This window comes from Mchenga conophoros, linkage group LG4, assembly GCF_057382185.1.
Source record: "Mchenga conophoros isolate Kocher_MC1m ecotype Shallow Benthic linkage group LG4, M_conophoros_male_GT1.1, whole genome shotgun sequence".
Lineage (NCBI taxonomy): Eukaryota > Metazoa > Chordata > Actinopteri > Cichliformes > Cichlidae > Mchenga > Mchenga conophoros.
The window spans coordinates 38516954-38789419 of record NC_140529.1 but is presented as its reverse complement, the minus strand read 5'-3'; the positions used below and the strand labels follow the sequence as shown (position 1 = coordinate 38789419).

The window sequence follows — 272466 nt, the reverse complement described above, 5'->3', positions numbered from 1 at the left end:
AGTTACTGATAGTAAATTTTATTTTATGCTTAAGGTTAGTTTCTCAAACTCCTCAAAATCTTAACAAATTGTGCCAATCCTTACATGTTGCACCAGCTGATTTATCATCAAAAGTGGAGAAGTCTGTGACAGAGGAGACAGAAGAGCAGCAGAGAGAGATGGAGCGAGAGAGAGAAATAAAAGAGCTGGAGATGGAGATGGAGAGATGACTTTATGTCATCCATGAGGGATGCATTTGACATATGTTTCACATATTATAGCCCAGCAAGTTACTTATAGCAATTTAAATACGAGCAATCAGTTTTTGGCAGACAATCGCTTTTTGGCACAACACCGGCTATTGCAGTTAATAATACAACAGCTTCTTGCCATTTTTTTGTGTTTCTTTTTATCGCTGTGTAACTGAGTTCAATTGAAAGCCTGCATGCGCTAGTACCTCTTGCCACAAGTTCCCAGAATCCTTTGCGGTTTTACCCCTGAATGACGTCACATTTTTGGTGGGCCGGTCTCTAGTCAAAATGCCCGGGCCGATTTTTTGTCCCAGTCCAGCCCTGGTTTGGGGGACAGCTGATCTCGAGCTCTCGTGTATAGGTTTTATAACATCAGTTGTTCGTAAATAATTTAGTTTTATATAAAAGTCCGGCTTTAAACATGCAGCTCAATGTTTTACATTTTAGTTCACGTTTTTTTGCGTCTGCCAGGGGCGGATCTACAGGGGTGGCATGTGCCACCCTAAAATAATCTCTTGCCACCCTTTGTGCTTTGCTTATCACAATTAAGTTTATTAACATAAGCTAGCATTAACACTTTGAGCTTAGCTACAGTTAGCACTGAATATAAATTCTAAAACTGAATATATTACAACACCACTAAAAAATGGTTCAGCCCATACCTTTATTTCTTGTTGTCAGTAGCAACCGATGCCTGTGATTGTCCCAGAGCACATTTTGAATCAACACTGTGGGCATTTGCAGATTTCTAGTTGTTACACTGTGGAAATGAAATGAAGGTGAGTGTTATTAACCCTCTGGGGTCAAACAACATACCACACCTCCAAATCACGTACCACCTTTTCTTACTAGTGGAAAAGTGCAAACATGTCGACCAATAAAAATGATACGGAACAATGTGGGATTTAATTATTTGGTAGGAACAGAGAAACGTTTTGGGAATGATGGCGCTGAGAGCGAGTTTTGTGATGTGTAGCGTGTTTGGAGTGTGTAGTTAGTGTGTAGTTTTTGTTTTGTTGTGTGTGTCAGAACAACACTATCACAGTTGCTGCCAAAAAGCCACCAAAGACGGATTGCAGCATAAACGCTGAGTGATGCACCTCCTGCTGTCAGGCCTGTGGTGCTCTCCTCTGTGGACTAACTTGAATAATTTGAGTATCATCTTAACTGTGACACCTGATTGTTCTCTCGTTTTAGTTTAAAATGGTTATATAAATGATAGGGTGGCTGCAAATCAGGGTAAATAGTTTCGTATAACTTTATTGTTTACAACATGTGTGCATAAGTTAATAAAATTTACAGTTTATATTTGCATTTAAAGTTATGAAAGTGATTCACTAAACAGGTAAAAAATAGAACTTTTTCCCTACTTGGTTTTTATTTTTTTTACAATGTGTCAATGAAAGAATAACTGTAAATTCAGACATGTGAGGCAAAAATATTGTTAAAGGTAAAATCAAACTGTAGTAAATAATGAGCAGTTATACCCTGGAGCCCGGAGGGTTAACCTCATACATCATGAAAAAATAGGTTTACAGTTCTGGTGAAAAATGTTTCATGATGCTGTAGATTTCTGACATTTTGTGTAAATTTAAGCAACAATGTAGCTTTCTATATGTTCTGCATGCTTAATTTATGATACAGGCTATGTTTGTGAAGGTTCTCAGTCATCCATCCAGGTCATTGTAGCCTAAGGAGCATGGAAAGAAAAGTCTGGACGTCCCACCTCTCATTCGAGAAGCTTCTTCAGTCATGGACCCCCCCATTAGGTAGAGGACCAATAGGGGATCCATGACCCTCTTGCGGACACTCCCATAGGGCTTAAAATCTGGGACTCTCCACCAATTGCGCTTAAAACTGAAAAAGCTTCTTTAATGAAACGTCTTCAAGAAAACTTAAAAAAAGAAGCCCAGATGCTTTTTTTCTTTCAAGCTTTCTTTCCAAGCTGCTTAGACCATCCAGGCTAAACACAGAATCAAAATTCACATTTTATGTAACTGAAATGCTTAATTATGTGGGGTAAGAAAAAGTTAGAGTATATTTATACGAAACGTGTGTATACTTACTGCATTTGATGTTTTATAACAGTGTATAATTCATATTAAAGGATGTAACACCTGCAAGTGTGTAAAATAACGGCTTTGATTTTGCCACCCTAAGAAATGTCTCTAGATCCACCCCTGACGTCTGGGACAACAGGGCATCCCCAAAACATATACATATGACAGGGGTACAGCCCCTCGGCAGGCTTCCAGACGCTGACCAACCCGCTTTATCAAATGGGTGGAAGTGGCAACAACAGAAAAGTCTAAATCTAAACAAGTAATTAATCACACTAATACTTGGGTTGAACCAACCTGATCTCGCGTGTTCTCACGGCTCTCTGAGGTTACAGCAGCACGTTATTTCATGTCTCTCGAACATTAGAAAACGGGAGTTCCACAAGGTTCGGTTTTGGGTCCACTATGCTTTAATTAGACATGAACGAGTTACCAGACAGCTGTAAAGACGCAGAGGGTCAACTGTGAATGTAAAACTGTAAAAACCGTGAATAACACAGCGCTAACGGGAGGAAATAGACACAGAGATACAGAGATGAGCAGGAAGTCCCTAAAGAATCAGCTACAAACGCATCACATCAGTACCGTCAGTGTTCTCCATCTTAGTTTGTGTCTGACAGTCACAGGCTTGTGGTCCAAACTCCAGTTAGTCTGACTGAAGTCGAGGGTGCACTGTTGTCTCTGCTTGTCTGTTTTTTCACTGATTTTCCTCAGAGACAAAACTGCGTGGCTCCTGACACCAGCTTCGTCCACAGAGGAAACCCACAGTGGCGTCCAACCTCTGATGGACGCGTGCAGGGAAACATTTCTGCGTTTCATCCGTTTCTCTCAGATTTATCACAGAAAAAAACCTCAAAATCCAGACGAGGAGATAAATGAACTGATATAATCTCACAAATTACTCTCCAGATTATCACACAGTATGACGTCATTTATTTCTCTAATAGTAATCACCTAAGTACCTATCAGAGCTTTAGTTTACACACCAGAGCTCGTCTACAAACATCTAAACCTAAACAGTTACTTGATGTTATAATTACAAAGAAAAAAATAGAAAACTTCACATCATTATAAGAAAAAAATTATTATTATTACGAGATCAATTTTCTCCTTTGAAGTGACAGCACTGGGCCTCCATATTTAACTGGATTTTATTTTGGGGACCAGGTGAGGAGGAAGGTGAACAGAGGCCTCCAGAAAGTTCACAAACCACACGTCAGATTTCAGCCTCCCCTCGGGGGTACAGCAACAGCTGAGGAAGATGATGAGTTTTCATCCTTAGCAATAATCAGAAACACTGAGAAAAATTTTTAAAAAGACCCACAATCCCCCTGGTGTCTGCTGCCGAGGAGCCAGAACATGCCAACCGTCAGAGAGGTCTGTCTGAGGCGGGGTCAAAGACCTGAGCACCGTTAGTATCGCCGGGGAGGAACTCGAGTTCCCACCAGGAGCAAAAGTCCGGAGAGGTCCTCGTCACACAGCAAACCTGAACACCAGCTGTGAGGGTTTCAGTTTCCTCTGACTTGCTTAAATCTGCTGCAGTTGGTGGACATGATGAAATATTCTATCAAAGAAACGCTGGAAATGCTAAACATTTAGTTTTACACTTCCTGGGCAACGCAGGCGACCTGCACTTTCTCTAACATCCACTAGAGACAACTAAACAGCTGCATGGCTCCAGTTTTATGTGGTCTGCTATGTATGGGGGCGTGGCCTCTTTGACTGACAGATGGATGGTGACACAGGCGGCTGTGGCTGCTAGCTGTCTGTGAGGCTTCAGACCAATAATACGTCTGCTGCTAAGAGACGGTCTGAGGAGGCGGGGCAAGAGTTTAGGTGCACAGTGAAATCTGAGATTGTTCATTGGATGTTACTGAGCACTGGTTAGCAGGTAACTCCGTCTGTGCGACACTCCCCAAACAGTCTGTGATAACAACCCAGCTGTTATTCAAATATGGCCACTTCAAACCCAACACGGCGCCAACAACGAGGTTTCAAACATTCAGAAACCAACGGACGACATCCATCAGTTATACACTGGCTAACAAAGATCATCAGGTTGCCTGATAACTACACAAACTACAGGCCGCTGCTTCAACTCAGCCACTTCAAATGTCATCAGGTTGTTAAAAGATCATTATAAGTCATCGTGTGTGAATGTGTGTGAATGGGTGAATGACTGAATGTGTAAAGCGCTTTGAGGTCCTTAGGGACTAGTAAAGCGCTATACAAACACAGGCCATTTACCATCGTCACCACCATATTTACGGCTTGGCCGAGCCACGTCGTCCATCCACCACAGGACATCTGTGTCTAGCTAATCTAAGCTGAACCTCAGCCTCATCAGGTTTTGGTGCCCTAATCTCACCAGACAGGAACTGAAAAAATCGAAACCAGATGTAAACCAAAAGTCTGACACGGTTAGTCCAGCCAATCAATGAGCACCAAGCTCTCCGTTAGTTTAATGTAAGGATAACAGCCGAGGCAGCTAACAGGTACGTGAGGATCTCTGCTGATTCGCCCTCTGAACTGTGACATCACAAAATGATTTGGGGAAACTTTCCTGAATGTGGATCTTAGTTCAGATTTCAGCCGGAAGGATTAAATTGAGGTTGAATTATACGGTCATATTGTTTGTTACGCCCCTAGCAAGCCCCTAATCTCCTCAATGTGCTCAGATGGTGCTAATTGGCCACACCTAGTCCGGTGTGGTATTCGTCGCCTTTTTTATGTTGCGGCTTTTGAGCAGGGTCGTAACATGTTGGAGGAGACGATGCTGTCCGGGTCTGTCAGACTGGACGAGCTCGGAGGAGAACTGCGAGGCCGGATGGTCAGAAAGGTCTGGAGGAGACGGCAAGGAAGGCCGAAGACCGGCTTCTGGACAGCAGCGGGCTCTTCCAGTGCACCTTCATGTGGTGCCTCAGGTTGGACTTGGAGGAGAAGCGCTTGTCGCACTGCTGGCAGGAGAACGGCTTCTCCTTGGTGTGGATGCGGCGGTGACAGATGAGTGCTGTGGAAACCCTGAAGGACTTCCCGCAGTCAGGGCACTGGTAGCGTTTGGGCTCAGTGTGGATGCGCCGGTGGTTCTTCAGGGACATCAGGTTGGGGAACTCCTTCTGGCACGAGCTGCAGAAGTAGGTCCCGGTCTTGTGGCTGTTCTTGTGGTTGAGCAGGGAGCTGGCGTGGCGGTACGAGCGACCGCATTGGCCGCAGACGAAGCTCCTGGAGCTGCTGCTCGAAACCACCGGCCTCAGATCTGGGAGGAGAGAAACACGAAGGTTTCAGTTCAGGGTAACCCACAAAGGGTCTGTCGGCTCTGAAGCTCACTGTCAGATCAGCCAATCACAGAGTTGGAATATTATGTTGTCACTCCAATTTTCCAACCAGGAAAAGCTGGAAAACACCCCCAAAGCCTCCAAACTTCTCTTTGGAATTTTGAAACGAGCGGCTCGAGTGTGACATTTATCAAGTCAGTGACGAGAACGACCGGCCGAATACGAAGCAAAGCCGGAGGGTTTATTTTAGGGAGTGTGCTGTGCAACCATCTCGAGCTTCCTTCAGGTAACACTGATGGGAAATATCTGAACAGTAACACCTGTGTTACGCCTGTCACGCACTGCCTGCAGCTCCTGTGATTGGCTGCTTCCGTACCTCTTATCTTGTCTCCTCAGCTGTCAAAGCCCTGCACAGGTGTGAGCCACGTGAACACATACATGGGTTATATATGCAGGACCATAATGAACAGCATCACGTTTCTGACGCTCGTGAGATTTTTCTAAAAAAAGGAATTAAAGTCACAGGATGTGAAGAGTTTCATTATAAACTGATAAACTACAAACGTGTCACACGACTACATGTCCGATAAACGCTAAAACACTTTAATTACGTGATTATGTTTTTTAGTGTGAATTAAAGATCAGATTGTCATCATCAACATTAGACTGCAGAAAATAAACACATGAATTAAATCCTCAGATAAACATCAGAAAATTACAAAATCATTTCATTTAACAAACATAATTACTGGTGCCTTAAATCAGGGGTGTCCAACTCCAGGCCTCGAGGGTCGATGTGCTCAGGTTTTAAACGTGTCCTCGATCCACACAGATGATTTACATGTGTTCTCCAGAGGCCTGTTAATGAACTCATTTAATTCAGGGTGATATCTGAAACCTGCAGGACACCGGCCCTGGAGTTCCCCACCCCTGCCTTAAAACAAAAAATCCATTTATACATCAGCGACTCGATCGTCTTTTAACCGACAAAGCTGTATGTTTGCTCTTATTATGAACTAATGATAACTTAATGATAACACCTTCGGCTGTTTCCTGGGGGAGAAGTGTCCAAAGATCCAAAATCATCAGTGATGACACAGAAAAACCTTAAAGTTTCTGTCACACATTTCATAACTCTGTGCTGTCAGCTTTTACATTAACAACATAGTGATGCTGAATTATCATTGTGACTCAGAGTAACTTATTAATAGTAATTAAACACATCTAATAATGAGCAAACATCATTTATGGGATAAAAACTGCAGTTTTTCCTTCAGTGAGTGAAACCTGGATTTTTATTACTGTACTATCTGCACTATAAGGTGCACTTAAAATCCTTTATTTTCTCAAAAATTGACAGTGTGCCTTATGTATGAATTCTGGTTGTGCTTACTGACCTTGAACCGATTTTATGTGCTACACGGCGCTCAAAAATCTGTCAAAAAAATGTTTTAGTACGACTTTGGTAGCTACGAAGCCGCACTGCTTGATGGATTGTTGGAGCATCACGGAGGAATCTGGGTCCTGGGTCCTTGGGCTAGCTGGTATATAATGATGTGCTACATGATCGCTAGTGAAACAGCTATGTTAGCATAAACACAGTGAAGCCGGAGGATGAACGCTAACTTCTTTCCACTCGATAAAAGTTAATGTGAGGGTTCCTGATGGTTAGAGACAAATGCAATCACATGGCAGGATGCTGTAAACGGACCAAACTTCAGTCAGAACAACTGAGATTATTCATCCACAATACGAGGTTAGTCATTAATTTACTGCAACAACACGGGAACAGAGCTGCTGTGATAGAATACAGCATTAATGAATCAATGGTACAGAAGTGGAGGAAGCAAGAAGAATGAGTCGGTTTTGTTTCGCTTAATGCGCCATATAATCCGGTGCGCCTTAAGGTCCAAAAAATAAATAAATAAATAAAAAATACGGTAATAGCAGCTGTGTGTGTCACAAACATTAGACTCATAGTCGTGTGAAAACAACTTTACTTCACTGACGCTGTAAAAACCTTCAGACCGTCTGCACTCTGATACTAAAAGCTGGAGATGCATTCAGCAGGTTCTGCACCAACTTCCTGCCAACACCAGTGAAGGTGCCGGGAGAGACGTCGATGTGGACGGAGTGAAAACACCGAGTGTCACTGTGTTTTTCAGCTATTTATTTTCAGTACTCAGCAGTAGGGTTATAGTTTATGGACAAGATCTTCTGTTACGAAATGAATTATCAAAACATAGTTTATAAAAGTGTATAGTAAGCATTACATATATATGCATGGAAACCAAAAGTTAGAACTCAAACAAAAGAAAAAAAAAGGGGGTGGGGGGGGCGGGGAGTAGTAGTTGTGCCAAACCAGTCCTCTTCTTCTTCTCTACAAACTAGTTGAAATGCAGGCGGAAAGTGTGACACAGAGAAGAGCAGGCATGGCGAGGACAACCAGACGGAGGATGGACATTTATTACTTCTGTGTTCTAGATCACACGGACTCCTACAGCACTTGACGGTCACTGCACGGCTTCACTTTTAACTTTTCTTTTTAAACTAGCACCAGTGCTGAAAACACGCACACACACACGCTTCCCAAACAATTAAATAAAAAGGAACAAAACACCAATAAATACAGGAGGTTACCATAAAGAGGAACAGAAAGGTCGGCGAGCACACCGAGGCGTCCCTTTCAGTCTGATTTGATGAAGAGGAGGAGGAGATAAATATGGAAGAAGAGAGGGATGAAGGAGCGTCACATCATCACTCGTGAAAGAAGGCAAGAAGAGCGTCTCCGGCGTGTTTCAGGTCCTCAGTGGAGTCCACAGAGAGGGGCATTGTGGGTAAAAGGAGGGCGGGGTGTTTACATCAACACAGCTCTAAACTCACATCCTAAACACTAGCGCTGTCCATTACAAGTGTTAATAATAATGATAATATAAATAAATGAATTACTACATGATCTGTCATCTTTTTTCCTTCTTGCAGAAACGTCGAGTTCGTACAGCCGCTCGCCTCCCGCCGCTCAGGCCTCGCCTTTTTGTTTTATCATACTTACTGGGGCTGGAGAGAGTAGGGGAGGGGTCACTTCCTGTTCATACGTGTGGACGTAAAGCGCGAGAACGGACAGTTCAAGGTGGAGCTGTTGGTTTCCGGAAAGCTTTTTACGCTGCAGTTACACCTACTGAACACCGGGGGCAGGGGAGGGTCGTTTTCACTGCAAACAGCAAAGAGGTCTGAGTGTTGTCATGGAGATCGATCACAGGGGATTGTTTTCCCTCGTGTTTTTTTAATGAAAGTTGAAGGATTTTTATTGGTTTTTGCTGAGATTTCCACTTCCTGTGACCCGCAGGAATAAAAGCTGCTCGTAGCTTCTGAGTTTAAAAAGATGCCTTAAAACTGCGCTCTACATGATGACCACCAGGAGGCGACACCTGCAGACACCAATAAAACGTTCTTCTTTCCTTATTAAACACCTTCGGTTCAGATGGAGGCGAGGCAGCAAGAAAATGGGTGACATCACACTGGCTACATTTGCTTCTGGCTCGTGGCGCTGTGACATCACACTCACAAAAATGTGTCTTACTAAAAGAACTGTAAAAATGGAAGTGAATCTACCGTCTCGAGGATTTCTGCCTAAAACCAGACGAGTGCTTTTCAGCTCCACAGTCTCATTTATTCTGGAAGAGCTCGAGAGCGCCCCTGTGAGACAGGAAGTCCATGGGTTTGTTGCGTTAATGCCATCTGTTAAAAACAAATCCTTCTGGGGTTGAAAGAGTGGATCTCGTGAACACGATTATTTAACACTAACTCGACATGTCTGTTTCCAAACAGCTGGATTCAGTTTCACTCTCTGACACGTTTATTTTAGCGTCCGTCGTGAGGTCGAAGGTCGTTTGGAAGCTCCGAGTCTTTTACTCACTTTGAACCGTTTGACGCATTCAACCACCAAAACGTTTTTTTTCCCCCTGCACTGAAAATGAAACGACGCCTAAAACGAGAAATAAGGGAAGCAGCCGTCATTCCTGCTGATGTTCCTGAGTGTTTCCTCCAACCTCCTCCTTCAGGAAGTCTCTGATCTATAAATCTGTAGGAGCTCGAGCAAAGGAAGCAAACGTTTTAAAATACTGACAGTTAATTAACCTTTAATATTTAACAGTGAAAGGATAATTAACGATGTGTAGTGATCGGCTGTGTGTAGACCAACGTTCTTACACAATGACACGGCGGCACCGTTAACCTTTGTTATATGATTTTTGTTAAACTACGCTAACTTTTTAACGGTTCGTGAGGCTGACGTGGAGGCAGACGAGACCCAAACTATAACCGAAACATAACGTATTACTCTCGACTTGGTGCAAATGTCTGAATACATTCAGTTAGTTTGGTGGACTTGGACTTCCTCCGTGTTGTTTTATACTTTGATCGGGTTGTTTCCTGTTAGTGTCATGCTGTCTGCTGATTGGTGAGGAAACGTAATGAAAGGAGGCGATTCTCTCTTTTCTTTTTTGTTGCTTCAAAGAGGTGAAATTAAATCAGGACACTTCGCTGCATGTACAGTTTCCTAAATGAAAGCTCGGACCAACCCACGAACATCCCCGTTTAAATAAAGTTTAAATAATATAAAAAACTGGATATAAAATCAGACTGAGGTATGAACTCTGCTGGTGTGATAAGACGGAGGCCTGAGGAAAAATATTTAAACGCCAATCAGCTGATGATCAGATTAAAAGGAGTCGTCTTGTGATTCTTCATCTTACACAGACGCCCTGTCGCTGCCCATTAGTGGGCGGTGAAATGGTCCACGACCACTCCAACAGTCATTTTCACATGAGAACGTTTGGTTTGAACATATGACACGTGTTCCGTTCACAGCATTAGCGTGTTCACAAACAGGACGCGCTACAGGAAGTCTGAAAACCCTCTTTTTAAAAACTGATCACGTCTTTAATCAAACTTCAGGCGCTACGGGAGAAGGGCCATTTTAAACCGCACGCAAGCCGCAGCGGTCTCTCAGCTCCGGGTCCACACGTGTGAACAAGAAGTCAGGAAGTGGTCACCGCTGCAACACACAAGAAGACACGCACACATACACACACACGTTTAAAGCAGTCCCTCTGAGTCCAAAGTGTCCATGTTCAGTCCTAAAAGTTCCCACAAGTCCTTGCTGCCTCCAGGCCAAAAGGATAAAGGTACAAAACACGAATCTGGCCTGCACGCTGTTGATCAAAACAGTCTCTCCAGACCAGATTAGAAACACTGTGACGAAGGCCACGGGAAGAAAACGTCCTGTAAACACCATCAGAAACAGGACCAATCAGACTCCCGCGCTCCATCTGGGTGCAGCTTGATGGCTGCGGCCTCGTGGTGCACCAGTCCGTGGCAGGGAAACATAACAAGGCAACATGCAGCAGGGGGTCAGTCCAGTCTGCCTGTCAGTCAGCGTGCGGGGCAGCATAGTGCTCTGTGAGGGTGTGTGTGTGTCTGTGTGTGCGTGCGTGTGTGTGGGGCGTCACGTCAGTCTGTCCTCCACACACACCACAGCCACACATGGTCAATGAGGAAGGCTACGCTACATTTTTGGCACCTCCACAATCTTCGGCATGTGACCCCCCCCCTCCCCCAGCCCCACTAAGACCATCATCACCACCACCTCCCCCCCCCTCACCCTGCAGCTTATATGAAGGGGCCGCCAGGCATACCCAGGAAGTTGGGCGCTCTCATGGACATGGGTGGAGGCGCCGATGAGCCGCTCCAGTGCACCTTCATGTGGTGCCTCAGGTTGGACTTGGAGGAGAAGCGCTTGTCGCACTGCTGGCAGGAGAACGGCTTCTCCTTGGTGTGGATGCGGCGGTGACAGATGAGCTGAGTGGACACCCTGAAGGACTTCCCGCAGTCAGGGCACTGGTAGCGTTTGGGCTCAGTGTGGATGCGCCGGTGGTTCTTCAGGGACATCAGGTTGGGGAACTCCTTCTGGCATGAGCTGCAGAAGTAGGTCCCGGTCTTGTGGCTGTTCTTGTGGTTGAGCAGGGAGCTGGCGTGGCGGTACGAGCGACCGCACTGGTCACAGACATGGGACTTGACGACCTCGCTGTTGCTCCCTTGGCCGCGGACTTTGGCGACGTTGCTGGGATTGAGTCCTTGCTCTTGCATCAGGGTGAGGTCCAGGCCTGACCCCCAGCCCAGGTCCTGGGAGCCCCCTGGGCGGGGCTGCTGGGTTCTGGGCTGGCGGGGCTGCGGTGTCTGGCCATGAGTGATCTCCATGTGGAGCCTGAAGCTAGCCTGCGTGGGAAAGGCTCGCTGGCAGGACCGGCAGGTCAGCTCCCGCTGCTTCTGGTGTACACGCCGGTGGTTGTAGAGCTGGGAGGAAACTCGAAAGGCCTTTCCGCAGTCGTGGCATCGGTGGCGCCGCGTCTCAGAGTGGATACGGCGATGGTTCTTCAGGGCAAGCAGGTTGGAGTAGGTCTTGAGGCACACGGCGCAGTGGTAGATGCCGACAGTATGGGTGTTCTTGTGGTTGAGGAGGGAGCTGGCATGGCGGTAGGAACGGCCGCACTGATCACATCTGTGCAGGGACAAACAAAGAAGAGGGGTGGAGGAGAGAGGAAGGAGATTAGCAACGGAACATGGATGTCCGATTTCAATGCTGTAGCCAAATTCATCTGGTTACCACTTTTTCTGGAGAAGTATTTCAAGTATTTTTACTAGTCATCATCTAGGATGTTGCACATACAGGTATATGATCTGAAATCCGGCTCAAAGCTTTCAAAGAAGTCTACAAAGTGGTGTACCATTAATGATTTCTACACAGGTCATAGGGGAGAGGACTGCTGGGTGGGTGAGGGAGGGAGGGACATGGGAGACACTATGGAGAAACAAGTGTAGGGAACTGGAAGGTATCTGCTGCTCCCTGCACTGCACAAATAAAACAACCTTCTGTCTCAGCCTTCTTTGGATACTGAATGTAGTGATGAGAAACCATCAAACATGCCCAAAGAACCACTACCATGCATCAAGACTCCTGTAGGTGTTAAGACTGGTGACCTGTGGACATGTGCAGTGCAGCTAGCTCCAAATACTTCCTAATCTTCCCTTTCAGAACATCAAAATGCAACAGCCCCATCACATAACTGCAGTTCCTAATCTATTAGCTAACCAGTGTCAGAATAAACACAAAGACTGCAATCAAAATCAGAACAGAAGCAAGGAACACACAACATCAACACTTCAATATGCTGCACACAAAATACTACTTAAAGAGTTCGAAAAAACAAAGCATGTAAACAGTACATCTGAACATGACATGTTTGACTGAGGCTAGCCTAAAAATGTCTGATATATGCTAACTGTAAGCAAACGGGGTTGACTTATCTGGTCTCTCCACTAATTCAATTTGTCCAAACTTCAGAAAAATCCGAATTCCGGCACGCGTATGGTCCCAAGGAAGCCGGATTGGAGATCATATACCTGTAATAGACATGTAGAGACCTAAATTTATCTTCACTATTTGTTTGTTTCAACTTCGAAGAATCACAAACAACTGACGAGAACTCACGTGTACCGACACTCTTCGCCCTCTCCCGTGGGTGCAGTGGCCTTCCTCCTGACTTCCATGCCTACCTGGTTGTCCCCGCAGCGGTGCCTGGCCAGACCGGACCTCCCCTGGAAACTCTTCCCACAGGTGGGGCAGCCAAACGGGGTGGCGCCTTCCTCGTGGACTTTCTGGTGGTTGCGGAGGAACCGGGCCAGTCGGAAGGCTTTCCCACATGTGTGGCAGATGTGCTTCTTCCGCTGCGTGTGGATGCGCATGTGGTTGCGTAGAGCCATGTAGTTGGTATAGGGCTTGTCGCAGAAGTTGCACCTGAAGTTTCCGGTCTTGTGGGTGTGCTTGTGGTTCAACAGGGAGCTGGCGTGTTTGTAGGCGCAGCTGCATAGGTCGCAGGCATAGGGCCTCTCGTCAGAGTCCATGTCTACAGAGTTCTTCTCGGTACTGATGGTTGTCGAGGTGTTGGTGGAGGACGATGAAGGCAGGTGCTGGGCTGGACAGTCATGAGCCGCGAGCTCGTCAGCTGTGGCAAAGCCTTCGCAGCAGCCGTCGCACTCGAAATCCATCTGAGCGCCAGGGCCTTGTGGGCCTTTGCACAGGCCGGCTGTAGTGTGGGTAGCGAGCTGCCTTTGGGTGCGGAAGCCCTTGCCACACTCTTGGCAGTTGTGCTTCTTTTGGGCAAAATGGAGACGAAGGTGGTTTTTCATTGCAAGCCTGTTCGGATATGTAGAGTTGCAAACATTGCAGTGGTACTCTCCAATTTTGTGAAGGTTCTTGTGATTGGCCAGGCTGCCCGCATGGCGGTAAGTCTTTCCACATTCTTCACAGGCAAACGGCCGCCGTGCACTTTCGGCAGGATCAAACTTCTGGGGTCTGGAAGTACCGGCTGACGAGTAGGGCTTTTTGAACCCTTGGTGGCTGTATTTGACCCCCATCACCTGGCCCTTCGATGGCTCCCCTCTCATAGTCTGCATTTGAGATGGGTCAGGCTGCTGGAAGCGGGAACCGTTTGGGCCGGTCCGAACAAGGCCTTTGGCTCGGTGTTCTTCATGGAGACGGAGATGGTTGATCAATTGCTTTTGGATCTTGAAGGCTTTGCCACATTCTTCACACTTGTGCCTGTAGCAAAAATAGGCAAAGGTAAAGAGAAAAAAAAACAAAAAACAGCAATATCTCTTTCAGTACATTTCAAAAGCAAAATGACACTTTGTAGGTATTTCTAGGGTGGCCTAAGTCAGATTCTTAATAAGGTTAGCAGTTCTCAGCAGTTTTACTAGCCTCAGACCCCTACCTACTTTGGCAACAATTCTCCTGTACTTCAAAGTTTAGATGAAAACCAATGAAAATGTTATCCATAAATCTTGCCAACTAAAGTCAAAAAACTCACTTTGACAAAATGAGAACTTTATTAGCCAAACAGTTTTAATTTGTCACATGCCTCAATTGGTGCTCAGTACCTATAACTGTAAAATAGCTACAAAATTTATATAAAAATAAACAAAACTTTATTAACGTCTTTACTTTATTTACAAAACAAGAGTAACATGATAATTTTGGATTTGACCTCCAGTAGGCACTACCATTAACTGTTTCTAATGTTAACTTTTTAAAGAATTTGTTGAGAGACATTCGAAACTGGCAGAAGACCTACCTCTTTAAGTCAAAGTGGGTCCTTTGGTGATTCTTGAGAGCCAGCAGGTTGTAGTAACGTTTTTGGCAGACAAGGCAACGGAAAACACCGGTCTTGTGGGACTTCTTGTGGTTAAGGAGAGAGCATGGGTGTCTGTATCCTCGCCCACATTGGTCACACTTGTGGGGCTTGTCACTCTGATCGACCATTGGCCTACGTCCATCTGCGCCAACGTCACAACTTCTTCCAGCGACACCACCGCCAACGCCCTCTCCTCCAGACATCCCTTTGGCTCCATTTAGGCCGGGCTTGTTCATCGAGTTACCTCGATTCTTCCCAGGGCACAGGTGGGTGATCAGATGGTGGCGATCGGCGAAAAACATGCCACAGTCAACACAAATGTGGCTCCGGCCATCCATCTTTTCGTTGCCGTTGGCTGAACTCCCTGCAATACCCTGTTGCTGACCATCTGGCCTTTGGGGCCCATGGATTAACTGATGATTCAGGAGATCCTGCTTTCTGGCAAAAGTCTGGCCACAGGTACAGCAGATCATCCTCCAGTCCTGCTGCAGGTTGGAGGGTCCTGGCCCTGTGGGGTTGTTGGCATGACTACGCAGGTGACTTCTGAGAGCTCTCAAACTAGCATAGTGGTTGCCACAAACTGAGCACTGATACACCTCTCCATCATCATCGTCATCTTTGTCATTGCTTCCCATTCTCTTGCCTCCACTTTGAGGATACTGTCGTTGACTGCCGCCTTCTTTCAGGCTGCTGGAGCTTCCAGCAGGCAGCGAGGTTCCACTGGAGCTATGGTAGTTCATATTCCCCATAAAACCATTGGACATATTGGCCTGCTGCTGCTGCTGGCCACGGCGGGGACACATGTGCGACTTGATGCCAGACACATCGCCATACATCTCACCACAGTCGGCACATACGTGTCGGTCGGCTTGCCGGTGAGCAGAGCTGCTCTGGGAGAGTGAGCTGCCATCAAAGCGATCATGGAACTCAAGAGAGTCTAGCCCACTGCTGTGGCCTCCATCTGGTACAAAGTGGGCAGCTTCGCCGAGATTTCCTGGCAGGGAGATTGGAGTGGTGGCACCACTACCTTCCTGGACGTAGCTCTGCTGCGAGTCCAGAGTCAGGGGCTCTGGGGATAGCCAGTCGTTGCTGTCATTGTTAATAGGCTGATTGGAAGGACGACCCTTGTGGCTTCGTAGGTGGCTATGTAGTGCTGCCAGGTGAGGGTACTGCTTACAGCAGATGGTGCACTGGTAGTGGCCCGTTTGGTGGCAGCGTTTGTGGTTGACCAGGCTTCCTGCATGCCGGTAACTTTTGCCACACTCCCCACACTTAAAGCGCCGCTCTTCATCATCTGGAGAATTAGCCTGGGGCACACGACCTCCTGACGGGGAGGCCACCGAGCTCTGGGATCCAGAACTTAGAGTCTCCGAGTTGAGGATGGAGCTGTCCTGACTATGGGAGGGAGGGTGGGGATCATGAGTTAGATAATGGACTTTCAGTGTCTCCAGATCTGGGTGTCCTGCGCCACAGTATGCACATGTATAGATGGGGTTGTTGACTGGAGGGCCCATAATGGGGTCATAGGGGCCCCTCTTCTCAGTCGGCACTGGTGGCAGAGGCAGAGGCAGAGGGTCCCCCAGCGCCGGCGTGTATGCCGGGGATCGAACAGCACTCAGATTATGAGGCATGATGCCTGGAAAACTCCGTGGCAGGCTGAGGGTAGGTGAAGCAGTGTTGTGCAGCAGAATGTGTTCTTGGAAATCTGCCTTATTTGGCAGCGCTACCTGGCAGAGGTGGCAGAAACAGGTGGTAGTGTCTTCACTTTGAGAGGACTGAGTGCCAGTGCTGCGCTCCGAGTCGTGGAGGCTGCTGCTGCTACTGCTGCTGCTCACCATTGAGGCCCCAGGGGTCTTGAACTTCGAGTGAGTTCTCTCGTGGCTGTTTAAGGCAGCCAGGTTGCCAAATAGTTTGAAACACACAGAGCACTTAAACGTTCCTTGTTGGTGACACTTCTTGTGGTTCACCAGGCTACCGTGGTGCCGGTAAGTTCTGTCACACTGATCACACTTGAAAGGTCTGTCCCAAGCGTCGTCAGATTCAGGGGAGCCTTTTTTTCCGTGTTCGTCTGTCTCGTGGCTTTGCAGGACACTATGTCCCATACCACTATTGTTCAAATGGGAGCGCCCAAACCCGTCCGAGAGGTCCTGGGTGAGACCGTAGTCCCTCTCGTCGTGGCCGGCTTCTTCTGGCACTTCCTCGCTTTCTTCCTCTGTGTGTGCACTACTAGGGGATAAAGTATGGATCCGTAAGTGATTTTTCAAAGCTACTGCGTTGGGCAGCGTACGTGTACAAACAGGACACTGGAATGATCCAACTTCGTGAGATTTTTTATGATTGGCTAGACTAGCTGCGTGTTTATAAATTCGTCCACACTGTTCACACTCAAAACGACCGGTCTCTTCTTGCTGATAATGTGCTTTCATATGTTCTAGAAGACTTGGAGTACTCGGGCAAACCATATCACATTCTTTACAGGGGAAACCCTTGGCACGACTCATATCATGCATTGCCATAGTACTCTAAAGCAAATCGTTTGGAGGGAATCACGGTTCACAACAGAGCAATGAACAGTGATGTTGAGGAGGTGGGGGAGGAAACTGTAGGGCTTAGCTCTTTAGCTGAGGGCAGCAGTGGAGGCCATTTTCTCCCTGGGAGCCGTCAGCGCAGGTCAATCAGGACCCACCCCGGGAGGTGGCAGGCCTGCGGGGGTCACACCGGCCAATGAGGTATCACTGTGGAGAAACAAAAGAAGAAGAAAAAGAAAACAGGTTACTCAAATACCTACTTATCTTTTGTTAAAATCTCGAAGTTCAGTCCAGGTCCCTCAGTTTAAGTTTCAGCTATTTGCTATTGATTATAACAGAATCTCAAAATGACTGGGATATTCAGGAAAGCCCTACAAAGATTATTTAATATAAATAGTTTGGTCCTAGGTTCTGTTATCATTTTAATTTTCTTTATTATGCTTTTGCATCACAAATTTTATAGCTGGATATAGAAATTGTGGATGGTGATCTTAAGGATCAGCAATAGTCCGAGTGATCACTAGCAGCTTGCTAACCACAACAATTAAGTAGCACAGTTGCACAAGCATCAGCTGTAGCTTTAATAAAGTGTCAGACCAAACATTTCAAATTAGTTTAACTGGAAGACTCTAGAAACAAAATATCATTTTTTTTATTATACCAATAAATGACCATTAAATGGATGTAACTTCTTTGTCAGAAAAAAAACAAGGCAGTGGGTAAGTGCTTTAAATCTTCATGTTATCTGAAGGCCATCAGACAGCGATACCTGTGGTTGCAAAAACATTTCCCATCTTATAGAAACTAATTTCTTAGCTTATCTCTAAAAATGTCTTGTAGTTCATGGTCTCAGTTGTTTTGGGTCATACTGTTCAAAAGTGACTTCTATCTTGCGAATTTTGGACAGGACGATCCGACTTGTGAATGGATCGGCCCACGGTCAGGTAAACCTGATCCAGTCCTAGTCGCCACAGCAGGGTGAGAGCAGAAAACCACCTGATCTGCACGATGATAACGGAGCAGCAGGCCAAACTTTAGGAAACACGTCAGGTGTAATTCAACCTCCTGATTTATTTGAATGTGACAACTTGTTAAAACTTGTGTAACCCCTCCAATGTGTGAGGCAACTCCATTTATATTTTAAGAGAAATATTCTGAAACTATTTTGATATTTAAAACATCAATTTCCAGTTTGAAAAATGTGCTGCTTTTCCGTGTCAGTAACGGTTGGATCACATTTATGTTCTGAGAAGGGAATAAATGTAAAAGTTTATTTTTCACTCATTAGACAACAGTTTGATTAAAATCTGCCTCGATCAAATAGTTTGTGTTTTCTGTTAGGACCCCAGTGGGATGCAGTCTAACCGATCAGAGACCGAACCTCTAAAGTCCAGATTAGTTGGACTTTACATGTATGACTGAAAAACCAGAATATCAGTGATGCAGGACCTGATCCGTCTCACTGTGCATTGCACTGCCTATAAAACTACAAACGGGACCTCTGCATTGAGCACAATGCGAGTAAATACCCACAAATATTCACTGTTGTTTGGATTAAATTCAGACCCATCATGCAGGAGGAGGAGTGGATTTTGTGAAATATGGATGGATGGCAGCATGGCACAAACTCAATGCTTCTTTGGCCAAGTGTGAGAAGAAAATGAGACACTTAAAGAGGACAGGCTCAGTCGGTTAAAGACAAGAAAGCAGTCCAAGCGGACGTGCTGATGCTGCTGATGAATCGGTCCTGTTTGGGTTTGCTGGGACTGAAAATGCTCCGGTTTATTGTATGGTTCCAGGAGCAGTTGCTGTGTTTCTGCTGGTTGTGGAGGCGTGAGATTCAGGTTTGTCCAGACATCGCGTGACAGTGAGCGCTGCACCTGTCAGCGAGTTTCACTGGGAAATAGAGAATTCCCTTATTTTCCAGATTAAAGAAGCACAAGTGGAGGAAATGTCGGTCAGCTTGGCCTTCAGGTGTCGCGTTTTGTTCCACCGACAGCTCACCGACAGCTCAAACGTCCTCACTCTACAAAAGCCACAGCTCCACTTCAGAAACGACTGAAATTTAACTACAGCTCGTTAAAATGTGCTCTCCAAAACCACAACTCGCAGAAATATACAAAAGTATATCTTAAAAAATAGTTTAAAATGCTTGTGATTATTTTTCTGAGTGAGACATTTGGTGGAAGTCTGACACAAACTGATCAGGAATCAGTTCAACAGATCCTTCAGTGGGATTAAAGTGTCTGCGTCCTTTTTAACAGGCTCATGTGTAATCTGTAATCTGTGGCAGATTACAGCAGCCGTTCGTGTTCATCTCATTACACACAGCTGGGTTCAAACACTGGCTCGAGGCCCGCTCAAAGACTTTCCAGGTTTCTCCTGATAACACAGATCCCTATAAAACTCCAACACGAGCTCATCTCTGCAGGTTCAAGCCTCGGCCAGTGTTTGGCTTAAACACCGTTCATAACGTCGGTGACGTCAATAACCGAGCATATGAACAAATCTGAACATCATGAATCACAGCAGAGACGCACAGATTTAGATTTTCTACAACTGACGCCTCAAAGAATTATTCTTTTTTAAGAGTGAAAATGTAAAATATTGTTTCTTACGTTTTCTGGGGGAGTTAAAGAACTGTCACTTGGCTGTCACTTAAAATCTATGGGCTCAAATTGTGGTCAAAATTCGTACTTGTAACTTGAAACTTGAGTGCAGAGTTTCACACGTATTTTTTGGCTAAGTCCACACACAAATCTTTTTTTACACATACAAATCCTGATTTACAAGTACAAAATATTTATGACCACAATTTGAGCCCATAAAAATCATTTAAAATAAAGTCCTCCAAAGCCACAGTCCAAACATCGTCTCCGTGTGCAGGACTTTATGAAAAGGAAATATATACATAAACCTACACAGTTTGTGTATCAGGCTGTTAACATGGGGGTCAATGGGTACGGGCTCTCTGCTGCCTCTGCTGGATGTCAGAGGAACTGAAGCGTTTAGAACACAAAGGGTCTCATGGGCAGATTTTCTGATGGCATTACAACTGAACCAGCCTTTGCTTACGATGGTTTTATAGAACAACGTCTATAACGACTGATCTGAGATTTCAGCTTAATTTAAATGTGAGCAAACCGAGAGGCTGAAACCTCCTGTTAGACATAGTAATGGACCGCCGAGCTGGGTCCTACGTAAACATCACCACCTCAGCTTCAAACTGCCGACTGTGATGCAGCAGCAGACAGTATAAATCTTAAAGCTTAACTTTATGGACCACAGCTCAGGCGTTTCGTGAAGAAGGAAACACCCAGATTTGTGTTAAATAACATATCACAGTTATGTGTGTAGTCTCCACTGGAGAATCTCTATGAGCAGGAAAAGGCCCGGAATACAGATGTTGGCTAACGGGAAAAGAGCGTTGACAGGAAGGAGGATCAAACGGTTTACAAGCCGTCACGGGCGATAGCGTCAGCACTACGAGGACACCACCTGGTCATCAGGTGGGATTTAAGGTCTTGGGTTTGTGTTTATGTTCTCTTTGGCTGAACAGAGAGGAATTATGGGAATTCAGCTAAACAAACTTGCTCTAAAACCCAACAGCACCCAGTCAGCAGCGAATATATCAGCGGTGAGGCTAAACTACAGGACTGATCAACACAAATATACCCAATCAACCACGGATGTTTGATCAGTGCATGTCTCATTAAAGGTGAGCTACCTGTGAGAGGACAGAGGTCACCCGGGTCTCAAATGTGGTGCTGCAGGTTGGAGCTTTAAGTGATTTAGTCGACAAGTTGTTGGATGTTTGTTAAATATAAAACATGAGCATGAAAACCTGAGCTGAGCAGCACAAATCGGTCCAGGAACTCAATTAAAACGATTCAAGAGGAAGCAGAGACGGATTGTCTGCGCAAGAAAAACACGCCAATCTCCACACAAAAATATTTACCGTCGTACCGTTATCACCACAGTCGTTTCATTAATGAGCAATTAACAGATTCACCGGTAATGAGCGAGAAACAGAAGAACAAAGAAAGAAAGGAAGGAAGCAGGAAACGAGGTGAGACACGAGGGGAGGCGTGGGGGAGGGGAAGGAATGAAGGAAGGGGAAAAACAGAAAGAGGGGGAAAAGGAGGGGTTGGGGTGGGGGGCTGCAGTGGAAAATAAAGGTGTGGAGGAGGGTTTGATTGGCAGGAGAGGTAACCTGAGGAGGAGGAGGGGAGGCGCTGACGAGCTGCAGTCTGACAGGCAGGAAGGCAGCAAGGAAAATAAACAGCAGCAGGAGCGAGTGAAGGATGTGAGGGGAAACTTCCTCTACATCTCCCTGCAGAGCTTTTACCTGCAGAGCCCCCCACCTCAGCCCACAGGCGGCACGATGCCTTCACCAGCGGGGACACAAGAACCAGATCGGTGCCTTTTCCTGCACATAACCCAGCATCATCGCCTCAGAGCAGGCGAGTGCTGTGTTTATCAGAGCTGCGGTGCATCAACGTGTTCAGCTGACTTTGTTATCTTTATCATCCTTCTTGATCATTATGAAGCTTTTCGTTTGTGAACTCGGGCACTTTTCTGTTTTTTGCTTCTTGTTTTTTCTCCTTGCAGTTCCTCTGGGGTCCAGCAGAGGCAGTAGTGCCTCAGTCCCCATAGACTCCCATAGAAGTTAAAACTGTACAGCAGAACATAACATGTTTACTGCAGGATAAAGACGACAGCAGTAGCTGCTAATAAAGTTTGGCACATCTGTAAGGACCATTTACTGATGAGTCGTTACTCAAGAAAAAAAACAGCTGAAAAAAAGACGACTTTTTCAACGTATTTGTCAGACTCTCAGTAGGAAACGGAGCATCTGACACTGCATCGCTGACGACTTACTGTCCACTCTGTGTGAGGAAGTAAAACACATGACCGACATGTAAAGGAGAGATGGACTTGTTACCAGCCACGTGTTTAAAACCAGCCTGCCCATTACTTCCTGTCATGTGTCTCCTGCTCTACTGATGGATGTCCATTTTAAACACAGCCAAGTTAATAATGAGCCTACTGTATGTACAGTAATCCCTGAGAGCCCCAAGTTCAGGCTGCAGACTGATTGACACTCAGTTTATCAGTGTTTTCATGCCATTGCATCTCTACGAGGTCACAGAGCTGTCCAGCTGGGACAGCCAAACAGAAGATGTGGACGCATTTCTATTATTTATTTATTTTTTTAAACCTAATGAGGCAAAAATTTGCTTTCTAGAAATCGCTGAAAATTCCCCAGCTCATTTACATTAAGACTTTTCTCTTACAAATTTAATAAAATCTTTTATTCTAATATGGCAGCGAGACATTTTCTCTGCCTAAATATGTGCTGGTTAGGATGAATGCAGACACCTGAGCGTGTTCTGTTACTTTCATGTAAAGGAAACGATCGAGGAGAAGATAAGACATGAAAGCGTGAAGCCTCCCAGTGTGTTAAACAGGGACTCTGTGAATCGCGCTGCTGTAGCAGAGTCCAGGAATAAACGGAAACGAGCAGGTCGCCCTTAAATGCCAAGGTTATGTTCAGACCGCCACTGCGACGAGTTTTAATGATGGAGAGGAGGAGCGGGGGGAGTAAACAGGGAGGAGGTGCTGCATTCGGCCAGATGTTTGATGTGAGGACAAAGAAAGCCCACGGCAGTAGCAGAGGCGACAGGAGACGCCACCGGCGAGGGAAACAGGCCAGTCGTGATTTCATTACAGAGTAACCTGGCGTTCATTTCCTCGCTGTTCAGTCACACAGACCGCAGATTAAAGCGCTGCAAATTTATTTCTCCTTTACAAACAAGAACAAATCACACACTCCATTTAAATATCAGTGATTCGACTCTCCAACGCTCACAGAGTGCTCATGCTTTATTGGCTGCGGCTGAGTGTCGAGGCGAATCTGAAACACGAAGAGGGACCTGAAATTTAAACCGTCTTGTTAGCGCTCTGCCATCAGCCACAGGTAGGCGCAGCTCTACCTGTCGCTCGCATGAATCAAACAGCTGAAGTGTGTGCGGTCCACGGTGGATCTCAGATCCTCACTGAGCTTCAGTTTCTCTGACTAACTTAAAGGAGACGCTGGAATATTTCTGTAATACACTCAGATTACTTCAAACTGCGCATGATCGAGAATAAATTATTTCAGAATATCTGCATTTTATTTTTTAATGCATTCTGCACGTTTACCTCCGAGTGCTTCACAGAATAATCAGAGGACAAATTTACAGAGACTACACTGAAAAATAATCACATTTAATCAAATTCCTGTAGAAAAAGTCAAATTCCCTCTCTGCTGCTTTTCCGTCTCATACATGATCAATAAAGTGAATATTTGGAGGCAAAGAAATTGATTTGAACACTTTCAGCTTTGAGGTTTTTTTTAATGAAGTAACAATGAACAACCTACCTAATGAGAATAACGGCTAATACAGCCCTCATGTTTGACCATGTGGCTTATCTTACAGTATTCAGATTTGCATATTATTAAATAACAGTTAAACACTGATTAGAGCTCAATTACTCAAAAGAAAAATCAGCAATTATTTTTACAATGCATCACTTCCTTTTTCAGACAAAAAGACTGTTTTTCTCTCGTATATGATCAATAAAGTGAATTTATGCAGGACCAAGTCAAGCAATCTGCTTCAAACCCTTTCAGTTCAACAAAATCCAATTAAAAGGAAGAAACTGTATAACAAAGAGAGAGAGAGTTATTTGAGATTTTAGTGTCCACATTTAATTTTCCTTCTTTTGCTTTGCGTCTCTGAACTTATAGTTGAACCAAAGATTTCACCTCCGTCCCACGAGCATCACAGCTTTAGAAACTTGTGTTTTCATGTTACAGCAAATCAAAAATATCTGATATCTTCAGGAAAACGAAACCTTTTCCCCGCCCGAGTGACTCTCAACATTTCAGATCCTATTCAGTTTTTTCCCCTGTGTGAAAAGAACAAACTCATTTTCTTCATGTTGAAACAGAAAATATCTGAATAATGACACAAATGAAAGTTTAAAAATATACCTGACACTCAGGCTCATACAGTTTTTCTACACATGGATTCATATGATGTCACACAGAGTGGACAGAAGCTCCACCCAACTTTGTATCATATCTAAACGTTTGTGTAGTTACACACCTCTCCACTAAAAGTAAAATAAACAACTGAATTTTTGTGGGCCACCCCCCTCTCACCCAGTTTGTACAAATAAATAAATAAATAGATAAACTCAGCGCCCATCTGGTGTTTCACTCTTTAAGGATTACTCTGAACTGCAACACATTGTTAACACTTAACAGAGCCGCTTTGTGGCTGGGAGCCCACGTACGGACCCGAGGCTGCTCACAGAGACGTCCACGGCGATAATGTGGGTCAGGTTTTCCACACGAAGGGTCTCATTCACACTGGGATGTGATCGGGCCCGGGAGCGGCAGCCAATCAGCAGCCTGTCACTTTTTCCTTCCATCATGTAAACAAACCGCCCTGCTTCGTTAAACTACCGCAGGATCAAAAGAGCCGCTGCGCTCGCTCCCGCCGCGGTGTTCCCCGCTCCTCTCTGCCCGGCGAAGGCAGGTCTGCCTCCAATGTGCGCAGCGGGGCTCCCTGACCTTGGCTTGTCTCCTCTCGGTCGGGATTTGCTGGGACAAAGCGGGGCATCTTCTGCTCGACACCCGGCCGACATTTCCTCCTCCAGACCGCAGCTTTCCGCCGCTGGAGGAGGACGGGGTGAGCGATGGGGGAGACGCCTGTGGCCGTTTTCCTATGTGATGCTCCCAACAGAGCTGGTAGATCACCGGCAGCCATCAGCCCACTTTCACTGAGACCCCATCTCACTCGGAAAATGGCTTTCGAGCAGCGAGCCATTTTCCCCCAGCTAACGGGGGTTAGCTCGCGTTTTAGCCCCGCAAACGGAGCCCGCTGGTGGTCTCCAGCTGCGGGCCGAGCGGGGCTCACAGAGCGAAACACGACGCAGATTGACGGCGGAGTGAGTCCCGACCGTCTCCGTCTTTGTATAAGACGCATTTTGTAGAGAAGAGGCGCTGAAAGCACGCGCACGCACACACGCACACACGGCCGAGCTAACGCTAGCGTTAGCACGCGGCTAGCCCGTTAGCAACCCCCCGCTATGACAGAAAGGGGGTATAACGGAAGTTCAACACAAGAAAAGCACAAACAGACACACAAAAACACCGTGGCTGGGCCGCACACGCCACCGAGAGCCCGCACTTTACTCACAAGCGAGGAGAAGCTGCAGGAACTCGCAGGGGTTAGCGTCCCAGCTAGCCTTAGCAACCCCAGGCTAGTCCGGAGCGACACAAAGATCTCGACAAACACACCGCGGCCCCCTTTGATGGAAAACCGCGTTTTCGAGGCGTTTCGCAGCGCACACTTACCCCTCAAATGGCCTCTGCGCCCGCAGGGTGAACGATGCACGGCGCGGAGATGCAAAATGAGCCACTTTCACGGATTAGGCATGATTATGTTTCCTCCCCTGCTCATCACCGACTTTTGGTTGTTGGCTCGGTCCCCCTGCCGCCGCTTCAGCAGCGTACTTCCTGCCGCTGCTAGCCGAGCGCAGCGCCGCTCGGTCGCACGCGCGTCATCACACGCACAGTGAAGTCCTCGCGCCGCTGTAGCGGCACGGCGCGCTGGCGGCGCCGGGCTCTCAGGGCTCGGACTCTGCGGTGTCCATTTTGGCGCAGACACACCGACCGCAGCCCGGCCCGTCAGGGAAAAACAGAACCGAGCCGAGGGACTCGTTCAGGCGCTCACACCTTGGGCCCTGCAGCCGCCTCTGTGTCGGTCCCTGTGCCCACTAATCAGCCGCCAATTATTATCCCACTCAGTGCGGCACCGATCACACAGGTGAAGGTGAGGCCGGTCTGCATGACGCACAGACTCGTGCTCAGGACTGGGAAGTCTGCAGTGTGACCATTAAATACTCACCTGTGCTGTTCTGTCCCCGCAGCAGGTTCACACACACCTGAAACATGCTACACTCTGCATCATAACGGTAACTTTGGGACTTTTACACACTGTAGTAAACCTTGCTCAACAAACCCAGGTGATATGATGTTATATATGGTGTATAATATGTGATACAGGTGTCACAGGTGTAATGGTTTCTGGAGATGTTGCTGCAGCACGTTCCTGCATTGCTGATTGTCTCCCAAAACAGGGATGGACAAAGAAGTCTAAACCAGCCTTCTCGGTACAGCACATCATTTTCAATCATTCATACATTGTAGCTGAGATGTTGTGTCTCTGGGGTATACAGATGGTTCTGAATCTCTGAGCTGACTCCCTTCAGTAAGAGCATGCTCACATTTCCCACAAACTGTGTTCGTCCTGCAGATCCTTCATAAAAACACAACATCAGACAGCACCGATGCTTTGGTGTCAAAGTTCTAACAAACAAACCAGTGTCGAGTCGTCATTTTAAGATGGAGCATTAATGCGATCCCGAGCCTGCTGTGAATGAAGTGGGCCAGCAGCTCTCCCCTCACAGACTCTGAGGAGGTCCTTCATTAAAGTTATACAACAGCTCCATGAAGCACCAATAAAACGTCATGAAATCAATAAACATATTGATCTGCAGAGCACGAGGATCAGACGAGTCCCTGCAGGAACAATCAGTGTGAATGCAAACCTCAGCTGGTCCATTCATCAGTCAGCTGACTGTCAGAAAAAACAAACTTATACCAGAATAAAAGAATATAAAGTAATCCCAAAAGTCCCATCAAGTAATACTTCACAATAAAAGTCTAATCAGATCTAATCGACATGTTTCAGTGTGAGATGGTGGAAAAACCAAAAAGTTTTAAACTGAAACAACATTTTATCAGCACTTTTTCCCTTTTTTGTACAAACTTTCCCGCATTATGAAGACTGAATACTGTTTATCTCCCTTTTGTTGTCTTATATTTATTATTTTCATAATATCACAATGTCTCTTAACCCAGCCACATGGGGACCACGAGCCAGTGTAGTCCTGGTTCAGATAAACTGGGAGGGTTTTATCAGGAAGTCCATCTGATGTCAGAGCAAACATGCACATCGTAAAGATGAGATGGTCAGGTTAACGAGCACCTGTGCTCTGTGTGGAGCTGATGGATGAAGAGCAGGATGGAGGAAGTGAGGTCAGCCGAGGTTATCACAGCTAACTGAAGCCAAGTGTGAAAAATCCTTTTAATCAACTCAAGTAAAAATTGAATTATTTTTGTAAACTTGCAAAACAAAATAAAACAAAATAAAATAATAATAGAAGGAAAGTTTGGTGAAGAGGAAATGTTACTATGTAAATATTGCAATGAATTCTGTCCTGACTGGTTTCTCTCTACATCCAAAATCCTGTTTTATTTTACCTGCACTGACTCATGCCAATAATAATACTTAGAAAGACTAAAAGTAAGAAAAACTTGAACTGAATTGAAAGTCTTTATTGTCATTATACATAGTATAATGAGATGCACTTAATATAAATATAAATACACAGTACAGTACTTGATGACAGAGACCGACAGGCAGAGAATTGATGATATTTCAGTGCAGATTACTTGTGTGCAAGCGAGGGCGTAGATTTGGTTTTGGCGTTGGTGGAGACGGATGATTCAACCACCGACCCCTGCCCCGTTTCTTCTTTTTTCCTTTTTGTTTTTGCTTCTTGATAAAATAAAGGAGAAATATACTTCCCTGCATATGCTATTCTACGTGCTTTTAGACCATTTAAAATTACAATTCATAGTTTTATATGTGAATTATAACTATGACTAAATGACTAAGTATTTTAGACTACGTCCACACGTACCCGGGTATTTTTGAAAACGCAGATGTTTCTATGCGTTTGCATCTTTCGTCCACGCGTAAACGGCGTTTTCGGTCACTGAAAACGGAGATTTTTAAAAACGCCTGCCAGGGTGGATATTTTTGAAAACTCAGTTTTTGCATTTACGTGTGAGCGTCAAAGATGTGCGCCTTTTTTGACGTCACACTGTGCCCATGTTATTGTTGGGGTGAAATGAATTTCTACAATACTGTTACTGTTAATTCTACTCTCTGCAGTGTTTAAATGCTCACATATACACACAGTTACTGTCCCTCCACACATACGACTCGGTTCTGCTTCTATGCCCCAGCTTTGTTTACTTTTTCCCACCGAGGCTTCTAGACTTCTGATTGGCCAACATTTCTGCACGGTTAGGAATCTAGCGCCACCTGCTGCTTTGGCATGTTCATAGCAGCGTTTTCCTTCGTTTCTGCCTTTATGTGTGGACGGGATTATTTTTTAAAACGAAAACGGAAAATCTCAGTTTTCAAAAATACCCGTGTACGTGTGGACGTAGCCAAAGACTAGTTTACTTCAGTCATATTCAATATAAATCAGGTGTCATACAAACATAAAAATAGAGTCATGACAATAAAAGAATATGACTTTAAGGACTTAACAACATTACTTCAGTTACACCAACATCTCTGACACATCAGCACTAAGGAAACACTGAATGACCTGCTGGGTTTTGTCCATAAAACTACTCATCTAAGATTACCACAAAAGATCTCTCAGCAAAATGATGCAACATTTTAGGCACTGTTGCCCCGATCAACTCAGTGAGCTGGGATTTTTTAATTCTAAACATGAACTACTGTTACAGCAACAGACATGGACTACATGTCCCACACAACAACTCAATGTTCACTATGTGAAGCAGCCAAACACAGGCCTGCTCCTCTCACTAACTGAGATAAACTGCTGGCATATTGGTTTTACATCTATACTGTTCAGCCTCTCCTGGTGGACAGAACAACAGTAAGACATTCCACATACATGCAGTCACACATGTGCTTCAAATACAGTCATGAACCAACAATTCAATTCAATTCAATTTTATTTATATAGCGCCAAATCACAACATAAGTCGCCTCAAGGCGCTTCATAGATACAGAGAAAAACCCAACAATCATATGACCCCCTATGAGCAGCACTTTGGCAACAGTGGGAAGGAAAAACTCCCTTTTAACAGGAAGAAACCTCCAGCAGAACCAGGCTCAGGGAGGGGCGGGGCCATTTGCTGTGATTGGTTGGTGTGAGAGAAGGAAGACAGGATAAAGACATGCTGTGGAAGAGAGACAGAGGTTAATAACAAGTATGATTCAGTGCAGAGAGGTCTGTTAACACATAGTGAGTGAAGACGAAACACCCAGTGCATCATGGGAATCCCCGGCAGCCTACGTCTATTGCAGCATAACTAAGGGAGGATTCAGGGTCACCTGGTCCAGCCCTAACTATATGCTTTAGCAAAAAGGAAAGTTTGAAGCCTAATCTTGAAAGTAGAGATAGTGTCTGTCTCCTGAATCCAAACTGGAAGCTGGTTCCACAGAAGAGGGGCCTGAAAACTGAAGGCTCTGCCTCCCATTCTACTTTTAAATACTCTAGGAACAACAAGTAAGCCTGCAGAGCGAGAGCGAAGTGCTCTAATAGGGTGATATGGTACTACAAGGTCATTAAGATAAGATGGGGCCTGATCAAGTCATCATCCAATTCCACCTGTGATCTTCTGTCACCATTACTCTCTGAGCTCTGTGTTGGTTCTGTCACCTGACAAATAGGACATACATGACAATAAGAATAAAATGTGTTTCTGTCACTTTGTGCAGATCTTGACTCATCAGTAATGTTTGTAGCGTGAGTGCATTTTTAAAACAATTTGTGCACACTGCACTACAAGGTGGAATATTTGCAAAATCAGGACTACCTCATGACATTTTGTCTCAAAAATTAACCCTATGAATATGTCAGAGCCATTAGGATAAAATTATTGTGTCACCAACATTTTAACGTTAGACATATAATTTTAACAGCCTCTGTAAACTAATATCCTGGCTCGCTCGAGGCTGCTGTTTTCTCTGACAGTTTCAATCAAAATTAGAAATGCTGCTCTGAGACTGAGAGAACTAACAGTGCTGCATGTTTCCAAAACACGTTATTCATGGTTACATACAGTTTCAGACTGATGTGGGCCAAAGCCTAGCACTTGGCTTTAAGTGATTTACAGTAGAGCAGGGCGATATGATCAAAAATATTTATCACGATATACATTTGAAAATTTGCGATAACTGACGATATAATTGTCACAAGAAAAAATACTTTACAACTCCACAACTTTATTAGTGCAAAACCCATCAATGTATTTTCACTTAAACAAGCAGCTGTTACTTGTGCAAACTCCTCGCTGACAGTTTAACCAAAAGGCATTTCCAGTGGAAACTGGCCGACACATCCTCAGCATAACCATGTATAACATCCACAAAACTTAACGAGGTTATACACACACAACACTGTAATATTATGTTGAAGCACAGTACGTATCACTCCGCCTACGACAGCCGTAACGCTCCGACAATCCATCAAGCGGTGCGGCTTCGTAGCTTAGCAAAGTCGTACTGAAACATCTGACAGATGTTCGAGCGCCGTGCACATAAAATCGTTTCGAGGTCAGTAAACACAACCAGAGTTCAGACATAAGGCACACGGGATTATAAGGGGCTCTGTCGACTTTCAGAAAAATCAAAGTATTGATTTTAAGTGCGCCGTATTTTCCAAACAACACGGTAATAACGACGGCCCGCTAGCATGCGCTACCAAAAATAGTGCTTTGTTGTGTATCTGACGGACGAAAGCTAAACCAGTTCCACACCAGTGAAGCTGCAGCATTTTTACAAACCAGTTCTGGTTCATCGTTTCATTCAACGATCGGCTTTTGCTCTTCTCGTTCTCCGTCATACTTTTTCCGCCATGTGCGTATGAAAACAAAGGCACAGCGCATGCGTGTTTTATGGATTGCATTTATATAGCGCTTTTCAAGGCCCTCAAAGCGCTTTACAATGCCACTATTCATTCACTCTCACATTCACACACTGGTGGAGGCAGCTACAGGCAGCTACAGTTGTAGCCACAGCTGCCCTGGGGCAGACTGACAGAAGCGAGGCTGCCATATCGCGCCATCGGCCCCTCTGGCCAAGTAGGGTAAAGAGTCTTGCCCAAGGACACAACGACCAGGACAGAGAGCCCAGGGATCGAACCGGCGACCTTCCGGTTACAGATGCGATTCCCAACCCCCTGAGCCACGGTCGCCATACTTCATTTTCTCATCGTTGCCCAACATCATACCGGTATTACCGTGAACGGTATGATGTGGCCCAGCACTAACTTACAGGTTTCTTTGAAAAATACTTTCTTATATCCAGGTTCTTCCTCTTTGCTGCCATCCTCCTCGCAGCGCAGGTTTGCCGCTGCTAAAACTAAACAGAGCTCCCTGAAAGGCTCAGCCAATCATACTGGCCATATTTGTCACATGAGGTAGGACTCCAGTAGAGAACTAATTTCACCCTTTCTGCACCGCTGGGTGAATGAGACGTTGACAGATCTTTTTTTTCCTTTCTATCGGGTTTGATTTCTCTATTGGTGGGGACAATTCAATAATCTCTAAATCTACGCCCTTGTGTGCAAGTTTGAGTTGAGTATGGTGATAGCTTTGGGGAAGAAGCCTTCCCCGAGTCTGTTTGTTCTGGCCTGAATGGATTTGAAGCGCCTGCCAGAGGGCAGTAGGTTGAAAAGATGGTAGGCGGGGTGGGTAGTGTCCTTTGAGATGTTTCTGGCCCTGCTGAGACAACGGGAGTTGTAGACAGCAGACAAAGAGGGCAGGGGGCAGCCGATGATTTTTTGTGCTGTGGACTGAACCAAACCGAAACAAGAAAATGTGCTCTGGAAACTAAAGCGAATTAAAAACTCAAAATGAAATAAAAATAAAAAATCATTTGAGAGTATAAAACTATGATAACTTTGAGAGCAGCTAAGACGAGGGTGGAGAGTGGAAAGGCGACTGGTCCAGATGAGATCCACCGTTCTGCCATGAACTCCAGTGAATATGATGTCGGCCCACCGTGTGCAGCTGGACGTCTCCTGGAAGGATTTCCTCAGGTTCAGGAGTGTTTATGGGGAGTGTTGATCATTCTTCCAGAAGCACATGTGTGAGGTCACGCTGGTGTTGGAGGAGAAGGCCTGGCTCACAGTCTCCGCTCTGATTGGTCCCAAAGGTGTTGGATCAGGATGAGGTCAGGACTCTGTGCAGGCCGGTCCTCGTGATCGTGATCGGTCAGTCCGGCGAACATGCCGCAATTGTTCTAGAGTCCAGTAGTGGCGTGGTTTACACCACTGCATTAAACACTTGATGATGTAATGCTTGTATGCAGCTGGTCGCCATGGAAACCCATTCCAAAAAGCTCTCTGCGCACTGTTGTTGAGCTCAGCTGAAGGCCACGTGAGGTTTGGTGTCTGTGGTAACGTACTCCGCAGAGTCGGCGACCTCTGTGCACTCTGCGCCTCGCACCACGGTCGACCACTTCATAGCTGAGCTGCTGGCGTTCCCAGTTGTTTCCACTTTGTTATAATTCCACTAACAGCTGACTGTGGAATGTTAAGTTGTGAAGAAATTCCACAGCTGGACCTGTTGCACAGGAGGCATCCTATGGTAGCGCCACGAGGGAGTTCCCTGAGCTCCTGAGAGCGAGCCCTGCTTCCACACATTATTTCTGCATGCCTAGCTGCTGACTTTAAACACCTGCGGTCATGGAGGTCATGGAGGTGACTGGGACACCTGAATTCAATGATTTGGATGGGCGAGTGAATACTTTTGGCAGTACAGTGTACCTCTGTGGGTGTGGAGAAGTCTAGGAGAGAGGATGACGCTGGTGAGCCACACCACCAACATGTGGCTTTATGCTGAGGAAGAGCTGTGACGTTAGACCTGATGGAGAAATGTAGATGAGAAGGAGCTTCTGTGTGTTTGTGGATCAGAGGAAGCAGATGACTGACGGTACTGCACGAGGAACCATGAAGGAGTATGTGAGGGTGGTGCAGCATACGTATGAGGACAGCGCTGAGGTGGCTGAAGGTGGAGGTGGGAGTACAGCAGGGATCTGCTCTGAGCCCCTGCTTTTTTGCAGTACTGATCGACGGGATGGCTGATGAGGCCAGGCAGGCGACTCTGTGATCTGCAGGAGGAAGGAGGGAGGATGAGACGGTCCAGAGGAGGGAGGATGATGATTAATCTGATGGCAGGAAGAGAAGAGGAAGAGCTCAGAGAAACTTCGTGGATGCAGTGAAGGAGGACGAGCCGCTGAGGAAAAGAAGCGTCTTGCCGCTTCTACACTACATCTCCCAGAATCCTCTGGGCTGGTGTTGGTGACGTCACATTCCCTCGCCCCGGTCCGCTCTTTCCCTCCTCTGTTTAAGTTTTGGTTCCTTTGCTTCTGTTTGGGTGTTTGTGCCTGTTCGTTTTAAAGGAGCTCGGTGTGTTTGTGGGAGCGGCATGGGTCCCGTGGAGGTGAGGCTTGCTCCGTTTATCTCACCGGAAACAGGAAATAGAGAAACCGGCTGATGTTTGAGAGTAAAGCGAGCTTCGTGCTGAACGATAGAAACAAAGAAGTGAACGAGCTCGGATTAGTTCCAGGTTTTACCGGAAAACAAACTCCGTTAAAAATTCCACTGAATTTAAATTCGAGTCTTTAAAAAGTTTCAGGCTGAGGTGAATGTGATGTGCGATAGATTTACTGACCGGAAGTGATCAGTATTAATAACAACCTTTGTTCCGAGTCATCTGTTTATAGAGACATGCACGTTCATTCACAAACTGTTTATTTAAAGCTGATTTACACTCAGGTGAATAAAGGTGACGTCACATGACTGAATGTCCTACAGCACGTGGTAACTAAGTGTCCAGATGTCCCTGCACAGGTGTGGCTGCTCACCTGTGTTGTGGCGCTTGGACTAACGCACCTGTCTGTGTCTGCAGCTGCTGCACATGTCCGTGTTCTCTCAGAGTTTCTCTCCCTGCGGCCGCTTCCTGGCAGCTGGAAACAACTACGGCGAGATCGCAGTGTTCAGGTGAGTCAAACGCACCTGGTTCGACTCGGCTGCGAGGGCCACACCTCTTATTTGTCACTGCTGTTTTTTTCAGTTTGTCTGCAGCTCTGAGTCCAGACGCCACCGCGCTCAACCAGAAACCTGTTCTGACCTTCACGGGTGAGTGTTCGGGCCAAAGGTCGCCCTAAACCATCCGAGCCTCTGCAGTATGGCGAGGGCGTCACAGGTGTACCTGCTGGTGTTTTACACCTGCAGACTCGAACAGTGGCATAAAAAAATAACAACGTGATGAGAACCCAGGAAGTCTGAGCTCACTCACATGAAAACACACTCACCTTTCCAGCCTTTTGTTTGATAGATCCAGACATTTGTCTGTTTCCCGTCACACTGGACGCTCTTGTGAGGCGCTAAAGCGTCAGTGTGTTTGGTGACAAACATCTGCGTCATGCTGAAAACACGCTGGAAATAAAGAATCAGTGAAAACGTGAAGGTTCCAGCTGATTTTAAACCAAAACTCTGGATTTAGCCTGCAGGTGGAGTTCCAGGTGTGTTTGTGAGTCAATATTTTTGAGGCTCATTTTATTGTGATTTTTTATTTGCTGCCCTGTGACGAGTTCTGGTTTCATTGGGACTTTAGTGGCCGTTTATTGTGTCCGTGTTGATGTTGGACACACTGTCCTCACAGATTCCTTTTTGGTCTTTTTGTCCTGCAGCTCATGAGGGACCGGTCTTTTCCCTTCTGTCCACTGACTGCCACCTGCTGAGCGCGGGAAATGGCGAGATCAGCGCCTGGAGCTGGAGCGAGCTCACCAAGAAGGTAACCTGGAACGTCTTCAGGGACACATAGATGGAGAGGGAAAACGAGTTTGCCTGATTTTTGTGTCTCTGCTTCCTCAGAACGTCAAACCTCTGTGGACCCGAAGACCGAACTACAAGTGAGAACCAGTCTTCCACCCCTGCCTCCTGTCTGCCTCCTGTCTGCTTCCTGTCTGCCTCCTGTCTGCTTCCTGTCTGCCTCCTGTCTGCCTCCTGTCTGCTTCCTGTCTGCTTCCTGTCTGCTTCCTGTCTGCCTCCTGTCTGCTTCCTGTCTGCCTCCTGTCTGCCTCCTGTCTGCTTCCTGTCTGCTTCCTGTCTGCCTCCTGTCTGCTTCCTCACTCACGCATCTGCTGTCTCCTTACAGATCCAGCCTGGAGATCCCAGAGATCAACTCCATGACCATCAACCCCAGAGTGAGTACAGCTCCACCTGTCTGCTCTGCTTCTCTTCATCGCGTTAAAGCTGGCCCGCCTCTACGAGCAGAAAACACTCGAACATGAAATAAAACACAAACCTGTGACAGTATGAAGAATATTCTCCTCCTCATCATCCTCGTCGTCAGAGCCACCCTTTTACTAAACCTTTATTTGTTTTTGGATGTTTTATTGAGGTCCTTTTATTATTCTGACTTCTTTTCATTCTTTTTGAATGTTATTTAATTTTTTGCTTGTAGAAGGGATGCAGCTGCAGTCGGGGCCTTTTCTCCGATGATAATGAGGATAGTTGTCTTTCTGTCGGACGTGTCGCTCCGACGTGTAATGAGGAGTTGTGTTTGTGTGTCAGGATAACAGCCTGGTGGTTGGAGGAGGCGATAACAACATCCATGTCATGGACCTGGAAAACGGTGTGTTCAAGGTGAGTGGGGAACGTTGACTCCATGTTTTCTCCTTACAGCACGTCGCTGTCGTGTGTGTGTGTGTAAATGCTGACTTCTGCTGTTAACGTGTGAGTCTGTGGGGAACGACTCACTGCTGGAGCCTCTGCTGGATGTCAGAGGAACTGCAGGTTTTATGCCTGGATGTCCGTGTGTGCACTGAACTGTTTCAATCTGATTTTCATGGCAGCGTCTGTTGGGGGAGTTCTGTGTTTCCATGGTGACAGGTTTGTGTTTTGTCTTCAGACGGTGCTTCAGGGTCACTCGGACTACGTCCATTGCGTGACTGTAAGAGAGAGGGAGGCGGAGATCCTGTCGGGGGGAGAGGACGGAGCAGTGAGGCTGTGGGGTGAGTTCACAGGAAACATGGGGCTGTCGGGAGGATGATGATGGTGAAGATGGTGGCGAGGAGTAGGGGTGGGCGGTATAAACAATATACAGTAGAAACGATATGAATTTGGCCAACGTGGGGTTTTGACTATACCGCTCTACCGTGATGGCGCATGTTGATGATCTCATCAAGCTGCGCCTATATATCGTTACCGCACATGCTTCAAATTATACCGCAATATGGATTTTAGGCCTTATCGCTCAGCCCTAGTGAGGATGATGGTGATATTAGTGACGATGAGGATTTTGGTGATGGAGGTGATGATGAAGGTGATGTGTTGCTGTTGCAGACAGCAGGACGGGTCAGTGTGTTCACTGCATCGAGGTCTACAAGTACGAGGTGAGTGCCGGAAAGCGTCGCAGACTTCCTGTGATGATGTCACTTCCTCTTTATCTGAGGATAAACACAGGTGTGTGTGTGTTTCAGGTGTGTGCGCGTCCTCAGTACGGTAAATGGATCAGCTGCGTGACCACCGACTCTGACTGGATGGTGAGAAAACGTTTCCTCGCATCGCTGTGACTCCTCCCCCTCCTTTCATCAAAGTTCACTTTGATGAAAATGATGTCATCTTTGATCTTTGATCACAGCTTTAACCGTGAAAACCTCTAAAGATGAGTCTTATTTCTGAGTCAGACTGACTCTGTGAGGACTCGTGTTGTGTTAGAAACAGGTGATGGACTCCAGGTGAGTTCAGGTGACGTTAAACTGCGAGATGAAACGTTCTCCTTCGTTCTTGTTCTGAGGTTTGTTGTTTTTACAGATGTTTCCTTAGATTCCAGATGTGTAAGATTCTGAACATGTCTGACTTCCTGTTCTCACAGCTGTGCGGCGGCGGACCGTCTCTGTCTCTGTGGCACCTCCGCTCGCTGTCACCGACCTCCATCTTTAACCTGAGCGGGTGCCAACGACAGTCCACCTTCCATCAGGACTTGGTGAGGAAGACGCTTCAGTCAGTGTTTGTCCATCTGTGCCGGTGCTCGCTCTGGTTCACTTCCTGTGATGCATTTCCTGTAGATCCTAACGGTGGGTGAAGGTGCGTTCGTGTCGCACTGCCTGCTGGGCGGCGAGGTCAAAGCTCAGATTCCCTGCACGCCACAGAGCCTGAACACGCTGCAGCTCAACAACAACAGCACCGAGCACCGGGTGAGAACCTGAATGCAGCACGCACATCCTCACGCAAACACGGAGGTCACATGACACGACAGGTTCACGAGTGAAGTTTAACGCGTTTCACACTTCGCTATTTCAAAAGTCCACATATCACACCTGAGCCGTGACAAACTGAGCGTGTGCAAACACGGCGGGACAGTACAATGTGGCTCAGTGCTGATTGGTTGAAGCTGGAGAAGACAACCGGAACATCCTACACATTAAAAGTCAGCAAGGGGTGTGGCCAGAAGAGAGAGGATGTGAATGAAGACAGAGCGACGTCAGGTTTTTCCCCCCAGTGTTAGTGAACGTGTCGTGTGTTTCAGGTGCTGACGGTCGGCGGCAGCAGCGACCGTATCGACGTGTTCACCAACCTGTCCTACAGAGCGTTCTCCCTCAGATTCTGAACTCCGAACTTCATGAGACCCCACGCACGATAAACTGTCTGTTCATTTTCCATGTTTTTATTTGTTTTTGGGCGTTTTGTATCAGCTGTCTGTGAGCTTCTTTAAAGAATAAACATATGAAAATAAAAGCACACCACGCTTCACTCTTCTTCACCAGCTGAGCTCTGATTGGTTAAACCAACCAGCGAAGAGCCCACCCTGTGATGAACAATTGAACTTTGATGTTCTGATCACAGGTGTGCGCTCATGAAAGTGTTCCCAACTGAAATCAGCGCTGTGACGCTCCTACGAAAGCTTTTAGATAAACTTTATTAACACAGCACACACGCACACTCTGCTGTCAGTTCACCAGTTTGTTTCTGATTAGTCACATGCTGGAAACTCCGCCTCTTTCACTGACACAGATGAACCTGTGAGTGAACAGGAAGTAAACGGCTGATTGACAGGTGTGTGTTCACACCTGCAGCAGGTAAACAGAAAACAGCTGATTGGACTGAAGTGAACACATTTTATTTAATACAAAAAGACGTCATACAAAACAGGGACTAAAACTTTATTTAAACTAACAGAAACAGACTCATGACGCATTCAAGGAGCAGCAGAGAAATCGGTAATGGGTTTCGGCTCTGATGACGCCCATCTGCAGGTCTTACCCAGCATGCACGGGGAGCAGTGGGCGGGGTCTCAGGCTGCAGACAGGCAGGCCTGCTGGACGCTGCGAGCCCAGGTGTTGAGCAGCTCGGTCACCGAGTGTTTGTCAGGCAGCTGCAGCAGTTTGGACGTCATGTTCCTGTGAACTGTCTGCAGGAAGCTGTTCGCACCTGAAACGCACGCAGTCGATGATGTCATCACCACACGTTCCCAGATTTAAGTTTGAAGACAAAAACACTTTAAATGTCCGACGGCCATCTGATAGAAACGTTTCTACTCTGACTCTATCCTCCCTCTTCAAGGCCACGCCTCTGTGTGGCATCCTGATTGGCTGCCCCTCACAAACGCTCTTATTTCCTGCTCTAATTTAGACTTTTGTGAATTTATGCTTTTAAGAGTGTTTTCACCTATTTATCTGCATTTTGTTTATTAATACTTTTATTGAGCCTGTGGACGTCTCTGTGGATGTGCGGCTCTATTGGGTGATGAAAGATGGCGGTGGTGGGCGTGTCTTACCGTATTGCTCTCCGTCATCGGCCCAGTGCGGACTCTGGTCGGGATAATCGGCGGGAACACTGAGCTGCAGCGGAGGAACGCTGGGAAGGTTTTTATCGTCTGAAAGAAAAATCAAACACCAATAAGGTTTCACTGTGTGATCTGAAGTGGGCGGAGCAGTGGGCGGAGCAGTGGGGGGCGGCGTTCTCACCCAGCTTGCAGATGAGGTGCACGGTGCCGTTGTTGCTGCAGTACGCGGGGTCGAGGTTGACGAGGAACTTGACGTCGAGGCGCGCCACCTCGCCCTGCAGGATGTTGGGGATCGTCTGCCGCTCGTCGTCCTCGTGCTTCCTCTTGCGCCCGGAGATGTTCGGCCCCCTGAGGAGGACGCGACGCTGTGAATATGACCTCTGACCTGTAAAGTGTAGCGCGACGTGTGTGTGGTACCTACATGATGGGTGGTCCGTGGATGGCACTCATGGCGGGGGCGAAGGATCGGTAGAGGGAGTGGTTGAAGACGGGCGAGCGGATGTTGGCCATGACGGCGTCCAGCAGCGGCTGACACAGGTACTGTTTGTTGGTGGCCACGGGCGGGGGAGGGGGCGTCGGCTGAAAGGACAGGAAACACAAACAGAGGCTCAGACTGGCGTCGACCCTCTGAAGATTAGAAATGAGAGGAGGCGCTCGCCTTACCACCGCCATGTCGTTCTTCAGCTTCTCCAAAGCGATCTCACATTTCTGCAGCGTCTTCAGGGGACACCTATAGGTCAAAGGTCAGGAAAAGGAGGTCAGGAAGTGTAGCGAGGAGCAGCAGCTTCAGCTGTGAGCTTGGAGGCGTGGCTGACATCACTTCCCATATCTACAGTGTTTGTGTTTTCCAGCTGTGATCACGCGACCACAGCTGGAAAACGCCGGACTCCTAGTGTCTGATGCGAAGACGTGGAGCAGGCTCTGGGTGGAGGCGGCTAACCACGTCAGCCGAGTTTGGATTGTTTCACGCACAAATCGAACCTGAAAGGAATGAATCCCACCTGGTGCTGGGGTCGGTCAGGATGTTCAGCAAGCTCTTCATCTTACTCAGGTCCTTCTTCCTGTCTGAAAACACAGAAGAAAGCAGCTGAACTTTAACCACGCGTGGATGCGTTCAGGACGGGCACCGGATCAAACCTAAACGATACGCATCCCTGTTCAGGAGCAGAAGTTTCCCTTCTTTCGAGCGATTTGCTGATTCTGTGACTTTGCAGTGGACTCGTGTTTGAACATCATCAACATGAACGACTCGATCATGTGTTTCTTCTTCTCCTCACTTCGTGTCACATGACTGCCCTTCTAATCATGAGCTCCTCGCTTCCCCTCCACTTCCTACCTCGACATCGTCTTCCTGTTCATGTTTCCTATCAGAACATTTTTCCTTTCCGACTCTTCCAGTCATGATCATCGTGCTTTCGTTTCTTTAGTAAGAGGAGGGGTTATCCTTTAAATCTCCAAGTGTACCATTACCAAAGATGAACTCCACGAACCTCAGTTTGGGAACCCGTGCATGTGTGTGCTGTGGCGCCTCGGAAGGAGGTTGTGATGTCAGCGAGGCGAGCGGCTCACCTTCGTTTTTGTCGATCTTGTTGATCATGCGGCGCAGCGGCTCGATGTACTTGGAGAGCTGTTTGAGCTTCTCCATGTACTGCTGGTCCTCCAGAGACGTGGGCCCCGCCGGACTCATCACCGAGCTCGGGTTCACTGAAAGTTTCACAATAAAAGCCGGTGAAACTCTGAGGAGGGAAAACAGACGTGTGTTTCACCTTCTCTGACCTCAGTGTGTGTGTAGCTGTGATCGAGGTGCACACGACTGCGCCGCTCAGCGGCATGGTCAGCGAGCGTGACGGAGCTGCTGCGTTCACGTTATTCTGAGCTCTGTGAAAAGTTCCTTCCAGATGTTTGTGGGGTTACCTGGAGTACTGAGTGGCCCGGGGGAGGGCACGCCGTAGTTCTGGGGGGTTCTGGAGTTGGCGGGGCTCGGCGACGGCTGAGGAGACGGGCTGGGCTGGAAACCCCCCGGAGACGGAGTGGGACCGGAGCTGTGGGAGGAGCCAGAAGGAGTTAGACTCGCTGACAGACATGTAACCTGCGCCGATTCTGTCCTGTGACACCGAGCGGGTCAGAGACCAGACGCAGACGTGAATCTGAACTCGCCTCAGCCAGAGGCTGACGACTGGCTGACCCACTGCTGTCCTGAAAGGTCAGCGGTGTGGTCTATTTACTGGACGTACCTGGCCGAGTTGGGCTGTGAGGTCGGGGGTTGGGGTGACGGCTGCGGAGGAGGCGGCATCGACTGAGGAGTCGGGACCTGCACCGGTGAGGGCGATGACATCTGCTCGAGGTGATTGGACAGACAAGGAAAGACAAACTAGCCAATCAGAGCACAGAGGGGAAGGCACGATGTTTGTGTGCGTGAAGCAGCTCCATGAGGTCGTTAGAAACTGTCTCCACCTCATGAAGCTGCTTCAGACTGAAGAAACATGAGGACGAGCAGGTGAAGGTCAGAGGTCACACTGGGGATAAATACCTGCGGTGTCATGGCCTGCACTCCCACCACGCCAGCTGCAGCGGTGGTGGCGTTTTGAGGAGGGATGGGGTTCAGAGGTGCTCGAGGTAGCCGGGCTGGAATCTGCATCCCAGGACGAACCAGCTTCAGAAGAAACAAAGCACAGGTGAGCAGAGAGGACAGGTGAGACCTCTGTCTTTCTACACCTGTGAGGACCAGCTCAGATGTTCCTGCAGGTTCAGCTTTGTGACTTGAGCAGTGAGAATATCAGGTGTGGACAGTTTAACCTACAGTTAACAGGAAGCGGTCGCCCCGGAGCAGGCGAACCTGTCATTTTGAGTTTCCTGTTTCTGCTGCCGTGAAGCGTACTCCCGACACCTGCTCTACAATCTCCTGCCGTTTGTCTGATCGTCTAAATAACTCAGAGCTGATGAACCTGAGTTTGTGGCGGCGTCCTCACCTGTCCCGGCATGGCGGCTGCAGCGGCGGCTGCGTTGAGCTGTGCTTGCGCTGCGGCCTGCTGAGCTTGCTGCGCTGCCTGCTGCTGCTGCTGCTGCTGCAAGGCTGCACGGGCCTGTTCTCACACACACACACATAGCAAAGCATGCAAGCAGAGGAAGGGAGCACTGAGAAAATTCAGACCACTGGAGCAGGAACTGCAGACTGATCACAGCCTCTGGTCGGATTTTCATTGCAGACTTCCTGTTTTACTTTGAAAATCTGATTCGCTGCTTTTTCAGGCGTCCAGTTTTTTAAATGACAGCACCGAGTGAAACTGTGCTAACTTATGTTATGAATTACAATCTTAAAAACAATTTCTCTGACTCGATTTGGACTTTGAACGCTGAGACACCGACTGTCTGGCTGTGATTCAGTCGGAGTTACAGAACCAAACCTGCAGTTCTGTCTCACCTGGAAGGCCTGCAGCCTCTGCTGCTGCTGGTTCAGAGAGACGTGCTGGGATGGCATCTGTCCGGCCAGAGACTGAGACACCATGCCCGACTGCTGCTGCTGCTGCTGGGAGTGAGGAGGCATCTGAACCGGCTGAGTCTGAGCCTGGACCTGCTGCTGCTGCACCATCTGCTGGATGGACTGGGCCTGGGCCTGAGCCTGGGCCTGAGCCTGGGCTTGGGCTTGAGCTTGGGCTTGAGCCTGGGCCTGAGCGTGCTGCTGGAGCTGCATAAGCTGCAGCCTGGACTGGTGCATCTGTAATCAGACAAACACAGCTGATGAGTAATGAGAGGAAAGCCACTCGTCTCCCCTCACAGCCACTAGCGATCAGAGCGGTGGTTTCAGGGTGGCCAGATCGCAGCTGTGAGCTCGGGGCACTAAACTTATCCTCTGTAAGGCAACTTAAGGCACCGCTGGAAGGTTAGCTTTAAGTTGATTTTGCAGAAACTGTTGATCACTGAAAGTCAGATTATTTCTTTTGTCTTTAAGACATTCCTGCAGTTTAACTCATTGGTGTGTGTTATCTGGCTTCATGGACAGATAGAGCTGGGTGTCATCTGCATAGCAGTGAAAATGTATGCTATGTCTTCTAATGATGCTGCCTAAGGGAAGCATGTATAATGTAAACAGAATTGGTCCTAGCACTGAACCCTGTGGAACTCCATAATTAACCTCAGTGTGTGAAGAGGACTCTCCATTTATATGCACAAACTGGAGTCTATTAGATAGATATGATACAAACCACTGCAGTGCAGTACCTGTAATACCTACAGCATGTTCTAATCGCTCTAATAGGATATTATGGTCGACAGTATCGAACGCTGCACTGAGGTCTAGCAGGACAAGCACAGAGATGAGTCCACTGTCAGAGGCCATAAGAAGATCATTTGTAACCTTCACTAAAGCTGTTTCTGTGCTGTGATGAGCTCTGAAACCTGACTGAAACTCTTCAAATAAACCTCTGCAGATGATCTGTTAGCTGTTTATTTGCTCTCACAGTTTACAACTCATCCCGTCTCTGGATAGAGCTGATTTATGCAGAGAGGATCGGACTTTAATCCCGGCACCTACGCAGCATTTACTCCGCCTGCAGGGAGTATGACCTGGTCTCACCTGGTTCTGCTGCTGCTGGTTCTGGGCCTGCTGTTGCTGCTGCTGCTGCTGTTGGAGCTGCTGCTGCATCTGCTGCTGCTGTGCCCTCAGCTGTTGCTGCACCTGGAACTGCTGCTGCTGCTGCTGGATGGCGTTCTGCTGCTGCTGCTGCTGTTGGATGGCGTTCTGCTGCTGCTGCATGGCGTTCTGCTGCTGTTGTTGGAACTGCTGGAACTGCATGGCGTTCTGCTGCTGCTGCTGCTGCTGCTGCACCAACTGCTGCATAGATCCCGGTCCGCCGACTGCAGGGGGAGAGAGAGGGGGAGATGAAGCAGCGGGCCAGCGTGCGAGGCCAGCTCTGGACTCTCAGACACACACCGTGCTAAAGCAGAGACTGAAAATCAGGCCGGCTCTGACGCCGAAACGTGGCATGTAGACGCAGCCAGCCTCCACCGAACACTCGGAAGATGTGCATTTACAGCAAACACCACATGGAGGAAACACTCACTGGCTTGTGGGTTTCCAGCCACCCCTGCCATGGCATGCTGGCCTATCTGCATCGGCCCCATGGCCCCCATGCCACCCACTGGAGCACCGGCAGGGCGAGGCCCCATGCCAATGGCGCCAGGACCCCCTCCAACCCCTGTCAGGGTATTCAGGGCATTCATGGGATCTAGCAGAAGGGTAGACAACAGACCATATTAAGCAGCTCCAACATGCACAGCAGAAATCATGAACGCCATGAGTCCGGTACAGACCGGTCCAGCAGAGGACAGAACACAGCAAAGAAAACAAATGGGGCGGGGGAGGGGAGACCAGAGAGACACGAAGCCCACCTACCTGAACCTCCATGAGCCTTCTTATCTGCAGAGAGGACACAGCCGTCAATAACTCTGATCAAGGATTCAGGGCTGAGCAGCAGATCCACTCAGCTAAATACACAAACAACTCCTCTATATGAATGTGGAGACAAGCTCCGCCCCTCTCTGAACAGCACAGGTGTGAATAAACAGCAGACATTTACAGGTTGCTGTATGAGCGATGTGAGTCAAAGTCACGTTTGCTGATTTGAAAAAGCGTTTGTACCCACAGGAACGAGACTTCCTGCTCACTCTGCTTTTGTGGATGGAGTCTGTAAAGACTCGCTTCCTGCCCGCCGGCAGGTAAATCAGTGAGGGTGCGTTCTGCTCTCAGACCGACTGCTGAGCACATTGTCTTTCTAACATGAAATATAAAATTGTGTTTCTTGTTTTTCCTGAATTTGATGCTCAAATGAATCAAAAGCAACAAACGACCAGATTAGTGCGTGACTGTGACCTGCAGTCCAACGCCAGCTTCACCCATAAGATCGGCGACAGGTCATTGATCTGCGATCACTAAGGCACGATGCGCTCCTCGGATACTCACGGATGTCTCTGAAGTGAATGATCAGCCGGGCCACCAGAGATAAATACTCCTCCTGAGGAAAAACCAGACACATGGTGCAGAATTTACATTCACTGAACGACGTTCGAGGACATTTCAGGAGAACGGCGACATTCACGGCTTCATTTAAATACTTCAGTGTGCATTAAACCTGCTTCTGTTATTCTGCATTTTATCGTGATATAAAAAATGCAGCTCTCTAGCTTCAAACAACCTCTAAAACCAGTGATCTGCTTCCACAAATAAGGCTGATCAAATAACTCATAAACGGTCCCAGTTTGTAGTTTAATAACCAGTCTGCTGGTGCGATCTGGCTCTCCTGTGTTTGTTTTGTCCCCTCAAACCTGCCCAGCAGGTGGCGTTAACACTGATCAGTAACAACTTTCACTTCTTTTGTAAGCCAATCATTTTCAGAAAGCAGCGTCAGCAGTAACTAATCCAGACGCGGCGGCGGTGGGCGGGACTCACCCTGGATTTGGCTTTGACGTAGACGTGGTTCTCCATGTCCGTGCCCGACTTGTGCGTGGTGTTCGAGGTTCCTGCCTTCCTTATGGCCTCTTCGCTGCAGGAATCACACTCATCGTCACAAACACACCTTGATATCTTCATTGGTCTCTGCATTCACCCCCACCTCCCCAGTTACACTCATTCATTCACCGTGAGCATCACATGCATAATTTAAAACCACGACACTGCACATGAACCGGACCTGTGAGAAGACACCACAGAAACGACTCTAAGCAGCGAACACGTTAAGTTAACACGGCTCAAATCGCAACGCTGAACCAATCCTGGAACACCACAGTCTGCATGTGGATAAGGATCCTGACGGATAAAGACTGTACGGGGACGTCAGGATCGCTGAGCCGGGGAAACGTAGCTGAACGGGAAAGGTGTTTTACAGGAAGTTATTAATGTATTAAAATGTGTTTATTTTGTTACAACTGCGAGGGCAGGTTTTATATCTTCTTTATTGAAATAAAAGCACTTGTTATCCAAATCTTCTTCTACAACAGTTAAACTAGTCACACGTGCCAGCTGTTTGCTGTAATCTTTGTATATTACAGGTTCTGATACCTAATAATGAAAAAAAGTCTAAATCATGATGAAAAATAATGACGTAACTTCTATAAATGACCTGTTTGCTGCTGCTGCTGTGGGACAGAGTGGAGGTTCCTATGCTCGTATATTTTGGTCCGACGTTACATGTTCGGATGCTTTCAGACCTCGCTAACTTTTTGATTATTGGCAGAAAGGACATGTCACGTCTTTCCTAAATGCAACAAAAGCTTTTGGATCTTTCCCACCGTCAACAATAATGTTCCCTGTTCTGCATAAAGGAAAAACGGCACAGGTGGAAAACAGCAGTGGACCTAAAGCAGAGCCTTGTGGTACACCGCGAGGAGCTGTTGTTTACATCGACATACAGATTTCTTTCCACTAGAAATGACACAAACGACCTCACAGACTCCACAGCACTGAGTTTGGATGAAGACTATGATCTGCTGCTCTGCTGAGCTCTATTGCTTCTGTTTTTACTCGGACAGTACATCAATGCACTGTATCAGAAGCCTTTGGAGGACAGTTCAAACAGTGTGCCCACTTTAAACCTAATCTGAACCCAGGATCAACAGAGTATCCTGACTCAAACTTTCATAACACCTCTTTCAGATTATTTAGATTCAGGTCTGCCTTTTTTCAGCGTCCCTTATAGGAGTGAATGGAACATTGTGACAGTGGATTTGAACCCATTCAGCCTGATGAGCAGCATTTCTCTCTATAAAGATGGGGACACTCTAATCTTTATTAAAAGGACCTCACTGCTGTAATCCGCTGCTTTCAGGAATTAATCCACACATGTTCACGACCCACCTGAAGAAATCCTCCGGTTTCGAACCGGCGACCTTTCCCGTGTTAAACCAAAGCAGCCCTGAGCTGCTTGTTTTTTACTTTCCTGACTGTGTACGAGCAGAAGAGCGGGAGCGTCACGTGATCTCACGCTGACTGTAGCCGCTTATTCACACTACACAGCCTGACTTTCAGTCATGCAGGTGAACGTTCTCACAGCGCAGATAACTGTAACTCATTAGCTTCAGCAGCTAATGGTGCTAACAATGAAAGTTGACAGAAATGATCTGTTAGCGTCATTTTGTCCATTTTCTCTTCGCCGAATAGAAGCCACCATCCGGACCTTTCGTCCTCTGTGTCCCGTCGTGTCATCAGATCCGAGCTCGCTTTGCTTTTTTACCGGTTTTTCTTAATTTAACGTTTTCTAAACGCCTGCTCAGACATGACGCATTTTCTAACAGCGCCGCCTTTAGCTTAGCCTGAGCGGCTAACACAAACCAAAACAGTGACATTAAACAGAACAACAGAGACTTTCTCACATCTGAGCCACGACTTTCTGTCGGAACTGTGGGCTCCTCCAGTCGCTGTCCGCTCCCGACATTTCCATGGCGCCGAGGAGGTTTTTCAGGAGAACTGTGGCAGAATTCCTGGATGCTTCCCCTCTGTTCTTCCTCCTTCTACTACGGGATAATGGCGGCTTGAGTCAATACGCGCTGCCGCCGCCTGCTGGACGGAATAGTTACTGCACCGAGGAAAACTGGGGCGGCCACGAGGACACAAAGGGCCCAACGAGACCCCCCAAACTCCCACTGAGGAGCCTGAACCCCAGACTGCAGAGGGACAGCTGTGATGTCCATTTTGATCATTTTTCACATTCACTTGCTTCTGTCTGAGATGTTTACCTCTTTACAGGTGCTGATTGACACCTGACTCACTGCATTGCTCTCATCATCACTGTTATTCATGGAAAACAAAAATCTAAATAAATGAAACAAAATATGTGAATGCTGGCTGCAGCAAACAAAAGACAAACACTGAGGCTTCAGAATAATTAGTGCAGAGTCAAACACTGACAGCACGCTGGCTACTTTTTATATAAGTCTGTGATTTTATGATTCTGCCTCATTGTGGCTCTGCCCATCAGCCGCTCTGTCCTGAACACCTCAGCGACACCTGATGACACCAGAGTGGACCGACAGGATGTGAGCAGACTGTTCTGGATCCACCGGGCTCGCCCAGGAGGCGTCCTGCTCAGATGCTGGATGATTGATTTGAATACATCTGAAGAGCTGCTGGTGCTGAACCCAAATCCCTCCTGAAGCTTCTGCTGGATTTAAAATTATTTAAAAAATAAATAAATCTAAACAGTGAGCATGTTTTAGGTTCTTTATTGACCCTCTGCGTGGACGACGACGTTCTCCACATAGAAACAGAACCAAATCAATGCAGTCATCATCATCACTGTAAAACAACTGCGGTCACAAGGTATGTCCCAATTCATAGGCCGATTACATCACAGCCAGGTGACAAAGGCTGTCCCGATTCGAAGACTCCTCCAAACGAGTCCTCCTTTTCCCCAGATTTGAAGGATGGATCGGGTGTGTCCTTCGTGGCCCACCTATCCCAGAATTCAGTGTGGCCCAGCCAATTCCAGTTTCCAACAATGGCGGCAGCCTTTAGCGTTAATGTTACTCTTATTAATCTTTCTGGGTCACAAAATAAACGTTTAACATATTTCCTGGTGAGAACGTAGCTGTGTAAACTTCAAATGTCTGCTCTGTTTATCAAGACACCACATATTTGCAAAAGTGCTGCGACGTTTTCAGGGATGTCTGTTACCCACCAGCTCGATCGCTGACCGGGAGCTCGAGGGTCACTGGAGCCGCCCAGACTCCCGGCACATCGCTTTCAAACCCCCCGCGGTCTTTTTTCTGCTCAGGTTAAACGTGATGTATGAGTCACTTAAACAACCTAAAAATGTTGTTTGTTTTTTTCAGTGTTTCATTTGTTTGTGAGTAAATCGGTGTGGCTGAGATTAAAGTTCTAGTTTTCACACAGCTGAATAAACGTCAAACGGAAAACTGATAAACAGAAGTGTGAGACGGTCGAGTTTCCTCCGGTGTCCTGTTATATTTTAGACAGCAAGGAGCAGACGGCGAGTTTATTAAACTCCACCCAGACAGCGGTGACGCTGATCTGAAGGTTCGACCGTCCCGTTTCACAGCCGCTCACTTCAGGCTTTCTCTGAAGGATGCAGCCTATGAATTGGGACATAGCTACAGTGAGCAGTGTGGGCGGCTCGGGTCAAAGGTCACAGCAGTCAGCCCAACTCCAGCTCTGCAGGATTTATTTGAGAGAAGAAAACAAAGAGAAAGACCCAGAGAACAGGAGACGTCTCTAAACTTTATTGAAACATCTGTGGACATTAACGGTTGGAGCTGAAGCTACCGTCACAGCCGAAGGCCTCCTCTTCCTCCTCCGATGAAGGTGAACGAAGATCAGAGCGGTGTCGTTTCTGATGCAAGCACCAAAACCCCGACTTCCTCCCACTGAATCCGAGCCCCGCCATCAGAGGAATCCCCCCAATCAAACATCAGCACGGGGATCAGGAACGATTAATGTTCCTGTTAAATTCAACCTGTTTTCTCCTGACGACCCTGCTAACGGGCTGAACGGCAGGCGTTTCTAACGGCAACTCGCTTCTGTCCTCACCCATCAGTCAAACAACTCCCCGAGTTTAACGAGAGGAGGAACGCTAACGTCCGACCACGAGCTCCCAGAACACGGAGCGCAAACAAACAGAAACATGACAGCCTGGCGTTCATCATCAAGTTTTAGCTCGAGCTTCCTGTGTGCAGAAAACAAAGAGACGAGGCGGCACGCACCCCCAACAACAACGATAATAAACCCAAAAAAACAGACGTGAGAACAGAGGAAACCAAACCCACACGGCCGCTCTCCATCATCCATCGATTCGCTCGAGGTCCCTGCCGAAGCTCCTCTAAGCCTATTAGAATGTTTCTACTCTGCAGCTTCTATTTACACGTACGCCTGCACAGCAACACGAACCGCCTCCACCTGCCCCAACTCCCCATCGCAACAGGAAGTGACACGTGTACGCTCAGGAGGGCAGACAGCCGCACGTTAAAGGGACGCGGCGCCGTTACAGGACTCGAGGCCTTCATAAAGGATGAAGGAAAGTTCAGCTTAATTCAACTTAAACTATCTGATGTTTAATCTGCTAATTATTCTCTTCATTTATCACAAAGTACATAACTCTTCTTTTAATGCTGGACCCTAAACCCCGCCCCCATCACAGGTCTGCAGTTTGAATCTTTACGATAAGGAAAAACGAGAAGCTGGAATTATTTTCCTGAAGCTCAAAAACACTCAGAAATGTCAAAACCATCCGTTTAAACAGAAACAAGTCGCTAAACTCAGTTTATTCACGAGTCTCACGCGTCTGCGTCGCACGTGTGAGACTGTTCTGATGGAACACAGCAAAATATCCGGATTATAAACATTCAGGAATGTTTGAGTGCGTTTAGCTGCAGTGATGCTGTCAGAGAGAAGCTCTGGATTTGATTCAAGCTGTTTTTGTTTCCTCCAGGTTTGAAGTCTCGTTTAAAGTTTGAACTGCAGTTTCACTGAACGCTGAAACACACGCGACGTCTCGCTAAACTACGGCCGTCCGAACACGGAGGAAGCGATCTTTGCTCTACCTGCACCTCTGAGCGCCCACGTGAGTTACCGCACCTTTATAAAGTGTTATTAACCGTTTATTACATGTTTATCTGCTGATTACACGTTAAAGTTAGAGGAATGAGCACTGAGCAGAAGCCAAAACAAGCCGAGCTGTCTTCAAACTCTGTAACTGCGACGGATGGACCACGACGCGTCCTCCTGCAGGAGGAGCGCCTGACGCAGAAATCCGTTTCCAAGATTCAACAGAAAACAAATAAAAATACTCTGAGAGCACCGACAGCGCCGAGGTCGACTCCTCGTCAACTCGTCAGTCCCATTTTGCTCAAAGATACAGCATCGAACCGCCGACCCGCCCGACTGCTACAGGGGCTAAACAAAACAAAAAAAAGGGGAGAAAGTCTGAATCCACCAGTGATGCTGTGGGCGGAGCCTGTCTCCATCCCGCCCTCCCTCCTTTACCATGGTGGATGTTTTTGGACCGCAGCTCCTCACCGACCCGCCCACCTCGCTCCTGCGGACAGAGGGACACACGAACATCAAAGAAACAAGAATCATGTTTGTTTTTGTTTAAACGACTTGATTAGTTTAAAGCATGAAACTTTGATAACGAGTCCTGGATCAGTTCTGTGCCTGCGCATCGTTTCGCTCGTTTCTCCTCCGTCACAGTTCTTACTGAGGCTGCGTCCACACGTACAGTTGGGGAAAAAAAAAAAAGGATCTGCGTCCACATCTAAACACAAAAAACGAAGTCAAACGCTGTGAAGAACACGCCACAGCAGCCGGTGGCGATATAATGCAAACCGTGTCAACACGTTGGCCAATCAGAAGTCTGTAAATTTGACCTGAATCAGTGGTGCACATGTTTGACGATGTGCGGCTAACCCTACGTTTTCCTCGTCAACACGTGAACCCAAAACGCTGTTTACGTGTGGACGTAGCCTGAGCCTACAAAGAATGACCTGTGCACTTCCTGCGCCCACCTGTAGGGGGCGGCGTTCCTCGTTCGCATTAGCCTCCTAAAAACACCCACTGCTCCCCCCTCAGGTGTTACTCACCTACAGTTTTTGGACCAGAGCGAGGCTGAGATGGAGTGGCAGGGAGGGGTGAGGGGCAGAGTCACTCTGAGGCAAAGGGCACCTCTGGAGGGGGGGGCTTGACGGTGACGGGCTGGGATGTGCGGCGGGGGGGCGAAGGCTTGGGCTGGGCCTGCTGCTGCACCGTGTCGTAGTACGTCACGCCTCCGTAGGTCACCTGGGTCTGACCCTGCAACCAATCAGAGAGCTCCTGGATCAAACTTTCACTCTATTGTTCCTGCACAGAACACGACACTGGCCACAAACTGAGGCTCAAAGACAGGAAGACAGCCAATCAGAGTGAATTCCACGCCACCTTTTAAACTGACATCAGTACCTGTGGGTTTGGGTACATGGTGGGGTAGGGGAAGGTCATGACCCCCGGTGGAGGGTAGAAAGGCGGTGGCAGCAGTTGCTGTGGTTGCCCTGGTGAAAGAGACACTGGTGGGCCTCCGTATAGGGCGGGGTTAGCGATGGGGCCTCCTGATTGGTGGGGATGGAGACCTTAACAGAGACGAAGACATGAGGTCACTGCGTGACAACATCCATTGACCTCCTAAGACCCGAACTCTTTCATGCATGTTTCATTTCTCTTTGCTATTTGCAAACTCCACCTACCGGGATGCGGGATGTGCATCTCAGGCTGCACCAGCATGCCCTGTGGCGGCATGGGGGCGGGGCTATCCCCGTGGGCATAGATTGGTCCCTGGTACGACACTGAGACAGAAAATGACAGCAGGTTAATCACAGCGAGGCGACGTTTTCTTCTCCAGCAGCTCATTTTCATAAAAGGACGCTGCGGTGTTTCACAACAGCTGGAAACTGATGTGACGTAGCCACGTGGTGCTGGTCACGTGATCTTAGGCTTACTGGGCTCATAGTAGTGTCCCTCCATCACTCCCAGGTGCATGGGCGGCGCCGGCTCGGGCACGGCTCTCTGTCGCTGGGAGGAGTAGCGTTTGGCCCGGTTGTTGCCGACACCCATCTCCTCGATGCTGGAGAACTGCGGCGGGCCGCTGGGCATGTGCAGGGGGTTAGGAAGGCCTGCGGTCAGAGAGACTGGTTTAACGACAGACAACCACACGCGCTCAGGGGGCGCCAAATAACAGGGCCCAACATGGAGCCACATTCATCATCAGACTGCTGTAGATATTTGTTTTGGCGCCGCCTCAGGTGAAGCTGTTCAGTCAACATTTAGCATGAACCACCTGACTCGTGAGCGCCACCTGTGAGGTGACGGTGTAAAAGCGCTCACCTCTCATCTCAGACCGCACGTACGAGGTCGGGCTCCAGCTCTGCCTGGCCAGATTGAGTCGAGCCACGTCCTGGTCCAGCTCCGTCACACCTCCTCCCGCCTGGCTCGGCGCGTCGCCTCCACCCGACCAGCTCTTTCCCCCCACGTTGCTGGGAGAAGAGGTGTTGCCCCCGGCAACGGACTCCTCCACAGACGCCTGTTTACTGCCCAGGTCTGCGGGACGCGAGCGAGTCCTGCGAGCCAGCGAGTAAGACTTGCGCTCCACTGGCCGCTCGGCGGGAGGGGAAGCTTCCCGATTGGTCGCTGCTGCCGACTGAAGGGAGGGGTCGGAGCCGGAAGAGGAAGCGGCCAATCCTGATGCAGATCTGTCCGTGCCGCCTCGCTGCTCCTGCTGGCGTCTCGGCGATGTGGACTGGTAACCGCCCGGCTGTGGCGACGCTGCCGGCGTTACGGCGCCAACGCTCAAGTCCTGCTCCGTGGCCCCTCCCTGACTGACTGTAATGTCCTCAATGACCACAGAGGGCGCCCTTCCTCCTCGCCCTCCTCTGACACCTCCCCTTTCCCCTGTAGGCTCCGCCTCAGCCCGAGGACCCGGCCGCTCTCGGTGGTGCACCAGGGGTGCGTTTGATTCATTGTTCCTGTAGTGAGACGAAGGTGGGGGGTGCAGGTTACTCTGGGGTGGTCTGCTACGGGAGGGAGGCGGTCTGGAGGGGACGCCGCTTCGCTGTGCAGAGGATGGCGACGAAGAGGAGGGGTGGACAGATGAAGGTGGAGGAGCTCCTCCTCGGTTCAGACCTCCTCCCCTGTTCTGCCAGGACCGGACGGGCCGCTCGCCGCCTCCATCTCGCCACCGTTTGTCTCTGCTGGGAGACGAAGTCGGTCTGCAGGAGACAGAGACGGAGGTGAAACATCAAACCAACAGCGGCTACGCTCGTTACAGGAAGTGTGATGACCTCACTCAAAGTGACCCGCGGACGTCCCAAAGCTCGCAGCTCTGGAGACGTTCAACGTTCAGCCGACACGCCGCTCACCTGGGCCTCCGCTGTCTGTACCCTCGGTCTCCGGGGCCGCCGCCGTTTCGGATGTCGTAACCATAGATTGCGATCAGCTCCTCGCGGCTCTTGGGCGCCTGCTCCTCCTCCCTGAACTTGTCGTGCTCCCAGCGGCCCTCGTCTTTCCACAACTTCCTGTTTCTGCCTTTCGGCCTGAAGACAGACGGAGAGGACATAAATGACATCACATCGATGAGGTAACAGCAGAGAGGCTTTAAAAACGAGCCCTAACCTGCGCAGAGTTACGACTGACCCGTGCAAGCAGTGACACAAATCTGTGGGCGGAGCGTTCCAGCCCGTCTAACTCCTCCCTAAACTCTCAGCGCTTCAGTTTGTCAGCGTGCAGCACGTAGCTATTACCTCTCCTCCTCCTGAGCGTGCCCTCTGACGTCGTGTTCGAAGAACAGACCCTTCCTCGGGATGTACGCCGGGTTCTTCCTGTCCTCGTCGTCGTCCAGCTGCTGCCCCGGTTTGTCCCCCGCCTTCGTCTCCGGGTCGTCCGTCGACTCCTGTATGAAAGTTCAGATCAGACCAATCAGATGGCAGCAGGTACCGTCTTTAATCCCTCCCCTCGCTCTTGTTACCCTTCTGCCTGAGCAGAGGCTCACTTCCTGTTCCTGTCTCACCTGTCCGTCTCCGCTCTGTCGCTCTCCTGCTAGGTTTCCCTTCTCCTCTGCTTTGCTCTCCTCTTTGCTCCGCCCTCCAGCCTCTTCTTCCTCCTCAGCTTCTCCGCCCTCCTCCTCCTCTCCCTGCGCTCCCTCCACAGGCCCGTCTGTAGTGGGGGGCTGGGGCTCGCTGGCTGCTGCTGGAGCTTCCTCGTCGCTGTACTGCTCTGCTTCCTCTTCCTCCTCCACTCCCTGAGGAGGACACAGTTTTAGGAGAAACACTCCCTAAAGAGGCTAAAACGTGACGTCACAGCCGAGAGGAAGCGGCGAGTCGGCGGTCGTACCTCTGAATGCGAGCCGTTGTCCTCGGGGTCGGCGCTGTCGTAATCTGAGAGGACGGCTGAAAAACAAAGAGGAGTGAAATCACCCGACAGCGGCCTGATTTCCCAGATTGTGACTTCAGAGTGGTGCAAAGAAGCAGCTTACCTTCTCCAACGCCGTCTTCACTCTCCTGCAACGACAAACAAGAAAACCAACGTTAAGCTCCAAAGCGCCGAGGATCAGACGCGGCTTTGTGTCAGAGCTCTGCTGCGAGTGCGTCACAGAGCGCCGGGCACGTTATTCAGCCGTACAGACCACCAACAGCACAGCTCGGATTACTTCAGCAGAGTCTGAACGCAGCTCAAAGATCAAACGTCTCACAGAGTCAGTCTCTTCAAACCGGCGCTCGGTCTGATCTCACGCCAACAGCCAGATTCACTTTGTGTCTGTGCATCCGGATAAAAAACAGGATTTACCAGAGTGAAGAGGAAGGTTTATGAGAAGGTGGTGAGACCTGCTGTGATGTTTGATTTGTAGAAGGCAACTGAGCGTCAGAAATGAACGACAGCTCGGAGTCAGAGAGCGTCTGAGCATGTGCAGAGGAGGGAGGGCGGATGATGAAAATGGAGCTGCCAGGCAGGAGGAGACGAGGTTCATGGATGTAGTTAAGGAGGACATGCAGAGGGGTGGAGTGACAGAGGAGGATGCTGGGAAAGGAGGAGGTGGAGGCAGAGCTGCCGTGGCGACCCGAAGGAGAGCAGAGATCAGATGAAGCAGAAGCCCGGAAACTGGGAACCAAAGTAACAGCGCTTAAACACAGCAAAGGTCTGAAATCACAGGCAGGACTCACATTTCACTTCAGCACACTCATCAACAAGCCTGCTGCTGATTGGTTCTTACTAATCTGCTGTTTGTTGTCATGTAAACATCCTGGAGCCAGTAAACCCGCCTCAGGCTGCACTGCGCTCGGACTGAATCGGTCATGTTTCCCCTCGCTGCGGGGACCAAAAACGGCAGCCAAACACCACCACAGGGGCCCGGGATGATCTCAGACAGACCCACGGCCACAAAATGGAGGCTCAGCCCAGAGCCTCTCTCAGACCTCGGGTCACGCGGAGGTGCGTGATGCAGCCAGCCCGGGGGTCCCGGACATCACTCTCACACCTTGGTGTTGTGTCACGTTTGGTGTCCGTGTTAGTTTGAGCCTTTCCGGTTCGGACACAAGCGCTAAAGCGAGCTACTCGGTCTGTTCCAGCCCGAACCGCCAGGCTGCCCGAGGTCATGGACCAGAACCGTCAGACGGAGCCGTTACCCGTTTCCTTCGAGCTAACGCCGAACAAACACCGAGCTGTCTGTGGGACTCGAACACGTCACCTGCTGTTTTATCCAGGGTTCATTTCCCACAGTGACCCGGGCCCGGAGCGGGTCTCTGGCCCGGAATAAATGCTCTAACGCCGGAAAGCTCGGCTCTGATCTCCCGCCCGGGACCGGGCGAGCCCTGGGAGCTAACATTAGCCGCTAGCTGGTACTCACACACTCGGACTCCACGTCGCTCTTCGCCGGGACCCGGCTCGCGGCCGGCTCCGCCGGGTCGGGCTCCCGTCCCCGGGGCTTCGAGGACGGGGACCCGGACCTCCCGCTGTCCGAACCCGACCCGGACTCGTCGTCATCCTCGCTGTCCTGGGACGCGCGCCTCCTCCTTCGCCGCCGGTCCGCCATCTTAGGACTCGAATGGTTGGAAACGGAAGAAGAAGAGGATTATGGGTATCCGAGTTCTTCTTCAGTGAGACGATTAAGAGCTTCTTTTTCTCTCTACCGCCATCTACTGTTTGTAAACTTTTACTAACACGCTTGAAAATGCGACAAATAAATAAATAGAAAATAAAACGTAACTTGTACAACAGAAACGAAACAAAGTGGGTAATAAAAATCTAAAGAAAAACAACAAACAGAGTTCTGCGGGTCTGACTTTAGTAAAGTAAATGTATTCAGGTAAAAGCACTCAAAGTATTTAAAGTATCTGGATGTGCAGCTGATGGATGATGCAAAGCTTTAGCAGGATTTTTCTGCAGGCAGGCGGTGGTTCTGAAACGTGAGCGTCTCCCCTTTATTTTATTTTATTTTATTTTATTTTATTTTATTTTATTTTATTTTATTTTATTTTAACGTTTAGGTCACGCTTATATCATGTTTGGATTAAAGCTGAGCTGTGAGTTTCAGTGTTGTTGTACTGTAGTAAGATCTACATGTTTGTAGTTTGACACAGCAACAGGTGACAAGCAAAAGGTGATATTTTACAGGTATGTACCGGAACCTGAGGAACAGGTAAGACGTCAGAGTAGCGCGTTTCCGTCGGTCACCACTGGACGGCGCTGCTGGCTCAGAGCAGAATAACCTCTCCACAGTAAGTCCGAGGCCTCAGGGAGCCCAGCACTGCATCTGTGCTTTTTAAGGGCGTGCCTGTTCCAGACAGCAGGTTTAACCTTTAGTTTGACTTCCTGTGTGCTGTTCCCTGTCTATTTCCTATCCCCAGTTAGTTCCCACTGTTTACACAGACCTGAGTTCCCTTCGTCCCTGTCAGTGTGTCCTGTTGTACTCTCTGTTAACCCTGTGATGCACATTTCTCCACACGTAGGACACTTCTGCTGTTGTTTCTACAGTTGAGTTTATTAGGAGAGTAAATCATCGTGCTAATAAGCTGAAGGGAGACAACAGTTTCACAGCTTTAGCTCATCGATAACGTCCAACAGATAATCGAAGGCTGTTGTTTTGCAAAAGTGTAATGTTGAAGGATCCTGACCATTTCCTTTAGTTACCTTTCCCCCCTGTAACAGAACCTTTACTTTGAAAATTAGGAATTTCCTGACACTCTGTTCCTCGATTAAGAAAATAATTGGCCTTTCAGTGACCCCAGAATACATGCTGGTGTTTGTCAGCTGGAGTGACAGAAACACAGACACTGACAGACTCGTGGATGACTGGCTTTAAATGCGAGCGGGTTAACTTCAGTCTTATAATCATAATTAACCACACACGTATATTTTAACACAAAAGGAGTGAAATCACGAATCAGGTGAACTCCTGCACACTAGGTCGACCGGTAAATTGAGAGCTTCGCTTTTACACTCAGCTCCCTCTTCACCACGACGGACCGGTGCAGCGTCCGCATTACTGCAGCTGCAGCCCCAATCCGTCTGTCGATCTCCGGCTCCCTTCTCCCATCACTCGCGAACAAGACCCCGAGATACTTGAACTCCTCCACTTGGGGCAGGAACTCATCCCCGACCCGGAGTGGGCACTCCACCCTTATCCGGCTAATATTTTATACTCTCCTAAATATATATTCATTTAAACATTCTCGTGCTTATGTAAAGCACTACATGGATTACAGTGTAAAAAAGCCCAGCAGAATATTTCACTCTGCAATCAAATACATCAGCTTTCACGTGGCTCTGAACAAGAAAGCTGGAGGTTGTGATTCAGCTTAACAGTGAGGTCAAAGCTGTGAGTGACTGATGTGGTCACAGAGCGTGGAGCTGATGCGCTGTCCGTGGTGCTGAAATGATAACGCTTTATTCTGAATGCAATGAAACTTTCTGTTTTATGAGAATGTATTAAGACGAATGCACGATGAGAACAAAAGCAGCAGCACAGTTAGAGCAGAACATAAAATGTGCCTGACGTCCACGCCTGCGCTTCCACGGCCTGTGGCGTTCAGAGTGTTTCAGGCACCAAAGCTGTGGACTTGAAAATGTTTCTGTTTAACGAGACTTCCTGTTGAAATTCTTACTGATTATAACTTTCTTTCTTTTTACCTTCTGTTCTTTCATTCTTGTCTTGTGTGTTTAATCTCAGTTTGTATTGCGATCAATTGCATTTTCATATATGATCGTTTGCTGTGATTATTCTGAGCTTTTATTTCTTTGCACGGTGCTTTGTTATGTCAAAGTGTAAAAATACTTTATAAAAACTTTACTTAGTAAATGTGCTGAAATTGTTCTAAATATAATATCAACAAACTTCTGTCGCGGACTCTCTGAAGCTCATCTTTGGAAACGTTGTGATGTAGTGCAGCAAAAACTATGATAACTATTAACCATAAAGATGAAAAACAAACCAGGTGATCGTGAAACAGGACTTTTACAGGTTTGATCCCCTGAACCCGAAGAACAGCAAAGACGTGACACTTAATTTTGGTGAAACCACCACTAGATGGCGCTGTGGCGGCGCTGCTGCTGTTTTAGACGAGAGCAGCAGAGTGTTAGGATGCCTGGGTCGTCGACCCAGGGTTTTTGAGTTTACGATATTATTTATACTGTCTAGTTTTTGGTTTCTTTGAGTTCTGTCTTATGGCTTAGGTCTCTGTCTTCTTTAGTTGCTCTGTCTCCCCTATCACCTGCATCCCCTTGTCTAGTTCGCGTCTATGTGTATCCTAAGTTCCTATATCCCCGTGTTCAGTCAGTGTTTGTGTCTGCCCTGTTCCCACGTCTCTGTTCCCTTTGTAGTGCCTGCATGTGAGTCTGTGTCTTTGTTCAGTCTGTGTTATGTGTTTCCTGTTTTACTTTGAAAGTCCATGTCTGATGTTAATGTGTCTGGTTTTGCTTCCTCTTGTCTCGTTAGGCCTGATTTCCCCCAGCTGTGTTTCCCTCCTGTTACCCATTCCCTGATTGCTCCCTCTGTGTATTTAAGCCCAGTGTTTCTCTGTGTTTGTGTCGCGATCTACCGTTTACCAAGCTGTGTGTTCTGTCTGTCCGCCGGTATTAGTTTATTTTTTTGATCGTTTCCAGTTATGTTATATTTGAGTTTAACATTAAAACAGTTTTTGAGTTTACATCTGTCTCTGGAGTCTGCACCTTGGGTCCTTTTCCTGTCTGCACACAGCCGCACCTAACACAGAGAAGCTGCAGACTCCAGACAAACAGCTCAGAGTTTTGCACTTTAGTGTAAAAGTCAGTTCGACATTTAACAGATTTTTTCTTGTAACTACGGATCAATTATTCTTTGTTCATTAAATTAAATCATTAAATCACCTGCTGAATAGAAAAGTGCAGTTCAACCACCGATATTAAACAAAAACTGTTTAACACTGAAATTATCCAATAATCTTTGCAACATCTATAAAAACGAACATTATGGTGCAACAGAGTCTCCTAACAAAATCCTCAACATTCAGGAAAATGAAGAAGTGCAGAAAAAAGGTTTGACAAACTCATCACAGTGTAACTTAAAGCACAGTGCTGCCTCTCACTGAGGTCAGTCAAGTCTGGGTGAAACGGGGTCCATGCAGCTCGTAAGCATGTATGCAAATGTTCATTACTCAGTTGTTTTTAATCATGCTAACAGTTGAGAAGACTGATTCACGACAGCATGTGGATCAAAACATGGTTAAGGCAACAGCAACTTTGGTAAGTCCTGGAAACGTAGTCTTTGGCACAGTCTGCATCCAGAAGGCAGCAGGATCAGACGCTGCACATTGCTCCTGTATATCAGCTTGGAAATACACAAGTCCCATTTGCAGAGAACCTACATCCACCCATTTACAGGCATTCCTGTAAGAATGCAGGGATATTCTTCAACAGAAAGGGATTCTTCATGAAAAGGTGGAGCTGAGCTTCCAAAGCGAAGCCATCAAAGTGATCCTTAAAGTTTTCCCTCAGTTTTTGTGCAAATGCAGCATGTGAGGTGATGTTAGCACCCTGGATTTCTTTCCCTGAGGGGAAACGTGCACCGTCCTGCTGAAGATGCTGTTTTAAAATGTCAAGTTTTCTCTGGACAGCTGTTATCACACACAGAGCTGTTCTTTCATGATAATCACAAATGGAAATCACTGAGGTGTGATGTCAGCAACAATGTTCGTCTGATCCTCCAGAAACTGCAGGAGCAGATGGCCTCGTGACTTTGTGGGCTTTACATGTTTTACCTCTTTAGTAAACTTCTGCAACCTTACGGGTTGTGTGAACACTGCGCCGTGTTTGATAAGCAGCAGTCGTTGAACCGGACCTTGTATGGTTGATGAGCGAAGGTGCAGTAAAGGATACGCTGTGGAGTTCCCGACAGCAGTGTGATCGTGCTTTCTTCCTGCTTGATTCAGTTTTATATGATGGATTATGCATAAAATAGATTTGGGCTGAAAGGTTTATTGCTTTATTACATATTCAGGTTGTGTACCATGGTTTTAAAAAGTAACTAAGTAACTAATTACTTTTGAAAAATAAGTAATCAGTAAATTAATGGGATTACTTTTTTTGGAGAAGTAATCAGTAATTACCAACTAATTACTTTTTTCATGTAACTTGACCACCACTGGACGTAGCCCCAGCACTTAGTTACCTGACATTGCTGTGTAGGAGTAAGTCGCTCACCTGTGCTAAAATACGAAGCAGGTGATGCTGATGAGATGAAGAAGCAGAGAAAGTTAAGTTGAGCGACGGTATTCATGGCCTCTCTGTATCCCTCAGAGTGAGGAGCATAGAACAGATAACACAGTGATGTGATAGCAGGTCCGGGTTGTCCTCTTTTAGTCGAGTAACTGCTCCTTTGACCCATCAGTGGAGACAACGTTTGTCAGATTGATCTCAGTTAACATTTCTTTTGTTGCTGAGTAAATGTCCTCTCCTCTGTGACGCATAAAACATCCTCCACAAAAGCAGTTGGTGTTGCATTACCGCCAACAGCTGGCTGGGAGAGTGGACCAGCATGATGCTAACCTGCACAGCTGCATGTGGCGCCAGTTCAAAGGTCACGGCACCTTTTTCTACGTGATTTAACCAAGTACAATAAACCATTTTAACCATGTCAAACCAACACATTTGGCATTTGGTGGTTTGATGTAATCAGATTACCTTGGATCAATGTAGTATACTTACATTGACTTGAAGTGATTTATTTAAGTATGTAGAGTGAAAGTTTTAATTCATTCAACACAAGTTAAAAGCTTCAGCAGAACTCAATGAAATCCTGTTGTTTGAACAACTACTTTGTTAATCAAGGCGATTAGTGCTAGTCTTGCTTAATGAACCAATGTGGGGGTTGATGATTTCATAGAGACAAACAACCATTTGCACTTACATTCATGGGTAACTTAGAATCACCAATAACTCTAATTACACACTGCAAACCAGCCAGACTGTGGATTTGAACCCAGGCCCATCTTGCTGTGAGGCACCAGCACCAACCATCACACCACCAAGCTGTCACGCCAGGCTTAACACAACCAGGAAAGCTGTGACTGATGCAGCATTTTCTGTATGTTTTTGTCCTTGACAGGTTAAACCACAATAAACAGCAAACACATGGTGTTGGTGTGAACTTGTCTGCGTCTTAAAACTCCAGCGATTTTCCTGCAGTTTGACATCTTATGGCGCCGGTGAGGTCGGCTGCCGTGCTGGATGCTCTGCCCTAACTTCTCCACTTTTTGCAGTTTTTCGTCACTTTTTGCTATATCTGCGATAATCTTGCATGGGCATCATGCAAAACACACAAATCCGCTACAGTAGAGACACTTTGGTTTCTATTGGTCTGCAGTACACGAACATTTCACCATGTTTAACTCCGGACCCAACCTGGCCAAAGGAGATCCTGAGAGAGAACAAAGGACGCGACCCTAAGCGACGGCCTCGAGGTAAAAGAGCCGGCATCAGGAACAGGCTACGGGCTCGCGCACACCGCGCACCCATGCCCAGTATCCTGCTAGCCAATGTTCAATCCATCGAGAACAAGCTTGATGACCTCAGAGCCAGAATCAAGTTCCTGAGAGACATTCGGGACTGCAACCTCCTCTGCTTCACCGAGACTTGGCTGAACCCAGCGATACCAGACCACGCCGTGCAGCCGACGGGGTTCTTTTCGGTTTACCGCATGGACAGGACAATGGAGTCGGGGAAGAAAAGAGGTGGTGGAGTGTGTTTGATGGTGAACAACAGATGGTGCGACAGCACAAACATCTCCCCACTCACACGCTCTTGCTCGCCCAATCTGGAGCTTTTGATCGTTAAGTGTCGCCCTTTCTATCTCCCTCGGGAATTCACTGCGGTCATTGCCTGCACTGTTTACATTCCGCCTCACGCGGACTCGGACACTGCCTTATGTGAGCTACATGAGGCTCTCACACATCAACAAACACTTCACCGAGATGCCGCACTCATTGTTATGGGAGATTTTAACAGAGTGAATCTCAAACGGACATTTCACAACCTTCACCAGCACATCAACTGCCCCACCCGGGGCACGAGGACATTAGACCACTGCTACACCCCGTTCAAGAACTGTTACAAGGCTCAGCCCCTGCCGGCATTTGGAAAATCGGACCATTCCGCCATCTTCCTCATACCTGCTTACAAACAAAGGCTAAAGCAGCAACCACCAATCAGGAGGGAGGTCGCTCGCTGGATGGACCACTCAATGACCGCGCTGCAGGACGCACTGGATGACGCAGACTGGGACATGTTTCGGCGCAGCTCTGATGACATCAACATGTTTACGGAAGCGGTTGTGGGATTTATCGGGAAACTAGCGGACGACACAGCAGAAAGAACTATCATCCGAACGTTTCCCAACCAGAAGCCGTGGGTGGATAAAAACATCCGCGACGCTCTGAGATCACGCACCGCTGCCTACAATGAAGGGCTCGTCTCCGGTAATATGGACCTATACAAGGCTGCGTCCTACAACGTGCGCAGCGCGGTCCGAAAGGCAAAGCGGAGCTACGGGGAAAAACTAGAGTCACAGCTACGACAGTGCGACTCTAGGAGCCTGTGGAAAGGACTGCGGACTATAACGGACTATAAACGACCAGCTTCTTCAATGATGAATGCCGATGCTTCACTGGCTGATGAGCTGAACACGTTTTATGCTCGCTTCGACGCCGCAGCAATTAAAACAACAAAAGGCTGCGCGCGCTCGGAGTGCACCAGTGAAGAAAATGCATTCGTCATCACAGAGCATGCCGTGAGGAACACCTTCAGGAGGGTGAACACCAGGAAGGCAGCAGGACCAGATGCAATCCCTGGCCGGGTCCTTAGAGCCTGCGCTGATCAACTAGCGCCGGTGTTCACGGAGATCTTCAACCTCTCCCTGGCCCAAGCTGTGGTTCCCACGTGCTTCAAACGGTCCATTATTGTCCCTGTTCCAAAGAAACAACAGCCCGCTTGCCACAATGACTACCGTCCAGTAGCACTGACTTCAATTGTGATGAAGTGTTTTGAAAGACTGATGAGAGATCACATCACTTCTTCACTTCCTCCCACCATCGACTCACTTCAGTTTGCTTACCGGACTAATCGTTCCACAGACGATGCCATATCTCACCTGCTCCACACATCCCTGAGTCACCTGGACACTGGCAGAGGGAATTATGTTAGGATGCTGTTCGTGGACTACAGTTCAGCATTCAACACAATAATTCCCTCTAAGCTTTTCACCAAGTTGACGGATCTAGGACTCAGCTCATCACTGTGTCAGTGGATCCTCAACTTCCTCACAGACAGACCCCAATCAGTGAGGGTGGGAAAACAAGTCTCCCCCTCCATCTCACTCAGCACTGGAGTGCCTCAGGGCTGTGTTTTAAGCCCCCTGCTGTACTCACTGTACACTTATGACTGTGTAGCCACATCCGACACCACCTCCATTGTCAAGTTTGCTGACGACACTGCTGTTGTGGGCCTGATCTCCGACAACATCGAGACGGCCTACCTGGAGGAGATTAGGAACCTGGAGACCTGATGCCAGGAGAATAACCTCCTCCTAAACATCAGCAAGACTAAGGAGCTGATCGTGGACTTCACTACAAAGCAGGCGAGGAATTACAAACCCCTCATCATCAGTGGCACGCCAGTGGAGAGAGTGGACAGTTTCCGATACCTGGGTGTCCACATCACTCAGGACCTGTCATGGTCCTGTCACATCAACACCCTGGTTAAGAAAGCCCGTCAGCGTCTCTTCTTCCTCAGAAGACTTAGAGACTTCCATCTGCCACTGAAGGTGCTCAAGAACTTCTACTCCTGCACCATCGAGAGCGTCCTGACGGCAAACATCTGCACCTGGTTTGGGAACAGCACCAAGCAGGACAGACGAGATCTGCAAAGGGTGGTGCGCTCGGCAGAACGCATCATTCAATCAGAGCTCCCTGACCTGCTGTCCATCTACACCAAGCGGTGCAAGTCCAAAGCTAGGAAGATTATGATGGACCTCTCCCATCCCAACAATGGACTCTTCTCACTGTTGAGGTCTGGGAAGCGCTTCCGCTCCCTTAAAGCCAAAACAGAGAGAATGAAGAGGAGCTTCTTCCCCCAGGCTATTCGGGGCCTGAACCAGGTGTAGGACTGGACTCTCCCAAACACGTCACTATAAGACTGGACTCTCACACACGTCACCACACATTTCCTATAATCCTATAATTCCTATAATTTATAATCCTTATCTTTATAATCTCTTCTGCTATTTGCACATTCTTTACTGTAAATTCCTAAGTTAATTTGTAAATTCTGTAGTAAATTGTAAATATTGTAGAACTTTTCTTCTGTCATTTAATGGTCGGGCATTGTACAGCTACAAGCATTTCACCCCCATGTCATACTGTGTATGGTTGTGTGTGTGTGACAAATAAAATTTGAATTTGAATTTGAATTTGAATTCTTATGTGATCTTGTGAACTTTGTGAGTCCAGCAACGAACCACTCTGACTAGATTGTATCCTGTCATCTCAACAAGAACAAATGAAGTTGCTGAGTTTCATGCAGATGCTACATGATTTAATTATGTTCACCATAGAAACATGAAATTATTTAGTTCAAATTACAAGTTTGAATCTTGTACATGTAACAACCACCCAGTAGGCTGCTGGGGGACTCCCATGATGCACTGGGTGTTTCTTCTTCACTCACTATGTGTTAATACACGTGTTTAATCATTAGTTATTATTCATGTCCAGTGTTGGGACTAACGCGTTATTAAGTAACGCGTTACAGTAACTACGTTATCATTGTGGTAACGAGCACGGTAACTAGTTATTATGCCAAAATCAGGAACGCGTTAGTCGTTACTGGGATTTAAATAGGCTCGTTACTCGTTACTTCGTGTGGTGGCATCGCGGAGCTTCCACAGATTCAGTAACATTAGCAAGTGGTGGAGGCCAGCAGGTGGATGAAGGAAAAGGGAGGCAGGAGGAAAAGAGACCCGAGGCGGCCGCCGGTCCAAGTGTGAACTGAACTTCAGGTAAGAAGTTATGACCTGCAGTCTCTCTGGGTCAGATATGAACCAAGTTTAGGTGGAGTTTATTTTCGTTGTGCTGACTTTTTCCGTACTGCTACTAGCTAGCATGACGGAGTTTCTATACAGCTGGGTGGTGCTATGATGTTAATGATGTTGAACTTTATTTTGTTCATAAGTTATTAGAGTTGCCAACCGTCCCGTCTGGTATTCAGAGAAATATTACGCGTTTCTTATTGAGGTGAAAAGGAACAGTTTGTCCCGTAATTCAGTTACTGTCACGGTCTGGCTGGCAGACCGTCGGGATGTGGGGAAGGAGGACCCAGGCGCGGAGCTCAAAGTTCAAGCAGTGCGTTTATTTACAGAGGGTGATATCAAACAACAATAAATCCCCGTGTTTTTCCCCAGACTCCCGTGTCGTGTCCTCCAAGTGCTCTCTGCTCCCGTGTCTGCACTCCCGGTGCTCGCTGCTCCTTAAGCCTTCCACGCTCCTCCTGCGGGAAACAATAGCGGCAGCAGTCAGGACACTGAACAATGGCAGGCATACACTACACGACCAAAACCTAAACTGGGTAACTAACGTGGAGTCCCAAGCAATGATCCCGCGTCGGTGGGAGCTCCAAGACTCTCTTAAGTAGCTCCCCCGACGAGGCCTGATCAGCAGCAGGTGTGTGGCTTCGGGTGTGGCCAGTCCCCTTGCAGGGCCACACCCTCCAGGCCTGACGCCGCCTATAAACAAGTGCTCAGCCACCCACACACACACACATATACACAAGCACAGGGAAGGGGAAGCAACACCAAAATACACAACAATAACACAGGTCCATGACTGCCCAGGGGTCCTGGGTCGCCCAGTCCCAGGACCCTGACAGTTACAATGAAAAAGGCACAAAGCTGGAGTTATTCTGTGTTTACGCTGCACAGCTGCCTCTTCTTCTCTCATTCTCCCCCCTCCCTCTCCTGTTTCTACTTCAGTCATGAAACTGATCAGTGATCAGCTGATCGGCTCTCTCGTTTGTTTATTTGTTTATCGCCCACTTTGCGCCAGAAAGAGGAAACCAGCGGATGTCGCGCTAAACAACAGCAGCACGTTTAAGCTTGATCAGCTGTTGTTAGAATTTATTTAATATTAATTTCTAGTATCAGCTGATGTTTGCTGGAGCCACAGCTGTAAAGCTGCTGGTCATGATGTCGGTTTGGATATGTGGTGAGAGGGAAACATGAAGATGAAACCAGGAGATGTCCTTACTGAACCATCAGAGCTGAACAGGTGATGGAGAAACAGGTTTACCTTTTAGGTGACATGAATGAGTTGAAGTTATGAACTGTTTATGAGAGACAAATAACACCAGGATCCTTTTCTAAGTAGCTGACAGCTGGTAACTGTGCAGGGGCGGGTCTAGCAAAGTGCTGCCAGGGGGGCATGTAGGGCATTAACAGGGAGAGGGGGGCACAAAGAAATACTTTTCTTTCTTATTCTCATTTAAAATGTCTCGCTTTTAAAAAATAATTATCTGAGTCTTGCAACAAACGATTGATAGATTGATGCATATATACCATCAGAACAGTGAACATCACTGTCACAACAGCGTTTATTTTCATTCAAAGGCTTTAGGATTTTTCCTATAATGGCGGCCGGTCTCTAGTCAAAATGTCCGGGACGATTTTCTGTCCCAGTCCAGCCCTGTATGCAGCTCATCTGCAGTCTGGTGTTACCTACATCTTCCTATTCAGAAGGCAGAATTTCCGAGTTCTGAGTACAATCGAAAGCACCACGACTGCAGTTTTTGTGTTGGATGTAAAAGGCGCACATGACGCTGTGACGTAGGCTAGAATCATGGCAGCAGTCAATGACGGTCCAGGCGTGGGGTTTCTCTCGTGGAAATGTGCACATTATCTTTTTCTTTCTGTTGGTAGGTGGCACAGTGCACTGTGGCAAGTAAGCAAGCTAGAAGGCTGCAAAGTTATGGAAGCAACACATTAACAAGAGAATTCTGAGTAAAACCAAAGTTACTTTCCCTAAATAAATGGTAAATGGCTTGTATTTGTACAGCGCTTTACTCGTCCCTAAGGACCCCAAAGCGCTTTACACAACCAGTCATCCACCCACTCACACACTGGTGATGGCAGCTACATTGTAGCCACAGCCACCCTGGGGCGCACTGACAGAGGCGAGGCTGCCGTAACTAGTTACTTTGAAAGTAACGAGTAACTTGAAGTAACTGAGTTACTTTTGAGAGAAGTAACTAGTAATGTAACTAAGTTACTATTTTAAAGTAACTTACCCAACACTGTTCATATCTGGCTCTTCCACAGCACGTCTTTGATGTCTTCTTTCTCTCAGCTGGTCACATGGCTGCCCCTCCTTGAGCCTCGGCACATCCTGTGGCTGCAGAATTAGCAGCAGCTCAGGAAACAACACCTACAAAGTGTTTTCAGACCCACAGAGCTGCAGAGCATGATGGGACCTGGTGATGAACTGGAGCAAAGGTCATGCTAACATGTTTAACAGGGAGGACGGTAACAGAGGGAACGATCGGGACAGTGAGCTGCAGTCATCACAGAAACACTGTTTACACAGACCCACAACATTGTGTCAGTGTTGTGTAATCTGTTCAACACAGAACAGAGACGTGATAAGAAAACCTGATGAAACATGATGAATCCTCAAGTGTCAGTGAGAATAACAGAAAGGGAAAAGTGAGTCGTTGGTCATGAGAAGTGGGGCTCAGGAGGGAGCAGGTCACCTGACAACCGAAAGGTCGCTGGTCTGATCCCTGCTGCTCCAGCATCTGTGCTGGTCATGTTACTATGGTAACCCAGAGGAGTATTAATTTATTCATTAAATGAGACAATCAGTCAAAAGTCAATCAGTCATTTTTAATCAGCAGAGTTTTTGGGATCATCACATAAATTTAAAACCAAAAACGCTGAACAAGTTTCTACAGTGTTTCCACTTTTCCTCTCTCACTTCTTCTTCTTCTTGGTCTCCTCTCTGGGCAGACATGCTTTCACTTCCAGCAGCTGAAACATGAAACACGAGTTACACTTTGCATGTTCACAGCGATGCACGCGTTTGTAATTTTATAAGATTATAACTGATGATGCTGTGACAACATGTTCTGTTGAAATAACTTCACCACAGCTGACACAGAACAATACAAACACATATTTTAAAGCCCCCGTGCGTCACTTCCTTCTATAGACTCTTCATATTAGTTCATCCATCCTCTGCTGTGTTTCCTCCTTTCCACAGTCCAGTCGTGACTGTTTACTCCTGCTCTTTGTGTCCTGCTGCTTCCTGTTTTACTTTGGTGAGCTCGTGCTCCTTGTGCAGTGTCTTAAATTTGACTTCCTTTGTCTCTTAATCGGTTCAGCTGTGTTCCCGTGTGTCTCCACTTCCCTGATCACCCTTCAGTATACTGGCTGTGTTTCTCTCTGTCCCTCATCAGAGCATTGGTGCAGCTGTCCTTGTGTCTCAGTGTTTTTTCTTCGGTATTTTGTGTTTTTGCACTTTTGCATCCATCTAAATAAATCACTCGTTTTCTGTTAAGGTCTTTTCCTGCTGCTGTCTGCATCACTCTGCACATCCCTGAGTCTGCACATCACTCCTGACACAGTGCAGCTTTTTTCTGTTTTTTTTACATTAGCGTTAATCATTTTAAACCAAATAAATTTTTCACCACAGAGCGTATAAAAGATGGACACGGTGCTTTCTGTACTGTAAGGTAAAGACCCTGCAGTGATACAACATATGACTGTTAGCCACCTTAAGCTAGCCTGTTACCTTGGTAACATCTGTCTTGTCTTTAGTAATTAGCTTTAAACATGATAAAGTTTGATGGTACCTTCAAGACATTTAGTCAAACATTTCTCTATGAAGAAACGTTTCAGACGATCTCATTGGGAACATAATCCGTAGCTATCAGTAGTAAAAGTTGTAGTCGTCACTAAACCCCCAAACCTCAGGGACGGGGTTATCCTCTGAGGAGCATGAATATAAAATCCCATCGTTGGTACTTCAGTCTGGACCAAAGCGACGCGCCAACAAACACCAACTCACACCGACAAACTACAAGAAGCACAAAACACATGAAGTGTAACAGAGTCTGGTTCAGATGTGTTGTAGTGACCTGTGACGCTGTGATGTGGTCCACTTGTTTCTAAAGCAGCAGAAGATCAGAACAAGGAGAATGAAGGGCAGACTCCTCAGGACGAAGATGACAGGCGATGATGAAGGAGCTGAAATTCACACAAAACAAAGTTCAGCTCTTCATTCGTTCTTTATCATCACCGTAGTTTCACTACAACAAAAGCTTTTCTAGCAGATTCACAGGCTCACATGTTTCTAAACCTTCAAACTTACAGACGTCTGTAAGTTTGAAGGTTTTCAGCTGACAGACATTCAGGTCGTTTCATCGCTCTGGTTTGGATGATTCAATGTTTATTAATCGTCCCTTCAGACGACCAAAGGCTGCCACATGTACGGTAACAGCACAGACACGTGACTAAACTTTTATGTGACAGCGTTTAATCTGTAAAAGACGACATTCACATATTTTGGAGGCGCGCTGGTCACCAAACTGAACCTGTTCACTTACTGGAGTCTGTGTGGTTGTTGTTGTTCATCGTCTTCTCTCCGACTGTGATGATGGTCCCATTTCCTTTAGCCTCAGTTAAAGATGGAATCTCCACAGTCACTTTACAGATGTACGTTCCTGAATCCTCTGTTCTGATGTTTGAAATGTTCAAAGATGAGCAGGTCTTTGCCTCCTTTTTCAGAGACCCGTGAGATTGAAAGTTGACCTCGCTCTTAATGACTGTTTGATTTTTCAGCCAGGTTACTCCACTTCTTTCAAACGTTCCTGCCCAGCAGCAGGTGATGTTTACTGTCTCTCCCTCCATGACAGAAACATCTGGACTCTGGGTCACAACAAACATGCCAGATGAAACAGCTGCAAGAGACACAAACCTGTGAGTCAGCACAAGAGACCAGCATTTAAACGCATCACAGTGAGTGTTATGTCATAAATAAAAAACAAACATCATCAATAAAGATGATCATATTTTCAGGTTTTCTTTTAAACGTTTTTTAAACGCAGTTGTCCTGCTGCTCAGTGCTCTGAGCACCGACACAATGAGGGAGAGTCACAGACTTCCTACATACATTCATTTATCACTTATCAATAACATCCTGCATTACTTGTCACCATAGAAAGAACATAAGTGTAATACATTTTTATTAGTCCTTTATTTATCTCATTTCCAAGAGAGACCTGGCGTCATGGCAACAAAAGTCAACACACATGTACCACATAAGTATATAACATTTAACACAAATACAACATCCTGTACAAACATGTGACAAATACACAATAAGATGAGAGCGACATGAAAACAATATTAAGCTGTTTCTACTCACTCCAACATGAGATGGTGCAGAACGAGGTGAGAAGCAGGCTTCTTAGCACGAGCTTCATGTTTGCAGACTGTTTCATTACCGTCACTTCATCTCTGAGTCTCACCCACCACACACGCAAACATACGTCCACAGCAGAAACATCCTGTGTGCTGTTATCTTTAAAACAGCTGTGCAGACCCACAGCTTCTGTTCCTCCCTCAGACAGCACTCAGCTGTAGAGAAGTGGTGGTTTCTTCTCACAGCTGATGAAGGCGATTCAAAAACACACTTTATTTTGTTCCTAATACCAAGAACATAAAATCTGATCACAGGAAAGTAGAAGAGCAGAAAAGAATGAGTAAAAATATATTTATGATGAAGACGTCTCATTAAAGTGGTGAGTTGGTCTTTGTCTGTTATCTTGGTCACTGATGGCTTCAGACACCATGAGTGACGTCATTCGCCATTAATGAGGTGAGTCGGACTCTGTCAGACTCAGGACTCCCGAATAAGTGAGCTTCTCCAAAGCCCGCTGTAACCTTGCACGCCTGCTTAAAAGAGAGCTGATATTAAATCTATTCATCTCCTGCATTTCTCTCTGATTTGGCCCAGATCACCATCTCCGTGTCGCCACCATGGGGCTTTCAGCTGCTCTGCTCCTCCACCTTCCTCCTGATGTAAGGAATATCACGTCCTTCTCTCGTTTTTAAGTGTAGACTCAAAACTCGCCTGTTCAAAATAGCTCATCCCACACAAACGCTGCACTCTGCTATTTGAAATCTGTTTTACGATTTTAGGATTGTGTGAACTTCTTGCTTTGATGTTGCTTTTATTATTCTGCTGTGTACAGTGTCATTGAGTCTACTTATTATTTCAAATAAAATGTATAATAATAATAATAATAATGATAATGATAATAATAATAATAATGATAATAATACATCATTGACACAAATATCGCCCCTGCAGGGATGACACCAGTTTTCTTTAAGTGCGCTATTCCAAAAATAAATAAATATTAGTCCTGGTTTGGGACATGTCCAAGCACAAAGGCCAGATTTCTCTTAGAAAGACAAAACAAACAAGACTAACCAGAAGGATCAACCTAAGAACACAAAACACCAGCACGCAGATAAATGACGCTGACGTTTCGCTTCCTGGTGGAACAATGTGGGTTATTAGAACTTCGGTGTCATGACGGCGCTGCACTGACTGTTTCTGGCTTTAACTGGTTACTGATGTTGAACTCAGACCTCAGAGTCACTGCCCCGTTCATTTCCTCCACATCATATTTGCTGGTTGCCCACAAGCGCTCCGAGTATCACAGTAGATGTCATGCTTCCACCTGAATGCACAGAGCTGCACAGTTCACACACTAATGTTCACTGTCAGACGCAGCTCAGAGTTTTATTCCTGGAGTGTGAGTTTCTCCCCCGGGTCTGTTACTCTCAGTGTGTGTGTGTGTGTCTGTGTGTCTGTGTGTGTGTGTGTGTGTCTGTGTGTGTGTGTGTCTGTGTGTGTGTGTGTGTGTCTGTGTGTGTCTGTGTGTCTGTGTGTGTGTGTGTCTGTGTGTGTGTGTGTGTGTCTGTGTGTGTCTGTGTGTGTGTGTCTGTGTGTGTGTCTGTGTGTGTGTGTGTGTCTGTCTGTGTGTGTGTCTGTGTGTGTGTGTGTGTGTGTGTCTGTGTGTGTGTCTGTGTGTGTGTCTGTGTGTGTGTGTGTGTGTGTGTGTGTGTGTCTGTGTGTGTGTGTGTCTGTGTGTGTCTGTGTGTCTGTGTGTGTGTGTGTGTGTGTGTGTGTGTGTCTGTGTGTGTGTGTGTGTGTGTGTCTGTGTGTGTGTCTGTGTGTGTGTGTGTCTGTGTGTCTGTGTGTCTGTGTGTGTGTCTGTGTGTGTGTGTGTGTCTGTGTGTGTGTGTGTCTGTGTGTGTCTGTGTGTCTGTGTGTGTGTGTGTGTGTGTGTGTGTGTGTGCGTGTGTGTGTGTGTGTGTGTGTGCGTGTGTGTGCGTGTCTGTGTGTGTGTGTGTCTGTGTGTGTGTGTGTGTGTGTGTGTGTGTGTGTGTGTGTGCGTGTCTGTGTGTGCGTGTGTGTGTGTCTGTGTGTGTGTGTGTGTGTCTGTGTGTGTGTGTGTGTGTCTGTGTGTGTGTGTGTGTGTGTGTGTGTGCGTGTGTGTGTGTGTGCGTGTCTGTGCGTGTCTGTGTGTGTCTGTGTGTGTGTGTGTGTGTGTGCGTGTCTGTGTGTGCGTGTGTGTGTGTCTGTGTGTGTGTCTGTGTGTGTGTCTGTGTGTGTCTGTGTGTGTCTGTGTGTGTGTCTGTGTCTGTGTGTCTGTGTGTGTGTGTGTGTGTGCATGTGTCTGTGTGTGTGTCTGTGTGTGTGTCTGTGTGTGTCTGTGTGTGTGTCTGTGTGTGTGTGTGTGTGTGTCTGTGTGTGTGTCTGTGTGTCTGTGTGTGTGTCTGTGTGTGTGTCTGTGTGTCTGTGTGTGTCTGTGTGTGTGTCTGTGTCTGTGTGTCTGTGTGTGTCTGTGCGTGTGTCTGTGTGTCTGTGTGTGTCTGTGTGTGTGTCTGTGTGTGTCTGTGTGTCTGTGTGTGTGTGTGCATCACCACAGCCTGCAGCTGGAGCTTTAGCTGCAACACACTGTGAGACAAACTGCACACACACAGTTTGTTTGTTTGCTGATGTTTGAGTTCATAGAAACGTTGCATTTCAGATGAAATGCAGCAGCAATGCTCCCTTTATGCTCGCTCCTCTTCTGTAGGGCTAGTTAGACGCTCCACAAACACAACCTGCACTTGTTCTGGTGCTGTGTCACCTCCCACTGTGTCACAGTTCTGCAACACCTGCTGGTGATTAATAATCGAACAGGATTTGCCTTCACGTGTTTCTATTTATGCTCAGATCGGTTTGATGTTTGGAAGCTCACAGTGTCGAATAATGAACCGGCCCAAGTCCATTAAACCAACAGTGACGAGTCTGTTCTGAAAATCTGAGCCGTACAAAGTGCAGATATTTGTTTATATATGTAGGAAGGAAAAGCAGTAAAAAACAATCTACTCAAATAAAACACAGATGCCACATTTCTAAGCTCTTTTAGGGACAGAGTTCAATAACCTCAGTTTGATCTGAGTTAAGAAGCAGGAAGAGATGAGTCCAGTGTCAGAGGCAGGGAGCAGATCATTTGTAAGCTTCACTAAAGCTGTTTCTGTGATCAGTTGTGGGAGATTGATCCTCCTGTGAGGATTCTGACCGTTGGTGTAACTCAGGAGTGGAGACTGATTGAAATCAACATACTGACCCTGGTATTACCAGGTAAGACAAACTGAATATGCTGATCAATTATTGCTTTATGAAAAACATTCATTCAACACAAAGATCATGATCTCAGTTTAATATTAAGCATAGAAAGCATCAACAGCATGTTCAGTGTCAGAAGCTCCGCTTTAAAACGTGTTTCATGTTTGTGTTTGGGCTGAAAACTGAATCATTGCTGCTTTTATGGAAACATGATCAGAGCTTTGTGTTAATGCCCACGGGGAACCCACAGTTCCTCAGCTGCAGAATCGAACCTCTCTGGGCATCATCATCAGCACAAACTGTGCCAGCGATGGAAAACCACACAAGAAGCTCCTGTAGGTGGAGGATCAAAATAAACCCATCAGAGAGAGAAAACAGGTTCTCTGAAGAACCAGTGAATCCATTTAACGTCACACTGATCTGTCCGGTTAAGGGAAGAGAATCATCAGCTGTTACTGTGTGTAGTCTGCAGCTTCTCTGCTCTGAACATAGTCAGACACAAACAGCAGCGCCATCTAGTACAGTCGTCCCTCTGTAGAGGGCCTGTTCTTCAGGTTCAGGTAACTTACCTGCTCAAATATTCTCTTTTGCTCGTCACCTGCTCTGTGTTTCAGCTGCTGAGTTACACTGAACACCTGTGGTTTTTACTGCAGCGCAACAAGACCGACACCTGCAGTCAAAGATTAGAAAATAAAATACTAGTTGCTCCATATTTTAAAATAAAGAAAAAGTATTTTGTTTTTATAACTTCTGCATTTAGAAGTCGGAGCTCCAGCAGGAAAATGGTGACGTTTGTTGCATCATTTAGTCACAGATGAGGGTGGCCTTAAATCCAGGACTCGTGGAATAATAATTTAACTGTTTATTTACAAGACAAATCATGCAAATATAACTTGAGGCAACAATCCTCGTTTGGCACAATGTGCTCCACTGTTTGTTTAGTTCAGGTCCACATACAGTCAGGTAAACGAGGTCCTTCCACAGCAGATCCATTCACAAACTTTCTCCCAGAACATACAGATGCTCCTGCACAGATGGAGAAAGAAGGTGAGCTCCAGCCACGAGCACAAACTAAGCCAAAGGTCAGCTACACTAATGCTGTCAATTCAACAACCAATGAAAGACTACCAGCAGAGGCAGTGGATTCAGAAGATGGAGCACAGGTGTGCTTATAAACTCCAGGTGTGCTGGAACGAAGGGCGGGAATCCTGGAGAGACCCCGCCCCTGCAAACAGAGGCGTGGTTAACACAAGCACACAGAGAAAGGTGAGTAGGACCAGGATGATGGTGACATGTTTGTCAGCTGCAGGTGCAGGAACCTTTACCTGAAGATATTCTGCACTTCTTTACCCGTACTGCCAGACATTCCCAGCACGCCTTCACAACATGTTTAGGTGCGTCAAACATCTTACCTGCCACCAGCTGGTGATCAGTTCACAGTTCAGCTCTTCTCTACCTGAATATGCAGCTGCAGATCTGACTCACACCATGGTGTGCTGGAGCTGCATGCACTCACAGCAAACTCACAGAACACGAAGTTCATTACAGACAAACTGTGATTTCCACAGAAGTCCAATAACTAAACACACTGGGGTTCAGGTCAGGAAGGTCATTCCCACCAAGCGCCTCCAGGTGTCGCTGTCATTGCCCATGTGAGTGTTGAGGTTTTCTAGTAGGACCACTGAGTTACCAGATGGGACACATTCGAGTCCTCCTTATCAAGCCGAGGGGATACAAGGATACCACCCCAGCTTACTGTCTCTCATGGACGGCATCTGTAGACTGGAAGAGTCCAGGCCCTGTCCAGAGAACTGGTGCCGGGGGCCAGCATGCACTGGGGCGCTGGGGTATCTAGCTTCCATCTCTCCACCTCAGGCACTCAGGCTCTTTCTCCACCATGGAGGTGACACATAGGGCTGGGTTTTGATAATCGATTTATCGATTAAAGCTTGGATTACATGATATCGATTCATTAAAATCCTGAATCGATTTTTAAATATAAATTTATTTTTCCCGAAACGCCAGAATCTCAGGTTAAACCTCACAAAACTTCAACAACCACCAAAGATGAAAACAGTAAATGAGAGCAGGAACAGGCTTCTGCACAGAGACGTGAACACAAAGCTCGACCCGCCGACGCATCAGGATCAGCGAGCTGTGACTTTCTCAGCGACGGCACGGACACGGTCGGGGCTGAAAGCCGACAGCTCGCTGACTCTGTCGGCGGGTCGAGCTTTGTGTTCACGCCCTTTTTGTGCTGATTCTGAAGCTGTTAGTTTGATCTCTCTCCAAACAACATTGATCCAAACTACGCTTCACACAAACATCGTCATGATTCACTCTGACTTTTGCTGTTTTGCTTCCACCAGGATAAAGTCACACTTCCTGCACAGCTCTCTCTCTCTGTTTCCCGTCTAAAAATCTGTTTTCTTCATTATTCGCTTGCTTGTTACGCACAAGTCTGCCGTTGTTTACAGGCTGTCGGCCGCTGTTTTTTCCTTTTACTTACTTCCGAAGAGAAAACCTCATTTCTGCCGTTCAATACTGAACAAATTTAAACTTTAAATTATGCAAAATTGCAAAACGCTGTGTCTCTAATATAACTTTGCTCTGTTTCACTTCAGCAGCATCAGGTAATGTTCATAAGTTCATTAATGGTTTTCTTTCGTTTTTGATCGACTGCAGAATATTTTTATAAAATCCCAGAACAGGAAAATCTGCTTCATGTTTTTCTGTTTTATCTTCAGCTGCTTTGACACAAAGGCCTCTGCTGTGACGCTCACACCTTTGATAAAGTCTCACAAGTGTCAGCTTCCTTTTTATAGACATAAAAATATGGAAATGTACTGATGCATGATCTGAATTATAAATTTCTGACTGTCTGAGGCTAAATTTCCCCGATTCAAATCGAATCGTGGATCGAATCGATCCTAGAAATCAGTGAGAGTACCCAGCCCTAGTGACACATCCATGTCTCATAGTTGGCCTTGATAGCTGGGGATCAAACGGCCACGCCTCCATCCTTGAGCACACATTGCACCAGACTGCCCCTGTGGGTGGTGGGTCTACGGGAGGGTGGGCTCATCTCTCCTGGGTGGGTGCTACTTACCCAAGCAGGTCATACTGGTCCCCTCCATCATGGTAAGGTGGTTTCAACGTTAAATAATTACCATTTGGACATATGTGATAATAGAATACATAAATTCATATATTACTTAAATAATATATGAATTTATGTTGTGGATGGATGAAACAACATTACATATTCTACAGCTGCTATAGTACTAGTACATTTCACAATGTTTTAACAATACTGAGGAGAAGGTCCCAACAATCCAGGATGACCCAGATATAACTGCTGCAAACGACACTTTATTCTCGTCTGCTTGTACTTTTCAGCGTCTCCGTCAGCTGATCCGATCCACTGCTCTCTCCTTCGGCGTGATTAGGTGATGCTCACTGGCGCTGACACCTAGCGTCCCTGAAACCACACCCTAAACCTGCTGCTCCACCCATCCAGGGGAATGTTGTCAATGTTCTCGAGCAGATTTTATTTGTGAAGAAGTTCATGAAGTCATGCTTAACGCCACAGAGCTCTGGCTCTTTGTCGGCCTGGCTACAGAGCTGAAGAGAAACCTGGGATAATTATTTTTTTGTGATCAGTGATTTATAATAAGATGTTCTAGTTTTATGGAGAGCTTTTTTATAGAGCATCAAACTCTTCCTATTACCTGCTGCTCTATAAAAGCAACAGAAAACAGATTTCATTGATAAATTAAAGTCAACAGAAAGAACTTTGTATGAAAATGGAACATTGTTTGAATTTACGTCAGTTGTCACCACAACCCAGCAGAGTTTGTTTAGTTCTCTTTTGGTACTTCTGCATATTTGATGAAGCTAAAATCTGTGGTTAGTTTTCATAAAGGGACATTTGTGTAAACCTCTCCCACACAGGCCTTTTTCAAACACGTACCCTAAAGCAGATGACTCGTAAGCTGGAGAGGAAATGGCATCTCACAAATTTAGAGGATCATCATTTAGCCTGAAAAGCCAGAACATGAGTTAACTTCAATAATTACTTCCTCCAAACCATCAACGTGTCTTTTAGACCCCATTCCTACAAAACTGCTCAAAGAAGTCCTGCCATTAATTAATTCTTCGATCTTAAATATGATCAACCTATCTCTAATGATCGGCTATGTACCACAGGCCTTCAAGCTGGCTGTAGTTAAACCTTTACTCAAAAAGCATCTCTAGACCCAGCAGTCTTAGCTAATTATAGGCCAATCTCCAACCTTCCTTTATATCAAACATCCTTGAAAGAGTAGTTGTCAAACAGCTAACAGATCATCTGCAGAGGTTTATTTGAAGAGTTTCAGTCAGGTTTCAGAGCTCAGCACAGAAACATCACAACAAACTCATGACAGACATTTAGGAAGGACATCTCCAAGCTTGTTCCATCTGCACCAGCTCCAACTTTATACTTTTGCATTTTTAAAAAATCTTCTGTTTGGTAGCACCCTGACGTTTCTCCTTGTGTTTTATCGTTCTGTGATTTATAAAGGTTAAGATGCTAATCTACTAATAAATGTGCTCAGTGTTGGGAAGGTTACATTTTAAATGTATCCCACTACAGATTCTGTTACGTTACTCAATGAGAGTAACTATTCTGAATACTTTGGATTACTTAATATATTATCATGCTTTTTACAGCTACATGAATGAACTATTGCTGTGTGATTTATTACTGTTAATGAAGGCTACTCTCCACACCAACACCAACTAGATGTTTAAGCCTTAATATAAATGAGTAACAGTAGGTGGACGTTAGGTAAGGCTGCACTTTTTGCAGCGATCTCGTATAGAAACTATTTCTGCATCGGTCACATGTTTTCTTTCTGCTTTTTTGCAAATAATAACTTCACATTATTATTTGCTGCTAGCATGTTGTAATGCAGCCTTCAGTAATAGTAATAAATTACACAGCAGTAGTTCATTGGAGATACTGAAGTGGCGGATAACCCAGGTAGCTACCACAACTAAAACAAGCTAGCTGCAGCAGGCTAACGTTAGTTTACAGCCTAATAGAAAACTGTTTTGATCTCTTCCTTAATAACAGCTGTACCGGGGGAGAAGGTTTTTATAAACCCATTATGGCTTAAAGCATTATTAGGGGCGTGGTCTCTTTGACTGACAGGATGGCAACACAGACGACTGTAGCTGCTACCTGTCTGCAGGAGGAGACGGAGGTGATCGAGCCCAAGTGTGACAGTGTCGCTCCACCAGAAGGCTGACTGATCAAACATGTCCAGAGCTCCAGTCAGTGAATAAAGTTTTTCTGTTCCTGACCACAACCGTGACAGAGCCTAATTACGTCGGAGGTTTCTTCCTGTTAAAGGGAGTTTTTCCTTCCCACTGTCGCCAAACCTCTTCCTTACAGGGGCGTCTGATTGTTGGCGTCTGATTGTTGGGGTTTTGTCTGTATTATCGTTGGGCCTTTACTTTACAATGTAAAGTGCTTCGAGGTGACTGCTGCTGTTATTTGGTGCTTTATGAATAAAACTGAATGAGCTGAGCTGCTGTTGCTGATTCACACTCCTAAAAGGAATTCAGCGAGTGATTCAACAGCTTAAATTTAAATTTAGTATCTGCTGAGTGGTTACACTGACCATGAATAACATCACTGTAAACATCACCACAGTGCGGCAAACCGACCACTTTAGCATTAAACTACATGTATTTTCATGGAGCCCTTTAATAACTCAGAGATAGTGTACATGAAAATGTTTAGCAGGATGTTTCACAATGTGAAACAACAACAGGATGCAGCACGTGTAGATCCAGTGTGTTCACAAAACTCTAAAAGACAGACATGTCAGCTTTAATGTCAGCTTTAAATTTAATGAAGCTTCTTGCAGTCCAAACATAACCTCTGTTCTTCCTCTCATGTCCTCTTTCTCACGTCGCTCTTCATCTCCGAGTGTTAAAAGAATCAGTGAAAACTTTAAACATGAACAGAACCTGCTCTGCACCAGCTGATGGGCAAAGCATGAGTTACCATGGCGATCTAACAAATCACAACATGCAAAACACAAACAGGTCATCAGCAACATGTGGCTGCTGTACTCCATGCTGTTTTACTGTTTAGAGTTAGATGCCATGCTAAAACCTCACATCCTGTGTCTGCAGAGCAAACAGATACACAGTTTTACCTGCAGAGCAGAGCTGCAAAGGTCGCGCTAACATGACACACAGCAAAGAGCACATGTTTCACAGGGAGGGCGGCAACAGAGGGAAGGATCAGCACAGTCAGCTGGGGTCGTCACAGAAACACTTCACACAGAAGAAACCTGCTGATTGGACGTGATACAGCAGCTCGTACACTCACAGTGTGAGGGATGCATTGAACTCTGGTCCAGGGATATTTCAACAACACGACTGGAATACTCGGGGATCAACCCACCGACTCTTCAACAACCCACCTCCTGAGCCACAGCCGCCCAAAACACCTAAAGATCACCATTATCTAACAATGCCAACGTGAAGTTGATCCAAACTGACGGTGATAATTATCTGTAGTTTCAGTTATATTGTATTCATAAATTATATTTTGTAAACAAGTTCCTGCTAATTCAGTTCACTTTTATTTATATAGTGCAAAAGCACAACAGTCTCCCCAGGGCACTTTATACTGTGAGGTAAAGACCCGACAGTAATACAGAGGAAACCACAACAATCAGATGACCCTGTGTGAGCAAGCGCTTTGGTGACAGTGGGAAGGAAGAACTCTGTTTTAACAGGAAGAAACCTCCAACGTAATAAGGCTCAGGGAGGGGCGGGGCCACGACCGCTTGTGGGTAGGATTATGTGGATTTGTTTAATGAAAGAAAACCTAAAACCACCCTTCAGTTTTCCTTCACCCCGCCATGAAGAGGTGATCTGCAGTTAATAGATGATTTCTTACTTTTCTTTCTTTTTTAATACTGTTATGTCCTCGAGGGCCTGAGGCAGGTAACAATAGTAAGACTGCAAAATAAAAGGCCAAACTGAGTCGTTTGTGACATTAATATTTATTAAAAAGGACGAACTCGCAGAGAAAGCTACACAAACATACGAGCTAAACAAAAGGACACAAACTAAAATATCGAGAAAAAACAAAGAGATGGTTCAACAAACCACAGGAAGAAACTTCTGCTGCCGGCTAACTGCTCAGTAGTAGAAACAGAAACACCACAAACCTCACAGTCAACCCACACGAACAGCTCAACACTGACCAGGCAGCGCTTCATCAGCTCTTACACTTTGTTGTACTTGCTGGGTGGAAGGTTTGTGTGTGGGGGGGCGGGTCAGAGTGAGGATGAGCTTAGAGCTGGAAATCAGACACTTTCTGTTCAGATGATTTAATGAGCAATCATTCAAACAAGCTCATATTTATTATTGAATTACACTCTGGGTGTGTTTACGTGAGTGAATAAGCTGTTGTTGGGAACTATTTCAGCTTCAGTTTGACATTTTGTGGGACAGCTGTTCGTTATGTTTATGGAATAATCAAATATAAATTTAACACAAAACCAAAAACACTGAAAAGTTTGCAAAGTTTCTACAGTGTTTCCACTTTTCTTCTCTCACTTCTTCCTTCTTCTTCTTCTTGGTCTCCTCTCTGGGCAGACTTTCACTTCCAGCAGCTGAAACATGAACCACACCATGAGCTACAAACACGTAGACACAGAACAATAAACACCTGCATGTGTGTACACCGTCTCAGACGGCCTTGTTGTGCGTCCTGCGTAGTTTCCTCATTAATAAGTTCCTAATATCTGCCCATTGCTTTGTATTACTGATCCCTGTGAGTCCAGCAGTGTCGCTGTTGAGTTCAGTGCTGCTTCCGAGTCCTGCATGTTGGATCATAATGATGTCAGCCACACAGCAACATTTGACTGTTAGCCACCTTAAGCTAGCCTGTTACCTTGGTAACATCTGTCTTGTCTTTAGTAATTAGCTTTAAACATGATAAAGTTTGATGGTACCTTCAAGACATTTAGTCAAACATTTCTCTATGAAGAAACGTTTCAGACGATCTCATTGGGAACATAATCCGTAGCTATCAGTAGTAAAAGTTGTAGTCGTCACTAAACCCCCAAACCTCAGGGACGGGGTTATCCTCTGAGGAGCATGAATATAAAATCCCATCGTTGGTACTTCAGTCTGGACCAAAGCGACGCGCCAACAAACACCAACTCACACCGACAAACTACAAGAAGCACAAAACACATGAAGTGTAACAGAGTCTGGTTCAGATGTGTTGTAGTGACCTGTGACGCTGTGACGTGGTCCACTTGTTTCTAAAGCAGCAGAAGATCAGAACAAGGAGAATGAAGGGCAGACTCCTCAGGACGAAGATGACAGGCGATGATGAAGGAGCTGAAATTCACACAAAACAAAGTTCAGCTCTTCATTCGTTGCCCTGCAGCAACCAGAATTATTGTCTGAAGGCCAAGAAAACGCCTAAAAGATTCCAGTTCCTAAGTGGATCATTTGCTATACTGGACTTCTTGACTGTCATTTTTTATTCGATCTTTATTGTTATTATTGTGATTTATTTTTATTTTGGTTTTTTCTAGTTGAGTTATTACAATGCGAATGGACAGCACCGGGCACAGGAACGAAAGAGAGGTTGGGCGTTACCAGCAGTTTGTTTGATCACCTGCACAGAAAGACAACAAGCAAAAAAGAAAACAGCACAGCGACGACCAACACAGACCAACTGACGTAACAGTAAATAATAAAAACTGAATGTTACTGAGCAGCACGCAGGACTGATAGAGCACAGGTGTCAATCTCTGGCCCGCAGGCCAAATTTGGCCCGCAGCCTAATTACATTTGGCCCGCGAAGCCATACCAAATTACTATCAGAGCTGGCCTACTGGTATTATACAGCTAATATATATATTGTTTAGTATTAAGCTTTGCTTGTTCCACATTCAGTTTTTCAGCAAAACCTGTTTGAGTCCATAAGAAAAGATTCATTCTTATATCTGGAGGAAGATTTTTTTTCATATAAATGTTAGCCCGCGACTTTGTTCCAGTTTTGAATTTTGGCCCACTGTGTATTTGAGTTTGACACCACTGGTTTAGAGGCTCAGCCAACCAAGACAGAGTGTCTGTGACCTGTGTGTGTGAGCGCGCTTATGTTCGTAAGATTCCTCCATGTAGGTGTCTAATAGTCCCCGCCCCCCAGGTCATGAAGCAGGCACGGAGGAGACCTGGCCCCCAGAGAACGACAGCCCAAGAAGAACCACCTAGAAAGGAGCTGAGGAGAGCTCTGGATGGGAGTCACCGAGCAACCATGATGCAGAAGCTGCATCGATGAGCCTGCGGTCTCTGCTGGCAGCCAGTTATGCTAGAGTGACCTGAGCCCTCGGGCCCAGAGACCTGAGGTCCGAGGTCCCTCCACGCCCCAGAAGGTGCCCTACCGAGCCATGTAGCCAGCAAACCTCTGCCAGATAACAGCTGGAGTCAGCACGGCCCGTTTACAACCCTCGATGTCGACATGTATTTAAAATTGAGATGTGGGCACCGGCGCCAGAGATGACAGATGTCTGCCCACCCCCAAGGCACAGTCGCAACTGAAGTTAATGTGATGTCACAAGTGTGCACCACTGCCCTCTGTGGAGTGTGGGAGACGCTCCACAGAGGGCAGTGTCCATGCTCACACTGAGACGGACCTCATGTCTTTACCTCCCTAACTCAGAGTAATGTTATGGCTCGACTCATGTATGATAAGACAGCAGCCGAGCTTTGTAACGTTGGTGAAGAGTGTGTTCATTAAAGGATGAGCACTGTGGAGTTTCCAGTACCAGTGTGGTCGTGAGTGCGTCGCCTCCTCTCAACCACTGAGTCTAACCCACGTTACAGTGTGTCAGCTCTTCCTTCGTTCTTTATCATCACCGTAGTTTCACTACAACAAATGTGTGACAGCGTTTAACCTGTAAAAGACGACATTCACATATTTTGGAGGCGCGCTGGTCACCTGTTCACTTACTGGAGTCTGTGTGGTTGTTGTTGTTCATCGTCTTCTCTCCGACTGTGATGATGGTCCCATTTCCTTTAGCCTCAGTTAAAGATGGAATCTCCACAGTCACTTTACAGATGTACGTTCCTGAATCCTCTGTTCTGATGTTTGAAATGTTCAAAGGTGAGCAGGTCTTTGCCTCCTTTTTCAGAGACCCATGAGATTGATTTAATTTGGCCTCTCTCTTAATGACTGTTTGATTTTTCAGCCAGTTCACTCTGAATCTTTCAAACGTTCCTGCCCAGCAGCAGGTGATGTTTACTGTCTCTCCCTCCATGACAGAAACATCTGGACTCTGGGTCACAACAAACATGCCAGATGAAACAGCTGCAAGAGACACAAACCTGTGAGTTATTATCATAAATAAAGGCGCCATGGTCAGGTTCTCTTTTACACAGATCATTTCACCACATGAAAAACATCACACCCAGACTTACAGACATTAAGTCATCACTCACGACCAAAGAAATCGATGAGAAAGAAATTTCAGAAACAACTTAGCTTTGGAGTTTTCAGTGTAATGAGATAAATACGATATTAAATCAATAAGCTGTGTTTCTACTCACGCCAACATGAGGTGCAGACAGAGGTGAAAAGCAGGCTTCTCAGTAAGAGCTTGATGTTCTCACACCTTTTCATCACCGTTGCTTCATCTCTCACAGCTCCTCTGTGGAGACCCACAGCTTCTGTTCCTCCCTCAGACAGCACTCAGCTGTAGAGAAGTTGTGGTTTAGACCACACACCTCTGTCTTCTCACGGCTGATGAAGGCGATTCAAAAACACACTTTTATATATATATAAGTATAACATCAGAAAAGAATGAGTGCAAATATATTTATGCTAAAAAAGCCTGATAAAAGCTGACTTTGAGTTGGCCTCTGTATCATACAGATGTGGTTTCCACTCTGACACAGCGAGCTCCACAGCGGCACCTGCTGGCCACTTTTAGCGACACAGACAATGCAGCGTTCTGAACAAGACTACTTGTTATACCAGATTATCAATCATTGTGATCAACACGTGTTGGATCCCAAAGAAAGAAAGCGCTGAGATGGGGAACAGCGATGTCCAGATGAAGCCTTGAAGCTTTCAACTGCTTCCAAATAAAAAAGGTGTTTGTTCTGGAGATGTGCACACATCGCCCCCTGCTGGCCAAAACATTTACTGTCATTTGAACCATTTGTGATGGACTCCTGGTTCTACTGTACCAGTGTGAGCACAGGAATGGTCGCTGCCTTAAAACCACCTTAAAACCAGTATAGGAAGAAGGAAAGCCAGTGGAGGCTTTGGGGAATGTCCTCGAGTGGTTCAGATTTTATTTGTGAAGAAGTTCATGAAGTCATGCTTAACTCCACAGAGCTCTGGCTCTTTGTCGGCCTGGCTACAGAGCTGAAGAGAAACCTGGGATTAGTTTTATCTAGTTTTATGGAGAGCTTTTTTATAGAGCATCAAACTCTTCCTATTACCTGCTGCTCTATAAAAGCAACAGAAAACAGATTTCATTGATAAATTAAAGTCAACAGAAAGAACTTTGTGTGAAAATGGAACATTGTTTGAATTTACATCAGTTGTCACCACAACCCAGCAGAGTTTGTTTAGTTCTCTTTTGGTACTTCTGCATATTTGATGAAGCTGAAATCTGTGGTTAGTTTTCATAAAGGGACATTTGTGTAAACCTCTCCCACACAGGCCTTTTTCAAACACATGTTTTAAAACAGATAACTTGTAAGGTGGACAGAAATGGCATCTCACTAATTTAGATTTTGTTCATTCAGCCTAGAAAAGAAAAGAAAAGTTGCGAATCCAAATCCAAATTACCTCCTCAGTTCTGCAGAGGCCTGGTAATGAACTAATCATTTGATCCATGTGTGTTGACCCAGGGTGAGATCTAAAACCTGCCCTAGAGGCCTTGGGGTTACCACCCCTGCCTTAGGCAGTATCATTAGAAGACATAGCATACATTTTCACTGCTATGCAGATGACACCCAGCTCTATCTGTCCATGAAGATAGCACATATCAATTACTTAAGGTGTGTGAAAGTCTTAAAGATATAAAGACCTGGATGACCTGTAATTTCCTAGTTCTGAATTCAGACAGAACTGAGGTCATTGCACGTGACCCTAAATGTCTTAGAAACTTGGTTTCTAATCAGATATTTCTTGGTTCATGGATGAATTGATTCTATGCTTGAGTATTTTGAGGTTGTTGTTTTATCATTTTACCATATTAGAGAAGCTACTGTGTGAACATTGGATTGTCACACTAAAACCTCATGGTTGCAAAACTAGCAGTGGAAACAGAAACAGCAGCTACACGGTTCTTTCAATTGTAATTTGATTAAATTCACTTCAGTTCATTAAACTTGATTTGAATTTAACTGAACTGAATCGACAATGTTGCGTAGAGATCAGGGGCAGAACTCCTGGACCAGACAGGGTGTGTTCCAACTACAGGGAACTCACACTCCTCCTTCCTAGTGGGTGATGGGATCCCCCATGCTGCCCTTTGTCACCGATTCTGTTTGTAATTTTTATGGACAGAATTTGTAGGCGTAGCCAAGTGTCGGAGGGCTTTCACCTGGGTGGTCTCAGGATCTCATCTCTGCTTTCTGCGGATGATGTGGTCCTGTTGGCTTCATCAGGTGAAGGCCTCCAGCGCGCCTTGGAACGGTTCGCAGCAGAGTATGAAGCAGTGGGAATAAAGATCAGCACCTCCAAATCTGAGGCCATGGTTTTCAGCCGGAAAAGGGTGGAGTGCCCACTCCGGGTCAGGGATGAGTTCCTGCCCCAAGTGACAGAGTTCAAGTATCTCGGGGTCTTGTTCACGAATGATGGGAGAAGGCAGCAGGAGATCGACAGACGGATTGGTGCAGCGGCTGCAGTGATTACCGGTCTGTTGTAGTGAAGAGAGAGCTGAGTGTAAAAGCGAAGCTCTCAATTTACCGGTCGATCTACGTCCCTACCCTCACCTATGGCCACGAGCTGTGGGTAGTGACCGAAAGAACGAGATCTCGGATACAAGCGGCAGAAATGAGCTTCCTCCGAAGGGTGGCTGGCCTCTCCCTTAGAGATAGGGTGAGAATTTCAGCCATCCGGGAGGGGCTCAGAGTAGAGCCGCTGCTGCTCCACAATCGAACATTAAACCCAGACTGGAACATTTCCAGAATTGCATGTTCATCCAGGAAGGACTTTAGTTGGGTAGTTTAGATAAAGAAGGCATCATAGAGAAGTTTGACAAAACAGAACAGTTTACATGTTTTCATCAAGAAATGGACAACCCACCCATCCATCCATCGCACGGCAGCGCCTTGCAGGAACGCACAGTTTAGTAACAAAGTCAGTTAAAACAGGTCAGAAAACACTGCATCACCAATTTCCAAGTTGATGACGGATACAACAAGATCCAAAGTGTGCACATGTTCCTCAGAAGAACTATCTACTGATTGAAATAGATTAAAAGAGTCCACTAAATCTAAAGAGTCCTTCACCAGAGGCTTCTTAGGACAACAAATGTGGATATTAAAGTTCCCGACAATTAAAACTTTGTCACATCTTAGCACAATTTCCCCCTAGAGATCACTCAAGAAGTCACTTGAACACAGTCGCTAATCCCATGGGGATTTTAAAAACAAAGAGTCACATGGTCACAGTTCTCAGAAGGTTCTGGACTCACCAGGAGACATCCAGGATTCAGTAATGATTGATATGATTGATCTGGCATTCACCAGACCCATCCAGAGGGCAAATACATCCAAAACAGCAGAGGTGAGGGGAATGCACACCCGATGCCACAAGTTCTGGAGATGTGCTCCTCACCAGCGCAGGTGTAGTGGGTAGGAGCGTGGAGGTAGAATCGCTGGATACCAGTCAAAGACAGGTATCCAGCCAGGAGTTCACCGGATCCAACTAGCAAGGATTTCTTTTGGGCCAGGATAGCTATGACTTCACAGTCAGAGCTGCTGTCTGTCACACTTCATCCAGGGAGGTGATCCTGGAGGTTGGTAGATGAAAACCAGTATCCCTGTCATAGTCTGTGTGCAGGCAGGCAGGAAAAGGACCCAAGTGCAGGACTCTTGGAGGCAAAAGTGAACCTAAAAAACCCTCAGCTTTATTGCTGGCCAAAATACAAAACTGAAATAACAAAGGAACGGAGCACACCGGCAGAAATGGTGGTACGACATGACAACGACCACTGAAGGACACACAGTATAAATACAGACAGGAACACAGGGGAACGAGGAGCAGGTCAGGAAACACAAGGCACAGACCTTCAAAGTAAAACAGGAAATCCATAGACAAAACTCAGAGGCACTGAACTAAACTTATTTTACACACTAGAGATAACAAATTAAAATAATAATACAGAAAACATTGAGTCACCGACCCAGGGCTGTGACAATCCAAGAATGGGATGGAACAATCTGGCCCCTCATGGTGGAACTGTACTAGTTTGACAGCAGACAGATGAAGCTCCAGAACTGTTTGCCAATCGTACACCAGCAGAGACTTCACATTTTGCAGGCCACACAGAAACAACAACAAAATGCAAAGTGGAGAGGGGACGCCATGGTAGAAAGCACGTGTTACACGTGGTGTCATCTTTACTGCAGTTGTTCAGGTCAGAGAATTTATGTGATCAAATTCTGTGATGATACAGCCCGAAGAGCTTAGAACACGGGTGTCAAACTCCAGGCCTCGAGGGCCGGTGTCCTGCAGGGTTTAGATCTCACCCCAGGCCAACACACCTGAATCACATGATCAGTTCATTACCAGGCTTCTGGAGAACTTCAAGATATGCTGAGGAGGTCATTTAGCCCTGTGAATCAGCTGCGTTGGAGCAGGACACATCTAAAGCCTGCAGGACGCCGGCCCTCGAGGCCTGGGGCCCGTTCTTCGTACGTCGCTTACTACATCCAAGATCAAATGACACATCCAAGATCAAATCATCGCGCTAACCGTGAGCTCGCTAATCCGGTTCCCCGAACACACCTGCTGTTGACGATTACTACAGCTGGACGCAGGAATGTGACATCACTGGGTGTCGTAAAAGGGGCTACGCATCGATAGTAGAAACATTGATCGGCAACCCGCTGATTGGTCGGCGAAAATGTCCAAGGGGCGTGCTCGGTATTTTCCGGCAGCAGAGCAAGAACTCATGAGTGAGGGATTTCAGGAGTTTCAGAGTTTAATTAAAACGCAAGAGAACACTGCAAAGGCTGCAAAAGCAAGGAGCGAGGGCTGGCAGGAAGTTGCTGACAAATCAAACTCGTAGGTAATTTAATAATAATAATAATAATGGATTGGGTTTATATAGCGCTTTCCAAGGCACCCAAAGCGCTTTACAATACCACTATTCATTCACTCCCACATTCACACACTGGTGGAGGCAGCTACGGTTGTAGCCAGGCTGCCATATCGCGCCATCGGCCCCTCTGGCCAACACCAGTAGGCGGTAGGGTAGATCTATCATATGACACTATATTGTCCAATATCATATGGCATTATATTATATTATAATATGTTATATTATATCCCCTTTCACATTAGAGCCACAACAGGACCCACAAGAACATGGGAACAAGTAAAAGTGGAATACAGGAGTATTCTACAGAATGGTAATATTTATCTCTTAGATTGCTTTGCGTCTCTTGGCAAGGTAATACTGGCCTGTAATACTCTGTTAGTTTGTTCATAACAGCAACCAAGAAAAGGGCAGAGGAAAAAAAGACAGGTGGTGGTCCTGCACCCCCTCGTCAACAAGTTGGTTAAGTAAATAATACCCTCACGGGAATATCGATATCTCTCTATGAGCACACTGTCGCGCTGAGCTAAAGGATCCTGTCTGTCCCGCAATATACGCTGGATTCTGAGGACTCTCCTTATCAATCTTGCACCTTCCGCAATGGGTGGCTCGCGTAAACGGACAGGACATGGCTGCGACAGGCTTCCCAAATCCACCTTCGCTTTTATAGCCGTGGTCTCTCATCTTGATTACACGAAGTAATTTACAATTACTACTCTGAAATATGAATTACATCTGTAATAATCACATACATGTAATAGAATGTTAATAGTACATTTCCCTTTTTTAGGAAATGACCTGTATGTATCTGTATGAAATCAATAAAAGGATCAAGTGCTGCATTATCTTTAGTTACATTGATAATATTTATTTATGGTGAAACAGTGGAAAAATATCGCTGTTGCTTTCGTATAAATGAAGCGGACATACCTGCGTGGCCGCGATCTAATCCTGTTTACATAAAGTAAACCTGCTCCCCAGCAGGTTTACGCTTACGGCTCTGTTGCTATGACAGCAAGTCCCGGATGAGCTTCGGGGAACCGACTGATCCAGGATCACGCGAAATCGTCAACAATCTAATCCGGCTAACTTACTTAGCGAGGTACGAAGAACGGGCCCCTGGAGTTGGACACTGTGGCTTAGAAAGAGAGCAAAACATGTTCCAGAATGTAAAAACTGTGTTTAGCCGACTTTCTGCACTCACAGGACACTTTAGCTGATGAAACTATTAACACATGGTGTGTTACTACGATGTCTTCATGCAGGGATGTAACTGTGAGGTTAGGGGTGAGGAACCAGATGTGTGGAAATACACTTTACTTGACGCACTTTTTTTCACCCCTCAGACTGGTGAAGTGTTGTGAGGAGGAAGCAAATAACTGATTGTGATGTAGAGGTGAGACAGAAACGCCAACATGAGCTATACTAAGCTATCGACGTGCTCCAGGATTCCTATTTATGATGAAAATCCAGAAAACATGGGTAAGTGAAGTTATCCTACTCAGGGTGGAGGATCACTGGGTGGAGTTTAGTTTGATATTTGGGATAGTAATTAATTCCTGAAACAAACCAGCAGCAGCTCATCTGGACAGATGTTTGGTTCAGAGATGTTAGATTGTTCCTTTATGTTCGGTTTGAAGCCTGATTAGTACCGAGCAGCATTTAGAGACGTTTTCACTGGAGACGAATGCAGTGACTGAGTGAGCTGCTGTAGACGAGGGAAGTTTATTTAGAATCAGAATCGCTTTATTAATCCTGAAGGAAATTATGGGTTACAGCAGGCAGCACGCTAATGGTGCATGCACACTTACAAAGGAACCCTCTGAACAAACTTTACACAAACATCAGACTGGGAGACGTCAGAGAGGTAGGCTGACAGGAAAAAACAACGAAAATACATAACATGAGGTGAGAGGAGGAGAAAAACACTCCACTCAGACTGAGCTCCTAGTGGGAGAACAGAAAAAACACCCCAGCTCAAAAAGCACATGACTGTCAATGCACCCCAGAGACACAAGACAGCAACAGGGGCGGGTAAAGGTGAGAGCCGGTGTAGACGGCGCGTCCGGTCCTGCAGCATGTCTGCGCTGGTCCAGTCGACCGCCATCTGCCCGGGAGGAGACAAGCATCGAAGGCGTTTGGAACGGGAGGATGAGTGTGTATCAGTGTGTGTGTCCTGAGTTTAGCTGAGACCGTGTCCTTCGCCCTGCCAGGCTAAGTAAACAGTCCTCCAGCCGACCCAGGTGGCCTTGCGTCGGGGAGGAACAGACTAAACACCGTCGTTATCAGGGTGAATTTGTTTTGTTCAGCCTTGAGGCCGATATGGCTGCATGGACAGCACGGTGACTGAATGCCTCATCAGCCTGTTTAGTTTCAGATCTGTGTGTTACCATTAATGATCTCATATATATTTGGACAGAAGCCATTTAATGATTCGTGAACAATTCCTTTAAATTCAACATGTATTCTGATGATAACATTACATTTAACACAAGTCCACATCGATCCATATGAGGACTCGACCGGCTCTCTTCAAACTCTGTCAGCATGCTTAACTAACCATAACTCTGATAGTGTTTGGGACCAATACAAACAGCACTGCAGAATTATTTCTACAAGAAACGAAATCAGCTTCTCAGTATCTTGCTGAGGTACAAAATCTGTCAGTTAATTTATATTTCTGTGATGTCAAAACGATGCTTCAGTGCCCTAAATTCAAAATGTCAAACTATATATAGCAACAAAATTTGTGACTGATAAGAGTGATAAAAAGAGTTCATCTCTCCAAGTGAGACCTTTAAACAGAGCTGCACCAACCTTTACAAGCAGATGTAGACAAGAAGTTAAGGTAGAATTTTGTGGAATCGACTCTGGAGTTTCTATTCTCAGTTACAAATAAACCAGCCAGTTAAGAGAAGTAAACTGAACCGTGTATTGTGTGTTCAGCCCTGTGATTTGTAGCAGCTCTCATTTCTAGAAATCTGTTGAAATGTATTAAGCTGCCCAAAACCATGAATCTCCAGAGTTGGGACCAGGAAGCAGAGTTGCAGTCGCCTCTCTGCAGCTTCTCTCCTCCTGTTACCCCCAAACCCCGTCCCCTCAGGGCAGGGGTGTCCAACTCGAGTCCTGCAGAGGTACCGTCCTGCAGCTTTTAGACACATTCTTGTTCTGACACACCTGAATCAAATGAATAGCTTGTTGCCAGGTCTTTGCCAAACAAGAGGTAATCCAACCATTTGATTCAGCTGTGTTATAGAGATGCATCAAAAAGCAGCAGGACCGCAGCTCTGCAGGACTGTGTCAGCTCGCACACCTAAAAAAAACGAAACCAAAAAACTGCAAAAACATTAAAAAATACCAAAAAAATCACAAAGAAAGAAAAATATAACGTCCTGCACCAAGTGATAAAACAGTGAAATATGGATTATTGCATCAGGCCTCTCTCTTCTAAATGGTGTTGGCTCTTTCTGTGGTAGTGGGACACTTCCTGTTACAGCACACAGTGGTGTTTTTGTAGCCATTTCAATGAAAAACGTACTGATAACTTCTTATTTCATAGTGTAATCATCACATACTTTTTTCCAAAGCACAGTCTCTGTTGATTCGCTCTGTTTTAGGGATTCACTACAAAAAAACTCTGGATCATCTGGATCAGAGTTTTCTCAGACTGACTTTTTCTTTTCAAATATTTATCTATTGCCATTACGTGCTGCGCTCTCTCACAGCATGACTATTATTTCATTTCTCTTTCATCTTCTGTTTTACTGGCAGTTTGCAACCCATTTAATTAGAGCAGGTGGTTGTACTGCCCTCTAGTGGAGGGATTAAGTTCAGATGAGGATTTATTGGCATGGCTCAATGGCCCGAGAATAGGGATTGGGCTCAAGCGCAGAACCAAAACCGGAGGCTGAATGACTTTTAACAGTTTTTTTTACGTGTTTAGTTTTTAGAAAAATTACTTAAAAGCAACATTTTTAATGTCAAACAATATCCATGTCTGACCAAATGCAGCATATCTGCTTTAAAGGGTTTAACAGCTTTTCGATTAAACATTTTGGGTTCAAAAGATGAGAAGTGACCCACATCAGGGTTGAGACTGATAGATCGATGAATTTGAAGTAATAACTGTATTTGAAGTGAGTGATCATGACCGGCTAATTCTCACTGACGTTCTTCCAACAGGTGAGCTGAGGATCGTCCTGTATGGACAGAGTGGACAGGGTAAAAGTACTCTAGGAGGCATCATCCTGGGCAACAGAGAAATATTCACTCCTGATAAGGACTCAAAGAAGTGCCGTAAGGAAAGAAAGACCATCACGGGTCGAGACGTGGTTGTTGTTGACACTCCAGGTCTGTTTAAAGTAGATGATGATGGAAAGGAAGTGGTGGAAGAGATCAAGCGGTCCATCAAACATGCTGAACCTGGTCCTCATGTGTTCCTGTTCGTGGAGAGGTTTAAAGAGATCTCACAAGAGAAATTAGACGCACTGAAGACTTTTCAGGACACGTTTGGTAAACAGGCAGTGGACTACACTATAGTGGTGTTCACCACTAAAAGGAAGGAAATCGACGACGCTTTCATGCAGGAAACACTGAAATCCCTCAGAAGATTAACCGATCAGTTCCAGCAAAGATGCTTTGTTTTTAACATTAGAGACGAACAACAAGGGTCTCAACTCGACGAGCTGCTGGGGATTATAAACAAGATGACGGGAGAAAAATGTCAACCTTTCTACACGTCTAAGATGCTCCAGGAGGCTGAGGAAGCTCTGAAAACACGAAAGGAAACAAAACCAAAGCCAGAAGAAGAGTGGCGCTCTTTTTATGACCGGTGTGGTTTGATTGGAATGGCTGTCGGCTGTGCAGCAGGGTATTTTATTTGTGGTGGCGAGCTGACGCCTACAACAGGAGCTGGGGTTGGAGCTGTAGTTGGTATGATGCTGTTCGTGGGAATAGCGTTTTTAGGCGTACTTGCTAAAATTAAACTTCAGGCATGATGCAGATAGATTTCAGACAGCGTCAGTGATTTTGTTGCTTACGCTGATCAGACCAAATCTAGTCTAGAAACCATAAAGATGTATGTTTAGGTATTTTACTTTATTTTTGAGTAAAGTTCTTTATTCTAAAAGTTATTTGTTCAGTCGGCTGCTGACTGGTTGAGCTTTTCAAAACGAGTCAAACGCAGTTAAATGTTCTATTCCAGGAACAGTTCATAAGACAGAACCAGCGATTTGCAGCATAAACAACTAAATATTTTCTAGTTACTGCTGTTGCTTCAGTGTACGTGCAGGGAGAGGGTTCAGGGTTCAGCCTGGGTTTGCTTGAGACACACGTCAATAAATAAGCAACAAGATGCTTCAAATAATATTTCTCAAATTTTGGCTTTCACAGTCTTTCCTTTTGGGAGTCTGAAGCAGTTAAAATAGGATAAAAAGAGGTGGACGTGAATCAAAGCCCTTTTACAGGACTGTTTCCTGATCCCAACTCTGGCAGAACTTTGACGGCATACTGAGGGAGGCTGGGAGTCCGAACGGACGGTTGGTGCCTATTGTAGTGTTAATCCCCAAACCAGATGGTGTGCACCGAAGGTGAAGGGAGCCATCAAGCTGAAGGATCCTGTTGGGCTTGGGGACTTGGAGGCAGCTGCATATACTGGCAGAACAAGCAGAACAAGGCTCGGTCAGTGGCTGAACCAAAAACTGGATGCTGGAAGATTTCAGTTGGGCCACAGAACAAGACTTTCGACATTCTTTGCGTGTCTTGAAGCATTTATACCGTCAGTCGACTAAAAAGGGGAAAGCAGTGCTCTGCTCGCACAGTGTATAGCAGGATAGGATGGTGTTAACCTCAACTGAGGGTAAAGTCGGGCAGTTGAAGGAATGCTTTGAGGACCTCCGTAGTATCCCCCTTATCCCCAGGCTGGTCACTGAGATAGTCAAACATCTCCACTGAGGTGACCAAGACTCAGGTCCTAATGGCTCTGGATGTTATAGGACTCTTGGTTGATACGCCTTCGCACGTGGAGATCTGAGGGGGTGTCTCTGGGCTGGCAGGCTGGGGTGCTGCAACCACAGGGAGATCGCACACCTCAACCTCCCTGGGATCTAAGATTGGGAACTGGAAAACAGAGTTTGTTCATTAATCAAAGCTACATACAGAATACAGGAAGACTGGACGCCCCCTGGGTGAGGTGAGCAGACCCAGAACATGCTGAAGAGTTTTCATGTCTGGATGAGATCGATTAGGTGGCTGGAGAAAGGTGCTTCAACGGTCACATGCTGTAAAAAAGTTTGGTGTTGTAAACAAATATATAAACATAATCCATTACCTATATTCTAATGCATGTCAGACAGCATTTCTACTCACATACACATGTAATCCAGTATTTGTACTCTATGTTAGAGCATGTTCTGTAGTCCAGAGCATGAGCACATATGATCACAGTCACATCTGTCCTGATGTGAACCCACAGGCTCGTGCTGAGGAGTTTGGTAAACAGTCTAAATGATGACTGTTATTGTTATTGTGTGTTGTATTAAGTACCAGCTCTGCTTTGGATTTTGTGCCTGAACTTGTTGTACAGGAAGTCCTGACCTTGTGCCTTTGAGCAGCAAACACATGTGAACATGCAGACAGACAGTGGGACGTGTCTGCAGACGTCTCCCTGTGTTAGCAGAGGAACATGTCCGTCTCATAGATGGACCGAGATCAGAGGTCAAAGGTCATTCTCCTGTACATGTCGGACTTGTTTCACTTGTTGCCTTTGTATAACCTCGTGCATGTAATAAACAGAAGTAGGTTCTTGATAACCTGCTGAAAGACAGACGTCTTCTTCTCTTTGTGTCCTGATAGTCTCTGAGCTCCAGGAGCTCTCCACAGGAGAACGCTCTCAGATGTCCTCCTCTGGGAGACTGGACGGGTTGACCTGTATCGTTCACAGCTCAGAGTGCTGCTATGGAAGCACCTCAACCTGGTTCTAGGATCTGGTTTGGAGGTGTGGGTGGGGGGGATAGGGGCTCTCTACAGTCTAGAACTTTCCATGTTTCTCTTGAATGTGCTGCTGCTACCACTCAGTCAAAGAACCCCACTGATAATTGATCATTATGGACCTTTTTTCTTTCATCCCTCATCAACATAGTTGAAAAAATGTTTATAAACAACTGAATGAATATTTTTTAACTTGTAGACTTTACGATAAGAACCAATCACAGCACAGAGAGAGCTCTGAGGATCAGCAGTGACTCACCGACAGTTTCAGTTTTAGTTCTTGTTGATCTCACTGCTGAGTTCGAAACTGTTGACGTGATGATCAAAATGATTGTTTATTTTAGTATTTTATGTATTATAAGCCATAAAATCCTCTCTGCACTGTTACAAACCCTTCGTACACTCTTAAACACACTTTTGTGACAAATCTTAGATATTCAGTGAAGAGGTATCACCTGAGTAATATGGCATCTGTGAAGCCTCTTAAATGTGTGAATAAATGAGAATACCTTGGTGCATAGACTGGATCAGTGCTGTGCTGTTCAGCTATAACATGGTATTTATATTGTTATTAATGTTTTAGACTAGAAGATGCTTATTGCACCACAAAAATGATTAAATTCTAACAACATTCAAATAGCCATAGGCAGCATAATAATACATTTCACACAATATAAATTTACTGATAAATCTGTGGTGACCTCCAAAGGCGAACCGCGATGTTGCGTGGGAGTACTGCACGTCCTACTGCTGAGAGGCATTGATGAGATGAACTACTTGACGTCTCTTTTCAGAGCTGAGCAGAGACAACATGGGAACATTTTTGTTGTTCCAAAATGTCAGAAACAGATTTGTTCATAGTTGTCATCCTTTTCTCTGAAACTCAGGGAGCGAGTCGGAAGTTCGGTATCATTTTGACAGTGATCTCAGTTTTGATTTTTACATCAATAAGGCCACCAGACTAGCTTTACATTACTTAAACTATAAAAGGATATATATATATATAAGGTTAGAAAACTCCACCCATCCATTTTTCCCTGCTTATCCGGGGCCAGACCCCCCTCTCCCCAGCCAGCTCCTCAGGCTTATCCAGGACAACACTACAGTGTTCCCAGGCTGGCTGGGAGATGTAATCTGTCCAGAGTGTCCTGGGTCTGCCCAGTCCTTCCACTGGGACATGCTTGGAACACTCCGGAGGTGCCGAGGAGGCATCTCCGTCAGAGGCCCAAACCACCTCAGCAGAGTAGTGTGAGAGCTGGAAAAGTTTGGTTTACAAAAGCTGTGCTGGCAAATGGCACAGGGACTGCACTGATTTTAGATCACTTTAATAGTTGATTGCATACTGAGCACTCAAAATAATAGAAAAGGTGTTTGTGCAGACTTAGAGGAAGGCGTGCAGGAACGAGTGTAACAGCAGCTCTCACAGACAGTTGCTGCTTCAGGCGAGGGACGGGACACCAGACAACAGATTCAGATGTTGCTGATTTGTAACAACATCTGAATCTTACGTTAAAAAACTTCTATCATCAGAGAATTTAATCACATAGTTGTTTATATGATGATTTCTGCAATTGTTTGCATATATTTGAAAGAAACTACGGCTTCTTTGTAACCTGTGTGTGTGAAAGACTTTCACCTGCTGTTCTCTTTTATTTGCACACGTTGCTGTTACTGGTGAAGCTGGTCTGGACTGGTGCTGAGTGAAATGCATATAATGGTTCCTGGGTCAGTTTGTCATCTTTTGTCTTTGAGTTCAGGTCGTCCGTCTGTTTGGCGCTGTTAGTGCTGCTGCGTCACTGTAAATGCACACGTCATTGCATGTGTTTGTTTCTGCAGGCCATGTGATGTCAGAGTGCTCCGTAGCTATGAAGCACGATTTCGCCATAATCTCCTCCTCGGCTCTCCTCCCAGGTTTCAAACAGGCTAAACTTTATTAACACAGCCGCTCTTCTACAGTCTTTACGACCAAACTGTGTGACGACATCATGTTTTTCTAATGTTTTGTTTATTCTTTCTGTGAACAATCAGCTGCTCTGCTGACGGCACAGTCATCAGCGTCATTGGTCTCTCATGTGAAAGTTTACCATCTGATAACTGGTTGTCCTGATCTCCGGTTAGGATAAGTGAATCCAGACAACAGAAAGCGATACCCTGCACACGCTGAGCTCACTCTGAGTGCACGTACCTGTACTTTGATTTGTGCTTTTGGTTCTGAGGTCGAATCTTTCTGCACACATCCAGGCAGCTCCTCCTGGGTTTTGGAGCCTGCACTTTGAGTTTTTGGTCTTTCTAGTTCTATTTGTTAGTCGTTATTGTGCTGTTTGTTTTTCCCGTCTTTGATTTTATTACTTTTTATAGTGTTTTGTGTTGTGAGTTCATTAGTTTTGCTGTCCCAGTTTCTGTCTGTTCATATTCCTGGTGTAGAGGCTCAGCCGACGCTTGAATCCACGGAGGTGTTCGATGGTTGGGGTGACGCGGTGCCACTGTTATCAATGAAACTCTACTTATCCTGTCTGTTTAACATCTTTAATACATTCCATCGGCTGTATTTGTTGTTCAACAGTATCCAACATCACGTAACATAAATCACAAACCGTTTGCTCCGTCTGACCAACAACACCTGACATTAACTACGTGTGTCTACCTTAAATACAGCCCCATAAACACACCATACTGTAAAAACACAAAAAGTTTCACACATAAGGTAACATCACAAAATGGTTCCTACACCTGGCTTCATAGTCCTGGTTTGTATGCATCATGCTGTCAGTTCTTCCTGTCTTCTTTGGGTAACTTGGATCTTTGGGCTTTGTTTCCAACACGTGAGGTATAAGAACAGGAACAGATGAAGTATTTAGGTCCCAGTGACACAAAACAACAGAAGTTAAAAATATTATGTATACGTAGAAAAACAATGCAAGCTAGCAGGGGTATAAATAAGACAAGGATACAACATTTAAGAGGAAGATATAATTAAGGTGAGGATTGTTGGATAAGCAGAAGAGAATGAATGGATGAATGGACAGACTTGGCCAGAGGCACGTTTGTAATGACATGTAATGAAAATTGTTACCACAAGGAGGCAGCGTGTGACCAGTTTGTGTGCCGATCATTGTTTTAATCCATCAAGTATCTCGGTGTCCACATCTGCTCAGACCTGACATGGTCTGCCCACATCCAGGTGCAGTCCAGAAAGGCCAGGCAGCGCCTGTACCACCTACGACAACTGAAGAAGCTCAGGGTCTCTCCAGAGATCCTCAGGACTTTCTTTACAGGCGCTGTGGAGAGCATCCTCACACAGACCAGCTGTGTCAAGGATAAAAAAGCTCTTCATAGACTGCTCCATACGGCAGAACGCTTTCCCTCTACACGACATTTAAATCAGAAGATGCTGAAGCAGAGCCGCTCAGATATGGAAGGACCCATAAACTGTCCCAGCTTCTGTAATCAGGCACCATGCAGGCTAGAACAGAGAGGCTCAAGAGGAGCTTCTATCTTTGCCCCCCCCCAATCTCCATCAACCATAAGTGACTGAGACAGGACTCATTGTTCTCACATCCTGATCTGGCTTCACGTTAACACCCCACTCTCACAATGTACATTCTCGAATTTCAAACTGTAAATTTCCAGATTGTTTTATTCTATTGAATTTACTTGATGTATATAATTCACTCACTTACTGCACATAATGTCCTCTTTGCATGTATTTACTATAATGTTCTCTGTTTCTGCACAGGAGCGCATCAGGTCACATTTCACTGCATGTTGCGCTTGTATAACTATGCACGTTGAATCCACTCCTGTTTCTTTGAGCAGCTGATGCGCTGTTCAGAGGTCTGACTGGTTCTGTAGATTAACAGACTAACATGTGTCGACTTGTTTGCGTTCTTCTGTGAGATGCTGCTTTTGGCCATGCAGCATGTTGTGGCTTGTTTTACCAACAGGGGGCAGTGTCTTGTCAGTGGATGGTTTTTATATTCCCTTTGGCCTGCGCCCATGTCTTTACAGGACTTTAGATAGAGCAGCATCAGCCCTCTCTCACAGATGCTGTGTCAGTGTTTAACTCTGTGTTGATGCTATAAGTAACTTTAGAAAGTTTCCAGCTCAGGATTCCCTGCAAATGAGTGAAAAGTCACTTTTTATGGTATTTCTCGAATACACAGATCCCTGAAAATGTCATTCCCATTATCAGTATCATACCCAGTAAAGCTCCCAGTAGAGCTCCTGATGTAGGTGTCAACTCACCACCACAGCTAAAATACCCAACAACACTCCCGAGAAATATTCCCAACAATCCGCTCTTCTCAAGAATAGCCAGTCTGTTTTCTGATGCTTTCCTCCTGCGGTCGTCTTTGCTTCGCTCCTCGTTCGCAGCTTTTTCAGCCGCCTGGAGCATCTGAGGCGTGTAGAAGAAGTCCGAGTAATCTTGTCTCTCCTGAGTTATCTTCTCCAGCAGCTCGGTGACTTGAACAGGGCTCCTGTCAGCAATGTTAAAAATAAAATATCTCCACTGGCACCGTTCAATCAGTTCCCTGAGGTGCTCATTGTCTTTCATGCCCTCTTTTATGTCAGCTTCGTTCCCTCTCGGATCGTTTTTGTGGGTGAACACCACCGTAACGTAGGCCACTGCACGTTTGCCAAAAGTGCGTTCAAAAACCTGCAGTGCTTTTAACTCTTCAGATGTGATGATTTTGAGCCTTTCCACCAACAGGAACACATGAGGACCAGGTTCAACGTTTTCAGTGGCCCACTTGATCTCTTTCACCACGTCCTCTTCACTTGATCCCATTTTAAACAGACCCGGAGTGTCCACAACAACCACGCTGTGACTGTCAGAGTCTGTCTTTCTTTCCACGTGGCAGGTCTTTGTGCGCTCTCCATGAGGATCGCTCAACGTGAATGCAGCACTGTCCCCCAGGATGATGCCTCCTAGCGTACTTTTCCCAACCGTCGTCCTCCCGAACAGGACGATCCTCAGCTCTGGAAGCTCCTGCTCATCTGTTACAAAAAGGTTTGCATGTGAGAAAAGTCCCACTCTTGTGTCAAACTGTGGAATCACTTTACCCCAAAATGCATCCGCTGACCACAAATTCATGAGCAGTTTTCTCAAAGAGACATTTCGAATGACCTTCATAGGCCATGTGCTGCACTGACATCGATATGCATGTAATAGTGCACACATGGAAACTTAATAATTCGATATACACACAAAAATAAAAATGCATCTAAATTCATTCATTCACGATGAAGTGAAAACAATCGGAAATATTTTAGTTTCAAAGACTTTTCTCGGCACATCAATCAAATATGTGCAAACAGTCTGGATTCAGTGCTGAACCTTCTCCATGCAGCTTCTGGGTCAGATCCGGATTGGTCGAGAGCTGTTTGTACCTCAGAGCTCCAACATGAGCACAGTTTGTGGGCTTTTTAAGGACTCATCACAGATTCTCAGTCAGATTAAGCTTTGGGGAGTCTTCCGGCTATTTGGGCCCAGGCGCTGATACTCAGCATGAAGAAGGGTCAACACTGTGAATGCTGCCTCTGCATACATTTGATTTATTTTCTAATAAAGGTTTTGGAAACTTAACATAACAAACACCATCACTAATAGGGCCTGTAATCTTTTTTCCTTCATGGAAAACCCAACTATGCTAACAAGTTAGCATTTACAGATTAAAATGAAAAAACAAACTGAAGTTTCAGACACGACTGAAGTTGTTTAAAGGATTTGACTCAAAGGACTGAACATCTGTCATGCAGCATGCTTGGATTGTCCATTATTTACTGTGAAATAAAAGGTGATTACAATAATTTTATTAGCTGGTTACTCGGCAGTAATTCTTCAAACTAAACTCTCACTGACTGCACTCGGATATGAATGCAGACTGGAGCTAATCTGACACTAAACTGAGCCAAACAGCAGCCTGAGTATCCCTGCAGGACAACCTCACCTTCATTCTCTTCTTCACTGATCATCACCGAGCTCTCTGAAGGCTCAGTGCTGCCCATGTCTTCATCTGGCTGCTTAAATTTCCATCTCACCTCTATTTCACCGTCCGCTGCTCGTTTCCTCACATACAGCACTTCAGCTGTTCTAGGGCAGGAAGTGTGGCACAAAGCAACCAATCAGAAGGCTGAAAAAGAGTGCATCATGCAGAGTGCATTTCCACAGGTCTGCCTTTTCACCCATAACAGTTACATGACTCCATGAAGACATCACAGTAACACATCTGTTCACAGTTTCATTTAAACCCTAACAGTGGCAAATTCAAAACAAAAGTTTCACATTATGAAAAATGATTTTGTCTTTTTTGACAGTTATGTTTGTATCTTCATATCTATAAGACAGATTTACAGCTGGAAACAGAAACAGCTAACCTGCTGTCAAAAGCAACACATCTATAGAAAGCACAGACAACACCTTATTAAACCTGGACAAATGTGAATGTAGAAGAACTATTTGTTCATTCATATAAAATAAGACAACCCTAAAAACATGCCGGGTTCTGGGGCGAGTTTGATGGTCCTTCCTTTCTCTTTGGCAGAGTCACTCTCCCAGGCTCTCTCACTTCTTCCTCATTGCTTCACTTTGTAAATAAATATGTTTTTTCTTGTATCTTGATGTCTGAGTCTGCTCCTAGTTTCCAGTTAGAGTAAAATCATGAAAAAGTTACCAGCAGTTACAGTGTGTAGAATCTCACAGCCTGATGTCAGTAGACTGCAGATTGCTGTGAAACGTTTTCTTACTCCAACCAGTTTAGGTGCATAATCCTAGCTGGGTGGAGGCTATAGGACAAACATGTTTTAGACAGCCAAGATAGATCAGAAACAATAAATCTGGTTTGTACCCCATGAAGGTCAAGGCCAGCTGGCTTGTTTCTACTACTGTTTGGACCAAACCCTGAGTTTTTCCCTGTTTGTGGAATGCTGTCACTCTGCTGTTGGTGCTGGTTGTGCAGCATCTGCCTTCATTTACTCAGGAAAGGACATGAGACAAGCTCACTATTGCGGTGAGTTTTTGAGGATATAGTTAACCTTTCTTCTTAAAAGCTGCTGTTTTCGCCACTAGTAGCTGCTGTTACACTCTTTTGGCTGCTGTTAGCCTCTGTTAGCTGCTGTTACACTCTGTTGGCTGCTGTTAGCCTCTGTTACGAGTGTTGGTGAAAAATTCTTTGAAGTGGATCTAATGTTGTTGGACTCTGACGCAAATAATTGCTAATACAATTTGAGAATAATTAAACTGTTTCTTAGAAGTTTAGTATTTAGCATACTGGAGCCTAACATTAGCTGGTATAATGTTAGCTTATACTCAGCTAAAGTTGTTGTTTGGCTAGCTAAACTTTTTTTGTAGTTAATATAATCAAAAATGAACAGTAGATTGCTATAAGTATATATTCAGTTACTTCTGTTTGAAACTGTATTTTGAATGTTTTTAATGGGTGGTATATCATTTTAATGGAAAACAAATAATAATAATAAAAAATAAGTACAATATTTTTCAAATAAAATAAAACCAGACTAAAGACAGTGCATTTCTGCATTACAGCAGTACTTCATACTCTATTTAAGAAAATCGAAGCATTAATTAATGGCAGGACTTCTTTGAGCAGTTTTGTAGGAATGGGGTCTAAAAGACACGTTGATGGAGGAAGTAATTATTGAAGTTAACTCAGAAAGACCAATTGGAGAAAAAGAGTCTAACTTAACATCAATGGTACTAAGAGTAACTGTAGATAATATTACATCTGTGGGATGATTATTGGTAATTTTTTCTCTAATGATACAAATTTTATTTGTGAAGAAGTTCATGAAGTCATTACTAGTTAACGTTAAAGGGATGGTTGGCTCAAAAGAGCTCAGACTTTTTGTCAGCCTGGCTACAGTGCTGAAGAGAAACCTGGGGTTGTTCTTATTTACTTCAATCAGTGATGAATAGTAAGATGTTCTGGCTTTGCGGAGGGCTTTCTTATAAAGCAGCAAACTATTTCTCCAGGCTAAATGATGATCCTCTAAATTTGTGACACGCCATTTCCTCTCCAGATTACGAGTCATCTGCTTTAGGCTACGTGTTTGAGAATTATACCACGGAGTCAGGTACTTCTGATTTGAGGCCTTAGTTTTCACAGGATCAAATAGCATTATAGCATTAAAAGATAATAATAATAATGATAATAATAAAATAATAATACTTTGTAAAATTATAAAATAGTAAAACCAATCACCCTTATAATCGTTAACAATGATGTCATCAGTAACAATACTAATAATGACAGCAGCAACTTGTTGTGTATTGTCATGATCATTTTTTGTTGTTGTAGTTTTTCTTTGTTTTCATTCTTTCTTTTTTGAGTCTCTGTACTCTTGTTAGCTCTTACAATAGGTCTATAAAGAAATCAGAATAATCTTTTGCTGTACAGTTTTATTTTTATTATTTTTATTGCTGCATTTGATATTTTCTTCTTTCCAAGTTTTGTAAATTTGTATTTTGTTTTGTTAAAATCTTCCCGTCACATCACAGCTGAGTCATGTCAGAAAATCAACCGTTTTGTTTGAATCATCTTTTATTTGCTGATTTTGCTGTTAATGTCTGATTAATTTCACACACTGATTGATACATTAGCATTTTAACTTTACTGAATCAGAAAGATAAAAGAACACACGAGGAGAAGTATGTGGCAACACCAAACACAACGATCACTTTAAAAAAAATTACATAAGTGTTTACAGAAAAATGATAATCCATCTGTGCACCATGCTTGCACAGATGGAGCAAGCATGGAAATGTCCTTCCTCTAAAGCATGGTGATGCATTGGTTGCATTATTGATTGCGGTCTGCAGAGAAGCTGAAAGTATCAGATTAATAAAGTGCAGTAAAAATAGCTGAATATTTTACTCTTTTATAGAACTCAGCTGCAGTTTTATTACAGCACAATAAATGTGGATCGTTTTTAATGGGTTTGTTGCTACAGTCTGAAGGCTTAAGGTCTTGACTTACTTCCCTGCTTTTTGTTATTTAGTGAGACAGTCGCCAAACTTTGTTGCCAGCCAGACATTTGCTTGTAGGACTAAGGTAACAAAGTCCACTGGCAGCACAGGAGACAACAGGGCTTTAGCGACAGTGGCCACATGTTGGTCTCCAGCCCCCATCTGCCTCTGAGTTTTTGACTTTTGGATTTGCTTCCTTAAGACTTCCTGTGCATGTTCGAACAGTTCCTTGGTGTAGTTTCTTAGCTTGTTATTTTCTACCATTTCATTGATTTCCTTCACCAGCTCCTCCTTTTGTTTTTCTTTTTCATCACCTCTGTTGTTAATAACACAGTATTTCTGTGTTTTAAATCCCACTTTCTTAATAAACTTCCTTATCTGGTTTCTCTGCCTACCAGACAAGTCTCCATCGATATGCGTGATCAGGAGGAAGAAATAACGCATGACCTCTTTACCAAAGATCCTCCTCAGGACTTTCACTCGTTCCACATCATGTGTCGTAAAACCGTCCTCCCAGCTGTGCACGTACAGGAACACGTGAGGCCCCTGCTTAGAATCGAACTGAAAGGTGGATGCAATGAGCTTACTCAGCACCTCCTCCTTAGATTTGCTGGTGTGGCACAGGCCGAGAGTATCAGCTAAAACCAGTCTTTGGTTTCCAAACGGCGCCGTCTCGGTTGTGCACGGCGCTTCATCTGAGGCAAACAAGCGCTTCGTCACAGCAGCTCTTCCCAGGAATGTGTTCATGATTGAAGTTTTCCCAGCTCCAGTCTTTCCAATGAGCACGATCCTGAGCTCCTCTGGCACTGTTGGAGAATCATATCACATATCAGCACTGCAGCACTTACTCTGAACAACAGCTGATGTTTGAATGACGCTTCAATTGTTCCCAGCTTGCATTTGTTTTACTGACTTTGCATTACAAAGAAATTAACTTTCAGATGTTTTTATTATCTTAATTATCAGCATTATAGACTCATTAGTTTTCATGTAAACCACAGTCAGTCTCGTTTTACTCCCACACTTTCCCATCTTAATTTTATGGTGTCTCGCTGATAAATTCAAAGTTCAGAAACACTTCAGATAAATATGATAGCAGCATATTGACCATTTGTACAGTTGAATGTTTTCATTTTCAGAAAATGTACTTCATAAAGTAACAGTTTCATTGTGTACTGCAGTAATTGTTGGTCTGGTGCAGGGCAGGCGTTTAATTAAAAGCAGGTATATTAATGCATAGAAGATTTAGCCTAGAAAGCTGCTTTTTATGTTAATGTCACTTATAGGAGCTGCATAAGACGTTTGTCCTACCTTCTGGTTTACTCCCCTGGGACCCTATAAAGAGAATTGTTAAAGATGTTAAAACCCCAAATGTGTACAAGTATTAATTTTATTATGGTACACACTGCATATTTCAACAGATCCAGCAGTTCTACATGAGGATTTTCTGACTAAAATGGCTAAAAATACATAAATCTGGAGCAGTTTGCACCTGAAGCCTTTCTGTCATGCTGCTCAGCAGAACTTTGCCACAATTATTTAAAAACTGAATTTAGTCAAAATGATATTAAATGTAATAACATTACTATTTTATAGATGATAAAGTTTTAGGGTGCTCGGAGTGATCATGTAAGCTGCACTCAGCACTGACTGCACATAACAACTTTTCTATTATTTCATGTCGTCAGATTAACTGAGAACTGTTCAGGATTCAATTTAGAAAAAAGAGAAATCTCTACATGTTACACACTTACACAAGTAATCAAGAAATTATTACAAATATTAAATTATATGAAAGAAGCAACAAATGAAGGCGATTAAAAAGCCGAGTGACCTTTGATGTAATCAATGAGGCGTCTGATGACTAGAAACTATTTTAAAAACCAGCGAGCTCGTAGACTAAACAGGGAGTGTTGGACTGTGTAAGTGTAGCTTTCTCTGTTACAGATGAGACATTTGTGTTGTTAGTACTGCTGTTAATAACACATGAAAACGTAATAAGAAAGAAAAGAAATGCTCTGCTGGTTTATTTACAACCTGTATGAAATGTAAAATGTACGTACCGCCCATCTTTGTCCTTTGTAAAAGCAGTGTGTCGTTGATGTCGTTGAACAGTTTGCCATCTTTATATTCAGCAGTGTGCCGCGTCCTCCCCTTAATGACGTTCGACTATCGTCTGCTTGCCAATGAGCCGACTTCTCAGAAACCAGAAACCAAAATATCCGTGCGCAGCAAACGATAGAACCAAACAAAAGTTTGACGACTGGAGGAATCGGGGAAGCTCCCTCTCTTACAGTAAAATCATGTTTGAGTATCGAAAAGGCAATCTGGAATGAGAACTTTCCAGGATGCTGAACCTGGCATTTTGACCGTTTAGCCACAGCGGGATAGAGGAAGTATTTTTTTTGTGCAGCAGGATTACCCACACTGTAAAAACGTCAACTTGATTAATGTTGAATTAGCACATTTTCTATTGTTCGCCTAACATTTTATAACTGAATTAGTTATAAAATTAGTAGTTATAGAGTAAGTAATACCATGTTCTTAAAATTTCTGATGCTAGATAATTGACATTGAATTAACAGATAAATTTAAGTTGAGCCAGCTATTTACCTACAACCAGACCTTTAGCTTGTCCATTTCAGAGCGCATAGAGGAATGGCGCTAATGTCTTTGACAAGAGAAAGAAGAGCAAACCATTACGCTGCCTTTGGTAACTAAATGCTACATTTTTCTGTTTTAATATAAGCATCTTATAAACTTTAGTTAGTTCTAATTTCTTTGTTGTTAATGGGCACCAAAGAAAAAAAATATATAAAAAGTTCCATAATCAATTTATTTCATTTTTATTTATAAAGTACCAAATCACAACAACAGCTTCCACAAGACAAAGGAAAAAGAGACAAACCCAACAATCATATGACCCCCTATGAGCAAGCACTTTGGCGACAGTGGGAAGGAAAAACTCCCTTTTAACAGGAAGAATCCTCCAGCAGACTCAGGGAGGGGCGGGGCCATCTGCTGTGATTGGTTGGGGTGAGAGAAGGAAGACAGGATAAAGACATGCTGTGGAAGAGAGACAGAGATTAATAACAGATATGATTCAATGCAGAGAGGTCTGTTAACACATAGTGAGTGAAAACAGGTGAGAGAAGAAGTGCTCAGTCCATCAGGGGAATCCTTGAATCCTCAGATCTTTTGCAGCATTATTGAAGCAGGGTCACCTGGTCCAGCCCTAACTATATGCTTTATCAAAAGTTTGAAGCCTAATCTTAAAAGTAGAGACGTCTGTCTTCCTAATCCAAACTGGAAGCTGGTTCCAAAGAGGGGCCTGAAAACTGAGATCAGTTGGAGAGTGAAGTGCTCTAATGGGGTGATCATGTCTTATGAGTAGGGTTGTCAATTTTAATGCATTAATGCAGATTAATCTGTCATCACGATTAACCCATCCAGAGCACAGAATGACTCAAAATCCCTGAAATGTCAACACATTTCAGGCAGTTTGTCCAAAGCTGCTTGTCTGTGCTCCAGATGGGTTAAATGCGTTAAAATTTTTTAATCGCGTTAATCATGATTACACATTAATGCGTTGACATTGACAGCCCTACTTATGAGGTCTTTAAGATAAGATGGGGCCTGGTTATTCAAGATATAATATATATATATAATATATATGATGTGGATGATTTTAAATTTGATTCTGGATTTAACAGGGAGACAATGAAGAGAGGCAAATGCAGGCAAAATCTGCTCTTTCTTCCTAGCCCCTGTGAGTAGTCTTGCTGCAGTATTTTGGATTAACTGAGTCATTTTTGACCAGGACATGTCCTTCAATGCACATATTAAACAAATATGTAAGACTGCTTTCTTCCATTTGTGCAACATCTCTAAAGTTAGAAATATCCTGTCTCAGAGTGACGCTGAAAAACTAGTTCATGCATTTATTATTTCCAGGCTGGACGACTGTAATTCATTATTATCAGGATGTCCAAAAAACTCCCTGAAAAGCCTTCAGCTAATCCAAAATGCTGCAGCAAGAGTCCTGACAGGGACTAGAAAGAGAGAGCATATTTCTCCTGTTTTGGCTTCCCTTCATTGGCTGGGGAATCAGGGGATTCCCATGATGCACTGGGTGTTTCTTCTTCACTCACTATGTGTTAACAGACCTCTCTGCATTGACTCATATCTGTTATTAACCTCTGTCTCTCTTCCACAGCATGTCTTTATCCTGTCTTCCTTCTCTCACCCCAACCAATCACATCAGATGGCCCCGCCCCTCCCTGAGCCTGGTTCTGCAGGAGGTTTCTTCCTGTTAAAAGGGAGTTTTTCCTTTCCACTGTTGCCAAAGTGCTTGTTCATAGGGGGTCATATGATTGTTGGGGTCTTCTCTTTTTTCTTTGTATTGTGGCAGCTGTTGTTGTGATTTGGAGCTGTATAAATAAAATTGAAATAAAAATTGAAGTTATTTTTGGACTGGACGGACTGAGACATACCAGTCTGTCGTGGTGAAGAGAGAGCTAAATGCTGAAGCGGAGGTCAAAATTTACCGGTCGATCTACATCCTCATCCTCACGTATGGGTAGTTACCAAAAGTATAAGAATTACATCGTGGATACAAAGGGTGGAAATGAGCTTTCTCCAGTGAGTGGCTGGTCTCTCCCTTAGAGAAACCGGGTGAGATACTCTTCGCTATTGAAAGGAGCCAGTTGATGTGGTTCGGGCATCTGATAAGGATGCCTCCTGGTGTCTCCTGTGTGAGATGTTCTAGGCATGTCCCACTGGAAGGAGGCCCCAGGGCAGACCCGGGACACACTTGAGAGATTATGTCTCTTGGCTGGCCTGGAAATGTCCTTGTGTTCCCAAGGATAAGCTGAAGGAGGTGCCTAAGGAGAGGGATGTCTGGATGCCTCTTCTTGGGCTTATGCTCCTGTGACATGGCCCTGGACAAGTAGAAGAAAATAGATGGAGAAAAAGAGTCTAAAAAATATCAGTAGTATTGAAAGTATCTGTATATATGTTACGTGTTACGAGATGGTTACAGAGGGCTTTCCTATCGATACACAAACTTTTTATCCAGGCTACATAAAGATCTTTTGAATTACTGAGACATCATTTCTGCTCCAGCTTGTAGTTTTTCTGATTCAAGGTGTGTCCTTGAGGGTTATACCAGGGAGTCAAATACTTCTGATTTGAGACTTTTATTCTTCAGAGGAGCTAAAGTGTCCAGAGCCATGTGCATTGTAGATGTTGAACTATTAACAAGATAATCGACCTCTGTGGAGGCAGAGTTCAGGTAGCTTCCCTGCACTGTGCTGGCGCATGGCATTGAATATCAACGAAGGAATTATATCCTATAGGAATTATAAACTTAGTTACAGCACTTTTAGAACGACGTCTACTGTGATGAAATCTATTACTCACAGCCGTGTAAACCTTTATTGTAAATTTAAATGTGATTTGGAATGGAATTTTTTTTCCCTCAGTTTTCAGGAAATACTGAAAATGTTCATTTACTGTGCCATATGTAGGAAAGTGATCCAGTGTGATTTTACATACAACAACAACAACAACACAACAACAAAACAAAAAAAACGTTTTTTGAGTTTTACAGCTAGCCTGGACACGGACGAGTAAGAGGGTTTCAAATGAATTAAAAGTCTGTCTGGGTCTTTGGTTGATTAATAGGCTGGTGTGAAAAATTGCTGCCACACCTCCCCCACGGCCTGTGCTTCGAGGTTTCTGGTAGTTAGAATGACTCGGGGGTGTTGATTCATTTAAACTAACATAATCATCCTGCTGCAACCAGGTTTCTGTAAGGCAGAGTAAATCAATTTGTTGATCAATTATTAAGTCATGTACTAACAGAGACTTGGAAGTCATTGTTTGGTGACCTGCTTTACCTGTTGAGCTACCGCCCCCCACCCCAAACTCATCACGCTACACTTGATGAACCCTAACTGTGACTGTGAACACGATAACCACTGTGCACCAATCACACACTGCTCTTTATTTTAAATCCATCACAGTACTGCAAACCTAAACTGCTGAGTATTTTAATGCAGCCTTTAGATAACAGCCTAGTTTGTTTTGCAGCACGTTTCACAATATGAAAAACATTTCACATGCAAAGACCGATATCTGATTTAAAAACAGGAATTACACTGGTGTGAAAAAGTATTTGCATCCTTGCTGATTTCCTGTTTTTTTGTATGTTTGTCACACCTACATGTTTCAGATCATCAAACAAATTTAAATATTAGACGAAGATAACACAAGTAAACACAAAATGCAGCTTCTAAATGAAGATGTTTTTTATTGAGGGGAAAATAAACCAAACCTACATGACCCTGTGTGAAAAAGTGATTGCCTCCTAAACACAATAACTGGTTGGGCCTCTCTTAGCAGCAACAACTGCATTCAAGCATTTGCATTAACTGGCTACCTGGAGTCTTTTACAGGACTGTGGAGGATTTCTGGCCCACTCATCTTTGCCAAATTGTTGTAATTCAGCCACGTTGGAGGATTTTCCAGCATGAACCGCCTTTTTAATCATGCCACAACATCTCAGACAGATTCAGGTCTGGACTAGGCCGCTCATTTTGCTTTTCAGAGGTGCGTCAAGAAGCAAAACAGATGCCTGAAGCCTTTGTTTGGATGTTTGTGAATCAGTGATTGTGTTACCTACTTCCTTCTCTTTCTCTGTTATATGTTAAGCACAGATTACTCCATACTCACAAAATGTTGGGAAGTCATTTGAAACAGTGTCTCGGTACTAACCCTGGCTAACTGTGCAGATTGTGATCTCTTCCTGCTGACATGTGGTCTTTGCTGTGTGCCAGATCAGCATGTTCAGGACGGTTTAACACGCCCTGTTTGTGACCCAGCCAGTTTTTTCTTCTTCACAAATGTGCTCTACAGGTCTGTGTGTAAAACTGAAAGAACTGTGTAGCTGTCACTTCCTGAGGTGCCACTTGCTTTGTAACCACAGGGTGAGGTTTTATGGGTATGAGTCCAATTTTCACACAGCATGTTCTTAAAGCAATGAAACACCATGGTTTGCAGCCACGTGTTTGTGATATGTGTAACTATGTTTCCACACTTGGAGAAGGACTCGGCATTCAGTGTGTTTGCAGGCCTCAGGGTGTGGAATATTATTTATTTTCCATGCAGTGTGGATGTTCCTGTACAGCAGGGTGTGGGTCTTCATTGTATCCATCACCACTCAGTTCTGGTCATCTTTAAAATGTCTGTCCTGTCCTTAGACGGCATTAAACGGGCAGTTGGATTGCACCAGCACCTTTGTTTTTATGCCAGTATACCTCATGTGTTTTCAACACGTCAGTTTCTTCACTTTTTTCCTCACTTCTCTTCATTCTTTTTATGCTCTGCTTCACAAGCGTGCAGTACTTCCTCTTTCATGAGTACTGCACTGCACTCCTACAGATGCAAAACATCACAGCTGTATTTCACCGCCTGTAACCTTTGTAAAGTGTGCCTTACATTTCCTGTCTAAACATCTCTGCGCCCCCTCAGCGCACACATGAGGACTGAGACAAGCAGCTTATCAAGACAACATGATGACAGGAAAAGTTCATAAATAACCATAAAGAATAATGGAGAGAATAATCTTCCTCTGATTTTGGTCCTGTTTTTCATTCTAGTTTTTACAGCTGAACCTGAACTAGCCTGCCTTCCTCTCTGGGACGAGCCCTGTATGTGCACCGTGGTTAAACAGTTGAAGCTGCTGCCCTGAGGGCTGTACCATGAAGCTGAGTTAATGGGTTAACACAGATTAAAGTCAGAGTTGTCAGTCTCACAAGATGGATGTCTTTTAAATTATCAGATCACCATGGTAACCTATACTGAACACTTGACCTAGTTCAGAGCAGGCTCTGCTCACAGTTTCGGTTAAATTAATCTGGAAGCCATGTTTTCATTGAGTCTTTTATGACTCACAAATGAAACTCCCCTAGTGACCACTTGAGTCTGACTCCAAAAGGGAGCAGGAGTCTTTCTGAGTTTTAATCATATCTTCAAACGGAGATCGGAGTCTGCACAGCAAGAAGGCAAACTGCAAACAGGCGGTGAATCCAAAAAGGCTGAGGAGGAGGGGCTTTACACAACTGTTCCTGTACAAGAGGCTGATATTTATCACCTTGGTGAACTGCAAGAGCTCGTCTCAGGCATCTTAACCGCGAGTTTCTGTTTCATGCAACATGCAGCATGCAGAGGTACAAGTACAGAACTTAACCCCCTCTGTTAAAACACTGATGAATGCACATGAACTTAAAATGCCACGTTTTATTTTCACTGCAGTCCCCCCCTTTGAAAATTCAAATTCTCACTTGTAGCAAATAAAAATAACAAGCTTATCGTTAAATTAATTACATTGCAGAGGGGAATTAAAAGATAATAATCATAAAAATACAAGTTAGCTTTAGTCTGATTTAATTGTGTAAGTAGTAACTAAATTCACGTGTGTGCAGGATGCTGTTTTTAATCAGTTAGCTCCAGTTTAGCCTCCCAGTTCAGGCCCACTGTGGGTCTGAAGCTGCATTAGTCCAGAGTCACACAGAAAGATGGAGCCTCGAGATTTTATTCTGAGCTTAGAATAAATCCACACTGCCTCTGTCTTTAACTGACGACAGATTTACTTTCAAAAGTAAGTACTGAACATTATGTCACTTATTTATGTGTGAATATTTAATAATGAAGAACATTAAAACATGACTGTTAGCTATGTTATATTGCTGCTTCTGTTCGGTGGTGTCGAGCCAAACGGACTTTAACGTGTGTTTGAACGAGCTGACGGTTCACTCGTTAAGCTGAAAGAAAGATGCTTTAATCACAGCAGTCACACATGTGTCCACTGCACCATCTGGAACTCTTCTTGTTTACACTCGTAATAACACAAACACTAAATCCTCCTGTTTGTAGCAGTGTGTACACCTGAGACTGTCACCTGTCTGTCTGTCCTGAATCAGTCTTATTAGGTAATGTTCAAATAATTTTATCATTCCAGTGTTTTCAGTGTGGTAGAAAGTACTCAGGGCCTTCAAGTTACACACTGTGAAAGGCAGCAACAAGTTTAATGTTCAGAAACATAAAGTAATAATGGATTGGATTTATATAGCGCTTTTCAAGGCACCCAAAGCGCTTTACAATGCTACTATTCATTCACTCTCACACACTGGTGGAGGCAGCTACAGTTGTAACCACAGCTGCCCTGGGGCAGACTGACAGAAGCGAGGCTGCTATATCGCACCATCGGCCCCTCTGGCCAACACCAGTAGGCAAGTAGGGTAAAGTGTCTTGCCCAAGGACACAACGACCAGGACAGAGAGCCCAGGGATGGAACCGGCGACCTTCCGGTTACAGATGCGATTCCCAACCCCCTGAGCCACGGTCACCCCATCAAGTATGTATCAGCAGCAGAATGGAGCTAAAATAAATGTTGGTTTCAGTTCTATGAAGCTTTGAGTATTTTGGATCAGTAGCTGCTGTGTTTGTTGCATCATATTGCTGTAACTGTTTATATGCTTTATATATTCTGAGCTAAGTTGATCTATAGTGTTACATCATATTCTATAAGGATGTTATGTGTTTGTATACTTCCTGCCCAGTTTGACCCATTTAGCAGACGTCAGCCTGTTTAAGGCTCTGATATCTATTCTGTATGACTTACAGCAGTTATGACATGGTCTGATTTTCTCACCCAATAAAGGAATATTTCATATATCAGTCTACTCTTCATTCTATCAGACACAGTTACCACAGCTCGTACATTTGCTTTTTCCACACATATATAAGCATTGAGCCAAATGTAATAATGCCAACATATTAAAAGAACAATATTTGTCTCTTATATATAATACACCTACATATACACTGTCACAGATACTTGTCTTTGAGTGATGATTTAAGGTGATGGGAAATATAAATAACTGCAACTTGAATCTTTGACACAGAGTTCAAACTCACTGCTGTAATATATCCTGTAATATATATATATCATAATAATCTGACAATACATATAATACCGCCGCACGTAGTACGCGAACTGCGCGTCCTCCGAAGCCTGCGGTCGCTGGATGGGGACACAGCCACCGAATCAGACAGCTGCTGTAGGCTGAGCAGGAAGAGGAGGAGTCAGAAAGAGAACCCGCCAGGGAGCAGGTTCACTTCACACAGTCTGCTCTCTTGATGCAAAAACAAAAAAAATCAGAATCAGAAAGGGTTTTATTGCCAAATGTTGAGCGGGTTTACAACATTAGGAAATTGCTGCGGTGCTTCAGTGCAAACATACTGTCATAAATACTGTTATAAATTAAGCTTAAATAGATATGAAAATAAAAATGAGAATAAGAATTAAAAGTGCTAAGTAGATAGATAGATATATACATGATATATACATGAGTGCAGGTGGTGATCAGTGCAAACATGGAATGATGCAGTGACACAGCGTAGGGTCATGTGTTAGTGGTGGGAACAGTCATACGGTTATTGTTCATGAGTCCAACAGCAGAGGGGAAGAAACTGTTCTTATGGCGAGAGGTTCTGGTGCGAATGGACCGGAGCCTCCTGCCTGAGGGGAGCAGGTCAAACAGACTGTGTCCAGGGTGAGAAGGGTCAGCTGAGATCCGAGCTGCACGCCGCAGTGTCCTGGAGGTGTACAGGTCCTGCAGAGATGGGAGTCTGCAGCCAATCACCTTCTCAGCAGAGCGCACAACACGCTGCAGTCTCTGTTTGTCCCTGATAGTGGCTCCAGCGTACCACACGGTGATGGAGGAGGTGAGGATGGACTCGATGATTGCAGTGTAGAATTGCATCATCGTCCGTGTTGGCAGGTTGAATTTCTTCAGCTGCCTCAGGAAGTACATCCTCTGCTGGGCTTTCTTAATGACGGAGGTGATGGTGGGCTCCCACTTCAGGTCCTGGGTGATGGTGGTACCCAGGAAGCGGAATGAGTCCACAGAGGTGATGGGGGTGTCAGTCAGGATGATGGGGGGGAGTGGAGCTGTGTGCTTCCTGAAGTCCACAATAATCTCCACTGTCTTCTGGGCATTCAGCACCAGGTTGTTGTGGCTGCACCAGGACACCAGACGTTCAACCTCCCTCCTGTAGGCAGACTCATCCCCGTCCAAGATGAGTCCAATAACGGTGGTGTCATCTGCAAACTTGATTAGCTTGACAGACTGGTGGGTGGAGGTGCAGCAGTTGGTGTACAGGGAGAAGAGCAGGGGAGAAAGAACACAGCCCTGAGGGGAGCCGGTGCTGATGGTCCGGGAGTCCGAGACATTCTTTCCCAGCCTCACATGCTGCTTGCTGTCCGTCAGGAAGTCAGTGATCCACCGGCAGATGGGATCAGGCACATTCATCTGGGAAAGCTTGCCTTGGAGATGGTCTGGAAGGATGGTATTGAAGGCAGAGCTGAAGTCCACAAACAGGATCCTGGCGTAGGTTCCTGGGAAGTCCAGATGCTGCAGGATGAAGTGTAGGGCCATGTTGATGGCGTCATCTACAGACCTGTTGGCTCTGTATGCAAACTGCAGGGGGTCCAGGAGGGGGGCCGTGAGGGTCTTGAGATAGGAGAGAACCAGGCGCTCAAAAGACTTCATGACCACAGATGTCAGAGCCACGGGTCTGTAGTCATTTAGTCCAGTGATCCTAGGTTTCTTGGGGGGGAAAAAAAAAGAAAAAGATCCTCAAAATAATCAGAGAAAATGACGTCATTTTAGTTTAAAGAAGCTTTTATGTTTGATAAAGAAAAAAAAGCTATTATTGTGGGTGAGTTTAACATCCATGTAGATGCTAAAAATGACAGCCTCAACACTGCATTTAATCGGTTATTAGACTCAACTGGCTTGTCTCAAAATTTAAAAGAACCAAGATATTTAGACTGTTAATAAAGTGGTAGAAACTCTGTATAAGGCCCAGGTGGATGTTAGATGATAACAAATAAAAGTTTTTTCCAGCTAGGGTGAATATGGATAAGCATCAGGCTTTCAAATGAAATAAAAGTCTGTCTGGGTCTTTGGTTGATTAATAGGCTGGTGTGAAAAATTGCTGCCACACCTCCCCCTCGGCCTGTGCTTCGAGGTTTCTGGTAGTTAGAATGACTCGGGGGTGTTGATTCATTTAAACTAACATAATCATCCTGCTGTAACCAGGTTTCTGTAAGGCAGAGTAAATCAATTTGTTGATCAATTATTAAGTCATGTACTAACAGAGACTTGGAGGAGAGGGACCTAATATTTAATAATCCACATTTCACTGTTTTACTCTTTGGTTCAGATGTGGATACTTTATTGTTCTTTCTTTGTGATTGTTTATGTTTAAGTTGTTTGTTGCTGGTTTTTAGTTTGTTTTTTGTCTGTTTGGAAGCTGACACAGTCTCTATGGAGATGGGTTTTTGGGGGGGTAGCAGGAGGAGAGAAGCTGCAGAGAGGCGTGTAAGACTGCAGCTCTGCTTCCTGGTCCCAACTCTGGATAGTCATATTTTGGGGGGTTTAATAAACTTGTCCATATTTCTAGAAATGAGAGCTGCTCCATCCAAAGTGGGATGGATGCCGTCTCTCCTAACAAGACCAGATTTCCTCCAGAAGCTTTGCCAATTATCTATGAAGCCCACATTGTTTCTGGGACACCACTCAGACAGCCAGCAATTTAAGGAGAACATGCGGCTAAACATGTCACTCCCGGTCTGATTGGGGAGGGGACCAGAGAAAACTACAGAGTCCCACATTGTTTTGGCAAAGTTGCACACCGATTCAATATTGATTTTAGTGACCTCTGAGTCACATAAGTGGGTGTCTTTATCATTTTCTTTTAAATGTATGTTTGTCTTTATAATTCAAGTAACAATTTGTCAGTTGAACTGAATTTCTTAGCCTTTTCCCCCCCATCTCTGAAACACTTTAGTCTGGTTTCAAAGCACTACATAGCACTGAAACTGTGCTTTTAAAAGTTTTTAATCATCTTGTATTAATTGCTGACTCTGGAACTCTGTTATTTTAGTTCTTTTAGACCTGAATGCTGAATTTGATACAGCAGAGCATGGTATTCTAGTGTCTAGACCGGAGAACCCTGTGGGTATTAAAGGAACTGCGCTTGAATGGTTTAAATCTTATTTAACCAGCACCAATCTTGACAGTTTTTCTGTCAGGTTTGGTGGCTCTTCATCCACATCCAACCCCCTTTAATGCAGGGTGCCTAAAGGATATATCCTTGGTCCAGTATTTTTTCCCTTTACATGCTCCCATATAGGTTCTATTTTCAGAATCAGAATCTCATTTCACTGTTACGCCAATGATTCTCAAATCTACTTAAAAAATTCAGTTACAAGATGTTACAGTCCCTGATAATGCATTGCTTTAAATGGAGAGACTCTTGAGGGATGGCTGTTATGAGGAAAGGCAGCCCAGAAACACACATCTATGTGTGCCTCAACTTTCTGTCTTTTACCCAGGCTAATCTGCCATTTTCCTTCCTTGGCTAGGTTTAAGGGTTTCGATCTAGATTATCATTTTAAATTTGGGACACATCATCAGTAGTGGACCTTGGATTCATCGGGTGTTTCGGCCATTATCACTAGACACACTAGCCCCGGAGTGTGTCACTGGTTTATCTTAAATTGTTATTTCTCTTCTTCTTTCTTCTGTTTTGGTTTCCTACAGCTTGTTTTCTATTTCTATCTACTGCAACTGATAAATACTTACCTCTTTAGCATTTATGGAGCCTGTGTTTTTTTGGTCTTGTCTTTGCTGTCTTGACAATATAAAATCATGGTTGGCATTACATTTTTGAATATAAATGATCAAAAAAATAAAAACAAAACAGAGATTGTACACAGCAAATCCAGCATGTCCAAATTAACACTGTCGGATTTGATTTCAACACTATTAAAGTGTCTATATGGGTCCACACCAGAGAGTGTTAATTTAACTCTTTTTGGAGAGTTGGTACGTTAACTCTGATTTAGTGTTAAACACCAAATCTGTCTGGAGTTGATAATTTAACACTTGGTGTTAAGAGTTTATATATTAACTCTCAAAGAGTATTTTAGTTTAACTACGTAAGAGTTATCTTCTAATTCATTCTAAAAAGCGGGAATTTTACTGTTCTGAACTTCTAGAAATTTCTTTTGGAAATAAACATTTCCAAACACATTATTCTGAACTGTGCACCACAATTTCAAAACATTTTCTGAAAGATGTAACAGTATACATGTTCTCACTTTCATTAGAATTTTGTTTATCAAAAAGGTCTGACATGGTAAATGCAAATAACAGCATTCTCATCACTTATTTCTTCAATACAATATGCATGTCCTTCATTCATCCCTTTGTGGAACTTCAACGCACTTCTGCTCTCCCCCATATTCCATCTTCACAAGCATATCCTGTGTGGAGATTGAATAAAAATTAGTTGACACTAATTAATGGCACAAATAATCCAGTAAACAATTGCAGCACAGTAAAAGAAAAAAAAAAAAAAAAAAAAAAGGAATCCTCTTTGAGCCATTACTGGTGTAAAGTATTTTCCCAAAAGACAAGGACACAGGCAACAGGTAATACTGAACTAAATGTAAAACCTCAACCTTTTTCATTTTTACCTAAACCGTGTGCACAAAACTCTGGAGGGATCTATGCTAACGTAGAATCCAGTCAGGACGTCTGCTACTGCTGTTTGCTCGTTTTTTTTTTTATGGGTGATCGTTTTCAGGCTTCAAGTAGCACCATTATACCAACATTTCACATTCTACACATTGTTTTAGGTGTATTTGACCAAAAGTTTGACTGAAAATTCACATGCAAGGTTTTTTTCAAGGCTGTGGTATATGCCCGCAAACAATACCTTTCAGCTAGCTAAAACAGAATATTATGCTATCAGCGAGCAACATGGCTAATGCCTTTCACACAGCTTTGTCTCAACTCCAAAGAGCCACAGAAGTAAAAGCTAATAATAATAATTGAAACAATCTTTGAAAAAATGACTTACCAAGCATGGCAAACAACTCAAATATGTAGAGCAAAATGTTCTGAAACGGCTTCACTTCAGCTTCGATTGGAGCCTATGGTGCTGGGGGCGGAGTCTGTGAATTTACTCTATTGGTGTCATAGCCCCTGTAGGAGTTCAGAGTTAAGAGGTCAAGAGTTAATGTTTCCATTGTAACACCTCCAGATTTGACAGAGAAACACTCATTTTTAACACTCGATTTTAACTACTATCATTTTACACCTCAGAGTTACATTAAAAGAATGTGACTCTGCTTAGAGTAAAATTAACTCTACTTTTGCAAGAAGACTATTAACACCAAAACATTTAACACTTTTGAATTTGCTGTATCTGGACCTTTAGACCTTCGTCCTTCTCTTAAGGATGACCTTGGCCCTCTGGAAAAGTCCAGAACTCCTGTTGCAAATAATCTGCGAGTGTTCTTTGAAGGCAGTTTTTTTATTTGAGAAGCAAATAAATTCTGTTGTAAAAGTCAGCTTTTTCCACCTCAGAGTGTTGTTTAAGTGTGTTTATTAAGAAATCGATTGATTGATTGAGGTGAGGTTGAATGAATTATCTGGTGATTATATTATGTATACACTTCAAATGAATTACATTATGACATTAAGTCTTTGGGGAGTAGTTCTTATCTTCACTTTCTAATTTGTACGACTAGTTAAATATAAGAGAAGTATAATATGTTAATCCTGTGGGACTAAAATCTCTTTTGAGCATTCACAGAACTCTTGCTTAAGATAAATGAAACATGTTGCCTGTTTGATTTATTTATTGTCTTACTGATTGAGAAACCAAAGTCCAGATTTTGGTTTTTAGGTGTAACTTTATCCTTGCTGATGATGAATGCTTAAGTGAATCTCAGGGGCTGTGTTTAGCTGACAAGTTGGAGCTGTCACAGAAAAGTACTGATGCCCTCTGGTGGTTCAACAAAGCTGCTACACTGAACACATACACTGCTTTGAATTGTGAGACATCGAGCATTTTGTGTATCTACCTGAAGACACAGTTTTTTCTTTTATCTACAGACATTTAAACAAATATATTATTTGGTCGAATATTCAACCCAGTAATAATGAAATGCCATCATGATCACTTAATGAAGCACAGGAGTGGCTGAGGGATAGTAACGTCAGATATCTTTATTGTTCATATTCAGTGATCTGCAGACAAACCATCACATAGTTTTTGTTGTATTGGGGACATTTTTTCTAATAGAACAAAAGTGTGAGTTTATTTCTGCATGAAACAATTGAATCATAGGAATAATTTAAAATACTCTTTCCCAAATTCCTGTTTGAACTCCTCTTCACTGTTTAGCAGTTAATGTCAGGCCCAAACTGTGGAACAGACTTCCACATTACAGAAGATCCAAATTTCCTTCATTGTTGATGATTGTTTTCTGTTTCACGATTACCCCAGACCTGCTTCTTCTCCCACACTATTGGTTTGAATAGAATCAAACTTACATACAATGCTCATCTAATAGGTCTTCACTCAAACTGTGCTCAGAGTTATATTTGTCACTTTTTGGACAATAAGTTGTGAATTCTGACGTATTGTGCTGAGTGAGCTTCTATATCACTGACCTCCTTGTTTTAATGTCGATGCATTTTAATTTCCACTTTGATGTTCTTTGTCTTGATAAACCACTAAAAACAAAAGATCGTCTGAAGGTTATACCAAAGAACAAAATAAAAACCCGTCACTCTGTTTTCTCCATTATTAGACTGTCTACTATCGGTTGCGCACTTCCACTGTCATAGTCGCTCGACTACAGTTTGAGATGGCGGAAGTAAGGGTAACATCATTATCTCTGTAAGTAAGAGTGGGACCCTCAGCTCTTCCTCTGACAAACCCTCGCTGTTCATTGTTTTTCATAATGTCAAACAGACAAGAATTACATTGTGTGTTGATGGGAAAGACTCCGATTCCATGCCAGATGTAGTACAGGTTATAATCGAAAGGAACAGAGAACATGCCAGCAATTTTCTTATCAGCTCGCTTTGTAGATTCATTGTAAAGATCGTAGGTGACGACTCCAACACATCCGCGCGCTGCGCCAGCAGTCTTAGAAAACACAGCGCTGCCATATTCAGAAGTGCGCAGTGTTGAAGGCATGGCAGTGTCATATTGTCCACTCTCCAAATGCACTCTGGACAGAGAAACAAAAGACATCTCAATGAATATGTCAATTTTGAAATGAAGGGCAGCGGTCATGAGACAGGCGTGTACCAGGGTTACTTTGGATTAACAGAAAATGTTTGGCTACGGTTGCCACAAAGACTGCACAGAGCAAACATTTAACAGTCACGCAGTATAAATACTTCCAACACGACACTTTCCATATCACATCCTGATATACAAAAAGATTTAACAAATTTCCCACAATGTTTATAAAAAAATAGTAGTGTTTGGCTTTTTGATATATTTGGATAAATAAACATTTGATCCTCCACCATTTGGTTTTAGAACTTATGAAGCGTCTTGGATGAGAGGCCTTCAGCCTGTGGTACAGGCCTTCAAGCTGGCTGTAGTTAAACCTTTACTCAAAAAGCATCTCTAGACCCAGCAGTCTTAGCTAATTATAGGCCAATCTCCAACCTTCCTTTATTAGATAGAACTTTATTAATCCCTCGGGTGGGTTCCTCTGGGAAATTCGATTTCCAAAAAAGCACAGCACCGACAGAAGTTACAGAGTTACAGAATATATATATGTATATATATATATATATATATATATATATATATATACACACACACACACACACACACACACACACACACACACATATATAAATACAGAGACAATATAAATAAAATATATGAAGGGGATAAGTAGAATAAATAGGAATAAAAAATAAAATACAAGTGAATTGCACATTTCAAGTATTGAGTCTATTGCACCGTTGACTATTTACAAAAGTATTGCACAGTGAGGTGAAGAGGCACTACAGCTTAGTTGTTCCCCCCTCCTTTGTCCTCCTGTCTCCCCTCCCTCTCCCCTCCAGGGAGGAGTTAAACAGTCTGATGGCGTGTGGGACAAAGGAGTTTTTAAGTCTGTTAGTTCTTGTCTTTGGGATAAGCAACCTGTCACTGAACAGACTCTTCTGGTTGTTAATGGCCATGTGCAGAGGATATCTGGCATTGTCCATAATGTCCATCAGTTTCTTTAATGTCCTTTTCTCTGCCACTGTCACTGTCACCTATATCAAACATCCTTGAAAGAGTAGTTGTCAAACAGCTAACAGATCATCTGCAGAGGTTTATTTGAAGAGTTTCAGTCAGGTTTCAGAGCTCATCACAGCACAGAAACAGCTTTAGTGAAGGTTACAAATGATCTTCTTAAGGCCTCTGACAGTGGACTCATCTCTGTGCTTGTCCTGCTAGACCTCAGTGCAGCGTTCGATACTGTCGACCATAATATCCTATTAGAGCGATTAGAACATGCTGTAGGTATTACAGGTACTGCACTGCAGTGGTTTGTATCATATCTATCTAATAGACTCCAGTTTGTGCATGTAAATGGAGAGTCCTCTTCACACACTGAGGTTAATTATGGAGTTCCACAGGGTTCAGTGCTAGGACCAATTCTGTTTACATTATACATGCTTCCCTTAGGCAGCATCATTAGAAGACATAGCATACATTTACACTGCTATGCCGATGACACCCAGCTCTATCTGTCCATGAAGCCAGATAACACACACCAATGAGTTAAACTGCAGGAATGTCTTAAAGACATAAAGACCTGGATGGCCGCTAACTTTCTGCTTCTTAATTCAGATCAAACTGAGGTTACTGTACTCGGCCCTGAAAATCTTAGAAATATGGTATCTAAGCAGATTCTTACTCTGGATGGCATTACCTTGGCCTCCAGTAATGCTGTGAGGAACCTTGGAGTCATTTTTGACCAGGACATGTCCTTCAATGCACATATTAAACAAATATGTAAGACTGCTTTCTTCCATTTGCGCAACATCTCTAAAGTTAGAAATATCCTGTCTCAGAGTGACGCTGAAAAACTAGTTCATGCATTTATTACTTCCAGGCTGGACGACTGTAATTCATTATTATCAGGATGTCCAAAAAACTCCCTGAAAAGACTTCAGCTGATCCAAAATGCTGCAGCAAGAGTCCTGACAGGGACTAGAAAGACAGAGCAGATTTCTCCTGTTTTGGCTTCCTGTTAAATCCAGAATTCAAAATCCTGCTCCTCACATACAAGGTCTTAAATAATCAGGCCCCATCTGATCTTAATGACCTTGTAGTACCATATCACCCTATTAGAGCACTTCGCTCTCGCTCTGCAGGCCTACTTGTTGTTCCTAGAGTATTTAAAAGTAGAATGGGAGGCAGAGCCTTCAGTTTTCAGGCCCCTCTTCTGTGGAACCAGCTTCCAGTTTGGATTCAGGAGACAGACACTATCTCTACTTTCAAGATTAGGCTTCAAACTTTCCTTTTTGCTAAAGCATATAGTTAGTGCTGGACCAGGTGACCCTGAATCCTCCCTTAGTTATGCTGCAATAGACGTAGGCTGCCAGGGATTCCCATGATGCACTGGGTGTTTCTTCTGTTGCAGGATCAACATTGCAAGTGGCCAATCAGAATGTTGTGACGTCATACTTTTGCGACTTCGGGAAAAAACGCCGTAAAACAAAAAACTGTACTTAAGCTGCGAGAAACCGCCTCTGTCCGCCAATCAACGGACCCTAACCCTTTAATAAATGGTAAGCAGAATTGATATTGTCCTTGCAACATTGGAATTTCATAAATGCACGAATGGCTTGGCGCGCAAAAGAATAACGCCACAAGAATGTGATTGGTCACTTGCAATGTTGAACCTGGAACAACATTTTCATGATGATGTGGGAACAACACCAACACGACGATATCAGATCATCCCTATGTGTTAACAGACCTCTCTGCACTGAATCATCCTTGTTATTAATCTCTGTCTCTCTTCCACAGCATGTCTTTATCCTGTCTCCCTTCTCTCACCCCAACCGGTCGCAGCAGATGGCCCCGCCCCTCCCTGAGCCTGGTTCGCCAAAGTGCTTACTTTTAGGGAGTTTGTTGATTGTTGGGTTTTTCTCTGTATCTATTATTATAGGATATACTGTACAAAATAAAGTGCCTTGAGGTAACTGTTGTTGTGATTTGGTCCTATATAAATGAAATTGAACTGAATTGAATTTGACATAAGGACTGTAGAACCTGGGAGCTGATCCACCAACTGCTCCAGACTGAAAGGTCTTTGAGCTCAAACAAGGAACAACTAACAACTTCTGAGCCTGGAGCTGTCATGGTCCTGGGACTTTGACCCAGTATTCTGAGTCATGAGTTTTGCCTTTGGACTTATGATTTACATTTAGAACAGAAAAATCCTTTAATTGTCCCACAAGGGGAAATTTGGTCATAACAGCAGCAAAACCCCCACAAATACACACAGAAACAAAATTTTTACATATTTACATCATGGACAGTAGTTACCAAATCAGAGTACTGTACAGTTATTAAAATTAGAGTACAGATAAGTGGCAAACCCAGGTTGTAGTGTGCAATCAGAGCAGGATACTGAAAGATGTTTAAATAGTTAAGAATATTTAGAATAACTGGAAAAGTGCAGATTGTGTGTTGTATCTGTGCATTAAAAAGTAGACATGTAACTTCCAATAAGTTAGTGTATATATAAGCTGAGAGAAGTAATGTGCAGTTATAACAGTAGAAGTTGTTATAACTGTGGTCTCAGATGCAGAGAAATTAAACGCTTGGATTTAGAATTTAATCCGTCTGTTGAGTCCTACATCTGTGTCCACGCCCTGTTCAGCACACACCCGGTCCCATGTTAGCAGCAGTACATTATGTACGCGTCTTTGTGTAGCTTGTCCATTTAGTGGTGTGTATGTAGCCACAAGAGTTTTGAATCCAAGCACAGAGAAACTGTTGCACATGCAGCAGGGCAGGCTTTGTGAGCTTCCAGCAGATTCTCACTCTCGTGGGTAAATTTGCTCTGGAAGCTCAGTTCTGCTCACTAAACAAGTGCCAAGTGATTCCATCCAATCAGCAAATTCCTAGAAAATAACATTTTTCCTCAACCATTCCCAATTTGCATAAAATTCCAGTTTCAGGCAACATTTAAAAATGCAGATCCCTACACCAGCGCTCTAGAGCGCGGCCAATTTGATCGCATTTTCAATGGTGCGACTAAAAAAAATCTTAGGTCGCACCGGTGCGACCAACTGTTCGAGTAACAAAAAAACAAAAAGTCTCCGTGTGGTCAACAACAGACACAAATGAGAGCAGATTCCACACAAAGATGTAAACACAGAGCGCAGACCCGACGCATCAGAATCATGATAATAAGAGTAAATGCCCAGGTGTCCCCTCTCCTCACTGCCTTTCAGCAGCTGTGCAGCAGCAAACAGGTCGTCAGAGGCCGATGTGATGATTAAGTTTAACATTGTCTACAATATTACCAGAATGCCAACGCACTTTAAGCACAAGCACACGATCGTTAGTTAATCATTTACAAATGAATATTGTCTGAATGGTCAGCAATTCCCCCCCAAAAGTGCACATGTGAAACTGCGGTGTGAAGCGGTGCGGTTGAAAAATCTGAGTGCTCCAAACTTTTGTGCCGGTGCGCCGAAGAAAAAAAATGTAGGTGCACCAGTGCAACCGTGGCAAACAGTTAGTCCCGAGCCCCGCCCTAAACACCACTCACAGTTTGTCATTCTCACTGCTCTTAATGCAGTTCTCACATCAGTCATAATTCATTGTGTGAAATATGTGCATCAACATATTTCTCAGTATGCTTCTCATCTGAACAGCACAGCTCTCTCACTTTCCTCAGCACTGTTTGCATTTCAATCAAATCACTTCAAACGTTATTCAGACGTGTATGAAAGAGCAAACATAGCAACACATGAACAGCAGTGAATTTGCCTTTAAAATAAACACGTTCTAAGAAGAGTTTTAGGTAAAACAAGCAGTAATTAGATTTTTATTTTTGTGTCACACTTTTCTACACGAGGCCAATATTTTTCCAAAGTCAGAAAAGTTTTGATAAAAGCCTCAAAAATGTAATGAAAGGATCTGAATTCAGTGATCAGAGATGAAGTGATTGACTGAGTTTTCATGACAAATAGGACAAAAATTTTGATTGCTGCAGTGTGTTTTGCACAGGTGAGTGTGTGTAATGAGAAACTGAGAGCTGCATGAAGACGTTTCTGCTGTGAAAGCTGCTCCAAGGCGAACGATGAACACCCCTAACATGCTTTATATTGGTCTTTGTTAGTCATTCACACTCTGTTCTACATTTTTTATGATGTTTTTACCTTTTAATTAATTTCATGTCGTTCATGTCTCTATTTTTAATCTGCTTAATAGTTCTGTTATTAACAGCATGTCAATGATCTGTGAAGCACTTTGAACTAACCAGCAGAAAAAATGAAATGTGAGTGATTGTGTTTGAGTAAGGAGTCACCTGGGGTTGCGCAGCGAGTAGTTCTTGCTGTAATTGCTAAAGACAACTTCACACTGTCGAGAGTCAGAAGCACCCATGACGTCTGCAAGCAGAAGAACAAAACGACTGAGCCTTCAGGGACTCAGCTGGATGGTGACAGATGTGAGGAGGTTTTTCTTTCACATCAACAATTGTGCACTGTGGACACATCCTGCCTTCAGATAATTGGTGCAGTAGCTGTAGCTGTGTCTCAGTTCAGGAGCTGCACTGTTTGAAGGACCCGGCTGTGAAGGCCGGAGTGAGCGGCTGTTTAATGTAGCCTAGAGCTCTGGTCTACAACACCAAGCACTGCTCAGGTTGCCGACACAGGTCAACGTTACATTCATTGTATTAGTAAATGAAATGTACTTATTTTAAAAAATGACAGCAGTGAAACTTAAATTTCAAACACTGAGCTTCAGTATTTACATTTCATATCATTTGATATCTTCTTTATCTCAAAGGCAAATATCTCTTACAGCTTATATACGGATGAATTGTCTATGAAAGAGACAAATGTTGTTCCTTTACTGTGTTGATGCCTCAACCTGAAAGCTTAAAATGCTGATCACAAGCCGTGATTAATTGTATAGCAAATATTCCTTTGCTGGGTGAGAAAAACACGTGTTATCATAACTGTTTGAAGTCATATATAAAAGACGTCAGAGCCTTAAACAGGCTGATCTTTGTTAAATGCATCTCACAGAACTTTAAACATCTTTATGAAATACGATCTAATGCTGTAGATCAACTTACCTTCAAAAGAATAAAGCATATATATAAATGTACAAGCATGTAAACATCTACAGCAGTAATCCAACATACTGTAATACTGTACAAAGTACTGTAGTACTGCACACAGTACTGTAATACTGTAATACTGCACAGAGTACTTTGTACAGTACTGTAATACTGTAATACTGCACACAGTACTTTGTACAGTATTACAGTACTGTGTGCAGTACTACAGTACTTTGTACAGTATTACAGTATTACAGTACTGTGTGCAGCTTGTGCTTCTTTGTCTCTTGATCTCAGAATAAGGAAAAAGTTGGAAACACTGAATCTTATTTGATCTGCATTCCAAACATAGTCTAGATTAAACAGCCCTGTGTTTTTGTGAGACATGTGTGGCATCCCATAATGATCACAGATCCATCCTGGACACCCCACTGACAACTTTCCGGCTTCACCACTGATGAAACTTCGATCAGGTTGTGGTCACAGTTTCCGCCTCTGCTGCTTTTTACTGAATGTTTCTCCGTGTTTTTATGATTTCCACCCTTTGAAAGTCATGATTACAAAGTTCAGATTCTGTCTCTCATTCTGTTTCAACAGTCCAATCACAGTGAGGCTCACACAGTCTGAAACCCTATGTTAGAAAATGCAGTGAATCAGAGGAAGCTGTACGTACAAGACTAAATTAAGACTAGTTTTTTTAATATCAAACAATGAAAAATTGACTTACAATAACGTGATGAGTTCAGATAAAAGCAATAAGCAGTGTCCACATGGGTCGTCCTCCCGGTGTAGCTGTGTTACTAAACAGTCCTCTTTTTATACCCTGAAAGTGAAAGTACAGGGGGCTGAAAGGACGGATGCTACTGAACCATTTAGGATCCGTCTTTCACACTGAAAGAGCTGGGCGTCACTTTCAGAGAAACTGCCTCAAATAATTTCTCCTCTAGCATTTTCTGCTGTTTTAATTGTAACACATTTAGTTGGCAAATAGATACTGTAACAAACTGCAACAGAGGTGTGTGTGTGTGTGTGTGTGTGTGTGTGTGTGTGTGTGTGTGTGTGTGTGTGTGTGTGTGTGTGTGTGTGTGTGTGTGTATCCTGGTGCCCACAAGTGTGAAGGCATTTTTGAGTTTGTAGTTTTAGTGTCAGGGTTACAGATGGGTTATGGCTAGGTTTAGGTTCAAGGTTAGGCATTCATTGTTGGTGGTTATGGTTAAGGAGAGGGGCTGGGGAAAGCGTTAGATGTCCCCACAAGATATAAAACCCAACAGAGTGTATTTGTGTACGTGAGAGAGAAGAAAGACGGAGCGTTTTGTTGGTGTCTTAAAGCTTTGTCAGTTACTCCAGTCGGGCTCACGTGTGTCCTCTCTCTAACAGATTGTGAACATTTGTTCTTCGGAGAGCAGTTTTCTCCATGCAGCCTTTGTTTCCTGTGCTGTTTTTAACCACAGGGTGCGGTGACAATCATTATCTTCTTTAAGCAGTATTATAGCATCAAGCAGCCACATGTTTGTGGTGTGTGGCGAGTTTGCCTGTGCATGCTAAGCGTGTGGATGAGTACAGGATCGTGTGAATAACAAAGCGAAAGACCAGACACTGGGATAGATCTCAGGTTTGTGGCAGTGGATTCTTTTAGACTGATCTAACAGGAAGGAAGATTTTTTTGAATCAACAAAGTCAGGTCTGCACGCACAGTGTGGGCGTACCTGCACAGCAGTGTGTGGATCTTCTTTGTATGGATCCGCTCTTAATTTTAGTCTTTGAGTTGGTGTCGGTGATCCACTGTACATGTAACCGATGTGTTCCTGTGTTGTCTCTGACAGTGAAAGGTAAACAGAAAGACCTGCTATGACCAAATATGAACAGTTAGGACGAGAGTTTGCTCAACACACTACAACCTCCAAGCTAGCAAGACTGTTCATGCTAGCATGATCAGCGCCTATACACATACACAGCACACACGTACCACATACTCAGCATTTAGCAAAGAGAGGCGCAATGATGACAATAGTGAACTAAAACACATGATCAGAAACATCAGGGTGGATAAAGATATCATTAGGACAAGAAATGACACCGACCTCTCCCACAGGGGAATTGTAGGAAAGGGGAGAGGCCAAAGGGGTACCCCAAATTTACAGGGTTGCACCAAAGAAGAAGAAAAGGATGAGGAGGGGCTCTAACTGATGATGAAGATAGCTACAGACTTGGAGGTCCTAACGGTAAGGTTTACCAGGGACAGTTTGGGGTTTAAAACATATTTTGTGTAAATATAACAATATGTAATTTATGACCTGGTTACATTTGTTAAGGTGTGATGTGTCAAGTCCCGTTGCCTGGTTAAAAGTATCTGCAGAAAGCAGTAAACGTTTATTTATCCACTGCTGGAGGGTGAAGGTCAGTGATGAACTGTGTTGTCATCTGATCATCTGATTAGATGCAGCTTGCTGACCAAGCTGGATTGTGTTAAACTTACTATTTCATACTTTTGTCTAAAAAACATCACGTCAGCTCACCCGACGGTGTGTTTGTGTACATGACACTTTAATACGCAGCGTGGAAAACCACAGTTCATGTCACAGTGAACACGGTGAGACAAAAAGCTAACACATCAAAGTATTTCAGCTTATTCAGAGAGTCTTTGTGGGAAAATAAATCCAACTAATAATTATCGTCGTGTTGAGTCATGCAGACTAATCTCCCTGCAGGAATAGTTCAGGTTACTGAAACGTTTCTGCCTCTGACAGCTGTCCACACCTAAACTGAACTCGCTACACGTCAAAGATACAGAAATGATTCTCTTTAACGGTGATGTAGGAACCACACCTGCTATCAGAAAGGTCAGAGGTCAAATTAGACTAAAAGTGACTAATAGTTTAGAGGTATACAGAATAATCCATGTGAGGCAAAAGCTCCAGACTGCTCTGTTTCCAGCAGATTTCCTTCTTTCAGTGACGGCACGCCCACACAACAGGACGACACTCGTCTCAGTAACACGTGTGTTCGTCTCAGTAACACGCGTGTTCGTCTCAGTAACACGTGTGTTCGTCTCAGTAACACGCGTGTTCGTCTCAGTAACACGCGTGTTCGTCTCAGTAACACGCGTGTTCGTCTCAGTAACACGCGTGTTCGTCTCAGTAACACGCGTGTTCGTCTCAGTAACACGCGTGTTCGTCTCCAACACTGTCGGCGTAGTACAGGCACTAATGTTCTCTAGCACACAAGTAAGCAATGATTCACGGAGTTTAGAAACAGGCCCGGGTTTCGGCACCAGATTGTTAAGGTTCGAATTTGAGGAAGAGACAAACGACTGCATGGTCTCAGTAGATGTCAGAATAGTGATTTTATTATACATATGTACATATGGGGAAGATGAGCATCACAAGCCTTTTAGAGCCGATCTCCCCCGAACAGTTTCTTCACAAGGGTTTTATTACAATGATGACGTCAAGTCACATGATCGGTATCAGTCAGGGAGAACTCAGAAAGTTCCCCTATATGGCCTCCAGATGTTTCCACTCAGTCCAGCCCTCAGAGAAACCGTGTGTGTGTGTGGTGTGTATCTCTATTCGTGTCTATTGTGTGTGTATATCGAACAGAGAGCATGTCCTGAGCCGACCTCACAGTTAGATATTACTGGAACTGATAACAGTTTGGGCCTGTTCAAAGAGTTTACCTAATATGGACATGAACTGCTACTTTAGAGAAAAACAAGTGTGTAATACATTGTGCATTTTGTAATAGTGCAGCTCTCTGTCCTAAGACGACCTTTCTGTTCTTATTAAGTGTGTGTGTGTTGTTACAGGCCGTCGTACGTGCAGAACTGAACATAGAACTAAGGCAGGGTCCAACAGGACCCACAGGCTTCTGAGTGGTTACAGAACTGTAAAACAGCTTTAAGCAAATAACAAGAATAATGCCGAACAACAATAGACTGATTAAAGTACTGATAATCTGTGTAGATTAATATTAACCCAGATGTAGTTCAAAGATTATTCTGTCAACTGGTTCAACAATGGTAAATGATTAATGGTTGATACTTCTGATTATAACTGTGATCATAAGAATACAAAATAAAATATCTCCTGGTCACACAGGCAACAACAGATCAGATATCATTTTACTCTTTGGTGTTTCACTCACATTTAAACATATTTATACAGCAGCAGTACAGTAACAACTATACAGCATTAGAAGATCCTCCTGTCAGCATTAGACAGAAGAAAGACAGTTTCATCTAAACTTCGATTCCTGGACGAATCTTTTGGTTTTTCAGAGCAGATCTGACCCTGTATTGTTTTTTGGGGTTTTTTTAGACGATATTAGCTAACACAAGTGAAATTCAACCATCACCAAGTCAGTCAGTAGCAGGAAACTGCTCACTGAACATCAGCAGATTAATAACACACAAAGATCTGGTAAAAGAAAGCTCTTCCTTTCTATGATGGTTAAATTATTAAAATGTTTTCACCATTAACACAGTCCAGTATGAGGTCTACTCAGCACAGTCTCACCAGTGTTGTCGGCTTACAGAGGAGAGGCAGAGCGGTGCACATCCATCAATCCAGCAGAAGTAGACCCAGAGTGGAAAAATATGACACTGAGTGTTGAGCTTTTATAACCTTTATAGACAGAATAGCATAGGTGGTGGAAGGACTGCACTTTGGTGGCCTCAGGATTTCATCTTTACTTTTTGCAGATGAGCAGTGGCTGTAGCTCAGGAGCACTTTATAGCACAGGCAGAGTAAGCGCTGCATAAGAACCATTGCAGCTACCATTTACCATGGTGTGGTTCTGTTTATCTGTTTATGCTTTATCAGGTGGTGGCCTCCAACTCTGATGTGGTTTTGTGACCAAAGGAATGAGGAGTTCTTCCTTAGAGGCAGGCTGAGGAGGTCAGCCATCTGAGAGGCACTTGTAGTGGAGCTGCTGCTCCTGTTGGGATGGTTGGTTAGGAGAGCTCTTGGACTATGAATGAACTGGAAGAGGTGGCTGGGCTGAGGGAAGTCTGGGCATCTCTGCTCTGACCGCTGCAGCTGTGACGCAAACCCAGATAGATATAGAAAATCGATATTCAGAATATTCCTATTTTTCATTTTAACTGATTTAGGTTTCAGAAAAAAATACATAAAATCAAATTATTTAATTTATAAAAATATGTGTATGTGAGCTGGTGCAGCAGTTTTGAGTTCCCTCCCCAGACGCCCACTCACATCCTGGGCCATCTGACCTCAGGAATTCGCATGATAAGGTGGGGCCAGGTTTCACAATGAGCTCACCCGAAACTCTGGCTGATTGTGACCCACACCCAGTTTCACACCTTGGCTCATGTGATTAGAGGATCATCAGGGGGCCTTTGTCGCTCTGTGGGGGGATACTCCCACTAGGTTTATATCTGGGACTCTCCACCATTTGACCTTAGAACTGAAGAAGCTTCTCGGATGAGAGGTGAAACGTCTTCAAGCAACTTAAAGAAGTCCAGACGCTTTTCTTTGCAAGCTCCTTAGACTGCAGCATTTGTACTTTTAAAGTCTGTTTAATGACTTGATGAATACATTTTTGGATACATTACTGTAAATGATGAAATATGTTCCACAGTTTGAATCAGGTTTGAGAGCGAGAGATTGATGAGTTTGAAGCCATTATGACTGGGAAAATTCTGACATGCAAATATTTTTTCTGCGAGTGAGCTGAGAATCGTCCCGTATGGACAGAGTGGACAGGGTAAAAGTACTCTAGGAGGCATCAACATGGGCAGCAGAGAAATATTCACTTCTGATAAGGACTTAAAGAAGTGCCATAAGGAAGGAAAGATCATTGACTGTCAAAAATATGATGTTGTTGACACTCCAGGTCTGTTTAAAGTAGACGGCTCTGTCTCCAGAGCAATGTCAGTAGTCTCTTGGAAAGAGTTCTGGTCCACGAAAAGCGGGACAGTGTCAGTACGGTCAAAGTCAATCTCGGCAGGGGTGTGGCTAGAGACAATAGTGTTCGTATCAACATTATCAAGTCACTACAGTCTGGGTCTGGAAGAGCAGGAGGCAAGCTGCTGTCCAGGAGACTGAGATCCAAAGCTGCTGCAGCCTTCAGCTTTTGTTACGGAAACTTTAAATAAAACTGCAACCACCAGCTGAGTGTCTTTGAAGTGAGGTTTATGAAAGAAAAAGGAAAAAGAAAAACACTGCAGTGGAGAAAAAGTTTAAATTAAGCACCAAACAGTTTTCTGAGGAAGGACACCGCCCTGAACTATTTTATACCTTCCCAAAAGTCTCAAAGAAAGAACATCCACAGCATATCATATATCTCTACACCTTCAGTCCAGCTCATCTTTGCCCCTCTCCCAGAAAAGTTGTGACTGCCCGTCACCTCCCTAAGATTAGGGTGTCTGGAGATCTTTAAATCTGTAGAATGGTTGCAGGTTTGCAACATGAAAAACTTTCTCTCCAGTGTCCATTGTGGTGAGACAGTAATTCACCTCAGACCTCCTCTTGGGGATAAGGTAGGGACCAGTGTAAAAAGGGGCCAACTTTGCAGAAAAGTAGGACGATGAATCTGATTTTGGGTGTGACTTTACTCTGACTAGGTCTCCAACATCGTAAGAGACCGCGCGACGTCTCAGATCATAGTAGTGCTTTCGCCGTTTATGACTCTCTGCGAGCACCAAGCGAGCATGTTCATGAGCATCCTGAAGTGAAGCTCTCAGGTTATCTGAGTAAGACGTTTCGTGGACATTCAGTCTTTAACAGGAGGGCTGAGTGGATGGAGACCACATTTTGTTTTTGGTTGAGGAAATAGAGGAGATCATCTTGTACAACGTACTTCTCCAGATCCCGACTATCCTCCACAGTTTGTTTTTGACTTTTGAGCTGATTGAGCAATGAGCCCGTGACTGGGTCCTCAAGCTGCAACTGACGAACATGCGGGCGGTCAGAAACAATTGCAGAAGGTAGAGCACGAAGGTCCATGCTCCCAATCACGGCATAGGGAGGGAGAAGATCGGTAGGGGCTTCCACACCTGGGAGGGGATTACATGAAAGGGCATCAGGCACCTTATTACGTTCTCAAGGTTTGTGGATAATGCTGAACTCAAGGTTTTGAAGGAGAAGACACCACCAAGCAAGCCTGCCACAGGGGTTTGGTTGAGACATCAACCACTTTCAGTTGCTGTGGTCAGTGTAAATAGTTACGTGCAAGCCTTCGACATAGGGTCCAAGGCCCAGATGACAGCCAGACACTCCTTCTCTGGAGTCGAGTAGGGTTTTACTGATTTGTGCAAGGCATGGCTAGCCACAGCAACATCTTTGCCATCCTAATACTTCTGCATTAATGCTGCTCCAAGACCAGCATCACATGCATCAGTGTGAATGAAGAATGGACGGGAACCTGAGGACTGGTGCTGAGGCTATAGAATGTTTCAGAAAGTCTACAGCTGCTCGGCACTCTGGAATGACACTCTTCGTCCTTTTTAGTGAGGACATGACGGGCATAGCCATGTACAAAGCGGCGACAGTAGCCAGTTAGGGCAAGGAACTGTCGCACCTGCTTTGTTGTGGCACTTTGAACTCACAGCTCTCACCTTGTCATGGTCAGAATGGATCCCCTCTGGCATAACCCAATAACCAAGGAAGGTGAGTTCTGTAAGGCAGAATTGGCATTTGCTTGGTTATAAAGAGAGGCCAGCGGACTAAAGCCTACCAAGGACCTCTTTTAGGTCAAGCAGGTGTTGCTCAAAAGTCGTGGTGTGACAACAATGTCATCCAGATACACCGCGCAGGACTTATAAACCAGGCCAGCTCGAACATTGTTTATAAGCTGCTGAAAAGTCACAGGGGTGTTACACAGGCCAAAAGGAAGGACTCTGAAACGAAACAGGCCACAGTGCATGATAAAAGTAGTCTTTGGTTTAGCTTCTTCAGCAATGGAGACCTGCTCAAAACCTTGAGCGAGGTCTAGTGTTGTGAGAAACTTCCCTCTTGACAAAAAGTCCAGTGTTTCATTCACTTGCGGGAGTGGGTAAAAATCTTTCGCGGTCAGCTAATTTAGACCATGGAAGTCAACACAGAACCGTGGTTCGCGGGGGGGTTTGTTCACAGTGACCATGGGAGCAGCCCATTTTCACAGATCATCCATAATTACAGTTCTCATTGGGACACGTATTGTTAGTGAAGTGTGAGTCATAAAGTCCATCCCAAGAACCAAGGGGGATGTCAGGTCCTGCACTATCACAAACCGTTGATAGACTTGCTTGCCCATAAATCCAATGATTAACCAGGTTATTCCTAATGGATTGCAGTTAGTGCCATTGGCCAGTCTTATGGGTGGAGAATTCCACAGATTCTTTAATGACTTTTTTTTTTCAGGCAACAGGTCTGCATTTACTGCTGGAAGAGACTAACCTGTATCTAGTGTGGCATCCAGAGCTGCTCCATTAACGTTCACATAAACTCTGGGAGGGGCGTTCCACGGTGATTGTGAAGCTCCAGAAACGTTTCGTCATCATCCAGGTGACGTCTTCAGTCTCAGTGGACTGCAGCTTTCAATCTTATAAACAGTACATTTGCATAATGACTGAAACCAGCCCAGTGAAGGGACAATGGGCTGGGAGGTCAGTTCCTTAATCTTAATTATGCAAATTCTCGAGGCCTGGAGTTCGAGACCCCTGATCTAAGTGCTCTGTTGGGATTATATAAGTGGAGGAGTTCAGAGAGATAGCTGGGCGCTAAATTATTTAGAATTTTAAAAGTGAACAAAAGAATTTTAAAATCTATGCGATATTTAACAGGGAGCCAATGTAGTTTGGCTAAAATTGGAGTGATGCGTTCATAGATTCTCGTACCTGTTAAAAGACGCGCAGCTGCATTTTGAATTAACTGGAGCCGGTAAAGAGAAGAGTGTTGGAGGCCGGAGTAGAGGCAGTTACAGTCATCCAATCTGGATGTGATAAATGCGTGGATAAGCTTTTCAAGGTCCTTTAAAGGAGGGAACGGCTTTGCTTTGGAAATCTGACGCAACTGGCAAAAGCTGTTTTTTTACCACAGTGGAGACCTGTTTCTCAAGTTTTAAAGAGCCATCCAGGAACACTCACAGGTTCCTTACAGTGAGCGAGAGATGGCTAGCGAGAGGGCCAAGGGCATCAGCTAACTGGTCTAGCAGAGTGTGACTACCAAAGACTATGATTTTGGTCTTATTCTCGTTCAGTGTAAGAAAATTATGTGATAACCAAAATTTAACTTCATGCAAACAGTTGAACAGAGGTTGCAAAGAAGCAGACACATTGGATTTCAAAGGTGAATAAATCTGGATATCATCAGCATAACAGTGAAAGGAGATGTTGTATTTACTAAAAATTAATCCCAACGTCAACATGTACAAAGAGAAGAGAGCAGGACCGAGCGCGGACCCTTGAGGCACACCACAGTAAATAGGGGCAGAAGCTGAGGAGTGTTGCCCCATAGCAACAGAGAACGACCTCTCTGAGAGGTAGGATTTAAACCAAGTTAAACCGTACCTTTGAGACCAACAACATGTTCCAGTCTTGACAGAAGAATGTTGTGGTTAACCAAAGCAGCAGTCAAGTCAAGTAAAACTAAAATCACGGAGTATCCAGAATCTACAGTTAAAAGAAGATCATTAAAAACTCTAAGTAAGGCTGTCTCTGTGCTGTGGCGAGGTTTCAAACCAGACTGAAACTTTTCATTAATACCATTTGCATCTAAAAAGGCCTGAAGTTGTTTTAGAACTACCGTTTCCAATATTTTGGAAATAAAAGGGAGTTTGGAGATCGGCCTGTAGTTAGTGAGACCAATTAGGTCAAGATTTTTCTTTTTCATAATAGGTTGCACAACAGCATGCTTAAAGACAGACGGTACACAACCTGATGACAATGATGCATTCAGCAGAGATAAGATACAAGGACCAATAACATGTAAAGCTTCCTTAAAGAAACGAGAAGGAAGAATATTATGCGGGGAACCAGAGATTTTGAGATGATCAATTATGTCTTTTAAAGCAGAATAAGACACTGGCTCAAACTGTTGGAAGACAGTCAAGCATTCAGAGGCTGGAACTGGGTCTAAAACTGACGATGAATGAGATGGATGAGAAGCCCTTAGAGCTGAGATTTTATCAGAGAAATACTTTAAGTATTTATCACAAAGAGCAGGGGAGGCATCCCTATAAGTGGTAGTGCTAGGGTTTACCACAGAGTTAAAAGTATTGAAAAGGGCTCGGGGGTTGTGGCTATTAGTCATGATAATGCTGGACAAAAAGGCAGATTTGGCAGCTTTAACAGACTTTTGATACTTTTGATATAATTACGGAGGATGTCCAGAGAGACGTGGAGTTTGTCTTTCCTCCATTTTCATATCTCATCACTCTCCACTTTCTGTTCATCTGAGAAAAAGACACAATTTGCTATTGCATTGATCGATTATTTATTATCCACACTTAACAACTCTTGCACCTGATCCATAATAAAGCAATGATAGAAAAAATGTTATAGAACCAAAGCATTGTGTTTATTTATTTTTTTCACTAGCTGGGCCCACATCCTCATTTTAGGTTTGACAGCGTTTTAGTAGGTAAAGGTGATGCTTGGACATGAGTTGAGCTGTGGTTTGGGGAAGGCCTCAAAGGGGACTGGCGACGGCTCCCATGCCTGGCAGATCCCCAAAGAAGGCGTCCCCTAGAAGGTCGAAGATCTCAGCAGTAACAATTTGATTTTCAATTCAACGTATTTATACGGCACCAAATCACAGTGACAGACGCCTAAAGACCCTGCAATGATGTCTGGCAGAACCAGGCTCACGGAGTGGCGGGGCCATCTGCTGTTTTTGGGGTGAGAGAGAGAGAACAGGACAAAGATAAGTGCAGGGAGAGCGAACGCCGAGTGACATCCCCACCGAAAGGAGAGGGAAATAACTGGTGGCAGGCCAGCGAAGATGAACAGCCCTCAGTAAAGTAGTCGAGGATTTCATGAAGTGGAGTGGATGAGCTCGGACAATTAGGAAGGAATGTTTGGAGAAGAGATCAAATGAAGGGTTGATTAATTGAAACACTGACTGGAGGAAAATTGCCTTCTGTAATGATCAGCCCCCAAATTGTCAGAGAGCAGAGTGCGAGTCCACCAAACTTCATGGGAGATGATAAGATGTTTAGACGTAGTCAGAACTGTGAGTTGGCTTAGAGAGCGGTCTTGAATGACGGTGTCGAGGGTGGATGCTAGATGATGCTAGTGAAAGCACATGAAAAGTGATGGGACGCCATGAAGAATTAGGCACATTGTGCGGTTTGGATGTCTTAAAAGGGGCGATAGAGGACAGAATCTGGTATCCCCGAACCATGAAAGTTCGCTGGTGCTTTGCAAAGACAGGAAAGATGGCAGAGAAACTGGCATCTCGGTGCCGGCAGGGTTTGTTGCTACATCTTGCGGAAGACTGGACAAAACGGAGAAACTGGTTAGAGGAATGGGATCCCAGTGCCGAAAGCTTGCTGCTGCCATTGCAAATGATGGAAATAGGGAGCCTAGCATCCCATTCACACACACACTGACACAGATACACACTCACTCCCCTTCCCCACTCCAAACTCCTCCGATACTTGCCTCCCATCCGGCGCAGACGGTGGGTCAGCTGGAATGTGCAGTGATGCAGCGACCCTGATGCCGCTTACTCGGCTCACTCCCTGTTGCTTGTCATGTGTTTTCATGGTGTTATGGTGTGAAGATTCATGCACTTTTGTGCTGTGATGTTTTTGTTTTCTGAGCAGAGTTTCTTTGTTCCTCCTCGACTGTCCATTGTTGTTATACATTTCATTGTTTTCTTTACATTACCTGTTGTGACCTGCCTCCCCAATGTGATGTATGTACGTTTAGAAAAGGTCCAATTTTGCTGCAGGCAACTGCAAGGGACAAATAAAGGCTTAAATCAATCAACTATAGTCTATGTGCACTTTCCCCTCCTGAGTCACCTGATGGTTTGCCAGAATCTCTTCGAGGCAGTCCAAAAGTCTTTTTCCATGGCGTCTCTGAACTCCTCCCACACATGAGTTTTTGCTTTAGCCACTGCCCGAGCCTTGTTCAGCCTGTTGGTTCCTGGTTGGCTTCCTCTGAAGTTATCAAGGCTAATCAAGCCCGATAGGACTCCTTCTTCAGGCTGGTGGTTCCCTTTCACCTCTGATGTCCACCATCAGGTTCGGGGCTTACCACCTTGACAGACACCAACCACCTGGAAGTGCTGAACAGGGTCCATTCAGACTAGTGCGCCCTTGCAATGCTGTCAAAGATCTGCTGCAGGTGGGTGTTGAAGATCAGTAACTCTACCCCAGATAGAGCAAACTATTTCCTGGATCTTCTGCTCATAGGGGTTTTTGAGTCGCTCTTCATCTGGTCCCTCACCCAGGACCAATTGGCCATGGGAGACGCTACCAGGGGACAAAAAGCCCCACAAGACACACAAACCCCTCCACCTTGATAAGGTAATGAATCCCGGATAGCAATGGCATATAGAAAGTATTATTTTTATGTCATAGCTGATCAGAGGTAATATAGGCATTGATAAATAACAATTAGCATCCTGAAAGCCTCTGTGATCCAGGCACTTTAAGTATTTTAAAAACCTTTTCCAAACTTAAATAAGTTAAAATTTAAAGTAAAGTAAAAGTAAAAGGAGACTTTTCATCAATCTATCCCACATGAGATGAACCAGATCAGAAACAGATTCAACATCATGGCATCAGCACTGCTTTCTGCTCCTCTGCATCACAGCCATGAACCTGCTGCAGGTGATTCACACTGTGATGGATCCATCACACTGATGCTCACAGCTGGGTCTGGAGAGCACCGAGCTGAACTTAACCAGATGTTGTCTTCAGACTGTGAGTCTTGGAGTGTAAAGCTGATGGGGATCAGCTCTCATCGTAGCTGCAGACACTTCAGGTCACTTCACCCTTTAGCCTCAGCCTGTGGCTGTATCCCAATTCAGGGTCTGCAGCCTTAAAGGCCGCATTTTAAGGCCGATTACGTCACAGCGGCGCGCCGAAGGCTGTCCCAATTCAAAGGCTGCTCGAAATGCGGCCCTGAAATGCGTCCTTCATTTCCCTGAATTTTAAGGACGTGGCAGTGTAGACTTCGTGGCCCAACATATCCCAGAATGCATAGCGCGGCGGTGGGTGTGGATAAATTTGCCGAAAAAAACGGCAGATGAGGGGCGGCTGAAGAGTAAACTTTAAGTACTGAATATTATGTCACTTATTTATGTGCAAATGTTTAATAACGAAGAACATTAAACATTCCTGTTGGCCACATGTCAGCAAAGTCATGTGACATTAGTGACGTTTGTACTAACTTGGTTTTAAAGCCTTTACTTTAAAATATACGCCGTTCAATAGCTGAGCTTAATCCTACAGAGAATGATCAAAGCTCATGTAGAAACAAACAAATGAACAAAAGATTTTCTCCTTCATTTCTGTCAAACACAGCTGTATGACACATTTCCAGCTGTTAGTATCATGGTTGCTAGGCAACCTGGGCAGCGCAACAGAGGCTTTTTTTTTTAAACTTTATTGACAAACAACAGTATCAGCGCAACGGAGGCTAGACCGTCCCATTACACAAGCCTCGTACTTCCGGCCTTAGCGGTCTTTGAGTACGCGGCCCTTGAGGATCGTTGAGGCTGCGTACTTTAAGGCTGCAGACCCTGAATTGGGATACAGCCTGTGTCAGACGTTTCAAACCCAGACAGACCAGCAGGTGTAGTTTCTCCTGTGGCCACCAGAGGGCAGACGTTCAGCAAACAGCTGCACTGCTCCTCAGAGTCCAACATCCTCAAACCAGGAGGCGGGCTCAGTGCTGGGGAGGAGCTGGACCATCAGAGAGGAGGGGGTTATCAGAAGTGAGGAGAGGAGCGCGCTCAGTCAGGACGGCTCACTGCTCCTCTGAGCATCACAGGGAAACACGAGTGATTTAAGCCTTAAAGCTGTGATTTTTAAAGTGTTACCTCAACCACACTGATGTAGCTGCTGTTGTAATCAGAGGTTGTCAAAGATTTTCATTTCAAAAGCCAAAATAGCTCTCGCCCACACTCTGACCCACAACTTTTCTCAGTCATTTATGATAAAAGAGTTTAAGGGTTTGAGAACAGCTTGGTCGTTGAAGCTGCAGCTGGTAGCTTATAATAACATATAACCTCCAATAAAAGTCCTGGAAATTCACTCACAAAACTGAAGCTCAGATTTCTTAGAGGGTCTGTTAGTACAGTAACCTCACAGACGATGTGTCATATCAATGAAAATGCTCCAGCAGCACAAACACTGTGCAGAGATCTAGTTCAGGGACTCCAGTTAGCTGAGGTGAAGCCTAGAAGACTGCTAGCGGCTACCTGTGTCACCATCCACCTGTCTGAGCGTTTTCTGGTCTGATTACTGACCTGGAAGATCCGCAGTAAAAACAAAGGAGAAATGCACATTTCAAGACAAGAAATAGTCGCCTAACATGTTTCATTTTTGAATAGATATTTCTGATTCCTGTGTAAAAGAAAGGACGTGTCCTTTCTATCAAAGGTCGTCGTACTGATGTGCACTTCTGCCAGCTCTACGCAGGATCTTTGTGAACGGCTTCATTTTATTTTCAGGTCCTTGCATCATCTTTTTTGTACACACTGTTTTAAATACCACGTCCCACTTTCTTAAAAAGAATTAAACTAATTAAATTTTAATAAGTGAAAAATCCCAGCACCCTGTTGGTTGAACCTTTCTTTTTTTGGTCCTTGAGTCTGCATCTCATTCTGACTCGTGCTCTGTGATTGGACGGCTCTTTCGGAAACCAGTTTGGTGATGTGTGTTCAAGGGGAGGGAACTATACAGACGTTATTATAAAAACATGAAGTTACAAAGAAGAGGACCCACTCGTGACTGCCCACCAACCACATCTAGCAGGCAGGATGGCCGGCAAACATGCAAATGATGGTAAGAACGTTTTATATTTGAGCTTTTGGATGAACCAGCAGAGCGAGGACTCGTTCTCTTCCTCAGACTAATATTTCCAGGTTTACGTTCGTGTATGTTAACTGTCAGCCTGTGGAGTTACCTGTAACTTTGAAAGTAACTTTACATTTCTCACACACTTTGGTGTTTTAGTCAAACTCAGCTTTCTTGTCACATTCAACAGATGCTGCCAATATTCAGTAACGCTTCCACCGTCACACAACAGCTGCTCGTTATACTGTTCATGTTATTAGACAAAAACACAGAGAACAGCAGTTCATCTGGAGAATTCAGTGAAGTTTAAAGACTTCAGCTGCAGATGTTCACTGCACGATTTAAACTAAATGTTTAAAGTTTAGAGTTTCACTCAAAGGTCCCTTACAGATGTTTTACTAACTTGGTGTTTCAGCAAAACTAGAAAGTCATTTTGTTTCTGACATGATGTAATTTATGTTATTTATTTATATTTATAATGGAGTGCTTTACTATCATTGGTTGTAGTTTAATAGTTACAGTTTCAGACATTTTCTTCCTTTTAGCTGTTTAACTGTATTCTTAGGACAGAGCTCCAGGAGGCGTGAACATCATTAATGCTCCTAAAATTATTTTCATACTTAAATAAAACTTTACTTTCATTTCTATCCATGTATTATACTGAAAGGGTTTTCTTTAAATAGATGGCTGCCTGGTTCACATGGCAGGTGACTGCTGCAGAACTGAGACGCCTTAAAAACCATCTGAAGCCTTTCAGGTGTTTTGCAGCATTAGACATAAAGAGCACCGAGTCATCAGCAAAGCAGCGTTTAGCTCAGTGAGACTCTACAAAGCTGGAGGCGTGTGGGGTAAACCTGGAGTCAGCTGTTCAACCCAAACTAACTGATCATGTCTTTGAAAAGCAAAGGAAGCAAATAGGATCAATTTAAGCTAATGTCAGTTGTTGTTGTCTAGATCAGTCACACTGTGACTGCTGCAGTGTTGATGTGTGATGAATGTCGTGTAAATTCTCAAACAGGGCCGACAAAGCTGAGGATTATCCTCGTTGGGAAGACTGGAGCTGGGAAGACTTCAACCATCAACACGTTCCTGGGTAAACCTGCTGTGAAGAAGAACCGCCTTCTCTCAGATACAACACCGTGCAAGACGGAGACGGCACAGTTTGGAGACCAAGAACTGGTTTTAGTTGATACTCCTGGTCTGTGCCACACCAACTATAAAAAAGAGGAAGTGCTGAATAAGATCACTGCATCCGTGTTTGAGGCTGATCAGGGTCCTCATGTGTTCCTGTATGTGCAAAAATGGGTGGGAGATAACACACAAGACGAGAAACGAGTGGAAGCCCTGAAGAAGATGTTTGGCGACGCGTCAGGGCCTTACTTTTTCCTCTTGATGACTGTAGATGGAGCTGAGGATGAGGATAAGATAACAAAGTTTACTCAGAGAGTTGGTTTTAAAACAGAGAACTATTGTGTCCTTAACAACAAAGGTGAAAAAGACCAGAAAACTGAAAAGGTAAAGGAGCTGGTGGACAAAATCAATCAGGTGATGCAAACTAACAAGGCAGAGGGCAAAGAATATTACACCAAGGAAATGTTGGAAGAACATAAGAACAGGCTGAAACCAACATATCAGGTCAGTGATGCAAACAGGGACCTGACCTCTGTGGTGGGGGGCTTGTTAGCTTCTATGCTGGGTGAAGAATTAGCTCAGAAAGTGATACAGTTTAATTCTTACCTGGCAGAGAAGTTTGATGAATGGCTCTGACTGTAGCCGTGCAACAGCCACTTACAACATCCAGCACGATGAAAAGGATCAGCGAGGGTCATGAGACTTTTTCTTAAACTGATTATGTGACTTAAAGCCTTCAGACTGAGTTTGAAGAAACGACATTAAACATCCTTTGATGCATTAACGACCATCCAGCCCTGTTTTTAATGCAGCGCCGCCCGAAGATCACGAGCGTCCAAACCTGATGAACGATGTTGTTGCACAGAGCGTCTCTGAGTGTTGATGTCACTGTGCTGTGGCTGATGATGAGCATTATTCTGAAATTGTTCTCCAGTTTGTAGATGCAGGTTTGTGCTGATTGGTGAGCTTTTATTTCTGACGCTGCGTCTCTCACCCTGATCGAGACAACCAGCGGTTTCCTCTCAGTACCTCTGAGACGTGTTGACATCGTCATTTCATATGTATTCTTCATGATTTTTAATGTTCCCCTTCTGTTTTTCTTCACATTTGAATGTTTTTGGAGTTAGGTTCGGACACATTGGCAGTTTACTTTCATGCTTTTGATCGATTAAAACTGTGAACATTTTTGCTGCTGCAGGACTTGTTAAAGTTGCTTCCTTATATGTTTTTTCTACAGTTTGTTAAATTTGCAGAAACAATGATAAAATGTCCAAATTAAAATAAATTGGCCTTTTAAATGTCACCTGTCCCGACTCTCTTTCTACTCGTGTGCTGTTTTTTTCTGTTATAACGTTAGATTGCCGAGTGCTGCAACTTTATTCCAGCATTAGTTGGGATGTAAGTATAAAGGAACGAGCTCTTTATGCGCAGGTATTTATGGCTGCAGCTGTATTACCAATGCTAACATTCTCTTATTTTGAAAAGCATTGATACAGCCTCTCTTTCCCCTCTTGTCCACAGCTCATATAGCTCAGCGCACACACAGGCATGCATTAGACTGGATCGTTAGCCTCACTTCTATAAACTTGATTAATTTTGTAAAGAACAATTCTCACACACAAACAACGAGTCCTCTTCAGCTCTGCGGTTCAGAGTCAGCAGCAGCTGAGATTTAATCATGTGGAGTTTATCAGCACTGACAGAGACATTCAGGCTCTGACTCAGCTCCTGTCCTCCTGCTGTGACCTGAAACAGCCTCAGTGCTCCATGTTTATGCCTCAGGTCCTAAAATGCATCAGAGGTTTGTGAGACCAGCTCTGCTGAGTTAGTGATGTCTCTGTTGCCTGTCCATACAAACATAACAAATGTTAATTATGTTCGAGTATTGTTAATGACTGAGGGCGGGAGTAATGTGGACACTGCTCCAGTCTGTCGTGGTGAAGCAAGGAGGGGAAAGTAAAGCTGTCAGTTTACCTGTTCCTGGTCTCATCTGTGCTCATGAGCTTTGGGTAGTGAAGAAATGAAAGTGTGAATACAAGAAATGAGTTTGCTCTAGAGGATGGAGTGATGCGGTCAGGAGTTCAGTCAACAGCAGCACACTGACGTGGTTTGGGCACCTGACGAGGATGCTTCTGGCAGCTTCCTGTGTGAGGCGTTATGAGCATGTCCATATGAAAAGAGACACCTGGGCAGACTGAGGACACTGCTCCTGAAGACATAAGAAATTATGTCTCTGGGTGACTTGGTGTCTCGCTAGAAATAAGTGCTTGGGTTAAGGAGGTCTGGGCATCTCTGCTGAGACCACTGCCTTCATCATCTGGACCTGGAGAAGAGGCAGAAAATGGTTGGATGGATGTGGCAACTGTGTCAATCAGCTAAATGTGGCACTGCTGCCTGACCCCCAGATCTGTCAGACCCCATCAGGATCCCCCTCAGAGCTGAGGACGCCATCATCCACCTGATGCCTGTTATCGGACCCGGAGTTAGCAACATCCCCCAAGAACCCGAAGAGGGGAGTCCTGGCCCCTAGCCCTGCCAGTGTAGCAGGAATGATGAGGATGATGATGCAGCAGCAGCCGTTCTTCTCTGCGTGAGTAGCTTAATGTTGTTCGTGTGTAATTTACGTTGAGTAGGCTAACCACGTTATTACATTAATGCATGTAAGGTGAACTAGCAAACATCATCATAGCTACATGCGGCTGTCTTCTTGTTTGATGGCAGATACTCCCTTCACCCTGGCCAAAAAGGCTAAAATGACCAAAGAAAAAGTGGAAAACAGTTAAACATGAGAGGTTTTTGGACAAAGTTTGTGTTTTTTCCATTGTTTAAGCACTGCTTCCAGCCAAGAGTGATACCATATATGCCCCATAGCTGCAGAAAAGGCTAACATTGTTATCTTTTTACAAAAAAACAGCTGAACATGAGAGGTTTTTGGACAAAGTTTGTGTTCTCCATTCTTTAAGCACCGGTTTGAGCACCGTTTAAGCACCGGCACCGTTTCAAAAGTAGCGGTTTGGCACCGGTATCGGATAAAACCTAAACGATACCCATCCCTAGTTAAAACACCACTGCACTTTACAGGAAGAGCCAGAATCGTCTCTGAGGTCTTTTAACATCTGTCGGACAATGCTCAGGATTTTCTATGATTTTCTATGAGTCTGTTGTGGCCAGTACCATCATCTGTGCTGTTGCATGCTGGGAAAGCAGGTCAAGGGTCACAGATGCTAACAGACTCAATAAACTGATCAAAATGCAGTAATGTTGTAGGGATGGAGCTGTAAAGTTCACCTAATGCACAGCACACAGAGCAGTACACCCTCTTGCACATGCTCGACTGTAAAAATAACAAATAACAAAGTTCTACAGTTTAGAGTAAAATGTCAATCATATATATTTACTCTCTGTAATATTTTGCATATTTATATTTCTTAAATTTTGTCAGTTTCTTTGTAAAATATTTGTATTATTTGATTTAGTTCAGTCTGTTCTTATTGTCTTGGAGCAACTATAACCATATCATTTCTTCTGGGATTAATAAAGTATTCTGATTCTGAGCAAGGTTTTAGTCTCCCACCATGGTTTTATCCAACACTGACAGATAAATGCTCCGTGAAAAGGCTGCGTTAGGACACTGGCTGTGGTTAATAACCTGGGTTACAGACCGAGTGTACGTGATCTTTGGTGTTTGTTTTTCCTCCTTGCCTTTTAGTTTACGTTTCACTAACAGCTACAGTCACCTGTGTCACCATCCACCTCTCAGTTAAAGAGACCACGCCCCTAATTATGCAGACTTAAAGCCTTAGTTGAAGCAGGTGCGTTGTAAAAAGCTCAGTGCAGGAGCCTCTGCTGGACATTAGAGGAACTGCAGGTTTTGGTGCTTCAGTGCTGATGGTTCATCTCATCCTGACATTTGATCTGAATAACAAACACATTAATGCTGTTTTATTGTGATGTTTCCTGCTGTCGTCAGAAGGTTAAGTGTGAGGAGGCAGACCTGTGGAAATGCACTCTGATGATGCACTTTTTTCAGCCTTCTGATTGGTTTCTTTCAGCCGGACTTCTGATTGGACAGCTGAAGTTTAGGGGCGGGAACCAGGAGCAGACTTGAATATAGAGGTGAGTTGGAAATGTAAACAGTCAGAAGAAGACATGGATGGTCGTACTGCAGTGGAGACCAAGGTACTGATTGATCGACAGCCCATGGGTGAGTGTATTTGTCCTGCAGTGATCCTCAGGCTGGTGTGTGCTTTGAGTTTTGGGACAGTCATTATTTCCTGAAACATAAAACAGGAGCAGCTCTTTGCTTAAATCACTGGGACACGATTTCAGTTTCAGTCTGAAATGTTTTTTAGTTCACACATGTTAGGTTTGTTCATTTACTCTCAGTCTAAAGCTTGATCAGCACCAAGCTGCACTCAAAGAAATCATTTCTGATTTTTAAGCTGTAAAGATTTTATATCACAGATAAGAGGAAAATAACCAAATGAATCTCATATGACTCTTAATATTTGAGTCAATAATAGAAATTATAAATATGTAATAATTCAAGTTTTATAAAACTCTGAGCTGATGAGTTGATATTAATAAAAGTTTTAAATGTATCATCTGCTCATGAAATAAAACAGTTTCTGTTTTTTTAATGTGAATATTTTTATCGCACTTTTAAAACAAAGTTGTTCAATAATCAGATCCTTTCATTTTATAGAAAAACTATTGATGAGCTGTAAAATCATCATCAGGTGATCTGACAGTAAAGGTGATAAAGTCAGCGTTCAGTCCTGATATTTTAGGAGGCTTTATGATGGTGAGATGATTTTTTATTCTGGTATTTCTGGACGTTTTCTGTTTCAGTCAGTTCAAATCTATCGTGACAGCATTTCGCCGCCATTTTCCTTGCGATCCTCTAAACGTCTCGAACCTGTGCGGTTAAATCCGTCACATCTACGACTTTAAACTATAAATGTGATGAAATCAGTTTCTGTGGATTCACTGAAGTCTTTGTTCTTGGAGTGAAGCTGAAGCTTCTTCATATTTGGTTCTGGACACTCGGACTTCTTCACCTCTGTTCAAACTTCCTGGTAAGTAAACTGATTTATTAACAACAGTTTGATTTTTAATATGATGAAATAAACGAGGGTGACAGCGAGCAGTTAACCAGCTTTACTTTGGTATCAGTAGCATTAGCTTTTGTGTTGATGTTAATCCAGCTAATAAACTGTAATATGCAAATGCTATAAATGAACTTTTAAACCTGACTTTGGTCCAGTTCTCTCATTTTCACTGCCTTGTTGTGTCTGTCGGTCTTTAGATGCAGTTCTCTCCTCGTTGGTAAGGATGCAGACTTTCTTTTCAGCAATAATTTTCAGATCATGAGTTGAATATTTTTGTAAACACTAAATGTTTCATGTAAAAAGTCCTGACTCCTCTTCATGTTTAATCCTCTGCAGCTTCTATCAGATTCAGTCTGCAGCGATGTGGAACCGAGTCTGAAATAATTCTCCTTTGGTGAGTGCAAAGTTCTCAGACATGAACAAACTTATATGGAGGTTTTATGACTCTTTACAGACACAGGTTATATAAAGCAGGATCACAGTGACGGCTTCATGTTCTGACGCTTCTCTGAAACACTTCCTGTTAAATCTGTTACTCCCAGTATTTCAGTGTATCACAGATACGTTAAACAGCTGGTAGCTGTCCACAGACGAGACCCAGGCCTTCCATTAAACTTCATGAGTGGCCGTTACCTGCTGGCATAGCAGCTGTTTGTACTGATGACCCAGAATGAAGCTTCTATGTGCACACCTGTGCTCCGCCTCAGCATCGCCCAGCTAAATCTGTGTGCCATCGATTTACTCAAGTTTCCAGAGGACATAAAAATAATGAAGTCCATGTCACATTCAGTCCAAAAACCTTTCTTCAAATGTTGATCTCAATCCTAACAGTGACATTTTGTAGTTTTATTGAATAACACTGAATTCAAACAGTGACCACATCCCTTCATTTTTATATTTTATGAATAAACCTGATTATATCCATGTGAAACAATGAGTGTGATTTGTCCTCATATGTCTCGGGTCTGTTTTTTACAGAAGCTCCATCATCGGCTCCGTTTATTTAAAGAGCAGATGAAGATAACAGGCGTCATATGGGCAAATCAAATTTGTTCTATTTTCAAACAAAAGCGATATCATGAAGTCTAAAGGTTCTGCCTTTTAAATGTTTTTTATGAGACAGTGTCAAAATAAGACCATTTTTATTGATTCTCATTTTGTTTTGTCTTTTAAGCCACAGTGGGACTCCATAAACTGTTTCATGGCCGAAGTGTATCTCTACAGGACGAGACACTCAATAGAAAGATTGTTGTGTCTGGATGTCACTCTGAAACAGGTCGTGTGATAAATACTGAACTCTGGGCCATCTCTGTCCCATCTTTGCCAAACCATGTGCCATATTTTATTTGGGATTTTTGGTTAGAGTTGGGAGCCTAAACTGGGCTCTACATCTGCAGATGCACCAGAGCATGCCCGGTCAACAGGACCCCACCAGAGGCGGAGCCAGCCATTTTATACACCCGGGCTTAGCCCTATCCGGTCTTTAAGTGATGACGTGACAAATCCTACTTCCGGGCCTAAAGTAGTCTGCGTTTAATATGGCTTTTGTGTTGTTAACATGTTTAATGTTTTGTATTTTCTTCAATTTAATCTCAAAAAGCTCCTAAAACAGTCAGTGATCACTGTTGACCTCCCTCGGCTTTTATTACCGCTAATCATTTATTTAAGCTCAGTTTTTTTTTTGTATTGTATTGTATTGTATCTTTATTTCAGACATATGCAGAAAAAACAACAACAATAGTTTTAACAGTTTTAACCTTACGATGTAGCTACAGCCCAGGGATTCCAAACCCCCTCAGTCAGGACATGCTATATTGTATTTAGATGGAAGCTAGCGAGCTAACTTCCTTTAAAACTTCCTAACTTCCTTTCCCCTTCCATCAGTACATAACTGAAACCGATTTAGAGAGTTTGTTTAGCCGTGGAGGGTAACAACAGAAAGTATGAAATAAACACACATGTAAGCAAGGGCTGGGCGATATATCGAGTTTTTTAAAAATATCGATATATTTTTATATGAGATATAAGATGTGACAATATCTTTTATATCGATATAGTCTATGTTACGTTATAATTATAGTTGTGGAGCCACAAGTTTGCCTCTCTTTCATCCACTTTTGTCTTTACGCAACGTTACTCGACCTTGCCTCTCCTTCACTGAACACAACTCCCCCTCCTTCCCCATCGCTTCACCTGCAGGCAGCGACAAGATGGACACGGCAAATCTCCGTTAACGAGTTACTGCGCATCGCCCCATGCGTGGGGCTGGACGGCATCAACGTGTTAACGAGCTAACCACGCTAACAAGCTAACCACGCTAACGAGCTAACCACGCTTTTTGTTATGCACAAAAACAACAGTTTTCTTTTATTTATGGAGCATTATTATTTAATAAATGCTGATAATTTATTTTTGAGTAGTTTTTTTCATGTACATCTATGCTGTATGTTAATAAAAGTGCCTGTGTGACATCTGGGACACAGCTTTGACTAAGAACTCTCTGTTTGTTCTTACTTTATGGCTTTAAAAAAAATATCGAGATATATATCTTATATCGCCATCCAGCTAAAAAATGTCGAGATATGAATTTTGGGTCATATCGCCCAACCCTAATGTAAGCTAAGACTCTCTAAAAAACAGCATTGTTGTTGTTCAGCTTTTCATTTCGCCATTTGTTGATTCACTCGAAGAACAAGTAACGTAATATGGGTCAAGTGATCAGTTTGATATCAATCTTTTGTGATACACCGTCATATTTACATTATTTGTACAGTAGGAATGATTTGCTTTTGTACCTGGTGAAACTAAGCTCTCCTCTGTGCAGCAAACTCGCAGGCAGCAGCTTCTCCCCCCTCGCTCACATGTGTAAGTGCTCAGTCGCCCAGTGCCTGAGCTCGGATCATACCAAAATTAGGGGGGATTTACGACTGTGCGTCATGTAGTTTTTGTTTTATACAGTTGTCAGTCAGGCATCTAACTATGAAACAAATAACACTCCAAGACCCCGGGCTTCTGATAAGATTACCCGGGCTTAAGCCCAGTAAGCCCGGGTTTGACCCCATCCCCCCCCAAAAAAGAAAACATCAGTATATTAATCAGCAGCTTAGAGTTGCTGGTTGCAGCATGCTTTGCTAGCTTTAAGTCAGCTAACTTTACTTGACCAGGAAATTAATCCCGACTCCAGGTTTCTCCAAACTCTAACTATATCCATTCCTGATTAGAGCCACACCTTTTTGTCCTCATGCTGAAGCACACTTGGGTTCTGCTGCAGGACTCTGTAGTGACCTCAAAGTCCCGACCTGAATCCGATTGAGATGCTGTGGCATGACCTTAAAAAGTTGGTTCATGCTCAAAAACCCTCCAAAGATGAGTGGGCCAAAACTCCTCCACAGTGCTGGAAGATTCATTGGCAGTTACAAGGTACATTTGAGATTCAAGAGGTTGTTCTTCCGAAACATGAGATACGAGCACGAGAGATTTTGGGCAATCTTTTTTTGTGTCTCTGCTGAAAGATTTTGTGTTTCCTTGTCTGTGAACGTTCTTAGTCATCGTAGTCTAAGGAGCTTAGAAAGAAAAGCTTCTGGACTTTCTTAAGTTGCTTGAAGACGTTTCACCTCTCATCCGAGAAGGTTCTTCAGTTCTAAGGTCAAATGGTGGAGAGTCCCAGATATAAACCTAGTGGGAGTTTCCCCCCACAGAGGGACAAAAGGACCCCTGATGATCCTCTAATCACATGAGCCAAGGTGTGAAAAGCACATGAGCCAAGGTGTGAAACTGGGCGTGGGTCCCAATCAGCCAGAGTTTCGGGTGTGTTCATTGTGAAACCTGGCCCCACCTTATCATGTGATTTCCTGAGGACAGATGGCCCAGGATGTGAGTGGGCGTTAAGGCGTCTGGGAGGGATCTCAAAACTGGAGATAGATGGCAGAGAGTTGGTGTCGTAAACCACCGCCTCTGTTCAAAGATGGTCGCTCACAGTGGACATAGATGCTTCTTTCACTCCTCTTTCAAACCATCTGTCCTCTCTGTCCAAAATGTGAACATTGGCATCCTCAAAAGAGAGGATCCTCTTTTGAGAATTTCTAAGCTCCTTAGACTTTGTGTTTCCTTGTTAATAAACGCTGATTGTTCATTCCTCCTGCCTTCATGTTTTATATTTCCTTCCTCGCAGCTGCTTTATGATTTATGTCAGTGCTGTAAGAGATGGTGACTGGGACAGTTCTCACATACTAATATTCTTCCAACAGATGACCTGAGGATCGTGCTGTTTGGGAAGACCAGGGTTGGTAAAAGTACTCTAGGAAACATCATCATGGGGAACACAGAGACTTTCACCTCAAAGGATTCGTCCAAAGATCGCACACAGAAATCCCACAGCACTGTGGAAGGTCAAAAAGTGGCTGTTGTTGATACTCCAGGTCTGTTTAAACCTGGAAACCATGAAGATGAGCTGGTGAACGAGATCAAGCGATCCATTGATCTTGCCAGTCCTGGTCCTCATGTGTTCCTGCTGGTGCTGAGGTTCGGTATGATCACCTCTGAAGAATTAGAGGTACTGGAGGTTTTTGTGCGCACCTTTGGCAGACGTGCATTGGCCTACACAACAGTGGTGTTCACCCATAGAAATGAAGATGAAGACTATGAAGCTAACATACAGGAGGCTATGATCAAGAGTAAGGATTTCAGAGAACTCATTGAGCAGTGCCAGTGGAGATATTTTGCTTTTAACATTGAAGACAAAAGTCCTGCTCAGGTCACCGAGCTGCTGAAGAAGATAACACCGATGGGAAAAGATTACTTCTACACTCCTGACATGCTCCAAGAGGCTGGAAAACCGGACGAGCAGGACGAAAAACCAAAAACAGCAGAAACAACAGGCAGGCGTGCGCTTCTGGAAAGGACTGGATTGGTGGGAATCATTTTGGGATCTGTGGGGGGATATTTACTTGGAGGTGGTGAGCTGACGTCTACATCGGGAGCTTTACTGGGAGCTTTAGGGGGTTCAGTACTGTTGATGGGAACAACAGCTTTAGCGATGAAGGCCAAAACGCTCACTGAGAAATGCTGCAAAAAGTGAGTTTTTAGTCCTACTGGGGGATTTTGATTTAGTTAAGCTCTTCAAACTGAGTTAACCACATCTAATTTTCATATTTCAGGAAGGGTTTTTAAGACAGAGTCAGTGGTTTGCAGAGTAGTTTACAGTAAAATAAGTACTAACTACCATGGGCGCTTCGGTGTTGGTGGAGGGGAGGGCAACACGATTACTGGATACTTTCATTACTGGGAAACAAACCTAAAACAGAACATCACTTTCCTTTTGGAAGCAGGTTTCCACCTGATGAAAGTACCACTCACAGGAGACAATGTCTCATAATAATGACTCATGTCAGGTGTGAATATATCACAGGAAGTGGACAGTCTGGAAACCTGACCAGAACCAGATGTTTAGCTGTGTTGGAGCATCTAAAAGAAAGTCTGTGAGGCGCTCAGCAGAGAGTGATGAGGAGGAGAACGACCGCGGTGTTTGGATCTGCTGCTGACGTCTCAGAGCTCGATTGTACGAGTTTCCAAAAGCAGCTGAATGAATGGAGGCTCTGAGCTCCACGCTGTGGGACTCCACCACCACCCTGCCAGATGGGAGCTTTTTGTACATGAACACATCATCATTGTACATTATTAGATACAACTGAACATTCACCAGGTCACCAGAGTTTAGGGTTCAGGTTTTGTATGAGCCACATGTTAATAAAAAACTAGATGTTAGATTCAGATGATGTTTCTAATATTTTGGCTTTACGATGTTTCCTCTTGTGAGTCTGAAACAACTGAAACAGGATAAAAACAGGTGAAGCCCAACTCTGGATCTGCTGCAGTGACCTGCTGGATGCTAAGTGAACTTTTATCTTCATTAACCTGTGACTGCTTTCACATCCAGTGGTGATCTGTGAGATAACACACAGTCTTTAAATGTCTTTTTGTGTGTTGGACAGATCGATAATCTATCAGTTTGATCAGGTTAGATCCTGCTGGCCGTCACAGACTCTGTTCTACATTCATACAGTTTGTTCTCATTTTAAAGGATTTTTGGGTTTCAGGGTTTTCTTGTGTTTGTTCTCCTGGATAAACTCCATGTTCTCACTTTAGGAGTTTCTACAGGACTGTTTCCTGATACAAATGCAAATGTGTGCTTCAGCTTCAGTGCAGACGGTTTTCACATGTTTGTGGATGGAAACACTTCGGTGTCTTAAACCTGTATATAGATATATATGATATATATTGTTTTCGTGCCTGAACTTGTATAGAAATATATAATCCATTACCTATACTCTAATATGTAATATGCACTCTTATGGCAATGCTAATTTTACTCATACTGTGGTCGCTCGCTATAACACGGTTCACCTTTCGCGGCCTCGCTGTTTCGCTGATTTTTTTGTGTGCAATTTTGCATAATTTTTTTTGTATCATTGTGTTCTGCGTCCTGATCGACTGTAGACCATTGTCCATCTCCTCCGTGCCCTCTCTCCTGTACAGTACAGAATCACTACATTGATCCTTAGCAGTGTGACTCTGAAGTGCAGTACTGACGTTTTCTCCATGCCTTGCAAGGCACCTGCGGTAGCACTCAAGAGGCAGAGGAAGATGCTAACCATCACACAAAAAGTTGGACTTCTGGACATGCTAAAGCAAGGTAGAAGTTACCGTATTTTTTGGATTATAAGGCGCATTAAGCAAAACAAATCAAAACAAGTCAAACTTTACTGAACTCATTCTTCTTGCGTCCTCCACTTCTGTTTTAGCTGTTTTTTAAAAGCCACCACAGATCCACAGATCTCAGGCTCAAAGGGAGAGACTTCCACAGTCTGGGGGCCACAGTTACAAAACCTCTGTCGCCTTTTGTTTTCAGCCTCGTGTGTTGGACAACCAGCAAGCCCTGATCACATGACCTCAGGGACCTGCTGGGAATGTATGGACGTTCACTGATATATGTTGGTGCTTGTCTATGCAGAGCCCTGAAAGTCAAGGTCAAAACCTAAATATGATGGTCCACAGTATCAAAGGCAGAGGGCCAGACACATGCTGTGTAAAAAGAAAAGAATCCATGACTCTAAGGAAACCTCTGCCAAACAGGTCAGAGTCATCATCAGTGTGTATATTAAAATCCTCGACTATAACCAGTCTGGACAGCTTCAAAGTCGAGGATAAAAAGTCGCTGAACTTTAAAAACATGCTGTTCAGGCCAGGTGGACGATACACTACAGCGCTTTATTTCCAATTTTAACCAGCTGTAGTTCAAACGATGAAAAGTGTTGACAGAAACGTTTCAGGGATTTTCAGTCATTCTGCACACCAGATGGGTTAATAGTGTTAAAAATGTTAATCGCATTGACCGTGATGGCGGATTAATTTGCATTATCGCATTAATTTTGACAGCACTAACTAGAAACTGTAGACCATGAGGAGTTCTATGGGGAATTCATATTATATAATAATTATACACATGTAATCCAGTATTTGTACTCTTGTATCAGTATATGTTAGAGCATGTTCTGTAGTCCAGAGCATGAGCACATATAACACAGTCACATCTGTTCCTGATGTGAACCCACAGGCTCGTGCTGAGGAGTTTGGTAAACAGTCTAAATGATGTCTGACTGTTATTGTTATTGTGTGTTGTATTAAGTACCAGCTCTGCTTTGGATTTTGTGCCTGAACTTGTTGTGCAGGAAGTCCTGACCTTGTGCCTTTGAGCAGCAAACACATGTGAACATGCAGACAGACAGTGGGACGTGTCTGCAGACGTCTCCCTGTGTTAGCAGAGGAACATGTCCGTCTCATAGATGGACCGAGATCAGAGATGTGGAGACAGGAAATGTGGTTGCTAAGTGGTTGCTATGGGCACTGATGTGGTATAAAACAGGCCGATGAAGAAATCAGGGTCTGGTTAATTCAGTGACTCCAGGTTGTTGTGTTCTCTCTGCTCAGGTCACACACCTTTCTGCTGATATGGAGGAGCAGTGGTGCTACTCTCAGTCCCTCCCAAACCCCCTCATCCCGTCTCAGACGGCCTTTCAGTCACTACTGTGTCTGTGACCAAAGGTGAACGTAGATGAACAGCAAGCTCTCTGTTCAACAGACCAGCACAGCATTGCTGCAGATTAACTTGTTTGGTTGTGAAGGGCTGCAGTCTTCCTCATTTAGCTCCAGTTTGGTGTAATAGCTAAAGTGTGACTGTGAGCTGCTGACACGGCTCTGGGTTAGCGTGCAGTCAGGTGAGTGAACATCGTCTCAGCAGTTTTCAGATTAACTGACATGTTTTCATTCTGGTTTGGACACAAAATCCAAAACAACATCATTTTATTATCATACAACATATATATCCATGTGCGGATCACATGTGGTTTGGATATAGCCGTACACAGTCAGGCACAGTGCGAGACATTAAAATGTGCTGTTGTGTGTGAACTTTAGCTCACAGCAAACACGACTGTGAGGCCTGGAATCCACATCTGTATTAGTGAGGGTGAGATTAAGCAATCCACCAGAATCATTCACACACGTGTGTGTAAACTGCAAAACCAGCTGCTGCACTAAAATGAGTGAATTTAGAGTTAAACTCATGAATAAGACAAAGAAACCACACGCAGGAATGGCTCGCTTACGAGGAAGTTTAATCATTGTGACCTCAGGTGTCAAGTTCGGTGAAACGCTGCCCTCTGCTGCTCACAGCAGGAAGCACAGCCTCCAGCTTCAGCCTGTCAGGACTGGAAAAGCAGCCCTGACAGCAGGTCTGACCAGACACCATGAGTCACTGGTTAGCCTGGGTGCTGCTGGTGTGGTTGAGGTTATGGTGAAGCTCTGTGGACGGCCTTCTGTCCAGCATCCTCTGTCTTCAGGGTGATTTTCATCATCTGGATGCTGTGGTTGCCGGGCAGATTAGACCCGGCCAGCTCAGGTGTGTCGGCATCAAACTGGTCGAGCTGAACCTCGATGCAGCTCAGGTTCCACCTGTGCAGCAGCACCTCGATCGACCAGTCGGCGCTGAAACACACGAAGAAGAAGCTGTGAACTCTGTTTGCTCCGCTGCAGCTCTTTGTCATCAGTTGAAGAAGAGATCCGGTATCGAACCCTCAGGCTACGTGTCTGACTTTGTGACACCTCCTTTGGCTCCTTCTTAACCAAAATAGGACTTTTTCAACACAAAACACTAAATAACTGCAACCGAGTGTTTATTTTCATGATTATGTACGATTAGTCCGGTGACTTTATGTTATTTTGCACATTTTAATGAAATATAATTGTATTTACAAAATGGAGTAAAAAGAATAAAAAAGAGTAAATATGGTCATTTTTGTTGGTGTAATGAAGGATGTTCCTGGAGCGCACATTATCATGAATGAGATCACATTTTGGGTGTTAGCGTGTGCTTCGTCTCTCAGAGCTCCTTACGTGACTGTTACACTACAGAAGGAAAAACTTTTCCACATTAAAGTTTAGCAGCTTCAGTTTTCTTCTTTTTGTATTGAAAAAGATGAAAATGAAAAATGTGATTGTTTACATCAGTGATTCCTGAGCTGCTGCCCCCTGGTGGGCTGTGGAAGAACAAATTATTTAAAATAAATATCTAAATACATTAAAATGATTCAAATGGTAGTTTTAAATTAAAATTATTATAATCATTTTTTAAAGAACAATTTTTAATCTCATGCCACTTTCTGATCACTGAAATCGCACAGACTGGGTCTGAGGCTCGTGTAGTGATCAGAGTGGTGAAGGTTTTCGTCCACAGACTGAAACAGAGGAGCAGTCGTACCTTCGTACTTGGTACGTCGTCCAGAACTCGGCTTTGGGGTTTTTTCTCAGCAGGAAAAAAACGGTCACAAGGACGTCTTCAAAATCTGTAACAGGCAACAACTCGTCATCCTCCATAAACAATGTTTGTACAATCGTTTTACATCCTGGTGCATCAACAGGAAATATATTTACATTTCTAAACGTCCTCAAAGAAAAACAGTCCAGTCAGATACGAGTGTGATTTTAGAGAAGCTGATACAGGAGCAGAGCACTTTATAAACAGTGGAGTAATATTAATAACTGCACTTTGTTCTTCCCTGATAACACAGACGATCGACTCAGTCCAGGAGGTGACTGAGCTGTTTCACACCTGACTTACAAACACGCCCAGCTTCACTGAAATATCAACCGAACAATTTAAAACTACATATAAATAATGAAGAAATACCAAACTATGATGTCTACGCTGCGTCCAGATGAACAGAATCAACTTTTGGAGACCAAACTATGCAGCTGACCTTTGACCTACATGCAAGTCAACTATAACATTGTCAAAATCAAAAACACATTTTTAGAAAATTTCTATCAATCAGGTTTGAAAGCGTGACGGCGTCTGAATACTTTGTTTTGCTTTCTGACAGGAAAATGTGCTGCGAACCTTCGGGATCGTAGAAGACGTCTGAGCCCAGGATGACGTCCAGCTCGGGGAGCAGGACGAGGTCCGGGGAGATCTCACCCCAGCTGACACCCACCACCGGCACGTCGCTGAGGTCGTTGGCTTCGCAGCTGCGCCTGCAGTTCTCCAAACACGCCGGTCTGTCAGCGGCATCTGACAGGATCACCACGGCACCGCACCGCGCCGCAACCACGCCGGGCAGACTCACGCCTGCGCTGAGCTGAAACAGCGTTAACGTGACTCCTTTAGGCAGCTTTGCAGCTGGTTCGCTTTAAACCACGTGTTTCTCTGATGCTGACGAGAGTGGCTTACACACTACTAATAGTCTCAGGTTTATATTTGGCACCTAAAGTGATTTTACTCATATTAATTAAACCCCTTAAACTAAACTGTCTTCACTGAAATATTAATTTAAGGTTTGTCTTATCAAAATAACCTCGAACCCTCATTCGGTTCCACTGATCTATGTTTGCACATCAAATGACTCCTCAGACGGATCGTTGACAGCTCTGCGATGCTTTGGATCAGTGTAACCTATCTCCACATGTGTGAGTCTGAATGTGTGCTCCTGCTCACCTCCAGCATCTTCTTCCCTCTCAGCTCCTCTCTGTGTATCCACAGATACTGAGCCAGCACCACCGCACACGGCCACACATACATGCCGAACTGCGGGTCGAGGACCTGAGGCACCAAAAGAATTTTGGTTTTGTGGAACAAAATTAACACATGCAGACATCTCATGGGCTTTAGTCATCTGTTAACTGTTATCCTCTGATATCCGGTTGGCCAGTAATGATAATAAGTTGAGAAAATGAACTAATCAGTTGTTAAAGTGACAGAAAGCTGTAGTCCTAATTGATTCCACATCTAAGAAACTCAAGGCTTTTAGAGTTTCTGGCTTTTCAAATCACAAATGAGTCAATCCAACGTGTGCGCACAGAAACCTGACTTTATGGATTCATTTATTTACCTCCTGCCTTCCACTTACTGTGATATAACTGATGGAGGAAACCAGGAAAATCAGCAATGATGGTCCAGTTTACAAAAATAAATATATTAGGCCGAATAAAACAGAGGACTCGAAGGTATCGTATTAAAACTTATGTATTATTTATGTACCTATGGTTAATTTCAATGAAGCGTGATTCAACAGCACGCCGGTTAAATGGTTATAAATTTTACTTAAACACAAATATGCTTGTGTATTGCCTGTATGCTGTATTAAATCGAGGATTTTAAAATGTGACAATAGTCTCGATTTGTACAAAACTTAAATTTGACAACTTTTAAGGAGCTAACACGTCGATTTCTAAACAGCACAACAACGAATTTAATTTATAATGAAGCATTAGTTTCTCACTCTGAGTGTATTTTCTGTTGCTATACACTCGGTATAATGTTACATTTACAGGTTTGAACAGACCTCGGGTATGGAGACACAGAGGGACTCCCGTGCGTTTTTCCTCTCGTCTTCAAACGTGAACACTTTATAAGCTATGCTCGGCGTTTCGGTTCCACTGTCGGCCATCCTGTAAGCATACACGCTTTTACCTGACCTTGTTACATCTACCTGCCATCAGTCCAGTTCTTTGTTTTTAGGTATAAAACCCATATTTTTATTATCCCTGAAAACCTCATGCCACAGCTAACGCCACATTGGAAACTAGTTCCGCGCAGACCAAAACAGAAAGGAGGGCGTTAAAACAGCCAATGAAAATCACGGGCGGGAAGGTTCACTCGACTACCCAACCAATTGACACTTACCTTCCGGTAGCTTATGTAGCCAATGAACTACCAGAGGGGCGGTGGCTAATTGCGTAATCAGTTGCGAAAGCATTGTGTCACACAGCTAACAGCTAGCTGCTCCTGTTAGCTGTTTATCAAACTTTATCCGCCCGGCAGGTTTTAAGAGTTCTGTCTCATCCACCATCTCACATCGGAGGACGTGTTTATCACACACCCGGCGGGTGGCTGTGTCGTTTTATCAGAGAAACCCGGAGAAGGTGTGAGAACAGCGCAGTTAGCCGGGTGAGAGCGCAGGCTGTTGGATGTGTTTGTGCGGTATCACCGGGTTAGCTTGACAGCTAGCTGAGCAAAGATAAACACGCCGGGCGGAGGAATGAACCACAAGAGCAAGAAGAGGATCAAAGAGGCGAAACGCAGCGCCAGACCCGAACTGAAGGACTCGCTAGACTGGATAAAACACGGCTACCATGAGACCTTCGACCTGTCGCACCGTACTGTGAAGGTAACTGTTGATGCTAAGCTAACAGTGGCTAACAGGGGAGTGCAGCTTGTCACGTACACAATGTGGGAGACGTCGCCGCTGCTCGCGCCGCCGGCACGTGAGATGTTTGATATGAGCTCCTGTTAATGTCCGTCTGTCTTCATCACACATATAACACCCGAGAGCCAACACGAATGTGGAGGAACAGGCGAAGTAAAAGTGCTGATAGCCGGGGGTAGTATCAATAACACATACTTAAGGTGCTGGAAGTACAGCAGGTGTATCACAGAAGCAGACGGTTATATTCTCTTAATAAACTTTGTTAACATTTTATAAAAGTACTTGCGAAGAAAAATCGATCAAAGTTTCGACCAAACTTTATTCATAAAGCACTTTTACAAACTGTAATTCAGACATTTAGTGGCCACTGCAACCGAAAACGATGAAACACAAAACACAGTAAAAGACAATACACTGGTAATGACCTAAAATAACCGTGTTATAATAACGACACCGTAATATAATGTAAAAATATTAATACATCAAAGATAAATAGTAAAATATTCATGATACAAAATAGAATGAAGTATATTGGGCACAAATACTCTTTATTTGTTCATCCACAGGAAGTGTTTTCCCTCCATTAAATGTTAAAATTTTAACGATGTGCAGGATTTAAACATGGGAAGGTTTCACAGTTTGATCTCATGAAAAGCAGGAAAACACCAAACTGAGCTGCAGCTGTGTGACGTTCGGGAGTGGCATTACAGCTGTTATAAAAGACATATAATGGTAATATGTAACGCACTCTGTGCTGTGTTTCAGGACAGTGTGGAGCGCGTGGACACCCTCCATCTGACCACAGAGGAGTTCATCGAGCGCTTCGAGCGCCCCTACAAGCCCGTCGTCCTCCTTAACTGTCAGGAGACCTGGCCCGCACGGGAAAAATGGACGCTGGAGCGCTTAAAACGCAAATACCGCAACCAGAAGTTCAAGTGTGGTGAGGATAATGACGGTTACTCAGTGAAGATGAAGATGAAGTACTACGTGGAGTACCTGGAGTCCACCCGTGACGACAGCCCGCTCTACATCTTTGACAGCAGCTACGGTGAACACGCCAAGCGGCAGAAGCTGCTGGAGGACTACGATGTTCCCGTCTTCTTCAGGGACGACCTCTTCCAGTTTGCAGGAGAGAAGCGCAGGCCGCCCTACAGGTGAGTGGTCTTATCTGTGTGTGAATGTGTGTGTGAATGGGTGGATGACAGGTTGTGTAAAGCGCTTTGGGGTCCTTAGGGACTAGAAAAGCGCTATACAAATACAGGCCATTTACCATTTACCATATCTGCTCCGTCTCTATCCAATCAGGAGCACTCGCTCTTCATTTGATCAGCTGATTGGTCAGATCTCTATTGGCTGTAATTTGACCTCTTGATGGATTATTTGATATTTTTGATTTGTTTGGTTTCATTTGGCTTTTGAGCCCTCAGATTTCACCAATATGTCGTCCCAGTACCCACATTAACCCTCTTGATTGCTGGAGGCAGATTAAACTCTAAAATAATCAGCGTCTTTAACTTCTATAATTGGCCGTGAAGCACCTGCAGCCGAAACCACAGCTGTTCTTTTATTACCTTCTACAGCAGAGCGCAAACTGGGCCTCTCCAGCCTATTTCCTCTTTCACTTATATTTCATGTGAAGGCTTCTCGGCTCAGCAGGACACCTTCAGTTCAGTTTGTTTGCTTTTACAAAGGTTAGGATTTTTTAATGAAATATTTTTCAGTTTGAATGAAGCAAAGCAGGAAGAACTGATGTGTGAAAGATGAAAGAGGAGGGCTTTGTAGTGCATCCTGAGGAGGACGGCATCATCCACAGTCACTTTCTGAAGCCGGGATAACTTCAGCCCTTTCCCTGACCTCATGACGTTTTCCACTGAGGCAAAGTGATTAGAAAAAGACAGAGGAGGTAGCTTCTTGCATCCAGCACGAGTCCAGGTCCGAGGGGCTCAAACCTGCATTCTGTCTCAGGTCCAGCAGGAACGACTCCTGTGGTTATAGTCTGAGAAAATGTGTCTGACCTCTGCAATGACTTTCCTGATGGGTTTATGGTTTCAGGTCTTATTAAATAAAGCTTGAGTTGAGATTGGAAATTGGAACAGGAAGCGGGGGAAAGTTTAAGGCAGGGGTGAGCGAACTCCAGGCCTCAAGGGCCGGTTTTAGATGTGTCCTTGATCCAACACAGCTGATTCAATGACCTGGTAATGAACTAATCATTTGATTCCGGTGTGTTGAACCAGGCTTTAAAACCTGCAGGACACCGGCCCCAGAGGCCTGGAGTTTAAGGTGTGCTGTAGCAGTCATGAGCTACTGCCAATCTTTAGTTTCTCTGAGCTTGTGACGTCTGATTTCATTCGCTTAATTTCCCCCACAGATGGTTTGTGATGGGCCCGGCCCGGTCCGGCACCGGCATCCACATTGACCCGCTGGGCACCAGCGCCTGGAACGCTCTGGTTCAGGGACACAAGCGATGGTGTCTGTTCCCCACCAACACGCCACGGGAGCTGATCAAAGTGACGAGAGAGGACGGCGGCAACCAGCAGGATGAGGCGGTCACCTGGTTCAGCGTGGTTTATCCCCGCACGCAGCAGCCCACCTGGCCCGCAGAGTTCAGACCGCTGGAGATCCTGCAGAGACCCGGGGAGACGGTGTTCGTGCCCGGTCAGTGAGGATGTGCTGTGATGGCTTCTGTCCGTAGGGATGCTCTTGATTCATTTTTAATTCAGTTTATCCGTCCGTCCATTCTCTTTGGCTTGTCCTTGTCAGGGTCACGGAGGGGGGCTGGAGCCTATCACATCTAACATGGGGTGAAAGGCGGGTACATCCTGGACAGGTCGCCAGTCTGTCGCAGGGCTAATTCAGATTATCAACAAAAACAAAACGCAGAAAATATACAGAAAGATCAGTCAATCCTACAAAGTGGTGTCGGTGTGTTTACATGCTGCTGTTATGCTGTTTAAACCCTCTAACTCCCAACCTGTTAGCCGCCCCTCCCTGAGCCTGGTTCTGCCGGAGGTTTCTTCCTGTTAAAGGGAGTTTTTCCTTCCCACTGTCGCCAAAGTGCTGCTCATAGGGGGTCACATGACTGTTGGGTTTACTCTGAATTATTATAGATACAGTGGGATGCAGAAGTTTGGGCAGCCTTGTTCATAGTCATTATTTTCCTGTATAAATCGTTGGTTGTTACAATAAAACATGTCAGTTAAATATATCATAGAGGAGACACACACAGTGATATTTGAGAAGTGAAATGAAGTTTATTGGATTTACAGAAAGTGTGCAAGAATTGTTTAAACAAAATCAGGCAGCTGCATAAATTTGGGCTCCACAAAAAAAATAAATGAAATCAATATTTAGCAGATCTGCCTTTTGCAGAAATTCCAGCCTCTAAATGCTTCCTGTCGGTTCCACTGAGAGTCTGGATTGTGGTTGAAGGTATTTTGGACGATTCCTCTTTACACAACATCTCTCGTTCATTCAGGTTTGATGGCTTCCGAGCATGAACAGCTCTCTTTGACTCACACCACAGATCTTCAATAATATTCAGGTCTGGGCTGAGATGAACGTTCCAGAACGTTGTACTTGTTCCTCTGCATGAAAGCTTCAGTGGATTTTGAGCAGTGTCTCGGGTCGTTGTCTTGTTGAAAGGTCCAGCCCCGGCGCAGCTTCAGCTTTGTCACTGATTCCTGGACATTGGTCTCCAGAATCTGCTGATACTGAGTGAAATCCATGTGTCCCTGCACTGGCCACACAGCCCCACAGCATGATGGAGCCACCACCATATTTTACTGGAGGCAGCAGGTGTTGTTCTTGGACTGCTGTGTTCTGTTTCCTCCGTGCATAACGCCGCTTGTTATGCCCAAATAACTCAGTTGTAGTTTCATCAGTCCACAGCAGCTTATTCCAGAATGAAGCTGGTTTGTCCAAATGTGCTTCAGCAAACCTCAAGCAGCCCTGTTTGTGCTGTGGGCGGAGCAAAGGCTTCCTCTGCATCACTCTCACATGCAGCATCTCCTTGTGTAAAGTGCACCGAATGTTAGAACGATGCACAGCGACTCCATCTGCTGCAACATGATGTTGCAGGTCTTTGGTGCAGGTCTGTGGGTCGACTCTGACTGTTCTCACCGTCACTTCTGTCTATCTGAGATGTTTCTTGGTCTGTCACTTCGAGCCTTAACTTGAGCTAAGCCTGTGGTCTTCCATTGTCTCGATATGTTCCTAACTGTAGAGACAGACGGCTTGAATCTCTGAGGCAGCTTTCTGTGTCCTTCCCACCACGATGCTGAACAATCTTTGTCTTCAGGTCATTTGACAGTTGTTCTGAGACCCCCATGTTGCTAGTCTTCAGAGGAAATTAAAAGAGGGAAACTTACAATTGACCCCCTTAAATACTGTTTCTCATTATTGGATTCACCTGTGCATGTAGGTCAGGGGTCACTGAGCTTACCGAGCCAATTTGAGTTCCAATAATCAGTCCTAAAGGTTTGGAATCAATAAAATGACAACAGTGCCCAAACTTATGCACCTGCCTGATTTTGTTTAAACAATTCTTGCACACTTTCTGTAAATCCAATAAGCTTCATTTCACTTCTCAAATATCACTGTGTGTGTCTATGATATATTTAACTGACATGTTTTTATTGTACCAACGATTTATACAGGAAAATAATGACTATGAACAAGGCTGCCCAAACTTTTGCATCCCGCTGTACGATATAAAGCACCTTGAGGTGACTGTTCTTGTGATTTGATGCTTTACAAGTAAAACTGACTCGAACACGTTCAGAGCATCTGATTGGTTTTTGTTTAGCACTTCTGACGTCTCGTCAGGGTTTTGCTTCCTCCATTAAAAAGAATTCGCTTCCATACTGGCTTCATTATTCAATCCATCTTTTAATCTGTATGCATGTGAGTCATGTTTATTCTTATTACAGTTAAATGACCTGTATATGAGTATGTGGGGGTCTTTGTTTTAATTCAGTGTTTTTGTACTGTAGCACCAAATCATAAGAACAGTCAGGTGCTTTACAGGCACAGGTGAAGGACGACAGTAATTCAGAGAAACCCTCACTTTGGTGACCGTGGGAAAGAAAAACTTGTACATGGAACAGTCGCTCAAACAGACACAGCAGATCAAGGTGAATAAAATGTCGTTCATCCACAGCTGTTGTATTTTGCACAGGCACTGGTCGGGCAGCTAAGCTTCGTGTTTTGAGCACTGTCAGCCTTTCAGTTCCATCCAGGAACTCGCATGTGCTGATGACAGTGATGTCACTGACGGTCAGTGACTCTAGGCTGGTGTTCAGTGTTTACAGTGGATGAGTGGGAATGCTCGCTGACCCAGCCGTGACCCGACAGCGGCGCCGACCTTTCAGAACGCACTGACCTACATTCACGTAATGCCGACAGAGCTGATGGTGATGAGCACGGATTAAACCCTCAGCTGCTCCTTGGGCACCGCTCCAGGTTTTAGTCCTACCTAACAGACAGCACAGAGACAGGAGGGAGGTGCTGTCTGTTAGCGCCCACATCGCCCTGAAAGGTCCCCACTGACCGTTGTGTCACCTCACCAAAGTGCCAAACACACTGAATTTAATGAGACGGAGATGAGCAGAAAGGTGGAAGCTCAGCTCGAGTGTAGTGTGTTTGCCTCGCCTGCTCTACCTGATGAGCCGAACCGACACCCAGTGCATTTAACGGCTATGTCGGTAATGTCGTCGATTCTGGTTTGTAAGACAGTCGGACTTCTGTGGAAACAGGTCGATGTCCCAGTGGGGCAGCTGATATCGAGCAGAGCCACGTTCGGGTTGTTCAGATCTTTTTGCTTTTTGGTGTTGAACCATTTTTTCGTCTTTCTGTAGGCGGATGGTGGCACGTGGTCCTCAACCTGGACACGACAATCGCCGTCACTCAGAACTTTGCCAGCTCAGTTAACTTCCCCATCGTGTGGCACAAAACGGTTCGAGGACGTCCCAAACTCTCCAGGAAGTGGTACCGGTAAGGACGGGTCAGGAGGAGGACGACATCTTTAGATGTGAATTATCTCTTTGTGGTCCCAGTCTGAGTTTTAGGGTGGACTAGAATGTGAACTGTAGCTGGTAGAGTGAGGACTTCTCGCAGGCTGCGCTAACGGTGGCTGCTTTTGTTGTTTCAGGATCCTGAAGCAGGAGCGGCCCGACCTGGCGGTGCTGGCAGACAAAGTGGACCTGCAGGAGTCCACGGGCATCGCATCGGACAGCTCCAGTGACTCGTCATCGTCCTCGTCCTCCAGCTCGTCAGACTCAGACTCTGACGTATGTGCTGACACACATACACACACACTTCCTGTGATGGAGGCAGTGGAGGTGTATATGAAGGTGTACAGAGATGTCTGTGCAGTGCTGTGCAGAAGTCTTGGACCTCAGTTCTTTACATATTTTGTTAGGAAAATGTGCACCAAGTTACTGAAACATGGAAATGCAGTAAACACAATACAGAGTGTGTAGTTCTGATGAGCTTTGAATATTTGACCGTCAGCTCGGTCTGAACTCTCATCTCTGTAAGGATCTTCGGGAATAGTTCTCCAGATTATTCCAAGCTCTTCTTCGGATGTTTCTGCCTTTTTGTCTATGAAACTGGTTCTGTCTGTTATGTGTAGACTCGGCTCTGGTTCATTCTCGAGTTCGGAGGCTTTACAAACAAACAATCGTCTGAAAATGCTCAGGTACAACGACTGGACTGAAAATGAGTGAAAAAGCGGCCAAAGACCTTCAGAGAGCAGGAGAAGAGTCTGAGGCTTTTGCACAGAATTATAGACAAACCTGTAGAGACTCCAGGCTGGGCTGCGTGTGGCCTCATCGTTTCTCACAGCTGCATCACCAGCTGGGCAGACGAGTGCTCCTTAGTTTATAATCTCATAAATTATAAAAACAATTATGAAGCTACATTTATGCTAACACGTGTTCTCCTGTTTATTGTATGTAATACTCACCACCACCAGCAGGGGGAGTGGTGGTCTTGGAAGCTGTTTAGAAGAAGGTAATGATTACTGTATGTGGAGCTGTAAGAGACAAAGCGTCCAACAGTACTTTTGCTCCAGATGTTGTTCTGAAACACCTGTGAAACGATATCACTCCTCATCTTCCACGTTTATGTGAAGCGTTTAAGTTTTAGACCAAGGAGGAAAATCCAAATCACTGAGGGCGGTCGTCCTGCAGAGTGTTTTTAAATATTCGCAGCAGCAGACGTAGGTGAATGCCGAAATGAGATCCGGCACCTGGCTGCAGGATATAAAGTGTGATCGCTCAGGTACAGTCCTGGCTTATATTGATCCCAGCTGTCACATCACACCTGAGCTGGCAGCAGGGTTCTTACTGATGCAGTGACGAGGTGCGTCTGTGGGAGTGCACGCACGCCTTAAAGTTGTCCCTGACAAATACTCCATTTTTATAAAAGGTGAACGTCAGACTAACAGGAAACACACAAACTTCCTCTGGAAAACGTTAAAAACTCGTACTTGTAGTTTGTCGCCACTGTGGAACCCGTCTGAGCATGTGCACTCTGTCTCCTCCCACAGGCGGGGTCGGGCTCTGAGGGCGACGCCATGTCTCACCGAAGGAAGAAGAGACGCACCTGTGGCACGGCGGCCAACGGAGACACGAGCAGCCAGGATGACTGCGTCAGCAAGGAGAGGAGCTCGTCACGATGACCTCCGCCCGGCGGCGGTGACTCTACGGCTCCAGCTGCTTCTCGTCTCGCTGAAGGTGTGAAACCCTGAGGAGGAGGAGACCTGCCACCACTGTGCTTTTCTCTGTAGCTTCTGTAAGGATGAGGCTGTGAAGAGGCGTTTATGGAGCTGGACGGCTTTTGAGGGGCGTGTTTAACTGTAAACGAACTGCCGGCGGGCGTCACACTTTGAGCAGGATTTCACCGGCACTTCAGCTTTTCCACCATTTCTCCAACTTCAATGTCAGTTTTCTGCTTTTCAAACTCTGATAGCGTCTCCGGTTTCTCGCCGTCGACTCGCTGGTCGTCTACGTGAATCTGAGCTCTTTGGTGCTTTGGGCGGTGTACATGGGAACGCCTCCGGAGCCGCTGTCTTAAAGGGACTGTAATTGTCCCCCTGACGTTTTCACAAAGGTTCCAGTGGAATATTTTTATAACAGAACATTTGCAGTTTGAGTTTGTAGCAGAGAAAGTTTCTAAAAATCCCGATTGATCCGAACGCAGCGTGACACAAACCGATCTCGATGTCCTTTTATGAAACATGTAGTAATCAGCTGCCTCTCCAGTGAGCTCTTATCTCATGGACAGACTCCCACTCTCCACCTGCTGCAGGTGTGCGCAGGTGTGCGCAGGTGACCCACCCCCCACCCAACTTCCCCTCAGAGGAGCCTGAGGGAAGAACAGGCACCTGCGGTCCATGATGGAGGAGGTGGAGTGCAGCTGTGGGGCGAGATCGTCTCTGGAGAAGCAGCTGAAAGAAGTCGAAAACGACCACAACAGCAAGACAGGAAGTGACAGGCCTAGCTAGTTGGTAAGGACTCAGCTTTCAAAATAAGAGCGCATCACGGTTAGCTGGTGGTCCTTTGGTGTTGGCTTTCGTGCGCTGATGCGGTCGATGAGTTTCTGATGTGATGCCTTTTAAACAGTTTCCTGATTGAAGGACGTGAGCGGCGCTTTTAAACACGTCTTAGATAAACGTATTTTGTTCTGACAGTGTTGAACCTCGTCCGTTAGCGTGGGCTCAGATCACACCGTTAATGAATGTTTTAGATAAACGTCCACAGGCTGGGATGTTCCTCACACCCTCTCGTTTCTGCCTACGTGCACGAGCTGAAACTGGGTCAGCGTTCTGTCTCAGCTGTTTCCTGTTATCTGGAGAGACGAGGGTGGCGGCGTCCACGTCTCAGGTCGGCGCTTCGTTTCTGTTCGTTTGTTTGCAAACTGTCTTAAGAACCAGATGTGACCCGAGGCCCGGTCCTCTCCTCTCCACCTGACGCTGAAGTCATGGAGGTGTCAACTTAGCGCCTTAACGTGCCAGACGGAGACTTCCTGCCTGCTGTCTGACACTTCCTGTTCGAACCAAACAGACTAATGACATTAGAGCAGGACCTCTGCAGCTCTCAGCTGATGTTTCTACTTTGTGCCAAAATCAAGAGACGAACAGCCGAGAGGTCGTGGACGGCGGTGGCGTGTGGGAGGAGCCTGTTAGTTTGTTGTTGAGTATCAGCTGAGGCTTCATTTGAATTATTCATAAACTTTCTGACCACAGCAACTAAAATCGTATCGTAACAGTGAAAACGGGCTCGCGTGCGGCTGTTTAAAGGGACGTTTCGCCCCAGTGATGCAACGTGTCCTCCAGCCTGTCCTGAGTTTGTCGCCTCAGAGCAAAGTGAGAGAGTTTTTATTTATGTATATATTTTTTTAGAGGTTTGTCTTCTTCACCATGACAGCAGTGACGCTCCAAGTACCAAAAATCCATTAAAAAAACCTTTAGAAATCTCAACCCGGTCACTGTTCGGTTTAATGAGTAATCTGTAATCATGCAGTCTGATATTTGTCTGCAAGTCTGGAGCTGCTGAGGTTTTTAAACGTTCAGGAGAAGCAAAGATGTCTGCCACCCCAGCACAGCAGGTGACTGCAGGCTGGAGGGAACTTTTATTCTGAGTCTTTGTCGGGCGACCTGTCACTACACTGGACACGAAATATAAACATCACCAAACAGAAATGAAACTAAAGATGTTTTAATTCCTCATCAAATGTTTTTTCTAAACAATCAGAGAAACGTCTCATTAAAGCCCAGATCTGTTTAATCTCCTGTCATCAAACACAATAAACCAGAGTCAGATCGCCGGCTGCACCTGTGCGTTCGCTTCCTGCCGACCTGTCGCGTTAAAGTGCCTGACAGTGCTGTGACTGACTGTAGGGGGCGCTGTTTTACCTGTTCTCAAAGGCACGCTGCTGCTCTGTGACGCCGTCACACGGTGCCTTTAAGTGAAGGTGTGCGTTCTGTGTCGATGACGAGAAGCTCAGATGTGTGATTGAGTTCATTGTTGCTCAATAAAAGTTTTCTATGATTGAAACATCGTCTCATTTTTTCTGTTCCTGTAAAAACTGATTTCAGCTGAAAAATCACTGAAATAAAGTTCATTTACTTTTCTAAGGAGCTCCTTAGACTACGATGACCTGCATGACTGAAAACCTTCACATTCATTTACTTTTCACGCTGCGCTCCACGCTCTGTGACCGGCTACAGAACCGTGTCAGGATCGCAACAGGACTTCAGCCAGCATTACCACAAACACTTCCACGGGGTTGCGTCCTCAGCCCCACCCTCTACACCCTGTGCATCATACTGAAGTTTGCAGATGACACTGCAGTGATCGGTCGCATCACTGGTGGGGACGAGGCGGCTTATAGGAGAGAGGTGGCCGGTCTGTCATGGTGTGAGGACAACCTCACCCTCAACACTGATAAAACAAAGGAGATGATAGTGGACATGAGGAAGAAGAGGTATGATATTGGTATGATCCAAGCTCAGACACTAAGCGACTGAGCGAGGGGGCGGGGCAGCTGCTGCCTGTGAGTGCGCTGTTGGGAAAACGGAGCCAGCCATACTAAGGAGAGCTTAAGTTCGACCAGGTAACAAAGCAAATCATTCGTACCGTACAAATAATGTAAATATGACGGTGAATCACGAAAGATTGATATCAAACTGATCACTTGACCAATATTACGTTACTCGCTCTTCAAGTGAATCAACAAATGGCGAAATGAAAAGCCGAACAAATGCTGTTTTTTTTAGAGAGTCTTAGCTTACGTGTGTTTATTTCATATTCTCAGTTCTTACCCTCCCCGACTAAATCGGTTTCAGTTATGTACTGAAATATAAGAATGGACATTAGAGGCTTCTTTCAAAGAAAAAACTCAGGTAAATGTTATTTTATATATTATGCTTTGTATGTTGTTCAGTATATTTCTATGCAAAACAAGAGGGATTTCAGTACACAGCAGGATATTCACATTTATAACCAGATATTTACTCTTTATGGAGAAAACATTTTTACTGTACAACATCAATTTAGAGTAAACTTTTGTTTTAGATAAATATTGAAATATCTTTCGAATTAGTTAAATGTCACAATAAAGAGAGACAGAGCTGTCTATTTATTATCACTTTCATCAAATTTAGGAGTACATGTACACTAAGTTTATTGTTAATTAATAAGAAACTCCAGACGATTCCATTCTGAGCTGAAGAAGCTTCTGATAGGTTCGTAGAGTCCATGTGAGTAAACTGGTGGCACAACTGTGGATGCATATAAGGCAAAACACAGAGCCTGTTTCTGTGACATGGGAACATCAGGAGATGTCAACAAAACACCAGGAACAGAACTGTGGAGCTCCATAAGTGTGGCTCAGTTTGAATACAATTTGGTGCCATTTACAATTAAGAGATACAGACAGTTTCTCTCTTTACTCTTAAAGTTAACAAATATGTTTTTATATTAATCTAAAAAAATAAACATTTAGTCTGATTTGATGTTACAATTAAAAAAGTGTTTTTATCTGAAGAGTTTGTAAATATCTGTATAACTGTATATTTGATGATTGTCAGCACAAAGAGGGAGAGAGATGAACAAGAGCAGGTGAGACTCACATGTTAGTCACATGGTTGTTTACCAGAAGTATCACCGTATCACAGGTCCTCATGTATCTCGTACCCAGTGTTTATTTTTAGGTTTGTTATTTTTCAAACTCTATATTTATTAAGTTCTGCAGCTTGTTTGCACAACAAGGATAAATAATTATATAAACTTTTCTCAATCTAAATATTGGACTTTGGTAGAATTAAAAAATAAGTGTAGTGCAGGTCTATGATGATTTTTAGTGCTGCTATCATCTAGTTCTGATTCTGGTTCTGTCTTGGTTAAGTCCTCAGTAGTCCTGATTTTGAACTGTTGTAGTCCTGTTTTATTTCCGGATCAGTTCTGGGTCTGGTTGAATCGGGGTTTAGTCCTCGTGTCTTGATACAGCCCCGACTTTGTTCTGCCTCGCTGCTTAATTAAAAAACTAGTTTAAGGTGTCCTGCACATGTGATATATATTTTTCCCTACATGAAGTCATTCTTTTTTGAACAAAACTCAAAACAGAGCCAATTAATCCTTCAGTCATTTCAACCCCCCCCCCAAAAAAAAATAATTTAAAAATCCCACATGCATACTACCCTTTAGGGCTAAGCCCCGGGTGTTTCAAATGTCTGGCTCCGCGTCTGGTTTAGGAGTGTGAAAGCTACTCCTCCTTCCCCACAGCCATCAGACTCTTGAACCTACCTCAACTGCAATTTGCACTCTAAGCTCCTTTGTACATGCCTTTACATTGACAACGGCATACCTCACTTGTCTTCATTTACATGTCTTTTACTATTTTTATCCTTATTTTATCCTAATAACTTGTCTTATTTTTATCCTCAGTTTGTTCCTTCAACCCTACCAAACTTGTGTGTGTGGACAGCAAAGGAAGAATTTCATCGCACAGAGAAATTTCTTCTGTACATGTCACACAGTGGAAATTTGTATTTATCTTGTATATTGTTTGTGGGTGTCGTTTTGTTTGCATGGTTTTTAGTGTTTTATGTGACATGGTTTTTGTCCACTGTGGACTGGCTGCACATGGGACAAATTAGCTGATAGGGACCACCTGCTGAGGCAGGGGTGTGTCCAGAGGTGGCCTATCAGCTGTGTAAAGACCTTTTAAAAACAGGCTAGCTGGGCACTGAAGAGAGAGGCCCCAGACTGGAAGGTTAATGCGAGATGGCCAGTGTGATGCGGCGACCCAGTCCTGACCTCATGGAACGGCAACAGTAAGAGACGACGCGTGTGATTGGCAGCAGGGCAGAGGTTCTGGCCCCTATTTGTTATGTTACAGGACACCGACACAAGGGGAGCTGTGGCGGTGGTCGCATGATGGATTCGGGTGCAGAACGCAAGCCGGGCTGGGAAGTGATGGGCCAGCGGAAGGACAAGAAGATGGGAGGCTCTTTCTTGTCTGCCGAAGACGAGGCTGGCGTGGACTCTGCTCCAAAGAAGGAATTCCTGGCCTGCTGATGGACCCATAATGAACATGTGGCCTAATTATAGCAGGGGGGGGTTTAATGAATGTAGAAAATGGTAGTTTTACGGGTTTTAGAATTGTTTTTAGTAGAGAGCAAACATTTTATTACGTACATTTTAAGGGTGTTTTTATTTGTGCTCCCTGGCCTAGTAATAAACTGTTCCTGATCAGACCTGCTTCCTCGCTGTGCCCGTGGTATCTGACTCGCTTGCTCCCCCTTGTATTTTAAAGAATCTTTCTTTTTAGCGTGACATTCTGGCGCGACCGCTTTAGTGTCGCCGCGCGTTACATACACATGACAATAAACCCTTTAAATCTTGAATTGTTTATGCAGCCCAACAGGATTATTAAAAATATGTTTTAGAAAATAAAATGCATCGTTTCTCTGGGCTTGAACCTGAAGCTCGTTTTCTGAAGTGTTTCAGGAGAATTTAATAATCAGATTTTTAAAATGTGCTCTGCAGGTAGGAGATGTGTATGTTAAAATCTGAACTGCCACATTATTAGGTACACCTCGTTAGTACATCCATGAGACTCCGCCCTCAGAGGGACCAACAACCCCGCCACCGTCACATCACCCTGATGCTCAGGTTGAACTTCAGCGGCTCGTCTTCACAATACCTGCGTGTGAGCAGCTGCTGCCATGTGATTGGCTTATTGGTTCATTATTTAACAAGCAGATAACTAGGTGTGCCCAATCAAGTGTACGCACACCATTTATAACCTTTGAAACGTCTGCTGGTTGGCAGGCTTCTTGTCTGTTGTGTTTTAAATGTGGGAAACAAAAAACATTTAAAGATTTATTTAGTTAGAACACAAGTTGATCTTTATTCTCATCGTAAGCACCGCCGAACTTGATGTGCGACCATTAGAATGAAAGAGCAACAGAAAAGAAAATATTCAGTCATAAATAAAAAGAATAGATAATAATTCTGATAATGGCAGCGGAACAGATCCTAACAGGTATTTCAGACTCGCACTCTGACTGCAGGTATTGCACAGGAAATGCTCAGCACGTGACCGCTTAAAGCTGTTGTTCAGCCTGATGGTCGGGCTGCAGTCCGAGCAGAGCTTCCGGTGCCTTTGAATTCACTTTAAAGAAAAGAAAACTAAATGCCCACGCAGACACTAGGCTTGGGGCTTTGCTTTGGTAAGCAGCTTATCTGCTTGAAAATTAGCCCTCGATGCCTCTTTTACCCCTTTGTTAACGACTTTTATTTTGAAATATCTAACTGGGTTTACATGCTGTTTGTAGGGTTGATAATTTTTGAAACCATTCTTCAATGCTGTGGTAGCCTGTGTGTCAGATAGTTTAAAGTTGTATAAGTCCTGTTCATTTGAACAAGAAGCCGGCGAGTTATTGTGCCCTACATGTCAGGTCTCTTATTTTGAAAAGTACAAACGACTGGTTTGTATTAAACACTCTGAACCCGCATTTGAGTTTTCGGTCTTTAATTTCGAAAACCCACTTGGAGTATTTTATTTTGAAGCAGATCCGGCTGCTGCCCCTGTGTGTGTGTGTGTGTGTGTGTGTGTGTGTGTGTGTGTGTGTGTGTGTGTGTGTGTGTGTGTGTGTGTGTGTGTCAGCTGTTGAGGTCAGATTGTGTGAGGAGGCGGGATGAGGCTCAGTGTGTGATCGCAGCCTGATTAACACACACGGTCCTCAGCCTCCTCTTGAACAAACACACACTCCGTGACTTTTCGGCTCTTCATCATGGACTTGGACCCCGCCGTCATCGTCCCCGCCATCCTCTTCACCGTCGTTGCCATTTATTTCGCTACGTCGCTCCTCAGCAGGAAGCCCGATGTCTCCTCCTCGTCTGCCGGGAGCAAGAGGTCCAAACTCGGGTACGGAGACGACCTTCTTCCACAAGGAGCTCTGGAAGAAGAGCCCGAAGCCTCCCTGCGACCAGAGCCTCCAGCTCCGAGCGTGGAGGACATTGGGGCGGCCGAGACGATCCAGGTGAGCTCCATCGATGCTGTTATTGATCAGACTGGTGTTTGTTTGTTTGTTTGTTTTGTTTTTTTAAAGAAGCGGCTACTTTTAATTGATAAAACGCAGATCTACGAACCCGGGAAATGAACTTTAGTTCCAAAACTGATCAATAAGCAATAAAAGATGTAAGAAGTACAAACGAGACGCAGTTTGTAACTGCAGCCTGTCAGACAGGAGCCTTTAATGCCTCAGTCCTTCAGTTTCATCACCTGCGTCTGAAGAAGGCGGTACCAGATACTTTAATCATTTACTGTCACTTTATATAAACAGATGATTAAAAAGAGAATAACAGCAAACACCAGGTTATTGTTTGTCCACAGGAGACATACTCTCCCTATCTCCCCCTCCCTGTCTCTCTCTCTCTCTCTCTCTCTGCCTCTCCCTCCCCCCCCGTCTCTCTCCCTCTCTCTCATATTGGCTCCTTTTCACTGGATAAAGTTCAGATAAACTTTCTCATTAAGGTAAAATGATGTTTCCTCTGTAACAGTTTCGGACCAAACGCAGTCGATCTGTGTTCGTGTGTTTAGGTTAACGGTGATTGGCTGAAAGCATAACTGGCAGATCAGACAGAGATGACAGGAAGCTGCTGTTTATTCAGTCTGATTATTGGAGGTGATGGCAGGTGCTCCTTTACGTCCACATGAACTTCCTGCTTGAATCGGTTTATTTTAGTGGCTGTTTGTTTTTGTTTTACATCTTTATTTATATCGACTAATCACTAACTAACATATTAGTTACATATCAGTGAAACTGCAGTTATCACAGACTGTATATGGAAAACGGACGTCGAGATACTGACTGTTGCCATCTTGGTTTTTTAAACCAAAAATAAAAGAAGGCTAACAATAGCAACCTTTAGCATTACTTTAGCATCACAAAACCTTATTATTATGTTACGTTGTGTTTTTCTATCATTCTGTCACTTCGCTGCTCTTGTTTGCACATTTGCACGGGCACTTTGTTTCTGCTGTCTGATAACAAAAAAAAAAAGCTTCCTTAGATAGTTAGATAGTTTGTTTGTTTGTTTGTTTTTTCTTGTTAATTTATGCTGTAATTTATGTTAGGTCAGTCTGTCTTGTCTCTGCTAGCCAGCTAACTAGGCCTCTTAGTTAGCTAGTTTAGTGTTTTCTGTTAATTTATGTTGTAAATTTATGTTGCATGTAGCACCTTGGTCCTGGAGGAACGTTGTTTCGCTTCACTGTGTACTAACTGTATATGGTTGAAGTGACTATAAAGCCAACTTGACTTGACTACTTCTCAGTAACAGCCAATCAAAATCTAGCTCAGCCTTATTGGACAGTTTGTTGGTACAGGGACCTCACAGCAGACATATTATTGGTCACATGATGTCATTAACAATGCTCCCAACCGCACAAACAGGTCCAGAGGTCCAGCTCAGGTGAAGCTAGCAGATGCAGGAGCCTTAATGCCAACATTAAGCTCTCTCTCTCCCTCCTTTTGCACAAGTCGAGCAGCGTGTCAGGTTACATTTCACTGCAGGTTATACTTGTATACCTATGCGTGTGACGAATAAAGAGTCTTGAATCTAAATACAGTTTAAACAGGTGAGCTATAAACAGGTGTTGTGAAGGAGGAAACGATCCACAGAGGCCGACAGTTTGTGCATCGGGCTGTGAACATGTGTATTTCTGCAATAAAGGTTTAACATGGGAGCCTCTAGTGGACGTGAGAGGAACTGCAGCTTGTAGAGCTTCATTTGGATGTTTGGTTGCCCCAAGTTACCACCTGCTCTCCTCGAGCTACCTGTGTGTGTTGCTCTGTGAGTGATTAATAACCGTCCACCAGTAAACGGCGGGTGCACTCTGGACTGACGACTGGAGGCCCGATGCCCAAACATGGTCATCACCTTTTCCCTGTGATTGGTGGATTTGCTTGTGCACACTCTGACTCGTCTTTATGGAAATGTTGAACTGTTTTTGGGAGGGTGGAGTGAAATGCACACACAAGCTGTGGTGTTGGACTCGTTTGAATACCTGCTGATGTGAGAGCTGTTAAACATGCAAACCATCTGCCCGCCATCTTTAAACAGCCTGCAGAATGTGTAACAGGTCTCCGACTAACCGTCTATATTTGGTGCCAGACACTGACACCACCTATAGGAGGTGGGTGTGGCGCTGTGGCGTGGGCATGTTTGACAGCTGTGAGCTCAACCTGCTGATCCCACTTTTTTAAATCCAGCGACTCTGAGTTGCTGAGCCTCCTCTGATAACGTTACCCAAGCACACCGAGCTGCAGCTGTCAGGCTTACTGTACGACTGCCGCAATGCATCGTGGGCCATCTCACAGCGTTCATAAAGGACGTCTGTCTGAGAGCTGGAACACAGCGAGTGTTGTTTTCTGTGTGGGAGTGACAGCAGCACAGCCAAAGGGACACTGGCTGCACTTTCTATTTTACCTCAAACTTACATTCAGACAGAAGGAAGAAAGTTTGGGAATCAAACCCTCAGCCTTCCTGCTCCGTAGATGTGCTGTGGAAGAGTTTCCTGCTCTGACCGTTGGAATAAAACACTGTTTAGTTTGGATTATTTGACTTAGTCAAATGACCATTTTGTGGTGTTAGAGCTGGGGACCAAAACATAAGGAACATTATGTTTGAGAAATAATTATTCTAATTAGAATCATTTAAATATTAATTTAACATTTTACTGCCGCAGAGGAAAGAATTAAGACGTTTAGATTTATTCCAAGAAAATCCATGAAGAATATTCAAGTTTTAAAAACACGTGTTTTTATTTCACTGTCAGCTGATGCTTGTGCTGATTCTGATGTTCATGCAGAGACTAAACAGCAGAGCTTCGTCTCGTTCCTCCGGTGAAAGCTGCACAACGTGAGCTCACTCACATCTCCATAAATGGAGAGCTGCTTCGCCACGAGCGACACACTTTCAAAGAATGAGGAAGGAGAGGAAATGTTAACCAGCTCTGAAGAAACAACTTTCACTGTTGACTTTGAGCTAAAGATGTTTCCTCTGTGTCCACGTGTTAAACGAGAAGCAGCACTTTTTCCAGCCCGAGCACATCAGCTCAATAAAAAACTCTTTATTGCATTAATCTGGGCACAACGCGCTGCTCTCTCTGTGTTTGCCTTATCTAGGCTGCAGTCTGGATGGAGGTGGAGTAACGTTAACAGAAGGATTAGTCCAACATGCTAAGCAGAAACATGTCACAGAGTCACGCCGGCTGAACAAGAAGGAGAAATCAGGCTGAGACGCATGAAAACAGCTCTCGGCCAGATATGCCACTCGCTGCTAGAAAAACTGACCTGCTGATAGTGAAAACTCAATTTTATTTCACAACAACAGTCGCCTCAAAGTGCTTTATACTGTAAAGTAGACCCTACATACAGAGAAAAACCCAACAATCATATGACCCCCTATGAGCAGCACTTTGGCGACAGTGGGAAGGAAAAACTCCCTTTTAACAGGAAGAAACCTCCGGCAGAACCAGGCTCAGGGAGGGGCGGGGCCATCTGCTGTGATTGGTTGGGGTGAGAGAAGGAAGACAGGATAAAGACATGCTGTGGAAGAGAGACAGAGATTAATAACAGATATGATTCAGTGCAGAGAGGTCTGTTAACACATAGTGAGTGAAGAAGAAGCACCCAGTGCATCATGGGAATCCCCCGGCAGCCTACGTCTATTGCAGCATAACTAAGGGAGGATTCAGGGTCACCTGGTCCAGCCCTAACTATATGCTTTAGCAAAAAGGAAAGTTTGAAGCCTAATCTTGAAAGTAGAGATAGTGTCTGTCTCCTGAATCCAAACTGGAAGCTGGTTCCACAGAAGAGGGGCCTGAAAACTGAAGGCTCTGCCTCCCATTCTACTTTTAAATACTCTAGGAACAACAAGTAGGCCTGCAGAGCGAGAGCGAAGTGCTCTAATAGGATGATATGGTACTACAAGGTCACTAAGATAAAAAGAGCCGAGGTTTCAACAGGATGTGCTTGAACTCTGGGAGGAAACAGTCACAACGTTTGGTGTTTCAGGAACAACTATACATGAAATCAAACACGTGGGACTCTCGTCTTCTTTGGGTTTTATCAAACTGAGCAGCAGCGAGTCGTGGAAGCTGTGAGCCGTTCTCTCCAGCCTGACATACCTCTGCTGGTATTTCCCCCGGCCTGGCGCCGTTCCTGCCTCTCCTCCTTCCTCTGAGGCCTGCTCGGCTCTGGCTCAGTACTCCTCTGCTCCACAGAGCTGCTGGCTGGGCATCAAATCCGGGACAAAACAATGTGGTGATTACACTGAGCTTGGCACCGTCACCCTCACCACCACCGCCGCAACCACACCCTGTCCCCGCCCGGCCTCTGAGAGAACTTCCTGGTGTTTATTGGTTGTAGCTGCTGGCGCTGGGGAGGAGTTTGCTCTTTATAGCACCACCAGAGCCTGAAACAGAGGATGTGAAAGGGCCGGTCTCAGCGATTGGCCTCACACTCTGAATCTAAATGTTTGTCTCACAGATGTTGGTCTGTATGAGATGAAGTAAGATGATCTGTGTGAGAGGACACGGTGGAAGCGTCTCCGTCGTAAATGGAGGTGGAGTCAGCAGCTGAAGTGGAGATAGGGCAGCGAGCAGGAGGATAACAAAGAGTCTGTTCACACAGAGGCTGGAGCGCTCGCCTCGGCACGCTGCCCTCAGCTGAATCATACTGGGATGAAATTTATGGGAAGACCTGCAAATGACAACTGTAGCCAAGCAACCGTCTCCAAAATCAGTGGAGCAAGAATTCTTATATCAGATGAGACCAAATCACCTGCAGTCTGTAACATCCACGTGGCCCAGCTGGTGGATTGACTTTATTCTGATTAATTACGTTTTTCTTTTTCATTGTAAACTTTATAATCTCATATAACAGAAGAGCAGAGCTGTGTTCACAGCGTCCAGCTGCCTTCAAACAACACCAATAAGCCCTCATTAACATTTACCTGCTGTGGCTCCACTGTAACATTACCTGACAGCTTGAAGTAATCAGCTGACCCATCCACCCACCCCGACCTCCTCCCTGTCTCACCGAGCTCCTCGTCTGCTGTCAGAGCTGCTGTATGCGGTTCAAAGAAAACCTGAAGGCTTGTTTTGTAATTTGCAGGTGTAAGAAACTGTTTAAGAAAAGAAGCAAAGCAAAGCTTGGAGGTTGAAACGTTTGCATCGTGTGTCCGACGTCTGAGTGATCTGTCCGGTTTGCTCAGGTAGCTCAGTGAATTCCCCACATGCCAGCTGAGCTGATGCTTCCTCTGCGCCTGTTATGGAGCTGAAATGGCTTTTAGGAGCACAGCACTCAGTGTAATGTTACAGATATGCTTAGCAGGACGTGCTCTCAGAGGTGGTGAAGGCGGCGGTGACTGAGCCTAATCCACAGTGGAAGAGCTTGTTTTCCAGAATCCCAGCTTCAGCCTTTGTACGTTCTAAGTTCTTGCAATCATATCTTATAATGACTGTTAATGAGTTTAGAACATGGTCCCAATTAAAGAGCTCACAATCCTAATTTGGTGTCATAATCTGTTCTGACTGAATGAATGCAATCGCTCGTTTGAAGTCGGGCTACGAACAGAAAGCAGAAAACCTCCCGTAGCAAACGTCTCATCCCTTCACTGCATATTCATATCAAAAATAATCTGTCGATAGAGTTTAAGTCGTGTAAGTTTGATGGTTTATGTGCCGATGGTAAATTGGTCACACATTAACTTTTGTGCTGCCTGGTAGATACGTTCTCCAAATTAGGAAGTTGATGTTTGTTGCATGAAAGGACACCGCTGCACACAATGACCTCATCACTCCTTTAACAAACTGTTTTCTGGTTTAGGCCCGGAGTCCAAACAGGGCCCGTCCTCATCGTTCTGCTGACTCACAGAGCGATTTAATGAGCTGCATTTAGCACCGTGGGTATTTCAGTGATTCAGAGCTCAGGAATTCAGAGGAAGAGACCCGTGTTTCCGGCTAAACAGATGCCATGCCAGTGTGAGGCTGTGATGGAGGGCTGCTGTGAGGTTAAGACAAGCGTGCACCAGCTGTCTCTGTGGTGAGACCAGCAGCAGACTGTGGGGTCTCTCCGGGTCAGGGCGAGACCGATGGAGCAGAGCGGGCCTAAAATCACAAAAAAGATTTCTGCCTCCATTTCTCTGGGCTCAAGATCGGTTAATACTCATAAAAATGGCCATTTCCTAGAAGACGTGTCACATTTTTGTTCATATGATCCAAACCTTCTAGTTCAGGGGCTGTTATGGTCCGCCTCATTACAACACTCAGACTGTGACACATCACTGTCTGACTGACGTTTGCTGGATGTTTGCTTTCTAATCTTTGATTTACTACTTTGTCATTTTGATTTAACATCCTATAAACTTGATGTACCTTATGACAGCGGTCCCCAACCCCCGGGCCTCGGACCGGTACCGGTCCGTGAGTTGTTTGGTACCGGGCTGCGAGAGTCGAGGCTCAGGTGTGAAATGTATAGTTTTCAGGGTTTTTATCGGTTTTCAGCGTTATTTTGTTATCGTTTTTGTCGTTTACTCGGTTTTCCTGGGTCTTTTCACGTGTGTTATGAATAAATCTTCTTTTTTTCGGTACTGGTACTGGTTTTATTTTGTTGTATTTATCCGCGACACCTTAAAGGCCGGTCCATGAAAATATTGTCGGGCATAAACTGGTCCGTGGCGCAAAAAAGGTTGGGGACCGCTGCCTTATGATACCTCTCTGTGAAAAAGCTTTGAGGTCAGAGGAGAATGGACAGACTGATAGGAAGGAAACGGAAACTCTAATAGTCTAAGGAGCTTGGAAAGAAAAGCATCTGGACTTCTTTAGGTTGCTTGAAGACGTTTCACCTCTCATCCGAGAAGCTTCTTCATTACATTCAAGGTATGTAGAAGAGCATCTCTGAACCTTGAAGCAGCAGAACACCACACAACCGTGTCACTCCTGTCAAATTCAAATTCAAATTTTATTTGTCACACACACACAACCATACACAGTATGACATGGGGGTGAAATGCTTGTAGCTGTACAATGCCCGACCATTAAATGACAGAAGAAAAGTTTTACAATATTTACAATTTACTACAAAATTTACAAATTAACTTAGAAATTTACAGTAAAGAATGTGCAAATAGCAGAAGAGATTATAAAGATAAGGATTATAAATTATAGGAATTATAGGATTATAGGAAATGTGTGGTGACGTGTGTGAGAGTCCAGTCTTATAGTGACGTGTTTGGGAGAGTCCAGTCCTACACCTGGTTCAGGGCCCGAATAGCCTGGGGGAAGAAGCTCCTCCTCATTCTCTCTGTTTTGGCCTTAAGGGAGCGGAAACGCTTCCCAGACCTCAACAGTGAGAAGAGTCCATTGTTGGGATGGGAGAGGTCCATCATAATCTTCCTAGCTTTGGACTTGCACCGCTTGGTGTAGATGGGCAGCAGGTCAGGGAGCTCTGATTGAATGATGCGTTCTGCCGAGCGCACCACCCTTTGCAGATCTCGTCTGTCCTGCTTGGTGCTGTTCCCAAACCAGGTGCAGATGTTTGCCGTCAGGACGCTCTCGATGGTGCAGGAGTAGAAGTTCTTGAGCACCTTCAGTGGCAGATGGAAGTCTCTAAGTCTTCTGAGGAAGAAGAGACGCTGACGGGCTTTCTTAACCAGGGTGTTGATGTGACAGGACCATGACAGGTCCTGAGTGATGTGGACACCCAGGTATCGGAAACTGTCCACTCTCTCCACTGGCGTGCCACTGATGATGAGGGGTTTGTAATTCCTCGCCTGCTTTGTAGTGAAGTCCACGATCAGCTCCTTAGTCTTGCTGATGTTTAGGAGGAGGTTATTCTCCTGGCACCAGGTCTCCAGGTTCCTAATCTCCTCCAGGTAGGCCGTCTCGATGTTGTCGGAGATCAGGCCCACAACAGCAGTGTCGTCAGCAAACTTGACAATGGAGGTGGTGTCGGATGTGGCTACACAGTCATAAGTGTACAGTGAGTACAGCAGGGGGCTTAAAACACAGCCCTGAGGCACTCCAGTGCTGAGTGAGATGGAGGGGGAGACTTGTTTCCCACCCTCACTGATTGGGGTCTGTCTGTGAGGAAGTTGAGGATCCACTGACACAGTGATGAGCTGAGTCCTAGATCCGTCAACTTGGTGAAAAGCTTAGAGGGAATTATTGTGTTGAATGCTGAACTGTAGTCCACGAACAGCATCCTAACATAATTCCCTCTGCCAGTGTCCAGGTGACTCAGGGATGTGTGGAGCAGGTGAGATATGGCATCGTCTGTGGAACGATTAGTCCGGTAAGCAAACTGAAGTGAGTCGATGGTGGGAGGAAGTGAAGAAGTGATGTGATCTCTCATCAGTCTTTCAAAACACTTCATCACAATTGAAGTCAGTGCTACTGGACGGTAGTCATTGTGGCAAGCGGGCTGTTGTTTCTTTGGAACAGGGACAATAATGGACCGTTTGAAGCACGTGGGAACCACAGCTTGGGCCAGGGAGAGGTTGAAGATCTCCGTGAACACCGGCGCTAGTTGATCAGCGCAGGCTCTAAGGACCCGGCCAGGGATTGCATCTGGTCCTGCTGCCTTCCTGGTGTTCACCCTCCTGAAGGTGTTCCTCACGGCATGCTCTGTGATGACGAATGCATTTTCTTCACTGGTGCACTCCGAGCGCGCGCAGCCGTTTGTTGTTTTAATTGCTGCGGCGTCGAAGCGAGCATAAAACGTGTTCAGCTCATCAGCCAGTGAAGTGTCGGCATTCATCATTGAAGAAGCTGGTCGTTTATAGTCCGTTATAGTCCGCAGTCCTTTCCACAGGCTCCTAGAGTCGCACTGTCGTAGCTGTGACTCTAGTTTTTCCCCGTAGCTCCGCTTTGCCTTTCGGACCGCGCTGCGCACGTTGTAGGACGCAGCCTTGTATAGGTCCATATTACCGGAGACGAGCCCTTCATCGTAGGCAGCGGTGCGTGATCTCAGAGCGTCGCGGATGTTTTTATCCACCCACGGCTTCTGGTTGGGAAACGTTCGGATGATAGTTCTTTCTGCTGTGTCGTTCGCTAGTTTCCCGATAAATCCCACAACCGCTTCCGTAAACATGTTGATGTCATCAGAGCTGCGCCGAAACATGTCCCAGTCTGCGTCATCCAGTGCGTCCTGCGAGCGACCTCCCTCCTGATTGGTGGTTGCTGCTTTAGCCTTTGTTTGTAAGCAGGCATGAGGAAGATGGCGGAATGGTCCGATTTTCCAAATGCCGGCAGGGGTTGAGCCTTGTAACAGTTCTTGAACGGGGTGTAGCAGTGGTCTAATGTCCTCGTGCCCCGGGTGGGGCAGTTGATGTGCTGGTGAAGGTTGTGAAATGTCCGTTTGAGATTCACTCTGTTAAAATCTCCCATAACAATGAGTGCGGCATCTCGGTGAAGTGTTTGTTGATGTGTGAGAGCCTCATGTAGCTCACATAAGGCAGTGTCCGAGTCCGCGTGAGGCGGAATGTAAACAGTGCAGGCAATGACCGCAGTGAATTCCCGAGGGAGATAGAAAGGGCGACACTTAACGATCAAAAGCTCCAGATTGGGCGAGCAAGAGCGTGTGAGTGGGGAGATGTTTGTGCTGTCGCACCATCTGTTGTTCACCATCAAACATACTCCACCACCTCTTTTCTTCCCCGACTCCATTGTCCTGTCCATGCGGTAAACCGAAAAGAACCCCGTCGGCTGCACGGCGTGGTCTGGTATCGCTGGGTTCAGCCAAGTCTCGGTGAAGCAGAGGAGGTTGCAGTCCCGAATGTCTCTCTGGAACTTGATTCTGGCTCTGAGGTCATCAAGCTTGTTCTCGATGGATTGAACATTGGCTAGCAGGATACTGGGCATGGGTGCGCGGTGTGCGCGAGCCCGTAGCCTGTTCCTGATGCCGGCTCTTTTACCTCGAGGCCGTCGCTTAGGGTCGCGTCCTTTGTTCTCTCTCAGGATCTCCTTTGGCCAGGTTGGGTCCGGAGTTCAATCTTCTGTCAGTGTGAGCAGGAAACTGAGGGTTCAGTTCACACACCAACAGAGGAAGATGTTTGCTGGTCTGATGAGTCACGTTCAGACGGTCAGTTTGGAATCAACATGACAGCATGGATCCATCCTGCCTGTGCTCCGGCCGCTGCTCGTGTGATGGTGTGGGGAGGTTTCAGTACCAGCTTAGTATGGTTTACACTGCCCGAGTGTTGCTGCTGGCCGTGCCCATCCCTGTATGACCTCAGGCCAGCTCCAGGTCTCAAAGCTCAGATCATCTTGGACTGCTTTCTAGAACTCGGCAATGAGCTCACTGTACGCAGTCACAGATCTCAGTTTAATAGAGTTCAAAGTTCCTTCGTCTCCATAAAGCCTTCCAAGTGTTTGGTTTCTTTAACCCCTGGAGGGTCCTAGAAAAATGCATACACTATTGGGCTTAGAGCCACAAATCGACCCAAGACCCTCCAGGGGTTAAGGCCACAAGCGCCTCCTAAAGACGAGGACAGGAGGAAAGCTTGGATGGTGGTATGGCAGAGAGGCTGAGGCAGAAACCAGATCTGCTGCTTGGATGTCGATGTGTGCAACCTCAGCACAGACAGGTGCAACAGTAGAGCCAAATAGGGAGGTCAGCCGCTAGATATATACCTGGGTATATATAGTACATAGTGTACATACTGTACATAGCTGTATGGATGAGCTGCTGGGTGTCAAGGAAGGGACAGGTTAGCTGAGGAGGGTTTTATTTGTCCCAGTGTTGCTGTGGAGGTGCTGCGAGTGACAGTAATGACCTCCAGATGAGTTGGTCTGTGCAGAGGTCATTACAGGGAGTCCACATGTGTCCAGGTATTTTTCATTGCTGAAGTATAAGTCTTCCTTCAAGTCTGGGTGATATTACATTTCTCTGCTTCATGAAATTCTTGTTTCATGGCGGTTGTTTGGTTTTCCTCTGCGGCCCAGATTCAAAGCATCTGGGTTCGGTTCCCCGAGTCAGCAAAATCCAGCGCCAGTGAGATTTGAACAAGCAAGACAATATTTGCACATTGACGGGTTAACTGTGCTCTTACTGTGTAATAACGGTCTGTAATCCTAAAAAACATTTTGTAATAAAGGTCTTTAAAGTTATCAAAAACCAGCCTTCGTGAAATCTGTTTCATTTTCTCAAAAGCAAAAATTACTTTGAATTACAGGATGACGTCATTCATAAACTTTCCCAAAGCAGATTCCAGACTTCAGCAGGTTTATCGGGTTTATCTCAGTTTTGACAGTCGGCGAGCTGCTCGTTCAACTGTGACGTCCACTGCTGTGAACTGTTTTCATAATCTTTCTCTTTTCAGGCTGTCCCAGAACCACAACATGTCCCAGAACCAGCGCAGATATCAGAAGCTGAGCCGGAAGCAGCAGAAGATCCAGAGGTCACAGAAGCAGTCAGAGCACCAGAACCTGTGGCAGAACCAATAAAAGTGCCAGAGACAAGAGCAGAGCAACCACCAGCACCAGAAGCAGTCCCTGAACCAACAAAAGAGCCAAAGTCTGTTCCAGAATCAGTCACAGTATCAGAACTTGTCTCTGAAGCTGTGTCAGGCCCAGAACCTGTTCTCGAACCAGATGAAGCACAAGAAGCAGCAGCAGTGTCTGAACCCATACCAGGCTTGGTATCAGGCCCAGAACAAGCTGCAGAACCTACCCCAGAGTCCAAACCTGTAGCAGAGCCCTTATCAGAACCAGACAGGTCCCCTGAACTCATATCTGAACCCAAAACTGTCCCAGAACCTGTTACTGATCCAGAACCTGTGCTCGTGTCTGAAGTGGCAGCCCAGAAGTCCGCGACTGAACCCGAAGAACCGCTTGAGCAGATTCCCAGACCCAATGAAGGTCTGACAGAACCATCGCACAAGCAGGAACCAGAACCAGAGACCATCCTGGATGATGGTAAGTCTGCTAGCTGGACTGTGCATTTCTACTCTTCTGTCTCTGTTCAGAGAGGTTTTGGTCTTAGTTGACCTCGGTGGACCACATGAGTCCAGAACTGGTTTTATTTCTTGGCCAAGGACTGCCTAGTGTCTAAGTTTCCAGTAATTAAATATTAGGAGCACCCCGAGGCTCTATCCTGGGGCCTCTTCTGTTCAACATAAATTTGAAAAGCCAAACTTGTTAAAAAACCTGTTAAATAATTCAGTACAGCCTGTGTACTGATTTCTTTAGTGAAGAATGATGGTTCCTCAATTTCGCTTTATTTATTTAGCGCCAAATCACGACAACCGTTGGCTCAAGGGCTCCTGAACGTCTCAATGCCAACACCTCAAAAACATTTGCTTTGAACAGTGACATGTGGTGTAACATGTATGTGACAATGACATTGGTTCAGTATATCTGCTGCTAAAACAGACTAAACGTGCTGAAAGTTTGAACCCGCTGTGAACACTGAAGCTCCCACATACGTGCTCTGGGTTTACGTGTCAGCTTCGTTTACACTGAAGACAATCTTTGAGCAGAAAACTGAGGCCAGCAGCTGCGCGTCACAGATAAGTCACTTCCAGGAAACATTAGGAGTGTACACAGATGCTGGGCTACTGAAATACAACGTGTGACCCAGAGGAATATATTTTAGAACAGCTGATTTGCTGTTAATGAATCAGCAAGGAGGAAATCCGGCTACTCCCTGTGATCACTGTGACCTGCAAGTCTGGATCAGTATCCAGGTTCATGCATGATGCACAACCGTGCTCCGTGCGGCCGGCTGTCGACGCTGGCTGAGCCAGAGCGTGGTTACTGTATCAGCCGGCGTGCGTAGAGGTGAAGCAGCCATCTGCTGCAGGAGGATGATACTTAATCTTGAACAGGCAGCAAAGCTCTTGGCGTGCAGGCTGACGGCTCGCCATATGACCTCCAAGCTGTCACGCAGCAGCTGGAGCGACAGGTGCGTTTGTGTGCTCGGAGGTTATTGCTGCACAAATACAGTGGCAGAAATGATCAACCACAGACTGCAGTGATGTGACCGCTTGGACTTTGCTTCTAAGCTCTTTTAAATCTACAGTAAGAACTTTTCACCAAAACTGTGAGTCCTGCCGCTCTCGTTACTTCATGAAAGAAAACAGAGATGCACTTTAGTTGTTAGTCACTCAGCAAATGAATATAAAGAATAAAAAAAAGAAAAATCTTGTATTGTCAGTATGAGCTGATGAGTTAGAGCTGACATCAGCCAGATGCTAACATGTCTGCGCTCCCTCTGCTGTTCCAGATGTGGCTGCAGCTGCTGATGTGCTGAGCTTCACCCCGGGAATGAAACAGAGTAAGATGGCAGTGCTGATGACCCAGGAGGACATGGAGGAGGAGCAGAGGTTGGTTTCCTGGCTGACAGTTTCACTGCATGCTAACACTGACCTTGGTGCTGTGTGCCGTGATCACGCTGTTCTATCCTGCATGGACGGGTCGGCTGCACGGAGCAGCCAAAGCTGATTGGCTCCTTAAACCTTTCTGACACTCGGCGTGGAAGATTTGATGGAAGAGCTCAGGAAACAAAAAACAGCTGTGGTTTCATTTGAACTCATCAGGTTTTAATTAACCAGCTATTGTATGGATGTGGTTAGAGAGCTGTCTCTACCAGCACGTGGCTCAGTGTGGACAATGCTGTGTGTCAGTCGAATGCTGATTGGTTAAAAGTGGGCGGGAACAGGGAAGGGCGTGACGCCATGAATGGGAGAAGCAGGAAAGGTGGAGACTTGAACCCACCGACAGTAAACGGCTGCTTCGTGTAGACTGGGCTCGGTGTGGAACCAGAACCATGGCCTCCCTTTGCACCACCTCAGGTACACCTTTGTCGTACCTGTGCTGGGAGCAGCTCTGCCTCTTGAGGCTCTTTACACACTCCTGTGTTTCCATCCCAGCAGAATTTTAACTGAGGCAGCTGATTATTCAAATCGAGACTTTTGCCGAGGACTCGGTCCGTCCTCGCTGGAGCGAGAGAGCGCTCTGGTTCGTACATCCAGAGCAGCTTCTGTCTCCTCCGTTCGTGTCTGTTCTACGCGTCCTGAGGCTGACGCTGTCTGAACGCAGTGTTATGTAATCTGCTGCTACATGCTGTCTGTGCCCGTCTGTGAGCCTGCAGCTGGACGGAGTTCCCGTTGCTTCTTTGTTGAATCACAGTTAAGTAGAGAAGCAGCCTGCGGACGAAAGTCTGGCAGATTTCACCGTTTTTATTTTCTGCTCTTGTCGGTGTGGGGCGTGCTCGTCTGCAGCGCTCTGATTGGACACTGGAGCTTTGTGTGGCTTGGTGCTGCTGCTGCACTGTGTTCCTGGAGCAGGGGAGGCCTCTCTGTTCTCAGTTTGCTGAGAGAAGCTTGTGCAGAATCCTCGCCGAGCATCTGTTAAACTCTGAATGTTTGCTTCCAGCTGCGCAGTGACCTTACCTTTGTGTTCAGTCTGACCCCAGCCTCGTCAAACACCTGGAGGCCAAAACCTTCTGAGTCAGGAGAAACTCGAGAAAGGGCGAGTCCCTCCAGACTGAAGGTCGCTCCTCACTGTGGGACACAGAGGCTTGCACAAAAGATGCTAACTGACCACAAACAGTCATTTTTCTGTCCTCTTGTAATCAGCTGTCATGCATCATGTGATGGATCTACGTTAGTGCATGAGGTGTCTGCATGCAGCTGCTGCATGCAGAGAGATGGGCGTGTTTCAAAGACAGATACAGCCAGCGCTGCAGTTTGTTTTGCACAGGTTTGGGTCAAAGTTCATCCCTGATTGGTCCCAGTCCTGCTGCAGCAGCCTGATGCGTCCTGTACTGGGACTGTTGCATCCTTATTCATCAGAATACATGTTGTGCATACTGGGAGGATCACCATCATGTGACACCTGTGATGTGCTGCTCTCACTTATAATTTGGTTATGACGCCGCGTGCATGTGTCTGATAGCCGTGTTCAGTTACACACAGAATCGTGATCATCAAACTTTTCATTTAAGCTTCTTTTTATATCCGCCCCTCCTGGAATATCCCAGCATGCACCAACCTTTTTTTTCTGGAGAATTTGCACGTTTTTCTGGATTGTATGAGTGACGTGTCTGACAGCCTCCACCTTTATCTTTCCAGGATAGAGCTCACGTCTGATTTTACCTCTCTGTAATCAGCCTCAGCAGACTCAGTGTGCTAGGAAGGAGCTGGTAAGGAGAATATCCCCTCCCTGAACCCTCAGCCCTGCCCGTCCTTAATCACCCCTAACGCTGCAGCACAGATAGACTGACGCCGACATTCACAGTGAGAAACAGAGCAAATGCAGCCAGTTAGATCAAAGCGTCCAATAAGAAGCTATAAACTGATTAACGTCTGTCCTGCAGAGCCGACAGCAGCTGCAGGTTTGACGTCTCTCATCTGAAGTTTCTTCAGGAGAACAAACATGTTGATCAAAGCAATTAAATGTGCTGGAGGAACATAATTAAAGAGCATCTGTAATAACTGCAATGATTTGATTATTTGAGTCAATCTGCAAAATGACGATAAAAATAAACTCTGAGAATCAGCGTTTACAGAAGCCGTCGTGTGATTCGCTTCAGCTGCAACATTAAAAGAAAACAGAATGTTACTAAAGGGATATTAAAGCCGTGCGTGTAGCGCCATTGTGGTACTTCTTTCACTGTGACCGTGGAGTCTCCTCCGTGGGGAGGGTCTGTGTTTGTGTCTCCCGTGGACGTTCGGGTCCAGCTGCTGGTTGGGTCCCTGCTGACACTGAGAACATGTTTTTGTGTTTTCTGCCCACGAGTGGGCGTGTCCCAACTTTTAATCGTTTCCTGTCTCTGCAGTGAGATATTCTGCATGAGGTGCTGATGACTGATTATTGATTGGTCTATCCCTGCGGCTGATGCTCCTCCCTGTTTCACGCTCATTCCTCTGCTGTTGGTCACATGGTCTGTGTTTACACCAGCCCGCCGCTCCAGACAGCGGCTGCTTATCCTCTTATCATTATTGTCCTTCACCGTCTGCTAACAGGAAGCTCAGCCCCGCCCCTTTAACCTCCCAGCAGTGTACCAACTGAGTGTGACCCAGCAGGGACAAAAGGCGGCTGATGTGGGTCACATGTTCTCTGTGGGGATAAAGGAGACGCTCCACCTCCAGCTGCAGCAGGAGCGCGCTCAGTGTTGTGAGGCTTCACGAGCTTTTAATCTAAAAGAAAAGAGCGCCGGGGTCACGTGACCACGCTGGGGCTGACGTGAGTTTCCCAGGCTCCAGGGTTGGACGAGCTCTGGGAGCATTTTCACAGACGTGTGATGGGAACTCTTTGAGTCATGTGAAGAAGATCAGGCTTGGTGCTGCAGTCACAGCGTGGACGCGTCCTCAGACTCCCCTTCATGTGATTCGGTCCTGCTGTGCGCTGCCTTCTTTACCTCAGACAGGTGAGATGCTCCTCTTCAGTCCAGCCGCTGACCTCAGACACACAGCTTTCATTATCTCCGTTACTTCAGGGCTACTGCCTGTTTATGGAGGCAGAGGTGTGACTGAGAATCATTGGATTTGGTTTTTATTCCTGGTTCATGTTTCCTGCCAGCCCGTCTCTTTGTCCTGCGAGTATCCGGTCATCTCTGATTCAGTCTCCAGCTTTCACACACACATTTCCTGACCTGCATAAACTACTGGAACACTTGGTTGCAGAGGCCACAGTAACTCGATTTTACTGTTCGTCTGCCTCACAGACGAGTGGAGCTGCAAACTTTGAGAAAAGGCCTGAGAGCAGACGTCACAGCTGCTGCCTCGTCCGGAGCAGTTTAATTTCTGGGTGTGGACTTTGATATCACTGCTGCTGTGATTCTAGCAGCGGGCTGCCAGACTTCATATCAGCCTCCTGCAGAAACTGTGCAGCGTCAGAGCAGGGTTACAATGATTCAGACGGGGTCCTGGAGGCGCTTAAACACATCCATAAAAATAGAGGTTGAATCATTTAAGCCAAACAGTTCAGCGCTTTATCCAAAGCACAGGAAACCGTGGCCCATAATTAACGGTTGCTGTTATGGAGAAAACGAGCAGTTTGATGGAGAGTCCTCCGCCTGCGTCTGAGCTCAGTTTCTTTTTTGGACTTTTCCACTGCGCGCAGCGTGGAGCTCACCAGCGCCCTCCTCTGGTCAAACACACCACACATTCAAAAGAACCATAATAATACCTCATATTAGTATAATCAGCTGTCACACAGTCAACGTCAGCCTGGACCAGGACACTGTGGAGTTCCCCACCCCTGTCATATGGAGTATTTTATTCCACGCCGACCGTGACGAGGGGCTGCTGAAGCAGAGAGCGTTTCTAAACGTGTTAGTGACGCATGTTCAGGTGCTGTTGAAACACAATACAAGCTTTACTTGTTCCACGTCCTTCCTGTCGCGACCCCGTGGGGATTTATGGGGATGAAGCGCGGGTCGTTTCATTGCTTCAGTCGTGGTGAATGTGCAGCACTGTGGACTCGCCATCTTTATTTTGACCTGTGGGAACTGGACGACTGTCATCAACATTTTTTCCTGTTGAATTTTCTGTATTCTGATCCAGGTGAATAAATAATTCCCGGGTGGAGGTGTGTTCTGTAGCTGGAGAAACACTTCTGAGAACTTTGCTTTGTGGCTGTAGCCTGAGGCAGCAGCTGCCGTCTCACCTGTGCAGGTGAAGCGTCGCTGTGGACCGGCTGCTCATCGAGCGCTCGCCTCTGCTCGTTTATTTCTGTCTTCGCTCTGGTCTCGTCACATCTGTCAGCTTCTGTCCAGCTGTGCTGCTCGCCTGCTAACCCTGCATGCTGCCTGCTACGGCTCAGCTAACGGTGAGTGCCGCCCTTTGCTTCACCTGTCAGGAGAGCCGTCATTAACCATGTTAGGCAACGTGTCCATGAGTCGAACTAGTTAACCTAACTGACCTCTGACTCTGGTCGCCTCGATCAGCTGGAGTCACTCGTGAAGGACTTTCCACTGAACTGTTAGCTCAGGCTTCCCGGTGACCGCTCAGCAACCTGCAGTCAAGGAAACGCGTGTTGTCTCCGACTGGAGGGTGACTGTTGCCTAGGTTACATCAGCCCCAAAGTGCTGCACCTAAAACCTGTGTGTGTTTTATGTTCTGGTAGCAGACCTCTGCAGTCTCCTGTGGTTCGCACTCAGTGTTGCCAACTCCTCAGTAAGGAAAATCGCTATTGGTTGTCCTAAAAGTCGCTAAATGACGTCATCGCCTAATTTGCATAATTGGTCATGCTAATCTAATTGCACCTATGTTGTTGGAGAGAGAAATAACATCGTGGAAGAGACATAAAGGGAGTAAAAACGTCCTAAATGCATTTAGAGTTTATTTAGAACCACAAATTAAATTTCTTTTAGCAATTATTGTTTTTTTAACGTCACAATTCCAACCCTGCTCCTTTACCCGGGCTTGGACCGGCAAAAGTGACCCGAAATAGGCGCTCTGGTGGAGTTACTTTGTGTTTGTGTTTATAAGTAGTTTTAAACCTTGTGATCCACAAAACAGCATAAGAGTAAAAGAACTGACTGCGTTACAGCACCCGCTGCTTGTTGAGAGTAAAAGCCATACGCGCTTTCACGTCTGAAAACTCGCTAAATATAGCGACAGAGTCGCTAAATTGGCAACACTGTTCGCACTGGATCAGACTGCAAACACCAACCACAGGAAACAGAACATTTGCTTTCAAAGTAAAAGTTGTGCCTTATCGCTGTAGCCAACACATTTCATGCAGCTTTTACTCTGAAGGCGAGCTCTGCCACAACAGCTCAGTGAGTCGTTGACGACTCGTTGCAAGTCGGCGACTTCTATGCAAACTACGAGGCACCAAAGCAACCTGGAGGAGGTTTTCGGTGCAGCACCGTTTACTTCTCTGCCCAAAAAACTTCAGCATCTATAAACCTGAATATTCGAGTAGAGTCAGTGTTGGCGTTAGCATCTCTCAGAGCTGAGGTGACTCCAGGACAACGTCACGTTAAACTGCGCTAACTCTGGTGCGTGTTAGCGTCACCGGGTTTAGATTTTCAGACGGTTTGAGTCATTTTTACAAGTTTTCCTGTAGTTGTGATCTCAAACTTGTGTTTTCTTTGTGTTCTTACAGCTGATCTGTGAGGATGAGGGGCTCTGAAGAGATGAGATAAGACCCTGCAGGAAGTCCTACTTTCTTCTCTTGTTGTTGAGTTTTGAGGTTTGAGCTGCTTGTGAAAAGCAAACGTCTTCACACCAAAGTGCCTTCAGGAGTTTCTTTTCTGTCTGCTTTTCGTGTCCAGCTTTTCTGAAGCAAACAAATTAATTATGTGAGTGAATGTTAATGAAGTTAACCTCAGTATAACCTGGTTCTCACTGCTGGTTTCAAATGAAGAAAGAAAATTAGACGACAAGCTGCAATAAAACGTTCCTGCTGGCTTCAGTGTTCAGTTGTGATTTTAAAAGTTAACCATGAAATAAAAGCGTGAAACATGTTGTTGATTCTTTCTGATCTTCATCCATCCATCCATTCGCTTCCGCTTATCCTTTTTCAGGGTCGCGGGGGGCGCTGGAGCCTATCCCAGCTGTCATAGGGCGAAAGTCTTTCTGATCTTTGTTTTGTAAATTCTGGATTATTAAAAGTACTTTTGCCCATTCTTGATGTTTGTTTATTCTTTCCTGTTTCCTGTTTTTGCTTCAAAGTTTAGGTGGAGCTGACAGAGACAACAGCACCATCAGGTGGTTGTTTAGAGGCAACATATGAAAAACTAAAAGTGTAACCACAGACGACACAAAAAATGAAAGTCCCTCCAAATATGGCAAACCTGCATTAAGATGTCCTCTGGCTGTAAGAGGTCAGGAGGTGAGCCTGCTGCTCAGCTGATCTCTGAGCTCGTCCAGCCTGTCGGGTTGATGAGCTCAGAGATCTCTCACTGAGAATTTAGGATCAAAAGTGATGAGTGACGAGTCTGGTTTCAAAATATCAAGATGCAGATGATTGAAACGCTCCTGTTTTATCTCAGCCTCAAGACCTAACAGAGGAGGGGCAGACGAAATACTGTCAGCTTACAGCCACTGCTGGGAATCATCAGTGGAAACACTTTCAGAGACGTTTGCAGTGCCAGAGTCTTTGGACTGGTTTCATTTATCTGGATGTGTGTTGGAGTTAAAACTGCTGATTAATGAAGAAAATCTAATTTTGATCCACATGCAGTAACATCTGAAAGATTCTGATTGGCAGCCTCATTTTTCAGCCTGACGATGATCCCATACACACTGCCAGCGCAGTGAAAGCATGTCAACACACAGTGGAGCACTATCAGTCATGGATGGGCCTCCCCAGAGCTGGAGCTCAGCATTCCTGAAGCAGTGCGGGGACCAATGTTCCCCCCAAGCTGCGCGCGTGCACAATTCTGCACTGCTGCACGGCCTCTGCACACAGAAAAAAATCTACCTGAATTGAAATTAAAATAAATGCGTTAACAATTCTGTTCTTCAGTGTTAGTCAGACAGTGACTGGCTGCTCCTGTACGGGATCAGAACGATGCCGCCTTATCCCACATTCGTATATATGCAGCCAATCAACGTTGACAGGCTATGACAGCGTCCTTATGTGCCGACACCGCTGTTTTAGCGAGCAAAGCGGCGTGTAGTGATGCGCGAATCATGAACGAATCGTTCAGTACTCGAGAATCACTTTACTGACTCGTGAATCATGATTCACAAACCCAACTGACTCACTGACTCATCCCTGTTGCTGTTAGCAAACTCATTTCATTAGTAGAAATGTATCTAGCTTATAATTAAAATTGTGGAGAAAAACACAACATCCAGTTTCTTAACAAAAACATTTCTGCTCTGAACATGAAGAAAAAACCCTGAGTAGAAGCTCACATCAGGACAATCGCTCCTCAGTTCACAGTAGCATCGCTCTGCTAACTAAGTGTAGTCAATGGTTTTGTTGTGTGTCAGAACAATGAGGCGCCTGCTGAGTGTCACAGCAGTGACACATCTGCTGCTGTCAGGCCTGCAGGTATCAGGCTGTTGTTCTCCTTCATCTCATAGTGGACACAAATTATTTTTTGGAGCGGCACAAATAATTTGTGTGGCATCAGATTTGATGCAGAACAGCTGATTGTTCTGTAAATAGTTTGAAATGTTGGTTTAAAAAACGCCTTGGCTGCATTTTTAGGTAAACAGCTGCAAAAAACCTTGTTGTTTGCATTACTCAGTTACTTTTTTGAAGAAGTAACTATATCATTACCTGCCCAACATTGGTCATTATTTACTGTATTTTGCAGAGTTACAGACTCTCTAACAGACCACAGACTCAGAAGTCAGAGCTTTATAAAAAGAAAAAAAAGAAAAGAAAGAAAGTTGTGTTTTCAAAATTGGAGTTCAAGTTATTTTTACTTCCAATAGTGTTAACATGCTGCACAGGTCATGAACAAGATTTTTTTAAATTTTCATTGTAAGTGGGCTAAAGCAGTTAATTAAAAGTAGTGTAACATAAATGTAAATGCTGTAATTTGATTATTTTAATGAACCATGCATGGATTCGATGCTGGCGTGACCGTGTGCTCACGTCTGCTGTTGCTCACTGTGGTCCAAGTGTCCGCTCAGGGAGTTTGTGTGTTCAGACACATGAAACATTAGAGGGAACATTGGTAGGGACATCCTGAGGCAGAAACATCCAAAGAAGAGCTCTGAACGTCCTTCAAGAAGCCTGGAGAAGAGATCCTCAGAGAGCTGAAGGATGATGGTGCTCACACCAAACATTCATTGTCAAGCTCGTTGGCTGAAGACTTCAGCGCAGTACTGTCTAATGATGTGCTACCTGGTTGCTAGCTGCAGGCAGCTATGTAAGGCTCAGATGGTGCAGATGGTGAGACTGTTAGCTGTTTGCAATAATCTGGTTCATTCATATTGAAATCATTCAGTGAACATCCAAACCCACTATCTGAAAACACCTGAGCGAGGATCAACAATAAAAACGATCCTGGAGGCTAAACTGTTAACCGTGTGTGTGTGTGTGTGTGTGTGTGTGTGTGTGTGTGTTGACATCCCAGGGTGCAACAGGAGCAGCTGGCGGCCATCTTCCAGCTGCTGAAGGCGAACCAGGAGGTGACAGAGGCCGACATAGAGGAGCAGCTGAAGCTTTACTCCCTCTGAAACACGAGAGACGCCATCGATCTGTCCACTCAGGAAGTCTATCACCATGACCACCATCACCAGCATCATGTCTCCAGACTGCAGCTCGCCATCTGTCAGACTCTAGGGACATCACTTCCTTCCAAAGCAATGCTAGGCTAAATTGTAGTAGCAGTTTGAAGAGCGCACTAATGGAAGCTGGCAGGCTTCAGATTCATATTCATGGCAGACACGTGAGTGCGGCGGCGTCCTCGTGACGTTTCCCCTCAAACCGCTTCATTGGCTCTCGTCTGAGAGCTTCTGACGTCACCAAAGACCAAAAAAAGAAACAGTGTGTGGGATGATTTCAGCCTCAAAGCTCACTGAACTCTTTTCTACATTAACTCTGTAAAAAACATTTCAGTGCTCATTAACAAACATTTTTCAAATATTTGCTGCAAATATTGTTATTTTAAAATAATATTAATGGAACATTTTTGCATCAAGATTGTCATGAAAACAACTTTTTTTCCGTCCACCGTTCATTTTTTATTTCATAGTTCATTTAAAGCATTTATAGTATTTTTAATTAGTTTTCATAATAATAATAAAAATGTCCCCAAGTGTCCCCCGAGCTGTGATTGGCCTCCTACTCAGGTCTGGCTGCTTCTTCTTCTGTCGCTGTTTTTCTGCACTGGAGCATCTGCAGTCACAATAAAGCTGTTTGAAATCTCGCAGTTGAGTGAAGTGTTATATTTTCCTGCAGGAAACGACAGAACACGCTGGGATGATGTACTGTAAGGCCGGCTTTTGTAGTCCATCCTGTAGACAGTGTAGTTTCAGCAGTGCAGACATGATTAAGGAGTCCAGCGTAAAAGCAGTCTGCTTCTCCTTTCCTGAGTCCTTTTAAGTCTCTCCTTCACACCTTTCCTTCACTCCATGGCCTTTTCCCACTGTGTGGAAACTGATCTGGAAAAGGAGACTTGAGTTCATGTCGGGGCAGCTGGATCAACTCACAGAGAGAAACATCAGTGCCACCTAGTGGTTAATGGTGAAACTGCAGAACAACAGGCTCAGCAGCAGAGGCTTGTTTGTTTGCAGCTGCAGGCTGTGTTTCCTCCTGTGAGCAGCAGAGGGCAGCATTTAACTAAACCACACAGGTTCAGGGCTTCACCTCTGAGACTGTGAGCAGAAACACGCTGTGCTTCCTGTTCGAGCTCTCTGCTCTTTCCTCTCACCCTCCCTTACTTCATTTTTCAGCAGAGCCGTCTGCCTTTGATTCCCCAGCATCTAAGGCTACGTCTAGGCTAGGCTAGGCCACGACGTAGCCCAAGGTGACGTCCCCACAGCAGGTTAAATACCTGGGACTCTCCATGATAGAGGTGAAAAAAACACAAAGATATTTTTGTGATTCGTTTGATTCGAGTATTTTTAAGCTGTCAAGTAAGAGTTTGATATAAAAATCTCAAACTGAAGGACCAAATCCAACCCTTTGGACATTTTAAAGTGGACATGAACAACGACATGTAGAAAGGAAAATTCTCAGCATGGATCTCTGCTCTGTAAAATGGTCTGTGAAGCTGGATTTAGGAAATAAGTGTTAAAGTTAACCCGACAAGGAAAATGTCGGTCGAGTGAACCACGGGGTTGTCGAACTGAAACAGGCTCTCCTGCACACAGTCCTCATTTATACAGTTCTCTGCAAACCCGAACATCACGGCTAACAGGAGGACATACCTGTTCCAGCACAGCCAAACATCGAAGAACCACTTACTGCTAAAGGGACTGACAGTGGAAGTGGGCACTGGCTCCTTGGTTTCTTAACATGAAGCTTATCATTGCAACACAAAAAGAGACCTCCTTAGTCTGCTCTGCTCTAATGTTAGTTTCCATGTTTTCCACTGAGTTAGCAGTTCTGTCACCAGCTAGCTTACATGCATAGTAAGTCTATTAACAGCAAACAACCAACCGGTTGCTGTCACATTCTGTACTGACACAAGGTGGCGCTGAACATGTTGTACAAGCTTTAACTTATTTCACTTATTATACACCCATATCACTTTTTCTGGAGCTTAAATATTTTCCCCTCCTCTCCTGCTTGTAGCTGCTGCAGTCTGCACAGCAACCCACCAAAACCAGACAGTAGAACAGACAGGAGAGCTGACGTTAGAGGTGACAGCATCCACAGCGACACTGAAGTGTGGAGAGGTCTGTGATCACGTGCTCCACCCTAGTAACACTACAATCTCAATATCAAAGCACTGCTTCAGGTAATAAATGAAAAATGCAACATAACAGAAATTATAAATTATATTATTTTGATTTTTATTACTTTACACAGTTTTTAAAGTGATTTAAATGCTACAAAAAGAGCAATCACAAGCTCCCAGAACAGCATCTTCAAACAGCAAAACATGGAGATAATAAATTCAATGTGCAAATTTGAAAGCTGACAGTAACAGATGTTTGGCTTCTATGATTTTTCTTTTTTAAAGAGCAATTTTGGAGGATGATGTTCTGTTTCAGGTTTGTTTCCCAGTAAAGTATCTGGAGGTACCCAGTAATCTTGTGGCTCTCCCCTCCACCAACAACTGCTAATTCACTGGTGATTATTTTACTGTAAACTACTCTGCAAACCACTGAAAGTTAGATGTTTTTAAAGAGTTTAGAGAGCTCAACCAATCAGCAACCAGAATACAAACTGTACAGATGTCCCTTAGCTTGTGATAAAAGACAGAAACATCTTGTGAGGTTGAGGCACAAAACGATGATAACAGTCATTGCTCAAGACTTTCTACATTTGAAGCAATGCATGTTCAGGGATTGTAACATCTAGTCCTGTTGCTTAAAGCACAAATATCCCTTACAATATGAAAAGGTAAAAAAAGAAAAAGAGACCTGGTTGCATGAACATTACACCGACTCACTGCTGCATCATGTGGTACAAACTGGTATTAGATGAAAATACAGCCCAGGTCAAATCGTCACGGTAACGAGCCATCGTGGCCATTCCTTTCATTTTTAAAGGTTTGAATCTGTTTTTGAAACATTTTACAAAAAGCTAAATCAATTAAAAACTCACTTTTTGCAGCATTTCTCAGTGAGCGTTTTGGCCTTCATCGCTAAAGCTGTTGTTCCCATCAACAGTACTGAACCCCCTAAAGCTCCCAGTAAAGCTCCCGATGTAGACGTCAGCTCACCACCTCCAAGTAAATATCCCCCCACAGATCCCAAAATGATTCCCACCAATCCAGTCCTTTCCAGAAGCGCACGCCTGCCTGTTGTTTCTGCTGTTTTTGGTTTTTCGTCCTGCTCGTCCAGTTTTCCAGCCTCTTGGAGCATGTCAGGAGTGTAGAAGTAATCTTTTCCCATCGGTGTTATCTTCTTCAGCAGCTCGGTGACCTGAGCAGGACTTTTGTCTTCAATGTTAAAAGCAAAATATCTCCACTGGCACTGCTCAATGAGTTCTCTGAAATCCTTACTCTCGATCATAGCCTCCTGTATGTTAGCTTCATAGTCTTCATCTTCATTTCTATGGGTGAACACCACTGTTGTGTAGGCCAATGCACGTCTGCCAAAGGTGCGCACAAAAACCTCCAGTACCTCTAATTCTTCAGAGGTGATCATACCGAACCTCAGCACCAGCAGGAACACATGAGGACCAGGACTGGCAAGATCAATGGATCGCTTGATCTCGTTCACCAGCTCATCTTCATGTTTTCCAGGTTTAAACAGACCTGGAGTATCAACAACAACCACTTTTTGACCTTCGACAGTGCTGTGGGATTTCTGTGTGCGATCTTTGGACGAATCCTTTGAGGTGAAAGTCTCTGTGTTCCCCATGATGATGTTTCCTAGAGTACTTTTACCAACCGAGGTCTTTCCAAACAGCACGATCCTCAGGTCATCTGTTGGAAGAATATTAGTATGTGAGAACTGTCCCAGTCACCATCTCTTACAGCACTGACATAAATCATAAAGCAGCTGCGAGGAAGGAAATATAAAACATGAAGGCAGGAGGAATGAACAATCAGCGTTTATTAACAAGGAAACACAAAATCCTTTCAGCAGAGACACAAAACAAGATTCCCAAAAATGCAGAGTGGGAAACCACAGAGTGCAAGACGATGGATCAGACAAACATTAAGAGAAGGCTCTGAATTGACCGACGTGACCTGAACATGTCTGTGCAGCAGCCATAATCACAGCTGGTAGGATGAACACTAAAGAAAGGTTCCTTGGTGCTTCCTTTGTTACCTCCTTTAGTAGAGGAGACACTGGAGCATCCATATACGAAGGAGATAATCCACAGTTAAGCACCATCAGCAGCTGATGTGTGGTAGTCTGATGCTCTGAGCACCATGCTTGTGTGTTCATGGTCTTATAGAGTGATTGGACGCAGGTGAAGACAATCAAACACGTGATTTCAAACAAACTTTTGTCACTTTGTCATTATGAGGTGTTGTACGAGAATTTAAAGACGAAAAATCAAAAGGCTGTAACATGAAAAAATGTGGAAAGCTTTCTGAATTAAGCAGATCTTTCATTGGATAAAGCAAATAAAAAAGTTTCTATTTATTTTCATGTGCATATCACATTAAGTGGCATAAAACTGACCAAAATCATCTCTACACAAATGTAAACATGTTCAGTTACAGATCAGGGGCCTGTTCTTCGTACCTCGCTAAGTAAGTTAGCTGGATTAGATTGTTGACGATTTCGCGTGATCCTGGATCAGTCGGTTCCCCGAAGCTCATCCGGGACTTGCTGTCATAGCAACAGAGCCGTAAGCGTAAACCTGCTCGGGAGCAGGTTCACTTTATGTAAACAGGATTAGATCGCGGCCACGCAGGTATGTCCGCTTCATTTATACGAAAGCAACAGCGATATTTTTCCACTGTTTCACCATAAATAAATATTATCAATGTAACTAAAGATAATGCAGCACTTGATCCTTTTATTGATTTCATACAGATACATACAGGTCATTTCCTAAAAAAAGGGAAATGTACTATTAACATTCTATTACATGTATGTGATTATTACAGATGTAATTCATATTTCAGAGTAGTAATTGTAAATTACTTCGTGTAATCAAGATGAGAGACCACGGCTATAAAAGCGAAGGTGGATTTGGGAAGTCTGTCGCAGTCATATCCTGTCCGTTTACGCGAGCAGCCCATTGCGGAAGGTGCAAGATTGATAAGGAGAGTCCTCAGAATTCAGCGTATATTGCGGGATAGACAGGATCCTTTAGCTCAGCGCGACAGTGTGCTCATAGAGAGATATCGATTTTCCCGTGAGGGTATTATTTACTTAACCAACTTGTTGACGAGGGGGTGCAGGACCACCACCTGTCTTTTTTTCCTCTGCCCTTTTCTTGGTTGCTGTTATGAACAAACTAACAGAGTATTACAGGCCAGTATTACCTTGCCAAGAGACGCAAAGCAATCTAAGAGATAAATATTACCATTCTGTAGAATACTCCTGTATTCCACTTTTACTTGTTCCCATGTTCTTGTGGGTCCTGTTGTGGCTCTAATGTGAAAGGGGATATAATATAACATATTATAATATAATATAATGCCATATGATATTGGACAATATAGTGTCATATGATAGATCTACCCTACCGCCTACTGGTGTTGGCCAGAGGGGCCGATGGCGCGATATGGCAGCCTGGCTACAACCGTAGCTGCCTCCACCAGTGTGTGAATGTGGGAGTGAATGAATAGTGGTATCGTAAAGCGCTTTGGGTGCCTTGGAAAGCGCTATATAAACCCAATCCATTATCATTATTATTATTAAATTACCTACGAGTTTGATTTGTCAGCAACTTTCTGCCAGCCCTCTCTCCTTGCTTTTGCAGCCTTTGCAGTGTTCTCTTGCGTTTTAATTAAACTCTGAAACTCCTGAAATCCCTCACTCAAGAGTTCTTGCTCTGCTGCCGGAAAATACCGAGCACGCCCCTTCGACATTTTCGCCGACCAATCAGCGGGTTGCCGATCAATGTTTCTACTATCGATGCGTAGCCCCTTTTACGACGCCCAGTGATGTCACATTCCTGCGTCCAGCTGTAGTAATCGTCAACAGCAAGTGTGTTCGGGGAACCGGATTAGCGAGCTCACGGTTAGCGCGATGATTTGATCTTGGATGTGTCATTTGATCTTGGATGTAGTAAGCGACGTACGAAGAACGGGCCCCAGCTCTGTTTTACTCACTTATTTTATGGATTTTCGTAATTGTTCTGTTTACATTGGTTACGTTGTTCTCTCTCGTGCCATCTCATTTTTGGAAGAATAACCTCTTTAATCTCAAATGTACCTTCTAATATCTTTGGGTTTTTTTTCAGATCTGGGACTGAGGAGCAGACTGAGAGATAAGTGGATATATGGAAATGTATATAAACTAGGGATGCACCGATACTGATAGGTATCGGTGCATCCCTAATATAAACATATTAACTCGTACTTATAGTAGTAACTCTCACTTATTTCACATTGTTATGAAATAAAATTATACATATTATTCTGTATAGATAGAACAAAAATTATGAGTAATGAATTACCAGGCTTGTTTTTTCATGTATTACTAAAACAATAATCACTGTGCAGCCACACTCTGTCTTTTTCACTCTATAACTAACTATAATCTTTACAACTAAATTTAATTAGATAATATTTTGTAACTGTTAGGTGTCTTCTTAATTTGGAAACGTGGATAATAACGAGAAGTGTAGCCTGAACACATACTGTAATGTCCTCTGCCTCTAACGCCTTGCTAGAGTCGACATTCAGACTCAACTCCTCTTCAAAATGACCACGCAGACACGAGGGTTTGACTTCACTCGGTTTACTTAGGCCAGTTGAAGTAGAATAAAACTGAGAAAACAACATGAAATGCTCTTAGAAATCAAAGACAAGGACAAATACACAATAACAGTACAAATGACTTGTTTAGCCAAAAGCGTTAGCGAATCCTCTCTTTACAACCATTTCTATTAAGCAAACACTGCAATCGCATTTCAAGTAGATTTTGTTCATTAGTAAGGATGGAACAGAATTTCATACCGACAACGCCCTTAAAGACCATCTTAAGGGAGACAATTGTTACTACAGCAGAGAACAGAAGTCTTTTCCCCAAACAATAGCATGCACTTTCTGATGACATCATAGAACAGAGACAGATTTGCGCTCGTTACACCAGGTCATGCCAGAAGGAGGCACTAAAGAGCAACTTTCTCAGGGAAAATCTATTTAAACAGAACACAGTTACATGGTGACAGACAGTGTTGGGGTGTAACGGAATACATGTACCGCCGTTACGTATTTAAAATACAAAATATGAGTAACTGTATTCCGTTACAGTTACCGTTTAAAAAGGTGGTATTCAGAATACAGTTACTTTGTTGAAATAAATGGATTACACTGCGGTACTTTCCTGTTTCATATTGTCGCGGGTCAGGACTGTTTGGGTTTTGTTTGACAGCTACGTTCTGTTGTTCCAGGCGGCAGCGTTACGGCTGCCATGGTTACAGGGCGACGCTCTCTCTCTCTGCGACTGTGTGTTTCCTGGGTGAGAGAGCGCCTTTTCGTTGTTGTTGTTGTTGTGCTAAGCTAACAGGCAGAATGCTACAAGCATAGCTCTAAAGAATGTAGCATCATGGGCAGTGTAGTCCGTGCTGCAGGGAGAATGGACTGCCATACACGTTATGGGTCTGTGAGCGAGGAGGGAGAAAAAGGGGAGTGGAAAGGTACGAGTTGTCATCGAGGAAAAACGGGAGCTGGAAGCATGTAAATATAATAATAACCACTGCAGCCAAGAAGAGTGCCTGACGAGCCCAGTTGTAAGTAAGCTATTAAGACTCGACTGTACACCGTGTTCCTGTTTTCCTCCGAAAACAATAAGTTCCGTTGGAGCAGTCTTTCAACGCCTCTCTCTGTCTCTCGCAAGAAAAGTTGACCCACACAACAAAGTAAAGCTATTTTTCGGCTACGAGCCGACAGGGACCCCGCCCTATTAGTCAGAGGTCCCTTTACTACAGTTCGGAGTCGCGGACCTTCAGTAACAGTAATAAATCACACAGCAATAGTACATTCATGTTGTTGTAAAAAGCATGATAATATATTAAGTAATCCAAAGTATTCAGAATACGTTACTGTCATTGAGTAACGTAACGGAATACGTTACAGAATACATTTTGGGGCATGTAATCTGTATTCTGTAATGGAATACATTTTAAAAGTAACCTTCTCAACACTGGTGACAGAACACTCCCCGTCTGAAACCCAGCGGGTTTCACCTACTAATATGACAAGGTCAAACACATTTCAGTCATCTGGAGGAATGAGCAAGATCATCTCATTCACAGGTCGGACGTAAAGCTTTGGTTCCTCTTTCTTGATGACCTTTACTTGCACTTTGCGCACCCTTCCATCTTTACTGGGATACACATCAACGATAATTCCTAAGGGCCATTCGTTCCTACTGCACTGACTGTCCTTAAGAAGCACCACACTTCCTTGCTTAAGGTTTGGCCGGTCAGATGTCCACTTTGTTCGACACTGTAGCGTTGACAGATACTGTTTCCGCCACCTGTCCCAAAATGTGTTAGACAAACTTTGGACCCTGTGCCACTGTTGCTTCAATAGGTCTTTATGACCAAAATCTTCTTCTGGTACTGGGAATGGACCTACTTTCTGGCTTCTTGAAGCAATGAAGCAGGTGTAAGAATGAAAGGATCTGTAGGATCGTTTGACACAGGCACAAGTGGTCGACTGTTCACTATGGCTGAAACCTCAGCTATGAATGTTGTGAGTACCTCATGTGTGAGTTTGGAGGAGCCCATTTGAAGAAGCATCAAGTCCAGGATACGACGTGTGATGCCGATCATCCTTTCCCATGCTCCTCCCATATGAGAGGAATGTGGTGTGTTGAAGGTCCACATACATCCATGTTCTGACAGAAACCTCTCCATGGCTTTCCCATCAAGATTTGAGGGAATCCCCATATCTTTGCAAGCTCTGGTGAAATTAGAGCATATGTTTTGCAAATGCCCTCGAATCGCCATAAACCTTCTGAATGCGTTTATGAAACTGGAGGAAACCAATGACTCAGTTACCTCAATGTGTATAGCTCTGACACACAGACAGGTGAAGAGGACAGCCCACCTCTTACTATCAGCGTGGCCTCCTCTCGTGCGACGGGCTGACACAGACCAGGGCCCAAACACGTCAATGCCGACATTGCTAAAAGGTGGTTCCATGCTGAGCCTGTCTGGTGGCAAGTCTGCCATCTTTTGAACTTCACACCTCCCTCTCAGGACAAACTGTTATGGGTAAACTGTGCAGCTGCAATGAACATGGGAAAGAAATCCATTGCAGTTATGCTGAGTAAAAATCCAACAACATGTTAGCTTAATAACAGAGTCTGCTAATTACTGATGTCACGAGACGAGCTGATCCCAGCCTAACGGAGTCCAACACAAACTCCACATGGTTAGTTGGTTCCTGTTTGCAAGACCTTGTTTCTCGTGCTTTACCTTTAGTTTTATGTCCCTATATCTCATGCCTCATTATCTAGATTTATCGACAGGGAGTGCAGAATTATTAGGCAAGTTGTATTTTTGAGGAATAATTTTATTATTGAACAACAACCATGTTCTCAATGAACCCAAAAAACTCATTAATATCAAAGCTGAATGTTTTTGGAAGTAGTTTTTAGTTTGTTTTTAGTTTTAAATATTTTAGGGGGATATCTGTGTGTGCAGGTGACTATTACTGTGCATAATTATTAGGCAACTTAACAAAAACAAATATATACCCATTTCAATTATTTATTTTTACCAGTGAAACCAATATAACATCTCCACATTCACAAATATACATTTCTGACATTTAAAAACAAAACAAAAACAAATCAGCGACCAATATAGCCACCTTTCTTTGCAAGGACACTCAAAAGCCTGCCATCCATGGATTCTGTCAGTGTTTTGATCTGTTCACCATCAACATTGCGTGCAGCAGCAACCACAGCCTCCCAGACACTGTTCAGAGAGGTGTACTGTTTTCCCTCCTTGTAAATCTCACATTTGATGATGGACCACAGGTTCTCAATGGGGTTCAGATCAGGTGAACAAGGAGGCCATGTCATTAGTTTTTCTTCTTTTATACCCTTTCTTGCAGCCACGCTGTGGAGTACTTGGACGCGTGTGATGGAGCATTGTCCTGCATGAAAATCATGTTTTTCTTGAAGGATACAGACTTCTTCCTGTACCACTGCTTGAAGAAGGTATCTTCCAGAAACTGGCAGTAGGACTGGGAGTTGAGCTTGACTCCATCCTCAACCCGAAAAGGCCCCACAAGCTCATCTTTGATGATACCAGCCCAAACCAGTACTCCACCTCCACCTTGCTGGCGTCTGAGTCGGACTGGAGCTCTCTGCCCTTTACCAATCCAGCCACGGGCCCATCCATCTGGCCCATCAAGACTCACTCTCATTTCATCAGTCCATAAAACCTTAGAAAAACCAGTCTTGAGATATTTCTTGGCCCAGTCTTGACGTTTCAGCTTGTGTGTCTTGTTCAGTGGTGGTCGTCTTTCAGCCTTTCTTACCTTGGCCATGTCTCTGAGTATTGCACACCTTGTGCTTTTGGGCACTCCAGTGATGTTGCAGCTCTGAAATATGGCCAAACTGGTGGCAAGTGGCATCTTGGCAGCTGCACGCTTGACTTTTCTCAGTTCATGGGCAGTTATTTTGCTCCTTGGTTTTTCCACACGCTTCTTGCGACCCTGTTGACTATTTTGAATGAAACGCTTGATTGTTCGATGATCACCCTTCAGAAGCTTTGCAATTTTGAGACTGCTGCATCCCTCTGCAAGATATCTCACTATTTTTGACTTTTCTGAGCCTGTCAAGTCCTTCTTTTGACCCATTTTGCCAAAGGAAAGGACGTTGCCTAATAATTATGCACACCTGATATAGGGTGTTGATGTCATTAGACCACACCCCTTCTCATTACAGAGATGCACATCACCTAATATGCTTAATTGGTAGTAGGCTTTCGAGCCTAAACAGCTTGGAGTAAGACAACATGCATGAAGAGGATGATGTGGACAAAATACTCATTTGCCTAATAATTCTGCACTCCCTGTAGGCTGGACTGCCTGAGAATCCACTGCATGCTCCTTCAGTCTGGCTTCAGATCAGTAAATTAGCACGGTACAATAAAGAAAAACAACAACTTAAACGTGTACCTGTGGAACTCACTGCCTCTTATCAGGACCTCATCAACAAATGGAAGTTTAGAGTTTAGTTCCTGATTTTCCTTCTTGTTGTATTTGTATTTGAATGTTATTTGGAGCACTACAATGAAAAGCCTGCAATTAAAAAAGTCATTCAGACATCATTTATCACTTAGCTTTGGATGTGTGCTTAAAAAGTGCTCTGAAGTTGAAGCAACCTCGAGTTTATCAGCGAGACAAGCCTAACAGTAACAACACAAACCGATAACGGTTCCACTTTTACATGGAATTTGATAACATCTGAATGTAATAAATGAAACTGGGTAATGTTCTCCTCTTATCCTTTTCATCATTACAAGTATTGACAAGAAAAAAGGCGAATTCCTCAGAACTGAGTATTGTTTCTGTCTTTCATGTTTTTTCATTGAGCTTCTGGAACAAAGCAGTTTCCCCCGGGGACATCACAGTCTTTGGATTCTGATTCACGCTAACGCAGCATTTATTTTTTACTTTCAATGTTTGTTTTATGACTGCTGTATCAGTAAGACTTTTATATCATGTGCATGACTCCTTTAACGAGCCCTTCCTCAGTTCCTCAGAAGAGACTGATAACCACTGGAGCAAATACTCGAGCACTGCCAACACGTGGAGTGTTTGTTATCTCCTTTTAAAGCTTAGTGTCAAAGGGACACTGACACTTTCTGTCGTATTTCGGAGTATTCAAGTCTTAATTTTCCAAGTTCAGGCCATGTAATGTTCAGTGAAATTGCAACAAACTCAAGAGCTCCAGCTCAGGCTCTCTAACCCTCAGTTAGCACGTTAAAGGTTAAAGTTCATGGCAGTACAATTAGAAACAGACTGAACAAACATGGCTTGTTTGGTTTCAGATGCAGCTTTGCAAACCTGCATCTGAACAAAGCACAAGACTTCTGGACCCTGTCCTTCCCACAGACCGGACCAAAGTGGAGATGTTTTTATATTTGTGGTAATAAAAATGATCACAAGAGAACAGACAGACACCGAGCCAGCAGTATTACAAAGCCTTTATTTAAATAGTTTCTTATCATTCTCCTCTCTGTCAGATTGGACCTTTTTTTTAATTTATTGCATAGAAACAGCGTAGAGAGGACAGGAAAGCAGGGTCAGAGAGAGAGAGGGGAAGACATGTGGCAGCTGCTCAACGTACTGAGAGCAACACAGAGCAATATGATTGTTTGATTATCTGTTGATGATTAAACTGGTATCAAAGGTTGTTGCTACTTTAGAGAAGTAAAAAGTTTGATCTACAAGTTCATTTAAAAACGTTAGATATGTGCAAAGTGCAGCATAGAGAGAGAGAAAGTAAGAAAATAAAAGTGAATTCATTAATTTATAAAATCATCATTGATACGAGCACAAACTAAAGAGGAGCCACACTTCCTGTTTAGGTGTAAAAGATAACACCTCAGTGTGCACTCCTACGTTTTTACAGTAGACGTTTAGGTAACACCTCAAAACACTAAGGCAGGGGTCCCCAATCCCAGTCCACGAGGGCCGGTGTCCCTGCAGGTTTTAGACGTGTCCTTGATCCATCACAGCAGATTTAAATGGATAAATGACCTCCTCAACATGTCTTGAAGTTCTCCAGAGGCCTGGCAATGAACTAATCATGTGATTCAGGTGTGTTGACCCAGGGTGAGATCTAAAAGCTGCAGGACACCGGCCCTCGTGGACTGGGATTGGGGACCCCTGCACTAAGGGCTTGGTTAGGATTAGACTTTATTGTCATCACACATGAATACAGGGTAATGAAATACAGTTTGCATCTAATCAGGAGTGCAATAAGAGCAGATTACATACAGATAGGGGTTAGGATAAAAGGTGGGAATCACTATGTACAGATTATGTACAATTCTAAATTGTATTTCAATATATTTTATTTGAAATGATGATGGAATTATATTAACTTACAACTACTTAACAGTAGGCACATTAGAATACAGGAGAACATGAAATATTTATACTATAAGTAAATTGAAGTACTGCACAAGTACTTTTAAGTAGTGTGCAACTTCACAGCAGTTTTGCAGAGAAACACCCAAAATTTCCCGTCTTACATCATAAATATTGTACTGGCAGATTTCTTTATTCGTGCATTAATCACATATTTTAATCATATCACTTTACTAATAGTAATATCACTTTCTCATTTAGTTGTATGCATGTGCACTACAGATGGGCCTTATGCTCTATCACACATATATGCACACACAGTGAGGCCATTGTTAGTTCATGGGAGACGTTAAAAAGATGAGACTCCTTCTGCTCATCGGGGATGTAAATCCTTAGGTGACGGCCAAGCAGTCAACATGTAAGAGTTGTGGATTGTCTTTGTCTGTGTGTGTATGTAAGATGTGTGGGTGTCGGCCGTGGGGCAGGGGTGATCCTAGTGTTTGGAATTGCGATGTGGGAACCATCCCACATTTCTATATTGATAAAAAATGAATGATATTTTTATCATAACTCTGGTTTTACGTGGCCGATCAACACAATTTAAAAACTGCTATAAAGTCCACACTTTCAGTTGTTCCGTCTGTCCTGCTCACATCTCCAATGGTTGTGCACGTTGTCATTAACGTGGCTTCACTCCACATCAGCCGCTTTGCTAAAACACCGGCACATAAGGACGCTGTCATAGCCTGTCAGCGACATTGATTAGCTGCGTATATACAAATGTGAATCGCGTGATTGGCTGGACTACGGGATAAGGCGGCATCGTTCTGATCCCATACGGGAGCAGCCAGTCACTGACTGACACTGCAAAACATGATTGTTAAAGTTTTAATGTTAATTTCAATTCAGGTGAGACTTTTTTGTTGTTGTTGTGCGCAACGCAGATTTTCTGTGCGCAGAGAGCGTGTAGCAGTGCGCAGCTTAGAGGGAACATTGATGATGATCTTATTTTTAAGAGTTTACATTTTTCTGTCTTTCATGTTTTTTCATTGAGCTTCTGGAACAAAGCAGTTTCCCCCGGGGACATCACAGTCTTTGGATTCTGATTCACGCTAACGCAGCATTTATTTTTTACTTTCAATGTTTGTTTTATGACTGCTGTATCAGTAAGACTTTTATATCATGTGCATGACTCCTTTAACGAGCCCTTCCTCAGTTCCTCAGAAGAGACTGATAACCACTCGAGCAAATACTCGAGCACTGCCAACACGTGGAGTGTTTGTTATCTCCTTTTAAAGCTTAGTGTCAAAGGGACACTGACACTTTCTGTCGTATTTCGGAGTATTCAAGTCTTAATTTTCCAAGTTCAGGCCATGTAATGTTCAGTGAAATTGCAACAAACTCAAGAGCTCCAGCTCAGGCTCTCTAACCCTCAGTTAGCACGTTAAAGGTTAAAGTTCATGGCAGTACAATTAGAAACAGACTGAACAAACATGGCTTGTTTGGTTTCAGATGCAGCTTTGCAAACCTGCATCTGAACAAAGCACAAGACTTCTGGACCCTGTCCTTCCCACAGACCGGACCAAAGTGGAGATGTTTTTATATTTGTGGTAATAAAAATGATCACAAGAGAACAGACAGACACCGAGCCAGCAGTATTACAAAGCCTTTATTTAAATAGTTTCTTATCATTCTCCCCTCTGTCAGATTGGACTTTTTTTTTTATTTATTGCATAGAAACAGCGTAGAGAGGACAGGAAAGCAGGGTCAGAGAGAGAGAGGGGAAGACATGTGGCAGCTGCTCAACGTACTGAGAGCAACACAGAGCAATATGATTGTTTGATTATCTGTTGATGATTAAACTGGTATCAAAGGTTGTTGCTACTTTAGAGAAGTAAAAAGTTTGATCTACAAGTTCATTTAAAAACGTTAGATATGTGCAAAGTGCAGCATAGAGAAATTACATGTGTATGTGAGTATGGGTAATGCATTATATCTATATACAGGTTTAAGACACCGAAGTGTTTCCATCCACAAACATGTGAAAACCGTCTGCACTGAAGCTGAAGCACACATTTGCATTTGTATCAGGAAACAGTCCTGTAGAAACTCCTAAAGTGAGAACATGGAGTTTATCCAGGAGAACAAACACAAGAAAACCCTTGTCAGAGATTTACAGTTAACAAACAGTCAGGTGAATAAACAACACTGAGACACTTGTGTAGGTTAACGTGCTGCACGGGTGAAAAGCTCAGAGCAAATCACACCGAACTGCAGTATTCGTTTATTTTTATAGGTTACATCGTCAATATGCAAATATAATCACATTTCCTGTTACGCAGGTCCTGATGCTGTCTGTGTGTGTGTGTGTCACAAAGTATGTGTGTTGCAAGTCAATTTCTAAGAATAATATAATGCAAGTCAACTTCTGCGGATATGTATTTCTGTATTGGTCTCTTGCGGTAAATGCCAGTGTCACAGGGTCAGCTTCCTGTTTCTACAGAAAACTGTGTCTGGTGAAATATGTGTAACATAACTTTTGAAGCATAAGCAAATAAAACAATAAAAACTCCCTAACAACCCTGAAACCCAAAAATCCTTTAAAATGAGAACAAACTGTATGAATGTAGAACAGAGTCTGTGACGGCCAACAGGATCTAATCTGATCAAACTGATAGATTACCGATCTGTCCAACACACAAAAAGACATTTAAAGACATTACTGTGTGTTATCTCACAGATCACCACTGGATGTGAAAGCAGTCACAGGTTAATGAAGATAAAAGTTCACTTAGCATCCAGCAGGTCACTGCAGCAGATCCAGAGTTGGGCTTCACCTGTTTTTATCCTGTTTCAGTTGTTTCAGACTCACAAGAGGAAACATCGTAATGCCAAAATATTAGAAACATCATCTGAATCTAACATCTAGTTTTTTATTAACATGTGGCTCATACAAAACTCAAACCTTAAAGGAGACATGAAACACTACGCATATAAAGGCTAATATACACCACTGAGCCCTGCTCTCAGAAACTGACATAGACGTAACTCTGTGTGTTAAGCTGGGTTTAAGAAATAAGTGCTTAAACCTAAAGTTTAAAGCCATGTTTAGCACCATCTTCTGTCAGTACGCGACGTCACCCGGTTGGCTGGTTTGTTGGGGTTAATAGATTTACATTAGTTCATGTTAGCTAACTAGTGACAGATTGCTAACTCAGAGGAAAATGAGGACATTAAAACTAAAACTACTTTTCATGGGATCACTTTAGTGCTGCAACAATGAGTTTATGTTAAATGTGCAGTCCACTTTCACTCTGTCTCTTTAGCAGTAAGTGGCTGTTTGCTGTTTGCTTGCTGCACTCAAACGGGAAAATCCAGCTGTTAGCCGTAACGTTCGTGTTTGTAGAGCACTTTGTGAATGAGGACTGACTCTAGGAGCTGCCACACAGCCCTCAACCAACCACATGACGTAATCTTCGGTACTGACAGACGTCGGCGTTAAACATGTTTGTAAAACTTTCACTTTAATCTCTTATTTCTTAAACCCAAAACTGGCCCACTTCTCATGGTTCGCTTGTGAATGATGCTGGCCGTGATGGTGCTGAACCACACCCACTGTGATCATTCTGTGGACATAGCTCTCCATTTGTGGTTGGTCACTATTACAGTTCTTTACTGAATTTGTAGATACAGTAACTTGTTGGTCTTGTTGGGTATTGGTCCATTTGGTATGTGACAAATCACTTTTAATAACACCAGCACCTTGAGGCAGCTGTTGTTGTGATTTTCAGTTCAGTTCAATTTTATTTATTTTACACCAAATGACAAAAACTGTTGTCTCAGGGTTCTTTATACTGTACAGAAAAGATCCTCACATTATACAGAGAAAACCCCAACAATCATATGACCCTCAATGAGACAGTAGGAAGGAAAAACTCCCTTTTAACAGGAAGAAACCTCCAGCAGAACCAGGCTCAGGGAGGGGCGGGGCCATCTGCTGTGATTGGTTGGGGAAGAAGGAAGGAAGACAGGATGAAGACATGCTGTGAAAGAGAGCCAGAGATTAATAAGAACCAATGCAGAGGTGTATAAACACATGGTGAGTAAGGAAGAAACAGTCAGTGCGTGATGGGAAGCACGCAGCAGGCTACACCTATTGCAGCGTAAAAATCATGAAAACATTAACTAAAATAACTAAACCTACAACCACCATGATTTCCCCTTTATGATTTTCTAGATTTTAGATTTGGTCTGATCAGCGTAAGCAACAAAATCACTGACGCTGTCTGAAATCTATCTGCATCATGCCTGAAGTTTAATTTTAGCAAGTACGCCTAAAAACGCTATTCCCACGAACAGCATCATACCAACTACAGCTCCAACCCCAGCTCCTGTTGTAGGCGTCAGCTCGCCACCACAAATAAAATACCCTGCTGCACAGCCGACAGCCATTCCAATCAAACCACACCGGTCATAAAAAGAGCGCCACTCTTCTTCTGGCTTTGGTTTTGTTTCCTTTCGTGTTTTCAGAGCTTCCTCAGCCTCCTGGAGCATCTTAGACGTGTAGAAAGGTTGACATTTTTCTCCCGTCATCTTGTTTATAATCCCCAGCAGCTCGTCGAGTTGAGACCCTTGTTGTTCGTCTCTAATGTTAAAAACAAAGCATCTTTGCTGGAACTGATCGGTTAATCTTCTGAGGGATTTCAGTGTTTCCTGCTTGAAAGCGGCGTCGATTTCCTCACTTTCAGTGGTGAACACCACTATAGTGTAGTCCACTGCCTGTTTACCAAACGTGTCCTGAAAAGTCTTCAGTGCGTCTAATTTCTCTTGTGAGATCTCTTTAAACCTCTCCACGAACAGGAACACATGAGGACCAGGTTCAGCATGTTTGATGGACCGCTTGATCTCTTCCACCACTTCCTTTCTATCATCATCTACTTTAAACAGACCTGGAGTGTCAACAACAACCACGTCTCGACCCGTGATGGTCTTTCTTTCCTTACGGCACTTCTTTGAGTCCTTATTAGAAGTGAATATTTCTCTGTTGCCCAGGATGATGCCTCCTAGAGTACTTTTACCCTGTCCACTCTGTCCATACAGGACGATCCTCAGCTCACCTGTTGGAAGAACGTCAGTGAGAATTAGCCGGTCTTACTCAAACCTGACAAATACATTTTTAACACTTAGACACAACATGCACCCAAATGTTTCATCCAGAAGTCATTAATCAGACTTTAAAGTGCACTAGTGCAGTATATTTTTTGTAAACTCAAGAATTTGCTTTGATGTAAAAATTCTAAAATCTAAACATGTTAAAATTAAACGCCCACTGAATTCCATCATTGTCCGACCTGATTGCCTTAAGATGTTTTAACATGCGCTGTAGGTTATTGAAGATCATTCTGATAATAAATATGTACTAGTGCTGTCAGCGTTAATCTCGTTAGAATGACGTTAACGCCATAACCGCATTAACGCGGCAAATCTCGGATCGCCCTGTGCATGGCGTTAACATCATTCTAACGAGATTAATGTTGACAGCACTAATATGTACACATATAGCAAACACAGAAATATAACACATTTTTAAAATTCTGAAATAAACTGTGGTTTGATTATTCTGGGATAACATGTTTTTTCCCCTTAAATGGTGCCACATTTGTGTTTTGTTTTTTTCCTATTTCTTGTGTTGAGCATCTGGTACCCCAGGTGATGACAATTAGGCACCTGATTAGCGGCACCTGTGAGCGTGGACCCTGCTCAGTGAGTGAGGAATGAAGGGCATTAATATTGCAAAGATGAAGATAGGCAGACTGGGTTATATTGTTTATGTTCGCGATGAAGGTAAGGATGACACTCAGACTCTCAAGCTAAAGGGAAGATATGACAACTGAGTTATTAAAAGATCACGTTAGATTTAGATGGTATAAATTTGGTGCCAAAAGGAACTAAGTCACTTGTATTGCCATTAAGTTTAAGAATGTATGTAAACCAAAGTTTAATTTTATTTAAACAGAAGTGAATGTGGGTGGGAGTATAGTAGTTGTTTTAGAAGACAAATAGAGCTGGGTGTCATCTGGGTAACAGTGATAACAGTGAAGCTGAATGTTGTATTTTTTTAAAAATATTGCAGAGACGTAGGCGATAAATTATAAAAATGGCGCGGTGGGAAGTTGTATCAAAAGCTGTAGTGTGGTCATAGAGAATGAAAATGATGGTGAAGAGTCCACAATCAGTTGCAAGAAAAATATTTTCAATGGATTGAAACTCAATGGCAGCAATGCCTTCTCAATCGTCCAGGTAAGTAAGTCTGTTCATCTGGACGTAACGTTTTCAATGGGAGAAACGTTTCGTCACTCGTCCAAGTGAGTGAGAATCCACTGACAGTAAAACAAGAATGTTCCTTACCATGCATGGAGGGTTTCAACCCAAGTCCAGCAGCCTGAGACTGTACACTAAGTGGAAGGAAGGGGGCTAAGGACTAGTGAGTGTCAAAACCACCATCTAGGATGAGACAACAAAGTTTCATAAGTACATCAGGAAGAAGCCACTACTGATAGTGTGCTCAGTGAATACTTCAGGCAACAGATGCCTGAGAAAAAAGAGGAGCAAGAACATGAACCCTTTTGGAAGGACAGACCCCTGCATGAAATGTACCACCAGCAGATAGAGGAAGTGGCTGATATCAAGAAAACCTACCAATGGACTGGAAGGGTAGGGGGTCACCCAGCAGCCCACAGGCTCCACTGGCAGCCAGCTACGCCAGAGCAGACTGAGCTCTGGGCCCAGAGACCAGAGACCCAAGGGCTTCCCACCACCTAGGGTGTTGAGAATGATCTTTTAGGACTTCCAGATACAGAGATACAAACTGGTGATGGCTAACCAGCCAGACATCGTAGCGGTGGACAAGTAGAGAAAGATGGCTGTAGTGACAGATGTAGCTATACCGAGTAATAGCAACATCAGAAAGAAAGAACATGAGGAGCCTGAGAAGTACCAAGAGCTCAGTAAGGAGCCTGAGAAGATGTTGAGGGTGAAGGTAACAGTGGTCCCAGTGGCAATCAAAGCACTTGGGGCAATACCCCCCAATCTGGGCAAGTGGCTCCACCAGACCCAACGAACAACATCCAAGATCTCTGTACATAAGAGCACAGTTGTAGGAATATCACAGATACTGCACAGGACCCTGAAGCTCCCAGGCCTTTGACAGAGGCCCACAGAAGCCCACAAGATGAGTGACAAATTTTATATAAATAGATGTATGTAAAGTTGGTGACTTTCCTAAAATTAGCCACTGTCTTGAATTTTCAGAAAGTTCATGAGAAAAATGTTCATTTATTGTCACAAGATTTTCTTTTAATGTTAAGTGTATTGTTAATGTCGTATGCATCATTCTATCACTTTTACAAAAAACCCAAACAAAACAAAAACAGTACCTGAATCTTCACAACTTAAAACATAAAGGACGTGCTTTGGAAGCATTTGGAGGGGGGAGGAGTGTGATTGTATATCTCTCTGTGTGTGTGTGTGTGTGTGTGTGTGTGTGTGTGTGTGTGTGTGTGTGTCCTGTATCAGCTGAAGAGAGAGTGTCTTTTCACCTAGTTTTAAGCAAAAGTCAACAATCCTCCAGCCAACGCAGGTGACCTTGAAGGATGTGGGCAGAGAATCAAAACACAGTTCAATAATCAGGAAGATTTGAGGCCTTCCAGCTAGCAATGGGTAACCAAATGAGATCACGGTTATTTGATGTAATGTTAGAGCGAGCAGGCTGTTTGTAATTATGCATGTAATCTAATACCTCTCGGGCTGTCGGGTATGTGGCAGGATGTGGATTGTGGCTCAGCTGCAGGGGAGGGGTGAGTTCAGCAGTGGGTTCAGAGTGTGGTGTTGGGGAGGCTGACTCAAACACCTGACCCCATCATCTAATCATGTCTCCCCTGTTAAAGATCATGCAGGGACCATAGGAGGGGGTGGTGTCTGTGCTACAGGAGCAGGGCAGCTGGAAAGCCAATAAAGAAGTGTTAAACTGCAGCGCTGCTGTTGATGGGTCCTCCTTTGTCAGACTTTTGAGGTTTATGTTGGGGTTTCTCCCAGTGGACAATAGGGTTTGTTCCCTGCGCCTTCAGGTCAGGAAACAGGTTGTGACTGTCATCATCGCATAGCAGTTCAAAGTACCCAGACTTCTTGGAGTCCTTGGGCAGGATGCTTGAGGGTGTTCCACCTGGAGACTCTACTGTCCTACTGGGAGACTTCAACACTTATGTGGGCAATGACAGCAAGACCTGGAGGGGCGTGATGGGAAGGAACGGTCTCCCGGATCTGAACCCGAGCAGTGATTTGTTACTGGACCTCTGTGCAAACCAGAGTTTGGCCATAAAAAACACTGTGTTCGAACATAAGGTTGTCCATAAGTGGATGTGACACCTTAGGCCACAGGCGGATGATCGATTTGTGATTGTATCACCAGATCTGCAGCCATATGTTCTGGACACTCAGGTGAAGAGAGGGGCTGAGCTGTCAACTGATCACCATCTGGCAGTGAGTTTGATCAGGTGGTGGAGGAGGATGCTGGACAGAGCTGGCACACCTAAACGTACAGTGAGGGTGTGCTGGGAATGCCCAGCAGAAGCTAAAACCTCTGCAGAGCTTCAACACCATCCCGAGGGAGACTGAGGACATTGAATTTGAATGGACCATGTTCAGCACCTCAATTGCCGAAGCCGCTGCACTGGGCTGGTTGGTGCCTGTTGTGGTGGTAACCCCCGAACCAAATGGTGGACACCAAAGGTGAAGGAAGGCACCAGACTGAGTTCTATTGTTCTTGTTTAGCATGTGGGAGTTTGGAGGCAGGTAATAGGTACCGACAGGCCAAGCGGAACGCAGCTCAGCCAGTGGCTGCAGGAAAAACTCAGGTGTGGTTTTGAAGGCTTTTAAACTGCCTTGAAAGAGGTTCTGGCAAACCATCAGGCAACTCAGGAAGGGAAAGCGGTGCTCTACCTGCACTGTTTAGTGTGGGTTGAGCACTGCTGACTTCAACTGAGAACAGTGTCAGTCAGTAGAAGGAATACTTTGAGGGCCTAGTGAGTGAGAAAGGTGACTGGAAAGGAAAAACTCAATGCATCATGGGAATCCCCCGGCAGCCTACGTCTATTGCAGCATAACTAAGGGAGGAGTCAGGGTCACCTGGTCCAGCCCTAACTATATGCTTTAGCAAAAAGGAAAGTTTGAAGCCTAATCTTAAAAATCAAATCAACAAATACAGCAATATATGACACAAAAGTCAGAGCTCTTTTGAGCCAACCATCCCTTTAACGTTAACTAGTAATGACTTCATGAACTTCTTCACAAATAAAATTTTTATCATTAGAGAAAAAATTACCAGTAATCATCCCACAGATGTAATATTATCTACAGCTACTCTTAGTACCATTGATGTTAAGTTAGACTCTTTTTCTCTAATTGATCTTTCTGAGTTAACTTCAATAATTACTTCCTCCAAACCATCAACGTGTCTTTTAGACCCCATTCCTACAAAACTGCTCAAAGAAGTCCTGCCATTAATTAATTCTTCGATCTTAAATATGATCAACCTATCTCTAATGATCGGCTATGTACCACAGGCCTTCAAGCTGGCTGTAGTTAAACCTTTACTCAAAAAGCATCTCTAGACCCAGCAGTCTTAGCTAATTATAGGCCAATCTCCAACCTTCCTTTATATCAAACATCCTTGAAAGAGTAGTTGTCAAACAGCTAACAGATCATCTGCAGAGGTTTATTTGAAGAGTTTCAGTCAGGTTTCAGAGCTCAGCACAGCACAGAAACAGCTTTAGTGAAGGTTACAAATGATCTTCTTATGGCCTCTGACAGTGGACTCATCTCTGTGCTTGTCCTGCTAGACCTCAGTGCAGCGTTCGATACTGTCGACCATAATATCCTATTAGAGCGTTAGAACATGCTGTAGGTATTACAGGTACTGCACTGCAGTGGTTTGTATCATATCTATCTAATAGACTCCAGTTTGTGCATGTAAATGGAGAGTCCTCTTCACACACTGAGGTTAATTATGGAGTTCCACAGGGTTCAGTGCTAGGACCAATTCTGTTTACATTATACATGCTTCCCTTAGGCAGCATCATTAGAAGACATAGCATACATTTACACTTCTATGCAGATGACACCCAGCTCTATCTGTCCATGAAGCCAGATAACACACACCAATGAGTTAAACTGCAGGAATGTCTTAAAGACATAAAGACCTGGATGGCCGCTAACTTTCTGCTTCTTAATTCAGATAAGATAAGATAAGATAAGATAAGATAAGATAAGATAACCTTTATTAGTCCCACACGTGGGAAATTTGTTTTGTCACAGCAGGAAGTGGACAGTGCAAAAGTTATGAGGCAAAAATTAGAATACAATAAGAATAAATACAGTACACAGCTGTACAGAATAGAATAAAATAAAATACTATATACAGTAGAATAAAATAAAATAAATATACAATAAGATAAAAATAGAATACAAATACAAATACTATATACAACTGAGTAAAAATACAACGATGACAGAAAGGATTATTGCACTTAGTATTATTGCACATGTGTGGATGTGTGTGTTTGTTCAGTTAAAGTCTTTGTTGTGGAGTCTGACAGCAGTGGGGAGGAAAGACCTGCGAAATCTCTCCGTCCCACACCGTGGGTGCCGCAGTCTCCCACTGAAGGAGCTGCTCAGTGCTGTCACAGTCTGCTGCATGGGGTGGGAGATGTTGTCCATCAGGGATGACAGCTTAGCCGCCGTTCTCCTGTCACTCACCACCTCCACTGGGTCCAGAGGGCATCCTAGAACAGAGCTGGCCCTTCGGATCACCCTGTTCAGTCTCTTCCTGTCCCCAGCAGAGATGCTGCCGCCCCAGCAGACCACGCCATAAAAGATAGCAGAAGCCACCACAGAGTCATAGAAGGTCTTCAGGAGTGGGCCCTCCACCCCAAACGACCTGAGTCTCCGCAGCAGGTACAGCCTGCTCTGCCCTTTCCTGTAGAGGGCGTCTGAGTTATGAGTCCAGTCCAGTCTATTGTTCAGATGAACACCAAGGTACCTGTAGCTGTCCACAGCCTCAATGTCCATACCTTGGATGTTCAGTGGTTGCAGTGGAGAATGCTTGTGCCTGCGGAAGTCTACCACCAGTTCCTTGGTTTTACTGGCGTTGATCTGGAGGTAGTTCAGCTGGCACCAGTCCACAAAGTCTTGGGTCAGACCTCTGTACTCCTTGTCGTCCCCATCAGTGATGAGGCCGACTATTGCAGAGTCATCAGAGAACTTCTGCAGGAAGCACTGGGTGGAATTGTGGGAGAAGTCTGCAGTGTAGATGGTGAAGAGGAACGGAGCCAGAACCGTTCCCTGTGGGGCCCCCGTACTGCAGACGACCCTGTCCGACACACAGCCCTGAGTCCTCACATACTGTGGTCGGTCGGTGAGGTAGTCCAGGATCCAGGTAGTGAGGTGATGGTCCACTCCAGAGTTCACCAGCTTGTCCTTTAGAACCGAGGGAAGAATGGTGTTGAAGGCACTGGAGAAATCAAAGAACATGATTCTCACAGTGCTTCCAGCGGTCTCCAGGTGAGCGAGGGAACGATGTAGGAGGTGAATGACGGCATCATCCGCTCCAATGCCAGGCTGGTAGGCAAACTGAAGTGGGTCCAGTGATGAGCTTATTAGGCGCCGAAGCTGAGCCAGGACCAACCGCTCCAGGGTCTTCATCAGGTGGGATGTCAGAGCCACCGGCCTGTAGCTGTTGAGGTCCTTGGGGCGTGAAGTCTTTGGCACTGGTACAACACAGGAGGTTTTCCAGAGCTGTGGGACTCTTCCCAACCTCAGGCTCAGGTTGAAGAGGTGCTCCATCACCCCACACAGTTGGTCCGCGCAGGACCTGACGACCCTCGAGCTGATGCCATCTGGGCCCGCTGCCTTCTTGCCATTAATCCTCCTCAGTTCCCTCCTAACCTGGGTGGTTGAGAGAGACAGGCTGGAGCCTTGTGTTGAGTGTGTATTGGATGCTGCAGTTGGGGGTGGGGAGGAGTGAGCAGGGTGAATAGAGGAGGTGTGAAGTGTCTGAGGTGGAACAGCAGCAGTGGGGGTGGGTGAGTCTGCAGCCGATGTTGCAGACTGCCTCATGGCTGAGTCAAATCTGTTGAAGAAATGATTCAGTTCATTTGCCCATCTCACATCCCTCCCAGGCAGAGAGTTCTGCTGTTTGTGGCCCGAGATGGTTCTGAGGCCTCTCCAGACTTCACCAACGTTGTTTTGCTGAAGCTGGTTCTCCATCTTCTGCCTGTAGCTCTCCTTCCCATTCCTTATCAGTCCCCTCAGCTCTCTCTGCACCCTTTTCAACTCCTCTTTGTCTCTGGATTTGAAGGCCCTCCTCTTCTGCTTGAGGACGGTTTTAATTTCTGGGGTAATCCAAGGTTTGTTGTTGGAGAAACACCGTACAGTCCTGGTAGGTACGGTGTTATCCACACAGAAGTTTATATGGTCAGTAATGCATGTAGTAAGGCTGTCGATGTCCTCTCCGTGGTCATCACAGATCACCTCCCACACAGTCGACTCAAAACAATCCTTAAGAGCCTCCTCGCTCTCCTCTGACCATCTCTGTACTGTGCGGGTGGCTGGTGGCTCCCTGCGCACTAAGGGCTCATACACAGGGACAAGGTGCACCAGGTTGTGATCAGATCTGCCCAGGGGAGGGAGAGGTGATGAACTGTATGCCTCTTCTGCATTGGCATACAGTAAGTCCAGTGTTTTATTGTCTCTGGTTGGGCAGGTCACATACTGGGTGAAGGTGGGCAGTGTGGAGTCCAGTGAGGCATGATTGAAGTCCCCTGATATTATGAGAAGGGCTCTCGGAGATTGTGTTTGCAGTCTGCTGACCACAGAGTGGAGAGAGTCACAGGCTGCATCCGCGTTGGCCGAGGGGGGGACATACGCTGTTATCGCGATAACATGCGAGAACTCCCGGGGCAGGTAGTACGGACGCATGCTAACGGCTAACAGCTCAATGTCTCTGCTGCAGAGTTGCTCTTTTACAGTGATGTGCCCAGGGTTACACCATCTGTCGTTCACAAAAACTGCCAAAACTGCCAGATCAAACTGAGGTTATTGTACTCGGCCCTGAAAAGCTTAGAAATATGGTATCTAAGCAGATTCTTACTCTGGATGGCATTACCTTGGCCTCCAGTAACGCTGTGAGGAACCTTGGAGTCATTTTTGACCAGGACATGTCCTTCAACGCACATATTAAACAAATATGTAAGACTGCTTTCTTCCATTTGCGCAACATCTCTAAAGTTAGAAATATCCTGTCTCAGAGTGACGCTGAAAAACTAGTTCATGCATTTATTACTTCCAGGCTGGACGACTGTAATTCATTATTATCAGGATGTCCAAAAAACTTGCTGAAAAGCCTTCAGCTGATCCAAAATGCTGCAGCAAGAGTCCTGACAGGGACTAGAAAGAGAGCAGATTTCTCCTGTTTTGGCTTCCTGTTAAATCCAGAATTCAAAATCCTGCTCCTCACATACAAGGTCTTAAATAATCAGGCCCCATCTTATCTTAATGACCTTGTAGTACCATATCACCCTATTAGAGCACTTGGCTCTCGCTCTGCAGGCCTACTTGTTGTTCCTAGAGTATTTAAAAGTAGAATGGGAGGCAGAGCGTTCAGTTTTCAGGCCCCTCTTCTGTGGAACCAGCTTCCAGTTTGGATTCAGGAGACAGACACTATCTCTACTTTCAAGATTAGGCTTCAAACTTTCCTTTTTGCTAAAGCATATAGTTAGGGCTGGACCAGGTGACCCTGAATCCTCCCTTAGTTATGCTGCAATAGATGTAGGCTGCCGGGGATTCCCATGATGCATTGAGTTTTTCCTTTCCAGTCACCTTTCTCACTCACTATGTGTTAACAGACCTCTCTGCATTGAATCATATCTGTTATTAACCTCTGTCTCTCTTCCACAGCATGTCTTTATCCTGTCTTCCTTCTCTCACCCCAACCGGTCGCAGCAGATGGCCCCGCCCCTCCCTGAGCCTGGTTCTGCCGGAGGTTTCTTCCTGTTAAAAGGGAGTTTTTCCTTTCCACTGCCGCCAAAGTGCTTGCTCATAGGGGGTCATATGATTGTTGGGTTTTTCTCTGTATCTATGAAGCGCCTTGAGGCGACTTTTGTTGTGATTTGGCGCTATATAAATAAAATTGAATTGAATTGAATTGAATTGAATTAAAAGTAGAGATAGTGTCTGTCTCCCGAATCCAAACTGGAAGCTGGTTCCACAGAAGAGGGGCCTGAAAACTGAAGAGCAGGAGCACCAGCCCCCATCATGTACACTTTCTACAGAGGCACCATCGAGAGCATCCTGTCGAGCTGCATCACTGTGTGGTTTGGAGCCTGCAATGCGTCCTGTCATAGAACCCTCCAACGCATAGTGAGGGCTGCAGAGAGGATCATTGGTGTCTCTCTCCCCTCCCTCCAGGACATTTACAGCACCCGTCTCACTAAAAAAGCCCTTTGCATAGCGGCTGATCCCACGCACCCAATGCAAAGCTTCTTCAAGCTGCTGCCGTCAGGGAGGAGACTGCGGAGTCTCCAGGCCAGGACCAGCAGACTGAAGGACAGCTTCATCCATCAGGCTGTCAGGAAGCTTAACTCCCTCCCGATTCTGCCCCCTCTCCCCTCTCTCCTCCACGGTCTCACTGAACTCTGTCACACACACACAAACACGCACACTCTCTGACTCACTCACTGGCCTGCACCAGTTACCAGTCACTTTGTGGAGCATTGGACTGCCATTACCTCATAAGACTTTGTTGTTATACTATCTCTTACTGTACATTACTAAATCTCCATCTGCACTATTTGCCTATTTGCACTACTCTGCCTGGTTTACACTCAATGTCATTTACCCTTACTTGAATATTGTATATTGTATATTGCATAGCTTTCTTGTTAATTTGTATTGTATTTATTTATTTAAATTTTTACTTTTTAATTATTTTATTTGCATTTTTTAATCACTCTCTTATATTTAAATGTTCATTTGCTATTTCATCTAGGGTTTGAGAGTAACGAAATTTCTATTCTCTGTATGTCCTGTACATGTGGCAGAATTGACAAATAAAGTTGACTTGACTTGACTTGACTTGACTTGTCTGGCCCATTGCTACGGACCATTTGATCCTTATACAACCGTCTGCATTGCCGGCAATAAGTTAGACTTATTTCCAGTGGCTGATAGACTCTGACCAGGGCTGCCCTTTGTCAACAATTCTCGTCTCTGCTTTTCACAGAAGATGTGGTCCTGCTGGCTTCATCGGATGATGGCCTCCAGCTTGCACTGGAGTGGTTCGCAGCTGAGTGCGAAACGGTGAATCAGCAGAATGAGAATCAGCACCTCCAAATCCAAGGCCATGGTCCTCAGTCGAAAAGGACTGAGGAGAGCCCACTCCGGGTCAGGGACGAATTCCTGCCCCAGGTGGAGGAGTTCAAGTATCTCAGGGTGTCTTCAAGCAACTTAAAGAAGTCCAGACGCTTTTCTTTGCTAGCTCCTTTGACTATCTCAGGGTGTTGTTTTCTGTTTCAGTTTCAGTTTCAAGTTTATTTCTATAGCACATTTAAAAGTCCCAGGTACATCAAAGTGCTTCACAGACGAGCCACATTTGCGGGGTTACAGCAAGTTCACAAGTTACGGGAGAAGAGAGCGAGAGATCGACAGATGGATTGGTGCTGGGGCTCCAGTGATGTGGACGCTGTACTGGTCCATCATGGTGAAGAGAGAGCTGAGTGTGAAAGTCAAGCTCGGTCGATCTACATTTCTACCTTCACCTGTGGTCATAAGCTGTGGGTAGTGACTGAAAGAACGAGATCGCAGATACAAGCAGCGAAAAGGAGCTTTTCTCCTAAGGGTGGCTGGCCTCTTCCTTAGAGATGGGATGTCACCCATGCTGAGGATGTCACGGCCAGACGGTCCTCGCCAGTCGACCTGCCTGTTCGGGTTGTGTTTGTGTGCACTTTGCTGTTTTCTCCTCTCCGTCCTGTTACTGTGTGTTTGTGTGTATCTGTATATACAAACCTCAGTTACTTATGTATGTAGGAGCACTTTGTGTCTTCCTTCTATATTTTATATTTCCCTTGCTATGAGAGCACCCATAGCAGCACCACCCTCACCCTGGAAGAGCACGAGGTGAGGCGCATGCTGCAGGCTGTTAACCCGAGGAAGGCGGCGGGTCCTGATGGTGTGCCAGGTCGAATATTGAGGGATTGTGCAGGACAGCTGGCTGGGATCTTCACCAGGATTTTCAACAAATCCCTCGCACAGGCGACTGTCCCACTCTGCCTGAAGTCCTCCACCATAGTCCCCTTGCCTAAGAAGCCCCACATCACCGGCCTGAATGACTACAGACCGGTGGCACTCACCCCAGTGGTAATGAAATGCTTTGAGAAGCTGGTCCGCAGACACATCACAGCAGCCCTGCCCCGCAGCCTGGATCCACACCAGTTTGCCTACAGAGCAAACCGATCCACGGAAGACGCTGTAGCCACAGCACTCCATGCTGCATTAACTCACCTGGAAGAGCATGGTAGCTATGTGCGGATGCTCTTCGTGGATTACTGCTCAGCTTTTAACACCATCCTTCCACACAAACTGGTGGCCAAGCTACAAGACCTGGGGCTTCCATACAGCACCTGCATGTGGATCAATAGCTTCCTCTCGGGCCGTAGACAGAGAGTCAGAGTTGGCCATCACACATCCTCAGCCCTGAGTCTCAGCACTGGCTCACCCCAGGGCTGTGTGCTCAGTCCACTGCTCTACTCTCTCTACACACACGACTGCACTCCTCGCCACCACAGCAACATCTTTGTGAAATTTGCAGATGACACCACAGTGGTGGGGCTCATTTCCAAGGGAGACGAGTCTACGTACAGAGACGAGGTGGAGCAGCTGACGTCATGGTGTAAGGCCAATAACCTCCTCCTCAACACTTCAAAAACCAAAGAACTCATAATAGACTTCAGAAGGAAAAAGGCAGAGATCCAACCACTATTCATAAATGGGGACTGTGTAGAAAGGGTGGCAAGCTTCCGCTTCCTGGGAGTCAATATAGAGGAGAACCTTTCCTGGAGTGTGAACACCTCCGAGCTGCTGAAAAAGGCCCAACAGAGACTGTACTTCCTGAGAATTCTCAGGAGGAATAACATCACACAGAGACTGCTGGTGTCCTTCTACAGAGCCACCATTGAGAGTGTTCTAACTTACTGCATATGCATCTGGTACACTAGCTGCACAGGGGCTCAGAGGAAAGCACTCCAAGGGATCATTAACACCGCCCAAAAGATCACTGGCTGCCCTCTCCCCACACTGGAAGTTCTACACAACGCCCACTGTTTTAAAAAGGCCCAAAACATCATAAAAGACACCTCACATCCTGGCCACTCCCTGTTCGAACTGTTGCCCTCAGGCAGACGGTACAGGGCAATCAGAGCAAGGACTAATAGACTCAAACACAGCTGTTATCCAACTGCAATAACACATCTGAATACTACAAAAAAATGTCCATCACGCCACTCTTGTGTTAATCTATGCACGGTCTGAAGCATGTGTGTGAGAATGTATGTGAATGTTTTACTGTTATATCTTATTAGTATTTTAAGTATTCTATCTATTTTATTTATTGAATTTTATTGTTTTATTTATATTTTGATATTGCTAGGGATGATGCAATGATCGGGGACCATTCTTAATTTCGTTGTTCTCATGACAATGACAATAAAGTTTCTGATTCTGATTCTGATTCTGTGTCACAAACAAATTTCTCATTGGTGGGATAATGGTTTACTCTATTCTATTCTATTCTATTCTATTCTATTCTATTCTAGAGATAAGAAAGTTAGGCAAACTTAAAATACACTGTTAAGCACACCCTCATTCTATGGTTAGGTGGACCAGGCCGCTCTGCCATTCTCGCTCTGCACACGTAATCCAAGACACCACTAGGTGCTGATCAGTTGACAGTTTCACCCAGCTCCACACCTGAATGTCCAACACACTTGATAAACATTCATTTCAACAATTAAATTCAATTTATATCATATATATTTCATATTATTATATAATATGTGTTACAACTTTTATAATTTATATAGCACCAAATAAGCACTTTATATTGTAAGGTAAAGACCCTACAATAATACAGAGAAAAGAGATTAAAAACCCCAACAATCGTGAGTGAGTGATGAAGAAACACCCAGTGCATCATGGGAATCCCCCAGCAGCCTACACCTATCGCAGGATAACTAAGGGAGGATTCAGGGTCACCTGGTCCAGCCCTAACTATATGCTTTAGCTTTAGCATAAAGGAAAGAAATTCTGGATTTAACAGGGAGACTTTTCAAAGCCCTAGAAGTTGATGTTTAGTTTGTTCAAAGCTCTGGAAATGCTGATTAGATCACCAAGTATTTCATACAGACAGAAATATTAATTTCACAGGCATTAAAAGTTCCAACAAATAGTTAAAAAGTGACTTTTACAGATTTACAGAAATATAATCTCCAGATTTAACTGCTTCATTATCTACGCAAAAAGCTAATCCTACTGATACTAATCTACCACAACAAAGCTGGCTAACTGCTAGCTGTCACTTTCATTCATTTAACTGTGTAAATCACAGAAAAGTATTTATTCTGTTTCCTTACCTAGAAATGTTTGCAGTCCTAATTTTCAGTTTTAAGACAAGCTTCGCTCGAGTAACGAGTCGAAATTCAGCGTCACGTTTAACCACAGAAGTTAAAGACATTTAAAGAATCGTAAGTGAAATGGCGGCAAAATGCAGCCACGTGTGCAGACGGATTATTCTCCCAAAGCAAGAGAAACAAAACCAATCACAACATCAGGACTCGTTATAAAACCTACTGAATGAAGTCAAAATATTTAAAAGAGCTTGGGATTGTTTCCTTTCTCTGAGTGTTTGTGTAAAAATCACCAGAGGAGAGCTAACTCGTTTTATCATCAGCAGATCTGAGGATCATTTTGTTTTATCTGTAAAATTTGAATAAATTAATCTGCAGTTTCCTAAAACAGAGAAAACCAAACCATAAAGCAGATACATTTTTTCCTTTTAACTTACAAAAGTAATTAAAAAACTTTAACTTTTAACTTTAACTTTAATTTTATTTCGACTTCTTCAGTTGAAAGGATCAGATGTTTGACCTTCTCTGAAAAACTTAACTATGCTCTACATTCATGATATATATTATGTGTATTCTACATAAAGGTTACAATTTAATATAATGTAACATATAGAAGGTCATTGTTGAAGAAAAAATGTACTTTCCTTAGGAGATCTGTAAAATATTAATGTTAATAGTTTTATTAGTTGATTAACTAAGTAGAAATCCTTCATATTGAACTGGTCAGCAGCTCACACCCACTGCACTCAGTTCCACTGAAAAGTTCTCTAAATGCAGCTTGGTGATATTCAGACTCTAAACTTAACATCTCTGGACTTAACAACTCTAAATTTCAGAACAAGGCTGAAAATGAATTTCTAACAAAATAACTTCAAAGTAAAGCACAAAGGAGCTGCTACTGACTTCTGTCTTTACTGTAATTTCTGTCCCAAATATCAAACTAAACACCACCATGACTCTCGGTGCATGACAGATACACTCACCCATCTTATCTGGATCTTCACTGGGAACAGGTATCCTGCAACCCTGTGCTAGCTCAATAGAGTCCATGGCTTATTCTGAGTGGTTACAATTCCATTTCACTTCTATTTTAAAGCCTGCTGCTAGTTCCCTCCCCTACAACACTGGCTGTCCAATCAGAACTGTGGTTGAAAAGAACCAATCGGAGGGCTGAACAAAAAGTGCATCAAGCAGAGTACATCCCCATGGGTCTGCCTCCTCACCCTCTTCTCTCATTTACATCATTACATAAAGAGAACTGGAAACATTACAAGAGAACCAACATCCATGTCTTTCTCATGTACAAGCTAAAGTTTCACATAAAACATTCCAGGTGCAAATAATCCCTCAACCTCCAGGGCTGAAAAATGAACCAACCCCAGAGGAAGGAGGGAAACGTGGCTCTGTGGTGGTCTTTCACAGAGCCCATGGACAGCAGTCATTGTCTACATGTTGTAACTGTTTATTAACACCAGGGGACAGTGTCACAAATGCCCGATCATCCAGACTTTAGCTTGTGTTGTTGTTGGTCCTTCAGCCACGGGGAAGAATGATGTTATAATGCAAAGAGCTAAGCTTAAGTTCTCTATTCTAGCCAAAAATGTTCCCCAATCAGCATTCGATGGACACATGGCATCATCCACAACACGTCCTCACTCCCAAAGCGTAACATATTATGCTATGTGACAAATAGTCGGGATGTTGCGCTTTCGGCCACCCAACACATTTCTATGTTACGCATTGGGAAACAGGAGGAAACATGAGAACCGTCTGGACTGAATCTGCACATTTACATGTATTTAATTTTTTTGGAAAACATCTGACACCATTAATGTTGTGGTTAAGGTTAGGCATAAGGTTACGGTTAGGGCTGGAATACATGGCTGGAACGTGTGTTACCGCTGGAACCGTCATTCATAATCCGGAGAGTATCTCAGGAATGCCCAAGGTTACCTTTCACATTCCCATGGCACCGCTTGGGATGTGACAAATCGCCGGTATGTTATGCGTCAGGAATGACAACGGGCTCTCATCCATGTTGGGTTTTTGGACGACTGCATGCAGGCCCATTTGCATACACTGAAAAAAAGGGACTGGCCATCTCTTGGATTTATGTAAGCATCTTGCATGTATTTAACACAATTGCCTCATGTTTTAAAGTTAAATGTAACTATATAGTGTAAAAACTACATGATATGCAGAAAGGGTGTATTAAATTGTTCATATCATGTTCAGGTGACGTAAGTCAATAAGATAGCAACGTTAAATCTCGTGAAACCACGCGTGATTTCATCTCGCGGGCTTTGGATCGTGGTTTAAAAAAGGCATCCATCTCAGTCAAGTCGAGTAGCCAACTCTACGTTTTTGGTATGTCTTGATTTTTTTAATTCATTTTTACCATATTTCAGCCAAATGTAGTTAAACGTCTAGAGTGTCGCCATGTAACATGCTAAAAAAGAGCCGTTAGCTTATTTGCTGTTTTATCTGTTGTCAAAGAATTGGCGCTTTTTCATTTGAATTTGTCTTTGGCACAAGAGCCGTAATATCACATTAAACCTAATTACGAGGCACTCATAACATAATTTGGTTTTCTGTGTGAATAGATTTGCCAACTGACTCTTCAGTTACATTGTGTATTTACTGCACCGTGGTGTTAGTGAGATTTTGGACATTGAACAGCTTTAGCTAATATCATCAGCGGCATTATGCTAGCTTACATCCCTACCCCTCCTGCCCTCACCTTCTGTCCTTTTCTTTTTGTTTTTGTTTTTGTTGATGCACATTGAGAGACCACATCTATTCTGCATTTCACCAGGAGTCAGCTGATGGATTGTGGGTTCAAGGTGTTATGGTAAGAAAGTATATTCTATTTTCGTTTCTGTAACTTAATTATAATAGGTTTTTTATAATTATTAGGTGCATGCATACTCACCCTATTAATACAACTGAGAGATCCAAAATCTGCCATAGGTTTATCTTATACCTGTATGTGTTGCCAGAAAGGTGATTACTGGACTCGCATTAATGCACACTTGAACTGAAATGAGGTTGTAACTTGTGGGTTCTTGGGTTGCAAATCAGAAACAAACATCTTTGGATTTTTTTTAATCCCATAAGATCTGGAAACACAGTTTTTATTCAACAAAACATTACTGATTAACCAAGCACAGTGCCTGCTGTTATTTCAAAATAATTTTATGTCATTTCAGATAAAATGCAGCATTCCAGTGCATCCCAACCATGCATACAGTCAAGGTTTCTGACGGAGCTGAGTTTCTCTCTGACAGTCTGCTGAAAGTGTTTGCAAAGTGATCGGGGGAACAGGGCACAAAGCTAAAGGATGTAGCTGCCATAATGACAGTAAGAACTTTAAAATTCTTTAACTACAAAGTGTATATGTATTGCATTAGGTCAGTAAAAGATTTTTATGCTACATCCATTGAAACAGTCAACTATTACCTGTGAGTAATGATTCCACTAAAAGGATGCCATAATTTTCGTCATGCATTTACTGGCCCACTGAGAAAAAATTATCTTTTTTTAAAAATAAATGTTCTGGAAACTATATATCCATAAAGTTGATGTCAAACAGGAACTTTTGATATTGCTTTGTAGATGCTGGTGTTGCATGTTGACTGGTTTAAAAAGTCAAGAGTTTTTGTCTGGGATCATTTTCTTCTGTGCTACTGAAAAGTTCACAAATCTCTGTTTTCTTTGTTATAATACTTTAGGATGACATTAATGCTCGGAGTCCCTCATCAAAGTGCTCCGCATCTGTGTGAAAGACAATTGCAACATCTTGGTGCAGGAGTTCATGGTGTTTTATGAGTAGATTGTGGCTTTGCAACATTTAAAAATGCATTTAGTTATCCACTTGATCCTCATTGGACTGGTTAGGACCAGTAGTCCTCTTTAATAATTTGAAGTTCACATGAGGCCTGGTAGTGAACTCGGCCGCCGGCCCTTGAGGCCCCACCCCTGTATTAGGGGTCACATCAGTGTGAAAAAACTTTAAATTTGTCATTCTAGTGAACAAAGGAAAATCCCACCAATATTTACATTAGCTTTTGTTTGAAAAAATGACCAACTGACCAACAGCTAACCAAATTGTGGGGCTGAAAGTCTAAATTCTAACATCTTCTGAGTGACATAACCTGGATTTCTGATGGGCCGGTGTCTTTCTAACAAAAACTAATGTAAAGCATTTGAAATTATTATGTTTTTCACCCTCTCTTAGAAACTCTGTTAGACCATGAATGGCAGCATGGCAGGCCACTCTTTGGCTATAGCTATTTACTATGTTGCTTGCATTGGTTTAAATTACTCTAACATTAGAACTGGTAGATTCAAAAGAGATGAGTTTAAAAAGGAATCTTAAAGAAATGTTTTGTGTTTAACCAGGACTTGACTGAGGCCACTGCACAGATTGAGAAAACCACAATGAACATCTGTCTCCAGAGGATGCACCAGGCAATGACTTTTCTGATGTTGTTCTTCAAGATCTGGATAATGTGACCTTTGCAGTAGCCATGCTGTTTGGACCTTTTTTATTCCTTCAACATGAGTTACCCATCACAACTCTGCTACACTTTTGAGGTGATTCAAAGGGTGGTAATGGAGTTGGATGCAACTCAGCTCTCAAGAAAAGCTCACAACTAAGACAAAACTGCTCCTGCAACGAAGCTCACTGTTATGCATGTGAGGTGACCAGCTCTAGGTGAGAGGACATTTAAATCTCACACTTGTTCTGCTGCATTTTTGAAGCTCAATTCCAGGAACGGATCGCAGGGTTCATTTTTATATACTCTGCAACTGCCATGAGGACGAGCCGTTTTTTGTTGTTGTTTGTTTTTCCTTTTGCTCTGTACAAGTTCTGTTTGTCTGTTTGGCAGCATTTTTAAATTTCTCTTTGTATTTTTTCTTTCTTTTACTAGTGAAGAGATGTAGCGTGAACAGTTATACAGTCTAAATATCCCATATGGGTCGTGTGAAATGGTATTTTCAGTTTCATTCAGTTGAAGTAAAGAACGTTGAATATTTCTAAGTGTGCTGTTTTGAACCAACATGTCACAGTATGATCAGTGCCGTAATTTTTGACAGTCACTGTATCAATGTTATTTTTGCATCTCTTGAATAAAGGGTTTGACCTGCAAGTGCTAATTTCTTTAGTTATTGGGGTAAAATGGGTAATGTTAATAGGAAGGTGTTTGCCAATTCAGTAACCTAATTTAATGTTAATGGAAACTAACATTACCTCAAATTGTTTAGTTATAATTGTTGTTTAACTGAATCTTGACGTCAGAGGCCTTAAATAGAATGTTTTGATTTGTTCTTTCCCAACATTTTTCAAAAGAAACAGTCTAATTTCTTTACTGTGATTGATTCCAGAGAACACGGAAGAACTGACATTATTTAACTGTTGATTTATATAGATTCAGTGGAGGAGTAATGTCAGTTTAATTCTTTACCTACTGTCAATGCAGTGAAATTAGACATTTTGTTTTGAAAGGTTACTGGTGGATGCCAGCAACCATCTTGGAAGAGAACAATACAATCTGTTATAAGGCCTCCATTTGAAAATTGTGTATTTGATACTAGAATATAATAGCAAAATGTAATTTGAAGATAACATGTAGTATTTAAGTGACCAAGTAGTATTGGGTAAAAGTTATTGAATCGTGTTGGGATAACGTGAGAAAATTGTGAAGGATTAAAATATTCCAAGAGCTCAAATTACTTCATCAAAACATGTTTAAGTCACATTTTATCAACACAAATTGCACAAGTTTATTGAACATGAATAAATTGTGTTAATTTAACTCAATTGTTTAAGTTGCTGCCGAAGCAAAACATCTGTGTGCAACAAATGTCCACCATTGAATTAAGTAAATCCAACAACATATTTTTTTCAGTGTAGGTAGCAAACCCCTCTGTACTGGCAAATACCAACACTGGCACAGCTGTAGCACCACAAATTCGCTGTGAAGAAATGCACAAAAATGTGTAATTCCTCTAATGTCCACTGGGGGCACGAGTCAGTCCCCATAGACTTCCAGATGAAAATGCACAACTGTACAGCCTGATACAGAAACTGTTCTGGTCTCTATAGAAATTGTCCCCCTTCATAACACCTGCACATGTTTTTATAACTCACCTGTTTTAATTGTATTGAAGTTTGTAATATCAGGGTCGTGGCCATTTGGACTGACAGCTAGGATTGTGCTATTTTATCATTTTTCTTCAGGCTGCTGCTTTGGAGTATTGAGGTGGCAATATTCCCTGGAGTGGATGTCTAGGGCTGCAACTAAAGAATATGTTAGTAGTCGACTAATCTGTCAGCAGATTTTTTGATTAGTCGATTAGTCTACTATTGTTTCAATCACTCATTTCTGTTATTTTTTTAATAATCCTTTATTTAAACAGGTAAATATCCCATTGAAATTAAAAATCTAATTTCTAAGATCTCCGCCTTCCGTGGGCACACCTTCTGCTCTAGGCTCCAGTTCATGCTGTACCTCACCGCCCACAGCAAATAAAATAATGACACATGGAAGAAATGATTTTGAAACTAGTGAAATGTATTTTTAACATTAATGTGACCGTCACATTAAAAATCAAATAAATCAAATCAAATAAATAATGCAAATTAAAGTGCAAGTAATTTTTTGTTTTTACATAAAAGATGATGTGCAAATAAGTTGTCATGGTCCCCGCACCTCGCCAGCTGACATCAGTCTGGCGCTATGTTTTGTTTTGTTTATTCTCCTCTCTCTCTCTGCTCTCTCTCTCTTTCTCCTGCCGGGGCGGAGCTCAGTATGGGCTCCGCCCCTGGGCCATGCACCTGGGGATGATCAGCACACCTGCCGCTGATCACGAGAATTAGAGCCCTACTTAGGATGGTGGGCCTGCTCTACTCTTCGCTGGATCGTTGAGCCGTCAGCGTCAGTCGCCCTGCAAACCTGTAATTTGAACTCGTGAGTACTTCTTGAAGGAAACGGTTTCCAGGGCCTAATCCGTGGATCGACTTCCTTCGAGGCGTGGACGTCTATCAGCAGAGAATGTACCTTAGTCTGTAACACAGTCAAATATATTCTCAAGCAATATTCAAGCATGCCATTCAGCGTGTTAGTACGAGCTCGGGAGCAGCTTGGGAGAACAAGAAAACAGAGACTGCTTCAGATTGTCTTCCCAAAGTGACTCAACTTTATTCACAAGTACAACAGTTTATATAGAGGGTAAAATTCATGAGACAGCAGATTATCAGTTTAAACCAGTACAGACCAAGATAAGGCAGCGTCTTCCTGCCCATGGGTGAAGAAGCATCCTTTGTGTAGTTTATTAGTTCAGCTACAATTGTGATTATCTCAGCGACATATTTTCAAGGCACAAAACGAAGAGTTCTTACATTAGTGAAATCTGAAACAAACCATTTGGCCTCAACAGGCGTCTAAAAGATTAAGAAACTAATGTAGCTGAGGGAGTGATCTCTGTGGTATTTCAACCTTGTACCAGCCTGTGATTCTCACACATCAATTCTTGGGTCAAAGAGAAAAATAACTAAAACAAAGGGGCCTTATTGAATGACAGAGTTTTCCTGCATAATGTCACTATAAAACAATATCCAGTAAATGCTACCATGGTACTAAAATACCTAACAACTGGGAGTGAGCAGCATGCACAGGATTAGAAATTAGTCCAGCGGGACAGCTCAGCGTCAGAGAAGCGAGGATAAGATGGTTTGCTCATGTGGAGAGGAGGAAGAGAGGATATACTGGACAGAGGATGATGAAGATGGAGCTTCTGGAGCAGATACTCACTGGCATTAACACAGCATTCTGACTCAGATTCACTTTCATTTTTATTTCTCACCTTTATAACTGCTTGTCATTGTCCTTGGGAGGCAACAGACAACATTCTTCAGCACATCTGTCATCACAACGATTCTCTGTACTTTTTACCACATGTGGCACTTTCAATTATTTAAAAAACTAAGACCACCCTTACTGCTTCCACAGGAATTAAAAGGGTAAGTATCAGCCAAGTGCTGCTAATTACATGCATGTCTTCACTGATCATCTGCAAATCTGAACACGTCTATAAAAGAACAAGTTTCATTCAGAATTACAGAATCTCCTCAGAAGTGGACACCAAAAAAGTAAATTCACCGAAAAAACAGACCATCCAAAATCACAAAATCAGTGTGACGCTCATTGTGTGTGTTAGATTGTAAACAGGCAAATATATGAAACTTGTGTTTGACAGATTTCAGGATTACTTTTTCAGATGAAAGTGTTTCCGCTTTAAGCTCCAAACAGAAGGCAATGGGATTAACTGGGATTTCTGTTAAGTTTTAGGCCAGTGATATGAAATTGGTGTACTAGGGTTACTTTTACTTTATTTATCTAATTTTATCTATTTACAACCCCAGGTTTCTCTTCAGCTCTGTAGCCAGGCTGACAAACAGTCAGAGCTCTGTTGAGCCAACCATCCCTTTAACGTTAACTAGTAATGACTTCATGAACTTCTTCACAATAAATTTTACCCATTAGAGAAAAATGACCAGTAATCATCCCACAGATGTAATATTATCTACAGCTACTCTTAGTACCATTGATGTTAAGTTAGACTCTTTTTCTCCAATTGATGTTTCTGAGTTAACTTCAATAATTACTTCCTCCAAACCATCAACGTGTCTTTTAGACCCCATTCCTACAAAACTGCTCAAAGAAGTCCTGCCATTAATTAATGCTTCGATCTTAAGATGTGACCCTGTGAAGACTCCCCACACCTACTTGCGCCAGGGAGTCCAGCAGTTCACTTAAACAAACGGCTCCTATACTTAACCAGACACAGAGTAGGTGTCCTCCTACACCATAAATCGGTAAGAGAAGGTACGACCTCTCTCATGACCCCAAGTTGTGTGTGCATGCCAGAGTGCTCTGGGAGGCACACAGAGTCTTTGCAGACTGCAAGGATCAGACATCCTACCATTATGCAATCGACTATAAAACTAAGCATATATGACAATCTACAATATAAACCTAACACGCAGCTCTATCTGTCCATGAAGCCAGATAACACACACCAATGAGTTAAACTGCAGGAATGTCTTAAAGACTTCTAAAGTGGTTGCTCACAGGGAGTTGTCTGATTGTTGGGGTTTCTCTGTATAATTGTTGGCTCTTTACACTATCGTATTAAGTGCCTTGAGGTGACTGTTGTTGTGATTTGGCTTTAGAGAAATAAAATTGAATCTAATTGAATTGAAATGAAAAAGCATGAAAGGGACTAGAAAGAGAGAGCATATTTCTGCCACACTGGCTCCCTGTTAAATCCAGAATAGGGTTTAAAATTCTTCTCCTCACATATAAGGTCCTGAATAATGAGTCCCAATATTATTTCAAAGACCTCACTATATCACTGGGTACTATATCAAAGTAGAATCGAATGAACAAGTACCCTCTCTATTCCAACATAAAGACAAATGTATGGAGTTAGTAGTTTGATCCGTAGTCTGTTCATTTGACCTTTTTGATGGTACATTCTGATGAGTTTCAGCATTAATTACCTGAAGCTTCCCAAGACCCAACCAAATGTTTTGCTGCTGTGGCACAGAAGATGCCTTCTTTTATTCAGTCTTACAAGCTGGTTAAACGTAGGCACTCACAAAGCACCTGGTTATGTCCAGGCACTGCCAGCCTGGTTAGAGCTAGTTCATAAAGTTCGTAGTTTGAGCTTTTGTGCTGAAAAGTTGGATGTGACAGCCACATGTGACTCAGCCCAGTCAAAGAAAACCTTTTGTGTAAATGAGACAGCGACCTCAGTACATGGCGCTGTTTTCTATGTCAGGTAAAGAAGGACTGGGTTGTCTGCAGGTTTAGCTGATAATCTCTCATGATTCTTACAAAATCTTCTCGCTGTCATGGAAACGCCAACGGGCAAGAAAGACCAACAAACACCACCCTACAGTTCCATCCTTTGTTAATTCTGCTCCATGCAGCAATAATTTACATCCGACGCTGAACATTGAGGTTAACGACTGATAATACCAGATTAGAAAGTTCATTCCTCTCTACATCCAAAGACAATTTTCTCTAAAGCAGACCATTTGTTAGCTTCCTTGGTTTGTCTTCTTTGGGAGCTGCAGTCCAGGTAAAGGTAAGTGAATGCCACATCACCCACATGGGAACAGGTACAGTAACATATGATACTGTAAATTCTATATAAAACACTGTCTATATGAAATTAAAGGCAACTAAAATGTGCTCACATCTAAAGCAAAGTGGACTTTTCTTAGCTGCTTGCACAGATTTTGTTTTCTGGTCTCTGATTGGTTGGCTGTTTGTCAAACCAGTGAGGTAACAGATGCCCTGTCTTTAGGGGGAGGGATCTAAAGGCAGTTGAAAACAAACTGTACAAACTACAACTACACCACATCAACTCTCCCAAGACCTCTGAGATCAACCAGGACCAGGAACCATGTCCAGTTCTGGTAAATATATTTTAGTTGCATTGAGGTTGTAAACCAGCAGAGCAATGCCATTTCTCTTCCTGTTACTGTTTTCAGGTCTTATTACCCACCAGAAACTTCTCACTTATCACAGTACATCCTACACTTTGATATATTTTAATGCTAATCTTTTTCACCTGCAAACGTTAGCTTGCTGTCTTTGAGTTATTTTAGTCTTGTGGACCTAACTTCCCAGCAACATACACATGCTGCTTCAGCTCACAATTACTGGCTTATGCTGATGTTACATTGTTACATTACTCGTTCATGCATGTGCATAAAAGTCTAGAGATTTCTGTCTGATAACTTTATCGTGAACTGACACCAAAAATGTCCAGTGTGGCAAAAATAAAGCAAAACCATGTAAATGATATTATTGTAGAGTCTAACGTCCAGTATAAAGTGACTGTTAATAAATAAAAGTGTGAGTATCACAGCAGCTTACATGTTCATTTTTAAGAGCTTTGATCAAACAATAGCTGCTATTTGCAACATTTTACATTGTTTTGACAAAATTAATTAATTGGATGTTTTTTTGTTTTTCCATAGAACAGCTGTTAATGGCTCATAACTGACGATTTACTGAATTATAAAGAGTTCAGCTGTAGACTGATTTCTTTGCACTGCTGAATTGATTAATTTTCTACTTAATGGTTCAAAATCTTTTGAGCTTTTACTAAGAAATTACATTCACTATGAAAGTATGGTTCACTGAGCCTTGATTACTCAATATTAAAGGAGAAATTAAATCTAATTTCTGACGTTTATCAATTGGAAAAATATGTAATTATAATATTTTGGGACTCTCTTACATTTAAAATTGAATCGTATTCCCAGGCCAGTAAACTAAAGTGTGACAATCTTCAGTGCTCCGAAAACATTTGCCATGTGTAGTGAAAGGTTTGGACCTTAAGTGTAGATTTGAATAGTAAATAAATAAAAACTAACCTTTATTTTGGCGACGATGAATTCAAACAACTGGCAGCAAACATTATCAACAAATCAAGTGGGGAAAAATTCACAGGAAGACAAAAGACAGGAATGGAAAGCAAATAGTAACGATGAGCACATTCAAACTCAGGCTTTAAGTACACGGGAGGCTAATGTGGGAAAACGACACAGCAAGGTAGAAACAGGTGAAACAGGTAACAAGACAAGACACGCTCACTATCTGATTCAGTCCAGGGGCTGTTTGCATAGAGCCCTGCTGCCTGATGCAGGCAGTGTACAAAGATCATCAAACGAGATGAAATTAAAGACAAACACAATATGTAACTTTTAAATTAAGGTGTTTATTATTTTGTTTGGGTGTTTGGGGGGAAACCCAAACCTGACTGCCTCCTTGCCTTGTTATAACATAAAGTAACTGTTAGGTATTTTAGTACCATGGTAGCATTTACTGGATATTGTTTTATAGTGACATTATGCAGGAAAACTCTGTCATTCAATAAGGCCCCTTTGTTTTAGTTATTTTTCTCTCTGACCCAAGAATTGATGTGTAAGACTCACAGGCTGGTACCTCAAGGTCAAAAACACCACAGAGATGAGACCACTTCCTTACTCCCATCCTCCCTTTTTCTTTATCTCCTGGAAAAGGCTCGTTAAAGGCTAGGTGGTTTGTTTCAGAATTCACTAATGAAAGAACTCTGTATTTTATGTCTAGGAGTGTATTTTGCTGGGATGATCATAAATTGTAGCTGAACTGATAAACTACACACAGGATACTTCTTTGCTCACAAGGCAGGAAGACGTTTCCTTATTTGGTCTGTACCGGTTTGAACTGGGAAAGCTGACACACGAACCTTTTTTTCATCTATATAAACTGCTGTGTATCAAATAAACCTTTGAGTCGATTTGGGAAGGCAACCTGAAGCAGTCTGTGTTTCCTTGTTCTCCCAAGCTGCTCCCGACGTCGTAACTAACCCAGCTGAATGGCATACCTGAGTGTTACTTTAAATAATTAGGAATCTTATAAGGAAAGGACAGAACTCTGCTTATCGCTCACGCCACGGAGGAAACCCGGGAAGGCAATTTCCTTCAGTAACAGTGGTGTATCACGCTGACGAGACAAAAGCTAGACTTTTTGGAAGGTGCATCTCCGGTTACATTTGGAGTAAAACTAAAAAGTCCACCTCTGAACTGCTTAAGAAAAGAAAATGAAGACTTTGGTGTGGCCTAGTCAAAGTCCTGACCCGAATCTGATGAAGCCGATTGAGATGCTGTAGCATGACAGTCAAACGGCGGCTCCAATGTGACTGAATTACAACAAGTCTGCAAAGATGAGTGGCTCAAAATTCCTCCACAGCTGTAAAACACTCATTGCCAGTTAATGCAAATGCTGTAATAATTAACACCTTCATTTAGAAACTGCATTTTGTGTTTATTTGTGTTATCTTTGTCTAATATTTTAATTTGTTTGATGATCTGAAACATTTAAGTGTGAAAAACATACAACAAATAGGAAATCAGCAAAGCGGCCAACACTTTTCAGTTCGCTGTATAAGTTGAGAAGTCCTAAAGACTGCAACAGAACTTACATAATAATAATAATAATTATTATGTCAATATAAATTCTCCAACAGGGCCAAAGGAGCTGAGGATTGTCCTCATTGGAAAGACTAAAATGTTGACTTCACAAATTGAAGCCATCCTGAAAGAAAAGGCTGCGCAGGAAGACTTTACAATGGTTTTGGTGAAGACTCTGATCCAAGACAGTCCAAGTCAAGTCGACGAGACAGAAAACACCGAAGTGTCAAAGGAAATGCAGAAAGGAGCTACAGCATCCATCTTTTCTCCTGGTCCCCATGTGTTTCTGTACGTGCAAGAGTGGGAGAGCGACTTTAAAATACATGACGTGGAGCGAATGAAACTGGTTAGGGAGTTCTTTGGTGACGAGTCGCTGCGTTACTTTTTACCCTTGATCACCCACGAAGATGAAGAGCTGAAACCAAAGGATAGAAATAAAATAATGAGTTTCATTGAGACACAATTTGGATGTGACAAAGAGAAATGGAGTGATATTTATGTTGGTAATGATAGTAATAGTGAGAAAGTCCAAGATCAGAAGAGAAAGTTAGTGGACAAGCTGAGAGAGGTGGCTGAAAACAACCAATGGGAGTGTTACACAAAGGAAATGTTCAAGAGGGCACAGGAAGCCCTCTACCAGAAAATGCAGGAATTAGACAAGAAGGGAAGGAAAGATGATGTGAATGACACACTGACCAAATTTATTGAGTGGGTAACTGGAGGGGGCGACTTTAGCAAGTCCCTGTTTCAAATGCAGAGAGAGGTGTCAGACAAGTTCAGCAAATACACGGAGAAGCTGGCTCAGAAACACAAAAAGTGAGGATAAAAATTGGCCTCCATTCACAAAAGAATCAAAGAGTTAAGAGCAAGTTAATGAAATGACGGAAGGAAAGATGAGACTTTACTCATGAACCCAAAATGATTGATTCATTAATCCTGTTGTTATTAAATCTGCAGCTCGGTCAGAGAAACAAACAAGATATTTGATGTTTTTAATGCGAGTTATTAATCTGACAGACTCGGTTCCTCTGCACACTGAGATCAAGACAACAAATAATCATGTTTTTATATCATTATTATCATTTGCATTTTGGCAGAAGTGACATTTGGACTGGTTCAATTGGACTCCATATTTTCCAGCTGCAACATTATATTCTAAATGATTTAATGCAAATACTTCTCTGCTTCTTTTTCCTTTTATTGATGGTGAACAAGGCATAATGAGGAAAAGCAGGATATACGTGTGCATGTATGTGGGGCAGCTGTAACGTTTGCGTCTTCTGTGTGGTAAAATTGTAAAGATTAGCTCTCCATACAGATCTGAGTTCTTTCTGCGCCTCTGCTGCAGTTACAGGGAAACCTGACAACAGATGTTTTCTGGAGAAGCTGCAGCACAGACTGTGTTTTTCTTTTCCTTTGTTTTCTGAAAAACATGTTAAATGTTGAAGCCTGATGGATTTTGTGCTTCCACTCAGTGGACGTGTTCAAAAAAGAAAGATTGTTTTCTTTTTTCATTCCTTTCTATGATGTAACACAGTTAAGATGCTAATGTACGAATCAGTGTGTGAACTTATGCAGCTTCAGTCAGATAATAGCAGCAGAATCACATCAATAAATCAAACATGACTGAGACAAATCTGTTTCTCTCCTGTCATCATTCAGCTGATTAACAAATGACTCATAGAAGAAATTAACTTGAAACTTTGTCTTTTAGTTTTTGGTTGTCTGTCTCTTTGTGTTAGCCGTGCATCCGGCTGGCCACCTGTCCAGGGTCTGCTCCGCCTCTCGCCCTACGTTAGCCCCCCGCGACCCTGACGGGGATAAGTGGAAGAGGATGGATCGATGGTTTTTAGGGACCTGAGTGTAAACGTGTCTTTCTTTAAAGCACTTTGGGTCAGCTTCTGTTCATTAAATTTGTTATGTAAATAAAATGGACTAGACATTAAACACAAATGGCTCTAATATTCAGACGTAACAGATCCATTCTTGATGTTCGAGGTATGTTTTTTCATTTCCAATAAAATTATTTAACACAATCCAGTGGACTGAATTTACTACCTGAGTGTCTGGATATAGTCTGCAGGTAATCAGTCTGAGAAGTAACAGCTGTCAATAAACATAACTCATGCTGAATACTTGGCATCCGTTATGAATGAAACATTATTTTCAGCACTGTAGAAGCTACCTGGTAATTCTTTGCTTCTCTGGAGGGACTGTGACAGTGACCTCTGACCTCTGTGCTGAGGGTGTGCGTCCGCCTGAAAAGTTTCCATCGTTTTTCTTCTTTTCTTTTGCTGCTTGTTTGCTGCTGTGCTCAGTGCTGCTGAGTCACATGACCACAGAGGGGGGGCGGAGCAAGGTGTGTCTGCATTAGGGGAGCAGAGGTTGCACAGATGATGAAGAGCAGCCACGTACTGACCTTAGAGAAGGCGAATCACTGAAGTACTGATCCCATCACCCTAGTAACGATCTGACATCAGTATCAGTGTTGTATCAATACTTTAAATATTTAGATCGATCGACCCCTAAACGCACTGCAGTCGACCTCTCCACCACCTCCAAGATGAGCCCAGGATGTGCCGGTCCATGTGGCCCATGCAGGCTACGCCCAGAGGGGCTCACTGTGTTTTGCTTGGCTCTCTGCAGAAAAGCTGCATTGCACTCAAACAGCTACTGGAACTGATCGCAGACACTCAGAACACCTGTGATTACACCTGATGGCGTTTCACATGAAGCACAGCGCAGCTGAGAAGGACAGGAAGTGAGGCACAGAATGTCATGGGTCTGGTTGTGGGTTTAGGATTCTTGGTTTGGTCTTCATACTTTGATTTATTGATATTTATGTTTTATTTAGTATTTTGGAGTCTATAGTTGCTGTTATAATTAAATCTAGTGTTAGAGTTTCTCTTGTTCCCTCAGTGTTCGCATCCTGTTCTGTCAGCTCCCCTATGTTAAGTTCATGCACAGGTCTGCATTTTCCCATTTCTCACTTCCTGTTTTATTTTGATGGTTACTGGTCTTTATTGTCTTCATTTTGTCTGCACCAGCTGTGTCCACTTTGTCCCAGCATCTGTTGCTGTGCCTGGTGTCTTATTCATTTTATGGGCTTTGAGATTCTGGAGTCTGCTTTTGGCTGTAATAAAGGTTCGTGTCTGTCTGCCCTGAGTCTGCATGTGCATCCTCGTGAAGGAAGGCATAGATAATTCAGTCACTGCTTAAAATCACCCACATTACACAGACTCAGATGAAATGCTTGCTGGATATTCGTCATATCTTAAAGTATCTTATTATCTTAAAACATAATTCTTCATTCTCAGCTCTTTGTTGTTGTTCCCAGGATATTTAAAAGTAGAACGGGAGGCGGAGCCTTCAGCTTCTGTGGAACCAGCTTCCAGTTTGGATTCAGGAGACAGACACTATCTCTACTTTCAAGATCGTTTGTCTGTTTTCTCTTTCAGCTGTGTTGGTGATCACTGTGATTTTTTTGTGCTGTGGCCTACTTTGTCCCTTTCTCTCAACTTTTCTTCTCCTTTCTTCCTTTCTATAGAGTACGGAGCCCCGCAGGGGACATGGGAGAAAATAAAATTAAGACGGATTTTTATTTATTTACAGTGATTCTCACAAGTGCAATATATATATACAAAGGTGTTCGGGAAAAGGGTCCGGGGTCCAGGACTGACAGGGGAAGCAGTCCAGGGTGGAGGCTTTCCATACACAAACAACAGCTCCTCTCTGCACCACCACTCTTCTTGCCCACGCTCAGTCACAGTTGCTCAGGGAACGGGTCCAGGGAAGATCTACACACATACAGAGAGACAGTCAGCTTCCAGGTTCAGAAGTGTTAGGTATTTTAGTACCATGGTAGCATTTACTGGATATTGTTTTATAGTGACATTATGCAGGAAAACTCTGTCATTCAATAAGGCCCCTTTGTTTTAGTTATTTTTCTCTTTGACCCAAGAATTGATGTGTGAGAATCACAGCCTGGTACAAGGTTGAAATACCACAGAGATCACTCCCTCAGCTACATTAGTTTCTTAATCTTTTAGACGCCTGTTGAGGCCAAATGGTTTGTTTCAGATTTCACTAATGTAAGAACTCTTCGTTTTGTGCCTTGAAAATATGTCGCTGAGATAATCACAATTGTAGCTGAACTAATAAACTACACAAAGGATGCTTCTTCACCCAAGGGCAGGAAGACGCTGCCTTATCTTGGTCTGTACTGGTTTAAACTGATAATCTGCTGTCTCATGAATTTTACCCTCTATATAAACTGTTGTACTTGTGAATAAAGTTGAGTCACTTTGGGAAGACAATCTGAAGCAGTCTCTGTTTTCTTGTTCTCCCAAGCTGCTCCCGAGCTCGTACTAACACGCTGAATGGCATGCTTGAATATTGCTTGAGAATATATTTGACTGTGTTACAGACTAAGGGACATTCTCTGCTGATAGACGTCCACGCCTCGGAGGAAGCCGATCCACGGAGTGGGCCTTGGAAACCGTTTCCTTCAATTTTGGTGTCAGAAGTGGGATCCTGACGAAGGTAGGCACTCGTCTTTTATTTTACAAGACTGTGTTATGCCTTTCTCAGTGATCCACATAGAAACGGGATACGCTGACGAGGCCTTCTTCAGTGGCCCACATAGTAACAAGTGGGATACACTGAGGAGCCTTCTTTAGTGGCCCACATAGAAACACAGGAAGTTGCCTGTTGTTTTGTAAATAAAAGCAGAAAGGACACAGGAAGTTGCCTGCTGTCATAAACTAAGAAGTTGCTCACCAGCACAAAGGACACAGGAAGTTGCCTGGGGTCATAAAACGAGAAGTTGCTCGTTAAAAAGTGAGAAGTTGCTCACTAAAAAGATAAAATTGCTAGCAAAAAATCAAGTAACCTCAGGTGTGCCACAGCAAAAATAAATACTAACCTAAATCCTCCTAGCGTGTAAACCCCTCTGGAAATCACTGAACATGGGTCAGAATTATTCAAAGACCACAGACAGGTCCGATAAAAAATCTAAAGTACCTGTAAAACCAAAAATTAATAAAATACAAAATAAAGTCTCAAATAACGGCTCAGTACAACTCCCATTTCCGGTTACGTGTAACCTACGTCCGCGAATCGGTGAAGACGTCCATGATCACGTATCCAGAACGTGTGGAAGTGCTTATGTGACTGACTTTGTTTACAACTTACGGACTGTAAGTTCAATGCATTCTAATTTATTTCCGGAGCCCTATCCCGAACGATTATCGCCAGAAAACAGGTCAGTAAAACTGAAGGCCAGTGCAGATACTACCACGAAAGCTAAAAGTGTTAAGATAAAGTTGAATTTTGATGTAGAAGGCTCAGAGGAAAGTGAGAAACTAATGTATGCAGGATTACCCGCTCCAGCACAGCAAGGAAGTTTCAGAGGACGGAAGGATAAAAGTAGAGATATGTGTTTTTATTGTGGCTCAGTTTTCCAGCAGCCGCAGACACCCAGAGCAAAAATGAATTTGTGTATTTCATTTAACATAAAGGGTGAAATGTTTGCTGACACTGATAACAGCTATGTTTTCTCTGCCCTATGTACCGACATGATGGAGAAGGAACATCCTCTGTGTCAGCTGGACGCCTCAGCGGAGAATGAACTCAATATCCATCTGACTGGTATCCCACGTCACTCACTGTGACAAAAACATGTGCAAACACCGTTACCAGGTAACCCCATGCCTGGAAGCCACATATTTGTTTCTCTCACACTGTTCAACAACATGATAACTGCTCACACCAGTGAAGGCCAAACAGTGGTTTTGTCACATAACTCAGACATAGGCTATGACATCACTGCACCATGTCGACACATAGATCTAACCTACCCCATACACTGTACTATCTCTGCTGTCACATTGCCAGCTGAATATCAAAACATGACATTATGGTCAAGAGGTGAGAATGATGTAGGATTTATTGACTGTACACCTTATCATGCTCAGCTGAAAAACAACAAGCCGGTATATGTCAAGCAATATCCCATTTCCGCTGAAAAAGCCGCAGCCTTAGACATCATCATAGGAGATTTATTGACAGCTGGAGTAATAAAGCCCACAGTATCTCCATATAACACTCCTGTCAATCCTGTGCCAAAGCCTAACAAACCTGGCGTATGGCGTTTCACACAAGACTTACGGCAAGTTAATGCAGTCATTATGCCTCTGCCACCTATTGTCCCAGATGTTCCCAGCATACTGACATCTATTCCAGCAACAGCTACACATTTTACTGTGGTGGATTTGTGCTCCGCCTTTTTCTCAGTACCTGTGCATGAAGACACACAGCCGTTATTTGCTTTTACACATAGAGATAAGCAGTACACATGGACTCGCTTACCCCAAGGCATGGTAGACAGCCCTGCGGCTTTCTCAATGGTGGTACGTGCTACCCTAGACGGCTTCACTCCTCCAGAGGGCTGTACTCTGATCCAGTATGTAGATGATCTCCTCCTCTGTGCTGAAAGTGAAAAACTATGTCAAACTGCCACACACATGCTACTCCAGCACCTCCAACAGACTGGCCACAAAGCATCAGCAAAGAAAATGCAGTACTGTCAGACTTCTGTTCAATATTTGGGATTTACACTGTCTCACGGACAACGTTCTATGACTACAGACAGGGTCAAAGCTGTGACCTCTGTCCCTAAGCCCACTACACAGAAAGAAATGCTGTCTTTCCTGGGCATGGTGAACTATTGCAGACAGTGGATACCAGACTGTTCTTTTCATGACCACATTCTGCGTGACTGTTGTAAAAAAGAGAAGCCTCCTCGAATACTGTGGTCCACAGAAATGACTGCCTCTTTCAATGCATTACAGGGAGCGCTGACCTCCGCCCCTTGTTTGGGTCTGCCTGACTACCACTTACCGTTCCACCTGTACGTCACAGAGAACGGCACAACCTGTGCAGGTGTATTGGCCCAAGAGCATGGCTGTGGCTACCGTCCAGTAGCCTTCTACTCAAAGGTGCTGCCAGCAGTAGTTCAGGGGATGCCGGCCTGCCTGAGAGCAGTAGCAGCTTGCTCTATCATGATAAGGGACTGCGAGAAGCTCACACTCTCACATGACACTATTCTACACACCAATCACCAGGTCACGACCATTCTAGCAAACATAACTACACAACACATGACCGCACAACGTCGCTCAGGTTATGAAGCTACACTGACTTCAACAGCAAATCTCACTATAACAGCAAGCAGCACACCCAATTCGCCAGCACACTTACTCATTCGTATGCTGTGTTCCTCTGACCGACAGGATGGTTCAGACGACCCTGACGATCATGACTGCATGACACGTATACAGGAATCCACAGCACCATGTCCAGATTTAGAGCAAACACCTATCCCAGACTCAGCCATTGTTTATGTGGACGGGTCCTGTTCAAGGCCGAGTGACAACTCATTTCTTTGTGGCTATTCAGTGGTAACAGTGCCTGACATCATACTAGAGGCTCACTCATTACCATTTCACTCAGCACAAAAAGCAGAGCTCATGGCTTTAATACGCGCCTGTGAGCTACATTTGGATAAGCATGTGACGATTTACACAGACAGCCGCTATGCATTTGGCGTTGTGCATGACTTTGGCACATTGTGGAGACAGAGAGGATTTAGATCTGCTGATGGAAAATAAATTGCTAATTCTGATCTTGTGCAAAGACTTTTTCAGGCTATACAGCTACCATCGGCCGTTGCAGTTGTAAAAACGAAAGGACACAGTACAGCTGACACAGACGAAGCAACAGGTAATGCCTTAGCAGACGTGACAGCCAAAGCTGCAGCTGCATCACAGCTCCCACCTCCGCAGGAAGTATTATCTGTGCCCCTACAGCTGCCACTTGTTACACTCCCAGACTATTTAGACACAAATGTTGATTTAAAATTTATACAAGAGCAAGCCTCTGCATGTGATTACACCTGTTGGGAGAATAATGACTGTACCTTAGATGACAGAGATGGCTTATACAAAATCTTAAGGGTTTGATTGCCCTCCCATATTCCCTGATGCCAGTCCTTGCCCGACATTTTCACTGTGTGAGTCATGTCGGACAAAGAGGGGTAATAGGAGCAATAAAATCAAGATTTGTAATTGAGAAAACATCACATGCAGTAAAAGCATATTAGCAACCTGTCTAACATGTGCACGAACTAATGTAGGAAAATCAAAAGCAAAACATCAGCATTTACCACAACCAGATTTTCCACTTCATACATTATGACTCCATCTGCAGTAACCAAATTATTTCCATTTGAAATAAGACTATTTCCAACACCATGGTCAGCTTCCAGAGGGGCACCGCTAGTAGAAGGTGATGTATATTGCATTGTCCACTGATGTTCACAACCTGGTAGAAAAACTGAATAATAACTATCAGAAAGTTTGTCTCTCTCAGCCTTTCCCCTCCACGGTTCCACAAGTGGAGACAAGGAGATGCGTGTTGGAGAAGTCACTAAAACCAAGGACACTCTGGGAGGCCGCGCGTGTTCCAGCCCCAGACTGTACTGGCAGTGACGAAGAACCAGCATCCTAACACCAGTGAACTTCTGAACATCTTCAGCTTAGCTTGGCTCGCTCTTGCCTCCTGGTAGGGTCTCAAACATTGAGCGATTAACAAACCCTATGAGCTGAAGAGCCAAAGAACATTTCAACAATTCACCCTGCCCGGGATAGGGTTACTGAGGCTCTGCCCTGCAGCCAGACCCGGGGAGGGTGCCCAAGGGCAAGTGCCTAGGGGCCAAGCCTTAGTCCACGGGGCCCGACTGGGCACAGCCCGAAAAAGGGACATGGGCCCACCCTCCTCTAGGCCCACCACCTGCAGGCGGTGTGGTAGGTGTAGGATACAATGTGTGCTGGGTGGCAGTTGTGGAGACCCTGGTGGCCCGACCCCCGGCTACCTGGAGTAGCGATTTTGACATGGAACGTTACCTCTCTGTGGTAAAGGAGCCTGATCCAGTACGTGAGATTAAGGCGTACCGGCTAGACATAGACGGGCATTGGGAACACCTCGCAGACACCACCATCCACAAGATCTTCAACTCCCTCATCTGGCAGAGCTTCGACAACAGTCCAAGGGAGGCTGGGGACACATGTTCACCACTTCCATTCAGCACCTCCTTTGCTGAAGCTGCTGCACTGAGTTGTGGCTGCAAGGTGGTTAGTGCCTATTGTGGTGCCCGAGTTCTGGTTTAAAAAAATTGATTTCCCAATTCCAATCAATTTTAGCTTGAGTAATGCGATATCGATTCATTAAATCCTGAATCAATTTTTAAATATAAATCCATTTTGCCAGAAACGTCAGAATCTCAGTTTAAAACTATTTCAACAACCACCAAACAGCTACGACCCAGTTGTATAAATCAGTGATACTCAGCCCTGTTCCCCATCAAAGACTGGACTTCACCTATCTCACCATCTTATGTATATATTTTTCACTGTATGATAAAGTCTTGTTAAGAAACAGTTTGCTTAAGTCCCAATAACGCACTGGTCTGCTGGCCCATGACAAACAACCTTGAAAGAGTTGTCAAACAGCTAACAGATCATCTGCAGAGGATTGGCTCCACAGTGAAAATTATAAATAAAGTTTTACAGTTTAGAGCAAAATGTCAATCTCTGCAAAATTCTATATATTTATAATTTAGCTATTTGTATATATTAGAGCTTTTTCTTCTATTTTGTAACTTTTTTTTTTTTTTTTTTTTCGCCTGTCCCATTTGGTTCTTTAGCCATCAGAATTGTTGTCTTAAGACCAACAAGGAGACCCAATGGATTTACTTTGCCAAATGGATCATCGTGGCATTGCCGTATTGGTCCATTTGGTCGATCTTTGTTTTTATTATTTATTATATTTTATTTTCAGATGTTACAGACGGGACAGACATGAGTGAGAGATAGGAAAGGGAGAAAGAAAGAGGAAGGAAAGGAAAAACAGAAGGGGAGAGGGACAGTGAGAAAGGGGGGGAGAAAAAAAAATCTCCTGGATCACCTGTTGAGAGAAGAATAGAAAACAAGCAAAAAAGAAACAAAGCAACATACTAAACACAACACCATCGCATTAATCTAGCTAAGTGTAAACAGCAGTAAATACTAAATATTCAATGTTGTTGTGCAGCACGCAGGACAGATGTGCTTCGAAGTAGCAGCCAAGAAAGGTGTAATTTGGGTCTACGAGCAGTGTACACCTGTGTGCATACCTGTGTGGATCAGCGCGCTTGTATTCCAAAGGTTTCTCCATGTAACGATCTGCTAGGGAGTGTGGGGGGGCCACAGCCCCGTCCTCCAGGGTGTGAAGCAGGTATGGAGGAGATCAAAACTCCAGACATCCAGAGGCCCCCAGAACACAAGAGACCATGGAAGACCAACAGAGGGGCAGCCGCGCCACTGTCCCAGTAAGAGCTGAGGAGAGTCCCAGATGAGGGCTCACTCAGCAGCCGCGGAGCAGAAGCCAGGGGGAGTTGCAGTGACGCGCCCGTGAGCTCTGCCGGCCGCCAGCTGCGCCTGAGTGACCGAGCCCCAGGCCGAGAGGCCGGGGGCACCCCACCCCCGAAGGGGCCCGAGCGAGCCCCAGGCTCCAGGCCCCGATAAGCGGCCGCCAAGGAGTGAGCCGGTGTGTACCCGGACGCCCATCCCCAGACACAAAGAACCACCAACGCACCGATGTCTGAGGGAATCCGCCACCGGCAGGGGAAGTGGTGGTGGGTGGAGATAGGCCTCCAAACCTTGGAGGGCCTGAGATGTCCCCAGAGAGGTGGCGTCTGATACCCAACCTGACATATAGACACAGACATACAGGCACACACAGACACAAACATCCATTCCCACCCTCATGCTCTCATATGCACTCACTCCACACTCAACCAACGTGGAGACAGACATAAAGAGACGCTGTACACACAATCACACTCCCCAAGCGTACTCTACGAACCGGGTCTAGGTACCCTTGCCCCTGGAGGGGGGAACTGCACCCAGACCCAGGTGGTATTACCCTTTTCCCTGCGGTGGGGAGAGGCAGACCACCCCGACTCCGCAGCAGCAGGGAGGCCCCACACTCCAGACCGCAGTCGGACGGCCAACTCCACCTAGCCCCCCCGCTCCAGCAGGTCACAGAGAACGGGGGTGAGAGAAGACTCCAAACCTCCCTCCACCCGCTCATTGTAGTGTTGATGCATGTGTGTTCTAAGGTGCATTTAAAACCCAGGAGGGCATGGAGCTACCTGCCAGAGAGCAGCAGGTAAGCGCATAGTCCCTCCTGCTAGCCCTCAATGACTAAGTGTATTTAACATTGAGAGGTGGGCAACGACGCCAGAGTGACGCTGAAAAACTAGTTCATGCATTTATTACTTCCAGGCTGGACGACTGTAATTCATATCTTCATCACATTCACGTCAGTGTGTAGCAGGAACCTGCCCACAGCTCATGAATGTCAGCAGATTACTTTTCACACTCAGCTCTGCTAACAGACGTGTACTTTTGTACGATGATTAAATGATTAAAATGCTTATTTTGTTTGCTATAGTCTCAGATTATTCATATCGCAAATATTGAATGTAGCTTATCTTTTTACACGTTCTGTAAAATGAATGAACACAGACATCAAAAAGGTGTTGAAATGATTCTGAAGAACGTCTCAGTTCTCCCCTGAAATTCAGATGAAAAACGGCACAGTGTTTGTTTTGCTGCAGCAGATAAATTGACCTTTAGCTGTGGTATTGAAGTGAGTTTAATTACTCTGTCTGTACTTGTCTTTGCCCTTTTTCCAGGGAAGTGTGTTAACATGTCAGAGTCATGTGACTGAATAAACCTACCTGTGAGAACAAAGACAACCATGTCCTGCAGAACACTTTTAATAACCATCCATGTAAGACCCAAAAGGCCGACATTGTTCCGTCAGTGCTGCTGGTTTCAGTCTTTGTGCAAATGTTCTGTTTACACGGTTGGAAACCTGCAGTAAAAGTAAAGCACCACTTATTCTCTGTGATCTTTGGTCCTCCATCAAATCAAAAGCACTCCAATTTATGTACATGAAGGCAAATTATTCCATACGTGCTTCATGAACTGTCCTTGTGTGTGTACATTAAAAAAGCATTTTGTGTCTGTGTTGTTGCAGACTGTTACACAGTCAGCTGATTCAAACCACACGTCTCAGTTCTGTCTTGAAATTCAGATGAAAAACAGTTTCTTCAGTTCACAGAGCATGGCAGGATTCTTTACTCCTACAGATAAAATCTTTAGTCGTTGCAAGAAAAAAATATTTTTAGGCCGTGTCTGTGCTTGCCTTTGGGCTTTCAGAGAAGTGTATCAGCATACCGAACTCTACATGCAAGAACAAACACAAATATTTCCTGCACACTTTTTCTTTCCTTTTAAGAACACCCAGCTGCTCGCACTGAACATGCAGGTTGACGCTGACGAGGCTTTCACTGTCGGAAGCTCTGGTTTGAAACATGTTTCATGTAAAAAAGCAGTTTGTTGAGTCTTTAATGAGCAGCAGAACAGAAATGACCTGCATGCAGCACTTTGTGTTCGGACTGTTTGAGGCAGAGCAAAGAAGACTGAGTGAGGGCTGCTTTAGAGCCTAACTGTGTGTGTCAAACCAGAATCACAAACTCTGCATTGATGCCCACAGGGAAGCTGTTTATCTGCAGCTGCTGAAGCTGCAGGATGAAAGACCCTCGGTAGGAGGAGGGAGGAAGGAACTCCTGTGATGCTCAGAGGAGCAGTGAGCCGTCCTGACTGAGCGCGCTCCTCTCCTCACTTCTGATAACCCCCTCCTCTCTGATGGTCCAGCTCCTCCCCAGCACTGAGCCCGCCTCCTGGTTTGAGGATGTGGGACTCTGAGGAGCAGTGCAGCTGTTTACTGAACGTCTGCCCTCTGGCGGCCACAGGAGAAACTACACCTGCTGGTCTGTCTGGGTTTGAAACGTCTGACACAGGCTGAGGTCAAAGGGTGAAGTGACCTGAAGTGTCTGCAGCCACGATGAGGGCTGATCCACATCAGCTTCTGTGATCAACATAGCTGAGACTTATTTCACTTCCATTTGTAAATGCTAAAAGCAAAATGTGTCAAGATGTGTCAATTTGAACACAATTAATGTGTCTGCTTCTTTAATGATGTGTTAAATATGTACATTTCATTTTTTTTAAACGGGAGAAAAAGATGTGTACAGTTGGCATATTATCATTTATTACAAGCTGAATAAACAACAGTTTTCAGAATCTTCTAAATTAAAATAAATTCAGTGTTAACCAAGGCTGTGCAGTGGTGCCTCGCTATAACGCGGGTTGTCTTTAGAACGTAACTCTTTCTTTTCTTTCTTTTCTTTCCTTCTTCCTGTTAAAAGGGAGTTTTTCCTTCCCGCTGTCACCAAAGTGCTGCTCACAGGGGGTCATATGATTGTTGGGTTTGTCTCTGTACCTATGAAGCGACTTTTGTTGTGATTTGGCTCTATATCAATAAAATTGAATTGAATTGAACTCCCGCGATAAATGAGGGACCCCTGTATTACTAAATGCCAAAACAATTTCTATTTGACAGAATCAAACAGAATTAATATCTGGCTAACTTTCTAACTCTAGATTGTTAAATGTCAAAAATAGAATAGATAAGATAAGATAAGATAACCTTTATTAGTCCCACACGTGGGAAATTTGTTTTGTCACAGCAGGAAGTGGACAGTGCAAAAGTTATGAGGCAAAAATTAGAATACAATAAGAATAAATACAGTACACAGCTGTACAGAATAGAATAAAATAAAATACTATATACAGTAGAATAAAATAAAATAAATATACAATAAGATAAAAATAGAATACAAATACAAATACTATATACAACTGAGTAAAAATACAACGATGACAGAAAGGATTATTGCACTTAGTATTATTGCACATGTGTGGATGTGTGTGTTTGTTCAGTTAAAGTCTTTATTATGGAGTCTGACAGCAGTGGGGAGGAAAGACCTGCGAAATCTCTCCGTCCCACACCGTGGGTGCCGCAGTCTCCCACTGAAGGAGCTGCTCAGTGCTGTCACAGTCTGCTGCATGGGGTGGGAGACGTTGTCCAACAGGGATGACAGCTTAGCCGCCGTTCTCCTGTCACTCACCACCTCCACTGGGTCCAGAGGGCATCCTAGAACAGAGCTGGCCCTTCGGATCAGCCTGTTCAGTCTCTTCCTGTCCCCAGCAGAGATGCTGCCGCCCCAGCAGACCACGCCATAAAAGATAGCAGAAGCCACCACAGAGTCATAGAAGGTCTTCAGGAGTGGGCCCTCCACCCCAAACGACCTGAGTCTCCGCAGCAGGTACAGCCTGCTCTGCCCTTTCCTGTAGAGGGCGTCTGAGTTATGAGTCCAGTCCAGTCTGTTGTTCAGATGAACACCAAGGTACCTGTAGCTGTCCACAGCCTCAATGTCCATACCCTGGATGTTCAGTGGTTGCAGTGGAGAATGCTTGTGCCTGCGGAAGTCTACCACCAGTTTCTTGGTTTTACTGGCGTTGATCTGGAGGTAGTTCTGCTGGCACCAGTCCACAAAGTCTTGGGTCAGACCTCTGTACTCCTTGTCGTCCCCATCAGTGATGAGGCCGACTATTGCAGAGTCATCAGAGAACTTCTGCAGGAAGCACTGGGTGGAATTGTGGGAGAAGTCTGCAGTGTAGATGGTGAAGAGGAACGGAGCCAGAACCGTTCCCTGTGGGGCCCCCGTACTGCAGACGACCCTGTCCGACACACAGCCCTGAGTCCTCACATACTGTGGTCGGTCGGTGAGGTAGTCCAGGATCCAGGTAGTGAGGTGATGGTCCACTCCAGAGTTCACCAGCTTGTCCTTTAGAACCGAGGGAAGAATGGTGTTGAAGGCACTGGAGAAATCAAAGAACATGATTCTCACAGTGCTTCCAGCGGTCTCCAGGTGAGCGAGGGAACGATGTAGGAGGTGAATGACAGCATCATCCGCTCCAATGCCAGGCTGGTAGGCAAACTGAAGTGGGTCCAGTGATGAGCTTATTAGGCGCCGAAGCTGAGCCAGGACCAACCGCTCCAGGGTCTTCATCAGGTGGGATGTCAGAGCCACCGGCCTGTAGCTGTTGAGGTCCTTGGGGCGTGAAGTCTTTGGCACTGGTACAACACAGGAGGTTTTCCAGAGCTGTGGGACTCTTCCCAACCTCAGGCTCAGGTTGAAGAGTTGCTCCATCACCCCACACAGTTGGTCCGCGCAGGACCTGACGACCCTCGAGCTGATGCCATCTGGACCCGCTGCCTTCTTGCCATTAATCCTCCTCAGTTCCCTCCTAACCTGGGTGGTTGAGAGAGACAGGCTGGAGCCTTGTGTTGAGTGTGTATTGGATGCTGTTGTTGGGGGTGGGGAGGAGTGAGCAGGGTGAATAGAGGAGGTGTGAAGTGTCTGAGGTGGAGCAGCAGCAGTGGGGGTGGGTGAGTCTGCAGCCGATGTTGTAGACTGCCTCATGGCTGAGTCAAATCTGTTGAAGAAATGATTCAGTTCATTTGCCCATCTCACATCCCTCCCAGGCAGAGAGTTCTGCTGTTTGTGGCCCGAGATGGTTCTGAGGCCTCTCCAGACTTCACCAACGTTGTTTTGCTGAAGCTGGTTCTCCATCTTCTGCCTGTAGCTGTCCTTCCCATTCCTTATCAGTCCCCTCAGCTCTCTCTGCACCCTTTTCAACTCCTCTTTGTCTCTGGATTTGAAGGCCCTCCTCTTCTGCTTGAGGACGGTTTTAATTTCTGGGGTAATCCAAGGTTTGTTGTTGGAGAAACACCGTACAGTCCTGGTAGGTACAGTGTTATCCACACAGAAGTTTATATAGTCAGTAATGCATGTAGTAAGGCTGTCGATGTCCTCTCCGTGGTCATCACAGATCACCTCCCACACAGTCGACTCAAAACAATCCTTAAGAGCCTCCTCGCTCTCCTCTGACCATGTCTGTACTGTGCGGGTGGCTGGTGGCTCCCTGCGCACTAAGGGCTCATACACAGGGACAAGGTGCACCAGGTTGTGATCAGATCTGCCCAGGGGAGGGAGAGGTGATGAACTGTATGCCTCTTCTGCATTGGCATACAGTAAGTCCAGTGTTTTATTGACTCTGGTTGGGCAGGTCACATACTGGGTGAAGGTGGGCAGTGTGGAGTCCAGTGAGGCATGATTGAAGTCCCCTGATATTATGAGAAGGGCTCTCGGTGATTGTGTTTGCAGTCTGCTGACCACAGAGTGGAGAGAGTCACAGGCTGCATCCGCGTTGGCCGAGGGGGGGACATACGCTGTTATCGCGATAACATGCGAGAACTCCCGGGGCAGGTAGTACGGACGCATGCTAACGGCTAACAGCTCAATGTCTCTGCTGCAGAGTTGCTCTTTTACAGTGATGTGCCCAGGGTTACACCATCTGTCGTTCACAAAAACTGCCAGTCCCCCTCCTTTCCTCTTACCGAATAGAATAGAAAAACAAAAAATAGTGCAGTTATCATAAATATGCTCTGAAATAATCATGTCCAGAAAATACATGAATGCAATTCTTTCAAAGGTCACAGTTGTCATCTTCAACAAATTGTAAACATTCAACAAATGTGCAGTTGCATGCAAACAGAAAAACATTTTTACATTTTGGCGAATATACCATCCAGGTTGTGTTCAAATACAGCTTATTTGTATCAAAGCTTGTCGTTATATATATAAAGTGGAAAATCAGAAATTTCAGCACATATAAGCAGTTCATATTCGTTTGATCTTTCTGCTGCATAAAAATGGTCCTCGAAGCAGCTGACGTTCAGAATCCTCACAAACATGAAGACAGACTCATTAACAGCCTGTGGCAAGACATGAGTGACTTCACCAAACAAAGGCTCTCCTCTAAAGTCTCTTACAGTGTTGGGGAGTAACGGAGTACATGTACCGCCGTTACCTATTTAAAATACGAAATATGAGCATAGCTGGACTGGCCCGGTGGGCCGATGGTGATTTTTCGTTTTTATGGGCCGATGGGGGTTTTTTTTCCGTTTTTTCCGTAACGGTGTAAACAGTGAAAGGTGGAGGATTGGCCAGATGAAGGGAGGTGTGTAAAATAACTCAGTTGTTTGGTGGTGGCTATGGCAGAGTGTGGCGGAGGCGTGGCCCCGGGCGCAGCTGCAGGGGAGGAGTGGAGCGGAAGGCTCAACGGGGCGGCGCCGCGAGGCTGGTAAGAACAGCTGATATTGTTTATGGACTAATGATGGTCTCCTCCGCTGTGTTTATAGTGAGACGAGGAGGAGCGGCCAAGGGAGATCAGCTGGGCTCGAGCTGTCAGACGGTGCGACTGAGTCAGCTGTCAAAATACAAATATATCAATAAACGTGGAAGTTGGCTATACCTGCCTGTGTGTGCGTGTGTCTGTGCTGGGTGTACTCTACAAGTGGTGCCGAAACCCAGGACAGTGCCGGTGGGGAAATGTCCGACCCACAGGCCACGCCACCCGCCCAGCCTCTGCAATTCTTGGCGCAGATGCTGGCGGAGATGGCGACGATGATCCGGGATCAGGCGGCCGACCAGCGTGCCCACCTGGCCGCGCTGCGGGAGCAGACGGACCGACAGACGCAAGTTCTGGAACGGCTGGTCGGGGCCGCTGCCACGCCGAAGCCCTCGCCGCTGTCGGTGTCGGTGCCCCGGATGGGGGACGGGGACGACCCACAAGTTTTTTTGGAGACCTTCCGTGCCACGGCGGAGGCTTGCCAATGGCCGCGGGAGGAGTGGGCTCCGCGGCTGCTCCCCCTGCTGTCTGGGGAGGCACAAACAGCGGCCCTGAGTCTGCCTCCAGCGTCGAGGAGCAGCTTCCCGGACGTGAGCCGGGCGGTGGTGGACAGGCTGGGGCTCACCGCCGAAGACCATCGCCGGCGGTTCCGGGCCTGTCGGCTGGCTACAACGGACCGACCATTCGCCTGGGCCCGGCAGCTGCGCGATGCGGCGGTGCGCTGGCTGCAACCGGGAGCATCGGAGGGCGAGACGAAGCTGGTGGACAAGGTGGTGCTGGAGCAGTTCACGGAGGGATTACCAGCGGAGACGGCGAGATGGGTCCGGTGCCACCGGCCCGCAAGCCTGGAGGTAGCGGTGACGCTAGCGGAAGACCACCTTGCCGCTGGAGCAGGGGAACCCGGGGACGCCGGACGGAGGCCGAACAAACAGGCCCCAGTGCCGGCCCCAAGACGCCGTGTGCCGGCACCAGGGCAGGCAGAGCGGCTGCCGGCGCTGAGCCCCACTAACCCTTTCGCGGCGTTGGTGCCGTCCAGGGCAGCCGAGCCAAGTGGAGCCGCCCCCGAGCCACGGAGAGCAGCACAGACGCCGGGGCCGGAGTGTTGGAAGTGCGGGCAGCCGGGGCACCTGAGGAGGGATTGTCCGCTTATGGAAGTGGGGCAGGTGTTTCGTGTTGCTGGCGCCCCAGCACCCTCCCCCGGTCCAGGAGGGACATACAGTATTCCGGTAAGGACTCGAGGGGGTATACGCCAGGCGTTGGTGGACACGGGCTGCACGCAGACCCTCGTACACCAAAGCTTGGTTCGCCCCGGGGCATTGCTGGAGGCAGAATGGGTGGAGGTGAGGTGTGTGCATGGTGACGTTCACAGGTATCCCATAGTGCCGCTGTTATTAAAGTATAAGGGCAAAATGCATAGAGTAACGGCGGCGGTTAGCCCGCGCCTGTCGCACCCCCTGATTCTGGGTACCAATTGGCCGGGGTTTCATCAGCTACTGGGGCAGTACGCGGGGGTGCGATCACGACCGGAAGCGGGGTGTAGCGTGTGCGCGGCATTCAGCGGTGACGCGGGGTCGTCCGACACCGACTCCGGGGGGGAGGAGCCGGCGGGTCCCTCACGGGACGTCCCGCCGGCCCCGGAAGTGTCCCCCATGGGTGATTTCCCACTGGAGCAGTCTCGTGACGGCACCCTACGCTCAGCCTTTGACCAAGTGATGGCTATTGATGGTCACGTGGTGCGCCCTGAGGCCGCGCAGACCTACCCGCGTTTCGTCTTATTAAACGACCGGTTATATCGAGTGAGTCGTGACACTCAGACCGAGGAAACACACACCCAGTTGTTGGTGCCGCAGGGCCGCCGGGAAACGCTTTTCCAGGCGGCCCACTATAACCCCATGGCAGGGCATATGGGCTACGAGAAAACTCTGGAGCGAATAACGGCCCGATTTTATTGGCCGGGCATCCGAGCGGATGTGCGCCGCTGGTGCGCGTCCTGCCCGGACTGCCAACTTGTTAACCAGCCGGCCATACCGAAGGCGCCGCTGCGCCCTCTCCCCCTCATTGAGGTCCCGTTTGAGCGCATCGGCATGGACCTCATCGGGCCGTTTCACCGGAGTGCACGCGGCTACCGCTTTGTGTTAGTCCTGGTGGATTACGCAACGCGGTACCCGGAAGCAGTTCCGCTGCGCACCATCTCTGCAAAGAGTGTGGCGCAGGCACTGTTTCAGGTCATCTCCCGAGTCGGAATCCCGAAAGAGATACTGACTGACCAGGGCACGTCGTTTATGTCTCGTACACTGCGGGAACTGTACGAATTACTGGGCATTAAATCTATTCGGACCAGCGTCTACCACCCTCAGACTGACGGGCTGGTGGAGCGGCTGAATAAGACTTTAAAGTCCATGATTCGGAAGTTCATTAACGAGGATGAACGCAATTGGGATCACTGGCTAGACCCTCTGTTATTCGCAGTGCGGGAGGTGCCCCAGGCCTCCACGGGATTTTCTCCCTTTGAACTGCTGTTCGGCAGGAGGCCACGTGGGGTGCTCGACCTGATTAAAGAAAGCTGGGAGGACGGTCCGAGCCCCGCCAAAAATGAGATTCAGTACGTGTTGGACCTGAGAGCAAAACTCCACACTTTGGGGAGGTTGTCACGGGAGAATTTGCTCCAGGCTCAGCAGCGTCAGCAACGCCTGTATGACAGAGGGGCTAGGCTCAGGCAATTCTCACCGGGAGATAAAGTGCTTGTGTTACTCCCTACTTCCAGCTCGAAGTTGCTCGCCAAGTGGCAAGGACCCTTTGTGGTCACACGGCGAGTCGGGGACGTGGACTATGAGGTCGCTCGGTCGGACAGGGGAGGAGCCACGCAGATTTATCACCTCAATCTCCTCAAACTGTGGCGTGAGGTTGAAACCGCTTCTCTGGTGAGCTTGGTGAAGGAGAGAGATGAGTTGGGGCCGGAGGTGCCAAATTCTATCATTCCCGCCTCCCTCCCTTGTGATGACCATCTCACACAGGCCCAGAGAGCGGATGTTGTCGCGTTGCAACAGCGTTTTGCGGACGTGTTCTCCCCCCTGCCCGGCCGGACGTCCCTCATCGAGCACCATTTCGTGACGCAGCCTGGCGTGACGGTGCGTTCACGGCCCTACAGGCTCCCGGAGCACAAGCGAAAAATCGTGCAGAGGGAATTGGCGGAAATGCTGAGGATGGGAGTAATAGAAGAGTCGCACAGCGCCTGGTGTAGCCCCATCGTTCTGGTGGCGAAGAAGGATGGGTCTATACGGTTCTGTGTCGACTATCGCAGGGTGAACGAAGTGTCACGCTTTGATGCCTACCCCATGCCTCGGGTCGACGAGCTCCTGGACCGGTTAGGCACGGCCCGCTTTTTCACGACACTGGACTTAACCAAGGGCTATTGGCAGATTCCCTTGTCTGCCGAGGCCAGGGAGAAAACGGCCTTCTCCACTCCGTACGGTTTGTACCAGTTCGTGACACTTCCGTTCGGCCTGTTCGGGGCCCCGGCCACTTTCCAGCGTCTCATGGACCGGGTACTGCGTCCGCACGCAGCGTATGCTGCCGCCTACCTGGATGACGTGATCATCCACAGCGACACCTGGGCGGAGCATGTGCTGCGGGTGGCCGCGGTCCTGGAGTCCCTGAGGGGGGCGGGGCTCACGGCCAATCCGAAGAAGTGCGCGGTTGGACGGAGGGAGGTGCAGTATCTGGGGTACCACCTGGGGGGCGGGCAGGTGCGTCCACAGGTGGAGAAGACAGCGGCTATCGCATCCTGCCCGCGCCCCAGGACGAAAAAGGAGGTGAGACGGTTCTTGGGGTTGGCGGGTTACTATCGTCGCTTTGTGCCGGGGTTTGCGCAGCTAACCAGCCCCCTGACCGATCTCACTCGAAAGGGTGCCCCGGATCTGGTCCAGTGGACGGGGCCGTGCCAGGCGGCGTTTGTGCAGGTGAAAAAGGCTCTCTGTGGGGAGCCGCTGCTTCACACTCCTAACTTTTCCCTCCCTTTTGTTCTGCAGACTGACGCCTCGGACAGAGGGCTGGGAGCCGTTTTGTCCCAGCAGGTAAGGGGGGCCGACCGCCCTGTCCTATACATCAGCCGGAAGCTGGCAGAGCGCGAGCGCCGGTACAGCACCGTGGAGAAGGAGTGCCTGGCCATCCGGTGGGCGGTCGGCTCCCTGCGCTATTACCTCCTGGGACGCTCATTCACCCTCTGTTCGGACCACGCCCCGCTGCAGTGGCTCCACCGCATGAAGGATGCCAACGCCCGGATCACCCGGTGGTATCTGGCGTTGCAGCCCTTTAAGTTCAAGGTGATCCATAGGCCGGGGGCGCAGATGGCAGTGGCCGATTTCCTCTCTCGCTCGCGGGGGGGGGAGTTGGCTCGGCCGGACGGCTCCCCGGCCTCGAACGGGCGGTGGGGGTGTGTGGCGGAGGCGTGGCCCCGGGCGCAGCTGCAGGGGAGGAGTGGAGCGGAAGGCTCAACGGGGCGGCGCCGCGAGGCTGGTAAGAACAGCTGATATTGTTTATGGACTAATGATGGTCTCCTCCGCTGTGTTTATAGTGAGACGAGGAGGAGCGGCCAAGGGAGATCAGCTGGGCTCGAGCTGTCAGACGGTGCGACTGAGTCAGCTGTCAAAATACAAATATATCAATAAACGTGGAAGTTGGCTATACCTGCCTGTGTGTGCGTGTGTCTGTGCTGGGTGTACTCTACACAGAGCTTCCACAGATTCAGTAACATTAGCAAGTGGTGGAGGCAGCAGATGCAACACGCTGGCAGGTGGATGAGGGAAAGGCAGGAGCAGAGACCCGAGGCGGTGAACTGAACTTCAGGTAAGAAGTTATGACCTGCAGTCTCTCTGGTCAGATATAAACCAGGTTTAGGTGGAGTTTATTTTTGTTGTGCTGACTTTTTACAGTCAGTTACAATAACTGCGTGAGCTAGCATGACGGAGTTTATATACAGCTGGGCGGGTGCTGTGATGTTACTGATAGTGAACTTTATTTATCTTATTTTATTCATAAGGTTAATTATTAGAGTTTCCAACCGTCCTGTAAAAAACTGAATCGTCTGCATTCAGAGAAAATATTACCCGTGTCATGTTGAGCTGAAAAAGAGCAGTTTGTCCCGGACTTCAGCTACAATGAAAAAGACACAAAGCTGGAGTTATTCTGTCTTTGCTGCACAGCTGCCTCTTCTCCTCTCATCCTCCCCCCTCCCTCTCCTGTTTCTACTTCAATCATGAAACTGATCAATGATCAGCTGATCGGCTCTCTTGTTTGTTTATCGCTCACTTTGCGCCAGAAAGAGGAAACCAGCTGTCATGGTCCTGGGTCTTTTGACCCAGCGTTTTAAGTTTGAGTTTATTTTGTTCATTAGGTTATCTAAGTTCATTTGGTTATTAGACTCCTTGTGTTTTCTTCCCCTGTATTTAAGCTTCCCCTCACCCTTCATGTTTCATGCTGTCTTATGTTCATGTCTTATGTTATCAAGTTTGTATTATCATGCCTAAGTGTTTCTAGTTCTTATTATTTCCCCCTCCGTTTCCAACCATGTTAAATCTCCCCTGCTCTTCATGCGTTTCATGTCTGTGTCTTACGTTGTCAAGTTCTGGTTGTCGTGTCTAAGTCTGCATGTTTCCTGTTTTATTTTGAAAAGGGGTCTTGTGTTCTGTGCTCATGCGGTTAGTTTTACTCTTGCCTGTGCATCATTATGTTTATCCTAGTCAGCTGTTTCCTCATGTGTCTCCACTTCCCCTAATCACCTCCTGTGTATTTAAGTCCTCTGTTTTCAGTGTGTGATTGTTCAGGTCGTCTGTTGTCCACGCCATGTTTCCGATGCCATGCTTCCAAGTTTCTTGTCTAGGTTTTTCTTATTGTTTGTTTAGATTCCCCAGTTTAGGTTTGTGTTAATTTTGCTTCAGTTTGCCTTGCCCTTTGTTTGTACCTTTTCTACCAGCCATATTAAACGGCTCGCCTTTTGTTAACATTCCAAGTTCTGTTCCCTGTTCCTTGGAGGCTGCGTTTTGGGTCCTTTTCTCAATTCATACAGTCTGCCCTCGCCAGACTGTGACACCAGCGGATGTCGCGCTAAACAACAGCAGCACGTTTAAGCTTGATCAGCTGTTGTTAGAATGTATTTAATATTAATTTCTAGTATCAGCTGATGTTTGCTGGAGCCACAGCTGTAAAGCTGCTGGTCATGATGTCGGTTTGGATATGTGGTGAGAGGGAAACATGAAGATGAAACCAGGAGATGACCTTACTGGATCATCAGAGCTGTGATGGAGAAACAGGTTTACCTTTTAGGTGACATGGATGAGTTGAAGTTATGAACTGTTTCTGAGAGACAAATAACACCAGGATCCTTTTTTAGGTAGCTGACAGCTGGTAACTGTGCAGGGGCGGGTCTAGCAAAGTGTTGCCAGGGGGGCAGGTAGGGCATTAACAGGGAGAGGGGGGCACAAAGAAATACTTTCTTATTCTCATTTAAAATGTCTCGCTTTTAATAAATAATTATCTGAATCTTACAACAAACGTTTTCATCAATGCATAGAAATCCATTATTGTACATAGTAATTTTTTTAGGGTCCCATCATAATTTCTTCAGTAAGTACTGTACATGATGCCAGTATTTTCCCACACTTTCTAGATTCTGCACCAGTGCTGTGTGTAAAATGCATCAAAAAGTCAGTTAAGTTTTATTCTTTCTCACCTGTCTTTCTGTCTCCTTTCACTTTTTAAAGGTTGCCATGTCAGAAAAAATATTTTTGATGTGGCAAATGAATGGTTTATGAAAATATATCTAAATCTGTCATCAGTAATCTGTAATGACCATGTCTCACCTCTTCTCTGTCTTAATTTCAGGTTTTCACCGTGTGTTGTAGATAGTTCAGGAGGTTAACTCGACCAAGCAGTCTGCTTCCAGGTACTGTTTAGAATAGCAGAACAGGGAGGATGGTGTAGGTTTAAGTTTATTAGACTGATGCATGTATACCAACAAGACCGGTCTGGGTCCTTCTGCAGGTCCGTGAAGCTTCAGGTGTTTTCGGTCCAGATTACAGACAGAGGAACAGAAACAGTCATTTTATTACTTTTTTCAGTCGTGCTTGTGCTCGGCTCTTCAAAATAAAGTTTCATCTCTTTGCGTTCACATGGCTCAGCGACACACTGATGATGTGACGATGTGATCAGACATGTTCCTGATGTCATTCCTGTGGAGTGAAGGAGTTGTCATGACGGTGTGTCACCTGCAGGTGGCGACGTTGGCTCATGCTGGCCGTGCTGAGCAGAGCTGATGCTCTCACTGAGTTTTTGTTGTGCTGCTGTCACTAAACCAGATCTGCTGTTTCCTGCAGACCCTGGGAGCATTTTGGCCACCAAGCAGCTGAAAACTTCAGGTTCCTCCACCCAGGCTTCATCTCCTACGTGACACACAAGTAAAGCACCACCTGTGATGAATTATCAATCATCTGAAATCGGGCCGGTGGGACGCTCGGGTTAAAATAACATCTCCGCTTCTTTCTCAGTTTCCTGTCGTCGCCTCGGCTGGCTGATGTCAGGGTTCGTGAGACGTACATGCTGAGCACCGGTGCTCTGATGCTGATGTGGGACTTCCACTCTCTGATGATGTAATCATCTTTCACGTTGATGTTCAATAAACGTCCATAAATCGTTTCAGTGGGTTTAGGGATCATTACCTCCTCGTCCTCAAGAATGCTGCACCTTATTTTAAAAAGTTCAAACCCACATCAGGTGTCAAAGACTGAAACCTGGGGGACTTCCTGTTTGTCCTGCAGGTTTCTGCCTTCGGTTTCCTCACAAGGAAGGAACTATGCCTCATTCTCCGATCATTACTACGACTCTGTCTGGAGGCCTCTGAACTTCTACGCCAACCACGACCCGCCGATGGAGGGCCAGCTGTGGGAGGAGCTATCGTCAGAGGATCATCATGCTGTACCAGAGGAGCGCAGACAGCTGAGGGAGGTGCAGAAGCGGCTCTGCTCCTGGTCTGGTTTTTGTGGGGACCTAAAACCTTCTCACTGTTTTATGCTTTAGTGTTTCCTAAAGAGAAACAAAAACTTTCACATTCAGGTTTTTCTTTGTTTTGCTCCAGAATATATTTAGAGAAGAAAATTATGAAAAATTAAGGAGGATCCATGATTTCTCATCTCGTCTCACCTGTCCTATTTTATTCTATTTTATCTGATCCTATTCCATTGCTCTTGTCTTAATTTTTGATGCACTTAACTTGTACTGTCCATTTTCTGCTGCGACAAAATAATTTCCCACATATGGGACTAAGAAAACTTTATCTTATCTTTCCTCTTTACAAAAACGCTGATGCCTTTATGAGATTACAGAAATCATCTGAACTGCAGGTTCCTGCAGACACAGAATATTTCTGTCACACAGAGGAAAACTATAAAGAAGGCGAACGTTGGTTTCTGCCATACTGCACTATGCATTACTATAGTAACCTCAAAAAGCCATATTATTGGTCAGATCATTAAAGTTGCTCCAAAAGGCTGCTACTCCTGGTCCAGTGGTCCAGTTCAGGTAAAGCTAGCAAACAGCTGGCAGCTACATCCGCCTGTGCCGCCATCCACCTGCCAGTCATAGAGGCCACGCCCCTAAAAACACAAACTTTGATACAATTTAAACAGGTGAGTTATAAATACGTCATCATTTTTAATTATCTACAGAGGATAACGTGTTTGTTTCTGCTGTAAACTTTTGACATGGGAGTCTATGGGAACTGACTCACTGCTGCCTCTGCTGGGCGTCAGAGGAACTGCAGCTTTTGGTGCTTCATTTTTCTATTTTACTTTTTTTCTAATTAGTTATATAAATATTTTCAGCCTTGTTTAGCTCCTCCTATTTAAGTGTCAGATATAAACGTGGAGCGGGTGAAGGAAAGATGAAAGTGAAGAATAAATGCTGGACTGTGTAACGGAGTGATGATGAAGTTCATAACACGATCAAACACAAAACACGGCTTTGACTTAAATCCTTCACTGTTTCTGTGAAGTGAGGAGTAACGCTAGGAGGGTCTCAAGTTTTCCTCAGTGTACCGAAGCAGAGGCAGAACCCAACAGGAAAAAGATGACTTTGGTTTTCAAAATAAAAGAGTCAAGCTTTATATGTAATATTTTTCCTTTCTGTGGGTCAGTCTGTGTTTGTCCAGGACTTTGAACACAATAATGAATCTGCAGCCAAGTCTAATATTACAGCTGCAATAAGGAATATTAAAGCTTAAAAATGTACCTGCTGAGAATTTTATCATTAGCTAATCTTTAATGGGAAAGCATAAAAAACAGAATAATCCCTCACATAACTTTCTTGAACGTATTCAGATTGATTGTTTTTGTCTGAACTCTGAATACCTATGAAATAACACAAAGAATCAGCTGGAAGCTGAACATTTGGCTTGGAAAGACAGTTCTGGCAGCAGTTTAATCAGATCATTGAAATTAAAATTTGTCCTGTTATAAACGTTTCTGTTGGGAAATGTTGGGATTGTGACAAATACAGGCCTACATTTAATTACTCAATAATTTTTAGTCTGAACCCGAAAATACACAAAATTCCATACAGGCTTTGACTGAGTGAACTCATGAATCAGCTGCCGAAACAGGTTAAATAGCTTAAATGAAGTGGAACAGCTCTGAGAAATAAAATAGAATATGAGTCTTACAGATTTCTAT

General features: G+C 44.7%; 19 protein-coding genes across 30 annotated transcripts; 8 read left to right on the top strand and 11 right to left on the bottom strand.

Annotated features, from left to right (window-relative positions):
* Positions 1 to 2682: 2682 nt before the first annotated feature.
* LOC146576816 (zinc finger protein 646) lies at positions 2683 to 26091 on the bottom strand. The gene is made up of 5 exons (XM_085272350.1): positions 25755 to 26091; positions 14757 to 17551; positions 13115 to 14224; positions 11262 to 12124; positions 2683 to 5546 (listed from the first exon to the last, which is right to left on the bottom strand). Exons 2-5 carry the CDS (start codon positions 17330 to 17332, stop codon positions 5122 to 5124), a joined length of 4974 nt encoding a protein of 1657 aa, XP_085128476.1. The 5' UTR covers positions 17333 to 17551; positions 25755 to 26091; the 3' UTR covers positions 2683 to 5121.
* A 7495-nt stretch (positions 26092 to 33586) lies between these two features.
* Positions 33587 to 38050, top strand: thoc6 (THO complex 6). Its single transcript, XM_085272349.1, has 13 exons — positions 33587 to 33743; positions 34212 to 34303; positions 34377 to 34441; positions 34996 to 35099; positions 35180 to 35217; positions 35463 to 35511; positions 35882 to 35953; positions 36219 to 36321; positions 36653 to 36702; positions 36790 to 36852; positions 37185 to 37295; positions 37378 to 37506; positions 37839 to 38050. Exons 1-13 carry the CDS (start codon positions 33729 to 33731, stop codon positions 37917 to 37919), a joined length of 972 nt encoding a protein of 323 aa, XP_085128475.1. The 5' UTR covers positions 33587 to 33728; the 3' UTR covers positions 37920 to 38050.
* A 357-nt stretch (positions 38051 to 38407) lies between these two features.
* Positions 38408 to 47628, bottom strand: med15 (mediator complex subunit 15). Of its 7 annotated transcripts, XM_085272344.1 has the most exons (18): positions 47460 to 47627; positions 45541 to 45634; positions 45055 to 45106; positions 44488 to 44511; positions 44156 to 44320; positions 43669 to 43949; positions 42517 to 42810; positions 42065 to 42178; positions 41626 to 41748; positions 41330 to 41430; positions 41010 to 41137; positions 40665 to 40799; positions 40097 to 40160; positions 39759 to 39825; positions 39517 to 39674; positions 39277 to 39443; positions 39087 to 39185; positions 38408 to 38740 (listed from the first exon to the last, which is right to left on the bottom strand). In XM_085272344.1, exons 1-18 carry the CDS (start codon positions 47525 to 47527, stop codon positions 38604 to 38606), a joined length of 2271 nt encoding a protein of 756 aa, XP_085128470.1. In that variant the 5' UTR covers positions 47528 to 47627; the 3' UTR covers positions 38408 to 38603. The 7 variants fall into 7 exon arrangements, with proteins under 7 accessions (XP_085128470.1, XP_085128468.1, XP_085128471.1 ...); XM_085272342.1 differs by having other exon boundaries at positions 39517 to 39825; XM_085272345.1 differs by lacking the exon at positions 42065 to 42178 and having other exon boundaries at positions 39517 to 39825; positions 47460 to 47628.
* Positions 47629 to 49305: 1677 nt separating this feature from the next.
* Positions 49306 to 56682, bottom strand: casc3 (casc3 exon junction complex subunit). The gene is made up of 12 exons (XM_085272341.1): positions 56465 to 56682; positions 55097 to 55121; positions 54955 to 55010; positions 54632 to 54862; positions 54366 to 54514; positions 53985 to 54158; positions 52954 to 53834; positions 52569 to 52742; positions 52317 to 52415; positions 52036 to 52202; positions 51681 to 51888; positions 49306 to 51136 (listed from the first exon to the last, which is right to left on the bottom strand). The coding sequence occupies exons 1-11, from the start codon at positions 56648 to 56650 to the stop codon at positions 51742 to 51744; spliced, it is 2289 nt and encodes a 762-aa protein (XP_085128467.1). The 5' UTR covers positions 56651 to 56682; the 3' UTR covers positions 49306 to 51136; positions 51681 to 51741.
* A 12418-nt stretch (positions 56683 to 69100) lies between these two features.
* On the bottom strand, positions 69101 to 71673 carry LOC146576812 (uncharacterized). The gene is made up of 4 exons (XM_085272717.1): positions 71559 to 71673; positions 70738 to 71091; positions 70270 to 70378; positions 69101 to 69160 (listed from the first exon to the last, which is right to left on the bottom strand). The coding sequence occupies exons 1-4, from the start codon at positions 71632 to 71634 to the stop codon at positions 69148 to 69150; spliced, it is 552 nt and encodes a 183-aa protein (XP_085128843.1). The 5' UTR covers positions 71635 to 71673; the 3' UTR covers positions 69101 to 69147.
* Positions 71674 to 81956: 10283 nt separating this feature from the next.
* LOC146576811 (uncharacterized) lies at positions 81957 to 85571 on the bottom strand. Its single transcript, XM_085272716.1, has 4 exons — positions 85461 to 85571; positions 84865 to 85221; positions 83135 to 83243; positions 81957 to 82507 (listed from the first exon to the last, which is right to left on the bottom strand). The coding sequence occupies exons 1-4, from the start codon at positions 85531 to 85533 to the stop codon at positions 82495 to 82497; spliced, it is 552 nt and encodes a 183-aa protein (XP_085128842.1). The 5' UTR covers positions 85534 to 85571; the 3' UTR covers positions 81957 to 82494.
* A 5522-nt stretch (positions 85572 to 91093) lies between these two features.
* LOC146576805 (GTPase IMAP family member 5-like) lies at positions 91094 to 156717 on the top strand. Of its 4 annotated transcripts, XM_085272337.1 has the most exons (3): positions 150847 to 150861; positions 150981 to 151038; positions 154892 to 156717. In XM_085272337.1, the coding sequence occupies exon 3, from the start codon at positions 154957 to 154959 to the stop codon at positions 155719 to 155721; it is 765 nt and encodes a 254-aa protein (XP_085128463.1). In that variant the 5' UTR covers positions 150847 to 150861; positions 150981 to 151038; positions 154892 to 154956; the 3' UTR covers positions 155722 to 156717. The 4 variants fall into 4 exon arrangements, 3 of the variants coding, with proteins under 3 accessions (XP_085128464.1, XP_085128462.1, XP_085128463.1); XM_085272338.1 differs by lacking the exons at positions 150847 to 150861; positions 150981 to 151038 and adding an exon at positions 91094 to 91298; XM_085272336.1 differs by lacking the exons at positions 150847 to 150861; positions 150981 to 151038 and adding an exon at positions 149691 to 149737.
* LOC146576810 (GTPase IMAP family member 4-like) lies at positions 91648 to 95416 on the top strand. Its single transcript, XM_085272715.1, has 2 exons — positions 91648 to 91678; positions 94379 to 95416. The coding sequence occupies exons 1-2, from the start codon at positions 91675 to 91677 to the stop codon at positions 95191 to 95193; spliced, it is 819 nt and encodes a 272-aa protein (XP_085128841.1). The 5' UTR covers positions 91648 to 91674; the 3' UTR covers positions 95194 to 95416.
* Positions 99704 to 103236, bottom strand: LOC146576809 (GTPase IMAP family member 5-like). The gene is made up of 2 exons (XM_085272714.1): positions 103135 to 103236; positions 99704 to 102181 (listed from the first exon to the last, which is right to left on the bottom strand). Exons 1-2 carry the CDS (start codon positions 103190 to 103192, stop codon positions 101316 to 101318), a joined length of 924 nt encoding a protein of 307 aa, XP_085128840.1. The 5' UTR covers positions 103193 to 103236; the 3' UTR covers positions 99704 to 101315.
* LOC146576808 (GTPase IMAP family member 4-like) lies at positions 105629 to 108259 on the bottom strand. Its single transcript, XM_085272712.1, has 3 exons — positions 108233 to 108259; positions 107481 to 107504; positions 105629 to 106975 (listed from the first exon to the last, which is right to left on the bottom strand). Exons 1-3 carry the CDS (start codon positions 108237 to 108239, stop codon positions 106194 to 106196), a joined length of 813 nt encoding a protein of 270 aa, XP_085128838.1. The 5' UTR covers positions 108240 to 108259; the 3' UTR covers positions 105629 to 106193.
* LOC146576807 (uncharacterized) lies at positions 122308 to 130270 on the bottom strand. The gene is made up of 3 exons (XM_085272711.1): positions 130157 to 130270; positions 128671 to 128752; positions 122308 to 123336 (listed from the first exon to the last, which is right to left on the bottom strand). Exons 2-3 carry the CDS (start codon positions 128745 to 128747, stop codon positions 122919 to 122921), a joined length of 495 nt encoding a protein of 164 aa, XP_085128837.1. The 5' UTR covers positions 128748 to 128752; positions 130157 to 130270; the 3' UTR covers positions 122308 to 122918.
* LOC146576806 (GTPase IMAP family member 9-like) lies at positions 144345 to 146686 on the top strand. Its single transcript, XM_085272710.1, has 2 exons — positions 144345 to 144390; positions 145421 to 146686. The coding sequence occupies exons 1-2, from the start codon at positions 144366 to 144368 to the stop codon at positions 146167 to 146169; spliced, it is 774 nt and encodes a 257-aa protein (XP_085128836.1). The 5' UTR covers positions 144345 to 144365; the 3' UTR covers positions 146170 to 146686.
* Positions 156718 to 159297: 2580 nt separating the features above from the next.
* On the bottom strand, positions 159298 to 163332 carry mettl23 (methyltransferase 23, arginine). Its single transcript, XM_085272340.1, has 5 exons — positions 162539 to 163332; positions 161692 to 161796; positions 161098 to 161335; positions 160459 to 160543; positions 159298 to 159686 (listed from the first exon to the last, which is right to left on the bottom strand). The coding sequence occupies exons 1-5, from the start codon at positions 162641 to 162643 to the stop codon at positions 159491 to 159493; spliced, it is 729 nt and encodes a 242-aa protein (XP_085128466.1). The 5' UTR covers positions 162644 to 163332; the 3' UTR covers positions 159298 to 159490.
* jmjd6 (jumonji domain containing 6, arginine demethylase and lysine hydroxylase) lies at positions 162900 to 173460 on the top strand. Its single transcript, XM_085272334.1, has 6 exons — positions 162900 to 163363; positions 164168 to 164556; positions 165771 to 166057; positions 169258 to 169393; positions 169551 to 169689; positions 170952 to 173460. The coding sequence occupies exons 1-6, from the start codon at positions 163235 to 163237 to the stop codon at positions 171081 to 171083; spliced, it is 1212 nt and encodes a 403-aa protein (XP_085128460.1). The 5' UTR covers positions 162900 to 163234; the 3' UTR covers positions 171084 to 173460.
* Positions 173461 to 178081: 4621 nt separating this feature from the next.
* Positions 178082 to 201269, top strand: LOC146576802 (uncharacterized). Of its 3 annotated transcripts, XM_085272332.1 has the most exons (5): positions 178083 to 178454; positions 189802 to 190396; positions 191706 to 191805; positions 193555 to 193625; positions 197540 to 198062. In XM_085272332.1, exons 1-4 carry the CDS (start codon positions 178206 to 178208, stop codon positions 193586 to 193588), a joined length of 978 nt encoding a protein of 325 aa, XP_085128458.1. In that variant the 5' UTR covers positions 178083 to 178205; the 3' UTR covers positions 193589 to 193625; positions 197540 to 198062. The 3 variants fall into 3 exon arrangements, with proteins under 3 accessions (XP_085128457.1, XP_085128458.1, XP_085128459.1); XM_085272331.1 differs by lacking the exons at positions 193555 to 193625; positions 197540 to 198062 and adding an exon at positions 200475 to 201269 and having other exon boundaries at positions 178082 to 178454; XM_085272333.1 differs by lacking the exon at positions 193555 to 193625 and having other exon boundaries at positions 178084 to 178454.
* A 1608-nt stretch (positions 201270 to 202877) lies between these two features.
* LOC146576801 (GTPase IMAP family member 9-like) lies at positions 202878 to 204438 on the bottom strand. Its single transcript, XM_085272708.1, has one exon. It carries the CDS (start codon positions 204376 to 204378, stop codon positions 203614 to 203616), a length of 765 nt encoding a protein of 254 aa, XP_085128834.1. The 5' UTR covers positions 204379 to 204438; the 3' UTR covers positions 202878 to 203613.
* Positions 204439 to 215417: 10979 nt separating this feature from the next.
* On the bottom strand, positions 215418 to 233491 carry LOC146576800 (GTPase IMAP family member 4-like). The gene is made up of 2 exons (XM_085272329.1): positions 233425 to 233491; positions 215418 to 218827 (listed from the first exon to the last, which is right to left on the bottom strand). The coding sequence occupies exons 1-2, from the start codon at positions 233489 to 233491 to the stop codon at positions 218013 to 218015; spliced, it is 882 nt and encodes a 293-aa protein (XP_085128455.1). The 3' UTR covers positions 215418 to 218012.
* A 9330-nt stretch (positions 233492 to 242821) lies between these two features.
* Positions 242822 to 247458, top strand: LOC146576799 (uncharacterized). Its single transcript, XM_085272707.1, has 2 exons — positions 242822 to 242933; positions 245534 to 247458. Exons 1-2 carry the CDS (start codon positions 242921 to 242923, stop codon positions 246295 to 246297), a joined length of 777 nt encoding a protein of 258 aa, XP_085128833.1. The 5' UTR covers positions 242822 to 242920; the 3' UTR covers positions 246298 to 247458.
* Positions 247459 to 270100: 22642 nt separating this feature from the next.
* Positions 270101 to 270817, top strand: st6galnac2 (ST6 (alpha-N-acetyl-neuraminyl-2,3-beta-galactosyl-1,3)-N-acetylgalactosaminide alpha-2,6-sialyltransferase 2). The gene is made up of 3 exons (XM_085272706.1): positions 270101 to 270198; positions 270289 to 270390; positions 270559 to 270817. The coding sequence occupies exons 2-3, from the start codon at positions 270338 to 270340 to the stop codon at positions 270815 to 270817; spliced, it is 312 nt and encodes a 103-aa protein (XP_085128832.1). The 5' UTR covers positions 270101 to 270198; positions 270289 to 270337.
* Positions 270818 to 272466: the final 1649 nt, after the last annotated feature.

Coding starts and splice junctions, on each gene's coding strand:
- LOC146576808 (XM_085272712.1), bottom strand. Junction 106,976..107,480: donor CCAGGGGAGTAAACCAGAAG/GTAGGACAAACG, acceptor ATTCTCCAACAG/TGCCAGAGGAGCTCAGGATC.
- st6galnac2 (XM_085272706.1), top strand. CDS start 270,338: ATGCTGAGCACCGGTGCTCTGATGCTGATGTGGGACTTCCACTCTCTG. Junction 270,391..270,558: donor GACTTCCACTCTCTGATGAT/GTAATCATCTTT, acceptor TTTGTCCTGCAG/GTTTCTGCCTTCGGTTTCCT.
- LOC146576812 (XM_085272717.1), bottom strand. CDS start 71,634: ATGAAACAGTCTGCAAACATGAAGCTCGTGCTAAGAAGCCTGCTTCTC. Junction 71,092..71,558: donor CTGCACCATCTCATGTTGGA/GTGAGTAGAAAC, acceptor TGTCTCTTGCAG/CTGTTTCATCTGGCATGTTT. Junction 70,379..70,737: donor CAACAACCACACAGACTCCA/GTAAGTGAACAG, acceptor TGTGAATTTCAG/CTCCTTCATCATCGCCTGTC.
- jmjd6 (XM_085272334.1), top strand. CDS start 163,235: ATGAACCACAAGAGCAAGAAGAGGATCAAAGAGGCGAAACGCAGCGCC. Junction 164,557..165,770: donor AAGCGCAGGCCGCCCTACAG/GTGAGTGGTCTT, acceptor TTTCCCCCACAG/ATGGTTTGTGATGGGCCCGG. Junction 169,394..169,550: donor CTCTCCAGGAAGTGGTACCG/GTAAGGACGGGT, acceptor TTGTTGTTTCAG/GATCCTGAAGCAGGAGCGGC.
- LOC146576800 (XM_085272329.1), bottom strand. CDS start 233,491: ATGGACTCTATTGAGCTAGCACAGGGTTGCAGGATACCTGTTCCCAGT. Junction 218,828..233,424: donor TGAAGATCCAGATAAGATGG/GTGAGTGTATCT, acceptor TTCTTCCAACAG/GTGAGCTGAGGATCGTCCTG.
- LOC146576802 (XM_085272331.1), top strand. CDS start 178,206: ATGGACTTGGACCCCGCCGTCATCGTCCCCGCCATCCTCTTCACCGTC. Junction 178,455..189,801: donor GGGCGGCCGAGACGATCCAG/GTGAGCTCCATC, acceptor TTCTCTTTTCAG/GCTGTCCCAGAACCACAACA. Junction 190,397..191,705: donor AGAGACCATCCTGGATGATG/GTAAGTCTGCTA, acceptor CTGCTGTTCCAG/ATGTGGCTGCAGCTGCTGAT.
- mettl23 (XM_085272340.1), bottom strand. CDS start 162,643: ATGGCCGACAGTGGAACCGAAACGCCGAGCATAGCTTATAAAGTGTTC. Junction 160,544..161,097: donor CGTCTTCTACGATCCCGAAG/GTTCGCAGCACA, acceptor TGCCTGTTACAG/ATTTTGAAGACGTCCTTGTG. Junction 159,687..160,458: donor ACGACGTACCAAGTACGAAG/GTACGACTGCTC, acceptor CGTGTGTTTCAG/CGCCGACTGGTCGATCGAGG.
- med15 (XM_085272342.1), bottom strand. CDS start 47,527: ATGGAAATGTCGGGAGCGGACAGCGACTGGAGGAGCCCACAGTTCCGA. Junction 43,950..44,155: donor GGCTGGAAACCCACAAGCCA/GTGAGTGTTTCC, acceptor CTCCCCCTGCAG/TCGGCGGACCGGGATCTATG. Junction 40,800..41,009: donor CGGGCCACTCAGTACTCCAG/GTAACCCCACAA, acceptor TGAAACTTTCAG/TGAACCCGAGCTCGGTGATG.
- LOC146576801 (XM_085272708.1), bottom strand. CDS start 204,378: ATGGGGAACACAGAGACTTTCACCTCAAAGGATTCGTCCAAAGATCGC.
- LOC146576816 (XM_085272350.1), bottom strand. CDS start 17,332: ATGGCAATGCATGATATGAGTCGTGCCAAGGGTTTCCCCTGTAAAGAA. Junction 14,225..14,756: donor ACCCACTTTGACTTAAAGAG/GTAGGTCTTCTG, acceptor TTTTTGCTACAG/GCACAAGTGTGAAGAATGTG. Junction 5,547..11,261: donor GAGAGCGCCCAACTTCCTGG/GTATGCCTGGCG, acceptor CTCTCCTCCCAG/ATCTGAGGCCGGTGGTTTCG.
- LOC146576811 (XM_085272716.1), bottom strand. CDS start 85,533: ATGAAAAGGTGTGAGAACATCAAGCTCTTACTGAGAAGCCTGCTTTTC. Junction 85,222..85,460: donor TGTCTGCACCTCATGTTGGC/GTGAGTAGAAAC, acceptor TGTCTCTTGCAG/CTGTTTCATCTGGCATGTTT. Junction 83,244..84,864: donor CAACAACCACACAGACTCCA/GTAAGTGAACAG, acceptor TGTGAATTTCAG/CTCCTTCATCATCGCCTGTC.
- LOC146576809 (XM_085272714.1), bottom strand. CDS start 103,192: ATGGGCAGCACTGAGCCTTCAGAGAGCTCGGTGATGATCAGTGAAGAA. Junction 102,182..103,134: donor CAGTGAAGAAGAGAATGAAG/GTGAGGTTGTCC, acceptor TTTTTGTAACAG/ATGAGCAGGAGCTTCCAGAG.
- LOC146576807 (XM_085272711.1), bottom strand. CDS start 128,747: ATGGGTGCTTCTGACTCTCGACAGTGTGAAGTTGTCTTTAGCAATTAC. Junction 123,337..128,670: donor TACTCGCTGCGCAACCCCAG/GTGACTCCTTAC, acceptor TTCTCTGTCCAG/AGTGCATTTGGAGAGTGGAC.
- LOC146576806 (XM_085272710.1), top strand. CDS start 144,366: ATGGCCGGCAAACATGCAAATGATG. Junction 144,391..145,420: donor CGGCAAACATGCAAATGATG/GTAAGAACGTTT, acceptor ATTCTCAAACAG/GGCCGACAAAGCTGAGGATT.
- casc3 (XM_085272341.1), bottom strand. CDS start 56,650: ATGGCGGACCGGCGGCGAAGGAGGAGGCGCGCGTCCCAGGACAGCGAG. Junction 52,743..52,953: donor CGTGCGGTCTGAGATGAGAG/GTGAGCGCTTTT, acceptor CTCTGACCGCAG/GCCTTCCTAACCCCCTGCAC. Junction 52,203..52,316: donor GATGCACATCCCGCATCCCG/GTAGGTGGAGTT, acceptor GTCTCTGTTAAG/GTCTCCATCCCCACCAATCA.
- thoc6 (XM_085272349.1), top strand. Junction 34,442..34,995: donor ACCTGTTCTGACCTTCACGG/GTGAGTGTTCGG, acceptor TTTGTCCTGCAG/CTCATGAGGGACCGGTCTTT. Junction 35,512..35,881: donor CCATGACCATCAACCCCAGA/GTGAGTACAGCT, acceptor TTTGTGTGTCAG/GATAACAGCCTGGTGGTTGG.